The sequence below is a fragment of the Mchenga conophoros genome, linkage group LG6, assembly GCF_057382185.1.
Source record: "Mchenga conophoros isolate Kocher_MC1m ecotype Shallow Benthic linkage group LG6, M_conophoros_male_GT1.1, whole genome shotgun sequence".
Classification (NCBI taxonomy): domain Eukaryota; kingdom Metazoa; phylum Chordata; class Actinopteri; order Cichliformes; family Cichlidae; genus Mchenga; species Mchenga conophoros.
Window position 1 is genome coordinate 28054766 of NC_140531.1, and position 242594 is coordinate 28297359.

A 242594-nucleotide genomic window follows, 5' to 3' on the forward strand; every position below is an offset into this window, starting at 1 on the left:
TTTTTCCACTTTGATTTTCGAGGTGTCTTTGCATTCAGCCCTCTGTAGGCTGATAATTTCCGTTTCCATGATATGGCATCCTTTCGTTTATAACACACTACCCAGTCCATAACATTACATTGAAATCTGATGTGTTATCAGAGTTTTCGTTTAGTTTCTTGTAAATTAAAGACCACATGTGGTGCCTGGTACTTTTTTGGCATTTCTAAAGGCTTTTATTCAATGCAGTCTGTTCAGCACGTGGTCAGAGTCACATAAAAATAAGAATGCAACACATCAGACAGTCTTCTACTTCTTTCAATCAGGTTTGTTAAGTGGGATTGTTTTATATTTGTGTAACCACTGATTGCTACAACCATGAAAAGTTTAAGTCCTTGAGCATTCACAAGATTATCAGAAAAGTTGACCTCAGACCTTAAGGTCAAGATCACTGAGATTCAAATTAATCCAAGATATTAAGATGCAGCTATGGTATCAATTCCAAAACCCTAAGTGATTTTCTTCTTGAGTCATCTCATTCACAAGATTTTGAGAAAACCTGACCTCTGACCTTGAGGTCAAGGTTACTGAGCTTCCAACTTTACCCTGATTTTTAGTAGAAACACCAATCCTACATCTCCTCGTTCTCACATCCACAAACTTTGGTCGCCCACCTGGTTGACCATACCTCATCAGCCTTTTATAGCTGAGGGGTAAAACACAAATACTGAGTCATAGCTCAAGAAGTTGTAACTGTTCAAATAATATTTTATTTTATTAATCAGGCAAATTAGTGGCTGCAAAGTCCCCCCCCAAGTAAAACGAACTAACAGCCACTACAAATATACAAACACAGCCGATGGTCAAAACTGATTTAATGTCAATGTCCACTTGTGCCATTTATTGATTTTAAATTTCAGCAGTGACTTACATCCAGCAACAGGAAATGGTATGATGCAAGCGCTGCATCATAATAAACATAACAAATTTCCCACGTGTGGGACTAATAAAGGTTATCTTATAAGAGAAAGACACAACACTAAACAATGCAAACTTAAAATGCAGATTTTCTTGCGTGACAGCTTGCTGTCATGCAGGTGACTCAAGAGGACAGAAGCAAGTAGAAGAATTTTGGTTGGAATAATGCCACGTGAAAGTTACAGAAAGATTGTTCTAAATTTCCAGTGAGCAAGAATACCAACTAATGTATAAAAGGGGGAGAGCAGTGAAAAGAAGGCTGGGTTGTCATAAGGTCACTTGTCAAATCTAGGATGGGTTTACCAGGAACACAGCTGTCGGGACTATAAACAGTCCATGGATTTTCAATGCAAATGCAATGGAAAAAACACCCATCTGTGATACTGGTAGGATGCAATTAAGAAACCCAACCTTGTTTGATGCTGTAGCCTAACACACAAACAGGCGCACTTTAGAGTAAAATTTGGAGTAAATTTTACCTATAAAAACACGGGGCACTTAAAACCGGCACTGGGGTTACAATAATCTAATGCTCGAGACAGTAGCAAAAACGGCTTGTTCCAACTTTCTTTTGTTTTTTTTGTTTAGTTTTTTTATTTTACCTGACATGTGACCCTACAGTACTCAACTGAAGACAAATGTCTGCATTTTCCAGATCATAATGACAGTAATTTATGAGAATCCTGTCGATAATAATACTATAATCAGTAGAAAGAGTCCAACTTCATGCAACAACAAGAACAAGAATTGTTTCACAACAAAAAAAAAGAAAAAGTATTTAACAGATTAAACGGAAGAAAATTCACAGTTATGTTTCTTCTCACATTCATACGTTAAAGACTGGACATGCATGCAAGATTGGGTCAAAGATCAACACGGAGCAAAAGCTTTTTTTCCTTTGCTTGTGTTCTACAAAATGCTTCTCTATTCATTCACAGCTTGTGCTGTTGCATTAAAGTTAGGGGAGATTTACCATTTGGCTGATGTGAGAAATGTGAGCCTTGTACCCTACCTGGCAGGTCAAATGCATTTCAGAGGTAAAGACAGACTTTGAACCGTATACATAGAAATACATAAAGTGCTTCTGTCAAAATAAACAAACAATAAAAACAGTACAAAACGGTTTTCAAAAAAGAGGTATCAAAACAATGCACTTGGGGGTGTGGAGGAGACTGGTGTCTGCTGGACATCAGAGGATTCCTGCAGGACAGACAAATGAGCTGGGGATTCTTGCTTTAAATAAAAAAGATGTTCGAAGATGAATGGAGGTAAGGAGGGGTAGTCGAGTGGCTTTCAACCAAGGATCAGGCTGGACTTGCCCCCCGGGGGGTTTCGGCGGCCAGATGGTAGTCCTGCACAGGGTTCCTCAGCCTGGGGGGCCTCATCTTGCTGCTCTCGAACTGCTTCAGGCTCAGCAGCGCTGTTTTCTGAGCATCAAAAGACAGTTTACAAAATAAATAAGGAAATGTTCCCTTATGACTTCTACTTGAAAGCACAGTCTGTGTGTCAAGTTTATCGTGTTCACTCTCTAAACAAACTATGAATGCCATTGGATGTGGGTGTTTCCTGTTGTTTTCAGTTTACTCTCCATTTCAACTCAACTGCAGATAACAATAATTTGCTTCTCCTGCCCTGTTTTCAAATGAACACTAAGCTTGAAAGTTAGTTTGCTTTGCACATATTTAGTTTCCCCTGGTAAACTGGTTCTACAGCTCTAAATTCAAGCAGACCATTAAACCTTATGTATAGTTAACTCAGGGAGGCAGACTGGGGGAGTCAGGGGGAATAATAATATTACCATGTCAGTGTTTCTTTTCCTCTCCTTTCTGTGTATGTGTTGTAAGCATTATATTAAAACTGACTTGTATAAATGTGCCAACAGTTTGGGTGCAGGGAGGTTTCGAACTAAAATAACAATGATGTGATCAAGAAACATGCTCTTACCATTTTCACGTACAGAGATATCTCCATCCTAATCAAGATAAGCAGAAAAGAAAGGATGAATGTTTGACAACTTCATAAAGGAACTTTGTACAACTGTTTTGATGGAAAAACGCACATTCACAGCGCAGTTCAACAGCACTAGTTACAACCCAAGTGTCATTTGGTAATTTCTCAAAAGGAAGAAGAGGAAAACATTGATACTTTAAATAGTTTGGACTTAAGCTGTTTCTTGGTGTTTGTTTGGCCTTAAGTTTCACTTCCTTTCTCTGTGCATCTCATGATCTGAGCCTTTGTCTTACTGTGGTGGGCGTGTCCCCCAAGTGACTGGTAGTATGATTTCCTCCTCTCCTCAGGGGGGCCGATGGCTCTCCACACAGCACACCTGTTGGTTTCCCGCCTAGAAGAGGAATGAAATATTGGGAATAACGAGAAAGACAATCCCAATTTAAATAAACACGTATTATATGTGTGTCTGTGTTGAGCTGTTTCAGTCTGGACTGCAGAGCTGGACAGACAGGCAGACACACATATGGGACTATCCCTTATCACTGCCAGCATGTCTCAAGAACTGTGTTTTAATGATCCACCAGTGGAAAATAAAAAGGCATCTCAAAAAAACATCACTGAATAACAACATCTGAGAATTGGTGCATTAAAACTTCTCTGAGGCAATGAGACCCCGGAGATTTAAAAATACCCCAAGCCGAGCCAACTGTCAGACACGCCTGACTGACACAATCCTCCACACTTCGTTCTTCACAGATTTTCTACAAAATCTAATTGAAAAACAAAACAAAACAGCGACACCTAAATCAGAGAGCATTGATCGATGCAACCAGATGCAAATATGTAATAAATGGCCTGATTATAAGCAGATAAATGACACATTTTCAGTTTCCCATGAAATATTTGCAAGTAATAAATGACATTTGTGAGGGCAGGAAATAACAATCTCATGATAGAAGCTATTCAAACAGCTGCGCACTGACTGGACTCCTACATATGACCTTCCAGTTTTAAATTGTGCTCTGGGGAAGTTTGACATTTCTTCAGTTACACTTTCGCACGAAATGTCCGTCTTACAACAACCATTTTCACACTGAGGTTAATTTAGATGCGCAGTCATGTTCTCCTGCGTAGGCCACTTTTACTGTGTAGGCCATTTCCTTTTCGCCTCCAGGGGGTTTCTGGTTCATTCTCAGTACCCTTATTCACAAGCCTAACAGCAACGCATGTGTCTGTCAGTTTCGGTATAAATAACGGCTATTCAGAAATACTGTCTATCAACACATGATTGGGGGTAGAGAAGAAGGCCAAAAAGGCAAATTTACATTTTTATAATTTGTTCTCACGGAAAAAAAGTGGTCCTATTCTCCAAATCGACAACAGCTTAATGTGACATTTCAACTACGTAATATGAACTTCTTAAACTTTTCAGTATTATTTTTTTTTGCACATTTATTATATCAGATAAAAGGTACCAGCTTACCGTCATCCCATTTTATAACATATTCTAAAGGACCAACTGACTTTTTTGGCTGAATGAATGCCTGCAAATCCTGCTAACATCACATCTCTCTGTGTCACCGGCACCGATGCTGGTGAGACGGCCATCAGTGCTACTCCGCAGCCACCTAGTAGATACACCTGTGGTATAAATTCGCCTTGTTCTCAAGTTATTGCATTCACAGGATTTTCAGAAAACGTGACCTTATGAGGTCATGATGAACTAAATCACCCTGTGCACCACTTAACTGGATAGTCAGCAGAGCACTTTCTCTAACAGACTGAGCTCTGCTGCCACAAGGACAGATGCTTAAACATTTTACTGCCATTTGTTTTTACTTTCCCCAAATATGTAAAGGATAAAATATTTGACACACAGAGCTGTTTGTCTTTGTACATCATGAAGTCATGAGTGAGTACTCTAGCGTTTGGGGGTTTAGGTCTGTGCCAATAAGAACATCTGGCTCGTACACGCATTACTGTGTGTGTACAGCAGATGCAAAATAATACACTGACGCAAGCACTGCTATTAAAAAATAATTTTAAGCATTTTCATTTTTAAGTACTTGTACTATATCCTACGCATAATCTACAGGGTAATACTGCACATTTTATTTCAAATTACACTTCCACCTGTAATTTCCATAGTTTGAAGAGTAACTTCTGTGTTAAAATTACATTTACTGCTCACTTTTTATTTTTAGCTACACTTTACTGGTATTGTTTAGGTCCCATATTTTGCTTTCAGAACTTTCTTAATTCTTTCTGTCAGAGATTCAACAAGGTGCTGGAAACTCAGAGACGTTGATCCATACTGATGATATGTAGTTGCTGCAGATTTGACAGAAATCCATTATGGAAATCTTCCGGTTCAGCACAATGCAAAGACGCTCAGGTGAATGATCAGGCAATTTGAGTACAGTGAGCACATTGTTCAAGAAACGAACATGAGATGGTTTGAGCTTTGTGGCATGGTATACTATCCAACAGGAAGCAGCTATAAGAAGATTAGTACATTGTGGTCATGAAAACTTGGAGCATTGTCTGCAAAACTATTCAGGTAGGCTGTTGCATTCAGACACTGTTCAACTGTAGGGTTGTAGTGATTCATCGACACAGTTCATGATGCTGACTTGAAAAATTGTCAATATGCAATTTTGATGTTGATGCATCATATTCTAAAACCAAATAAATATGTTTTTATATCTGCAATACACTACAGGAAGATATGGGGGCACTATCTCTCTCATGGTCTGCTAAGACTGAGCTTAATACTAACAAAGTAGGAACTCCAGCAACACTTGAGGGAAGATGAACAACTTTAATAATTGACCAACGCGTTTCGGCTTGTGACCCTGATGAAGGCCCCAAGCCGAAACGCGTTGGTCAATTATTAAAGTTGTTCATCTTCCCTCAAGTGTTGCTGGAGTTCCTACTTTGTGAATTCTTTCATCCTCTCCATGCACCTTGGAAGCAGGTGAAGTTGTGCCAGAAAATTTTTTTTTTGCTTAATACTAACAAAGAAAAATGCAGCGAAAACAACGGTGAACCAAAGAGAGGAAATCCCAAATAGTTGTTTCTGTTTACCTGGATCTAGCGTTTTCAATGAGAGACAAGTGGAATAATGGAAGAAGATCAAGACAGAGACTTCTGTGTGGGTGAAATTTCACAAAAGACAACTTTTCCTTCACAGCAGCACCACTGCAATGTGCGGACATTTAAAATGTCCACACACTGGTGTCACGACACGGCATTTAATCTGTTATTAGACTCAACTGACTTCTCTCAAAATGTAAAAGCACCCACCCACCACTTTAATCACACTCTAGATCTTGTTTTAACATATGGCATAGAAACTGACATTTAATAGTGCTTCCTGAAAACCATCTCCCGTCTGATCATTTCCTAATAACATTTAAATTTACAATAATAGATTACACAGCAGTGGGGAGTAGATTTAAAGTTAAAGAATATAATCCACCCACTGTTGTAATCTTCAATGCCCTGTACCAACACAGAGCAGAGAAGCTACCTGAACGCTACTAACAGGGGTCGATTATCTTGTTAATAACTTTGCCTCCTCACTACCTATGACTCTGGCTACTGTAGCTCCTGTGAAAAATAAGGCCTCAAATCAGAAGTACTTGACTCCCTGGTGTAACTCTAAAACGCGCACCTTAATGCAGGTAACTGGTAAGCTGGAGAGGAAAAGGTGTTATACAAATTTAGAAGGTCATCATTTAGCTCGGAAGAATAGTTTGCTGCTTTTTGAAAAAGCCCTCTGTAAAGTTAGAACATCTTCACTGATTTAAGAAAATAAGAACAACCCTACTTCTTCACAAAAAATTTAACCATTAGAGAAAAAATGACTCATAATCAACTCATATATGTAACATTATCCACAGCTACTTTCATACCATTGATATTTAGAGTCTTTTTCTAATTACTTCCTCCAAACCATCAACATGTCTTTTAGACCCCATTCCTACAAAACTGCTCAAAGAAGTCCTGCCATTAATTAATGCTTCAATCCTAAATATGATCAACCCATCTCTAATAATGGGCTACCACAGGACTTCAAGCTGGCAGTAGATAAACCGTCTCTTGACCCTGCTGTCTTAGCTAATTATAAGCCAATCTACAACCTTCCTTTCATCTCAAAAATTCTTGAAAGAGTAGTAGTCAGATCATCTGCAGAGGAATGGCTTATTTGAAGAGTTTCAATCGGGTTTCAGAGCTCATCACAGCACAGAAACAGCTTTAGTGAAGGTTACAAATGATCTTTTTGTGGCCTCTGACGGTGGACTCGTCTCTTGTCCCGCTAGACCTCGGTGCAGCGTTTGATACTGTTGACCATAATATTCTATTAGAGCGAGCAGAGCACGCTGTGTGTATTACAGGTACTGCGCTGCAGTAGTTTGTATCATATCTATTTAAAAGACTCCAATTTGTTCATGTAAATGGAGAGTCATCTACACAAACCTAGGTTAATTATGAAGATCCACAAGGTTCAGTGCTAGGACCAATTCTGTTTATATTATACATGTTTCACTTAGGCAGTATCATCATAAGACATAGTATATATTTTCACTGCTATGCAGATGACACCCAGCTTTATCTGTCCATGAAGCCAGATAACACACACCAATTAGTTAAAATGCAGGAATCTCTTAAAGCCATAAAGACCTGGATGGCCTCTAACTTTCTGCTTCTTAATTCAGATAAAACTGAGGTTATTGTACTTGGCCCTAAAATTCCTAGAAATATGGTATCTAACCAGATACTTACCCTGGATAGCATTACCTTGGCCTCCAGTAACACTGTCATTTTTAGAATGTCATTCATTTTTCCCCAGGATATGTCATTCAAAACAAATATTAAACAAATATGTAGGACTGTTTTCTTCCATTTGCACAACATCTCTAAAATTAGAAATATCTTGTCTCAGAGTGACGCTGAAAAACTAGTTCATGTATTTAATACTTCCAGGCTGGACTACTGTACTTCATTATTACCAGGATGTCCTAAAAATTCCCTGAAAAGCCTTCAGTTAATCCAAAATGCTGCAGCAAGAGTACTGACAGGGACTAGGTAATTTCTAGAATCAATTCGTTTCCGATTCAGAAGGTCCCGAATTGATTCGATCCACGATTCGATTCGATGAACATTACCTGATGCTGCTGAAGTGAAGCAGAGCAAAGTTACAGAGGTTTTATTACATGCACAGCTAAGCATTTTGCATAATTTTAAAAAGTTTAAATTTGTTCAGTAGCCTATTTAACTGCAGAAATGAAGCTTTCTTTTCAGAAGTAAGTAAAAGGAAAAAAAACAGCGGCCGACAGCACTGTAAACAACGTTAGACTGGTGGGTAATAAGCAAGCAAATAATGGAGAAAACTGAGATTTTTAGATGGGACACTGTTCTTGAAGTACACTAAAAGAGACAGAGAGCTGTGCCTGAAGTGAGATTTTATCGTGCTGGAAGCGAAACAGCAAAAGTAAGAAAGGGAAAACAAGATATGTGAAGCGAAATGTGAAGCGTAGTTTGGATCTTCTTTTGCTGCTGGTTCGGTCAATATTGTTTGGAGAGAGATAAAAACCTCCAGCTTCAGAATCTAGTGCAAAAAAGGGCGTAAACACAAAGCGCGGACCCGCCGAAACATCAGAATCAGTGAGCTGTCGGCTTTCAGCCCGACTGTGTCAATGTCGTCGGGTGAGAAAGGCGACATTTTAGCTGTTTGGTGGTTGTTGAAATTTTGTGAGGTTTAACCTGAGATTCTGGCGTTTTGGGCAACATAAATTTAGATTTAAAAATTGATTCAGGATTTTAATGAATCGATATCACGTTATCCAAGCCAGAATCGATTTTAATCGATAAATCAATCACCAAAACCCACCCCTAGTTTGGATTTGGGACACAATATATGAGGCGACTGTTTTTGTGATTTGGCGCTGTATAAATGAAATTGAATTGCATTGAATTAATTGATTAATCAAAAATAAAATCATTTGCAGATTAGCCGACTGCCAAAATAATCTTTTGTTTGCCGCCCTACTCAATTGGTACTAAGACACTAAAGTGTACATTCCACCACCAGGGTAAACCACTGACACAAGTCATTATTTATCCAATTAAACTAGCCTGGATGGCTAAATACACTGATTTGCTATTATGTGATTGCCCAATTAGATATTTGTGTTAATGCACAGTCCAACAGGTGTACCTAATAAAGTGATCATGAGTTCTGAACATAGTGAGCACAAAAATGTGTTTTATTCAGATAGAGTGCCTGTTGCTTTATTTCCAGACAGTCTAGACTTGGCAGCATTCATGACGCCACAGGATTACAATAAATCCACTTCTGAGAAAGAACAAGGAAGCGTTTATGATAATTAGTTTATGTGAATATGTACTTTGAGCTTATAAAAGCATGCAATGGAGACCGTGACATAAAACAACTGAAAATTTGACATTTGGTCAATGAAAAATAAACAGATAAATTTATTCCTATTCATGCTATTCCTATAGTCTTGGTATTTTATGGAGTTGTTATATCATAGTAGTAACATTACTTGTTACCTAAAATAAAAATTTGTTAGGTAATTTGTTACAGTACTCACTGTAGCACTTTTGCTTTACTCCATAATATTTTCTGAATTGCATTTTCACATAATTACAAGCCCAAACAAGGGCACAAATTACTACTCTAATGAAGAGATACACAAGCTGTTTCTTTAAGATTTAACACAAAGACAACAGCAAAGTTAAACACCAGCCCAGAGAGTACTTCGCAGCGGTGGCCAGTCAACTGTAGAAACAGCCACAGGTACGAACTAAGGCTTGAATGCTATAAAGGAGAAATATAAGTAATGCAGATATCTCCACTTCTAAAAAGCTGTAAACTACTCTACCATTTTCCTTCTCCAAGCACACCAACTGGAATCAGCTGACTGTGCGGAAGTATGTGAAAAACAATTCCATGTTTGATTTTTTTTTCCTTTTTAAATCAGTCATTGTGGAAATAATTGAAAAAAAAAACATGCTTGGCATTCATTTATTAACCTTTTGATTTGTAAATATAATGTGATTACTGAATTCAGTAAAATAACGTTACATTACTGTGTTAAACAGAAATGTAATGTGATCCCATACCACCCCACGTGTCTCTGTAAACACATAAATCTCTTACTCTCTCTCTTGTCTTTGACAAACATGCTGTGGCAGTTGCAGATCAGGTTAGGTAAGTAAGCAGAAAAAAAGAAACCTGCTCAGTGACTGTGAGTAAATCACTTCTTGAAAGGAGAAGGAAAGAAATATACTTGAGCCTGCTAATTCGAAGAAGACCTTACTCTGCTTAATCAAAGTTCAAAACAACTCAGGACAAGTGTCCCACTTCTCAAAACACCAAAACACAGAGAAGTAAAAGAAGGAACTGAAAGCTGGGACTTGAGTGAATTATATCCAGCTTAAACTTTCAGAACAAAGAGAGGACTATTACTTTCAACCACTCAATATGAGAAGTAAAAAAGGAGGAAGGAACTGTGTGGAAGCTTTTCTTGCATTTGGTATGAAATCATACAGGACTTTAAAGATCCTGTAGGTACTATAGTATTACTCAAATCTTTATTGTGTGGCTCAGAAGATGAAAAGATTGTTAATACTAAACTACTCTCTATTGTTAAGTAAATTCCCCCATATATTAATAGACCGACCCTTGAACACTTCCTGATGTAGGCTTCCTGATGTCAGCTACTTTCTTGGTGAAGTGTATTTTACACTGATGTCATCACATGGTTATTCATGTCTCTGGACTTTCCACCAACACACCATTGTATGTGATACTTCCTACCACTTTTTTTACAGGCCTATCACAACAGTGTCTATCTTAAGTTGCCAAAAGGTATCCAGAGGCCAATTCCCCAAATGATAGAAGGATAAATTTACTAATGACAATTTATAATATATTTCTAACATCATACATTAAAAACTGTTTCACTAGAGACCCTGAGATCTTCAAATTTACAGTAGACATTCAGTACTGAAGAGCCATTTTTGTAGCTATATTGTTTAAAAGAAACTTGGAGTTTTATTTAGATTTTTTCAAAGGTTGGAAAGCATGAGAAATGCTTGTGCTAGCTGTATGCGTAATAGACCTATTTTGTAAGATGTACTTTTAAAATTATGTTGATGTTTAAATAATTTATTTTCTTTTTAGGTGTGTCTCATGCTCATTTGGGGAAAATGCTCTGGAACAAGAGAAGCAAATAAAAATTGCAATACCTAGCATCATATTTACCTCATGTCTAGTTTCATTTCCTTTTTTCTGTGTTTTTTTTTGTTGTTGTGCATCAATCTACATTTAGGAAAGTACACTTAAGGCCAAAAGTCTACATACCATTGTCATGTGCATGAATGTCATGGTAAGTTTGGTTTTCTATCATTTCGTTGAACTTCTTTTTTTCCAGGATGGAATCATTGTACAGCATACATCTTTAATGATTTATAAAAATACAAGAATTGGGTGCACAAGTTTTCATTTGTTTTGGACTTTCTCTAATCCATTTAGAATGGCCTACCCAAAGCCCCGACCAACCCTTTTTAACTCTACTGACGATTTGTGAATTATGCCTAAAAGCCAAGTCTGTGCCAGGAAACCAACCAATTTAAATGAACTCTATGAGCCAAAACAAGCGGTCAAAGATCCAGCCAGAATTATGCCAGAAGCTTGTTAATAACTACTAAAAGCATCTATGCTGTACAATCATTCTACCACAATAATATTTCAAAGAAATCATTAAAAGACCAAACTTACCATCACATTCATACCCACAACTGTATATATTCAGCACTGCAACAATAAGACTTATTAAACCATGGTGTTCCAGAGGTTTCTACAATGAGACAATGACTATTTATTTTCAGATGATGCAGATGATACCCGGATGTATATATCCATGAGGCCAAATGACACAAATCAATTACACTCAACAAAAATATAAACGCAACACCTTTGTTACTGCTCCCATTCCCCATGGGATGGACGTAGAGACCTAAAATTCATTCCAGATACACAATATAACCATCCCTCCCAAACAGTGGTCACAAATCAGTCCAAATGTGTGGTAGTGGGCACATCTGCTATATTGAGATAATCCATCCCACCTCACAGGTGTGCCACATCAGGATGCTGATCTGACATCATGAGTAGTGCACAGGTGTACCTCAGACTGCCCACAACAAAAGGCCACCCTGGAATGTGCAGTTTTGTCTCACAGCAAAATGCCACAGATGCCACAAGCAATGAGGGAGCGTGCAATTGGCATGCTGACAGCAGGAATGTCAACCAGATCTGTCGCCCGTGCATTGAATGTTCATTTCTCAACCATAAGCCGTCTCCACAGGCGTTTCAGAGAATATGGCAGCACATCCAACCGGCCTCACAACCGCAGACCTCGTGTAACCACACCAGCCCAGGACCTCCACATCCAGCAGGTTCACCTCCAAGATCGTCTGAGACCAGCCACCCAGACAGCTGCTGGAACAATTGGTTTGCACAACCAAACAATTTCTGCACAAACTGTCAGAAACCGTCTCAGGGACGCTCAACTGCATGCCCGTCGTCCTCATCGGGGTCTTGACCTGACTCCAGCTTGTCGCCGTAACAGACTTGTGTGGGCAAATGCTCACATCTGATGGCGTCTGGCACGTTGGAGAGGTGTGCGCTTCACGGATGAATCATGGTTCACATTGTTCAGGGCAGATGGCAGCTGAGAATGTCCCAGTTCTTGCATGGCCAGCATACTCACCGGACATGTCACCCATTGAGCATGTTCGGGATGTGCTTGACCGGCGTATACGACAGCGTGTACCAGTTCCCACGAATATCCAACAACCTCGCACAGCCATTGAAGTGGAGTGGACCAACATTCCACAGGCCACAATTGACAATCTGATAGACTCCATGCGACGATGTGTTGCACTGCATGAGGCAAATGGTGGTCACACCAGATACTGACCGGTTCTGGGTCCCCGGACCCCCAATAGCGCAGAAAACTGCACATTCCAGGGTGGCCTTTTGTTGTGGGCAGTCTGAGGTACACCTGTGCACTACTCATGATGTCAGATCAGCATCCTGATGTGGCACACCTGTGAGGTGGGATGGATTATCTCAATATGGCAGATGTGCCCACTACCACACATTTGGACTGATTTGTGACCACTGTTTGGGAGGGATGGTTATATTGTGTATCTGGAATGAATTTTAGGTCTCTACGTCCATCCCATGGGGAATGGGAGCAGTAACAAAGGTGTTGCGTTTATATTTTTGTTGAGTGTAGTTAAGCTATAGGTATGTCTTAAAAAAATAAAGGTCTGGATTGCTTCTTATTTCCTACCTCTCAATTCAGACATTTGAAGTTATTGTACTCCATCTTAACAATCTTCGGCACATGTTGTCTAACCAGATACTTACTCTTTAGCCTGTAGTCATTTTTGATCAGAATATGTCCTTCAACACGCACATTAAACAAATATGTAGCACTTACTTCATTCAGCTTGCGAAAAAAAAGTCTGAAATGTGATGCTGAAAAGCTAGTTTGTACATTTAACACTTCTAGGCTGGACTTTTGTAAATCCTTACTAACAGTCTGCTCTAAACGCTCCCTGAAAAGCCTTCAGTTTCTCCAGAATGGTGCAGTGTTCTGACAGAAACTATAAAAATAAACCACTGCTATTTTCCCATGGTTTTATGTTCTAACAGAGCACTTCACTCTCAGAATGCAGGCTTACTTAAAGTTTGTAGTTTTTTAAAAGTAGAATCGGGGCAACAACCTTCAACCTAACAGGTCAATCTACTATGGAACCAGCTCCCAGTTTGGATTTGGGACCCTCTCTACTTTTTGATTAGGCTTAAAACATTCCTTTCTGGGTCAAGTTACCCTGAATCATTCTTTAGTTATGCTGTAATAGCCTTAGGTTACTAAGGGGGTTCCTGTGATCTACTGAGTATTTCTTCTTCACTCATTGCTTTTCATTCCCTGTTCGTTTATACACCACTCCTGCATTTAATATACTGTAGTTTGGGTTTGTTTGTTTGTTTGTTTTTTTGTCTAATATTACAGGGTCTTCATCCTACAATAAAAAATTACTGCTATTGTGAACTGGCGCTATAAAAATAATTAATTAAATTAAAAATGCCATTCTGAACATTTTCATTTTAAACAATAAACCCTGTGCTTTAACAAGGAATTGAAGCAGTCAAAACTACACAAATATTCAAGATTTCTGCAAACTTGTTGCTTACGAGACAAACACTTTTGGTCCAATATATAATCACGATCTTTTGGGAAGCTAACCTGCTGTGTGAACTATCATGACTGGAAACAGATTCTGGATACATTTTCTAAATAAGATGGCTATGGCAAATTGAGCTGTAGGTTTTTTGACAAAAGCAACATATGTGCAGATGTGATGCAGATATTACCTGGTGGGTTGTTCCTTCGATTAGCATAAGGGTCTTCTGGCTCGGCAAAAACGCTAGACGCCATCTTGTTTTTCCGGACAGGCGGCTTCTCCTCATCTGCACCAAGCGAAATGTTGGAGCCACCACCAGGAGGGCGCAAAACCCTGGAAAGAGAGAGACTCTTCTGTTTCTTCTCACTTTTCTACCAATATTTATATGTATTTATTAAATGTTATGCCTTAGAATTAATGCTTCGCTTATACTCATATCAATAAAATTCAGTGAATTGTGTTTTGGCTCGTACAACAATGAGCATCCCAGTGGGGGGAGTGTGTAAGAGTCACGACTACAGTTTTTTATAATCAACTAAAACAAAACTGAAAACTAACATATTAGGTTCATTCCAAGAACGGAACATGGATCCCTTGGGCAATGAGCAGGAAGGTCAGCCAAAAATAATAATCTGCCATATGAAAAATGCGGATCTCCCTGCTGTGGGGACACTGACAATGACGAAACAAATAAACGAATAAAAAGAAAACAAAATCACTAAACCGAAATGAGCAAGCTCCATTGTGAAACTAACTGAAACTAAAAATTCTTAATGAAACATAAAGTAAAAGTGAAAACAAAACTAGATTAACCCAGTAATGAATCAGACAGATTTATTATACTAAGCGATGGGTTTCTGTACATCTGCCAGATTTTAAGTGGTAGAGAAAGAAATGTAAATTACTAAATGGCTAAAATTTTCTTTACACCACATAACCTCACAACTCAGTTGCTGTTTAGAATATCATACACCGAGACAGACTTGAGAGATATATCTATCAAATAAATATAACACCTGAAACCTCAGATCTATAGATGTGATATCATGGTATATAAAGAGTTTAATTCATAAATACAACCATGTTCAGTATATAATTGGTGCAAACCCCCCCCCCAGTCTATTATGGGATTCTATTAAAGAACTCTGGGTAATGGGCAGTGGAAAATCTGCAATATATAAAGTTATTGCACTAAAGGTATAATCTACATTTATCTGAAAGTAAGAACAGTATTGATAAAAATAAACAAGCAAAACTGGAAAAATATAGTTTTAGAAAATAACAGGAGCCGTTTCAAAATCAATAATGTATGGCATGTATGGTGCACTAAAACAATTAAATATGATAATGACAATAATTATTACTAACCTGTGATTTATGTGATACATTATACTAGTTATGCTTAAAAATGGAGTAGGCTATTTAACAGTGTTAAATATGTGGATTGTACTTTATGCACAGGTGTGGCATATGCGTGTTTATGGTTTGTGTATAAATGACAGGTGTCAGAATACCTTGATTCTTCAAATATTGTGAAAGTAAATATTTTTTAATCCTCATATCTCCTACTGCATTTTGTATTACCTAACTTATGACAGCTGCGAAACTATATTAATACAATGTATTATGAGCACCTTTTAGCACCAAATTAATTCCAGCTGATGTGCCTTATACAGATGTGCCTTATACATGGGTAATTGAGACTATATAATTGAGGAAACTTAAATTTTCTATGCTGTACATGCAGCAGATTTTAACAATGTTATTTTGGTATACGTTTCCAAAAACACTAAAGATAACAACAGTTTGTGTTTTTACAGCGTGATGATGATTAAAATATGCTTTCGTCCAAGTGCACTGTAATTATGGTGCTACTGAATTTGCTACAATAACCATATAACTTTCTGAAAACTCATTCGTTTAAATAGTGCTCATTTATTTTTATTTTTTTTATATTGGTCTTAAATCAGATGTTCATTGCATCTAATAAACGAATACAATACACGTGGAATTCAGTGTATGGTCTATATAATGTCAGGTGTGGCCAGCAGTAACATGGCCCTCGCCTCAATCAGACCATATGCAAGACAGACTAAAGCATGTCTTACTGCACCTCCGATAATAATCTCGCTTCCCTGATCAGAAATCTGCGGGAACCCCACCCAGCTGAATGAATATATATTTACTCCCCTACGTTTTCCAAACAATAACCACAAAATACTCAAGCAGGAAATGCAGTACAAACACACGAAGGCATAAAAGGCCTCGGAACCACGATTAGTCTGCATCAGCTCGCTAAGCATCCTCTCTCCACAAAAGGCAGCGGTACAGACGTGTTGTCTTGCTAACTAACGCTCACGTTCGAATGCTATATCCGGATGGGCAAAATGGGAAGGCGTGGTAGCAAGCTTTATAATTGTATCGTCGACGGCTTTACTTTCAAACTATGTCTAGGCGCCTTAGTAACAATTACAGGCAGGGGCAACAACAAAACGGTCGTCTATTTTTCTCCGTTAGCCTGTGTTTCGCGTTGGGGTAAAGTCAGAGGATGCTGGACTTGTTGGCTTCATGGTGGATGGCTAACGGATACACAGAGGTCTGAAAGACGCCTTTTACCTGGAACTGCTTTTAGCACCGGGCTCCATCCCTTGAAATGTCGTAGTAGTCGTCATTTTTGCACAAGATGTCGTACAGTATGTTAAGCCTATCAGTATGCAACCAAACTACACTCTCATAAGCAGTATTTCACCACCTCATCACTATCCACCCTAGCTGGTGGCTCCCAGTCAACCTGCTTCCAGTCTGAGAGGACCAGTGTAGAACTAAACGACGAAAGAGATCTCACTTCCGGCTGTTGTTTCAAAATAAAATAAGACAACTGTGGGGAAAAAAAGGGCTGCGATTCTGTGGTTCAATTAGCTCACGTGAAACTGTATGTTAGTGTGCTTAGGGATATAAATTTTGCAGCTGAGGAGTTGCCCTTTGCTATCTAACCATTAACAAAAATGACACCTTGAATTTAAGTGTGAAGCCAATTTTCATATTTCCGGTTTTCTCTGATTAGAGCTGGACCGTATGTATATTTTGAATTTGTGGATTAGAGAAAATCCAAATCCAAAATATCTTCAAATTTGCGCACCGATTTCTTGTTTTTTAAAGTCATTTAAGATGTATGCTGTAAAATATTTCCACCATGGACAAAGAGCAGTACAAAGAAGCCCGAGGATGCGTTAACAGCATGCTGACTGTTCACTTATACATAATTTCTTCTGGGATTAATAAGTATTCTGATTCTGATTCTAAAAGCCCCAAACTACCATGATCATGCTCATGGTGAGTGTATGTAAACTTTTCACTACAAGTGCACTTCTCCAAATTTTAAGGGATGTATAACAAAATGTCCCTAAATGAGGAAATGAAGCATGACAGGAGGTGACACACAATAAGATAAATTCAAATTCAACACCATACGAAAAACATCTCATACAAAAGATGGATATTAAACTTACTCAGAGCTATTGAAGTGTGAGTCACTCTATCTCCCTAAACAGGACCCAGTAACCATTACAGTGGCAGACATCCTAGCACTGTACAGCACTAGGCCCTGACATGATTCACACCTACTCCCTAAAGAAGTTAACTGCATTTCATGAGCATCTTGCAGCATAAATGAACCAGCTGTTAATGGATGAAACACCCAGAATGATTAACTGAAGGCCAGACATTCCTGAAGCCCAAGGATCCCAGAAGGGATTGGCCCCATCCATCTACCAACCAGTAACCTGCTTCAGCAAAAAATGGAAGTTCCTGTCAGGCATCATAGGAGCTAAGATTAAGGTTCAAGGTTCATTATTTGCCATATGTGCATAAATCAGCAGTCAAGGCACATTGGAATTCTTTTGCTCTCTCAGTCATACTAAGCATGCTTGAAAAAAATAGGCAAAAATAAATTCAATTCAATTCAATTTTATTTATATAGCGCCAAATCACAACATAAGTCGCCTCAAGGCGCTTCATAGATACAGAGAAAAACCCAACAATCATATGACCCCCTATGAGCAAGCACTTTGGCAACAGTGGGAAGGAAAAACTCCCTTTTAACAGGAAGAAACCTCCGGCAGAACCAGGCTCAGGGAGGGGCGGCCATCTGCTGCGACCGGTTGGGGTGAGAGAAGGAAGACAGGATAAAAGACATGCTGTGGAAGAGAGACAGAGATTAATAACAGGTATGATTCAATGCAGAGAGGTCTGTTAACACATAGTGAGTCAGAAAGGTGACTGGAAAGGAAAAACTCAATGCATCATGGGAATCCCCCGGCAGCCTATGTCTATTGCAGCATAACTAAGGGAGGATTCAGGGTCACCTGGTCCAGCCCTAACTATATGCTTTAGCAAAAAGGAAAGTTTTAAGCCTAATCTTAAAAGTAGAGATAGTGTCTGTCTCCCGAATCCAAACTGGAAGCTGGTTCCACAGAAGAGGGGCCTGAAAACTGAAGGCTCTCCCTCCCATTCTACTTTTAAATACTCTAGGAACAACAAGTAGGCCTGCAGAGTGAGAGCGAAGTGCTCTAATAGGGTGATATGGTACTACAAGGTCATTAAGATAAGATGGGGCCTGATTATTTAAGACCTTGTATGTGAGGAGCAGGATTTTGAATTCAATTCTGGATTTAACAGGAAGCCAATGAAGGGAAGCCAAAACAGGAGAAATATGCTCTCTCTTTCTAGTCCCTGTCAGTAATCTTGTTGCAGCATTTTGGATTAGCTGAAGGCTTTTCAGTGAGTTTTTTGGACATCCTGATAATAATGAATTACAGTAGTCCAGCCTGGAAGTAATAAATAAATGAAATAGTTTTTCAGCGTCACTATGAGACAGGATATTTCTAATTTTAGAGATGTTGCGCAAATGGAAGAACGCAGTCTTATATATTTGTTTAATATGTGCATTGAAGGACATAAACAAGACAACACAAAACTAATATAAATTGTAAATTATAAAGTATACCCCCTTTACAAGAGGGCTGTACCCTGACTCATGCCCACCTTGATAAACCGTAGGATGGTGGTCTCATCAGCGTATTTAATGACAAAGATGTTATCCTGGGTGGAGACACAGTCATTCATATACAGGGTGGAGAGTTTGGGGCTGAGGCAACAGCCCGCCGAGGACCCTGTGCTGACTGTAAGCGCAGCAGACGCTCGTCCTCCCATTCTCACCACCTGTGGTCCATCTGTCAGGAAATCCAGAATCCAGTTGGGAGTTGGGACGCCAAGGTGTGTCAGCTTCTTGGTCAGCTTGCCCGGACGCATGGTATTGAAAGCAGAACTGGAGTACAATAAAAGCATCCTGCTCTACATTCTGCTACTCTTCAGATGTTGCAGAGTGTGGTGTAAGGCTATTGCTATTGTGTCATCCACTGATCGATTGGGACAGCAAGAAAACTGGAGCGGATGGACAGTGTCCGGGACCATGTGGTTGATATGTGTGAGAACCAGTTTTTCTAGGCACTTTATGGCAACTGGTGTGAGTGCCACTGGCCTGAAGTCATTTAGGGTGGATATGTCCAGTCTTTTGGGGGCTGGTATGACTGTGGAGGATTTGAAAATGCATGGGACTAAAGCCTGGGATAATGACAGGTTGAAGACATCAGCAAACTTCTTCTTCTCTTAACTAACTGAAGCCTTTCATTGAACTACCAAAAAACACTAATTGGTACTCTCTTTCTAACCAGACACGTGGCAGCACTTGTGCTATAATTTTGTTTGTATTTAACAAAATAAAAATGTAGAGATAAGTGTACACATTAGTTTTTGACTGCTAGTGAAATTTGTTTTCTTTACAAATAACTTTCACTGAACTAACACACCCAAACTCTCAACATGTTTGTACTCTCTGCTCATAATGTCTTCATATTAAATAAGTTTCTGCTTTTTAAAGAGCTTACTTGAACATTGCACTCAACAAAAAACATATACTTCCTAACAAAAAAAGGAACTTCAAGGGCCAAACTGCAAAATTGAATTTCTTCTTGTCAACATACTGGCTGCAAGCATCCCATGGGCTGCAAATTTGAGACCCCTGTTCCAGATGAATAGGCGTAGGACTCAATACATGGGCCCAGAAAGGAATTGAGAGAAAAAACAGAGAAAAAACACCATGCTGCCGGAACATTGGTCAGTCTGGCCTCAAAAGTAACTACTCTGCACAAGAGTAGTTACAATTACAATTACAAGAAAGCCTATGACACAATGAGTCACAAATGGACATGAACAATCAAAGGGACCCTGAGAACAACACTAGAGGCCGTCTAGTGCAAAAGTACAATTGCAGGATTTACCAAGACCTGAACCCTCTCAGCCATATCATTCTTAAGACTGGCTCCAGATACAGACAACAGAATGGAGCAAACGTTAACCACCTCCTCTACGTGGATGACCTCAAGCTGTATGCCAGCCACGAATGAGACATCAATTCCCGAGTAAGATCAACAGCATCATCATCGGAATGCCATTCGGACTGGTTAAGTGCAGTCAGATGGTAAATAAAGAGAAGGAACATAGTGAGAAGCAAAAGGACTATTATTAGAAAGCAAGATTGAATATATTGAGGACAGTACTTTAGAATCCCCCAGCAAACTGGAGCCATAGAGACCCGTGGGAAACTATGAAATACCTGCAGTAAGGCCAATTCTGACAAGTCAGCTGAATGGAAAGAACAAGATTTGCGTCCAGCAGACTGTAGGGATGACAAAGATCTATGTTCAGAAAAGTGTAGTGTAGTCTAGGAACAGCAAAGACGCTGCGCAAGACTCAAACTCCAAGGCATCTGGTAGAGGGACTAAGCTTGAAGAATAAAGACAATAGCAGGGCAAGTGGGGACATGCATATGCACACACAGCTCATTACGTCATTCAAGAGATCATTATCTAGACACTGATTACTTTTGAAAACTGACTACATATCCACTGTATTTTATTGGCTATGGAATAATGGATAATTATATATTTGGCTGCTTAAAGTGCTTACATCATAACCACACATGAAAACTGCTATCTGATGATTATAATTTGAAGACGTGTCAGCATTTCCTCTTATTGCATGGAAACAAATAACTGAGGACATTCAAACCTACAATTTTAAATGACTGCAGCAGTACCTGCAAACCGTTTTCAGATGTGACGAAAACACACATACACACAGATTTGTAAAAAAAAAAGAAGAAAAAAAAAGACTAATTTTATTCCAACAATACATTTTTATAATAACAACAGATGTCAGTGAATTTAAAACACCGGGTTACATCAATCAAACCTCCATCTTTAATCAAAGCCTTGGTAAGTATAAAAGCAAAAGCAGGACCAAGCGTTCTCTTCCGAAATTAAAAAACAAACAAAAAAACCCAAACAAAAACAGTTTCTCATTTCTTCGGCACATTAGACTGACTGCAGCCTACTTATTGTCTGCACTGCGCTGTTCAGACATGTTAACATGTCACGTAACATGGCAGTGTGATCAAACTCAACACTAACTGTGCTGCCTTTGAGTATTTTGTGTAAATATTCCACTGGATCGTATCAACACTGGTCATGAGCATTTGAAGACTGGGTATAACAAAGATGTTCAGGGATGAAAGGGGGAGGTAGGGATGTTCATAGGAAACAGTCTTTAAAGAGGAGAGCCTCCAGTTTGCTGTTGGAACACGTCGATTGTATCTTCATCCTCCATTTCTAGCTGCAAAAGAAAAAGACAAGAAAACTTTTTAAATATTAGAAGGAAGTACAAATGCTTTAAAAGGTGGCCGAAGCCACCGTGATGCAACCCACTGGTATGTTAAAAGACTTGACAAACAAGTTATTACTCAGTGAGCTGCGGTATGAACCACAGATCTTACTTCTTTCTGAATGGACTCGATGTTTGTTTCCCAAGCCCAAAAACTCATCAAGAAAGTGTTCAACGAGGTCACAGAGGGAGGAAGCCAGGGGCCATTTTCCCACAATCAAAAGTTTTTCAACAAAAGGATTGCTCGCCCTCTAGTGGCCATTAAAATATAAGACACATCCATGTTGACTACACTTTTTTAAGACTTGAGGCCTGTACTATGAAGCAGGATTTGTACCCATCTCACTAACTTCAGGGTTATTTATTGATATATTCTGAAAGCTGTTCACTTCTTGCTGTTCTGGAGAAGGTTATACTCAAGATAAGAGATAAACAGGTAGAAAACTGCCTACTAAGCACTCACTTTTCTGGAAAAGTATCATCACCATTTCTGGAAGATCTCCTCAGATCTCCTCCTAAGAAGGTCCAAAAATATTTAATAGCATCTAAAGTTTTTGTCTTTCCCACCTGCTCTTGGGAAGCAGCTTAATTTCTGCTTTTTTCCCCCACTTGTCAACCGCAAGTTCAGAAGATTATCCTATAAGCATTAATATTCTCCTAAAACATAAGCATATCTAAACATTAACTCAATGAAATAAAAATTGTAATCCATCATCTCGTCCCGTGTTTTAATAACAGACCTGTAATACTTGTGTGTAAACCTACACAGCAGTTACTATTGTGTGCTTAACCTCTTCAATTTTTTTAAAATATCATAGCTTTTAATTTTTGTTGTGTGTGTGCTGTCACTACAAAGTCCATATGCATGATTGGTCATATGTTGTTAATGTCACCCCTTTTATGTCAAGGTGCTTGTAGACAGGCTGTTATGAGAATATAACAATACTTAATATATCAGTATATTCATGTATCATACCTGATTTATCACCCAGTGTTTTGACTGTTTTCCGCTAAACATCATAGTAAAAACATTATGTTCTGCACTGACATGAAGGGAGTACTGCAAACGCAACAAGGAGTTAGATCTGTTCATCACAGCTCTTATGCAAACTCTATGCTTTTTCTGTATACGACACTAACTAAGTATTATAAACTCTTTCTTGGTCTAGTTGTAGTACAGTTGTAATGCAGAATTACTGCGTCTTTGAGTTTATGAAAGTAAATGGTATATGCTGATAACATATCAGCTGAAATGCAATCTCGGGACTGCAAAAACAAATAAAAAAATCAAACCAAACCAAACCAAAAAAGGGTCGTGTTGGCCTGGCCTGGAATCCCCCAAACAGCTGATTGGTTTGTGAGTACTGCAGCATAATGCAGTGAGTTTACATGTAGTAACTAATATGAAATGTAAGATCCGGAGTAGCAAGAATGTGAGGACCAAGGGTTATTCAGCCGTAGTTCACAATAACAAAAATTGATTCCAAAAGTGCACAAAAACAAGAGCGTGTACACATACCTGAGAAGGTGTGTCTGTTTCATTGATGGGCTGACCGTCAAATCGAAATCGTATTTGCCTCATTGACAGCCCCTGAGTGGAAAAACAAATGTTTACTTTTAAACATCACAAGGCATTTTTGTGACCGCAGGTTTAAAACACTGGCTGTGAAGTGCAATACCTCCAGTTTCAGGAGAACCTTTGTTGTTCCCCATCTCTCACTACTGACCGCTAAACTAAAAAACCTCTTCAAAATTAGATGTAAATAAAGAGGGTGGGATAACAGGAAATTATGTGGTTAAACTTGCTCCAAGACAATAAGAACAGTAACACGCTGACCAAAATTAAATAATACAATATATTACAAAGTTACATATATGAGAAATAGCTCTAACATATACAAATAACACAATTTATAAAGATCTAGAATTTTACAAAGATTAAATATATATGATTGACATTTTACTCTAATCTGCAATCCTTTATTTTCAGTACAGAGGACGTGCAAGAAGGGGTAACTATCACACTGTGTACTGCGCATTAGATGGGGAAGGACTGATGTTGCACACCTATTATGTATAAAGTAGACCTTAGGTGTTTTTTAAGACTCTTAACTTTCAGATAAATTTAAGGTTGTCTGGATTGGGCCAAACCTTTCCTCCGGGTACCATGTGAGTAATGACAAAATTAAAACAAAGATGTGCTTCTATAGGGCCAAAACAAAGTCAAGATGGTGGGGGAGGGGGGCAATACATACAAACAATTGGTCTTCACACAGTTAAAGCAAAGAGCCTTGTTACCATAGCTAACAGAAGTTGATGCGTCATCTGATATTTTTGACCATCTGATATACTTAAACATAATATAAGCATAAATAAATTAAGCCAATTAATAAAAATACTGGTTCAAAACATATGCCTTAGTTTTGAATATTTGCCCTAATGGATGTCAAAATATAGTTTTTTTTCCCCCCCCTCCATTTCTGATTTGGCAAGAACCATGTATTTTTAAAATGTCAATTTCTTGGTCTCTGGAATAGGGATGACCAATTTTAGAAGACCAGCAATACATTTAACCTCCTAAGACCCAAACTCTTTCATGGCATGCATTTTAAAATTTTCTTTGCTATTTGGGTTGATTGGGACCTGATGAATGTAAAAACAAAGAATTACCAGATTTTTTTTACCTAATTTTTTCTTTCTGAGACAAATGAGATCCACATATGAGGCATTGGTTTTAAATTTTGATAGAACAGTGGCAGTATAATGTCCTCATAAGTGGATATCAGGCCCTTGTAGAGAAAAATTAAGTATTTTCGTCTAGACATCCCAAAATGTGATGTCCACATATGTAGACACCAGGTCCTAGGAGGTTAAAGATACTTATAAGAAACAGTTAAAATTGTGTCCCAGTCTCACCTGCCGTTCACAATAAGCTTTCATCAGTTTGCTGAGAGGAGTGTGCCTTTTGATCTTAAACTGCACCACTGAGCCATCCTGTCCTGCCACCTTCAGGTTGATGTGCTCGTTGTTCTCAGTCTTTACTCCCTCCTAAAGACAAAAAACAAGTTCATAGAAAGTCAGATTATTTAGAAAAAAGGGGGAGGTGTGACTATTTACAAGAAACTGCGCCCGCCATTTCAAATTCCGAGTCATAGGTGTCTTGCATATCTCAGCGATACCTCATTGTCTTCAAACAAAAGTTAATTTCACAATACGTGTGTGGATTTACGTTTTTTTGCTTGTTTTTTAATCCTCCGCGACACCAGCCTGCCTGATGTGCGTAGAGCGGGAGACTAGCGTGGGTACCGAGAGCAATGAGGACTGGATTTACAACTTCAACGTTAGCATTAGCTATAGGCAACTCAAGCAACAATGGCCTTCAATACAACAAGATGCACAGCGGCCTAGCAAGGATTCAAATTATACTACTTGTGCTATTAACAAAACCCTTATCTCTTTACCCAGGCGTATGGCTAGCGATTGAGTACAACGGTACCCTTTTTTAAACTTAAGATTCGTTTACACATTACGGCTTTTGTTGTTTTGTACCGTTTATGTTGTTCTGTTCTGTCTCAGCGTTAACTCGCTTTTCTTGAACTGGTGCTTAATCTAGTCGGATATCGGATAACTACATTTTCCATTACATGTGCATTACTCATAACGATGGCAAAAATTTAGAGGTGCCGATTAAAAATTATTTTACAGAAAATATAGATTTTTTTGAAAATACACCAAATGGATCGAGTCGGTTAGCCACGTTAGCTTATTATGCTAACGTCACCCGTTAGCTTCCTAGCAAATACCGTAAAGTTAGCGCATGTTTGAAGCGGTCTTTGGTGTTATACGATTCGAAATAATTGTACGAACTCCTTTCCATCAGTTTACCGTGTACATTCAACTTTGTATGGGCTCTGATTCATTTAAAGTCCAATCCTCACCTTGGCCTTTCCATCTGCCATGGCTGCTGCTGAGGACTGTCTGCCTGCGTCTCGCCTGTTCTGCTGCGGCTGCGCAGTGTAGCGCGCCACTTTGCGTCGGCCGCAATACAGTGAGCGAAGAGCCCGCGTTTCATTTAACAGCAATATAGTTCATGGCTCCAGTATCGTCAAGTTAATAAAAATGAGTAAGCGACGTTTAGATGCATATAATCTGGGGATACAGGAACTGTATCTCTAGTTCGTACTCACCATCTGGCATTGGAAAATAAATAAATACACCACATGGACTAGGTTTGGTTATATTAATGCACTTCACATACAGCAAACAACAGGATAAAGAGCAAAAAAAAGAATTTTAAGGAGTATATTACTATGATTTTATTAGGTCCTGGGATAGGTTAATGATTGGCAGAAACATTGATTTTCCAGCATTTTATTTTTTCTACAGTGTATAATCTAGGTTCTATTAAAAAAGTAACTTCCCACCAATAAAATATTATATATTATTACTTTTTCCACTTTAAATGACAGAGTCTTTTAAAACTACTTCAGCTTGAAACATGTTAAGTTGAACTGATTAATTTTTGTTACCTGCAAACACCATCTGAAATGAGCATCCCTAAATAGGCTGTAGTTCCTCTGTGTCCATATACACCACTGAGTGTTTCCCATGGCCACAACTTACAATCAGCAGCAGTGCATAGCTGGTGGCATGGTGTGCAGGTCCCAGGTTCAAACTCAGACTGTTGCAGTCTTTGTGGGAGGCAAACATTTGAAGAATATCAAAATATGGAGATGGACAAAATGCAATACAATACATTTACTGTTATTGAATTAGAAAGCCACACCCTGCATTATAAACTAAGACAAAAGACTTAAAGGTGGACCTCTCTCTCACACATACGATTATCCAACAACATTTATTTCAGTAGCAAAGCAGCCTTGCAGAAAAAAAGAAAAGGCAAAATTTTGCTGCTTGCTTTGAATGGGAAAAAGCAGTACCACCTGGTGGGCAACTATAAAAATAAAAAACTGAAGGAGAGTACTCCAAAATAAAACCTTAACATAACGGAATGAATTAGTCAATGTCAAAAATAAATGTAGGATCAAAAATTGTATTTCAATGACTTTCAATGGGGCAAAATGTGGCAGTTTTGCATACCTTAGACATTTTTCAAGCTAATTTAAGGACCTGAGATAACAATTCTAAAATTGAAAAACATTCAGTTGCATTTACACTGATTTTGAACACTGAAAAAAACAACAAAAAAAACAAACAAAAAAAAAAACAGTCATGTTAAAAGGTGTAACATAAATAAAATCCATCCCAGTCTTTATTTATCCATGCACAGAAGTAGTTGTTCAAAAATGCAATGACAAGGTAATTTAACAATATGACAAATAAATAAACTTATAAGAAATATGTAGAGAACCTCCAGCACACATAACTCCAAGAAGATAGAGATAAAGAGGTCACAATTCTGTATGAACATGTAAAGTTACCCAGTGGTTATGCCTTGACCTATGGCCGCCGTTTCTTCTAACAGGAATTAAATTTCCTTGTTAAGCCCATCTCTAGTTTGCTAAATAATGTAACGTTTATAACAAATCTGTATGACTATTTGGTAACATTAAAGACTCTGAAAAGCACACTAACTTGTTAATCTATTAATACAATACTCAAAGTATCTATTAATAAGGGGTATGCAGAATACAGCTGACAACTGCATCACCATACATTACGTTAGGAGTTGTGATAGCTTCCTCACTAACCAAAATAAATACATTCATGACAATAAATACTGAAATACTAAAAAAAAACATAAGTGGTGAGTATAAGAGGCTGAGCTGTGATTTCCTGTAAAACCCAGAAGAAGAAAAGTATTCAGTTGTAGTTTTGAGCCAGACTGGAAGTGACCAATTTCCAATCAGCCAATATTGGAGTGATTTTTCAGAAATAGAGGGGCTCTTGTTCGCTTCAGCCTGTCTCAACTGTAAAAATCTTACATAGTCATCAAGAAATCATGTGAAACTCTGATTGCGATCACCTGCTCATACAACCACAGTTTCATAATCATTTCAACCTCTATGCAAGACTGCCGTTTTCAAAAGTGCAACTATTCTCCAATAAAACAGAGACACAAATAGGAACATTAAAATTATATCAAAAGGGTACTAAAAAAATTGAAAGCACGACAATATTTAAAATTCACCAAACAACCACCATTAGCATTCAGACAGTTCATTTTGTTAGTAACTGCATCACACTGACTACCTCTGGTATCGTAATAAAATTACTGTATTTGTGCTACATCAGCAGACCATCTTCAACTCTCTGAAATCCAACAACATTTATCAAATATTGAAACTCTGCCTGAAAGCTTTAATATTTTGCCTTCTTTTGACCATAGCAGAACACTGAAAGCCAAATCGTTCAAGTAGTCTTATAGCGATCAGCCTACAGAGCTATAGAGCTCCCCATTTATCAACAGGTGGAAAATCATTCACCTCCCCCACTTCTGTGAATGGCTGGTCTCCCAGCGTGAATCCCAATTTATATCTCATCCGGACCTTTTCCTGCAAGACATAAAAGCAGAACATTTCAGTTAAGGATCACACTGAGCCATTAACCATTATTTTCTCATATTGATTGACAAGGAAGACAGTAAAAGATGTTTCACTGTGCTTTACTGAATGAACAGCTCAACTGAGTAAGCGCTCTGTCAATAAATAAATGCTTAAATGCATGGACACCAGAAAAGCTCAAGGCTGAGCTTTACCTTGAGAGGATTGGCAAGCAGCATGATCTGAGTGATGGCAGCAGGGGGAAGTATTGGGTTAAAAGAGGCCAGCTCTGTCCCTGAGGGTGGCTGCAGTTTTACTTTCATCGTCTGGAGAATTGGCAGAAGAGACATCCACATACATCAAACACAAGCTGCATCCCACCCAAATTCAATTTTTACTGAAATCTAATCTCATGATGGAGGAACAGTGTTACGTATGCACGTCATGTTTTACCCTGGGCACAGCAGCCTGCAGAACAATGTTCTTCACCGGCTGAGTGGCTGTGTTAAGCATGGACGCCACCATCACCAGCACATCCGGCCTGCCTGGTGGAAAGTCGGTGGCGAAATGCAGCAGAACGCGAACACCATTTTTATCATAAGCTGTCACTGGGCACACTTTACCTAAAAGTGTAGGTAGCGCAAAGAAAAAGAATAAACTGAGATTACTTCATAAACTGATAAGCCAGTACACACGACCCTCAACACAGTCATTTGAGTCAGCTAGAAGAGATTTCTGCTTTCATGCACATCGTTCCTTTCGTGCATGCTGCGATGCTTAATTTCTGACCACAGTGAGAACATAAAACTAACAGTATTAGTACGTTTTTCACTGTCAATTTGTTATTCACTTTTTCACTGTCACCAGTAATGACCATATGTTCATTTTCTCCCATCTAACAATTATGTTTTGACAAAAAAAAACACCTGGAGGTCAGTGAACCATCTGCAGTACGCAGGCACGAATGCGTTCCCAAAATCTCTCAGGTGATTATTCTCTCTACAGGATTTTCTATCGAAGTAGATAGATGGTCAAATAGCAGCCAACATTTCAAATTACTGGTTGGCAAAACAAAAATGTCCTAATAAAAACAAAATACATCTTCACATTTTGAGAACATAAAGCTTTTTTTGAACAGCTTTTACACTGGTCCTTTTCAGTGAAAATCTACTTCAGAAATATATATTTCCAATAGGTTTTAAGCACTTAAAATAGTGTTAAGTGCTTAATAGAGTAAACACCATTTTTCCATCACTGAAAACCTTCAGAAAGACATCAGATGATCTGGTTTGACCTCAAATTAATCTTGTCAAGGACCCTGAGCAAACACTCCAATGGGCTACAAAAACCTTCACTTAGAGATAAACATATAGTCAGTAAAGACCACTTAGTGAACTCACTTGGCTTAATGGTATCAAGAGGGACAAATACATTGGCCAGGGACACCTCTTGTCCTCTACCTGGACTTGACTGGCTCAGGGGTAGAACAGGGGACAGAGAGCGCAACAGAGGGCTGTCATCTGCCTGACTCTTGATAGACAGAGGAGCAGACCATGCATGTATTCCTTCTGATATAATTTGGGTGGATGTGGCTTCAAGACTGAAAGACAAAGAGCAAAGAAAATGTTTGGAAAAAACCCACATTTTTTGTGATTTTGCCTCTGTACACCACCACAGTGGCTTTTAACATTCCACAATCAAAATGTGATGTAAGTGCAGACTGATAAATTGGATTTGGTGAGTTTAACAAAAGTACTACAACTTATACAACGCCCCCTATTTTCAGAGACTCAACTGTAATTGGACAAGTGACTAACAAGTAGTTTCTTGGCCAGATTAAGTCTGTCTCCTCATTTTTTCAATGCAAATTAAACACAAAAGATCTGAAGCGCCGAGCTTGTTGCTATTGACTGGTAATCTCAATCTGAGTCCCAAAGAGAGTTTCTTTCTCTTTCTCTCTCTCTCCTATCCCTCAGTCATGTCTGTAAGTACCATAAATAAATACCATCTTTAAAATTGATTAAGAGACACAGTCTTAATGGAATGAAGAGTTTGCACCATATACTGGGTTTCTTTATAAAAATAAATAAATAAAAAATAAAAATGTGTGAAAGTGTACAGATGGAGTGACCCAGTCTACAGAATTTTACACAACAGCACATGTATTACTCACCTATTATTGTTGCCCAGATCCAGCAAAGTGAGATCTTGCAGGATCTGACCTGGAGAAAGCGATGGAGAGTGGAAGCCCAAAGTCGAAGTTGAAATTAGTTGAGGGGTGATATCAGCAGCTGAGGGAGCAGATGAGGTCAAGCTGAATGACTGAGGAGGAGCAGCTGGAGCCACGGTGGTCAATATAGAACTGAAGGGTTGTGGGGATATGACTGATGTTGTTGAAAGGGATGTTGTTGAAATGGGTGTTGTTGAAAGGGATGTTGTAGAAGCCAGAGGTGTAGAAAAGACAGGGCCAGTGAAGTTTAAGGAAGAAGCTGGTGTATAAGTCTTGGAAGGATTAGCTGGGGCTCCTGTTGTAGAGAGGGCATCCAGAAAGAGAGAAGGCGTAGAAAACACAGGAACTGTGGGTAAAGTGTCAAAAAGATCCAAATCTTGACTGGAATCCTGGAAATCAAGGGAATAAAAACACTTCTAACCAACAAGACAATACTTCAAATGACTTTAAATTAATTCACTTAAATACCTGTGTAGATGGCAACGGATTGCTTGGGTTTCCATGTGTTGATTTATTAAGCTCAGTAATAGGTTCATTGAGGCCTGTAAATAAAAACAATTGTGACAGAATTTGCATCAAAATCTATAAATTCTGATACAATTGTTAAACGGGACCCATTATTTTGATATTTAACTCCAAATTTTCATTGTTGGACCACAGTAGCGCTGCATAACATACAGTTTAGCTTTGTTAAATTTGTACAGGCTCACGGTACAGGCCAAAGTTCATACACTACCTGAAACAAAATAGTTTCCAACTCACTTATCAACCAACTTCCATGAGTGTTTAGAGCAGTCTGATGCCTGAGTTTTTGGCTCATGTATCAGCACTGTGAAAATACAACTATAGAAGAAGGTACTTTTGGCTGCTCCTTTGTTTCCTAAGGGGTCACACGCTTGTGTTGGATTTGATGCAACCTTCCCATTTATCCAGGCTTGGGACCTGCACTAGAAGTACACTAGCTTGGGACCCTAGTCTCAAATCATGAGTCTTAAGATAAATGTGTTAACCACTATATTATGGATGCACTATAGCAACAATACACAGTAACACAAAAAAAGAAAGAAAAGCGTAATAGGTCCTTTTAACATTCAGTTCCAAAATTAAAAAATAAATCAGTGTGATTAATCCACATCATGCTGAATGTTACCTAAAGACAGCAGCTCTTCATCCAGCAGTGACAGTGCTGTGGAGGGTACGTTAACACTCTGGGACGGTGGGTCAGTGGCAGCTGATCCACACAACAGGTCAGCAGGAAATGACTGCGAAGATGCTGGAGGTTGCTGCTCAGATGCAGAGGAGCTCTGGATGTCCAGACCCACCAGATCAATCAAAATCTCTGATTGATTTGTGCTTCCAGTGCCTATCAGATACAGTATGTAAATGCACTCAAAGCAGTAGTACTGTCAGTCTTCACCAATAAAACTTCCCCTAAAAATAATACTGAGACCAAACCTTGCTTGTAAACGGTACACGCCATTCCAATACGCACAAAGGCCATTCACTTAAAAGTGTTATTCCTTTCTCAGGTTAGACAGGATATCCACTCTTAAGATTATCCTTATGTGTACTTACACATTATAATATATTTTAAAAAACATGGTAGTCGGGATTCTCAGCAAAGTCCTGCTTCAAACGCAATAAGCTTTCAGTGTGGCTACGCTAGTGCTGACTGTGCATTAATCGGTTTTGACAGGCACAACACTAAAGTCAATACCACATACACCCCACTGAGAACATGTCACAAACAACCATGCCAAATGGTAGAATAGTTAGGAACTGTTCTCTCTGATTAGAATGACCTACACTTCAAATTTACCTGCACTGACTGACGTTTGTGTTTGGCGTCCTCCAGTCTCTCCATTCATGGTTTGTCCTTCCACAATCTTCTTATATAAATTAATAACCTGAGAGAGGTCATCATTGGCCTGCAAGATGTCTCCTAACATGTGAATTTCAAAATAAATTAGACCAGGGTGAGATTTAATATAACCTTGAGAAGACAAGTGAAGACACTGACAATTTACAAACTGTGAGCAGAATGATTCTGAGTCACCTGGGTCTGATGGGTGAATCACACCCAAGCAAACTGAGAAAGACATTTCAGCAGAATAAACAAATCAAATATTTTATTACCCAAACTACTGTCATTATCCTCGGTCTCAGTAGCAAGCTGAACTACCGTTTGCCTGAGTTTGTCACAATCACCATACAGCTCCTGGAAAACAATGAAAAAGAAATCATTATTTAAAAAGGGACTAAACTACAAAAATAATAACAATAATAATAAAAATAAATAAAATAAGTTTAGAATTTCAAACTAATTCAGAAATTATTCATAGGGGATTATAAATTAAAAAGCCCAGAATTACCTCAAACTGCTTAAGGGTTGTATGGGAAACATTTGGAATTTTCTATTAGTATTTCCAGAAAGGTCAACTAATAATAGACAGATCAATCAATTTGAATTTTAATCTTTTCAAAAAGGTCATTTGAATCTTAGCCAGTAAATAACGAACCCTAATAAGCTCCCTGTCTGCGTCTGTGGAGTCTTCTGGGTTGAAATGTGCAAGCATCTCATTAAGTAGTTTGACGCTGTTGTTCACCGCCTCCAGTGTGCTTTTTTGCTTTGTTGCTTTATGTGTTCTCACCTCATCCTGAAAAAGAAAAACTACATTTGTTAGTATTTGTTGATCAGACTCTTTATTCCTGATGTAAGGAGGTAAAATGTCTCCAAAAGAGAGCAGCCAGAGGTCCGACTTCATTCATACTCAAATATTACAACAAAAACATTTCATCTGACATTGACACACCTCCTTGACCATGTTCTTGATGAGCCTGTTAGCCTCTTGCAGATCTTCTGGCTTTTTGCTCTTCAGCAGTTCTGATAATCTCTGCAGAGAGATAGGAGAACTATTAGATCAACTGCTGTGAACCCAAAGTAAACACCCACACACACCTACCTGTAAACCCAATATATTTGTAGCAACCAATGAGCTAGTTAAGCAGCATCATAAATGTACAAAGTTGGTCTTTATTTCTGTGAAATGCCACAATGAAAATCATGATGCAAGAGTGAGAAAGGATTTCGAAAACCCCCCAAAGAGACAGCCATGAGAGAATCTCTTCGTTTGATCTTTTGGAGTGTTTCGATTTTAAGTATGTAGTGAGAAAATCCAATAATCAAAGTTTCCTATTCAAGCATGAAAACGGCATAGAGGTACTGGCAAGAACAGACTGAAAAGCCATCAGCTGGAATCTGTTAGCTGAGCTGCTGAGGACAAACGGCCAGTATTTCAGGGCTTCAGTTGGGATATCGGCCAAAGCTTGTGAAGTTAATGTCATCAGATAGTAAGTGAAGCATAACAGGCCTTGGGAAAAGAAGCTAGCTCACAGCTGTCACAAAGCAAAGATTATTCAAAATCTGTTCTGAAAGCATTAGACTTTTTTCACTGAACTTTATCCATATCTCTGAAGTGTTTTTAAACGGTTTCTCTGACTGCCCAAGGCTACTCTAACTGTGTTCTGCCTGTAGCTTTGTATTTAAGTACATATATCAGAATGGTTCTCATGTAACTCTGGCAATTTATGGCCACAGATAATCTCAACTCACGGTTATGCCATACATATTTAATAGTGTTAATTACTGCATTATTCAACGACTCATTTCTTTGACCATTGATCTTCACATCGCACTTTTATTTTGACTAGAAGCTGGAATCAGGAAGTTCTAATTGACAACCAGTGCTTAATTGCCCAATCAATTGGAATCATTAGCCTGTGAGCTTAATCATTTTACCAGTGCTTGCTGTTTTTGCTGTTAATTGCAAAAGAAATGTTAAGTTCAGAACTGCTGCATTTTTGCACACCTGAGTCGCATACAGGTCTTTCTCAGTATAGTTTCTGCAGTGTGGCCATAATATGAAGACCGAGTGGTACTGAAAACCTGCGTAGGCATACTTATTTTCAGCACAGAAAGAAAAGAATATGAATCAATAGGTCAACTGAACTACAAACAAGACCTATAACAACATTAGGATCAGCACAATCTTGTCATTCTTCATCCCTACGCCACACCTTTAAAGTTTCGGGGGTGCATAATGCATAGTTGAGATGCTACTGCGTTGACAAAATGCACCAACATAAATCCAGACATATAAACATCTCTCAGTGTGCAACAAAAGGTGTTTGCAGGGCCACATTTTTTCCATGATGACTCATATAGCCACTGACTCCTAAGCTACCAAATGAGCTCCATCCTGAAATGCACTATTGTACTATTATCTTCTGAGGTATAAGTGATATACCATCTTAAATAATGCCGAATAACCTATAATTAAAAACCTACATCCGTAACAGAGACGGGAGAAGTGAAAACAAGAATTAATTGCAGTTAATGAGAAGCGGCATTCACACAATATCCTAAAATAGTTTCTCTTACTTTGCTCTTCTTCTCATCCTCAAACACAGGATTCTTGGGTCGTGGAGAAGGTGATGGTATTAATGTGGCATCAAGAGGAATTTCTGGGTCAGCTAAAACAATACCTAAAAATAAAAACAGGTAGCTTTGAACTTTGGTAAAGACAGCTTCAGGACTTCATAGCACAATGCACGCTGTGATTTTTGGATTTTACTGTGATCACTTCATAATGTTTAAATTTCACTCAGTATATTTAATCATTTTTGAAGCTGTGTATGTCTCACCCTGTAATTTCAGCATCTGATATGCTTCAGCAATCTTTGTTTCATCTGGCAGAGACACTGTCCAACTATACAGCATCTCTATCACTTTTTTCTTCACTTGTTCTGACACTTTATCTCCCAGGTACTAAAAAAAGATGTAGACGAACTGCTTAATAAAGGAAAACAACAACTCAAAGTATGATGCTGTCTGCAAATGTAAAACATTTGGTACTTACTTTGGGTGAAACCACCTTAATTAATTCATTCAAAAACTTAAATTTCCCAACTTCGTTGTGAAACCTTCGCCCACAATTCTTCATACAAGCTTCAAGAACCTGCAAAAACAAAAACAAGCTCAAAAAATATTCTTTAAAAAAACCAAAAAAAACCCCAAACAAGTATCTTTACTAATATCAGAATGAAAAACACAGTGAAATAAATCCACCACACACCGTTAATGCTTGCATTGCTTCCCATTCCTGTGGTGATTGAATCTTGTATGCCAACAGTCTGACAGATATCTGTGGACTGAAAATATGCCAGAAAGGCAATTCAAACAATGCAATGGAAACTCAATAATGTAAGAAATACAAAGGCTTGTGTGTTTACCACAAGGAGGGGACACACGATTTGATTATGAGTGCAGGGAGAGGCTGGGCTTATTAAATGTACGTGGCCGTACCCTTCTAGCTCCTTATTGATTTGATCACAGAAACTCATAATATACTCCCAGTCTTCCTGCCGGTTTGAAGGGTTAGTGGCTTTGTCTGAAACAAAAAAATATAAAATCTCATGAACATACAACTCTGACAGCTTCTTTGGTTCACCTAAATCCAAGGACAGCCACTGAAGACTACAGATTTGTTTACTACCAAGAATCCAATCAGCCCTCCAGCATCGAGCTCCCTCCATTCCCAGACCACCTTACGAACAATTCAGGCAGTTGTTCAAAATATTCAGCTTAATGTGAATTCACTCTTACTAAACCGCAAGACACTTTACTGATCCTGTTTATGTTTGTCGTTTTCAGACTGTGTTAAACTTCGGTTAAAGCCTAAAGGTGTTTCAGGAAGCAAACGTATAAGTGCATTATGGAGACCCAGTTTAATACAAAACACTCATATCTTTCTAGGCATACCAACTATAACCACCGGAAACGAATAATAATAATAATTCAAAAAGGGTTAATATTTGTCGTGTATCAACCATCAGTTGACAGCAGCTGACCGTGCTAACCTCTTGTGACAACACAGATGAATTAGCATGGTAAATTCCAAGTGCAGTTGTGTCATACGAGTGCAACTAATATTTAGCACAACCAAGTTAACGTAGAGCATACGCGACTACTTCTGTCAGGAATAAATAGCGGGGGGAAAGAGTTTAAATATATACTTACTAAGCCAAGACTCCAATGACTCGCCATAGTCCGCCATATTTGTACAAACAACGCGTGACTTCTGCTGCCTTCACGTGCTTCCGGATAAATGGGACACTGCGCTCCCTGCTTCAAACTGTGTGTATTTGTAAAATCTACATTTCTACCCTACCATCATGTGATGATTTGAAAACATTTTTTTAGACAGTATAATATTTTAATCTCAGCTTTTTGTGTATTTGTGCGTTTATATGTCTTTTTTTTTCACAAAAAGCATGCAGCTGAGATCAGAAATTTATGAATGTCGTAACTTTGATTTTCAATTCATTCTTTTGAACTACGCTCCTTTTGCTGTACATTCACTGCAGTGGAGCGACTTTACATTATACACCGTGAATGCCTAAGAAAGAAAAAAAGAACTGGGTGCACAAGTGTGAATTTATTTAAAATTTTTCCTCTATGCAACTTTATACATACTTAGTGTGTGCATTTATACAGGCTTTCTTAAACATTTTAATACGTGGTGCCAGGGGCGATTTCAGCCCATTTTGGGCGATTTCAGCCCATCTTTGGGGGTGCTTTTTGAATCAAAGCACCCCCAAAGATTTCTTACTTAATTTTGACAATATCTGCTGTTTGTGTGACACACTACTAAAAATATAAAAAGCATACAGTACTTGGTTGAGACGAAACATTTTGACAACAAAAGTATAAATAACCCCCCCCCCCCCCCCCCCTCCTAAAATGGTTTGTTCCAGCTCCTGGAATATATGGTAAGAGGCATGCTTGTAGCAAAAGAAAGTTCAAAGAATTCATTAAAAGACCAAAATTACCATGCTGAGTGTATATACACTTCTGACCACAACTGTATAACAAAAATAAATGTGTTCAGTATATAGCCAATTATTGGCTATACGTACCATTGCATTTAAAATGTAATGACTCGAAAATTCCAATTTTCTATCAGATTGTTCTGTCAGTTATTTTAAAGTTTAGCTTTGAGATGTCAGTTTAAACTTAAAATAAATACTTTTCACAAAAATTTGATTTCTTTATAGACTAAGAAGCTATTACGAGCTACGGCTTTGTGTAATGGCAAGCGTTTGTCTGGTGTTGTTTCCTTGCACTGCATGCCATTGTAAATTCAGTCTGGCTCCCTCTGAGTTTGCAAATAAAACTGCATGAACTATTCAAGGAATCTTGATCTTCAGATATCTTCAAGGACTTTAGTGGCTCCTGTGCAAAGAATCCCTAACATGAATTCCAGTGCTACTGTGTAACAGGTTTTAGATCTCTTACATCTTGAGACAGACCAAAAAAAGCACAGTGGGTCAACTTTGTCACCTATACCTCACATTCATCAAGCTTCTAAGGAGGAAATACAGTCCAGCAAGACTCTTTGTCATGACATCTGCTGCAATTGTCTATCGACCAGTATCACCAGTTTTAGCCCATCAAAAGTGTTTGGAGAGGTTGTGGTCACCCCCACAGGCAGTCCAGAGAGCACAACCAACAAATACCTCCTCACCCTAACCTTTATTTAACATATATACCAGAAACACAAAATTATTTTCCATTTTCTTTTTGCATCAGTTTTGCTGCAAGAACATTTTTCAGGTTTTTGTTTCTGTTGAATGGTTTTTGTAAGTGTCAGGAGATGACAGGAAAATTATCTACCACTGTGTTGAGAACGAACAGTTCAGAGGTTGTGACTAACATTTTTTCAGACTTTCTGTTTCAAACAGTCATGCCCACTTCACAAGGGGTCTGGTCAGAAATAAAAGTCCACAGAACGTGAACTTCTTTTCAAGCTCTGTGCTGTTACTTTTCTCACCGTCAGCTTTTGCACCTTAAAAACAAGTGCAATGTCACAAAGGTCTCGAAGGAGAGTCTGTCTGTGCCATTATCCCCATAACTGAGCACCTATCATGTCTCATTCTGCTGGCCTTTTACCCACTTTTAGTGTAACATGACCAGACAACTCAAACATGCCCAGACCTTTTTTTTTGTATGTTTTGCATGTCATCATGTGGCATCTGGAAGCCACTTTTTGTCTGCCTGTGTGCGTGTGTGTGAGAGAAAGAGAGTGTGTGAATGGCTCAGTGTTTATTTATTGATTATTGTGTAAAACGCTTTGACTTGCCATTCATTTATTCATTATTGATGATTCACTGAATGTGTTTTTTAGAGACTGACAGTCTTGAGCTTTTGTGTGATGTTGCCCCGACCCCTACCCGTCTTCCTGTGGAGCCACAGAGTTATGTGCAACTATCAGGCCTGAAAGTCCATAAGCTGGGGAACGGTCTGTGCCAATAACCTTTATCTTGAAAGCTTTTTAACTTTCTGTTCCTGACCATGTTTTTTAATGACTTGGAGATGATTTATTGTAAGTTGTAGAGCAGCTTTTTAAATTTAGTAAAAACCACTTAACCCGTTGTTTAAGATAAAAAAAAGTTGTCTTTTGTTTTATTTATGGTTTCATTGCCTTGCTTTTCCTTCAGACATTTTAACAGTTGATTTTCAGAGAAACAAAATGAGTTTGAAACTGTTTATCAAGGCAAATAATGTAAAAAGAAACATATTGGTTGAAGGATTGTCCCGGGGTTTGTGTCAAAAAGAGTGCTGAACAATCACTTTCCTAGCTGAATCCGCATGCCAGTCAGCATTGTGATTTTCTGAATGACACTCTTCATGTTCTAGCTGGTAGTAGACCCAGGGAACATCAGAATATGCAGGAGCAATTATAAACACCATCTGGTCTGCAAAAACTTTGGGCTCCTTCAAGAGATGCTGGAAAATATTCCTGGGAAAAGACATATGGGACCTTTTGACTATTATATTCAACCATACTCCAGATAAGCAGTATAGATGTGTAGAGGCTTTGTCTGATCTTTGTGATCGTACATATTACTGCTTTACTGACATATTAGACAAACCTAATTGCTTTAGTGGCTTAACACTTGATTAGAATGTGAAAGAGTATAAGCAAACACAACATAACATTTTATCTTGTGATTGCTGCATTGGACAATGCACTGAGGTTTGAGGGCAAGGCTTGAGAAAAGCCCCCAGCCAATGCCGTGATGCTTCTGCTTTTGTTTTTCAATCTGCAATATCTGGCCCTGCAGATTTTTGTGTAGGAACTGCCAGCCTGCATGTGTGTGTCATCTTAGTGATACTGATTAGAGTTGTATTTCTTTCATATTTTTATGTCACAGGTCCTTTTACCATGTGGCCATTTGGCGGTGCTAACATCTCAAAGAAGATGTAGAGCCCATTTACTATGCATTGTCACATTTAGCTGTTAAATACACTAGTATTTTCTGGTGTGTGAATGAGCAAAGGGCACAGTAAGGCATTTGGCCTTTGCTCTTTTGAGTAACTACTTTTCACCACTCATAGTGGAACAAAGTTTTTTCAGACATATACATATATATATATGTATGTATGTATGTATGTGTATATATATATATATATATATATATATATATATATATATATTAGGGGTGCAACGATATTCGTATCGATATTGAACCGTTCAATACAGTGCTTTCGGTTCGGTACGCATATGTATCGAACAATACAACATTTGTAATTTATTTTATCAATTTTCCTTCTGACGATGCTGTCTGTGTTGAGCGCTCAGTGAATCTGTGTTCGACTACTCCGCCTAGGCTGCACTGTCCAGCGCAGATCCACTGAGCGCTCAACACAGACAGCATAGTCAGAAGGAAGAGCGCAGGGCAAGCTAGCGAGACAGAAGTTAAGCTCTCCTTGCAAAAGGCAAATTGAACCTCATTCAGATCTGGCGTTTGGAATTATTTTGGTTTTCATGTGACGTATGACCCTGAAGGTAAGCGAGTCATGGACTAAAGTAAAACAGTATGTTGGATGTGCCATGCAATGCTCAATTACATGGGTGTGAACTAGTGTGTTAGCGCAGTTAGCTCGTTAACGTGTTGGCCGTCTAGCCCCATGCACGGAGCGATCGGCGGTAGCTCGTTAACGGAGATTTGCCGTGTTGTGGCGTTAAGGTCATTTCAACGAGATTAACCTGAAAGCACTAGTGGGAACACAACGAATATGACTGCACATTTACACCGACATCATCCTAGTGCAAAGACAAGTGGAAGCAGACAAAAAAAAGCAAGCATGCTACTAACTTTAGCCGAGTCATTTAGACAGCTGTTAGCACATGATTCTCCTTATGCTGCTGAGAATATAGCCCAGAAGAAGCGGATAGTATAGCTTTTATTTTGGAAAGAGCCATTTCTCTGTAATAAACTCTCTTTTCCAAAGATGAGTGATTCCTCAATCAGATACAGGGCTTGCAATATCGCTAGCCCGACGTCCCGGAGCTAGCGATTTTTTTCAGTCGGGCTACCAAAATCTATCTCTTCCCTGCCCGTCGGGCTATTGTAGGAAAAATATATGTCAATGCTTTTGCATTCTTTCAGAAATGTAGCTGGGTAATTATGTCATTGGCATCGGTGAGCCACTGTCAATATGTGACATATTGAAGTCGCGTTTGAATTTGCACTTGTTTTTTTGCTTTCACTTTGCAATCGTGCGAACTGTGTATAGAGAGCGACAGCACTGATCTGTGAGTGATGATAATTTGTGCACCAATTCCTCTGACATCGTCTTATTAATCGTTAGCTTACTATGCAAACATGACGCAGCAAGCTTAAACATGTGAGAGGTTGATCGCGCAGAGAATCGCTGAGCTTATGTGAGTGCGTGTGTAAAAGCATTTCAGTTCTGCTGAGCCAAATAAGACAGGTCAGGGTGAAGAAGTGACAGCCAAAGAAAAGCTTACCACAAAACGGAGAAGTTATGACAAATCAGACTATAAGGCAAAAAGAAAGTGCAGCTTTATGGTTTCATGGACAAAAGAATTTCTGTGGCTGCAATATGATGAGCTAAATAACCAGGGCTGCACATAAGTGGTCCGCAGGTGCGCATTCGCTGTCAAAATAAAAAACACGCACAAGGGTTAGGGTTAAATTTAAAAACTGTACTTTTGAGTTAAAATATATATTTATAATTTTAATAAATGACAAATTAAAAATGCATGAACATTTTTTGTATCGAAAAAATATCGAACCGTGACACCAAAGTATCGAACCGAACCGAACCGTGAATTTTGTGTATCGTTGCACCCCTAATATATATATATATATATATATATATATATATATATATATATATATATATATATATATATATATATATATATATATATATATATATATATATGTGTGTGTGTGTGTGTGTATATATGTGTATATGTGTGTATATATGTGTATATATGTATATGTATATATGTGTATGTATATGTATATATGTGTATGTATATATATACGTATACATATACATATATATGTATACATATATGTATGTATATATATTATAAATTCATTTCATCCCCAAGCAAAACATTACTTAGTACTTGGTGGAGAAAACCTTGGTGGTGAGCACAGTGCTAACATCTCAGACGGGATTTTGGCACACTCCACTTTACAAAAACACTCTAAATCTTTTAAGTTTCTTGCTGCCACTTGGCAACTCAAAGCAACAGCTCCCTCCATGGGTTTTCTATGTGACCGAGGTCTGGAGACTCCAGGATTTTAATCTGCACCTTTTTAGTCTCTTCCTTGTTAGCTAGGGGCTATGTTTTGGATCCCTGTCATGTTGGAAGACTCACCTTCAGTTTTCTGGTTAACTGAAGGAGATTGTCATCCAAGATTTTATAGCTCATGGCCCTGCCTTTTTGCCTGTGGTGAAGTCATCCTGTGCCCTTAGCAGACAAACAACGAAAAGGATGTTTTTTCCACCACCCTGTGCTTTACTGTGTGAATTGTGTTTTTCTGGTCATACTCAGCATGGGTCAGTGGGCCGAGTTCTATCCATCCATCCTGTCCAATCTTCTTAATAAAGAACTTTAAAAAAAAAACCCCACCAAAGCACCAAAACACAACACAATAAATCAACAACAATAATGATAATAATAATAATGATAACAGTAATGAACACACCACTCTCATTCCAAGTTAAAAGCCAGGGAAGAAAACTGAGTCCTAAGTTGTGGTAATGGTAATGAGACAGCCATCCCAATATGGGCATGGAGATCATGGCACAAGTTGATAACAATGAGCTAAATTTTGGTTTCATCTGATCACAGCACCTCTTTCTCTGAATCATTTAGATTTTCATGGGAAAAAATGTTAAGACAGGGCTGCACATGTGCCTACTTGAGCAGGGGGAGCTTGCGGGTCATGCAAGATATCAGTCTATTACAGCATAGTGTGTTGCCAGCGGTGTTCTAGCTGCTTGTGGTCTGAACTGCCCTGTGATCATACAGAGCTCCACCTGTGTAGTTTTGGGCCAATCCACAATTCTCATGATGCTCCTCACATCATGAGATAAGGTCTTGTATGGAGCTCCAGATTGAGGGCAACAGATTTTCATTTGATATTTCTTCCATTTCCTAATAATCGCACCAACAGTTCTCTTTTCTTGCTGATGGTCGTGTAGTCCATTCCAGCCCCGTGCAGGTCTACATTCTTGCCCCTGAGGTCCTTTGACACTCCTTTGTTCTCTTCCATGGTGATGAAAAGGTTGAAATGGAACAAACTGATGCTGTGGACTGGTGTTCTTTATACACATAACGAGTTGAGATCACGAGTATCTGTAATTGATTGATCTGATTGATTGTAATCTGTGTACCACGTGGACACAGAGCCAATCTGTGAGAGCCAGAATTTGGATGAGGTGTGGGGATCAAATATTTATTTCATCTTAAATGGTGCCATGTTAGTGAGGACAATGCTTCTGTGGGTTGAGTTAAACATGTGGGTTTCACCCATGAAAAACTTGCCACATTTTCTGTCTGTCAGACAGCTTATTCTGCTGCTGACTCCTTTTTGAGCTTCTGGTGACCCAGGTGCTGACAGTCAGGTGCAAATAGCATTTCTGGGATTAACTTGAGTGTGTTATTCGTGCCGGAGTGACCGACACAACCACCGGTTGAAGAATGGGATACCATCCCACAGCAGTGTGTGACCAGCTGGTGAGCACAGGAGAAGGTGCCACAATGTGTTGTTGTGGCTGTGTATGGTTCTTACACATGCTACTGAGGTACCTGTTTGTTAAATGATGAAATTGTTAAATTTTCCAATATGTCTTGTTTCTTCAGACTTCAACCATCCAATCCAATAAACAACAAACAAGCAGAAAAGATCTGTCAAGCCATGTAATACTATATATTACTGTGAAAATTAAATACACAGATGCGCATTCATCTGTAAGGGACTTCAGTTGCAAGTCAGTAGCCAGTCAAAGCCGTGGGAAGCTCAAAACAGCCATCAAAGGATTGAGAATAATACAAGCATCAGTTTTCAACACTGGTGTTGGGTGTCGTCACATGATTATGAAAGATGGAGGTCATTGCTTAGTCACTTCAGTAAGAAAATATTTGACTTTAAAAAGATTCTGCATAGCCTTTCTCTGGGCTATAATGTGACCATATGAAACCACATAGCTGCAGTCAAAAACTAGTGGTTGTCATGGTAAAAATAAATGAAAACACTGTAGAAAATTTACCAAGATAATACACAAGATTGAAAATGGTTTGATAGCTTCTTGACTTCTTGTGCCTTCATCAAAAAAAAAATCTTCTTGACTCACACGCACACAGATATACATTGTAATGTCTACTGCAGGTGGTTGAAAAATTAAAGTTACTGAATGGATCTGCTTCCTGTGTTTTGCTGTGAGATATATTTTGCTGTGGGGGGCTGCTGCAGTTGGCAACTCAACTATGAAAATTTGAATCTTGCGCTGTGGTCTTTTTTTATCAACCCATATGAACGCAATACTACACAGTCCATCATCAGAACACCAAATAAGGAGTAACCTTTGGAAGAATGGTATTCAAGCCCTCCAGCAGAGTTTCAGAGAAATGGAGAATCAATGTCAGTGAACTGTGTAGCTGCTCTAACAGCATGTGGTAGCCCATCACCTTACCATCATAAAGAACTTGATGTTATTTCAGTTTGTCATCTGTCTCTGTATGTGTATTTACTGTGAAGAATGCACACCTTTGCTTTGAACGTAGTGAAAGGTAGCCCCAAATAAAGGATTTCTTAATAAATGGCCACATAGGATGTCATAAACTAGACCTTAATATGAATCTTTAGTGAGTGAAAGATAAAAAGAGTGCAGAAGAAACAGAAATATGAATAATTACAATAACCACAGAAAAAGAAGTTTGTTGGATCAGTCGAAACACAAAAATCCTAAAATTTTCTGAAAATACAAACAATGATATGGTTCATTTATTATCACTTAAATACAGCAGGTAACGTCTCAACTTCCCAAGTAGTCAAAATCAAGTGTGGCAGAATTAAACATAGTGATATATGTTTCATCAAGTTGCATCATAAGTCACAGTAAGACCCAGTGAGGTCAGAGCTCAAATGAAACACCTTTTTAAAAATATTCTCTCATCACACACCGAAATTAGACAAAATATTAAAATATTCATGGTCAGCCTGTCAGACTGACACAGAACGTTAATTTTTAAGAAGTCTCGTTTGGCAAGCCAGGTGAGTCGGAGAAAACGGCACTGTCATGAGACTGCAATCTGTGCAGCAGGTTATACATTTTGAGAGAGGAATTGGTTCATAATAATCATGTGATTTTTATGCCTGCAAAGTTCAACACTGAATTTTCTGTGTAGCACAGTGCTGATTTGGGTGATTACATAAGATTCCAAGACAAGAATATTGATTGAGCATGTAATCAGACATGATGGAAAGTTCTGATTAAAGAGGGCGACGGCTGTAAAACTTGCTCTGCGACACTGAATCAAGGCTGTAGGGTCTAGACACATTATAGCTGGATAAATCATTTTGTAAATTCACAGTATTTGCATTGCTTGTTTTCTCCAATATACAGTGGGGCAAAAAAGTATTTAGTCAGCCACCGATTGTGCAAGTTCCCCCACTTAAAATGATGACAGAGGTCAGTAATTTGCACCAGAGGTACACTTCAACTGTGAGAGACAGAATGTGAAAAAAAAATCCATGAATTCACATGGTAGGATTTGTAAAGAATTTATTCGTAAATCAGGGTGGAAAATAAGTATTTGGTCACCTCAAACAAGGAAAATCTCTGGCTCTCACAGACCTGTAACGTCTTCTGTAAGAAGCTTTTCTGTCCCCCACTCGTTACCTGTATGAATGGCACCTGTTTGAACTCATCATCTGTATAAAAGACACCTGTCCACAGCCTCAAACAGTCAGACTCCAAACGCCGCCATGGCCAAGACCAAAGAGCTTTCGAAGGACACCAGGAAAAGTATTGTAGACCTGCACCAGACTGGGAAGAGTGAATCTACAATAGGCAAGCAGCTTGGTGTGAAAAAAAATCAACTGTGGGAGCAATCATCAGAAAATGGAAGGCATACAAGACCACTGATAATCTCCCTTGATCTGGGGCTCCACGCAAGATCTCATCCCGTGGGGTCAAAATGATAATGAGAACGGTGAGCAAAGATCCCAGAACCACACGGGGGGACCTGGTGAATGACCTGCAGAGAGCTGGGACCAAAGTAACAAAGGTCACCATCAGTAACACACTACAACGGCAGGGAATCAAATCCCGCAGTGCCAGACGTGTTCCGCTGCTGAAGCCAGTGCATGTCCAGGCCCGTCTGAAGTTTGCCAGAGAGCACATGGATGATACAGCAGAGGATTGGGAGAATGTCATGTGGTCAGATGAAACCAAAGTAGAACTTTTTGGTATAAACTCAACTCGTCGTGTTTGGAGGAAGAAGAATACTGAGTTGCATCCCAAGAACACCATACCTACTGTGAAGCATGGGGGTGGAAACATCATGCTATGGGGCTGTTTTTCTGCCAAGGGGACAGGACGACTGATCCGTGTTAAGGACAGAATGAATGGGGCCATGTATCGTGAGATTTTGAGCCAAAACCTCCTTCCATCAGTGAGAACTTTGAAGATGAAACGAGGCTGGGTCTTCCAACATGACAATGATCCAAAACACACCGCCCGGGCAACAAAGGAGTGGCTCCGTAAGAAGCATCTGAAAGTCCTGGAGTGGCCTAGCCAGTCTCCAGACCTCAACCCCATAGAAAATCTGTGGCGGGAGTTGAAAGTCCGTGTTGCTCGGCGACAGCCCCAAAACATCACTGCTCTCGAGAAGATCTGCATGGAGGAATGGGCCAAAATACCAGCTACTGTGTGTGCAAACCTGGTAAAGACCTATAGTAAACGTTTGACCTCTGTTATTGCCAACAAAGGTTATGTTACAAAGTATTGAGTTGTATTTTTGTTATTGACCAAATACTTATTTTCCACCCTGATTTACGAATAAATTCTTTACAAATCCTACCATGTGGATTCATGGATTTTTTTTTCACATTCTGTCTCTCACAGTTGAAGTGTACCTCTGGTGCAAATTACTGACCTCTGTCATCATTTTAGGTGAGGGAACTTGCACAATCGGTGGCTGACTAAATACTTTTTTGCCCCACTGTAATGCTTTTTTTTTTTATTGATTGTGAACTGTTGTACTTAAAAGCTCAGACTTCTGACTCACCCTAATGCTCATTTTCAGACATGGTTTGCTCCTCTTGGCTCTGTATGATGCCCATCATATGGTCATCTTAGCTCTGGCTGGAACACAGAAGCCCCAACCACCTGCTGTTCAAACCTTGTGTTTACATGGGGATGCCAATGAGAAAAGACCTAACTTAATGAGAGGGAAGGGAGCTAAACGGCATGTTTCAGGCAGAGGAGCTGCACCAAGGCCAAGTATGAGATAAATATGCATTATTTTGAAATGGGAAGCATGCAAAGCTACTCTATTAGATTTTTTTAGAAAAAAAACAAAACATGGAGGGTTTGTGCAAAAAAGCATATAATACTGTTTGTATCATAGTATCACAGTTTTCTCCTTGCATACAAAATCTTGAATAATCAGGTCTTAAAGACCTCATTAAGTATCTTATTATCCTAACAGAGCACTTCATAGTTCTCTTCTTAATAATAGTTTCATTTATCATACGGGTCAAAAGCAGAGAAAAACACAATTAAACCCCAAACTAACCACAAATTAACTGCTGCACATACATAATTTGATGCTATTTGTGTGCACAGTACACTTTGATAGCATATAAATAATTAGTAGTTTAGATTTTTCCTGCCATGTTAACTGCTTGTGTTGACCTGTATGTCTGACAACAGATTAAAAAAATAAAGTCAAGCCAGTTTAATTAACCCCTGGAGAGATATTACAGAGTTTATCGACTGGAGCTGAACTGAATTAATTAAGTAACTCATATAAGTGTCATCTATGACCTGGGCTCAGGGGAAATTGAAGACCCTGCTTCCCGCTAAGTTCAAACAAGACCATTTATAATGTGTTTAACAAGAGATTTACACATAGCTAAATTTAAATGGGATTTTTTTTTAACATAAATTAATGGTTGTGATCTAAGTGCACAAGCTAAGTGGCAAATTAAAATTAATTAATATGGCCTGTTAAAATTCAGGATTCATCTATTGCGTTTTGGTCAGTTTGCATTGTTATGGGTTATGGGTATGGAGCCTAGGTTTCTTGACTTGCGTGTCAAGAAACTAACAGCATGTAGCCCAGGAGGGATGCTGATTGGGTGGAAAACAGGAAGTGGCTACAGTGGACTCTTTTTATGTGTGTATATATATATATATATATATATATATACATATATATATATATATATATATATATATATATATATATATATATGTATATGTGTGTGTGTGTATATGTGTGTGTGTGTGTGTGTGTGTATATGTGTGTGTGTGTGTGTGTATATATATGTGTGTGTGTGTGTGTGTGTGTGTGTGTGTGTATATATATATATATATGTGTGTGTGTGTATATATATATATATATATATATATATATGTGTGTGTGTGTGTGTGTGTATATATATATATATATGTGTGTGTGTGTATATATATATATATGTGTGTGTATATAAATATTAGGGGTGCAACGATATTCGTATCGATATTGAACCGTTCGATACAGTGCTTTCGGTTCGGTACGCATATGTATCGAACAATACAACATTTGTAATTTATTTTATCAACTTTCCTTCTGACGATGCTGTCTGTGTTGAGCGCTCAGTGAATCTGCGTTCGACTACTCCGCCTAGGCTGCACTGTCGAGCGCAGATCCACTGAGTGCTCAACACAGACAGCATAGTCAGAAGGAAGAGCGCAGGGCAAGCTAGCAAGACAGAAGTTAAGCTCTCCAGATCTGGCGTTTGGAATTATTTTGGTTTTCATGTGACGTATGACCCTGAAGGTAAGCGAGTCATGGACTAAAGTAAAACAGTATGTTGGATGTGCTGTGCAATGCTCAATTACATGGGTGGGAGCTAGTGTGTTAGCGCAGTTAGCTCGTTAACGTGTTGGCCGTCTAGCCCCATGCACGGGGCGATCGGCGGTAGCTCGTTAACGGAGATTTGCCGTGTTGTGGCGTTAAGGTCATTTCAACGAGATTAACCTGAAATCACTAGTGGGAACACAACGAATATGACTGCACATTTACGCCGACATCATCCTAGTGCAAAGACAAAAACAACAAGCATGCTACTAACTTTAGCCGAGTCATTTAGACAGCTGTTAGCACATGATTCTCCTTATGCTGCTGAGAATATAGCCCAGAAGAAGCGGATAGTATAGCTTTTATTTTGGAAAGAGACATTTCTCTGTAATAAACTCTCTTTTCCAAAGATGAGTGATTCCTCAATCAGATACAGGGCTTGCAATATCGCTAGCCCGACGTCCTGGGGCTAGCGATTTTTTTCAGTCGGGCTACCAAAATCTATCTCTTCCCTGCCCGTCGGGCTATTGTAGGAAGAAAAATATATGTCAATGCTTTTGCATTCTTTCAGAAATGTAGCTGGGTAATTATGTCATTGGCATCGGTGAGCCACTGTCAATATGTGACATATTGAAATCGCGTTTGAATTTGCGCTTGTTTTTTTGCTTTCACTTTGCAATCGCGCGAACTGTGTATAGAGAGCGACAGCACTGATCTGTGAGTGATGAAAATTTGTGCACCAATTCCTCTGACATCGTCTTATTAATCGTTAGCTCACTATGCAAACATGACAAGTGAAATCTCCCGCAGCTTAAACATGTGAGAGGTTGATCGCGCAGAGAATCGCTGAGCTTATGTGAGTGCGTGTGTAAAAGCAGGAGGATATATATTTCATTTCTTCTGAGCCAAATAAGACAGGTCAGGGTGAAGAAGTGACAGCCAAAGAAAAGCTTACCACAAAACGGAGAAGTTATGACAAATCAGACTATAAGGCAAAAAGAAAGTGCAGCTTCATGGTTTCATGGACAAAAGAATTTCTGTGGCTGCAATATGACGAGCTAAATAACCAGGGCTGCACATAAGTGGTCCGCAGGTGCGCATTCGCTGTCAAAATAAAAAACGTGCACAAGGGTTAGGGTTAAATTTAAAAACTGTACTTTTGAGTTAAAATATATATTTATAATTTTAATAAATGACAAATTAAAAAGGCATGAACATTTTTTTTGTATCGAAAAAATATCGAACCGTGACACCAAAGTATCGAACCGAACCGAACCGTGAATTTTGTGTATCGTTGCACCCCTAATAAATATTTTTGTGTCTTAAAACTGGCTAAGAAACCACCAACCGGACAAACAGGACTGTTGCTTGTAACACTGCCCCCTTGTGACAGTAAACAGCGATAACATTTAGACTGCGGTCTGTAAAAGCTATGCAGAGGTCTCATGCATACCAGTTCCCTTCACTGTGAAATTTTCTGATTTAATTTATTTGTCACAAAATTGGTCTGAAAGGCTTTGCTAACAACACCAAACTAGGTTAGGCTGTCATGGTTATGTATTCAGACTCATTCTAAACTCTGGGACCCTGCTTATGCAGTTCAACAACCCGACCATGTTCAAAAAGTCTTTTTGCTTTTGCCATCAGAAGTTCACAACAGTGTGACTACCTGACAGAAAATGACAATGAATCCACATTTATGCACAGACTTTGCCTTTTAAAGGAATGTGGTCCTAAACTTTTGATCTGAAACAGCCTGTTTCAGTTTAAGCGTTGTTCTCAATAAATTGCATGCTCAAAAAATGTTTTCTCTCACTCCCATTTCTTCTTGTTGCATGTTGAAGTTTGTTAAGATTCAAAGTTGAGGAAGGAGAGTACACACAATTCTTGGTCCAGAAGGTCTTTGGTCAAACAATGATTTTAATGAACACACGTGTGGGAAGACAACTCTGTACGCAGACAGGAAGTAGTCTTCGACTTAATCAAAGCATGAACAGATATTTTATAGCATCAGGGTTTATTCACTGACGCCCCTTCATGCGTCACCGGTACATTTTATACATAGATCAGATCAACATCATCATGACTTTTCACCCAGAAAACCATCTTCTATTTTCATGGCTTGGTACTTTCCGTTCTTATCTTAAAATGAATTGTTCCTCTTTCTTGCCGAGACACCAAGAAACGGTTCCTCTGAATAAATTTAACTCTATGTGTGTGTGTCACGACCTCACATGCTCTTTGTGTCACCTCTTCACCTACTGTCTGTGTCTCGTCCTCAAATGCTCTTTCTCAATTCACCTGTTGCACTTCTGACCTTTTACCAGACCAGAAGCTCACTGAGACTATGTGTATGTCTTCTACTAAATAAATGTTTTAACCAAGAACCTCTACTAAAACCTTAATATAAAATGATCTGATATATAAGTGTTTTGTAAGCATGTATTGCAATTCCTTCTATGGCTCCAAGTCACTTGCACAATAGATTGTCCGAACATCGCGCCGAACAAAGCTTCCGACCCCCAATTAATTGACCGAGCTCCAACTCTTTAATAAGCACAGATATGCATTGTGTATAAAATAGTCATAACTGCTTAAGGCCTTCTTAAAGCTATCTGTTACATTGTTAAAGCCTCGTCTTAGCCTGCGGCTCAAAATAACTATCTGCTTTCACTTCTGCATACAACTTCCTGTCCGCCTGCAACTCAGTCTTTCTGAAAGAGACACTGTTTAACCCCTGAATGCAATATAAACTCCAGATTTTATTATTAATGCAATGGTAATGATGACAATTATTTAACAATAGCAGTAAAATAATTTCCCTGCTCCACACTCCCTCTCACGACCTCTGGAACACCAGAGGTCGCAATACATTGTGGTTCAGCAGGCCTCGAGATCTCCAGGATCCTCGCCCCTCCTGTGGTCGCCGAGATCTTCTGCAAAGGAAACAAAACACCTTTTCTTGCATCTCCCTAACTTATCCTTTTTGGGACTCTTTAATCAAAAGCATGATCCTAATTATGCTCTTAACTTATTGACTTGTATTTATGTATATTCTTCAACGTTCCTCATCACTTTAAACTCTTTAAGCCCTGCTTTCACGTCCAGTTGCTCGCTCTATTTTCCCTTATCTGATCATCAACATCCTGTGCACAAATTGTCGCTGCTGCAAGTTCCTCTACTCCAAAAGAAAACAACCACTTTAATCAATTAAGTTTAAGCATATAAGCAATTACTCCTGTATACATTTCATCATAGCTAAATGCTGCCTTGAAACAACTCCTATGTGTTAACACTAACTTCATTTTAAAACCTCACATTTCCTATGTTATCACCTGTTTTTGGTATAGCCTTTTTTATTTCATTTGCTCCTTTTAATGTAACAATACCTCCTAATTCTAGTTTATCAGACTTAACCAAAATATATGCTTTCCTTCCTCTTTGGTCCTTCTTTAAGTTCAGTTAAAAGCTAAATGAATTTAAGGCCTTTTGCCTGGAATCAATACTGTCATGTGTGTTTCTTAACTCTGTGTCTGTAAGCGTGTGCAATCCTTCATGAACTCATATTATCCTCACAGTAGATTGGCTAATCATAGCGCTAGCCAAAGGCTCGTGACCCTCCAGAGACAAATTTGAGCCACAACTCCTTTAAAAGCACAAAATGCAATATGTATAAAAATCATTTCTACGTAGAAGCTCCCCCTTTATCCTAAAAATAAACCTATGTAATATCTGTATGTGTACGCCTACATTATAACCACTTCTTCTAAAGATCAAAAAAGAAATCAAAGCTGTTCTACCCCTTCATCCCTCACTAATTTTCCCTCTAAGATTTATTCACAGCTTTGAAAAACCGGCATTGTATCTTCTAAACAGGATTCAGTTCTGTCATGGTCCTGGGCCATGTTGGCCCAGTATTCTTGGTTCCTTGTATTTTCGCTCCTTATTTAGGCCAGGTTTTCTCAGGTGTCCTATTGTGGTGTTCCCTAAGTGTTTTTTCCCTTTGTGACTCTTACCCCCTTGTGCCCCTCTGTGTATTTATGAGCTCTCGTCTCTCTTTGTGTTTATTCCATGTTTCCCCCAGCCTGTTATGTCTGTGTTCTCCCCTTGCTCTCTCTCCTCCTGTCTGAACCTCTGTGTACTTCCTGTTTTACTTTGACAGTCTCTCGTCAGTATGCGTAATGTTGTGTTCACTCCTACCCTGTCTCGTTATGTTTATCAGTGTCACCTGTGTTCCCCACCTGTGTGTAATCTCCCTGTGTTCTCTGTGTGTATTTCCCCGGACCTCCCTGCATCCTCGTTTCTGGTTTGTGTTATTAGCTTACCCAGTTTAGGTTGTTTTTCCACCAGTGCTGTTTTGTGCCCACCGTTGTAAATAAATATTCACCTGCACCAGAGCTGCCGCCTTTTGGGTCCTTTTCTACAACTCCACACGGCTTGCCTCGCAAACCGTGACAAGTTCACTTTTAATCCTTTAACCTTAACTTAAAAATAACAGTTTCAGTTTTACCATATCCAAATGATCAAAAACCCAAAAGGTCCTAAAATGATCCTAAATTATTAAACAATTAAATTATTAAACCCTAAACCCCCCTTTATCTTGATACATTTCATGTGTCAAGATACTATACAAAACCTAAAAATGCTCAGTTTCCCCACTCATGATCCAATCTATGTCATAAAAATAAACTTAAAACAGAACAGTTATCAGTCATGTGTTTCTTCAATTAATGATAACTGAGTTACATCAAAAAATATTTCCCCTTTAGCATTTGGCATTCTCCCAACAATATACTATAATCCCATAATCTAACCCCAGTCAACAAAACAAAACAGAAATTTTCTCTGGTAAAAACAAATTGTTTGTCCACATTAATTCATCCTCACTCACATTCAGTCACACCATGTATTTGCTGATAGTGGAGCTTCCCGCACGATCAGATACTCCACCTTCAGCAAAATGAGCTCAGTCATTTTTTATTTTCCATAGGAAAATATTTCTTTATGCTTTTGGACTGGATTGACTCGCATAAAATCCTTTTTACAGGGACTTACGACCTGAATAGTCCCCACAGGTAGCTCTCCTCAGCCAGTTGTAATCTGGAAAGCCGCCTTATATTTGCTATTCCCGAGAATTTTCAGCGCCGTTATTCACTGTTGCAGGCCTGCTTAAAACAGAAATGAAAAATAGAGCTGATTGTTAGCGCATAAAAACAAAACAAAATCACCTGACAGGTTTTCTTTAAGTGCACTGTTACAAAATAATGGGCCCAATTTTTTAGACATGTCCATGTTTCCTAAAACTCCCTCTATTAAAAACAAAAACACCAACCCAAACCTAACTAACAAAATCAACCCCTCACCACAACAGCCTTAAACACACAAGTCTTGCCACCACATAATTTCACCTCCTCAATACACCGAAAGTCTCATTAAAACCACTCAATTTGCACACAAGAATCACCCCCTTAGACTCTTAAATTCAGCATAAGACCCCCCTCACGACATCATATAATCACTAAACCATAAATTCCCTACCCCAATCTGCACTTCTCGTCTGCCATGCTTCCTCTTCCTGAAAGTCACAGTCACACACACACTCAGGAAGTTCCTTCGTCACCACTCACTCCAGCTAATTTGCATACTGAGTCATCTCCCAAAAAGCTGTAACAACAGAAACATATGTTTAAACATTCCCAACTTATTAAATTATGTTATTTCTTTCTACAGTGATCACTGGTTTTGATCACTCAGTACGAGAGAGCACTCCTAAGTCACTCTTTTAAAACTACTTTAATCACTTTTATTTACATAACTCACTCCCTTTGTCATATGGCTTCTTCTACTCCTCAATTACAAACTCAAATGTATTTTATTAAACATTCACACCATTGTATCATTCATACAAAATAGCAAGCTGTTCTTCATTGCATATGTTTGTGTTCTTAGCCAGGTTTAATCTGTATCTATGCATTAATCTCCATGAGCTTGTCTTGTCTTTATAAGGTTAATGCATTTTCTGTTTGTGTATGTGAATTTGCCTATGTTGCTTTTGCAGTGTGTCAGACTCCTGCACAATTCTCCACTTAAGCCGTCAGTTTCTTTCCCAAATTTGCTAACCCAAATTTTAAGTTCCCACCTTATTAACAGCGTCCCTGCTCCTCAGCCAGAAATTAGGGCCCACTTGTCAGGTTTATGGAGACATGGCGCTGTGAACAATTCAACCAGAAACTTGTCTTGGCATGTCCAGTCAAGTTAACCTACAGGTTTCTTCCGACCGCCGCACGTGGAAAATTGATCCAGATCTGTTTCGCCCCTATAGAAACACAACTGAGACATTTTCATTATTATCATAAGTACTTAAACTACCCGTTTCCCTTTCTCTGGTCAGAAATCCCAACTTATGTCATGTATATACGTGTAAGCAGGTCTTCATTGCTTTTCCTATGTATTTTGTTAATGTTCAGTGAGTGTAAGCTGCTTTCTTCATTGCCTCTGTATGTTATAGTCAGGTTTAATTCATGCATCTCTTAAATTAAAAACACTTTCAAACTTTAAAACATCCTACTTTACATCACCAAAGAAATACCTCTCACACCTTTATTCATCATTCAAAACCTTCTAGTCACCGCATTCACACAAGAAATTGAAAAAATAAAACACACCAGCAACTATTGCTGGAGAGAAGTTACTACTGAAAGTAATATGTTAATCTTAAGTATACACAGTGCACTCAATATATTTATATATCTACATCCAACTTCAGTCAATTACTATACATCCACTACGGCAACTCAAAACGTTATTTATAGTCCTCTAATAAACATAAATGGCAGTTTAAACACACACTCAACAATGTTTGCAGCAGTATTTGTAAAACCAACTGTGGCTTAAACAGTTCACTGCTTACTAATTTGCATTTTCACTCACACACACACCGTCTAAAAATAGCTCCAGCATTGCCTCAGACACCTTTCACACAGAGATCTCTTAAAGTTTTTATATTACAAAGACATCTTATATTTACAACCACTGTCAGATCTGTCAGCTTTAGCGCCTACACAATTTAGACAAATTTAAAATAACCGCCCAGCGGATAAACTCCCTGAGTTTTTTGCGACCAATTAACCAGTATCAAGACTTTAACTGTTTCTGGCCTCATTTCTAAAATCCCTAACTCAATTTAAAAGTGTCCAACACCCAAGGTCCAACCTTTGCTGCCCAAAAAAGCGCAGATACCGTTCCAAACGGTAAGGAGACTCTAACTCCTAGTTTAATTCCAGGATGCCCTGTACCCCACAGTTAAACCACACTGAACTATCCCTCTTCGCCGAGAGGTCAATGTCGCGCGTCCACGACAAGGAGGGAGCGTAACCTCCGGGCTCTGCGCTTCCTACCAGTCCAACTGGCGTTCTTGAGTAATTTATAATACTTTGGAACAACAGTAAAACACCCAACAAAGTGTAAGACTGAAGCAGGTCCAACCTTATAACCAAAAAATAACCAAATTCCCTAACATACTAAAATCATTTCCAGCAGTCCAACTGCTTCCCGCGGTCCAACCGCATTAAATCCTTTCCAGCAGTCCAACTGCTTTAAATCCTCAGTACTGTCATGACATTCTCATCAAAATCAAAACAGACATCCACCAGTAACTTCAGTGAGTAGACTTAAATTTTATCATATTCAATTTGGCACACTTTGGAAATAATTCAACAGGTAGTGCCTTACCTTTTGGATAAGCCGGCTTATGCCCACTCACTTAGACCACTGGAATTCATGTCTGCCCGTCAGACCACCTCAGAGACCACCAAATTTCTCCATCTAAACCTCCAATTCTCCCTCCTCAACCACCGGACGAAGCCCCCAAATGTTAAGATTCAAAGTTGAGGAAGGAGAGTACACACAATTCTTGGTCCAGAAGGTCTTTGGTCAAACAATGATTTTAATGAACACACGTGTGGGAAGACAACTCTGTACGCAGACAGGAAGTAGTCTTCGACTTAATCAAAGCATGAACAGATATTTTATAGCATCAGGGTTTATTTACTGACGCCCCTTCATGCGTCACCGGTACATTTTATACATAGATCAGATCAACATCATCATGACTTTTCACCCAGAAAACCATCTTCTATTTTCATGGCTTGGTACTTTCCGTTCTTATCTTAAAATGAATTGTTCCTCTTTCTTGCCGAGACACCAAGAAACGGTTCCTCTGAATAAATTTAACTCTATGTGTGTGTGTCACGACCTCACATGCTCTTTGTGTCACCTCTTCACCTACTGTCTGTGTCTCGTCCTCAAATGCTCTTTCTCAATTCACCTGTTGCACTTCTGACCTTTTACCAGACCAGAAGCTCACTGAGACTATGTGTATGTCTTCTACTAAATAAATGTTTTAACCAAGAACCTCTACTAAAACCTTAATATAAAATGATCTGATATATAAGTGTTTTGTAAGCATGTATTGCAATTCCTTCTATGGCTCCAAGTCACTTGCACAATAGATTGTCCGAACATCGCGCCGAACAAAGCTTCCGACCCCCAATTAATTGACCGAGCTCCAACTCTTTAATAAGCACAGATATGCATTGTGTATAAAATAGTCATAACTGCTTAAGGCCTTCTTAAAGCTATCTGTTACATTGTTAAAGCCTCGTCTTAGCCTGCGGCTCAAAATAACTATCTGCTTTCACTTCTGCATACAACTTCCTGTCCGCCTGCAACTCAGTCTTTCTGAAAGAGACACTGTTTAACCCCTGAATGCAATATAAACTCCAGATTTTATTATTAATGCAATGGTAATGATGACAATTATTTAACAATAGCAGTAAAATAATTTCCCTGCTCCACAAGTTCTACTTGGAACCTTGTTTAGATTCAATCATGTAAAATATGATTTTATGCCATTAAACTTTTAATCGGGACTGTATCTTTCTCTGTTTACACATCAACACACGAAACAAAAATAGCATCTATAGTGCATTTACAAAAGGGCTGCCAATTAAGTTAAATTGATCTCTAATTTGCGAGTCATAAGCCAATTTCCGCACATCCACATCAGGAGAAAAAAAAAGAAAAGAATGAAAATTAAGTACGCAGTGTGACTACACAAATAATTTCCTGTTGCTGATTTTCTTTCAGGTCTTGTTCATTTAGTCACAGTTTCCCGTAGATTTACGTAGGGGTTAAAGTGGGATTTGGCAGGTGGAGGAACTCTAAGAACAGGTGTAAAGGTGCAGCAAAAGGAAAACAATTACCTGCACTGCTACTCTGATATTCACTGCTCGATGTAGACTTAGCTAACTGAATTTTGAAAGATGACAGATCTTTCACAAGCTACACTACAAACTGAGAATAAAAGACAACATTAACCACAAACACCACAGGCTATCCTGTGCACAGTGCTTTACTGTAAACTACACAGTGATACTTTAAACTAAACTGTCTCATGCAACCTATGAATAACAAAACATTACTTCAATTTTTTTGCAAAACATTTCAAAAACAACAGTCAGTGACATATCATGTGTATATATGATTTAAAAATCCTAAAATGAATTAGGACATAACACGTAAAGTAAACATTTCCAGTTGTTAAGGTATAAATTTCCAGCTGTTAAATCCTTATCTTTGAAAATAATCTCCCTCCTCCTTCTCCTGTCCTGTCTTTCTTACATCTTTCACCATCTCTCTGTTGCATGTTAATGTTTTTTTTTCCCCGCTCCCTGGGAATTTAAGTGAGTCTACCTTTAGCCATCAGACACATTTTGTGACACATTTTGAAATTACCTGTCTTTTTAAAATAAAATAAAAAATACTCCTTTTATACTTGCACCATGAAGGCATCACAGACATAAAAAGGTAAGAAGGATCTGTTATTATTAAGCAAGTATCCATGCTATCAGCAGAAGCAAGGCCAGGCTGCAGCACAAGAAAAATAAACTCATTTGCCAGTAATACGCAATTATCTCCCAATCAGATTTAATTGCTCATTAATTGAAGACGTCAGAATGTGACTCTGGAATGATCTGTCCAGCTTTAACCTATGTCACACTGATCAGGGTTCTTTGTTCTTTTATAGCTACATTTGAATTCAGGTGCTGAAATCTAAACTAGAGAGACGCTGAGTGTGTGGACCTGAGGGCAAGGCTGACACTTGTGGAGCCTACTAATGCAACAGTCTAGACACGTATAGTTGGTGTTAACATAATAATTAAAAAATGGACAAATCGACACGTTTGATACCCTCAGGTTAAACCTAATTCTTTCCTCTTGACAATGTAAAATTTAGCATTTTTAAATTAGCCACAAATGTGCTTTGCATATTGAAAAGACAGGATTTTACAGCTGCATTTGTAAAAAACAAAAAACAAGCCAGATGGTTCTGGCTGGTAATTTGATTATCTGAAACTGACAGATGGTGTGTCTCTTATTAGATTTCCAACCTTGCAAGTTACCCAAAAATTCCCAAAAACCCTCATTAGTGTGCAGGGGTTATGCTTACACAATTTGTGCAAATAAAGATTAAATTTGAAGAAGTGCAAAGTTGCACAGGCACGTCCATCCTTCACACTTTTATGCAGTCTTGAAATGCAGAAAACTACAGTACCTGACTGGGTTGTGCTATACTCTGATGAGTTCATTTCCCATATCTGAAGAAAGGGCTGTACATCTTTAAAAAGGCACATTCAGTAAAAGTTAATAGAGCAGAACGCTTTGAATCCCTTGCTTGATTCAAGTGTCACCCAGTATAAAAAAGGACCCTGCTGTATGGCATGTGGAACATTTTCATGAAATCAAACCTCAGCCTGTAAGATAAAAAATTTCCATAGAAAGTAAATGTGCACAGCAGTAATTACAAATGCCTTAACAGCTGATAAATGTAAGAGCATGCACCTTTGATTGTCATTTATCTGCTATGTCTCTACAGAGACCCAGTGAATAAATTCTAGTACCAATAAAGACAAGTGTACGGATGGAGGAAGTTGAGAGAATGCTGCTTAAGAACTGCCAGCGCAATTTTCCTTCCTGAAGCATGCAGTATAAGAGACGACAGATGTGGGTTGGCTTTTTTAGGTAGTGCTTTGAGTTACCGGTAAGTATTGTTAAATTACAATGATCTCAATGACTGTGCCAAAATGCTGACACTGAGCCATTTTACCATGCTTTAGTTAAACATGTTAGCATGCAGACATTTGCAAAAAAAAAAGAAAAACAAGCAATGAAAAACAAAACACTGCAGAGACTTTTGGAAGCTGTGCAGATAGTTATCCTAAGGAGAAAAAAAAAAGAAGAAACACAACATAGCTAAATTTATAATTGATCAATATCTAGTGATTGTGAATGTCAGTGTTTACAGGTAAAAAAAAAAAAATTTATTTGCTGGTGCTACTGCATGTATTTAGACTAATTTACACCATGGAACCCTACTCTTTAAAAACTGTCACAGGTTTAACTCTCTTTGCCAGATTTAAGTGTTAAACACTTAAATTGTGCCAGTTTTTAGAGCATGTGTAGTGCTACCTTGTGTGAGTACAGAACAGGAAGTCACTGGGTTGGTTGCCGCTAACGGATTTGCAGTAGTTTCTGTTAGCTAACTAGTGACATAACCAAGAACAGAGTATATATATATATATATATATATATATATATATATATATATATATATATATATATATATATATATATATATATATATATATATACATATATACATATATATATAAATGACTACAGACCCGTGGCTCTGACATCTGTGGTCATGAAGTCATTTGAGCGCCTAGTTCTCTCCCATCTCAAGACCCTCACGGCCCCCCTCCTGGACCCCCTGCAGTTTGCATACAGAGCCAACAGGTCTGTAGATGACGCCATCAACATGGCCCTACACTTCATCCTGCAGCATCTGGACTCCCCAGGAACCTACGCCAGGATCCTGTTTGTGGACTTCAGCTCTGCCTTCAACACCATCCTTCCAGACCATCTCCGAGGCAAGCTTTCCCAGATGAATGTGCCTGATCCCATCTGCCGGTGGATCACTGACTTCCTGACGGACAGGAAGCAGCATGTGAGGCTGGGAAAGAATGTCTCGGACTCTCGGACCATCAGCACCGGCTCCCTTCAGGGCTGTGTTCTTTCTCCTCTGCTCTTCTTCCTGTATACCAACTGCTGCACCTCCACCCACCAGTCTGTCAAGCTAATCAAGTTTGCAGATGACACCATTGTTATTGGACTCATCTCGGACGGGGATGAGTCTGCCTACAGGAGGGAGGTTGAACGTCTGGTGTCTTGGTGCAGCCACAACAACCTGGTGCTGAATGCCCAGAAGACAGTGGAGATTATTGTGGACTTCAGGAAGCACACAGTCCCACTCCCCCCCATCATCCTGACTGACACCCCCATCACCTCTGTGGACTCATTCCGCTTCCTGGGTACCACCATCACTCAGGACCTGAAGTGGGAGCCCACCATCACCTCCGTCATCAAGAAAGCCCAGCAGAGGATGTACTTCCTGAGGCAGCTGAAGAAATTCAACCTGCCAACACGGACGATGATGCAATTCTACACCGCAATCATCGAGTCCATCCTCACCTCCTCCATCACCGTGTGGTACGCTGGAGCCACTATCAGGGACAAACAGAGACTGCAGCGTGTTATGCGCTCTGCTGAGAAGGTGATTGGCTGTAGACTCCCATCTTTGCAGGACCTGTACACCTCCAGGACACTGCGGCGTGCAGCTCGGATCTCAGCTGACCCTTCTCACCCTGGACACAGTCTGTTTGACCTGCTCCCCTCAGGCAGGAGGCTCCTGTCCATTCGCACCAGAACCTCTCGCCATAAGAACAGTTTCTTCCCCTCTGCTGTTGGACACATGAACAATAACCGTACGACTGTTCCCACCACTAACACATGACCCTACGCTGTGTTCACTGCATCATTCCATGTTTTGGCACTGATCACCACCTGCACTCATGTATATATCTTTCCACGTAGCACTTTTAATTCTTATTCTTACTTTTATTTTTTCATGTCTATTTAAGCGCAATTTATGACAGTATGTTTGCACTGAAGCACCGCAGCAATTTCCTAATGTTGTAAACCTGCTCAACATTTGGCAATAAAACCCTTTCTGATTCTGATATACATATATATACATATATATATATATATATATATGTATATATATATATATATATATATATATATATATATATATATATATATATATATATATATACACATATACATATATTTATATATACACATATACATATATTTATATATATATATATATATATATATATATATATATATATATATATATATTTATATTCTCCATGGAGAAGGAGGCTAGAGGGGAAAAAAAATCCATGAATTCACATGGTAGGATTTGTAAAGAATTTATTCGTAAATCAGGGTGGAAAATAAGTATTTGGTCAATAACAAAAATACAACTCAATACTTTGTAACATAACCTTTGTTGGCAATAACAGAGGTCAAACGTTTACTATAGGTCTTTACCGGGTTTGCACACACAGTAGCTGGTATTTTGGCCCATTCCTCCATGCAGATCTTCTGGAGAGCAGTGATGTTTTGGGGCTGTCGCCGAGCAACACGGACTTTCAACTCCCGCCACAGATTTTCTATGGGGTTGAGGTATGGAGACTGGCTAGGCCACTCCAGGACTTTCAAATGCTTCTTACGGAGCCACTCCTTTGTTGCCCGGGTGGTGTGTTTTGGATCATTGTCATGTTGGAAGACCCAGCCTCGTTTCATCTTCAAAGTTCTCACTGATGGAAGGAGGTTTTGGCTCAAAATCTCACGATACATGGCCCCATTCATTCTGTCCTTAACACGGATCAGTCGTCCTGTCCCCTTGGCAGAAAAACAGCCCTATAGCATGATGTTTCCACCCCCATGCTTCACAGTAGGTATGGTGTTCTTGGGATGCAACTCAGTATTCTTCTTCCTCCAAACACGACGAGTTGAGTTTATACCAAAAAGTTCTACTTTGGTTTCATCTGACCACATGACATTCTCCCAATCCTCTGCTGTATCATCCATGTGCTCTCTGGCAAACTTCAGACGGGCCTGGACATGCACTGGCTTCAGCAGCGGAACACGTCTGGCACTGCGGGATTTGATTCCCTGCCGTTGTAGTGTGTTACTGATGGTGACCTTTGTTATTGTGGTCCCAGCTCTCTGCAGGTCATTCACCAGGTCCCCCCGTGTGGTTCTGGGATCTTTGCTCACCGTTCTCATGATCATTTTGACCCCACGGGATGAGATCTTGCGTGGAGCCCCAGATCGAGGGAGATTATCAGTGGTCTTGTATGTCTTCCATTTTCTGATGATTGCTCCCACAGTTGATTTTTTCACACCAAGCTGCTTGCCTATTGTAGATTCACTCTTCCCAGTCTGGTGCAGGTCTACAATACTTTTCCTGGTGTCCTTCGAAAGCTCTTTGGTCTTGGCCATGGCGGAGTTTGGAGTCTGACTGTTTGAGGCTGTGGACAGGTGTCTTTTATACAGATGATGAGTTCAAACAGGTGCCATTCATACAGGTAACGAGTGGGGGACAGAAAAGCTTCTTACAGAAGACGTTACAGGTCTGTGGGAGCCAGAGATTTTCCTTGTTTGAGGTGACCAAATACTTATTTTCCACCCTGATTTACGAATAAATTCTTTATAAATCCTACCATGTGAATTCATGGATTTTTTTTTCACATTCTGTCTCTCACAGTTGAAGTGTACCTCTGGTGCAAATTACTGACCTCTGTCATCATTTTAAGTGGGGGAACTTGCACAATCGATGGCTGACTAAATACTTTTTTGCCCCACTGTATGTATGTGTATGTATATATATATATATCTATATATATATATCTATATATCTATATATATATATATATATATGTATATCCTTCAAGCTCGGGTCCTCTACCAGAGGCCTGGGAGCTTGAGGGTCCTGCGCAGTATCTTAGCTTTTCCCAGGACTGCGCTCTTCTGGACAGAGATCTCCGATGTTGTTCCCGGGATCTGCTGGAGTCACTCGCCTAGCTTGGGAGTCACCGCACCTAGTGCTCCGATTACCACGGGGACCACCGTTACCTTCACCCTCCACATCCTCTCGAGCTCTTCTCTGAGCCCTTGGTATTTCTCCAGCTTCTCGTGTTCCTTCTTCCTGATATTGCTGTCATTCGGAACCGCTACATCGATCACTACGGCCGTCTTCTTCTGTTTGTCTACCACCACTATGTCCGGTTGGTTAGCCACCACCATTTTGTCCGTCTGTATCTGGAAGTCCCACAGGATCTTAGCTCGGTCATTCTCCACCACCCTTGGGGGCATCTCCCATTTTGACCTCGGGACTTCCAGGTTATACTCGGCACAGATGTTCCTGTACACTATGCCGGCCACTTGGTTATGGCGTTCCATGTATGCCTTGCCTGCTAGCATCTTGCACCCTGCTGTTATGTGCTGGATTGTCTCTGGGGCATCTTTACACAGCCTGCACCTGGGGTCTTGCCTGGTGTGATAGACCCCAGCCTCTATGGATCTTGTGCTCAGAGCTTGTTCTTGTGCTGCCATGATTAGTGCCTCTGTGCTGTCTTTCAGTCCAGCTTTGTCCAGCCACTGGTAGGATTTCTGGATATCAGCCACCTCCTCTATCTGCCGGTGGTACATACCGTGCAGGGGCCTGTCCTTCCATGATGGTTCCTCGTTTCCCTCCTCTTTCTTGGGTTTCTGCTGCCTGAGGTATTCACTGAGCACTCGGTCAGTTGGGGCCATCTTCCCAATGTATTCTTGGATGTTCCTTGTCTCATCCTGGACTGTGGTCACTCACCAGTCCCCGGCCCCCTTCCTTCCGCTTAGCGTACAGCCTCAGGGAGCTGGACTTGGGGTGAAACCCTCCATGCATGGTAAGGAGCTTTCTTGTCTTTATGTCAGTGGCTTCTATCTCCTCCTTTGGCCAGCCTATTACCCCAGCAGGGTACCTGATCACGGGCAGGGCGTACGTGTTGATGGCCCGGATCTTGTTCTTACCATTCAGCTGACTCCTCAGGACTTGCCTGACCCTCTGCAGGTACTTGGTGGTTGCAGCCTTTCTAGCGGCCTCTTCATGGTTCCCATTTGCCTGCGGGATCCCCAGGTACTTGTAACTGTCCTCTATGTCTGCAATGTTGCCTTCTGGTAGTTCAATCCCCTCAGTTCTGACTACCTTCCCTCTCTTTGATACCATCCGACTACACTTCTCCAGTCCGAACGACATTCCAATGTCATTGCTGTATAGCCTGGTAGTGTGGATCAGTGAATCGATGTCTTGTTCACTCTTGGCATACAGCTTGATGTCATCCATGTACAGGAGGTGGCTGACAACTGCTCCGTTCCGTAGTCGGTATCCGTAGCCAGTCTTGTTAATGATCTCACTGAAGGGGTTCAGGCCTATGCAGAACAGCAGTGGGGACAGAGCATCTCCTTGGTAGATCCCGCACTTGATGGTGACTTGTGCTATGGGCTTGGAGTTGGCCTCTAGTGTTGTACGCCACATCCCCATTGAGTTCCTGATGAAGGCTCTTAGGGTCCCATTGATCTTGTACAATTCTAGGCATTCCAGTATCCAGCTGTGGGGCATTGAGTCATAGGCCTTCTTGTAATCAATCCAGGCAGTGCACAGGTTGGTCAGTCTGGTCTTGCAGTCTCGGCTGATTGTTCTGTCTACCAGTAGCTGGTGTTTTGCGCCTCTGGTATTCTTGCCAATTCCTTTCTGTGTCCCGCTCATGTATTGACCCATGTGCCTGTTCATCTTAGCCGATATGATGCCTGACAGGAGCTTCCATGTAGTACTGAGGCAGGTTATTGGTCGGTAGTTGGAGGGGACCGGTCCCTTCTTGGGGTCCTTGGGGATCAGGACCGTCCGGCCTTCAGTTAGCCATTCCGGGTGTCTGTCGTTAACTAGCAGCTGGTTCATTTGTGCTGCCAGACGCTCGTGGAGTGCAGTCAGCTTCTTCAGCCAGTAGGCATGAACCATGTCGGGCCCTGGTGCTGTCCAACTCTTCATACTGGAGACCCTTTCTTGGATATCTGCCACTGTGATGGTTACTGGACCCTGTTCAGGGAGGTCGCTGTGGTCTGCCCTCAGATCCTCTAGCCACTGAGCATTGCCGTTATGGGTTGCATCCTTCTCCCATATGCTCTTCCAGTATTGCTCCGTCTCCAGCCTTGGTGGTGCTGTTCTCTTATTGTTCCCTTGCCACTGAGAGTACACCTTTGCTGGTTCTGTGGAGAACAGCTGGTTTATTCTCCTGCCTTCTATCTCTCTGGTGTACCTCCTCAAGCGGCTGGCCAAGGCTGTGAGTCTTTGCTTGGCAGTTTCCAAGGCCTCAGGTATGGACAGCTTGCTGTATTTCTTAGGCACCTTATTTGTCGCACCTTTCTGCAACTCCGTTAGTTGGCTAACCTCCCTCCGTGCTACTTTGATATATATATATATATATATATATATATATATATATATATATATATATATATATATATATATATATATATTTATTTATTTATTTATTTATTTATTTACAGTGGGGAAAAATATAAATATATTACAGTGGGGCAAAAAAGTATTTGGTCACCTCAAACAAGGAAAATCTCTGGCTCTCACAGACCTGTAACGTCTTCTGTAAGAAGCTTTTCTGTCCCCCACTCGTTACCTGTATGAATGGCACCTGTTTGAACTCATCATCTGTATAAAAGACACCTGTCCACAGCCTCAAACAGTCAGACTCCAAACTCCGCCATGGCCAAGACCAAAGAGCTTTCGAAGGACACCAGGAAAAGTATTGTAGACCTGCACCAGACTGGGAAGAGTGAATCTACAATAGGCAAGCAGCTTGGTGTGAAAAAATCAACTGTGGGAGCAATCATCAGAAAATGGAAGACATACAAGACCACTGATAATCTCCCTCGATCTGGGGCTCCACGCAAGATCTCATCCCGTGGGGTCAAAATGATCATGAGAACGGTGAGCAAAGATCCCAGAACCACACGGGGGGACCTGGTGAATGACCTGCAGAGAGCTGGGACCACAATAACAAAGGTCACCATCAGTAACACACTACAACAGCAGGGAATCAAATCCCGCAGTGCCAGACGTGTGCCGCTGCTGAAGCCAGTGCATGTCCAGGCCCGTCTGAAGTTTGCCAGAGAGCACATGTATGATACAGCAGAGGATTGGGAGAATGTCATGTGGTCAGATGAAACCAAAGTAGAACTTTTTGGTATAAACTCAACTCGTCGTGTTTGGAGGAAGAAGAATACTGAGTTGCATCCCAAGAACACCATACCTACTGTGAAGCATGGGGGTGGAAACATCATGCTATAGGGCTGTTTTTCTGCCAAGGGGACAGGACGACTGATCCGTGTTAAGGACAGAATGAATGGGGCCATGTATTGTGAGATTTTGAGCCAAAACCTCCTTCCATCAGTGAGAACTTTGAAGATGAAACGAGGCTGGGTCTTCCAACATGACAATGATCCAAAACACACCGCCCGGGCAACAAAGGAGTGGCTCCGTAAGAAGCATTTGAAAGTCCTGGAGTGGCCTAGCCAGTCTCCAGACCTCAACCCCATAGAAAATCTGTGGCGGGAGTTGAAAGTCCGTGTTGCTCGGCGACAGCCCCAAAACATCACTGCTCTCGAGAAGATCTGGGGCCTGTTCTTCGTACCTCGCTTTTTTTCCTCTGCCCTTTTCTTGGTTGCTGTTATGAACAAACTAACAGAGTATTACAGGCCAGTATTACCTTGCCAAGAGACGAAAAGCAATCTAAGAGATAAATATTACCATTCTTTAGAATACTCCTGTATTCCACTTTTACTTGTTCCCATGTTCTTGTGGGTCCTGTTGTGGCTCTAATGTGAAAGGGGATATAATATAACATATTATAATATAATATAATGCCATATGATATTGGACAATATAGTGTCATATGATAGATCTACCCTACCGCCTACTGGTGTTGGCCAGAGGGGCCGATGGCGCGATATGGCAGCCTGGCTACAACCGTAGCTGCCTCCACCAGTGTGTGAATGTGGGAGTGAATGAATAGTGGTATCGTACAGCGCTTTGGGTGCCTTGGAAAGCGCTATATAAACCCAATCCATTATTATTATTATTATTAAATTACCTACGAGTTTGATTTGTCAGCAACTTTCTGCCAGCCCTCTCTCCTTGCTTTTGCAGCCTTTGCAGTGTTCTCTTGCGTTTTAATTAAACTCTGAAACTCCTGAAATCCCTCACTCATGAGTTCTTGCTCTGCTGCCGGAAAATACCGTGCACGCCCCTTCGACATTTTCGCCGACCAATCAGCGGGTTGCCGATCAATGTTTCTACTATCGATGCGTAGCCCCTTTTACGACACCCAGTGATGTCACATTACTGCGTCCAGCTGTACTAATCGTCAACAGCAGGTGTGTTCGGGGAACCGGATTAGCGAGCTCACGGTTAGCGCGATGGTTTGGTCTTGGATGTGTCATTTGATCTTGGATGTAGTAAGCGACGTACGAAGAACAGGCCCCTGCATGGAGGAATGGGCCAAAATACCAGCTACTGTGTGTGCAAACCAGGGGCCTGTTCTTCGTACCTCGCTAAGTAAGTTAGCTGGATTAGATTGTTGACGATTTCGCGTGATCCTGGATCGTTCGGTTCCCCGAAGCTCATCCGGGACTTGCTGTCATAGCAACAGAGCCGTAAGCGTAAACCTGCTCGGGAGCAGGTTTACTTTATGTAAACAGGATTAGATCGCGGCCACGCAGGTATGTCCGCTTCATTTATACGAAAGCAACAGCGATATTTTACCACTGTTTCACCATAAATAAATAACATCAATGTAACTAAAGATAATGCAGCACTTGATCCTTTTATTGATGTCACACAGATACATACAGGTCATTTCCTAAAAAAGGGAAATGAACTATTAACATTCTATTACATGTATGTGATTATTACAGATGTAATTCATATTTCAGAGTAGTAATTGTAAATTACTTCGTGTAATCAAGATGAGAGACCACGGCTATAAAAGCGAAGGTGGATTTGGGAAGCCTGTCGCAGCCATGTCCTGTCCGTATACGCGACCAACCCATTGCGGAAGGTGCAAGATTGATAAGGAGAGTCCTCAGAATTCAGCGTATATTGCGGGATAGACAGGATCCTTTAGCTCAGCGCGACAGTGTGCTCATAGAGAGATATCGATATTCCCGTGAGGGTATTATTTACTTAACCAACTTGTTGACGAGGGGGTGCAGGACCACCACCTGTCTTTTTTTCCTCTGCCCTTTTCTTGGTTGCTGTTATGAACAAACTAACAGAGTATTACAGGCCAGTATTACCTTGCCAAGAGACGCAAAGCAATCTAAGAGATAAATATTACCATTCTGTAGAATACTCCTGTATTCCACTTTTACTTGTTCCCATGTTCTTGTGGGTCCCTTTGTGGCTCTAATGTGAAAGGGGATATAATATAACATATTATAATATAATATAATGCCATATGATATTGGACAATATAGTGTCATATGATAGATCTACCCTACCGCCTACTGGTGTTGGCCAGAGGGGCCGATGGCGCGATATGGCAGCCTGGCTACAACCGTAGCTGCCTCCACCAGTGTGTGAATGTGGGAGTGAATGAATAGTGGTATCGTAAAGCGCTTTGGGTGCCTTGGAAAGCGCTATATAAATCCAATCCATTATTATTATTATTATTAAATTACCTACGAGTTTGATTTGTCAGCAACTTTCTGCCAGCCCTCTCTCCTTGCTTTTGCAGCCTTTGCAGTGTTCTCTTGCGTTTTAATTAAACTCTGAAACTCCTGAAATCCCTCACTCATGAGTTCTTGCTCTGCTGCCGGAAAATACCGAGCGCGCTCCTTCGACATTTTCGCCGACCAATCAGCGGGTTGCCGATCAATGTTTCTACTATCGATGCGTAGCCCCTTTTACGACACCCAGTGATGTCACATTCCTGCGTCCAGCTGTACTAATCGTCAACAGCAGGTGTGTTCGGGGAACCGGATTAGCGAGCTCACGGTTAGCGCGATGGTTTGGTCTTGGATGTGTCATTTGATCTTGGATGTAGTAAGCGACGTACGAAGAACAGGCCCCTGGTAAAGACCTATAGTAAACGTTTGACCTCTGTTATTGCCAACAAAGGTTATGTTACAAAGTATTGAGTTGTATTTTTGTTATTGACCAAATACTTATTTTCCACCCTGATTTACGAATAAATTCTTTATAAATCCTACCATGTGGATTCATGGATTTTTTTTCACATTCTGTCTCTCACAGTTGAAGTGTACCTCTGGTGCAAATTACTGACCTCTGTCATCATTTTAGGTGGGGGAACTTGCACAATCGGTGGCTGACTAAACACTTTTTTGCCCCACTGTAAGCCAGACTAATTACTTATAAGGAAGATAAACAACATAAGGAAAAACATAAAGTAGAGATGTGTTTCTGTTAGAGGAATTAACTTGTGGAATAGTTATGACAGTGATTTAAAAAGGTGTAGTTCATTTTCCTTATTAAAAAACATGTTTAAAAATAGAGCATTGGAAGAATATATAAATCAAGAATGAAAAGAGTAATAATAATAATACTGAAAAGTTTTTTTTGTTTTTGTTTTGTTTTGTTTGTTTTGGGGTTTTTTTTGCTTTGCTTTGTTTTATTCTTTGCTTCGAGCCCTGTGTACAGGAGCTGCATGCTAAAAGATCTTTTGTTAAAAGGGTTGGCGTTGAACAGTACATATCCACGCTGAGCGGTGAAAAATGAGTTTAGGAGCCACACACTGTTAAAAGAAATTGCTTTTACAAGATATTTCACTTGTGGACTATAGAAGAAGAGCTTCAATACCTTCAATACCATATATAATGAAAAGGTCACCACCTTAAGTATTTGCCACAAAGATAAATGACTTCAACAAAATAACTCTGCTCATATCTGTAGTCATAACAGATTTTAATTAATCATCAATTAATAATTATATCAAGTAAAAAAGATGTACCTTTGCTGCTTGAAGATTTCCGATATACCCAACATTGTTACATTTTTACATTGAAGGTAAAAAATGAGTCCTTAACGTCCAGAAAAATTATTTGAGTTAGACTTTAATTCAGCAAATGTACGGTGGGAGTGCATTAGTCATTCTCTTCACTCAAGGTTAACACTCATCACTTCTTTATACAGCTTGTGGAGTGAAGCACTTGAGGAATTATTGTATAGATTTTTTGTGTTAAGCCACATGCAATGATATAAAAGTTTAATTATTTTAACAATTTCATCTGCCAGTCTTCCGCTGCCATAATGCTCAAGGCAAAATGCAAACTACTTCAAATCTGCTTGGGTTGCATCAGTCCATTGTACTTATTGATTTTGCTATGCATAGTTCGTCCCTGATCTTACACGGCTGAGTTTCTTTCAGAGGTATACCTCTTTCATGGTATTTTTTATGGTATTATGCCATAATTATTCAGTATTGTGTCTGCCAGAAGTGTCTGAAAGGCTTATTACTCATTGAAAGTATCCTGACAGGATTTATAATCACAATCACAAGGTGAAACTTAAGTTTGAGTAACAGCTCTTTTAAAATTACAATGACAAACCGTTTCAACCTTTTCGGAACGAAAACACACCTTTTTTTTCTGTCACATTGTTAAATTATTATTAAGTTATTCAGGCAGGACTGAGGTTGATTAAATAACACAATACTCATTTGAAAACTTTGCTCTGTAAATTGCCACTGGCATTGTAGCCATGGCCAGAGGCTAAAGTGGGAAGTAAAGCAGGGGGAAATCACTCGTATTTAAATAAATTACATATTACTTTGTACTTTGAACTCCATTAGATTTGTTTTCTTTGTCTTCAGGCAGTGGTCAGGTCAGGCTGTACTATTTAAGAAGGTGCTAAATGAGATATGAGCCCACTTTTCTAATCCTAGCCAGATAACTAGAGTAAAGCCGCCCAAACTAAAGACCATCCTCAAGTTAAATCCAAATGGATGGCACCATTAATGTCACAACTTCCCTGGACAGGCCAGTATCCCCATTACTGTACATTACTACCACAATACTGAAAACTACCCAGCAGATCTCTTGTGCTCTAAATAACATTGAACTCTGCCTTCCATCACGACATGGAGCATGTCATGTAGATATCCAGTCTCTACATTACACATAAGCTTTACTTTTCCAGTTTATGAAATGCAACTTGCTGTACAAACCATTACCTTTAAAAAAAATCTGTCATTTTCATCTCCCCTTTTTCACTTCCTCAACTTTCTCCATCACACATGCACCCACTGCACTGCGAGCAGGCAGATTGTGTTTGTTGATATTTGCTGAGCTGTTTGAAATGTTGTGTTCGAAATTGCCTGACACTTTAGAAAAAAGAATTCTGTTTATGCTCACTCACCTTCTGTACTTACATAGCTACATGCTGGAGAGAGGTATGGCAAGTGAATGCTCCACTGACATCAGCAAGGGTGAATGCAAAGCATGAATAAATAAAGAAAATTAATTAAAGGTGCCAGGAAGCTGTTTTGAATTGTTCTGACCCCTTTAACCTGTAATCCTTTATTAAGGAAGAAATGATCAGTGGAAGTGCTGAGTGATGTATGAAACCTAATTGGAAAAAAGTACTTCTCTTTGAGGTTTAATATACATTTCACTATTGAAGTGAGAATGAGAGAGCAAGACAGAGAGACATGTGCTCATCAAATAATATCATCAAGTGAATATTATTTAGGAATAACCCCCGTTTCTGCAGTTCAGCTTCGTGCCAGTTAAAATCTTCATAGTCAATCTGCAGGAGTGGAATAAGATGCATTTATAAAGAAAAAAAACAAAATAGTTAACACATGGTTTAAATTCGCCCTTGCATCATTTCTAGTGATGCTGAAATGTGTAAATCTACCAAGCAAACTCTAGCTTGAAAAACCTCAGGCAGCAATTCCACAGCTGGTTCCCCCGTGAATCACTGGTGGAGCAATCCAATATCGGTGCCCGTGTCCTTAGACAATGAGGCAGAGTGATGGAGACAGTTACAGAGAGTCTCCATCACTCTGTAACCATTCAGGTGCTACAAAATCTGACAACCTGAACAGTTACATTGAAGTCTCCAAACTCCAAGCAGACAGTGTCTCTATATAAGTCTCTGTGACTGTTTTCATTTTCCCAAGACACAAATGCACTAAAGAGCTTTCATTGTGGGTGGGAATGCAATAAAGAGAGTTTTCAGGCTTCAAATAAACAAAGAAGTGATGGCAGAGCTGTGTAGCCTTGGAGCTAACATTTTTAATGTTTCTCATACAACATTTAGGACTTTAAAGGACATTCCATAATCAGTACTGGAATATTTTCACCACTGTCAATTTTTCATGATCAGAAAAAAAATGGAAGAGTTAACTTGAAAGACTGAAAAACAACTTATTTGACTGAATAGCTTTATTTTCTCTCAGAAATGCCAATTTACTCATGTTGATACAAGTTAGTCATTTTCAGTGCTTTCACACTTGCCATAAAGTGAGTGATCTGACACCAGCTGTGATGCACATTAAATTAATGATTTTGCTAAATAAACCTGGATTGGGTCACAATGAGCAGTTGCAGCAGTGCCAGAAATATTATGATCAATTTAGTCAGACTTGGCATAAACCAACTTTCTGATTCTTATTAGATGTTGCATTTTAAGACATGTTTTAAAGGGTTTGCTTCCCACATCCCCTAAGTAGTTTCCAGATAATGATATTCTCTATCTTATTGCTCTCTAGCGGGCTCTATGGGTTTAATTATACAGATTCACAGTGAAATAAGAAGCTGCTCCATAGTGATAACTGGCACCACTGACTGAATACCAAAGACTGGTCTTAATCTAATGACCTAATTCAGTAAACAAACCATTTTGTTCCAGCATTGAAGAGGTGTCCCATTTTTATTCCATGCGTTACTTGTATGTAAAAAACTATACATTAAATTAATGTAGTTTTAAAAATGAGTAGCTCTATTTCAGGTGAGAGTCATGGATTATACATTTCTATAATATGACATCCTCCACTAAAATTCAGTTTCCAAACCAGAAAGCCCTTGGGGTTGTACTCAAGCTCGCTTTCTCTGATTCTAGTCTATTTAAACAGTAGTGTAATGTCAGCCCCATTTTCTGCTTTCTGTTATCGTTTTAGGTGCCAAGGACACACATTTATAAAAATATGAGAAGCCATGGGGGAATGTAGAGCTGCTAAAACATGTTGATACATGTTGTGTAAGGAGTGTGTGAGTTTCGTAATCATGAAAGTTTATCTAGAAAATGTTTTTGTCATGGTCCTCCAGCCCTCCTCTGCATCTCTGCTGTTTTCTCTCTCTCCTCACTGGCATGATTGTGTGGTCTGTTTTGTGTTGTAAGCACGTGTTCTTACCTCACAGGGTGAGATCCTTCTGGGATCTCCGCCCTCCCCCAGTGCACACCTGAAGCAATCAACCCCGCCTGTTCGTCATCTACTGGCTTCTGAGAGCAAACCTTCAGTCTTGGCCCGAGAGTTGAACTAATGGTCGTAGCGAAACCTCCTCCGAGCTGCCTGCTTTCCTGTTGTTACTTCAATAAATACTTACTCGTCTTCTCCTTTGCACAGAAGCCCTGGCGTTTATATCTGGGAGAGGGAAATTGTGTGCGAGACATCTGTGGAGGAGAGTCTGGTCCTGTGTCCTTAAAATGGTTTTACTTTGTTTCTGTAATTTCAAAATTTATGGTGTCAAAAAAAGTAAAAGAAAAAATAAAAAGGCCTCCAATATCCAAATTAAGTTAGGTATAAGAAAGAGAAACTTAACTCTTATAATAGGTTCCAGTGGAGTATTTACTAAGGTATAGCTGGGTCACTTATTTATTCTAATGATGTTGACTTAAAGACGCTCTCAACAGAGAACACGGTGCTGAACCCCCACAGCCATTATTATAATAGTCGATCATCTTCTCTCTTATTAAAACACACACACACTGGTGCTGTCTGCTATGGTGACTCACTCCATCTCTTTTCTGTGTGGTAGCGCTGATGAGCTCAATGCAGTCTTTGAAGAGATGACACACCACGTCTGATATATAAAGGGCTTTAATGGCTAATCAAGCAGGAAGGTACTTTATCTGAGCTTTACATGCACAGCCTCAGAACTGGATATGACTTCATGCTGCAGGGCTCTCGGTCACGATGGCTCCGAGATTTCCATGAATTTATTCTGTGCTTGTTGTTTGACATTTTTGTTTGCAGGCAAAATGAAAAGGATAAGCACACCCCCAAACAAAAGTAACTGACAACAGGAAGACAGACCATGACAGGTAGAGGAGGCAGTCTGGAGCCAGCGTCAGACACTGAGATTGCATAACAAGTTGGTTTCAGTATCAAATTTTTGAACCAACAGATTTGTTCAGAAATGTGTTTTTGTTTTGTTTGTCTGCTTATTTATTGTAATTCCTCTTATTGTTGTCATGATGTAAAGTAGTGGCACCAGGTCACCAGGTCAAGCTTGCCAACATTTGGCAAGTTTGAGTTATCATCCTGCAGGTGAAGCTGATGACAAAATTGAATATTTAGTGATAAACCAGAGCAGTGGGAAAAAACCCTATGATTACTTGTTTATTAGCTTTTACATATTTGCATAAATTCATGTATCATTTTAGACTTACCCAAATGGCACTGCCCAGAGTCCATCAGTGTCTGTACAAAATGTATCCATACAGCTTGTAGGTGGCAAGCTATTTCTCAGTATAATTTCAAATCTGGTGATGACAGAGAAATTAAATGAGTAATGATTTAAATTACTATGGGTCAGCATGCGGGGTTCATGAATGTCTGTACAAAATGTCATTGTAATTTGTTCATTAGTTGCTAATGGAGTTAGCAGCTACTGGACAACTTCAGTTTTGTCCACTAAATGACAAACTGGCTGACACTGCCATTCCTGGTCCAGAGCCACATCAGTGTCGTGGGTACAGATGACAACATTCCTAATTTCTGTTGGCAAAAAGATGAAAAATGGCAACTCAAAATGAAGGCACCTTTTTTATTCTAGAGAAGTTCAGCTTTTGATTTCACTTCTTACTGTAATAATTAGCTCGGGACACAATAAGAACCAAATAACCAACAAAAGAAAATACTAAGTAAAAAAACCTAACAGGGTAAGAGTGGAGAAAACAGTACAGAGGACAACAGTGGACCCGGAATGAGGTTTTCCAGAAGTGGAAGAAAATGAAGTTTGCCCTTGTTCAACTCTGTCAAGATACACTGTATTCATTCCTGAAAGTAATGATTACAACCTCTCTTGTACTCATGTATTTTTAAAGGCATGTGAACAAGTTCTATTGTTCACACACACACACACACACACACACACACACACACACACACACACACACGTCTTTTGGGTTGTGCCATTGTGTTTGGATTGAAAGCACACTTGCCGATGCAGGATCCAGATGGAATGTGTTTTCATATACACACAAAAAATAAGATGCTCTGGCTTCTCACACTTTAGATTAGTTGCTTTGCCCAAACACAAAGAGTGAGAAGATGAGACTGAGCGAATGAGAAAAGAGATATACGCACAAGAGAAGGCAAAGAAAGTGGCTGCTACTGCAGGATTCTTCCAGGATTAGCTTAAAACCACCATGACCGCTTTATAAATATATATATATACACGAATGAATATAGCCAGTAATAGCCTTCATAAAATAAGAGGGAATTAAGAATTCCAGACAGACTGAAGGCCAATATTTTAATGTGTTTCCTGAAGTTATACAGTTTCAATTTAGAAGGAGGCAGAAAAAAACTCCATACGTGTTTAAAATGAAAATGTGCCGATAGAAGTACGTGACTGAGGATATTCATATCAGGATACAGTGCCAGGTGAATGGACCCGGGGCTAATCCAGACCCCTTCAACTAGGAGTATAATGGTATGGGGCAGAGCGCTCGTCTTTTCTCAGGCAGTTTCCAGTCACTGTAGTATGGAGGGCCAGCAGAGCCGAAATGAATCCACTAAATAATAAAATAATTAACTCATTCACTGCCATTGACGTCTATAGCCGTCAATTGCAGTGCATGAGTCAATGGGTTTAACTCATTCACTGCCAATGGCTGGCAGTGAATGAGTTAATTTAATATTGAATGAATGAATTAAAATAGGAAATAATTGATAATATAAAAATCAATATTTAAATTTCAGATAATTTTATTTAAAACGTGAAATAATTTACTTTAAATTTTAATAAATTTTTTTAAAATTGTAATTAATTATTGACACATTTAAGTAATTATTTTGGTGAAAAAATTCAGAAAAAAAACTTTTTGGAACTTTTCTCAACTTGAGAGTGAAGGATAAAGGGGAATGTTTTTATTTAATGCTATATGAATAAAATAATAATGAACTGAACTGAATGAAATAGGTGGTTTGTGTCAAAGTAACATCCACGAGTTACCCAAGGACCCAAGGTTTCCCAGCAGAGCCTAAATCATCACACTGGCATCATCACACATATATTATTTTTGGCCTGCCACCAAAAACAAAATGAATGACTCAAAGTGTCATTTTTCTTTTCACCTCATAGTGGCAGCAACATCTGATCTTTGTTGCAACCACCTGTGGCTAATTTCTAACATGTCACCTGCAAGAGAGAACAACTGATACTTAAGCCCAGCTCTTCCAGGAGAGATGGAGATTGCAAATTTTTCACTGAAAAACAAAACAAAAAAAACCAAGAAAAATTCAACAGTGTTTTCCTAATTCGCCAAGAGAGCACTGCGGTGTGTAAGAAATTAAATTTGGTTGCTTAGCCTGATTTAGTGAACCCAGGTAACAGAAAGATATCCTGGACATGCTTGAACTTGCTTTTGTACAGGCTCCAGGAGATTATATGTCTGGAAAACTGAGGACATAATTAGATATTAAACGACAACTGGTGTACAAGGGTTGTGATTTTGATTATTTTTTCATTAGCCTGCGATGGAAGTAAAGATGTATCTGACACTGTTCAGTTACTGATTTTTCTGAGAAATGTTGATCATGACATAAACGTAACAGAAGACTTGCTTGCTGTTGTCTGCAACAAAGTCAGTGAAGAAGGAGGCAACACTATTAAACTTACTTTATAATCCAACAGCAGGTTCTTTGTTCAAAACATCTCAGATTTGATTATGTTATGAAACGTGGGGTGAAGACCATTAATTTCAATTTTTCCAAAGCCATGTACCACCCCCAGTTTCCGCAGATCCTGCTTGACATTCAAGCTGAATATGAAGATGGAATAGATCACAAAGCTGTGAGGTGGCTCAGTCGGGGATCCACACTGAAGCTTTTTTTTTTCTTTCCCTTTTTTCTCTGAGGAAGGGAATTTGACAGCTCTGACAGACTGTCAGATGTCAGACAGATTGGCTTTTTTGGATGACATAACACAGCATCATAATGTGCACAACTTTGACCTTCAAAGGAAGGACACAGTGGTGAGCCAGTTGTTGGCACACATCAAAGCTTTCACAACCAAGCTGCAACTTTTCCAAAGAGACTTGTCATAAAAGGTTTCAAGCGCAGCACATTTTCCAGCTCTGTGTGAGGTAATGGACAGTTTTTCCACGTGATATTTAGGGTGCACAAGCAAAAAGGTATGCGACAGTCATGGCATCCCTTACTTTGGAGTTTAATGAACAGTTTTTGGATTTTGCAGCTATCGAAAAGGACATATTGCCTTGCCTTTTCTCCCTTCTCCATTGACACTGAAGATGCTCCGTATCATCTTTTGAAATTCATACATTCTTGGCTTCTGTGTGTTTTAAATAATAAACATATCTGCAGTGTAAGTTTTTCCCAAACATTTACCACTATTGACACTTTAAAGTCAACACCATAGCTAAATAAATGGTACTTAAAAGAAATATATAAAGCAACAAAATAAGAAGCTTAAAGAAAACAATGTTTTTAAATAGCAATGAGCTGACTGCTGAGGGTGTGAACAAAACGAAACAACCCCAATCTGTCGCTCAAAGTCACCATTCATGCCCTTTATTATGCATTAATCTTTACGTTTTAATGAGTGGATCCTCTAAAATATTCTCCTCCCATAAAGTTGTCATGTGCTGGGAAATAACGCACAAGCAAAATATTTCTAATGCTAGGCATTTATAATAATAATAATAATAATAATAAATAAAACAGTATTTTTAACATACAGAGAATATTTGGCCTGGCTTGCAAATAAAATCTTTCACTCTCAGTAAATAATTTTTGAGCTTTCATAACTCTGGAGTTCTTAATAGACAGAAAATGACAAAAAGTGTGAAAACAAGCACAAGATTTCGACTTCCTGTGACTCTGTCCAGAGTAATCATCCTGGATCAAAGATTTAAACAAAGACTTATCCACAGAAATTAAGTCTATAGCACTTCTGTTTCATTTTGACCCATTATAGTGCCTGACTGAGTTGTCTGATTACCCTTCTCTCCATGTCGTGCATTTAGGCTGTGTGCTCTCAGTCCCTGTCTGTTTGTCAAGTTATCCGATTGCTGTCCTGCATCTTTCCTGGCTGCCTCTTACATATTGTCTTTGCGTTCTCTCTCTTTCTCTGTTTTGTAAGAATCGTGCCACTTGTGGGGACTTTCTGTTATACTTTGTTTGGTTTTATTCTGTTTACTTCATCGCTGCCTTCTGTTGTGACTTTCTTTGGCAAGCATTGAAATGACTTTTTTAATTACACCTACCAGCTAGTATCATTTTGTGCCAGTATTTAGTTGTGTGTAGAATTGAATTACCAAATAAATCTTAATATTCCAGGTCTCTGATTTCCTGGAGCCTGTACAAAAGCAAGTTCAAGCATGTCCAGGATATCTTTCTGTTACCTGGGTTCACTAAATCAGGCTAAGCAACAACATGAAGGTGCTTTGTTTACATAAAAGGAGTGGTATGGAGAAGATATGTGAGGATATCTGACTAATCAATCATGTCTACCGCAGCAGCATATTCAATGAAGTCAGTTAAACAATTATATTATTAAAATAGCAAAAGATTAAACACACAGCTGTGCTATAGACAGCAGCGTGTGTGATAGGAAATGTGCTGTAAAGTATAGATTTCACCTTAGTGAAAAAGGGCTTTGTGTATGCATGAGCAGTTTTGTCAATAAGACTGGAAAATATATTGACTGTATTAATTACAGTGTAAGTTAATAGCCTCATCAGTATCACAGTTATATCACAGCTCAATTAAGACCGAGGAGGCACTGAGAAGTAATTACAGCTGCATCTTTCTTTCACTTATTTACTGTTTGATGTGCGCGAGAATGTATTAAACAGTCTGCGAGCAAGTAAAGAACAAATCTAAAAAATGACTTGGTAAGTTGGCTCGGTGTACATTTAAATTTGACACAAGGTCAGCAAGTACAGGACTTGGCAGTTTGTTTTGGTATAATAAATTATTTTGCAATTGTTGCTCCTACAAATCTTTATTTCTTATTGATGTTCACTGGGAAAGACACAAACTTTAGGCTTTCTCAGAAAAAAATCACAGACCCTGTACTTATGACACACCAGTGTCCAATGAACGGCATTGCTGTTTTCTAAAGAACCAACTGGTCACTAAGGTGGTGATCTGTACTTGTTGATCTCTGATCTCACACGTAACCAGATTACCTTGTCGATTTCCATCCATGTGACAAAATGTTTGTCAATTATTTGTCCAAGGTTTTACTATGATAAAAAAACAAAACTGCCACAATTAATTTACTATTTTTCTTTTTTTTTACTGTAGTTTAAAGGGAGGTGTGTTGTTTTTGCTGTTTATTTCCTTTTACTGTTTAGCTAAAATTTGCATGTGTGTGTGTGTGTGTCTGTTTTATGTAAAATACAGGCTCTTGCCCAGGATTTGTGCCTGCACTTTTTTTAATCTCCCTGCTTCTTGTTGGATCTTCCTTCTCTCCAGCTACTTTTTAGAATGATAGAAACAAGAACAGATCGATATGCAGTTAAAAGACAAAAGCTGTTTGCTATGCCGATCTCTTCTCATATCTGCTTTGGTTCCCCTCACTTTTTTGGGATACAGCACCTACTGAGCATTAGATTGTTTGTATTGTTTGTATATGTGTGTGTGTGTGTGTGTGTGTGTGTGTGTGTGTGTGTGTGTGTGTGTGTGTGTGTGTGTGTGATTACCAGCTTGTGCCTTGATGTGCATCTCCTAATGGCTACATTATTGCGTTTTACTTGCGCTCTTTTGTGCACATCTTCAAACCTGTGCTGATACACAAGGACAGCTGTAGGCTTCTGACACTCATGTACTGCTGACCGGGCCAGGGCTTTAGAGGTTTTACACAGGCACCCATCAATAGTATAATAATACCCTGTTGAGTATAATTATTATCATAACTTTTAATGTATGTGGACACAAGTCTAACATTCATTTCTTTGTCTAGTAAAGAAATGAGGGCTTTCATCACATGTTTACAAAAAAAAATCATTGTACATGTATCCAAACTGTTATATATTTTAACAGTTATAACCTGTTACTGTAACACACATAAAAGTAAAAAAAAAAAAAAACCTCATATTTAAAATACACATATGTAATTCCCTGTATGCATATATGTTGTCAGTACAAACAATGGAGGTAAGAAACATTGTTTTACTTAGCAACAGCCAGATCCTGTTTTTTCATGCAGTTTGCAGTCTACAGCATGTTTTACTCACTCTAAATTTAACAGAAATATGCCATAATAAAAATTATTACATGTGACGGGATCTGAAAGACTGGCAAAGGAAAATCACGCCTAATGAGAGAATCCCTTAAAACAGGGAATTGGGCTAGTGTAAGCCAAATTGGTGAACCTGATATGATGGCAAAGCAGTCAGTCTACCTTCTCCTTTTCATGCTTTGGAGAGGCAAAGAGGTGAAAATAATTTTGACTATATGATGTAATGAGATTGTGTTGGCATAGTAGTATTTACAGGGGGCAAGTGTTTAGAATTTTATGTTTTCTTTTCTCATGTATTTTTTTGGGTACATTAATCCCTTTCAGCATTCAGCAGGTGCCTTAGGGTATACAGACTTAAGCTGACCTTGTTTTTACAGATTGTTTTGGGAAAACTAAAAACATGACACAGCTTCCATTTGGAAATCCCAGAATGGCTTTTATGAAGACACTGAAGGTCTTTTAGCAGACCTGCTCGCTACGGTTTTGTTTCTGAGGAGGAGTGATGGGAAAAGAATATCTTAACAAGGATGACGTCTGGATTTTTGCCTCAGCTATTTTCTACTGAAAAAAACGTATAATGAAAGCTGGAGAACACAGTAAACAAGTAAAGGAAAAAAAACCATAAAGGTATTAAATGGTCCACACAGCTGTGCACATAGAGCACCCTTACACTTATTCACAGATCACTTATTGAGCTACAATATGTTGTTGTATCAACAACTCTGTATCTTAGGTAACTAATGATCATTTTTATCTTTTTTTTGTAAACATCATTCATTATAAACAGTATCATAACCCTCAAATGGCCTGATTTCCAAAATACAAATGTCATCTGTCTATGGGTACGTAGTTATTCTTTTCTATTCTATTTTCTCTCATTTCCTTTTCTGAATTATATCTCTGAATTGCAGCCATATTTGAGATCATTGGACTACAGCGATTTGGACCCAGATAGGTCAGAATCTGACAAACAGACTGTTAGGATGCCTGGGTTGTTGACCCAGGGTTTTGAGTTTATTGTATTATTTATCATTTCTATTCTGTGGTTTCTTTGTTAGAGTTCTGTCTTATGTCTTATCTGGTTTTGCTTCCCCTTGTCTCGTTAGGCCTGATTTGCCCCAGCTGTGTTTCCCTCCTGTTACCCATTCCCTGATTGCTCCCTCTGTGTATTTAAGCCCTGTGTTTCTCTGTGTCCGTGTCACGATCTACCCTCATCTTGCTGTGTGGTCTGTCCATTTGCCAGTTCAGGTTATTGTTGTTTTCAGTTTATTATTTGTATTTCTGGTTTTGCTAGTTATCTGTTTGCCTCCTAGCTATAAATCTGAGTTTGAGTTTACTTTCTGCCTCCGAGTGTCTGCACACTGGGTCCTCCTTACCACCACTCCTGCCTGCACACAGCCCTCACATGACACAGACAGCATGAGCAGGGCACCAGGTCACTGATTACGTACACACAGGTAAATGGATTGCTGACCACCCCTTAAAGTTGCTCCCTTATTAGGGTCCAGGTAACTCAGTGTTGTACATAAAACCTGAGAAAAAAGTATTACTCCTGTTGTAAGCACTACCTCTTATACACTACGCATTAACACACTCTCACATTTCCCAAAATTCAGTTTGTTTTGTTTCTGTAAGGATCCTTATAATTTAGAGGGGTTTCAAAGTCAAATGAACATTCTGTCCTCAAAGTCGATGTGTTAGAAGAAGGAAAAAATGGGCATTTGTAAGGATCTGAGTGAGTTTGACAGAGGCCAAACTGTGAAAGCTAGATGACTGGATCAGAGCATCTTCAAAATGTCTATAATCTATGAAAAGTGTTCCAAGGAAGGAACACTGTTGAACCAGCAACAGGTGTCAGAGTATACAGTGCATCATACTTTAATGTGTATGGGGCTGCATATCTGCAGATCAGTTAGGGTGTCCAACAAAAAGTGATAATAATAGGCACATGAGTACCACGTTGTTTTAACATCATTTGGATGGCTAGGTGAATTTCACCTTGAAACGTACCACCTATAAAACATTGTTGCTTAGGTGATTTATGGCTCTGGCCTCTTGCAGCAGGATGATGCACCCTGCTGCAAAGCTTCTGTAATGGTCCGAAGAACATGACAATGGCTTTGAGGTGTCGATTCCAAATGTCCCAGATCTCAGTCCAATCGAGCATCTCTCAATTGCTCAATCGTGCTATTATGCAAATGGAAGGAAAAAATACAATTTGATGCTGTTATTGGGGAAAGGGTTTTTAAACTGACTACAAAGATTAGAGCAACACGATTAGTTTATTATGGGCTCAAGATTAAAACAGTCCAATTGATCAACTGATCAAGCAGTAGAAGGAAACGATAAGAGGCTGATGGAAAATTACTGGCTTGGACAAAAACCAAAAACAGCTGGAGCAAAAAATTAGGTTTCCTGAAGTAAGGACAACAACATGCCCTTTCTGTCAGAATCATTTAAGAAATTAATGAAAAACAGTAAAGGCAGATTTCTCATAGGAAGAATTCAAAATTCTGACTGGAAAAACAAAAACAAAACATTAACAGAAAAACTACATTTGCTTTCACGCCTCCTAATATTATAACTGTGTTTTGTTTTAAAAAATTAAATGTTAACAATTAACACTATTTCAACTTCACTTTCTTGTGTTGTTAAGATCTGCTACCAGGTTACCATTGTTCTTCATTCAACCAAACAGTCACGGTGTCCATCATCACAAAGCATTTTCTTGATTGTAAAATTATGCTGACAAATAATTTTAATAAAATAATCCACCCATTCTTGTTTCTACAGGGTGGAAACAGATGTAGCAGAACTTGAAGCATAGAGCCCACTGACTGAAACCAGGAAGGCCTGGATTTACAATCACAGCACAGTAGAAAATAAATAGTTACCACAAGCTTCATAATGTTGTAGGTGTGTGCTGGGGGAAATGAATTGTCTCTACTCAAGAAACAATAGCTAATCAACCAACACTTCAGTCCTTAAACTTGAACCTTAAACTGTGGCACATTGATGGTGTATTAGTTTACAGCACATGCAACTATATATTTAATGGCCAGTGTTGAATAAGACACTCTAGTCGGCAAATCAAAGAGGACAACACAAACTACACCTGTTGTGTAGCTTTGTGTTTCCCAAGCATCTCCTACCAAGAGTCTAAGCTGTAGTTCTTGAGTAAAAAGTCTTCATTTCCTGTTTTGGGTGAGTTCACTTGTGATTGTAAATTGGCTGTAAATAAGTGGTATTGTTTAAAGTATATATACAGAATAAAGTGCCCTGTTAATGTATAGTTAAATGTTTTTTGTCATCTAAAGCATTTTGAAGGGTGCTGTTGATACTTTATTAATGTGTGATGCAACATTTTACTGTTATTCCATGTTCTTCCTGTAGCACACAAACATCATGGGCCATAACCATCTTCTACTAAAGTTTGGTTTCCAAAATGCCAAACTTTATAGGATTATACTGTGGATATTGTTATACTGTACCAACTCTTTCTCGCTCTCGGTCTCTGTCAAACACACACTGCAAGATTTTCATTGTGAGTAACAAGAGCATGACAAGAGCATTTTGGAAGCAAAGTTGGAGAGGCAAGGCTGAGATTATCTGAGCATGTGCAGAGGAGAGATAGTAGATAAACTGGGAAAAAGGATGCTGAATATGTAGCTGCCAGGCAGGAGAAAAACAGAAAAGAGCGCAGAGAAGATTCATGGAGGACATGCGGAGGACATAAGCTGAAAGAAGAACACCTTGCAATCGACAATGCATGCATGCTTCTTTATCAGTTGCTTTGAGTTGCAAAACTAGTAACTGAACTGTGTAGATGGCTTAAATGTGTTTTTCATAACACACAAACCGTCAACCGCTCACATCCTATTTTATTGCCCGAAAGGCGCGAATCGGCCAAATGACAGGCAACAAAGCCATCTAGTGGCAGACTTTGAGTGTAGGAACCTATCTGTTTGTAACTGCTCTGAAACGCTTCAAAGCTACGTGTTTTAACTTTGAGTCATAAGTCGCTGTTCTTTCTCTGCTTTTCATGAAACCCTAAAGTACTGAAGGTAATAGAAAAATTAAACTCTAAAACAGATTCAGAGAAACACGCATTAATAAGGAAACACTTTTACCCATTTATAAACACGCATACACATACGCGCACACGCGCACACAGCAATGTTATTTAATCTGACACCTGCAGCGCAGTCGCAACTCCACACTGCGTCGCTTACTGGTAGTGAAGATGCTCTCACTGACTCTTCAGTGTCAGTAACTCCCAGAGGAGCTGCGTTATTACCACTGAGGGCGCAGAGCGCGCTGATGCGCGCACAGAGAGAAACACGACGGTTGTGCTGATTTCTTTTACAGAAAGAAGGTAATTTAGGATTCGGCTGCAATCTGCTCCAGATGTTTTTACTTGGAAAGCCCACCCTGTCATAACGGCGCCATATCTTAACTTGGATGTACTTTTTGATTTTACCCCATGGATTTTTTTAACAATACAAATTTTTCAATCGATGGCAGCAATTCAACAACAGGTAGGTTGAACAGTATTACAGCCCAATAGACCTACGTTGTTTGAGGTGTAAATCGTCTAACATTAATGTAAAACAAAACAAAACAAACATAAAATGATGCTTCAGTTTTCCTTTCTTGTAATTTTCTTTTATCTTCGGTTATTTCATATTATCTTGTGTTTTTGAGGTCTGAAAACCTATTCCACAAATTCACGTTAGAGCGCATAACTATTTCCCAAATAATACGTTTGAAATGGAAACATGAATAAAGAAAAACATTAGTGCAAGCCTAACTAAATTAAGGCAATAGTCCCTCACATGGTTCAAAAAACAAAACAACTACAACAAAAAACCCCAAACATAAATATACTGACATAAATATGTTCTCAAAACAGGATTTTGTAAGTTTGGAACACAAGAACAGATCTTTTAGACCTCTAATTATATCTTTAGAATAATATTGAATCTGTTGTATTTTGTTGTATTCCTCTCTGTCTTCGACTTTGCTGCAGTAGTAAAGCAAAAAACCCAACCAAACAAACAAACAAACAAAAAAGGCATGCAGACACCATAGGCAGATATATACACGTGTCAAGCAAATAGATCTGCCTGGACATGAATTTAAATTTATTAAAATTCTTACTTTTATTATGTGGTACTTAGATATACTGTATTTCATGCTGTATCCGTACAGTTCTAAATTGTATTTTTGTGTATTTTTAAGATGTAAAGCTAATTTGTAATATTTCCACATTAACTGCTGTTCCCCCCTTTTTTGGTCTCCAGCTGAAGATGGTGCTCTTCACTGTGGTGCCATCCTACCTGTCATCTTTGGCATTATCTGCTTTCTGGGCATCATTGGGAACTGTATTGTCATGTACACCATTATGAAGAAGACCAAGTGTCGAGCCAAGCAAACAGTTCCAGACATCTTTATCTTAAATCTGTCAATTGTTGATCTTCTGTTTCTCCTCGGGATGCCATTTCTCATTCACCAGTTGCTGGGCAACGGTACCTGGCACTTTGGAGCCGCGATGTGTACGGTCATCACTGCGCTCGATTCCAACAGCCAGATTGTCAGTACTTATATCCTCACTGCAATGACCTTTGACCGCTATTTAGCTACTGTGCATCCCATTCGCTTCAACTATGTCCGCACGCCTTGTGTGGCTGTGTTGGTCATTGGGCTGGTGTGGGTTTTGTCCTTACTCACCATTATCCCTGTGTGGATGTATGCCGGCCTGATGCCTCTCCCAGATGGGCTAGTGGCCTGTGCTCTGCTTCTGCCTGATCCAGTTACAGATACATACTGGTTTACACTTTACCAGTTTTTCTTGGCCTTTGCGATACCCTTAGTCATTATCTGTCGGGTATTCTTCAAGATCCTCCAACACATGTCCACAAGTGTGGCGCCTCTGCCTCCACGGAGTTTGAGAGTGCGCACCAGGAAGGTGACCCGGATGGCAGTGGCCATCTGCCTCGCTTTCTTTATCTGCTGGGCTCCTTTCTATATCCTCCAACTGGTGCACCTGGGGGTGCAGAAGCCGAGCATAGCGTTCTCCTATGCCTATAATATTGCAATTAGCATGGGCTATGCTAACAGCTGCATTAACCCATTTCTCTATATCATGCTAAGTGAGACCTTTAAGAGGCAGTTTCTTAGAGCTGTACGGCCAGCTCATCGGAAGTTCCGCGTGGTGAACCCGAGCACCACAGATGGTGGCAGTGTCAGTGTGAGGATGGTACCTGAACAGGCTCAGCAGGAGCCAGCCTGCAGGGAGATGATACCATCCAACGTGGCTCCAGAATGACTCCATGGATAAAAATATCTGTTATTTCATTATTTTGTATCTAAGCAACTGGTCATGGGGCAGCAGACGAAGAACAAATTTTCAGAGCATCTGTGAGGAGCAATATTTCATATCAGTCCTGAATGATCCTTGATTAATTACATATGCATTTGCCAAGCACAATTCTGTTGGTTTACACTGCTGCTGTTGTTGTTGTTGTTGTTGTTGTTGTTGTTGTTGTTGTTGTTGTTGTTGTTTTAAACTCTTACAAGTGTGCTGCTCTTTATTAATTAGCAGAAACACAGTTGATTCATTTATTCAAAAATAGAAACCAGTGTAGTCAGAAAGGGATATTTACTGTCAATATGTGAACTCATTGAAACACATATTTAATTAATATGAGCTTGCACATCCAAAGCCAAGGCAAATATTAGCTTTCTTATTTTGTTATTTTTCTTCTTCATATACAAAAGCTGTTCACTTCACCCCCAAGGGGTCACCACAGCAGATGGATCAGAATATATTTGGCACAGATTTTATGCCAAAATGCCCCGTCATTTATCTAGACTCGGGACCAGGAGGAGTCCACCAGCTTTTGATGCCCTGAAAGTGGATTTATGTCTCCTGCTGCTCTTGAGCAGGGTTCTTTCATGTGTTAACCACTACAACTTAGAGCTTCTCATTCATATGAAAACTCAAGTGATTAAAAAAAAAAAAAAACCATCTAAAAAAAGGTTTTAACCCAGCAGTGATCACTTTACCTGTTTTCCTCTTTGCCTATCTTTTACACTAGTTATTAATGGTACTTTTGGTTATTATGTGTATTTATGCTATTTATTTATATTTATGCTCGTGGAGTAAAACAAAAATCAAAGTCATGTTAAGCTACTGACCAATTTAAAAGTAAGTATTATTTTTTGTAGCACTTTATGCAGAAATATTTAATGCTGTGATCACAAAAATCGACCACCCTTGTTAAAAACTCATACACAGGGATGATATAAAGTTCTGGTGCGATTTCACTGTCATTTTACAACGTTGCATGTAGCTTTGAATTTTATTGTTATGCAACTGAGAGCTATGATCATCATCATTATGAGGCCAAAGAAGAGGAAAACACTGTGGAGAAGTGAATTAAATACAAAGAGACTTTGGACATGATATTACCAAACATCAAAAGCTAACAGTGTTTACTCTTGAGGAAGGGCAATGCGAAGAAATGTAAAGTTTTGTTAGGATTCAATAATAATTCAAAGCCCCTGATTTAAATGAGGTGGTATTTTGGATGAATTAGCATGTCAAATATTTTTAGGTGTTGTTCATTTTGTTTATTTTTTAATAAATTATATTGTATTTTAGCTGTCTTTGTTATTGTATTCTATCTTTGCTTGTGTGTATGCTGTAAAAATATTCCAACTCGGGGTTTCTCAACCTTTTCTACACTGTGACCCAGTTTCCAGAAACTGACTGGATTACAGCAATTAGAGGTGACAAGTTGTAAGTTGACATACCTCCCTGTAGGGTCCAGAGACTGAGGCTAAGAAACTCTGGTATAACTGTTGATCTTGTCATATTCTATATGAACCAAGAACAAACCATCATCATGTCAAACTACTGGCTACAATAAATTGTGACCCACCCTGTGATGTAAACATTGACACTTACATATAATATGTTTATTGCAACAGAAATAAACACAATTTGCATGAAACTATTAAACTGGATTAATTTACCCGTGTGTGTGTGTGTGTGTGTGTGTGTGTGTGTGTGTGTGTGTGTGTGTGTGTGTGTGTGTGTGTGTGTGTGTGTGTGTGTGAGAGATATAGATATATTGGATCACTAACATGTGAAGTACTACAATTCCAGTTATTCACAGCTCTAATGCAGCTTCCTTAAGATGTTTTGCTGAAGCTCAAGGACAGATCTTGAGTTTACTTTACATCAAAGAAAATCTACACAAGAGCTGGAATCAAAAGCTTTAATAACCTGAGTTTGTTCATTAATGGATAAGCAAGTAACCAAGAATAGAGACTTGGATTGTGGACATGAGGACACGCTGGAGCCCAATAGAAATCTTTTTTTGAACATATATGATTTATCTTAAACTCCGCCTTCCATGTTCCAGACTAATTTTCAAAAAGGCACAAGCTTAATTATATTGTCAGAACAAATTAATATTTTGACATGTCTGAAGACTTAATTACGACTAATGCATCCACACGTCCTGAGGTGTAATTGTTTTGTGCTCAAAAAGCGAACATAGTTATTAGACTTATAATGAAAGGCCATTGTCTACTGCGTCTGCCCGCTGCTTCACTCCCAGATTCCTGTTTTCATGAACTGAAGCCTCATTTATTTCCCACTAAGCTGTGGAATTCAGAGTTGTTCTGCAAAACTCTCAATATTGTTCAGAATGGAGCATTATTACATGTTCATTAATAATGTCCTCATTAATACAGTGTAGCATAGGCAGCACAGTCAGTGCACCTCAGCTGGTCTGATAATACTCTGGTACTATGATTACTGACTGTAGCATAGTCAGTGCAACTACGAAGAAGAGTAATATTGGCATATTAATAAATGTGATAAGATACAAATTTACAAAAACACTTATTTCTACAGGTAGATAAAATAATATGCAGGTTTTTCAGTGATGTTTTATATAGATGTGTTTTTGTGTTTAAAATCTGTTGCTACCAACAATACTTCAACCAGTAATGTTTGTAGCACTGGGATGAGAAAACATTAGCATGAAAACAGCATGATTGACAACCTTTGTTGTTGTACTAAGTTGAGTATAGTGTGTGAGATAATGTTGATATCTAAACCCCATTTGAATCATAGCAAGTGAGGTAGGTAAGCTAAAAAGACACAATTTAAGGCTGGGAAAACATTGCTGTTTCAATTAAAATTTGTTTAATTCAAGACAATGTTTTTTGAGGGGTAAAAATCTATTAAAAATGTACTAAATGTACCAAATTGTATTTCTCTGCAGCATTTACTAATTTCAGCATCAGTGGCAGCTAAGATACAGTGATTCAAATTTGGAAGTAAAGCCAGCTTCTTGGTTATTATTAAATGAAAATCACGAAATTATAGAGATAATAAGCCCTCTTTTTTGCTGTTTTTCTTCATAGTGACTTTAATTTCTGGGCTTTTAATTTGAAGTTCACAAACGAGCTCTACAACCTTGGATCATTTGGAATGAATGAAATCTAAGAGGCTTTAAGGGCCCATTATATTCACCACTGTTGCCCTCATGAGTGGCATGGCAAAAGCTGCACCGGTCCTACACCTCTCAATTTTTGTAACCTTGCAGGAGTGCCACGGCTGGCACCACTGGGTTAAAGACATAAGTCGATTTTTTACCAGCATTTTAAAAAACAGGTCAGTAAAGATGGTTTGTTCCATTAGAAATCAGAAGTTCCCAGTCTGACTTCCTCTCAAGTCAGAAAGTATGAGCATCCTCCCCCAACCCTGACAATGCATGAGTATAGATGTATAAATTCATTAATCACTTTGTTGAACTGTTTGCTATTGCAAATATCTAATCAGCGATTAGCGACTCAGGAGAAGGGGTTCAGGATATCCTCAACAACTCACTTTAGTATCACTGTCATCAGACATAAGTGAGCTTCCCTGAATCATTCATGATACAGCTGTGTGGCAGGCAGGATGTAGGACCCAAATGCAAAACACTCAATGGAGGAATAAATTAAAGAGGCTGCTTTATTGCACTTGCATAATATTCACAACAATAAACTTGCAAAAACAAAACAAAACTTCAAAATTGGAACTAATAACAAAAACACTGGGAAACCTGGAAACTAGGGATGAAGATCTCAGGGAGCAGGGAAGGAGAAACACATAGCACGGTAAGGGGACAACGTGACACTGACAGAGAGAAACACAGGGCTAAAATACATTGAGGGAAATGAGGAAATGAGACACATGAGGGCGGCACAGCTGGGCGCAATCAACATGACGAGACCAGGGTGAAGCAAAACTAGACACATTGACATAAGACAAAGCACTGTCAAAGTAAAAAGTAAAACAGGAAGAAAAACACAGAAACACAGACTTGACACTAAACAAAGGGAACACGGAGCACAGAGGCAGGAGCCACATTAGACACGACTGACCAGGGAACAAGAATAATAATAATAATAATAATAATAATAATAATAATAATAATAATAATAATAATAATAATAATAATAATTAAAACACTGGATCACCCACCCAGGACCGCTACACACTCGTATCGTACGTTTAGATTAGAAAAATGTTTCCTGATGGTTCTGGATTTCTGTTGCAACATTCATATGGTATGGTCACAACTCACTGGATATTTACTCTAGTTTCAGATGAGCATTGTTTGAATGCCGTAGCCTACCTGAACATTATTGCTGACCATGTCCATGTCTTTAGTGCACAGTGCACCTCTCTTCTGGTGGCCGCTTCCAGCAGCACACACCATCTCACAAAGTTCAGATCTCCTAGGACTGGTTTCTTGAGCAGGACAAAGAGTTCACTGTACTCAAATGAGCTCCATAGTGGTTAGATCTCAATCTAATAGAGCACCTTGGGATGTTCTGGAATGGGAGATTTGGATGCATAGTTGACAAATCTGCAGAAGCCGTGCTATCATGTAAATACAGACCATAAACTCTATGGCATGTTTCCAGCAACTTGTTGAATTTATGGCATGAAGAATTAAGATGAACTTTTGCGAGTGCTTGCAAAACTTTTGCGAGATCTTGCAAATGTTTTGGGCGCATCCTTCGGAGGCTGCCAGCTCAAAGCCGACCGGGAGGTTGAGGCACGATGTGCCAGGAGTGCGGGCCTCGACGTCTCCGAAAACGTCGGAGCACTTTTGGAAATATGTGATGTCTTGATAAACCGAGCAGATATTTGAAATTTACACAGCTACATTCACGCCTGAAAATATCTTAAAAGTTTATTTTGTGACCCAGAAAGAGTAATATTAAAAATAAGTAGCTGCTGCCATTGTTAGAAACAAATTGGCTGGGCCGCGCTATGAATTCTGGGATAAGTTGGGTAACAAAGGACTCGGCCTTCAAATGCGACCTGCGAAGGATGCAGTCTATTTTGCGAGATCTCGCAAAAGTTTATCTTAATTTTTTCTCCCATGTCCCTTGCGGGGCTCCGTACTGTCTATTCTTCACTGCTAAAGGCAACAATAAATCTTTAAAAATATATCATTACATACTGTCATAACTCTGATTCTGATGATCTTATAACTATAATTTTTCCATCCTTAGTGCGATAGATGATGAACAGATTTCTCTCCACTCTAAAACCACCACCACATCATCCAAATCATCATTTTCAAATGGTGGAATCAGGATTTGTGGACACAGATAAATGTTTGTTCTTGACAATATAGCAGCAGATACACAACAGTATGGTTACAAATATCCAGAGATATAATGCAGTTGCCCCCCCCCAAAATTCACCACGCCTTCCAGTACTTCACACAATAGTTGTTTTTTTTAAATGTGGCTTTTGAAAGGGAGTGTTTGACACATTAAGTGACTACTTCTCTGTAGTAACAGTGAACATTATCTCCTGCTGCTTCCTGATTGCTAAACCAGTAATAGTTAAGTGATGTCACTTACCTCTTGTCAGATCTGAAGACGTCGTTTTGGAATTGCAGCAAAAAGCTTCTAAAATTGCCAGTGATGACTGGACTGATATAAGTGCTGTCAGAATATTCTCTTGTTAATGGAACCAGAAGTTTAATCTTATGTGTGAAAGCCAATGAACAACTCCAAATACAGACTTCTTCAAATCGTGAAACAAAAGAATAAAAAATAATAAATCAACAAACTAAAATGTTGTTTCTCTGTTCACTTACAAGTGCAATTAACATAAATGATGCAATTCAAATCAACTGTGCATAATGGTTTTGCTGGAATATGGCTTTTTAAAGTTTTGGTATACATCAGTGCTCCAGCAAAGTAGAACTATTATCCTGCGCTAGTCAAGACAAACTAAAGTCAGCTGGAAACGAGCAGTCCAGGAACTAATGCAGTCAAATTGCTGACTTCTTAAAGCATCAACAGGCAATAGTTGAAAACGATACATATTTTACAAACTACAGTAGGATATACATAAACATCCAAGCCTAGGTGATGTGGCTGTGTGCAAAAAAGCAAAATGCAAGAATCATTGCTTTTCTCAGTGCAAAACCCATACTGATATAATTTACAGTTAATTATAGTTAAATGAATCATAACACCAGTCTGTAGAGCAGCATTTGCAAGTCCATAAAAAACCCTAGAAAAAACACCCCCATTATTTCCCTTATGATGTTGGTAGATGAAAATGAGAAGATCAGAAGTCAGCAATATTGAGTGTTTGTACAAAAATGTTTTACTAAACATTTGACAATATTTTGCTGGAAGAGTTGGAGAAAGGGTCAGAGAATCACTCAAATCTGTAGAAAAAAAAATCATGAATAGCAATCCATCTACTAGGTCCCAGAGGTTTCCAGTTGTCATGGTTTTACACACTATACTAGCTGTACACATTTAAGTATCACAGGAAATTACACAATCAGTGCTGTATGTAATGGTATGAAGTGCTGCTCAAGTAACTGTTATAGACATAGCTAGTGACCCATGTGTGTTGGGTCTGCATGAGGAGTGTTATGCACTCAATATCCGTCCATGCTCTGCTGACTAAAACACAGTGCACAACTGATGCTAAATGCTAAACAGACTGTTTCACTGAAATAGTCAATAAGACATTTATTTCTGGCATGAAGGGGTAAAGTTCCTGCTGTATCTCTGTACTCTGTATTTCATGCTAAAACTTACCACACACTCAAAGGCGCTTGCAAAGAAAAGCGTCTGGACTTCTTTAAGTTGCTTGAAGACGTTTCACCTCTCATCCGAGAAGCTTCTTCAGTTCTAAGGTCAAATGGTGGAGAGTCCCAGATTTAAACCTAGTGGGAGTTTCCCCCCAAAGAGGGACAAAAGGACCCCCTGATGATCCTCTAATCGCCTGAGCCAAGGTGTGAAAATGGGTGTGGGTCCCTGGACCCAGCTTCTCGGATGAGAGGTGAAACGTCTTCAAGCAACTTAAAGAAGTCCAGACGCTTTTCTTTGCAAGCTCCTTTGACTACGATGACCTGGATGACTGAGAACCTTCACAGACATCTTACCACACACTCATTTTTTTCCAGTCTTTCACATACAGAGAACAGAATGGATGCTTCTAACTGGGCGGAGGTGGGGTGGGGGGGATAGTTCAGCATTAAATATTAGCACCTACTTCCAGTGGGTACATTTACAGTATATGCCCTGAGGGACAAGGCATAAAGGCCATTACACTGTGAACATGAGAAGTGAAATTTATATGATTTAAGAAATAAATAATACATTTTTGCAACTCAGGCTATGAGATAATCTCATTTTTTTCTGCAACAAACTGAAAAGTAGTGGAAAATACGTTTGAAGACACAAGCTTTATTTTCCTTTTGGCTGGGAGTTAACATATACACTGATCAAAGACTATTACGGCTTTTATGATGTAATACTATGGGAAAAAAGCTGCTTCATGTTACGCATTTTATAGTCATCTCTCTCTTTCTTTCATTTTTTTTCTTTTTTGCTTTGAACAGGCATTGAGGCCTTTAACAATGTACGAATAAGAGTGAGATTTAGAAGAAAGAAGAAAAAAAAAAACAGCAGGCAGAAAAACCACATCCCCAGCACCATCATCTCCTCCATCACATCAGCTGCACTCTGAGCCTTTGTCATTGGCTTCTTAAGAATCTATCCATTAATGAGGCAATGTTCAGGTGCCTGGCTCACAGCATGGTTCGCTTTACTTCAGCTTTTTTCTTTGTATGCAGCTATTTTCAATAGGATAAATATATAAAAACAGAAGCAATTCTGAAAACCCCCCAAACTCTTATATACCTGTTTCTTTTTAACCCGTTTTGACAACTACTCATCTGATGTATGTCAGATTTGGCAGGACAAAGTGTAATTCTAGTACCAAATTTGATGAAACTCAGGTGGTCTCATTATCTGGGTCTTTTTCTGTTGGTGGTCAACCAGTGGCACTGATGCCTAATTGATGGTAGACTTACAATTATGAATTGGTTAGACTTAGGATAGCAGCCAAGAAAAGCCAAGCTGATGACAGAGGTTGGTGCTAATTTGTAAAAGTATCTTTATTTCTATCCATCTGTTCTTCATCTACAGCATCTTAATTGGTATTCAGCTTCACATATGTAAGACAAACATGTTGGGACATGAGCTCGAGGTTGTTTGGATGAACAGTCCTCATATGCAGAAAAAAATGCTTTGATACAATTGCTTCGCTTATTGGAGTTATTGCAGCCTTCTTATTCATATTAAATAAGCCTCTTAACCTTAAGGTCAGCCACTGCAATTGGCCTTGTAATCGGAAGGTTGCCGGTTCGAGCCCCGGCTTGGACAGTCTCTGTCGTTGTGTCCTTGGGCAAGACACTTCACCCGTTGCCTACTGGTGGTGGTCAGAGGGCCCTGTGGCGCCAGTGTCCGGCAGCCTCGCCTCTGTCAGTGCACCCCAGGGTGGCTGTGGCTACAATGTAGCTTGCCATCACCAGTGTGTGAATGTGTGGATGACTGGATGTGTAAAGCGCTTTGGGGTCCTTAGGGAATAGAAAAGCGCTATACAAATACAGGCCATTTACCATTTCTAATAACTTTAATTCTAATACCAGAGCTTGCAAAAAGTGCATTTTTTACCAAAGCTCAAATTGCAAAATTGGAGTGTTCATTGATGAAATAAAAACAAGAAATTAAATATTAATTAGCATACATTAGTTTGAATGCATATCATATATGCCACTTCTGAGTTTTTCTCTTTTGTAATTAATTGTGAAATTATTTACCCAAAACTCACATATTAAGGATGACACAATCCACTTTAAAGGGTACATTTTAGTGGCAATTTCTTGTACTGACACACATTTTTTGTCCCAAATGTTCATCGGTCATGCTACATAACCTCAATATGGCATCTGATCTTTCAGCGTATGTCTCCTGTCTACGTTTCTGCTGTAAAAAAGAAAAGAAAATCCATAAATTAAAAGCATTGTCCCACAGGTAATAAAATCTTCAATTTTAAAACTTCATATTTTTTTTATTAGGCATTTAAAAGTGGCTTACTGAAGACTATAGTAATAAATAACACATTTTTATTGTACTGAAAAATATAATATATCAAATATATATATAATGTACCATCATGTACAGAGGACAATTTAAGCAGAAACTGTAGTGAAAACCACCTTGTGCAATGCAATGGAAAATCCCAAACACTACACCATGCAGGCTCTGTGTCCATATTTATTCATTTATTTCTCTCTTACACACACACCCGCGCGCACATATCCCCCTCTGCGTGTATCCACAAATATATACAGAGATTTTACTTAGAAAATGTAGAAAAATTGCATATAAAAACATCTCTTACCACATAAAAGTGCTCAGTTTGATAAACTATGCATGTATGTGGCCACATGTGGTTTGAGAGAAGCAAAACAGACTTTTCAGACTCACATCTAACACACCGGCTATTTCATTGATAGTTGTAATATACTTTCACAATGTATTTAGATGTAAAGGTTGAGAATTTGCAAAGGTTTCAATAACCTCCTGGGCTTTATGCCAGTTTCACTGGTTGAAAGGAAATATTTCACACATTTTACTGTATACCACAGGCCACATTGTAAGAATCTTTGCATTTGTTATGTTAAATACAAAGGAATACTTGTCAGTCTGCTGAGGAGAGCATGTCTGTAAAAAGCACAAACCTGTGTCATTTTATTAGCTCTCTAATTGAAGCAATTTCTGCCTTTTTGTTGAATGTGCTACTTGTGTGTTTGAGCAGTCTTTGTGAATTACTGTTGAGGACATAAATGCAGCAGCCATCATCAAAACAAAGTCACCACCAATCCCTTTTGACATTTCAGAAGAAAACGAAGCCTGCAACTTTGACTAGTTGAATGTTGGCACAATTTCTTTCCCCCCTACCAAATAAAGAAATGCAAACGAATGTTAAAAAGAAGACACCCTTAAAAAAATAAAATATTTTAAAGCAAATACCGACAAATCTTATCTGCCATGTCAAGTTACATCTCTTACCAAACTTATAACTAATCAGCACTAAATTATTTGTCGACATGATTTTTCTTTTGGCTCAAAACAAGATCTGCAGAAGTGAAAGCCCAGGCAGGCACCTTCAAGGCCACAAAAAATAGTTTTGTAAACATAGAGAAAACTACGAAAAGCAAAGAAAATTCAAACATTGATGATAGGAATTTAAAATGGGAGTATAGGAACGTGGGTGGGGGTGGGTTGGAGTGATAAATGTGCAATTAAGCGCCTGACATCCCTCACGTAGCTCCTGAGGAAGGAAATAGTCTTCACAGGTAAACTCAGATCTGTCCAAAACATTTAACACAAACACAGAAGTATTTAGAAGAGCTACCAAACCCTTGCATCAGATAACTTATTTGTCAACTTAGAAGTAAGTGACGATAAGAAACAGCCGTTTGAATTTTTGATAACGACATAAAAAATATTAAATCCAGTGTCTGACTTGTAAACAAAACAATGACAGAAAGATTTCTCTATTTGTGACATGTGCATAGAAAACCTACTTCCATAAGAGTTTGCTTTAACTCCTCGATTGTACTTCAACATTCGGTCCAGCGTTTCGACATGTGGCATCTAACAGAGGCACTACGACAGGCTACCTATAGCAGCAAATGAAGCTTTTAGGCCTCAATCTGTTTACTTCAACCGTATATACTTTTCAAAACACAAAACAAAATCGCACAATACTCATGGTCAAATGTGCATAAGCTCTTAGATGTACCTTTCCACAATCTGACAGACTTCTGCTAATAACAAAAAAAACCTCCTTCTACCATTACACAGACACAAATAGAAAAGCTTGTTCCATACTCTAATACGGGCTCTCTAATATAACCCACTGATGTAAAGTTATAGTCAAGAAAGAAGGAAAAAATAATTGCACATGTGTATTTGGCATAAATATAAGATTATTTGCTATCAGGATAGCCTGATAGTTTACTAAATATTATCATTGGTTTTCAGATTTTAAGATTAAGTAAAAGTAGACATTTTTGTACAATAAAAGAGATACTGCTTTTTAATTCCTACATAATAGAAGAAAGCTGTATATTCATGGTGATTATAAATACAAAGAGAGGATTGCACTAAGGTATTTGTTCAATAATAAACTGGATTTTTGATAGAAATACTTCATCAGAATATTTGGCCATTCATAATCTCGAAGGCTGCGGGGGTGAGCACCAAGGTGCTGTTGATGTGAAGTCAATAAACCTAACATCAAATTATATTATTTCACATTATGAAAGGCTTTTTCTAACTGCAGTGTGAGTTTATGTTGATCTGCTGGACAGCTAGATAAGGTGGATTAAATAATTATGCTGCGTTCAGATGTTTGGAAGTTGCCCTTGAATTTTTTTGATAAGCAGTTCGCTCTACTTTATATTGCCCAAATGCAGTCCAACTAACAATTTAAATAAGAAGGATGTTTATATATTTGAAAAGGTAGCAAGGTAAAAAAAAGTCTTTGTACAAAACAAAAAGAGAGTGTGATAATATATATTAATATACTATATTGCCTCTACATATAAAACATGTGGACAGGCAAAATATCCAAAACCATTAGGATGGATTTAGGCTAAATTAGCTATTTAAGCTAATTAAGCTAAATAAGCTAAATTAGCTTAGCCTAAATAATATAAATTAATGTTACATAAAATTCTTGTCCACTATGTTTTTTTATGTATGTATTTACTGTGCCACACTTAAAAAATAAACAAAAACATTACTTCAACAGTAAATAGACATTAAATCTATAAATAAAGGAAAATGCATATTATAATGCATACTCTATTTCTCTTCTATAGATTCATAGAATAGATTTTCTTTACTTAGAATAACAAACACTGCTCCCTAACCTTACATGCCTTGTATATTCTGTCCGTTTCCCCTACTGGCCAAATAGTCACTATTTCATAAGTAAGTAAATGTCATGTTCTGGTAAAAAACAGCCGCTATCAAAGAGTAACCAGTAATTTTACAGACCTTCAATTTTGGAGGTACATTAATCAAAAATGATTCCCAGAGAGGCAGAATTTTTCTCTCAATCACAGCTTCAATAAGACAGGATTTTGTGTGTCCACATTATTTTGGGTTTTTTTTTTAGTAACAAGCAGAAGTCACTCTCTTTTGCTTTGCTTTTTGTGGTCCTCCCCTCTATGAATGGTGACATTAAACTGTTGACAGTCATCGGTGTTAGGAAAGCATGGGAAACAATTATTTAACATTAAGGAACACGACGATTTGGGTACATGAAAGTAGCAATAGAAGAAAAACAGTTTAATATTCAACTGTTATTACTAATACACTAAGGGATAGTGTATTCATTTAACATTTCACAGTAGACAATAGTGTTTTTAAAATGTTTGCTTAGTCAGCTGTAAATCACTGAATCAACTGCTGCTGCACACTGGGTCATTTAGGAAAAAGAAAGAAAATCAATCCTTTAAAAAATAAAACATACTGTGCTTTAAAAAAAACATTAAAAATAAACAGTTGACATTATTCAGAGATTTAGGTCTCAAAGCACCACCGTTTATCAAGTAGACACAATACATTCTTATAAATGAACACAATCAGTGTGTCTTCATTCTAAGCAGCAACCGTAAGAGTTCGCAACAGAGTGGCGACTTCCAACGCTCACACTACATTAATAAGACACATATTCGTACAGTATGTTTGTAGGTGTGCTGCTGCGTGCTTTCAGTTCTAAACTGACACAAACCAATTGGTCTAAACTGCATATCGGCTGATCAGGCACTTATTTGGGTCGTAGAAATAGAATGGAGAAGGACTCTCTGTCATATTTAATGGACAGGTCATATCACCTAATTTTGCTCATTAATGTCCTCTTGAGCATTAGAGGACCTTTCATTTATTCTATGTCTTACATGGAGCAAACTACTTGACTCTGTTAATTTTCCAGGAACAAAAAAGGCGTATTACTGTGAATGGAGCACTATTGCTTTGATCTTGGAGATTTCATGTCCTTCACTTTCTTTCAGGAAAAAGGCTTTATGTGTCTCTGTGTTAGAAGCTGGACTCGGGGACTGTCTTTTTGCGCCCCAGTGAGGTTGTGCTGTAACGAGTCCTCTGCAAGGTGCCGTGAGATGGTTTGTCGCTTGTCAGACTGCGTGATGATGCTGGCGTTGTTGACATCCCATTACGGTGCAAAGATGCTGTCCTACGCACACTCTGCTCTGCTTTTGTTGGGATGTTGGTGGAGCTCTGGGAACGTTTGATTTCAGTTGCTTTGTGCCCCACCTTACCGTTTACCTGCTCATTAACCACATGGCCTGAGCTTTTGGACTTGCCTCTTTCTTCTCCAGTTCGGCCTCCTGCTGCTCCATTGGACAGAGATGGCCTCGACAAGGTCCTTCTGCTTTCTTCTTCAACTACTGCTCTCCCTGACTCATCCTCAGTGGGTTTCCTTGAATCTTTATCCTTCTTCAGGAAGCTACCTTTAAAGAAGGACAGTATTCCGTCATGGCTCTTAGGCACGTCTGCTTTCTTGTTCTTAGAGTTTTCTTCTTGTGTGCTGTGGCGTTCCCTATCAGCCCTGTCTCCCTTTTGTCTTCTCAGAGTTCCATCTTGGAGACTGGGTGTGCTGTAGCTGGGCTGAACTCCAGTACTGGATCTCTGTTTTGTCTCAGTATCCTGTGAAGATTTGGAGGAGCTCTGTTTTCTTCCATCCTTCCTCCTTGTTAGAGTGTTAGTGCTGGAGCTGCTCCTGATATTCACAGTGCTCTCATCCTTAGCCTGGCTCCCCTTGCTACGTCTCAGACTAGCTGCTTTATCTGATGGCCACTTCTGGCCCTCTGGGACCTTTAGAAATGGCGGCTCCTCCCCTGTCTTACCCACACAACTTATACTTCCAACGCTAGACGAACGAACATTGGCTGCAACACGGCTCTTTGCAGCTTCCTTTGTGCTGCGTGGTTCATTCATTAATGTCGCTATCGGATCCTTTGTGCACCGGGGACGCCGACCAGATTCCAAGTACTGTACTAGTTCTACAGGGGCTGGATCAGGTTCAGGGGGAGGGACTGGGTCAGGTTTTCGTCTGTCCTTGGAACCAAAGGACCAGCGCATTGGAAGCACTCTGCTCAAGGTATCCTTGTTTTTGCTGGGGGCTCTCAGGCTCATGCTGCGCCCCTGAAGACCTCTGACAAATGGCCTCTTCTCAAATCCACCTGGCATTTATGTAAAGAGGGAAATATTTTAGGCTTTAAATAAAAACCAAACACAAATTATAAATAAAACACAAGTCTGTTGACAGCAATGGTCCTTTTACCTCTTTCATCTTTGAAGCCATTGTCCAGGAAGACTGGAGACTCTGGAGAGTCAGGTAAGGAAGATGGACAGGTGGTGGATGCATGAGACACCAGACTTCCTCTCTTACTGTCCCCCGTCAGCCTGATTAGCCAGTGGTCTGACACTGATGAACTTGTGGAGCCTATGACACAGAGAAAAAGGTTTGAGAGGAGGAACATAAAGAATACTCCACTGATTTAACATTGCACACGTTGGACGATGGAAATGCACGAATGCTGTTTAGAAATTCTGTTATTTTATTTTTCATCCGACATATGGAGCTCCTTTACTTCCCATAGTTATAATACCCATAAGTTTCAAGAATCAGTCTACAAAGTGGACTTTGGCCCTCTGTCCTGCATCATTTTCTCTAGAAAGAAGCATGGCAACCATTAGCTGCTGTATGTCTGGTTTGCTCTTTTACTCTGGAATTTGGAATTATTCATAATTTCTGGCAAAAGTAGGCGAGTTAATTCAACAAGGGAGGGAGAATAAAGGGAGCAGATACTAATGGTAAATGAAATCTATCCATAATCACATTCCTGACCCCCCCCCCCCACACACACACACACACACACCCCACCCCCAATAATTAAGTTAACAATGTGTGAAGAACAAACATTTATTTGCAAAATAAATTACATTAGGCACATTTGCCAGGGCCAGTGATAATCAATGTCTTTTTCAAAAAAGCATTTAAATAAAACCTGCCTCTCGACGAAGATCCTGTTTAAGGCAGAATAAATCTTTTGAAATGCAAATCACACTAATTTCACCAAGAAATTCAATAATGATTGAACAGGTACTTATCCAGCTCTAACAGCAATTCAGCAACTCTCAAAAAGCTGAGTGTTACAAGGATAACTGTCTATGTTGGCTATATTAGATCTTTACATATATTTTCACATAGTGTTGACTCATAGAGAACTTCAGCAATTAATGTCAGGCTGTTTTCCTGAAACATTAAAAAATAAAAAAGTACATGATTAGATTAAAAAAGTGAAGTTTCTCAGACGCCTTGAAAGAGGAATGAATGACAGCTGTCAAAGCAACGTGCACAGCAGACAGGCATTTCTTAGTTCTTTGCTACCATTTGCAAATATTTTACCAGGTAAGATATTTAGACAATGAATAAATTTAGAGTACTATTAATCAATAATATTAAGTACTGGTTGCATATGTCTTTGGGATCTAAATATGCTTTATCTCTGGCAGCCTATCCAGGGCGTGCCTTGCCTTTCACTCTGAGTTAGCTGGGATAGGTTTCAACCTTCCCATGACCCTGGACAAGGAAAATTAATGAATGGAATCTTAGAGTCTACATAATTTTGTTTTGTGCTGTGTATAAGTTGAGTTTTTGCCCTGACATTTTTTGCTCTGGACAAGAGAGCAAAAAGTGAAGTGACATCAGTACAGTTACTTTGAGTTTAAGGTTACAGAGGAGCTGGCAGCAGTTTATGCTTTGCACATATACATGTTTTGATAGGGCTGAAATGGGCTAACTAGCAGGTGTTCCAGCCAACAGCCTAAATCTGACAGGGAAAAATGCTGAAAAAAGTTATTGTAAGATCTTCACAATATGTAACGTGTTGAGGCGACTCCTGTTGTGGTTTGGTGCTATTTATAAATAAAACTGTATTCAAAAATTGAAATATAATATAACTGAAATGAACCAAGCACTGTACTGTATTACACAACAAGAGGTGATGTGTAAATTATTGATAAAAATTAACCACGATGTTGATGTTGTAACTAAAATACCCAACTTGATAAAAGTAAATTTGTTTGTAGTTTTGGAGCAGCATAAGACAGGATATGGTGACATAGGCTACCAAAACACAGTCATATGGCTCAGCCTGGGTATCGTGCTAAAAACAGTTTGGGAGCTGAGAGCTGCTTTTGTGAGAAGACGGAGAAGAACATTCCAGGGCACTCAGAGGAAGAATGGAGGCAGATCTTGCATTTGCTGTTTATGCGACTCCACTAAATACCAAACTGCAAGGCAGGGGTCTATTTGCACATGAATTGCATAGTCCTATGAAGGCTTTTATTAGAAGGTTGCAGTTTCTTTCAAGATAACTGGAGAGCTACATTTTTGCTCACATGCCACCTGTGAAGATATTTTTTTCTTTGGATTTACCTTTATCAGAACACAAATTCTCAGTGATGAAGTTTAGTAAGAAAAACAAGAAACAGCAACAACAAAAAAAATGCAGATGAGGTCATTAAATTATAAGCAAAATAGCAAAATAAGAAAAACTTCTTCGCAGGCTTGGAATCATTGTCCAGTTGTAATATCCTGTTTCTAACAAACGATAATTTTCAAAGAGATGGCCTTACATTTGACTCTAGAAGACTTTTTATATAGTGAAGCTCATTTCTGACTCACTGACTGCAAGATGTCTGGGTCCTGCTCTATTTGGGTTTTCATCAAATGTGGCAGTGTGAATTCTGGCAAAACATCTCCACTTTTGTCTCATTTGTCTAAAAGACATTGCTCCAGAACTCGTGGTTTGCTCAGATACAGATGCAGTTACGCATTACAAGTAACGCAAGTTGCTTGATGCATAAAGTTAAAAGATTAAAACTAATAAAACTAGTTTCAAAAAGAGACTTTTTCATTTGACTACATTTTATATGATGGATTATGCAGAATAAATAGAATTGGGCTGAAAGATCTATTGCTTTATTACCTATTCAGGTTGTAAATAATTTTTTTAAAGTAACCAAGTAACTAATTACTTTTGAAAATAAGTAATCAGTAAAGTAACGGAATTACTTTTTTGGAAAGTAATCAGTAATTAGTTACTGATTACTTTTTTTTAAGTAACCTGACCAACACTGCTCGGGAGTACTACATACAGTATGGTACAGACTCTATCCAATCATGTGAAAAACTAGGCACAGATCATGATTCAACATCTTGTAGAACCACCTCTAGCAGCAATAAGTTGAAAATTATTGTGGAATATTTTTTGGCCCTTCTTCTTTATAACACTGCTCAGTTCCTTGAGGTTTGCAGGCATTTGTTTATGCATTGCACCCTACAGGCCCTGCCACAGCAATTCAATCAGTTCGAGGTCTGGACTTGATAATTACTCAAATGCACTTGATTAGCACCACCTAGCTGCTGCTTACCCTCTTAATTTCTATAGAAGCATTAAAGGTGTACTTAGTTTTTAAAAGGACTTCAAGGAGTCCTGTCTTTTTCATATGACTGTATGTTCAGACAATTTGTGCAGCTTAAAAAAGCTGTCTTTTTGACTTGTATTGTCGGTGCACCACATGGAAAGAGGTCACTGGTTATTTGGATTTGTAAAAGGCAATAGAGATTGAAAATGTGACGTCATTCAGGGGTAAAACCGCAAAGAATTCTGGGAACTCGTGGCAAGAGGTACTAGCGCAGCAGGCTTTCAATTGAAATCAGTTATACAGCGATAAAAAGAAACACAAAAAATTGCAAGAAGCTGTTGTATTATTAACTGCAATAGCCGGTCGCATGACAGCCACGGAAAGCCGACGGGTAAAGAGATCGGTTGTTATCGGATTACGTCGTTGAAGAGAAATTGTTCAGCCATGTTTCCGAAGTAACAAAGAGGAGACGGATGGCCTGGATTGCAGCCATTCAAAGATCAAATATAACGTCCCAGAACACTCCAGCTCACAGGTTAGTCTGCTCCAAGCATTTCCACAGAGGTCAGTCTGCTGTTGTAGTTAATGCGTCATTTTTCTTAACATAATTGGTGATATAGGTTACAAGCAAGTCTGGCGCTGAACAGAAATTGTTGCGCTATGCTCCTTTGTTTATTGTGCATAAATAGTGAATTGTCCTGACACAATATTGCGTTTCGCTTCTGTTATTATGGTACATTGACAAAAACATATACTTTTATTCACAGGGTAAAACAGTTGTTTTGTATCACTAATTGCCCAGTACGATTACAGCATACAGTATTATTGTCACTGCTACATTTCTGTAATGAACCAGAAATTATTTCCACTACTAATTAATTACCGTTGAGCTCAAAGGTCCTATTAATAAACGGTTAACGAATGTGTATTTATGAAGACGATTTGTGAGACTGGTAAACTTATGATATGTACAATGGTCTTTAGTTCTACACGGTGCATTTCAAGGTCCTGCACCCATCCGTCGGTAAACTGTACCTGGGCTTGTTGCAGTGACCTGAAGTTACTAAACTTCACGAGTGTATGCACTCACTCTAAGAAGCGTATAATTATAAATATGAGCGTGGTGAAAGTTGGGCAGCACGCTAACGTATTTTGTCCCTCTGTGTGCTCGTAAGGGTTTACCCTAAGTAAACCTTTCACTCCTTTGATTTTTTTCCTCGTATCTTTTCTTTGACTTTTCATCAAGTCTGTCTTTGTACGGACCGGCATTGTTCTCCTTCGTTTTGTACAGAACCTTTTTGGGGGGCAAAGAAAAAGCAAGGATTTATTGGAACCGAAGAATGAACGTTTTGCGGTGCTGCAAATGCTTGCATTTGATGCGGTACTTGGATTGTTTTGCCACGGCATGCAATGCGCGAAAGTCACGTGGTCTGTCAATCTCTATAGGAGAGGAGATTACGTAAAGATAAAGGTTGGTATTATAATGATTTCAGGCATTCTGACATTTGTAGTAAGTGTATGGCCTTCAGTGAGCTGCTATGGCAAAAGGTTTCAAAGTTAGCTGCACAAAATTATTACTACTATTAAATCTGACTTTTAGCTCTTAACATACTCTTACCAGTGAAATGCGGTTCATTCATCTCAGTTTAATAATTAATAATTTCCAGTTTAAAAAAAGAAAAAAGAGTCAAACAACTGACTTTACAATATTTTGGATGAGTTCTCGCTTTCTTTTCTTTTTTGCAGTCTGACAGAGGACTTTGCTACACATTCAGCATTTCATGCGGAGCTAAATGAGCAGATCTGACAGACCCGTGGCTTTCTGTGAATCAAAGCAGGTTCTTGACAGTACGGTCTTCTCTGTTTGTACCAGCATGTTTGGCTCTTACTTCAAAGGTTGAAAGACCTCAGTATCATAGCAGCTCACAAGATGCAAGTCAGAGAGGCAGGAGCGCAGGGATAGGTGGTATGTATTAGGAAAAAAACATCTTTTTGCATCATTTATAGTCATGGGATTGGCAGCGGATTTCTTCAAGTCAACTTCCACTTGAAACGTTCGGCGCTGTATTATATAAATATCCGATTAAAACACCAACTTTTATTACATTTTTTCCTCTCTTACTGTGAAAGAGGAAGAAGAGGGATCACTTATGTCTCACTTTTGATTAATTAGAGATTACAGTTGTACTTTATTGTAGGATGCATGCTTGAGACTACAGAGAGCAAGGTGCAATTATCTTACTGTGTTTCTTACAAGTTGCTTGTGGTTAATGATTTATTTGCGGTCCAGCAAAATCATTGTTATTCTGAATTATTCCTATAGCAGTAAATGTGCCCCGCCCCACCATTTATGGAGTCTTGCTCTCGTAAAAAGTCCATTTAAATGTAAATAAACTTTTGCTGTGCAAATATTTTGCACATACTCAATGTACACATTCAGCAAGAACAGGATGTATTAGTTTGTGTTGTCTACATGGTGCATGGTGTATGTGTAAAAGAATCTTTGTCAAACTGTCTCACCAGATACGCTCAGATATATCAGATAAGGTAGGGCTGTGCGATATGACAAAAATACCATATATAAGACATTTATCGTCCTGACAACGATATAAATCACAAAAATGTAACATTTTCTGTAAATTCTGTGAATCTCGGGCAACTCAACTTGCGTTTAGTTTTTCCAGCTGGTCGTCTTTTACCTGGATTCGAGTGTTTTAACCGATGCATGAAACTATACATTTTTAGACATAAGTTGTAACGGCCACCATTTTCTTTCAAAGTTTAAGTCTAAAGTTTATTTTTTAGCACATGACGGCTCTTTTTTTGCTTCTCCTCCGTAAACTCTTACGGATACTCATACTCTTTCACGTGATTCAGTTTACTTTGAAAAGTCAAGGGATCTTGAGCTTTATTGTGAAAGGTTTCAATGGAAAACAAACAAGCGGACAGAGGAGCCACGTGATAGTTTTACCGTCATTGTTGCTAACGGCAACACGTAAAAACAGGCGCTTGTCCGTCCGTAGTGTGGTTATATTAAATATAAGAGAAAGAGAGAATTTAAGAAATTAATATAGCCACTACAGTGACCATCAAAACGATGAAAAAATATTGCCATAAACAGTTTATTTTACGACACCACAAAACAAACGATAGCGTAAAATGAAACGATAGACGTTTTTATATCGTCATCCGATGTATATCGTTATATCGAACACAGCCCTAAGATAAGGTGTCAGACGTGTGTGCGTTTTGCGGAGCACAGTGCAGCAGACAAAACAGATATATTTGCGTCCTTGAAAACCACTCCTGCCTAAGGTACATATGTTGAAAGTACAGACATTAATTGACTATTTACCATTTTTAGGACCATTGAAAAACAATCACAAGCTCTTATATGCTCTCAGTTGTCTGGTTTGCTTGTTATTTCACAACATACCTCTGATGGAGCTGCTGGCTGACCATGGGGGAATGGTGTTTCGCCTCTGGTAGAAAAGGATGTAAGCACCCCTTGTGCACACTTCCTCATCTTGCACCAGGTCTACGCTGCTGTCGTCGTAGCTATACCACTGACCATCCACTGAATTCCTACAGTAAGCTGGAATAAAAAACAGACAACAACGGTAAATAATGTTTTTCTCGCATAATTGTTATCAGAAAATTGCATGCAATATGGAGATTAACTCATTTTTCCCCTAAAATGCCTTGGGAGGTCCATAGCACATAATCTCTTTGCTGCCTGTAAATACAGTGTACATAGACTAGCTTCACATTTAAATGTGAGTTGTACTTTCTTCCACTGCAGAGACTGTTGATAGTGTATGTTTCTCAGCTTGTTAAAGCAGCAAGACAGAATACATCAAGGACCATTCCTGGACACTTGGAGCTGCTCTCCAGCTACAGTTTCTTGTTGTTCAGGTGCTATTTTGATTTATTTTAAAAATGTGTTTAAAGATGCTGTTATTTTTTTTTCATTCCAGTAAAATCAGATCAATTTTATTTATTTTTCTTAGTTAAATGAGGGACACCACCACAGATTGTGTTATTGTGCATAACACAATTGTGCATTACACTGTTGGGCTCTCAGGTAAAAGATGATTTTATGGATGCAAATGTAAAGTGGTAGCTGCCATGGCGAAGACCTGCTTTCTCCTAATCTCCAGTTGTCACTTCTATTTCTGCAAATTAGGTACGAGTCTTCAATTTTATTCTTGTATTTCAAATGTAAATTTGATTTATTGCAGAGTCCGCCATATTGAATGGTGCGTATGTAATGTTTTGTATTGATTGTAATGAAATTGTGCATGGTCCAAGGAGCTTGCAAAGAAAGGCGTCTGGACTTCTTTAAGTTGCTTGAAGACGTTTCACCTCTCATCCGAGAAGCTTCTTCAGTTCTAAGGTCAAATGGTGGAGAGTCCCAGATTTAAACCTAGTGGGAGTATCCCCCCACAGAGGGACAAAAGGACCCCCTGATGATCCTCTAATCACATGAGCCAAGGTGTGAAACTGGGTGTGGGTCCCAATCAGCCAGGGTTTCGGGTGAGCTCATTGTGAAACCTGGCCCCACCTTATCATGCGATTTCCTGAGGTCAGATGGCCCAGGATGTGAGTGGGCGTTAAGGTGTCTGGGGAGGGATCTCAAAACTGGATTATAGATGACAGACAGTTGGTGTTATAAACCACCGCCTCTGTTCAAAGATGGCCGCTCACAGTGGACATAGATGGCTTCTTTCACTCCTCTTTCAAACCATCTGTCCTCTCTGTCCAAAATGTGAACATTGGCATCCTCGAAAGAGTGTCCTTTGTCCCTAAGATGCAGATGGACTGCTGAGTCTTGTCCTGTGGAGGTGGCTCTTCTATGGATTCTCCCAATGGGTTTAAATCTGGGACTCCCCACCATTTGACCTTAGAACTGAAGAAGCTTCTTGGATGAGAGGTGAAACGTCTTCAAGCAACTTAAAGAAGTCCAGACGCTTTTCTTTGCAAGCTCCTTTGACTACGATGACCTGGATGACTGAGAACCTTCACAGAAAGAAATTGTGCATGTTATTTACATTTTTAATGAAAATAAAGATTAAAAATAAATAACTAAAAAGCTGTCCTGCTAAGGATACAGGACAACTTCACTGCATTGAGAAGCCAATGGGTGGGGCTTTATACCGTAAAATCTTGCACAACCTCCTTTCCTCAACCAGAAAACTGAAGATATGCTGGAAGACCTGTCCACGGCCTAATAATGACCCAAAAAATAATGCCCAGGTAACAAAGAAGCATATCAGGGTCATGTAGATGCCTAGCCAGACCTCAGTCCTGTAGAAAATCTATGAAGTGAGCTGAAGCTTCGAGTTGCAAAGCAGCAGCCAAGAAACCTAAAGGATTTGGACAATTCTGCAAACCTGGTGACCATCTACAGGAAATGTCTTATCGCTGAGTTTGATAACAGGGGTTTCTCCATCAAGTACTAAGTCATGGTTTGCTTGGGGATTAAATGCACATTTAAATCAATGGCATGCAAATCAATTTAGTTGCTTGTGCAATGTACATTGTGTTTTTTTTCTTCTTTTGATGGTTTTCAGTCTCCAGTTAAAATGAAACATTGAAGACTTTATTTTTGTTGTCAGTGAGCAAACTTACAAATTCAGCAGGGGAATTAAGGAATTATTTTTCCCCCGACTGTACATAAACTAGACATAGACTGTACATGTTATTTTACTAATGGGGAGCCACCCATTAGTAAAATAACATCATTCTTATCAGACACACGTAGTTTGAAAATCCTCCACATACTAACAGTCTAAATGGCAGCCTGGACAGTACCTGAAATTGGAAATCCATCCCACATTTAGGGACTCACTTAGCTACTTGCAATTACTGTGCACAGGACTATTGGGATGAACCACAGTTCACTGAGCTGAGGATAGTAGAGACCCAGACTGCTGGAGGGTTGTATCGAAACATTTCATTTAAAATTAAAACACTAAGCAGCACAGAGCAGTTTACTTTGCTGAGGTATTGAGTATGACAGATGGGCATAGACTTTCTCAAAACTGATTGGTCAAAAACATCTGCCAAAGAAGACGGGATAACTCAGTGTTGCATGTTATTTGTCATTGAGAGATCTGAACTGTCATTTGAAGTGAAAATGGTCTTCCTTGTGGAGTTAGCATTCTAGCTAAATCTGGTCCCTGTTGTAATACACACACACACACACACACACATACACGCACACAGACTAATTTTCATATCTTAGTGAGAACATCTAATTGACATAATGCTTTCCCTAGACACTTACCCTAACCATCAAAAATGAATGCCCTCAGCCTAAACCTAACCTAATTGTAACCCTGACACTAAAACCACATTTGGAGCCTCAAAAATTCCTTCAAACTCGTGGGAATGAGCATTTTGTCCCTCTAAGTGACTGTTGGTCCCCACAAGTATAGTGGCATGCCAATTTTCTGTCCTCACAAAGATACCTAAACATGTATACACACACACACACACACACACACACACACACACACACACACACACACACTTTGTATATATCCATATTATGCAGTAACTTCATTTGTGTGGATGTGCCAACTGCATGACAGAAGAGTGTGTATGAAAAGCAATAAGAAGACGTCATTGTTACATACCAGTATAATGTCCTCCATGCATTCCTCCGTGATGGTTACACACAGCATAAAGATCATACAGGAATTCATGAGGAAGCATCATGTCAGCAGCTTGGTGTGGTTGGCCTGAGTGCTGTTTCCAGGAAGGTGGTGATGGCCCCATATTCAGGTTCTTCATGCTCTGGCTTCGCTTCACTACATGCGGTGCCATGTCCAGACCAGTTAGAGGGAAACGCACGAGTGTTGACAGCTTGTTCCTTCGCTCTCCAACCTGTTTCAAAAATCATTATTCATACATACAGTCCATACACACCATTATGTTTGCACATTTTTGTACTTTAAATACTTGGAAATACTTTTTTTTCTTTTGCAATTCTAGTAATGTGCCAATTACTATTTTTGCCTAATGGCAAAGGCTTGACTGATTCTATATCCACTCTTTTGCTGTGACAGGAACAGCAGGGACTCTATCTATAGAAATGTATGACTGATTGATTTACAAAGTATTGTGTTGATTATAGTTACAATGGAAAACAAAATGGTCATTTCCTTAAATATGTGTTGTGTCTAGAAAGTGATTTGAGGGCACCTGCGGCAAGCAGTATGAAGTTCACAGGGCATACACCAGTGTACCCAGTACAATGGCTCAACAATCACCTTTCAACATGAGAGTGATGAAAAGCATTCAAGCAAGAAAATGCTTGAGTAGCTTTACAATAAGTATTGACTGTTCTGAGTGGTGCAGTAATAAAATTTCTCAACATAACAACTAACACATGCGAGCCTGACAGAAAGAATGTGAGTCTGAACACAATTTTAAGATATTTCAGCTTTGGGTATGTAATTTATTTAAAAAATTGAAAACATAAATATTTTTGTTTCTCTGTTATTTTAGAGTCTTTACCTTACAATATAAAGCACCTTGAGGTAACAGTTGTTGTGATTTGCGCCTATATAAATTAATCTGAATGAAAATGAATTGACCAAAACATACAGCGAAAGCTGGTCAGGAGATTTTTGAAAGTAAAGTCAGTACTTTTAATGACCAGGTCTGTCACCTGATCTCACTGAGCAGTGGCTGAAGACAAAGTTAAAAACAGAACAGCTCGTGAGCAAACAATTGGAATCAACTGCAGTAAAAGCTAGAACTACATTTAGATTCACAAAGCTGTACAACAACAAGTGAATATGCAGGCAAATATTACTCTGTTAGGAATCTGAACATCTACAAAAAGATTCAAAAGTAAAACTAGCATATAGCTGCCAAATGAATTAAACGGCAAATAAATAAAGACAAACTATTTGCATATGTCAAAGAAACATAAATGAATTCTGCTTTTACTTACTGTCAGTTTTATTCCAGAGGCTCTTTAGAAGTAACCAGAATCAGAAAACAAAAGTTTTAGGTCAGTAAAAGAAGTGCCCAGCAGTTTTCTCTTACATGCTTGTGATTCAGTATGGATTTTTTATTCAAATCACTTTTTAGTATAGAAGCTTTCCTACTGAGATTGAATCCTTATCATGATGGAAGGCCCTGCATAACCCCCCAACCTTAGAAATTGTGCTGTGCATATTACTGGCTCTGGTCTCTGATGCTAAGCCGGTGCTTGGTACAGATTTTGGCAGACTGACTGACTGAATTCTAATGCAGAGAGAAAAGGTGTGTCAGTCAGGAACTCCAAAATCAGGATCTGATACTAGAGTTTTTGAAGAAAGGGTCTCATGTGAGGTGATCAGCAGGGCTTAACTCATGGGGCCTTCCCTCTTTCTGCTTCTTTCTTTCCAAGCAAAGTGTAAAAGCCTGAAATCTGACTTTTTGTCCTTGGCTCTGGACAAGAGCTGTGGTGCCTGCGACACAGCCCACATATACTACTTCCCTTTGTACGTGGAATAACAAAAGAGTTTGAAATTGAGCAGCACAATAGGAAGTGATTTGTTCATGGAGGCAAGTGCATGCTTTGATAGAAAATGGGACACACTGACAGGTGTTAGAACTGATGTTTGTCCAAATCTGACATGGAAAAATGTTGGACTTTTGAAGTGGACGAAGGATAAAGTGAGTGAAATTAACCCACAACTAAAATTGGTATTTTGGCATTGTATTATACACTAAGAGGTGCTGTGTAAGTCAGAGCAAAATAATTAACCATGTTGCTAATGTCATAACTAAAAGAGTTTATTGGGGAATATATATCACACATCTGTCAGGGGGTTCAACCTGAGCAAAGTGCTAAAAACAGTGTGCAGCCTGACAGCAAAAATTCAACAATTTTGTGAGACAAAAGGCAAAGGACATCCAGAACTGTCAGATGCATAATGGAAAGCTGATGCTGCGTTTGCTGTTGATGTGACTGTCCTACCTCAGCTTTAAAGCACTTGTTCAGGCCAAAAACAGACTAGATCTCTTTCACTGAACAAGAAGAAAGAACTGAAAAACGTCACATGAATACATGAAACTACAAGTAAGATGGCAGTACAATATATTCTATAAAGTAAAATAAAGTTTAGGGTATTTGAAATTTAGCAAAAACATGCACATTTTGCTCACAGTTGTTTTTGAGAAAATTGATTAAATTGATAAATTGTCTTAAAATATTGGTGTTTTTAACTATACCTCTTACATTTTCATTGCCTAATTGTAACATCTGCTCTCATCAGCAGCAGTTTATAAGATTAATATTGAGCATAAATGAGTCCAGCTTATTGGTGCAGCCCCCCACAGCAGTCCCAGTTTCTCAACATTCGACAGTTCCAGGTAAGACTCGTAATGACTGTGAGGAATTTATTATGTTCAGCAAGGCGGTATTAAGCACTAATGTAAAATATTACAGCACTACACTCCGGGGAGTGTGCGGAGCAATTGTACAGATTAAGTGAAAAGAAAAATCCCATCACTACATAACTTCTTACATCTATTCTATCCACGGAGGACATAAATGAATAGGCTGGGTCTCAGGAGCATATTGGCACATATGGAGCAAAAGGATCTTCAGGGATGTTCATGTTTTTTGGCATTAATGCTATACTCAGTATATGGCCCATAGGGAAAATTAATTTGGCTTCTGGAGAAAAAAATAATCATTATAAAATTGATTTATCAGTCATTTCTGTGTGTTAGGATATGTTATTAAATGTGGCAACAATGTTTTTTTGTTTTTAAGCTCCCATCAGCTTGGCATGTGTTTGCAAATGTAAGTGAAAGTTGACGAACTATTGTAAACTCTCTGTTAAAAGATTGTTTGTTTGTTTATTAAATTTGAAGTTTCCTAAAACCATTAGTTGTGTCATTGTGACTTAAACTTGTCCTGGTCAGGGCCATTGAAAAAAACAAAGTGATGGCTTAAATGAGACCAGATTAGTTAAGTAAAGGTTAACAAATGCTACCATTTTGTTAACACAAACAAGTTTGGTCAAGTTTCTCCAAAACACAGGGAGCCTTTTCAGATCACGGGATATTGTTTGTTAGCTGTGCTGGAAAACAAGGTGCTTTCCTAATGTGGCAAAAGTTTAATTGTTATGCACGCTGGTAACATATCCAAGCTTAAGTATAGTAGTATTACTATGTTACTAAAAAGATTACCGTGAACCAATTACGAATAAAAGGTCGCATGTTATGACCTTACAGTGTTAGGCATAGCAAACATAGCTGCTGCAACAAAATACTGACAACTTACAATGTGTTCATTAAAACTCAGAGAAGCAAACATCTAAAGAAAAGGGCAGGGTTCACTTTTGAAACAAGGAACAAGAAGAACCAGGCATATGAAGGGATACTAATGAGTCTCCTGTGAAAGCAGCAAGGGTTCGTGTCAAGGGTTTTTCAAATGTTTAATTACAGGGAGACGCACAAACGAAGTCGAAACCTAATTTCTATCTGTAGTCCCTGAGCAAAAAAACACTAGTGATGGGTCAGTTATAGCAAAAAGGCATGGTTTATTTTAACCCGGTCATGGCAGGAGATTCAGTACAACTGAAACTGGTGTGCATACCCAATGATCTCAGCTAGGGAAATGACCTACACACTCTAAAGCCTGTGCTGAATTACTATGAAATTGCAGTACGGGGATGAGTACTGGGAAGCTACCATGTGAACAGATGGGAAAAAACATAATAATAAGAGACTCCACCAGACAGCAAAAAGGAGAAAGCAGTGATCTATCTGATTATACCAGGTGTGGGGAAAAATATGGCCTGGCGTACACAGTGAGAAAGATTCTAACCACGGCAGGCCTCTGGGAATGAGCCATCCTAAAAGCATATATCTGTATATCTGAGGCTGAAAAAGTCTGTGGCTGATCACTAATTCTTCTTTATTTCACTCCCTTTATGTGTCATCTGCCTCCATCTTACCCCACACCTTCTGTAACACCAACCCTTTGCATGTCCTCTTTCAGTTTTCATTTGTTTTTTTCCTGCATTGATGTACAACATCAGAATGTTTCATAAAGAGTGGTTAGAAAGTACCAGCAATTAATTTGTGTGGCACATTGGCTTTCATCATAGTTGTTTTCACTTCCCTTCTTTCATGTTCTTCCTTTCAGTAAACAGTCAGAATTCATAAAAACACCACTTTTTATCTTTTTTGTTGTTGCCATGGCTCTAAACAAAGTTTAGTTGAGGAAGAGAATGCATAGGTTTGAATCCTTTTTAACTTTCCAGACTGGGATCTCCCAGGATATTAAAGAACTTCACGGTGGCAAGGTAATGGGGTGTGGGGGATTTAGACCGATAATGATAATACGTGTTTGGAATAATGCATGAAGGCCAGAGAAAGGTGGGGTGTTGGTTTTAAAGAAGCAGGCTACGAGGCATGCTTCAATGATTGTGACATGGCGCTTGCCTATCTCACTAAAGAGGAAAGGGGGATGGAAAGAAACTTACTGTGTATAGTTTTTTCAGGCTGTTGGGGATCTTTCAGTTTCTATTTGGGTATTGACTGCTTTTTCTCTCATTTTCATTCCAGTCCTTGCCTTTTGGTTTGTTTTAAGCCACTTAGCACTGACCTATAAATCATTCAAGCATAAAAGACCCGTTGCCACTGATTTTCAATCCATACCTCAGCCCATTTCTCCCTGTTTCCCTTTCCTCTTTGACTGAGACCATTTTTGATTATGCTTCGACGAACATTAGCTGGATCAACAGAAGGGTTAGATGCATCACTGCATCCATCCTTTTTTTTTTTAAGGACTTGACTTTCATGACTTACTGATAGCTTTTTTTTGGGGGGGAGCACTAAGGCCACTTTTGTCTTTTAGGCCACTTTTGTCTTTTTTTTTCCTTCCGCTTGTCCAGTTTCCTGCAGATCATGATGAGATATTCTTTAAGTTTTCAGCTAACAGCTCTTTAGGAATGACTTTGGTGCAAAAACACCCTGTCAAACTTTGTTATCTTTTGCATTTTTCATAGATTAAATTAAAGCAAAAGAAACAAATTGTGGTTGTTTGTGGCAGGCTGGTAGTAACAAAGTGCTTAAAGATATGATATAACCGTGGCTCAGGGGGTTGGGAAGCGTATCTGTAACCGGAAGGTCGCTGGTTCGATCCCCGGGCTTTCTGTCCTGGTCGTTGTGTCCTTAGGCAAGACACTTTACCCTACCGCCTACTGGTGTTGGCCAGAGGGGCCGATGGCGCGAAATGGCAGCCTCGCTTCTGTCAGTCTGCCCCAGGGCAGCTGTAGCTACAACTGTAGCTGCCTCCACCAGTGTGTGAATGAATAGTGGCATTGTAAAGCGCTTTGGGTGCCTTGAAAAGCGCTATATAAATCCAATCTATTATTATTATAAAATTGGTTCTTTGCTAAATTGTCTGCTATGTGTAGACACAAAAATGGTTTATGCCTTGAGTTAAGTGCCTTTTCATGCTTGAATGACACACAGGTCACTGTTAAGTGGCTTAACAACAACAACAACAACAAAAAGTCCCCTGAAGATGGTCAGGCACAAAGGATTTTCTGGGACTTTTATACTCTTGCAAAAATCAGTCCATAAAAGGCCAGTTTTATTCTCTCTAATATCCAATCCAACACTGGGCCATCAAGAGAAACTGTAAGCACAATAACAACAACAACAAACTTTATTTATAGAGCACATTTAAAAACCAGTGGTATACCGAAGTGCTTAAGATAAGAGACAGAGAAGTAACACGAGTATTATAAGGCCTTAGCAAAGTATCAAATATACTCACAGGTCAATGCCACTAATACACAGGGGTAATATGAAATGCATATCAAAATAAAAACATAATAAAAGCACAAGCCATAAAAATCTGTATAAGGAAAAATAGAGTAAGTCTAAAAGTCAAGTGCAAGCATTAACAAGGAGGAAAGGCGAGATTAAACAAATAGGTTTTTAACCGTGATTTAAAAGATTGGATGGAATCGGACGCCCGGATCACAATCGGAAGGTTATTCCACAACTCTGGTGCAGCCAGGGCAAACGCCCGGGCACCTCTAGACTTCAGCCGAGATCTAGGCTGCACCAAGAGTAACTGAGTAGATGATCTTAATGCTCTGGCAGGAACATACGATTTAAGGAGTTCCTTAAGGTAGCTCGGTGCTGTGTTGTTGGTAATTTTAAACGTGAGCAGCAGTATTTTAAATTGGATGCGGTATTTTATGGGTAGCCAATGCAGGTCAGCTAGAACAGGAGTGATACAGGCAAACTTCCCAGTTCTGGTCAGAATGTATGCCGCAGCATTTTGGACTGTCTGCAGTCTATGAAGGAGGGCAGAATGAAGACCAAAATAAAGTGAGTTGCAGTAATCCAGCCTTGAGGTCACAAAGGCGTGGATGAGCTTTTCCAGTTTTCCAGTTCCCGTCAATAATGAGTTTATTAATTCGTAATTTGTAGTTGTTATGGCAAGTATTTTATCACAAACATGTTTTCACATACCCATCATCCACAGAGAAACAATTTCATTTTTACTCATTTTTATACTGAGCTGCTCTTTGACAGAGAGGTTGTCTTTTTCAATGACTGTTCACAAATGGCCCTTTTCACAGTATTCATCTGGCTTCCCTTTCTTGTTTCCTGCAGTGCTTTTGAAATCATTAAAGGCTACATTTCTTTACACTCAAACTCATCTTTTCATTTAGTATTTCAGGAAAGAAATTTGGCTTAACTGAGCCATAAAAATGATCTTTTCTTATCCTGATGAGTTCTCACAAACTGCTTTCTTGTTAAAGCAAATCCTTTAGACAACTGCAGTTTATTTAAAAGACTGTTCATATAACTAGTTGTTAATTGGAAATTGCACGTATACTCTTTTCCTGCAGCATTCAACAGACTTGTTGTTGTGTTTAGCTTCAGTTTTTTTGCACTGTTGTGTTAAATGTAGTCTGTATAATGTGTTTTAAATGAGACTAAACACGGTAAACGTTTGAATAATTATTTCAGTTCATTTTACAAAATAATCTTAAAGTTATTATTGTAAGTTGATGCTATTTGAAATCACGTTAATTTTAGTCATTTCAAAGGCGTGTATTCATATTTCTTGAATACTGTATCTGGCTCCTCTATAAATTGTCAAATTGTCTGTGTAGAGTCAGATAATAGTTCCTCAGGTGTTTGTTACTACCATAGACATCTTTTAAATAAATTATTTTGATGACTGTAGTAGTAATGTAATGATCAAGATGAAAGTCTTCACTTGAGACCACTTTGAAGCTGGCCTACCTGACGGAAGCGCTTGAGATGGAGGATCAGTATGTCTGGCAGAGTCCACAGGCTCATCTTCACCATACCCTGTTGAAGCTGCTTACAGTGGGGGCACTTCCAGGCATCATCTGGTGCAAGCTGGAATCAATATTTACATCAATTAGGTGCATAGTTACATAAATAAAGCAGGTGATATTAATCTATTTTTCATTTGCCTTTCCCAGATCAAAAATAAAAGCTTGCCTGATTAATTTTTTCACACGTTTAGTTTTGTCATAATGATGCCTGATTGCATGAAAGCTTTTTGAATTAAAGTCTTGTCCTTGTTCCACTTAAGGGTGGAACAATTTTCTCGCTTTCCTCGTCTTTGGTTTTTCATCTTCACAGAAGCACCTTAAGGTGCTTTGAAGTCACTGTATAGAGGATAAAATGACTGGATTTTGTATGGCACATTACTCATCTTATTGACCACTAAAAGTGCTCTACTCATTCACAAAGCTCTTCATATGATGCTACAAAATACCCCCCAAACACACACGCAGATGATAAATGATGAGCAATTTTGAGGTGCGTTTGACATGCAGACTAAAGGACCCATTGATAAAAAAAAAAGTACACCACCCCTCCAATTACCGATAAATCTATTCTACTGCCTAAGCCATGGTCACCTTAAATACACTTTCATTAGCTCAACATATTAAAATGCATCATCTTGGGATTTTTCTCTTCTTGCTTTATGGTTTAGAGGTCTGTGCTGCAGACTGGCAAATCTAAAGAATGGTAAAAGGTTCACTTGTTTGTGACTGACATCTCAAAGATTGCTTGGACAGGAAAAATGCCTTTAGCTGCATCAGCTCGTCATAGTACTCAGAGGAAAAATGGACAACTTCACAAAAATTATTATATAAATAATGCCCTTAGGCTAAAAAATGTCCTGTGCACACACGCTGTCAGTTAATCCTACTACAACTGTCTCATGGCTAGAAACCTAACATTTACAGTTGCTATGGTTACAGGCGGGTTTTGAAAGGCAGACAATAAGTCAGCGCTGCCCACTGAGACTTTGTGTTTTGTTTTCAAAAAAGCAGAGCCTCTCTCACAAAAGTGCAGTACAACATGTTTAGATTCTCTTCCATAAAGAAAAACTATGTTTCCCTTTCACACACTGTTGCCCTTTGAGCTGCAAGTCTGATTGTGGGTTACACTTGCTATAGCAATAAGTGACCAGATAAATATTACCTGCCAAGAAACTGCAAACGCTAATCAAATCTGGTACAATGTGTCAATTCTCTGGCTGGCTTTTGTGCAGGGTCTCTTACAAATAAATAAACAAATAAAGCTACTGTTGGAGTTAGGGGTGTGGTTTGTGGCTCGGCAGAGGGAGAAGAGAAGGGGGAGGTGGTTCGGGTTCAGTGCTAGCTGAGGCTGTTACATGTAGTCCAATCGCTCTCCCCTATTCATGTAGTAGCACTCCTGAACCAGAGGGAGAGGAGTTTGGAGTGAGAGGAACAATTGCAGGCTTATGAAAAGATGTGATGAACACAATGGGGAGAGTCGAGGTGCACAAGAAACGAGCGCTATACAAACAAGTAATTAGCCATGGAAACAAGTGTGTCTGCCTGTAGCGTTGGGACACACAGTGTATCTAACTTGTTACAACTACTTATTCTGTGAGCTCTCAAAGAGAGAAATTACTCTTGAATACCAGTGTCCACTGAGGCACATGCAGTACGATTGCTATGCTACTGTGTGTGTCAATGTGTGTGCACATGTACGACTACCTTTGTAAAGACTGGTTTTGGTTTTAGATCTTGGGAGGAAGGATTTTGAGAAAGTGGATAAGTTTTGACTATGACTTTGTGCTTTTTTTCTGAGAGCTTCAGAGGGTTGGAATTTGGCTTTAGGGCCAAGGTTTGGGTTCAGAATGAGATAATTATATTAGAGGATAATAAACTAAACCATAAAGGAGATTTCATCATGCACATCTTGCTGCTGTGGTGGGAAAAATCTCTTCTGTGTTTCTTTAGAGTTTGTATAGATGATGTGCTGTTTACTATTGTTAGTACTGAGATTATACTGACATTTTGTTCTTGGGTACAAAGCACCATTATAATGTGTGTTGCCCCATAAACACAAGCAATGACAAGACATCTATATAACAACGGCCTGACTGCAGGACTGCCAAAAATTATTTTCAAGCTGCCAACTTGTCATAAACTTTGAGGAGTCAGACTTAAAGAGCAAAAACAAAAAGGATAAAAGGTTTTGTCTTTGGTGCTCAGTGACCAAGGCTGCAAGATTACAATATAAATTGTTATAATGTCACAGGACAAAACCCAAATTGTCCGTTTCTAAGAAGAGCCTTTGCTGCTAAACCTTTGTTAATCTAAAACAAGCAGCAGTATAAAGTAAAAAGAAAAACAAACAAAAAAAGCCCCGAATAGCTTGATTTTCTTAAATTCAGAAAACACTTTCACTTTTCAAGAAATGCTCTGCAGACCTGTTAGGCCAGGCAGGCATTTCTGCCTGACTACAAGATGTGACAAGGTTTACTGCTCGTTAACATTTGTGATTTTCATTTCATTTATCACTCATCCTCATTAAGTTCAGGATTTTTCTGATCTTTTATTTGTGTCCAAGTTAACAAACAAGGACAGAGAAGGAGTGTAGTGTAATTTAAATGAATAATGTTCAATAATTTAAAAATGAATAAAACCTACAATAGACAAGTTTGAGCAACAGAATTGCTTGCATTTTGGGAATATAGTACCAACTCTGTTTATGGAGAAGTCTACCATTTTGGGTTCGTTCAGTGTTTTAGATCAATGAGACTCCCGTCTGCAGTTACAAAGCATTTCATGTTGCATTCAGGATGACTGGAAACTAATGGCTGAGCCCATAAACTAATCAGGAAAGTGTTTTCTGAGGTCACAGAGAAAGGACACGCTGTGGGCCATTTCTCTGTGGTCTTATATTCAACCTGAAGCTTTGACACAACCAGAGGAGGCGCCACCTGCTGGCTATTAGAAAGAATGCAGACTTAAGGTATTTTTTTTTTAAATCTTTTTATTTAGACTTTACATGTACTGCTTAGTTCATAACACATTGTTTCAAAAAGCTGTGCTGAAGGTTAGCAAAATGTTTCTCCATTTTACCCTGACTTAGGTAAAATACATATAAAGAAAAACTCCCTAATTCCTGTTTGTATGAGTGGACTTTTGGACACAGCTGTAACAGTTTTTCCTGCATCATTATATTATGTGGGAATAGATGTAAGCTATAACATGTTGATAAGTGAACTGCACATAAATTATTTACCAGCTGCCAGCTTGTTGTTATAGTCTTACAGATGCTGCTAGCACAGATTTTGTTTTCAGAGAAACTATTTGCAATCACTGTGCTTAGTAAGGTTATCCTTCTATATGCCTTCAGTTAATCCAAAATGCTGCAGCAAGAGTACTGAAGGGACTAGAAAGAGAGAGCATATTTGTCCCATATTGGCCTCCCTTCATTGGCTTCCTGTTAAATCCAGAATTGAATTCAAAGTCCTTTTCCTCACATACAAGGTCTTAAATAATAGAATAGAATAGAATAGCCTTTATTGTCATTGCACAGAGTACAACGAAATTGGAGTGCCACTCCCTTGGTGCAAGATTCAATAATAAATATAAATGTAAAATATAAAAAGTACAATAAAACAATCGCAAGTACTCAAACAATAGTAAGTACGATATATACAGGATAGCAGCATTAATATAATGACAGTATGAATAGCAGCATAATATAATGGCAGTGACGGTATGGTATAGCTAAGCAGGTTCAATTGTATTTGTGCTTATTTACTACGGTGATCGCTCTGGGAAAGAAGCCATCCCTGAATCTGTTTGTCCTGGTTTTATGTGACCTGTACCGTCGGCCTGATGGTAATAGTTCAAACAGTTGGTTGCTGGGGTGAGAGTAGTCCTTGATGATATTGCCAGCTCTGCTGAGGTACCGAGAGTTTGCAGTGACCTCCAGGCTGGGCAGAGAGCAGCCAGTGATCTTCTGGGCTGTGTTGATGACCCTCTGCAGTACTTTCCTGTCCGCAGCTGAGTACCCTGCATACCATGTTGTTATGCCGTACGTTAGAATGCTCTCTATGGTGGCTCTGTAAAATGTCACCAGCAGCCTCTCCTCCAGGTTGTTCCTCCTGAGCACTCTCAGAAAGTGGAGACGCTGCTGGGCCTTTTTTACCACCGCCATGGTATTTGCAGTCCAGGAGAGGTCATCAGAGATCTGCACGCCCAGAAACCTCATGGAGTGTACCCTTTCCACACAGTTCCCGTGAATGTAAAGTGGGGCCGGGTCTGCTCTGCCCTTCCTGAAGTCCAAGATAAGTTCTTTAGTTTTCGTGGTGTTCAGTTGGAGGTTGTTAACTGAACACCACTCAGTCAGTCTGTTGACCTCATCTCTGTAGTCCGACTCATCACCCCTTGAGATGAGTCCAACCACTGTGGTGTCATCCACGAACTTTATGATGGTGTTTGAGAGATGGGTAGGGGAGCAGTTGGATGTGTAGAGCGTAAACAGGAGGGGACTCAAAACACATCCTTGTGGAGACCCGGTGCTGAGTGTGATGGTGCTGGACAGGTGGGGGCCGAGTCTGACAGACTGTGGTCTATTTGTCAGGAAGTCCTTGAGCCAGAGGCAGATGGGGGTGGAGAGTCCCAGGTGAGACAGTTTCTAGACCAGGATCTCCGGGATGATATGATTGAATGCTGAGCTAAAGTCCAGAAAGAGCATTCTTCCAGTCACCGTTCTCACTCACTATGTGTTAATAGACCTCTCTGCACTGAATCATACTTGTTATTAATCTCTGGCTCTCTTCCACAGCATGTCTTTTATCCTGATTTCCTTCTCTCACCCCAGATAGCAGATAGCCCCCTCCCTCCCTGAGCCTGGTTCTGCCGGAAGTTTCTTCCTGTTAAAAGGGAGTTTTTCCTTCCCACTGTTGCCAAAGCACTTGCTCATAGGGGGTCCTATGATTGTTGGGTTTTTTCTCTGTATGTGTTATTGTAGGATCTACCGTACAATCTAAAGTGCCTTAAGGTGAGTGTTGTCGTGATTTGGGGCTGTATAAATAAAATTGAATTGAATATATGCTTCTTTATATTTAAACACTAGAGTTATATTCGCCATCTAAAAAAAGCAAATCATTTTATTCAATTTTTCCTCTTTTTGCTTTGTTTTGTGTTCTCATCTTCATTTGGTTTGTGTCCTTGTCTCTTCTGGTTTGTTAAATTTTGTGAATTGTAGATGCTGCACTGTCATCTCCCACTCTCCGAGCTCCACTCCAGTCACCGTGCACACCTGGGGCTTATCAGCTCATGCATGCCAGTGTGCTGGGTACGCTGAGGCATTGTGCTATGCTGAACTGAAGTTTATTCGTCATATCTTGGATGTTCAGCTTGCACAACTGTTAGTTTTGGACCAGCCGTCTCATCACCTCACTGCCCAACAACGTTTCTGTTGTTCATTAATTCTTCTGCAGCACTCACGTGCCTGCTCATCACACCATTCCTCCAACATTAGTGCTCTCTACCTGCACAGCTCTACACTCAGCAGACTTTGCCTGCATGTTCCATCTTCTAAGACTCATCTTATCCACACCGATGTTTTTTGTTTTGTTGTTTATTTCATTTTATTTTTTTCCCAATTTCCATCTCAGGAAGAAAAAGGGGAATAACTGTAACATGATGTAACATCCTTTGTCCTGAGGTCTATATTTTTCTCTTTTTCATACAAACAAACTCACATGACTAGTAAGGTGGAGAAAAACTCCAGTATTCGCCCTCTTATAGATCTGTTTCTGGGCTCTACTAGTTCCTAAGAGAATCTGTCTTCTAACCTGTAAATGCTCCTCTATGTTCGCTTGCTGTTACTAACTCTACTGTTCGGTCCCAAACATGCATTTATTACTGATTTTTTTTAGAATGTCTAAAATATCTAAACACTGTTAACAAACTGTACCTTTAAGGAAATGAATTCAACGTTTGATGCTTTTACTTTATGTAAGTACACAGAATTTAATTAGCAGACACTATTTTAAAGCACATGCTAGTTTAAAATATATTTTGTAGTTTTTTTTTATATATAATATTGAAATACAGTAATCCAATAATATAGAGTGCCATAAAAAGTTCCAGTTGCTCAGATATACTAGTGTTTTTTTAAAATGCACAGTATATTTACCCATCTACGGCATTTATTTTCCCATGGTAGCCACTTTGATTCTTTCACTTGTTTTGTCCACTTTCCAATGACAAGACTTCAGATTCTTAAACAAAATAGATGGTGAACATTAAATTAAATAAGCTTTTTGTTGTAAAATAAACCTTTTAAACTGTCAAGAGTTGTCAGTAGTCACTGCCCCACTTTCACAGCAGCTATGAAATTCTATTCAATCAAAGAGAGCAACTGGTTGAGGATCTAAAATTAAGGTAAGTTATGCTTTAGAAGTTTGAAATGATGTAAAAACACTTCAAAGTTCTTCAGATTTGCAATTTCCACTGTCAGAAATGTTATTAAAATGGCAGTTAAAGGAAAATGTGGGACATTAAAATATCTTTCAGGCAAAAACTGCATGGACAGAAAGGCAACACACGATCGGATACATATAGCAAAAGAGCTGCAGAGTAGTTTGGCTGACACGGGTTTGGTGTTGCATTATTGTTTTGTCCATGCTAATATACAGGCAAAGCTCATGAGAAGAAAACTTTACAACCTCACAGCCATGTACACAGTTCTCAAGAAAATAAGGAAACAAAAATCAGAAAAAAGCTAAGCAGGAGTTAAACATGTGTTCTTTGACCACAATCACCAAAGCTCTGTTTGGAAAAACACAAAAAGAGTGGACTCCACTACATATTAGCAAATGTCATTCAGTTTGTTAAAGAAACTAATATAAAAGTTCTTTAACAGGACAAACATCCAAACCATAACCCATAGTCCACCATGAAGTAATTCAAGAAACCCAAGCTGCTCTGTCGGAGAGCTTTCACGGTTCCTCTTCTGCACGCTGTGTGTGCCAGCCAGCTTAAAAGTGTCCCAGACCTTGAAATGAACTCCAAGGAACAGAAAGATTTAATTAGCTTCATATACAGTAGAGTCTACAAGCCTCCATTAATGTTTAATTTTATTTTTTTAAGTTTGTGAAATAAAAAGCAACATTAGCATTTGAAAGAGGCTCACTGAACAGGTTTTTGCTCACATATTTACTTCAACAAAATTGCTGAAGGCTTGCCTAAACCTTTGCCTGTTTTGTTTTCCTTCCAAAAGAGTAGTTTTACTTCACTAATGACATTTTTAACTATTATATGACAAACTTCTTTTTCCAGCCCAACATATTGCCTGTCACTGATAGCTTGAAAGCCTTTTTATCTCACTTAAAGAGGCAATATTATGCAAAATAGCTCGAGTAGAATAAACACGGTGTTTGAATACACCAAAGGCCACATGATTTATTTAGATAACTAAAAAAATCTAAAATCTGTAGTCAATCAGGGAGCAATGTTTAATGCGCAATGAGACATTTGTTCCGTGACTTTAGCCTTTAAGATACCATTTCATCCCAGCCAACATCAGCACCCTAAAAAAATAAAAGAGCTCCTCTCTCCAGAACCACTGGAAAAGAAAAAAACTCTGGCATTTCACTGGTGCTTGTACAAACATTAGTAGGTATTGTCAGAAAACACAACATTTTTCTTTTCTTTTTGTTTCTTTTTTTGTAAAATGTTAACTAAACAAAAATAAACTGTATAATATGCCTAAATATATGCAATGTAAAGTAACTATAAACTACTAGAAAGTACACATTTAAGGTCAATAACTGCTAATATAATGAAGTATCTTTAAATTAGCTATACTTTGGGAGTGGCTGGGGGAATAGTAGACAGTCTCAGCTGACGATTTGGAGTAAACACTGACTCACATCCACCCACGTTGACCTTACGTGCATGTCTTATGAGTTTGGACAAAAGCAACCACAGAAAACTCACACAGGGACCAAGCAACATGTACCCAGGTACTTTAGGCGGTGTGAAAGACTGGCTGATGACATAATTGGTTTCTCTCTCTAGTTCTTTGTGTGATTAATAAAATTTATAATGGAACAATTACAAAGAAACCACAAAGGACTTAAGAGAATTCATCCTCAAAAGCCAAAGCATGTCATAGGTTTATAACAAGTGAATAAGATCAGCAACCAAAGATTTTAGTCTTAATCTTGCTGGCGACCAGATGGGGGAAAAAAGAACGAAAAAAAGAGCACTGAATACAAACACGGCTCAGCTCTCACTTTCACATAGAATGTTAGAATTTTCCACAGTAACAACGATTCTAAATGGGAACCATCATTTTTCTTTTTACATTTATTTTAAAAAGATCCATAAGACAATCCTTATTAGGGTTTAAAAAAAATACACAAAATATCTACAGCAGGCGTTAGACATTTTGTCATTACCTCCAGCTCCTAAACTGACTTGATTCTGTTTCTGTACAGCTTCTCACAGACTCTAAATACTCTTGCAGGGTTAGCTTCATATTTTTGAACAGCTTCTCTTTGAAATGCGTATGCTTGTGACAGCTCTGTTTCTCAGTAGTGCACACTGTTTTGGTTGCCTGTTTCTTTTCTCTAACTCTTTTGTCATTTGAGACCAGCCAGATGCATTTACATTGTATTCATCACCTAATCTTGGGCTTTACACAGCTGCACGGGTGTCATTTATTATTATTTACGAACAATCTATAACATCCTTTCCCAGATAGACTGTTTTTGTTCACTCTTTGAGATTTTACATAGTGACCTTTGGCCTTTAATCTGGGTTTTATTGGCCTTGTCTTACCTTGAAACCTGTAAATTTTTAAGGTATATAGAGTTGAGTCCTATAATCAACAGCCAACGAGACAATACTTGATAAAGTGTAGGAGAAATCATCTGGTGATGATAATGTGATTTCTACAGTATGAGTGTTTCTGAGGCCATTAATAAAAATGAAATGCAGTATTTGGTGTTAATACTAAGGAATAAACCTGGTCCTGTGTGAAAACAGGATTACCCCCTGAACCTAATAACTGATTGTTCCATCCTTGGGAGCAAGAACTGCAATTAAGCAACTCCAATAACTGGCAATCAGTCTTTCACATCACAATTTTTCTTTCTAGAATTGTTTTAATTTAGCCACATTTGGGGGGTTTTGAGCATGAACAGCCAAAGCATTTCAATGTGATTTGAGTCTGACTATCACTAGGACAAAAAAACTCCAAAAAACATTTTAAGCCAATAAGAGGTGGAATAGCGTCTGTGTTTTGGAGCTTCAGGGTATGAACTGATGGCCAGACATTCCCCTTCAGGACTTTCTAGCAGAGAGCAGAACTGATGGTCCATTAAGTCACCCACAACAAATGTTTATTTAGATAGTGGGAGGAGCCTACTTCACTTTGTTGGGCATGTTCTATTCAGATGATATCTTGATTTAACAGGTGTGGCATGATTGATTTAACGGGGGGATTGCTTTTTCACATAGGACCAGGTAGGTTTACACTAGATATCTTTATTCCATCATTTAACCCTCTCAAGGCAGGCAGTGCCGATTTGCAACAGTTAAAAACTAACAACCTGATTACCCCACATACATATTTTATGAGTTTTTTTTACTCAGAAGTACCACTGCAGGACTGTGCATTAGCAAGAAAAAGTTTAATTTGAGCCTGAGAGGGTTAAAAACTGCACTTTGCATTTACCCACATTATCTTTATGTAATGTTAAAATTTTAAAAACATGTCATTGTGACAAATATTCAAAATTCTAAGAAACCAGCAAGGGAAGAAAGACGTTTTCACAGCATCGTATGTTAGATATTGTTTTTGCTTGAGTCATATAAATATGCTTTAATTTCCCCAAGAACTGTAAATGGACTGTGTAAAACGAGTTACCCTGTGGTACAGCACTGATATGCAGTCTTACTGCTGAACTGATGGCACTTTTTGCTTTTACGGCACACAAACTGTGGCTGTCACTTGACTACTCTGGCTTTTTCATTCCATTATCCTTCTATCAGCACCAACTCACCTCTCACTTCAGACCCTGTCATTTTGCATCTGACAAGCTGATGCCCTCACTCCTTCCTGTCTTTTCTCTATCATTTGATCCCCACTCAGCAGCTCTTCATCTCAGTCATTCCCATTACATACACTCGCTCACTAGAACTTGCACCTTTAATGTCATCTCAGTGCTCCTTGCTTGCACTTTTGTTATCCCCACATCCATCTGGGTCTGTCATCTAGTAGTGATGGGATTTCGGGCTCTTTTTAGAGATCCGGCTCTTTCGGCTCGGCTCACTAAAAAGAGCCGGCTCTTTCGGCTCCGAACCGGCTCTTCAGGTTGTTTTGTTGCTTTAATTAATTTATTATTAACAATAATATAAAATTATGCAGAAAAGGAATTACTAATGTAAAAAAAGTGGTTTTATTTATATATGTTCACGTATGGCCCCTAGAGACAAAGCACGTACAAACTCTAAAGCACATACAAACTCCAAAACACATTTCTAGCATTAACTGAACTTCCAAAACAGAGCTACCCAGATCACTTAAATTACACAATTGAAAGCATGTGTGTATTGTTTGTGCATTTATGGACAAGCACTCATATTTATTCAAATAATTTAAAAAAATGTTACTACCACACACCAAATCCGGTTGTTGATACTTCCTGGCTTGTGTAGCCACTAGGTAACAAAAGCTCAACACTGCGCCCTAGCATCCTGGAGCACTTCTGTTGTCTTTTGAGTTGTCTGAGTTTGTACGTGCGTCTGAGTTTTTACGCGTTTTGGAGTTTTTACGCGTTTTGGACTTTGTACGTGCTTTGTCTCTAAGGGCCACCATAAATATACTTTATTTATTCACTCCACATAAAATGTAATAAATAAATCGTATAATACAACAAACAACTATTTACATTTTAAACTTTTAACTATTTAAATTTTCAGCTTTTTCCTTTTAAACAAATTTAACGTGAAACAACACAAAACACTGAAAACCACAACACAATTAAATATATTTTAAAATATTAAAACAAAAAGAAGATGCACATTCTCTGTCATATGGGCCTGCATGATTTCTGAATCTACTATACCTTTCTAATGTGACGTTGTTGTCCCTCGCTCTTTTTCTCTCTGGCTCTGTTCCTGTGCTACTGCAAGTGTAACTAACGCCCCTCCCCCCTCTGCCCAGCGCAAAGTACATGCTGCGGAAGTTTAGCAGAAAAAAGGGCGAGAGAGAGGGTGAGAGAAAGAAAAAACAAAACAAAACAAAAAAACCCCTCATGGCTCCCAATAAGGAGCCGGCTCGCGTCGTTCACTTCAAAGAGTCGGCTCTAAGAGCCATTTCGTTCGCGAACGACCCATCACTATCATCTAGGCTTCTGAGGAGCAGCATCACATCTCTGCCCTGCTTCCATTGGTGATAGCCAATCAGAGCAGGACTATCTGTTGTTGTGATTTGGTGCAGTATAAATAAAACTGCTTTGAATTGAATAGTCTGCCCTACACATGTTTATCACTGCTATGAAATTAAAATAGTACTATAGCATGTGAATACGACCAGCCAAGCATAAGTAATAATAGTACAACATTACCTTTCATTAGGTCTGAAAAAACATTAGGTATTTTTTCAGACAGCAGAAAGGATTCGTCTAGAAAACTATCTGGATGTCAGAAATATTAGTCCTTGACCTGGTGTCATGCCCATGCGCAAGCAAAACAGGAAGGTAATGTGGAAGAGCTTTCCCTCTCAGTGGCTGTTGAGCGGTACAATTAAGATTAAAATATGCCAAGTTTGTGTGCGAGTCTGTGAGACATGAGTAGCACCATACTGAGCATATGTGTGAATATGACCTGATGAGAGATTACAGAGTCAGTTTGTGCGTGATGTCCTGACTAATCTGGGTAATTTGCACACATACACACACACGCCAGAATTGAAGAAACCTCCTGGATGAGAGGTGAAACATATTCACAAACCTAAAGTCCAGCTGCCTTTATTTTTTTTCCAGAGAACAGACACCACCCGACTGAAATATTACAGCAAGTACAATAAAAGACAAGTACAAAAGCTAAGCACAGAAAGTCAGCTCCAGGTATTAATTATCTATATCAGTTTTTTAAATCTTAAATATTAGACATGATTTCAGTACAAATTAATGCATTAAAAACTAGCATTGTACATTAATAATTCAATAATTTATTATTATGTGCAATGCTGATTTTCCATTTGCCAATTGTAGCAAAATGCCAAAAAGGACAGGTTAAGACAGAAAGAAAGAAAGAAAACTAAGGAGGATACGTGACATGTATTCCAGTTGAATTGGCAAATGCAACAGACCATTGTCTCTGTTTGATAATTTTATAGACATCTGTTGATTTCTGACATCAGACTGTGCATATGGGTGTTGAAATCAATAAATCAGTAAGCATGTAAGCAAGTAAAAGGTGCTACAGTGGACCTTTTATTTTTTCTAAATACTTATGTGGCCTTTTTGACTTGGAGTGTAAATTAAAATCTGGAGATTAAATTACACTTGTTTCATGAAATTCAGGGAGATGAAACCTCCAATGCAAATGTTGTGTTATAACCGTGTAAGAACAAAAGCTTATTGTATTCCTCTTACTTACCTGTTCTTCTTTGGTGTACAGCTTAAAGCACTCATCCAAGGTACAGCTATGCTGCTGAAGGTGCTGCTGCTGCTGGTTCCTCACGCTCTCTGCATCTTTCACTACTTCCTCCTGGATGCTGCCAAATAAACTGGACCACACACAAAGTGGATTGGTCTAATTCAGTGGCAGAATTGTGTTTACCATGTCACCCAAGATGACAACAGCCAACACTATAAAATTTTGAGTTCTGCACATTTTTAAAGCATTAAAATGTGTTCAGTCCTTACCATTCTTTGGTGCTTGGCTCCCATTCGATAACAAGCTTCACATGGGGGGGTCCTCCTGGGCCGCAGAACTTCAGAGCTCTACAAAACAGCGGAGAAAAGCAGGAAGGTTATCTTTTAACTCTGAATACATATTTTATGATTTTAGTTTTCTGAGTGTGATAGCATTCTGTGATCTTCAAAAGCCTGAAATAAACCACAATGAATGAAGTTTAAAAAAAAGAAAAAAGAAGAACGTTAAAATCTGTGTTGCTGTCATGCAACAGCTGCTCCTGTGACAGCTGCTATAGTGCATCCAGAGAGTACAGTGATGTGAAAAAGTGTTTGCCCACTTCCCGATTTCCTGTTGTTTTGTATGTTTGTCACACTTTAATGTTTCAGATCATCAAACAAATTTAAATATCAGGCAAAGATAACACAAGTAAACACAAAATGCATTTCCTAAATTACAATTTAGAGTGTCATGGCAGAAGTTGTGGATACTTACAATGTACATTTTTTAAAAGAAAATTTGCAAGAATTTCAAGCAAATGTTTTTCACTTTGTCATTTGTGTGAAAATGAAGTTATTCCATTTAGGAATAAGGGAGTAATATAACAAAAGGCCAATCATGGCTATTGCACAGTATTAGATAGATATTTATCTTCGTGCAAGTTATCAGCACATGCTTTTCCACATTAAAAACACCAGAAAAACACATCCTTTAGTCGACTCTTCAGTTTCAGTTCAAGCAGAATGAAATGTGAGCTTCTGACTAATCGTATTAAAGCCCATCAATATTTGCACTTTTTACTTTTATTGTAATTTATTCCACCATAATATGCACACAAATATATACACACTGGCAGGAGGATCACAGAGTGACAACAACCAAAGCTGAGACCTGGTTTCTCATCCGGGATTAGTATGCAAAAATATGATTTTTTTTCTCTGCCCTAATGTAGCGAGGGGCACGGTGTTTATATTTCAGGGCTTACCTTCACTGCTTTCATCTCAGGAGGAAAGAAACAGCATCAGTATTCAACAGCCAAGTAGCTCTGATGGAAAGGCCAAGGTGCACTTAAAAATTACTGAATGCTAAGGACAGAATGATGGATCACCACGGGCAGATTTTTGGAGCCATGTCAAAGGTTTTTCTTTTCTAGATGGACATGAAAGGTGCTTGAGACTTCAAGCACAGCTAAATATTGACTGATTCTGACAATGAATAATTTCATTCCATCTTCAAAGCAGAACTCACATTGTTGTCTCAGTATTGTTCCCTACGAACGCATTTAATACACTCGCTACTAGCAGATGTCACACTTCTGTGACCTGTCAGCACAATAATTAGAGAAACGGACACTAAAAACGCCACCGCCTCTACAGATGCTCTTGTCGAAAAAGTCATCGCACAGTTAATTCCTCCCGGGAATCATTTGAATTTCTTTAACTGAAAGATTGCTCTGTGTGTAAACAGAGCACTACCACAAAATTAAATCGAATCCAGATCCCAGAGCATCAGCAGGAGCTCTGAGTGGCCAGTTAATTGTCTACAAGTCAATAATTATTTAAGTGTCACACAACATACAAGAAAACATTAATTATCTTTTTAACAAGGAGGTTAGACAACAAGTTAATTGAAGCAATGCATTTCAAACTATTTTGTAAAGCAGATAAACACATAAAGGCACAGGCAAAAGACAACACAACTGTTATTTTTCATACTTTGTCAGTCGTTTGATTTCCCTCTTTGTTGCTTTCCCAAACCCTTTGCTGCAGCTGTTTCCAGCTGTTTACTCATGAACCTTTCTGCTTTCAGTTTTGTCTTCAGCTACTGAAATGCTGCTCAGTGAGATCCGGTGACGGACCTGGTCATTGAAAGTACTAGTTTTTTTTTTTTCAAAAAGCTCCCAAAAAAGCTTTTACTGTATATTCTGGTCACTATCCAGCGGCCACACGGATCCAAACACTTTGCTGCATTAAGATGACTCTGAACAGAATATAACACTACGGACAGCAAAGTTTATCTTGTATGATTTCATTAGAGCCTTGTCGATTGGTCGAGATTATTTAGTTGGTGATATACTGGTATTCGGATTTATAATGGCCAATAAATGAAAATGAAAATGAAAACAGTAAAGAAGGGATGCAAAACAACCATGTAATGAATGGTTTATCCACCAGAGGGCGGTCTGTAACTTAACTGTTAGCAACATGATTAGAACACCACAAATGCAAAAATCACTTGAAATTGAAAAGCAAGCGTAAATCCAATAAATCCACAACTTATGTGACAAGACAATATAGACAGAGAAAGAAGGTGAAGACACCCAGCAAAGGACCGTGAGTCAGACTTCTTAAACTGCTGCACTGTTGTGTATAGTCACCTGCTCACCCACTGAGCCAAACAAGCAGCAGTGTTGTATTGCCCTTCTAAGGACTTATAAATGCGTGATGAATGAATGCTCATGCATCACACTGACACACTTTTATAAGGTATGTGGTAGTATGCTTTGGATTATGAGCCGTTGTAAACTTTCTCCATACTTTTTTCTTCCTGTTCTTGTGTTACAGGTTTTAGTTTTATCTGTCTAAATAATGCAGTTAGAGAACTGCTCTTATTGATTCTTATGTTTTTAGCAATATGTCATCTTTCTTTCCTTTAGGCTCACAGATGCTTTTCCCCCTGTGGCGAACCATTTGTATTTTCTCTATTTCTGCTTATGATAGACTGGGATAATGGCATGTTTACTTCCTGTTGAGCTTTCCTCACTTGGCTGGATATAAGATCATCCACCACTGTCGTCTTCTGTAGACCTCTAGGCCGTTTCTGTTGCTGAGCTCACTACTGTTTTTCCTTTTTACAGAAGCATGAAACTTAATGTTGCAATTTTTGCATGGTTCTCATATATATGTTTTCCATGTCTTTCTGGATATTTTGATTTTTCTTTTAAAGTTGGAGAACTATGATTTACTTGAAACAGATTTTCTTTCAAATGCTTATCATAAAGAAAGAAATCGGCCGCGATGAGTGAGTAAATGAAATATCCAGTTACATTTGAGCCCCTGAAAATGGTAAACGGTGTATAAGAATTATAAAAACTGCAGCTCTATTTAAAACACAGAGTACAAAACACAACCATGAAAAATGTGGCACCCCCCCCCCCCCAAAAAAAAAAGAATAAAAGAAGACAATATTACGGTGGCCCTGAGAGGCCAAACGGACTGCAACTTCAGAAAACACTTGCAAGTGGTCCGTCCGGTTATTGTCTCCCCAGAAACATTTCCGTTGTGTTGTGTGTGCTTTTGCAGCGTTTTTCTTTTTGCAGCATTTTTCTTTTTGCAAGTGTTTTCTGAAGTTGCAGTCCGTTTGGCCTCTCAGGGCCACCATACAATATAAATGAGTGTGAGATCAACAGAAAGCATCTGCATTGTGTATCGGTTTCTGATTTAGTAACTTACTGTGAGCCTCTAACGATTTAAAAGGAGCCATTTGGAGAAGCAAGTTTGTGACATTTTCTGCACCGCATGTGGATCAATATTTGCACAACCACAGAAATTTAAATCCCTTGATATTCACAGTAACTAGCTTAAAACATTTTTAAACTTAATCACCTGATCGCAATAACTCCTTTTCCCGTGTTTCTATGTGTTTCCTTTTACTTGTGTGTGCAGTCCAAGTGTTACCTCACTTATTATTTAATAGGGAGTTTTTTTTAGTTTTTTAATTATATATATATATATATACACACATACATATACATATACATATATATACATATACATACATATACATACATACATATATACACATACATATATATATGTATGTGTATGTATATATGTATATATATACATATATACATATATACATATATACATACACATACATATATATATGTATGTGTATGTATATATGTATATATGTATATATGTATATATATATATATATATATATATATAGATAGATAGATAGATAGATAGATAGATAGATAGATAGATAGATAGATAGATAGATAGATAGATAGATAGATAGATAGATAGATAGATAGATAGGTATGTTCACAACACAGATATAGGCCTTCTTCATGCAAAGCTCAACTACATCACAGCTATGAAATGAGCTTCAGCTGCCACCAAGAGGGCAAACCGATGCACATTTGTTCACACAAACACACAAACACACACACACACACTGGAAGCTCATTTCCTAGCCCTCGGTGGGAAGCCTGACCTTCACCGCAGCTTAGTAGAACAACAGCACAGATTTAAATATTATACTCCCCTTCCCGGCTGTACTACGAAACCTTGACGTTGTTAATTACACAGGAAATAACGCCTTTATCTTCATACTGTTAAACTGATATCATAGTTTGTATCCTTCAGTGCTATCAAGGTCCACTGGTTTCTGAAGGTATTCCTAGTTTTCCTCCACATGCCATCAGCAAGTATGACATTTTTTTTAGGATTTATCTCTATACATAGGTACATGGCAATTTTACACAAGATAAAAGGATACAATACAATATAATATTTTATATCCCAGAAGTTAAATATCAGCCACACTTAACGTAATCAGGTATTTGTTAAAATAAAATAAAATAAAATAAACTATTTTAAAACTCTGCATTTTTTAACATCATAAATTCTAGATACTGACTCCGTAATTGCTGGTGTCTAGAAAATTGTACAAGGAGAGGATGTATTGAACTTCACTGACTTGCCCATGAAAGTCAAAAACACGTTTGATTAAATTAAGGCTTATCTCAGCATGGCTTCTATTTTTAGATTTCTCCCTGGAAGTCTTGTTTTGATCACTTCCAACTCTGCATCTGTAATCAGTTTTGGACTCCTTCCACTGTGTAAAAAGTGCCCATGACAAAAAAGTTGTAGGATGCCATATCTGCTGGGCATGGGGGCGATAAGCGACAATGTTGGTGTGGCTAAAAAAGCACTATGGCAATGTGAGTGCATTTAAGTGCACAGGTCTGTTGATTTTGTCCCTCCGATCTCACAGGACCTAACACTAGAACTCCACCTTTGACTGTAGAGGCTGAAGTCAGCATCCACACTGTGCACCTGATGGACCTCCTCATGTGATGTGCGTTCTTGTGGTTTGGATGTTCTGTTTACATCCACTAAAGTCTGCGCCACATTTATACTGGATTAAAAAAGATGCCAAACACTGCCAAAGCTATAGGGTAAAAAAATATAAGAACAATATAGATTGCACATTGAGGAAGCACAAAAGGACATGGACCAGGAGACCTGTCAGGGGAAATATGCTGACATGTCTGCTCTTTCCTTAGAGCACAACCAGTCTGAGATCTCACAAGAACGATGTGACTAACAGAAACAGGTATTTTGTCTTCATCGGCCCTAGCAGACTACCTCACGCGAACAATAACACAACATATAGTTTGACATCACAGAAGGAGACAATGGCATACACCTTCATCAAAGGGTTTGTCTTGCGATGTATAGAAAAAACGACATTTTTCAAAGTAGCCATGCATCTTTGTGCAGGTCCTGAATCTTAGCTGGAGATGTGGCTCTAGTTAGAAGTGATAATTCTAGTGGCACTGTGAGCAGTCCAGCAATACACAAGGCCTGACTTTGATGGAGAGATTGGCCACACCTAAATTAGCAGTCGTGCAGTGTAATGTTTAAAACTCAATAAATACATGGAAGAAGAAAAAATCAGCAGTCGTGGAACTATGATAACACCATGTATTCACATGTGTGTAGGTAGAGTGTAGGTGTAGGCGTGGTGTACCTGTCAACAGCAGGGTGGTACAGTGGCCTGCTGTCCTGTGGGGACAGGTAGCTGTAGGCTGCCGATCCTCCCACCACTCTGATCTTAAACAACGCTCCAGCATTCTAGAAGGAGAGAAAGTCACGCTATTTAACACAGCTGTGTCCCTAAAGAAGGACTACCTCAATAAATGTCATTTATGTGCATATAAAGCTGTAGACAAATACAATAAATTTGAGAGGTGATGACATTATGATTGCAGAATATATAATTAAGATACGAAAAAAAAAAAAGTTGAAGGACATCTTTGTAGTTTGAAACTCTGATTTTCAGCCTGGGTGCTCAATGCCTTACAAAGCAATGTGTTTTTTTCTGTAGTATGATTTAATATAGGAGTGTGAATGTGAATATTTTCTAGTATGTTTCTTTGTTTCTTCTGTACAAAGCCAATAGGGATGATTTGTTCTCTCACATTTTATTTCCTCCCATCCTCTTGTTATAAAGGGCTGCTCCATTTCCTTTGCTTTATATTACTTTTTATCATTTTCTGTCATGAAAAAGGCTTCCAAATTGCAATATTAATACTTTTGTCGAGTGATCTTTTTACAGGCATTATGTGTTTCAAATAGGCCTTTCAACCCTTGTTTAGACTTTATGTTCTGTACCATATGCATCCCTTCTCCCCAGATCTCATCCTTGTTGTGCAGGGCATCTCAACAAAAAGCCTCCATCAACTACTGACGGTGGGGGTCCTGTCACAATCTGCTACGTTTATCTGCGGCTATGCTATAAGAAGAGCTTATTGGTGTCTAACTACCCAAACACCTCAATTTAGTACACACACCTTTGCATTCATGTAAATTACATCCATTACATGAGAAATCTCACTCTGATTTACAATACTTGTTAAAGAGCGTGACAGAAGCAACAGTGCAAGAAAAGAGTGATCAAGTATAACATAATCTACAGGAATTTTGTAAAAAGACTTTTAAAAAGTATATATGTGTATATATACACATATATACAAATTGACAGAGACTAGAACATTTTTAATCACTTTGTCCTATTTTTGTTTCTCTTGTGGGACTTGGTTTTAAAATGTCTGTTAACTAAAATGCTCTGTAACTATAATAACCTAGTCTCTCTGTCAGTCCTTCCACCTTTCCACTCAAATAGAGAAAAATGTATTTCCAAATGGATTACACTCTTTGTTGCAAAGACATAAGGATTCATTATGAGTCGGCTGCTCTTGGAGAACAGGAACTGCAGTCGAGCATAAAGAGAAAGAAATTAGTTGGTTAATAGGAGCCTAGAGCAGTAATGACAAAGGCACAGTCTCTTTCTTGTTGGTTTTATGAGGTCGAGCGAGCATGCGTTCAGACATCCTTGTCTGTCTGTTAAAGTATAATGAAGGAAAGTGGATGAGACACTTCACACTAATAAGTAATCACGCAGGACTAGTACAGTTTTTGAATGAGCGTTAGTGTTAAGCATTCATAATCTGCCTCACGGAGGCCAGCGACTCCAGTGAGGGAGACAGATGTTGGCATACTTTCCAAAAACCTGTGTAGACCAATTAAATGATTACCCTACAAGGAAATAAAAGATTTAAGGCTGAAAATATGAAGATGGGTGGAAGTTCAACTGGCTGCTCAAAAACTTTCATTTTTTTCTCTTTTCTTGTGTTCAGCTGAATATATGAAAGACTGTTACGTCCCTCTGCAGCTTCTAATCGTCTCTAATCACACCATAAAGAAAAAGATAGAAGGCCATATATTTGAATTCACTGTTCACTCAGTAATATTTGACATGAGAAGCTCAAAGATTCAAGAAAAAACAAACTCAGAGCCAAAAGCTCATTTTTAGCAGAAACAGCCGAATTATAAAAATGATAGAAATCCTCCAACATGGATTTACCATCAGGATAAAAGACTTAGGGAATTTTCTAAATATTCCCTAAAAAGGTCAGGCAACAAGCAGTAACGTGTGGTTTCCTTTTTATTCAAAGAGTTTTAGTAATTTAAAATTCAAATAATCTGAATTCTGCTCTCCCAGATTTTCAAAGAGTAAAAGAATTTATATGAATGTAATGTGCTAATATAAAGTTTAGACAGGTATGCCGGAGACAGAGGCAAAATTAATAACATTTTCTAAATAACCTGATAACCTTCAGAGAGTGAGCTGTGAAAGAAGAACTGGATTTTGACATGCGAGTGGGTGCATTTTCTTTTTTTGGACAAGCTGAGCTGTGTCTTGCTAAACAAACCTCTGGGTGGCACCAAAGCACTGTTTAATGATAATGAAAGGAGCATGACACTGGCAAAGAAACAGAGTTTTGTGTGGATCTTATGTATTATATTGCACAGAGATTACAGTAAAGCTGGTATTAGTTCTGTGGTTTCTTTTAAAATAACAGCAACAAAGCATCAGCAAGGCTTACTGGCCTTCACCCTTGGGATAGAAGTGGTCTTTACAGCTTAAAATATGAAAAAAATAAAATAAAATAACAACAAACAAACAAAAATCCACATAGGGGCGTTGGTGGTATATTTTTAAGAAGAATAAAGGGGAAGTAAGGACAACAAGAGGATGTTTTCATATCTGGCCAGACAGGTTTTGAAGAATTAACTATGAAACTAAGATAGCAATCAGTAAATACCAGACTTATGTTTCTCCTTCTTTTCCTCCGTAGTTCCTAATCAAATAGACAGCTGCATGATGAATGGGTGCTTACGTGCCACAAAAATATTTACCCAGTAGTGTTGAGCCACGGTTCATGGTTTGAACACGCATCGGCTGAATCGCAGCTTTTATCAAGATTAGCAGCACATACTGAGTGGACAGTAGAGCTAAAATCTTACATACAAAAATGGCCTTTTTTTGTGAAAAGCACCTTAAAAGATTTTAAAAGATTTAAAGACTCCTTTGAATGAAAATGGTAACAGATGGAGAAACAGGCTCTCTCAAAGTAGTATCATAACGTCCCATATGAAGAACGACATACGTCACTAAACTTGATGACAACCTCTTTGCAGCCAGCAAAAATCAGAAATTGCCTGGTCACTGCTCTAAATTTTTTCATATTCAGCAACTGATTGCTCGTAGTTTTGGCCACCAGCTGGTCAGCCCTTGGTGGAAGAGTGCAATGCCCTTAACCTGAGGGCGGCTGCTTTGGATCACAAGACGACTACACGTGTCATCTGGTGGAAGGCAATCCATCTCCAATTACTGTCCAACTCACACTGGCTGCATTCACATTCAGACAGATTGGCAAAGGTGTGCAAATAATTGCCGTCTAATTTTAAAATGCAGACAGATTGCCAGCACGTTGCAATCAATCTGAGTCAATCTGCACCAATAAGCACAGCTCGTCTATGACACTTGTTTTTGCAATAAGGGACTCGACTCAACTCTCTTGCCATCTGGTTGTATTCTGGTTATATATCTATATAAATCAGTATTTGAGAAGAAATCTTTGAATTTCTGTTTAATTATGAATTTCTGTGGATGTAGGGTGAAACAGATTTGTGATTTTCACCAACTGCTTACAGTTAACTGCCGTATTATCACAAACACCGACCCCGTTCAACTGCAGCCTAATAGCAAAATAGCACTCGTTTTGAAGATGCCAACTGCCTGCCAGTTGCAGACCCGGTCCACGTCAACAGCTATTTCAAAGGCAACAAGTTTGTTGCACTTGGCTACAGTAATTTTGGTCGTCCTGCAGTCTCCAACCACTGTTTTCCCTAGTCTGACTGTAGAAGCTAGTAAGACTCATTGAATCTAATAACATATAAAGACTTAGGAACTCAATCTAACCTATAAATACACTCAACATGCTATAAAGGATCAGATTTGTAGTTTCTGCAGATTTATTATTAAATATTAATTCAATTCAGTTCAATGCATTATTTATGAAGTGGCAGTCATCTCAAGGTGCTTTACACAGCATCACAAAGACCCTACAATCATCAAAACAATGAAGGAAGAAAAAACTACGAGTTTTCATCTGCTTTAACCTTTGTCTGCTTTTCCATTAGCTCTAAATATGACTCAGACATATAACTGATCTCTCCACTGCGCTGCTATTTTAATCTGTTCTGTTAGAACCCAGAGTGTCCAGGACCACCTGAGCTGAAGCGCCAAGGACACAGAATAGAGTAGCTGACATGTTATTGGTTAGTGAGGGTGCATTACCTGAGCCTGAGATCCATTCAGCATCAGATAATAGAGCTTACTGAGGATGCTCTGATGCAGCTGGTCCCAGGAGATACTCCTGTCCTCAAGTATAAGAAATGGAGGCCCAAACCTGCGAGAGCAGAGCACAAGTGAGGACGGTAGAGCAGAGCAGAACAAAAGAGATTTGAGAGTAGGTTTTGCATTGAAAAGATAAATAAAAAATGATTGCTATTTATAATTAAGTATGTTGGCAAGTAATTAAGATTAGAAAACGTAGTCTAACCTGAATTCATTGAAACACTAAGTAAGTGAAAAGCAGCTGTAGGCTTATTAGGAATGTGTCAAACTATCAAATGTCAAGTGCATCAAGTTGTTACAGCCAGCTGTCTTGTACTGACATGTTGTCCAGGAACAAATAAGAAACCAGTCTGCATTTCAGCAATGCATCCATTAGAATTGGGTTCTTCCACCTATGTTAATCCAAAGCCTTGCATATAGTCCACATACAATTACAATAACACTTTAAGTTTTAAATGCATTTAAGACATTTACAGTATAAACACAAACACAGCAACAAAGTTCCCAATGCCTTGGCAGCTAACTGTTTTGAAGAAATATTGGTGCAACTCATTCAGTTGCTACACAACACAACAGTATGACAGCAACACCAAGCTTTTAATGGAGAAGACCTGTTTTTCCTCTCTTAAAACCTCCCCGCAGCACAAAGTGAGCTCAGAGTGATGAAATAATTTGGAGTCAAAGAACTTGAGTTGCCTTAACCTGAACGACCCTGAACGGGATCGTTTTGATTGCTACTGTGCGCCAGAGCATGATCTGTAGGCTGAATGGGAGCAAATCTTTACAAGCTTCATAATATCACAGTCTCAGAGGAGCAAAGCTGTTGAAGTTGCACATTTAAGCACAGATTTGGACTGTTCGGGTATCCACATGATTCTATTATAGTATGCAGCGAAATTCCACTATGGCATTTTAATTAGGAAATAATTAAACATCTGTAGATGTATTGCTTTTTCCAGATCATTTTGGGAATAGATGGCTGCACAGAGACACTCAGACATTTATTGTAGCCGCACAGACGAGTCAGGTGGCATGTGGACGGATGAGTCTTCAAATGTCAGACCCTGACATTATCAAGCCTTTCAGTAATGTCTCTACATGGATTTGTGGAGCTATAAGATCAAATCCCAAAGTGCACATGATGACTGAAACTAGATCACAGGAGAGTAAAATAAATCTGTCTTGCCTTGTGTCAATAAGAGGTTAGACTTATTGATCCCCTGTGGAGAGAGCGTTATAAATTGAAAAGTATTAATAACAGCGATGTGGATGCTTTTGTGCACTGTAAGCCCCATCCAATCTGCCTTTGCAAGGACTTGTTTTAGTAAAATAGTAACAGCAAAACATTCACGTGCAAGCCAATAAATCTTTGCTCAGTTTAAAGTAAGCTTGAAATTTGTCTTGGTCACATATCTTTTTATTTACCTTCTCAGTGACGATACTGTCAGGTAAACTTTATCAAAAGTTTGGATTCTTTGATTTGTAATGCTGTTCAGTAACTATGGGATGCTTAACCTCAAATAAATACAAGCATCCAATCAGCTTCTTCCATTGTTTCTTCCATCTGTGATGCTGCTGAAATCTAACATCAGATGCGGCACATTGCAGATACTAAGCAGTGACGAGCACATGGATCTAATTGATTTTTTTCACAGGTCAGAGGGTTTGATTTGACCACATTGTTTAACTTGGCCTCTAGTTTCAACACTATTGAGTTGAATGTATGTTTTAGCTGCACAAATCTAAAAAAATAAACCCCGTTGAGTCTGGGGAATTCACGTAACAGACATACAGGTCAAAGTCAAACAGGAGTTAGATGTTGATGCTGAAATAACACAGCAGGACTAAAGGAAAAGAATGAACGACAAAATCTATTTAAGACACAGCAGAGCAAGAGAAGTGTCTGCTTCTGTGTATGATCAAGGTCTAAAACACAGTCTGACTGCAGGATGGCACGTCCTTAAAATGCATAAAAGATATCTAGGTTACCTTAGATATCTTTACACTTGGTTCTTCTGTGCTCAAAAAGTTCTAGAAGAAGCCATGATTGTTAAATAAACTGCTTATCTGAGTTAAAGAGATGTACAAAAAAAATCAATACAAATTAAATGGATAATAATGACGATGACAACAGCTCACCTGACAGCTTGTGAGCCAGATCCTGCTGTGTTGCAGATGAGGAGGACGACCTTGGAGTTACCCTGGTTCAGATACTCAGAGGAGAGGGTGCCAGATGGAGGTAACCTCTGACCATCAGGTCCAGCCGTGAAGGCGTAGGGGGAGGAAGGGAGGCTGTGGTGATACCCTGACCATAACAGAGGAAGCAGGGAGAAATTGTTTAACACGGCACAATTACATTTGTCATGGTCTTTTTGAAGCTAGCTGTTCATATCACTGCGAATGCCGGGATAATCCATCAGCCAATCTTTCTCTCCTTCTAACTAAGTTGTGCTTCTTGGTGACAAATCATCAAAGCAATTGGCTACAGCTCACCAATGGATATGTGTTTCTTTTTATTGCTTCTTATCATATTATAATGCATGAAATCTCTGCGTCTGTTTCTTTGAACAATGAATGACAGGTTGGAGATGCCCAACCCTACACCCAAGACCCCACAATACTTAGAATCCTCCTTTTAAGGCGGAGACTTATTGCATACTACTTAAGGAGTCCACCCTTTTCTGATGAGAAACATGGCCTCGGGCTTGTAGGTGCTGATTCTCCTCTGATGTGAGTCAGAGATCATCGTTTGATTATGCCAAACACACTCAACCCCTTGGCCCCAAAATTCTCTCTATAAAGTTTTCAACAGGCCAAAGGGCAGAATATTGAGTGTCAAGAAACTGCTTATTATATTTTTACCAGCAACAAGCAACATCTCATGACAGGATCGCATCATTGGTTACTCTAACCCAAGTTGTGCCCAGTCTTAGGAACAACTGAAATGAACCAGGGATGAAAAAAAAACCCCAAAACAAAACATTGAGTTTGTGAATGAAAAACTGTTATGCAAAATCAACCACTTAATGTGACACGTTTACACTTTCTTCCAAAAGGATCTTTAAAAATCTCCATTATGGTAAAATTGTTCTTATTTACTCCAAGCAGCTGTAAAAGAAGCTGCATCTCATATCGCTCGCACTTACAAGACAAACACGCTGCTGTGATTAATGCTGAGTAATAGTGGAAGTTGACACAGAGGGTTCAACCTCTTGACTCCCAGGAAACATAAACTTTGACACTATCAGAGGATTTAATTAAACTGTGCTTGTTTGATCTCAACCATGCAATTAATCACTGCCATGTTTCAGCTTCAACTTTCAACAAACACACACGCGCACACATAAATGGTGGCAAAAGGACACACATTCATCACCTAAGTAGAAGTACAAATATTTGTTTTAAAGAATACTCTTGTAAAAGTTGAAGTACTAATTCAGTTTTTTTACTCAAGTAAAAGTGAAGTGCAGGCTCTGAAATGTACTAGTAGTATAACAGTAAAACGTATCGCGTTGGAGGACACTTCTACAAGCCATGTTTGTGCAAAGCTAAGTGAACTTCATGTCATATTAAATATGATAAGAAAATAATACCCGGGTCCTGTCATTTCTGTCTTACATTTTTCTCTACCTCTGAAACTGAGCTTCTCTTCTGTCTCTGGGAAATACAGAACCTGTACTTTTAGAGATACACATTGCTGTAGGGTCTTTACCTTATAACACTCAGTGCATTGTCATATGTTTTTGTGCTTTGGTGCTATATAAATAAAACTGAATTGAACACATTGTGTTACAAACTGCACAGCTACAGTTTGTGTGTTTGAAATTACTTGCCACGTTACTCTTGTTAATCTTTTTTATTGCACTATACAACTTAAACCCCTTGTTTAAGTTCTATAGTGCGATAAATGATGCATAAATTTGATGTTTAACTTAGTTTGAACATAACAGTGATGCAAAATAATCCCCTCAAATCCGTTAGACCTGAAGTAATGAACCTGTTATGAAAATGTAAGGAGCAAAGATATATACGTTTGAATGTAGAGAACAAAAGTTGTCTGAAAATTTAAATAGTCAAGTAAAATACAGATATATGAAAACTCTACAGGAACAAGGTTTTGTAGTTCTTTATTTCCCACCTCTTAATAAAAGAAATCTAAGGAAAGCAAGCGTGAATAGATGTAAAGCTGAGATAAAGTGCCACCAAAAAAGCGAGAAGGGAGACTAATAAGGCGTAAAAAAGAGCTCAGTGAAAGAACTTCTTTTTGAAACGAGAAAGGAAAAGTCTGCAAAAACACAACACATCTCCGACTTCTAATTCATGTCTAATTAAAAAAAATTATTTAAATCTGACGTATTCTAAAACAATTTTTAAGATGTTAAGAATTATTACTATCAAACAATTAGAGACAGAGGAACATATAACTCTTGCTTCTGAGAGGACCAGAGCAAAAAGCACTTTTAAAATCAGAAAGTAATATGTCCTGTGTGGCGAGCGGTATCATAACCGATATGTCCTGAGGACACTGGGAGAAATACCTGCCAGACTGTTATTCTCACACCTTCATCTATCCCTTATTGAGATGGATAGAGCAGACCCATGAAGTGAAAGAGGTTTTTGTGGAGTAGAAAGTGGGAGGAGTGGAAGGTATCAGAGTGGAAAAGAAAAGAGAGACTGTAAGAGTGTCCAGACCTAAAGGAAAGAACAGTCGTTTGTCATTTGTAAAGAGTGATTTCCAAGCAAAGCCTTCAGGTGTGAGAGACACTTGACGAGTGGAACACTGTATGCCTTCTCGTGTACGTACTGACTTATTTCTGATGTTATAGTAATAACGGGCACATAGAGAGAAAAAGTGAGGAAATGTGGGGAAAGAACAAGAGAATCAAACCAATAACTCCTTGTTTAAGATGCCAGGGTGTACGTGGTATCATTCTCATTGCCAACCGGCTATCAGGTCGACCCACAGTAAGCTATTTGTTGTTGTTATTGCAACAATGTCATGGCTGCTGTAAAATTCTCCTTGTAATCTGCTCTTTGTAATTAAAAGATAAACCCTGAGACTGAAGTGGATGCAACTGAACTAAGTGGAAAAGAGATACAAAAAAGAGGATTATGAGGTGAAAGAAACAAAAACAGAAACAGAAACTGCTCTTGGGAATGGAGGTGGTGTGTACGGCAACATTAATTAAACAACTCAGTCCTGCAGAAGACTCCTCCGGCATTCATTCTCGTCTTAACTCGCCATCCTTTAATTTTTCCTTTTTTTTTTTCTTATCTTATCCTCTCTCACTGGTACTCTATTTATCATTGTCAGTATCTATTTTCCTTTCTTTCCCTAAAAAGTCTCCATCATCTGAATGTTAGGGATGAATCAGCCCTCAGCTACAAAGAAGAGTCAGGTAATGAAGGATAGCAAAAGTGGTAATTGCCACATCAGGAGATTATTGAGAGTTTTTTAGACCTGTGAGATGGGTGAAGGACAGATTGTTACACCTGGGAGGACAAAGCAGTCTTTTATAAAGTATGTTACTCTTCCTTACTGTAAGCTTTAACACAGCCTAGCTGCAGTTTGCTTTCATGCAGACATATGCAAGCTTCAACTTTCACATCAAAGTCTGGAAAGCCAATGCTAAATAATGGTATCTGGCTACAGTGTGGTTTGTAGCTGGTGAACACAAATATCTTTAAGATGGTTAAGATGGCATTTAAAAGTGAAAGCCTACAGTGCTGCTTCTAGTATCGACAGAGGATTTGAGTCAGCATTTGCTGGAAATGTGCCCTTGATCATCCCATTACTTTGCAAAATTCAATTCACAGATGAAATGTTTCAGACAAAAGTCAATTAGGAAACACTTCTGCTCATTGCTGAAGTGTAAAAATAAGGTTGTGTGAACACTCCGGCACATAAATGATGAGAAAAGACACTCCTTCCAAGCAGTGCGGGAGCCAGATCAGGGACACGCGTCAGCACAATCCACATACCCGACCAAAAATATCCAGGTGAACCCGCTACCTTACAGTCTTGAGCAAATCTGAGGTCTTGGCAGCAAACACTCATCTGACCACACAATGGCTCAGATGAGAGCAAAGCACCTGAGCCTCATGCCAAGAGCAAAATTACAGATTAGGCAAGCTGCACAGAAGGAACTGAACACACCTGATGCTGCCCTATTTTTTCCTCTCTTCTCTATGTTCCTTCCCTTAAATGCATCCATTTAACCGTCTGTCATATACAGCAGGAAGGCACAACGTTGTGTCAAGAGTGGTCACCGCACAAACCCTATTAAGAGGAACAACACATGCAGACAGTAAAGAGGACGGTATATGAAACGGTGCAGTCGGAGCACAGTCTGCTGCACAAACTTCGTGATGACATAATTTCCAAATCGCCCAAAGTATCTTTTTCTGCATTTTGTCCTGTTAAGCACTGTTCTGCTAATCTTAATCTTATTCTACACTCACCAGCCACTTCATTAATTTAATTCTATTGGAGGGCCACGAGTTCCCTGATGAATCTTCCTGGAATATATTTGCTTTTCTGCACTTAGTTCGCTTTAGGCGGCATGTAACTGTCTTAATGGAACTGGAAGGAATATGTACTTGGCAGCATTTCATTTGCATGTGTGATGTCTTTGTCTCAGTGCGAGTCTATTTATGTATGTGTTCATAAGCACATACATCTCAGCTCTGCACACGCACAATAATTTGTCTCATCATATCAAAATTATAGTTAATAGTTAATCATAGTAGACAAATTTAAACGGCGCACACCATTTGAAACAATTTGAAACTTTATTTTATGTTCATTTGTTTATACTAGTTTTATTTTTATATTATACAAAGTTGAAATTCCATTTTCATTCAGAGTAGAAGGAAGTCACCATTAGTAGAGTTATCAGTCATTTTTTTTTTTTAAAGCTGCATCTGTTTACTTTATTGTCTCTTTCTGTCTTGACTTTTTAATGTACCATTTGCTCGGCCCAATTAAATATTGTCTAATAAATACTGATATTGTTGGATTTTCAATCTAATGTGCCGACCACATAAATAAGACCAGTGTGTATAATCCAGGGGATGCTCTCTTTAATAAAGCCCAGCTGGACAGCCATAGTGCAACACTTGCCGCCCTGCACCTAGCTCAAACCTGGACCTACTCTCTCCCTTTCCCATCACTCTATTTATGTGCAAATTGCCCAGACTGTTAAGGCTGAAATAGGACGATATTGTGGCGCTTTAGACCTAATTGATTTTTCAATGTTTTCTACCGAGAGGCCTCCTGCTGCTGCAAAACCTCATTACTGTACTATGGAGCAGTTTTGATTCAATATACCCCAGAACGTTTACAGATAAAGTTAAACAAAATCCAGCCCAGCACATTCGTGCACACAGCCAGAAAGAAATCCTTCTCAAACCGCTCTCCACTAAACTTGGTTACTTTTCTTGATGTTGAAATTTAGGCTCTCTATCCCTTTTTTTTTTGTCTTGCTGTTACATGAAGGGCTATTCATTATTCATATATTTATAATGATGATAGAGGAGAGAGAGCTTTTGGGCCTTTGTACCTTCATCATTAGCATCCTAATTACCCTTGTTTTCCCACAAAGAGGAAATGTGGGGAGGGGGAAAATGTTGGAAAAGGACAAGAAAGGAGTCAGTGGCTAATGGAGCCTATTCAAAAACAAGTTATTTGCCAAAAAAACCCCTAAAAATATCACACCTTCATATTCATTTTTTTCCACCCAGAGAAACTTCTTAGTAGCCACTCAGGTGGGTAAACCTAACTGTGAAACAGCTGATCCGTCACTTTCGTCCAGACTAAAATATCTGAACAAGTGTTAAAATATTGTCTCCAAATTTTGCGCAGAGACTCTCCCAGAGCCTTCCAGTGTGTCTGCAGACTCTTATTCTGTTCACATTTCGTTCAGACCTAGAAAACATGGTTAGAGAATTATCTTTCTCACATTTGTAAAGCAGCAAGGTTGGCATAGCAAATATATAATTTTCTGTGTTGCAGAGGTAAAGAAGAAAATAATCATCTGTGTTTCTGACTGCACGTTGAGAATCTGCTGTGCGGTAATTTGCCTTATTAAGTGTTTATTCTGTGCCACTGTGTGCTGTGAAAGCACATTTTCAGTCCACGTTTGCTTGCCTTGCTTCCACCATGAAAAGGTAGCACTATTCTGAGCTGCACCATATAACTTTGCTATAAGTCATCCTACAGCTGTCAGAAGCACGACCGCGAGATAGAGACTCCTGAGAATACATCATATAGGTAACTGCGTTTATGCCTGTGCAAATTTGTATGTGTCAGTATTTTAGTAAAACATAAGCAATAACATAAGTGCTGCAAAGATTTCTGCCAACTGAAACAAATTAGTCAAGAAAATGAGACATGAAATAAGGTTTTTGAGCCTTTGCACTGCTGGTTTCACATTTAATAACCTTGGCAATAAAGTCTATACTCTGTGACAATTACTGTCGGTGTACAAATCCAATTTGGTCACAGATGATCTGGGAAAATTAGCTGCTCTTACGTGCCACAAAACGGTTTTGTTTATCATTTCTGTAAATCAAAGATTAAACCTGAAGGGATGGGACATGCTTGTAGTGTCTATTTCATCATGAACACATGCATTAGTAAGGCTGATCATCTACCACAACTCACTCACAATCTCATAAATAAATTATTTTTCAATTTTGTACCAAGTCCCTAAAACTATTGTTTTTCTGCTCCTACTCCTGCCTGGTGAGATCTGATCCCAATTAAAGTAACTGATAAAAGTGGAATTCATACATGAACCAAACATGAGCCAAACTAATTTGCATCTCTTGGAAGGAAACAAATCTCGGACCTCCGGGGGAGGTTGTTATGTGAGTAAGCTATTCATTGCATTCAGTCCTAAAGGCTTTCTATACAGTCATCTGTTTGCTTCTCGCTGGGCTTCACATTCCCACACAAACTGCAAAACAAACTACATGACAGACAGCAGCAATATCAGAGCTCTGCTCAAAATAATGAATAACTAAATAAATAAAAAAATGTGGCTTGCGTGAAAAGGTCCTGTATAAAATTACACCCCATTTCCCTCAGAGCAATCCCTGCTATTTCATTTGAGTATGACTTTCTTCTTTCTTCTTCTCCAGCAATACCTACTGGTTAAAAATCCACATGAGTCCTGTTGAGCAATTTTGCTACCTGCACTCCCCTTCACCCTTTCTCTTAGCGAGCTCCATATCTGCATATGTATCAACACTTGCCACTGGAGCTGAATGATAATCTGAGATCTCAACATAATATAAAATATCTTTCTTTTAACTTTTTTATTTAGTTGTAACGCTGTTTGTTTAAGTTTCGATAAGCCACGAACAACAGTACGGTTTAATTCTCGAAGGTTATGCCTCCTGTGATGAAGATTAATGTCCTTTGCACCAGCAGCTCGACTTGAAACACTCCACTCCTTCCCTCTGTGCTTCAGATAATAAAATTTAATTACTCTCCAAATAAAAGCTGCCCTGTATTATTAATGTAAAAATACTTTTTCTAACAACTGACAAGAAGAAATTAAAGATCCATATATCATCTGTTATATCCACAATGTCATGCCGAGGTCTACATGGCAATGAGTGTGTAAATTAATGCAATACATGCTAAGACTCTCCTGTGATTATGAGGCGTGACAATTTATCATTTTCATCTGATGTTCACAAGAACAAAAGTCACTTTGACACAGAATAATTATGTGTGATTCATTACAGATGCATGCCTGCATATATAGGTTTGTACTTAGTGTAGTGCTTCACCTCAAGGGTCATATAGTGTAAGTCTAATAGATTAATCAATTGACTTCTACAGTAGTGCTGTGTGTGACTTTGTTGTGTAGTAAAACCTTTAGATTTCCATAAAATAATAGATTTCAGAGTGAAAACTTTAGGTTTTAAAGTTAGACTGAAGGAGTCCGGGAAATAACCTAATGTCCTCGGAAGGGATGGAAACGTGTGAATGTGTTTTTGACAAACGTTTGTGTTCCTATGCAAGTGTGAGTGAAAACACACTGTATGCCTGCGCCCTCTCCCAGTACTGTGACATTGTTTTGACTGCGAAGTGACAATACAAAGGCCTCCTGTTGAGAAAGTGAAGAGTCTTAATTTTTCATGAGCACTTTGAGCTCTGAAATAAATTATTGATGTCATTCTTTTTCCAGGGGTAACAAAATCTCTCATAACGGCTTTGTTGTTGGTTAACTAGAAGCTGTTCTCTTAAAGTAAGTTGTGGGGTCAGTGGCAGGTGCTGGTTTTAAGTCCGGAGTTGTCTTTTTCGGGGTGAGGTGCTGCGACTGAGAAGGGCAAGCTTGGCTGTGCCACATGACCAGTGAAGTGAGGATGCACCTTTGCAAAGATGTTCTGAGAAAACTGAAGAAAAAAAAGTTTATTTCAGAGTTGGTGAGTGTGACACCTCAGGATAGTAGATCCTGAGGTGTCACACCTCGGGCTTCTAGCTTCAGAGACTCAAGGTGTTTTCACACATAGACTGCATCTCTGAACTTTTGTACATGCTATACATCATTCAACAGAGGTGCACATGAAAATGCAAAAGTCATATCGAATATTAGCTACTCTTTAACCTGCCAGTTCATTAATACAAATGTGATCCCAGATTCCACCAATAGGTGAGAAGCACAACTAATATTCCCCTGTGATCTCTGTTTGTGAATGAGTTTCCTGCCTCCTACGTGCCCTGTCCAGGCAGCTTCCTTACCTAAACCCCATATAGTACTTCCACTAGCATCTAGAGTGGATTACTTCTTGCTGTGTGCTACAAGGACAACTGCGGGAATCATCCTAAGCAAGAAGCGCTTCGAGAGCGCAAACCTGCAGCAGCTCGCTCTCTGTGCAGAATTTAATTTGAAGGGAACATGCAAACGCTACCAAAGACATCAACTAATTCTGATAAAACCTAACAGAAAATGGCTTTAGAAATTGACTAATGAAATGTGCACATGGGAAAATGCTTTATGGTTTTTTCACCACTTCTCCGTACAAATCAAACAGATGAAAGCGGCACAAGACATTATTTGCTCTCAGCCTCACCTAAGATGTGCATTTAGAAGCTTCAAATGTCGATGAAACGAGTTTTAGGAGATGAGTAATCTCTGACTCAGCTTTCTACCTGCAACTCCTTTATGAGACAGAGACATTCCTTGAGGAGACTGCTTATATTTTTTAGCCTTTCTTGGAAGAAAAAAAAAAAAAAAAATAATAATAATAATAATGGATTGCATTTATATAGCGCTTTTCGAGAACCTCAAAGCACTTTACAATTCCACTATTCATTCACACACTGGTGGAGGCAAGCTACAATTGTAGCCACAGCTGCCCTGGGGCAGACTGACAGAAGCGAGGCTGCCATATCGTGCCATCGGCCCCTCTGGCCATCACCAGTAGGCGGTAGGTGAAGTGTCTTGCCCAAGGACACAACGACCGAGACTGCAAGCAAGAATGGGTGATCAAGAATATAAAAAGCCCCTCTCTTAAGTGTTACCTTAAATGACAAGAGAGAATTTGTTCTTGCCATGATCTGCGACACTCAACATCCTAGGTACAATAATTTAATTTATGTGCGAACAAAAAGATACGACAAAACTCAAAGTTTCTATTTGAATTATGTTGCCGTTCAGACGTGACATGTAATTTCATTTGTTTAGGTGCTATCATGCATAGAGAAACAGAATGAAAGGAAGAATACAAAACACCCTGCGGACAGTGACCCTCTCCTCAACACAGTAAAGTTTCAGCTTTTGAAAAACACGGTGGTTAATGAAACATGAGGACTCGATGGAAGTGAAAAACGGTTACAAGTGTAAGTGCGAATTAGTGTGAATAAAAGTTAATCAAAAGGACCGAGGGAGGCTGACAAAAAGAAAATTGGAAATGAAGAAAAAAAGATAAATTGCCAAACGAGTGTGGGAAGTCAGTGTCTGCAGCGCCTTTGATGGACAGCCTGTTGCCATGGTTACCTGAGTGTTGTGCGGAGCCTCCACGACTGGAGAGTGAAGGAGCCTGGAAGGCATAGACAACATCGCTATCAGCAATTGCAGTCAGGTCGTCTTCATCTGAGAAGGAACGCTGGAACCCCGTGGAATACAACTCCACCAGGATGACCTAGAGAGACGGCACGAGAGAGAAAGATTACCCATGTTTGTTTCTACAAACGTGCCTCATGCAGTGCTTGCACAGCTCGTTTCTTTCGGTTTCCTGCAAGAATGTTTCGGACCTGAAAATAAAGGAATAAACACACACACTGAGTAACACTGCTGATCAGGTACAGAGAGAGATTACACTTTGTGACTAAAACATCAGGACAAACCGTGACGATACAAGCATCTGCAAAGGGGCTATAATTAGTAAAATGTGTTTTCAGCGATGTGTATTTCCTAGTTCAATGTTCAGGAGCTTGAATGACACTGCAACTCACCTTTGTGACTGTTTTATGGATTTAATCACTGAAGTACAAACTGGATAGTTAGTTGTGGTTGGATGAGCCACATGATTGTAGCTTAATTAGCTTGACTCCTGCCAAGAACCTTTAACATGTGAGATTTTCTATGTCCTTTTGCTCGTATCTAACCATGCATGCAGTAAAGAGTGTCATGACACTTACTGCTGACAGAGCAAAATGATGATGATGAAGTGCCTGAAGTCTAAATACAGTACTCAGTTAAATATGTACACTTTTTCTTTTTTTAATTTAGTCCCAACAAACAACATGTTAAAAAACCCCACAAAAGACTGATGATCCTGTGAAATAATTTATGAACCAACAGAGTTGTTATTGCTTTTTAATATAAATCATTTTTATTTTATTTGTGTTTATTCAACATTTAAAAACACCGTAAAACACCAGTTTCACGTCTTTGTGGCATCATGGTAACTGTACATTTTTCCGCACAGAGCAGTGCTATCTTAAATCACGTGATCACATGACATGGCAAGATGATGTCCAATCAAAATCAAAATATTGCGATGATCATATACCTGACAGATGAATAACTGCTTCAATAAGAGAATTTCTGTTGACAACATGTCACTCCACAGTCATCAAATACAGGCAAACACCAAAGAGGCGCCTCTGTTGCGCGATGCAAAAAGCATAACAAATACTCAGTGATGCACAGCTCAAAGCAGTCCTTGAAATCGTACAGCTGCTGTGATGCAGTGAGTGATGTGTGTGTCGATTTATTCTCAGCCCAGCACCTGCCGATACTTTGGTGTGGATGCCTGTGTATTTTTTCCCATGTTATTCCAGGTGGCAGTGCAGTGGTTAGAAATGTAACCTCACAACAAGAAGGTCCTGGGTTTGAATCCAAAGGGGTGCCTTTCTGTGTGGAGTTTCCATGTTTTCCTGTATTGACTCTCTTCGGGTACTCCAGCTTCCACAGTCCAAAGAGATGCATGGGGTTAGGTTAAGTGGTGAATTACCTAACCCCATGCATTACCTGTAGGTGTAAATGTTTGGCTTCCTCTATGTGTCAGCCCTGCAATAATCTGTATATGTTTATCTGATCTGCCATTCAGTCACCAGGCTTTCACATAGCTAACACAGAAGACAACACAGATTTTTAATGAAGCAAAATCTTTACTGTGTGAAGTGTGTTTCTGAAGTATTATTGGCTTTTTCAATCCCTAAAAGCTGTTGGACTACTAACAAGAACTAGTGGGAGTTTTGCTGCCCTACACCATCAAGGGCCGGTGAAGAGTGTCATTACTGCTCAGCGCGCCAGAATGAGGTGAAGAAGACACCCTCAAAAAAGGACTAAGCTGAAGCCATAATGTGAAATTTATACTTCACCAGAAGCATTTTTAAAAAGCACTTTTCAGTTTTACAAGAAAAAAGACTAAGGATAGGGGCTAATTACTCGATCTGTTGAATCCAGCTCAACTAAATGTCCTCAACCGTCCCACTGCTATTAAAGAGGAGTGCATCTGATTCAGTTTCTTGTCAGTGTCTCACACAAAGTAAACGAGGCACTCGCTGCTAAAAAACAAACAGCACTTTCATGTTTAACTCATATTAATGGTACTTTTTTTCTTTTTGGAAAGCAAACTTTAGATATGGAGCGTCTTTCTGGCTTCATCCTTCCCATGTCTGTCTTGCACAGTGTACATTGTATATTTTCTCATGATGTCTAACAAGTTTAATTGCATGGATGGGACTGACACTGAGCCATTTTACAGGGAATAATCCTCCAAATGGAGGCAGCTGCACTGGACAAAAAAAGAGGGAATAATTGCCTGCATGTTAATCTAAGCACTTTGAATCCCCTCTGAATGGGAATCCATCTGTCTTTAAATTTCTTTTTGTCAAAACCACAGAAATGATCACAGTGTTACAATTTTACTTTATTTTATTTCATTTTGTATTTACTTTGTCTTCATCTGTTATAGTTCAGCTGTTCTGCCCTTTGTCTGCAATTCTTTTGTATAGCTTGATGGGCTTATTGTGTAAGTTCTAGTGTATAAAGGTTGATGTACACCAAACCGCACCAATAAAAAATATATGAAAATATATTTGTGCAACAGTTAAGATAACTCATACTTGGATACATACACATTAGAAATACAATAAACGGAACTCTCCACTCGGTATGGATTGGTCAGACCACACCCATCTCCAGTATCTTGTGGTGCAACCGCACTTACAAAATCAACCAACAAGCTGACAAATAGTACACAATGTGAGTGTATTGCATTTCACTTCTGTCTTGATGAGGACTGTTTGAGTGTGTGCTGCTCGCTTGCTGCTACGGACCCAGCTTCAGCAAAGCCAACAACATTCATCATCTGTTTCAGGACAGGGCAATGACTGATGAACACACACCTCTGGAACTTTTCCTTTGACATTTTTACCTATTGGTGACATTCAGCTGGAAGTGTGTGCATTTAGTCAAGCGTACAGATGCACTCAGCTAGAGAAATGGCTTCTGCTTACTATTTTACTCATTAACCCTATGATTAGAAGCAAAACACAAAACATCCTGTTTTGTGTTTGTGTTGTTCACTATACCGTTGCTACAAAATTATTTGGGGGATATTGCTAATCATACATGTTATTAAAACAAAAGCAGAGCATCTTCCCCACATTTGAGGCCATGGACGCCACAAACTTCCTATTTTTGGAAAAGGGCAACAGAGGACAGGGAAGGCTTGCTGGGGGAGGAAGTATTTCTACCTATTTCTACCTACAATGTAAAAGAAATGTGACAGATAGGTTGAATAATCAATCCATGGCAGAAGGAGGACTCTTTAAAGAACTCATCCATGGCAGGCATACACTGTTTCAGTTAGCTGAAATGATCAAACATTCTCTCACTCTTTCTGTTTGATTAAGGTATAATGTATTGTTACGGTGTGCCATGATGTGAATTTAAAACTTGTCTTAAATATTAAAAAACGTCATTAGCACTGTGACTTTTGAAATTATAAAATACAGCAGTAGTTGAGCTAATAATTAAAAAATAAATTATGAAGCAGTTGCAGCGAACAACACATTTAATTGACATTAAATTCAGCATTAAATGTTCAAATGAGAGTTCTTAGAACAGGATATAAGATTTTAGAAATGCTGCTTTGACTCCACTGTCTTTGTGTGTCTTTCTGACCTCATCCGCTCACGTGTCTGGTGGGAGGGACTAAGACACGTGGACAGGAGTCAAAGACAAAAATTAAATATTTGCAACTTGGGAAATAAAAAAGAGGCATGTTCTAGTTTTACTTTCTACTCTTTTCCCTCCTTTGTAATTGTGTGCCCCGTTTGTCCTTTGTCTGTTTACCTTGTGAGTTTATTTTTCTCTGTTCCTGTGTGTATTGTTGTATACCCAGTGCCTACGTTATCACATTTGGCTTAGTTTTTTTTCTTTGTTACTTCCTTTGAACTTTCTGAGAACCGTTGCAATCCTTTTTTTAAAATAAAACCTTGCTTTTTGTTCCTCTCACTGAGTTCTTGGATTCACCTCGGAACTGATCACAATCACTTAAAGATATTTTTAAGCAACCTAATAATCTGTACAATATGAATACAATAGCAGCTAAAAGTCTCAAAAGTGGGTCCAGTACAGGTTATCTTTCTTTTCTTTTGTTTTTTTCTCAGCTTGGGTAGAGAAGGAGACTTATTATTTATTATTTAGTCATTGGGAACTCTCAAGGGGCCGCAATGCAACATGGTCATGATCAGTGTAATCAACTTCTTCTGTACACTCTGCACACTGTGTGAGTACCTGGTCAGGAGAGATGTTGCCCTCCGCTGCTACCAAAGCTCTCAGACTGGACAGGGAGCCAAACAGCGGTACAGCCAGCCCCACTCGCAGATGCCTCTGACCCTTTGTGTTGAACACCAACGTTACACACATTGGCCTATGAGATAAAAAGAGGAATAAAGGGTGTGAGTGTGTTTTTCTGTAAGGCAAGAAATGGTAGAGCACACTGGGAAAGATCAATACATGCTCATGAACACAGCAGTAAGTTATTCTGCATTTTTGTTTACATTGTTACATATTTTAAACTCTGGCATGCTGAGTTATTTATACAATATATTTGTATGCAGATACACACACGTCTTTCTTACATAGTGTGAGTAAAGACACGTACATATAAATCTTAACTGGAAACTGACTAATCCAACTGTGCAGCATTCAAAAATGCCAGGGGCAACAAAAACACATTGGTTTGTTAAAGAGACGCTTTCGGGGATAGCTGGGTCTTCATGAACTCCAGGTATCAAACAGCAAAATAAAACCGTTGAGCTGTTTAATATCTAATCAGTTCAGGGAAAAGATTTCCTCTGACACTGTTATATCAAATCTAATTTCATGAGCATAAAACATCACTTTGTCTGCATCTCATTTAATATCTCCTATGATTTAACTCGTCAGATTTCACCTCCGAAGGGTTTCATCTCTCCCTAGTGTTTGTCCAGATTTATGCATGACTGGGCAAGCTGAGCAAAACCCCTGCAGGTCCCTCAGGAAGCGGCTGTATGCTGGGACATGTCACAGCAATATGAACACTTTCTGGGAAGAATCAAGGAGTGAAAATGATTGCGGGGTGGGTTTGGGGTGGATTGGGACAAAAAGAAAAAAAACAAAAAACAGGAGTCAGTCTGATCCAAAAACTGAGAAAACTGATGGATGAGTAGGAAGAAAAGCCCTGATAGGCTACTGGGTCTACCCTCTCTACTTATCTATATCTTTGCTCTCAATAATCCCTATTCATCATTAATTAATTCATTACCTGATTACAAAGACTTTCTTTTCTAGTGACATCTGAAGAAGTTAAGACCTAAGTTAAGAAGTTCAAGCAACACGTGTATTTATCATGTGGAGCATGATGAATCCAGTATGCTCATGAAACAGTCAGCGCTTGTATTTTTTAAGAATGCTTAAGGTCCATGGTCCATGTTAATGCCGTTTTGGCACTTGGTTTGGTAACCTTTCTGCAAAGCTCAGATCACAAATTCAAAACTCAATTAAAATGCCTGGAATAATTAGCATTCTTCTCCATCTTCTCTCCAGGAGATACTCGAAAAGCAGAGATGGAAAATCGCTGAAAATCACTGATGATATAAATTGCATCCTTTATAAAGAGTAAAGGTATAAAGTGTTTTTAGTGTCATGATCAATTACTAAATGGTAAAAAGTGCAGCTTGACTGTGTGTTGGTATGTGTGCTACCTTACATGTTGTGTTTCTGTCATTTATCAAATATACATTTCTCCCAAAGGAGACATTAAAGGCGACTCTAATCTAATGTAATTGTTACGACTGCTGTTGTATTGTTGTCTAATATGAAAATCCCAGTATGCAGGTGCCTCTCCGTGATTGGTGGATCCAGAGGACGGACCATACGGATTGGCTAATGAGTTGGAAATGACATATGTCACAGGTTTTGAACTCCAGGCCTCGAGGGCTGGTGTCCTGCAGGTTTTAGATGTGTCCTTGATCCAACACAGCTGATTTAAATGTTTAAATGACCTCCTCAACCCCTCCTAAGTCTTGAAGCTCTCCAGAGGCCTGGATATGAACTAATCATTTGATTCAGGGTCATATATAAAACCTGCAGGACACCGGCCCTCAAGGCCTGGAGTTCGACACCCCTGACTTATATGATGACACCGCCATGGTCTCCCATTCATTCATCCTTGGCTCTTCCCAACCAGCAGACCTTTGGAAACATGCCCAATGCTGTTCACCATATACAGGAATGTGCAGGGGTGGACTGCCTTTTTGTTTGATTATAGTTTTCTTCTGTTTTTCTTAATGAGTGAAGCAAGCTGTTGTCATTTGGTTTGATTCTTTTGATTAGGTAAGGATTGGCATTAAGTCCACCCCGAAGCTATAACCAACTCCTTTTTGGTGTCAAAAAACCTAACGAGTCAACATATTGTAAATAAATCATTATCAAACTGTACCAATTGTGTGATGTGGCTGCTTGGGGTCTGACAAGGATGGATCACCCTCATGTTGTGGTCCAGCCACACCTAGATGGGCCATAACATAATCTAATCTAATCCAAAACACACAATGTAAGATGTAGGTAAAATCGTTTTAAAAAATAGTTTTATCCTTCTACTGTACAATGTGGCCACTTTGCTTTGCAACCAAACCACCTTCAAAATGTAAAAATGACCAAAGGACAGTTTATTTAAGGTGTGGGTGTCACCATCAAGCATCAATAGATTTTTTTCTGACACATGTTCACAGGAGCAAATTTGCACAACCTTAAAAATCTTATTAAAAATTACTTATGAAGTGGTAATCATTAATGAAATGACACAAAATTACCCAATAAATGCTGAAGCTTTGTTGTCATTGCATATCATTAAAATATTTCCAGGAGAGGGTTAAAATGATAAGGAAAAATCTAAAATACAGAAGACATTAAGGAATCCCTTCATGGCTTTGTACTGTGCTTTGCTGTTGAGTGTTTGTTTGCTACTGATTATTACAGAGTAAAGAGAAAAACTCAGAGCGAGGAGTGAAAGTAAAGTTGCGCCATCCCATTTGGAAAGAAGGTAGTGTAATCGCTGACACCTCCACTTCCTGTTTCTCCTCATGCATTATTCAGGTGAATAAAGTGTTAGCAGTAGGGATGCTGACAAAGCAGATGGCAGAGTATCTGAGCAGTTGTTTTGTGTATGTTACTCCAAGACGAGATGAGAAGTGTGGGATGACACTTGAGACGAATCGGAAATGGAGATGTCATCCTACAAAGCCGTCTTTTTGAAGCATCCTAGCTCTCTGTGGGTTTAGAGTCTGATAGTCTCAACAACCTGCGAACCGCAACAAGTGCACAGAACTCAAAAACATTCAAAGTGCTCTTAAGCTTGATGCTAGATATATAAATGATATTTATAGTTATTTTCTTGAGCATTGCTGCAGTGCTTTGCCAGTTTAGATGCTTACATGTACTATGAGCATGAACTTTTTTTTCAGAAAGTACTTGTTTGAAATATTATTTCTATCGCATTAACATGTATAGTGGTGTTACTATTGTGCATCGTCTGTTAAAAGTCTGTGAGCACGGTCTCTTCACATAGACAGCATCAGTGTTACACACATGCCTTGGAGGTCAGAGGCCATCCAAAAAGGTCACTGTGGTCTTTCAGCTGCATTCTGATCCCCAATATCCTTTTACAACTATATGTTAAATCAAGTTAGTATGGTAATGAAAAAAAGGCAGCACAGTGGTGTGATGGTTAGTGCTGTTGCCTCACAGCAAGACAGTCCTTCGTTTAACTACAAATAGTCTCTTTTCTTTTTGCCTCTCCAATAAAAGATGGATATTTTTGCACATTTCTCTATGAGCGTACTATCTGTTTATGGTTGTAATTAATCACATAATTTAGGTGCCCCTTTTAATATGTTTATTATCATATGATTGATGCTTGTAGTACTATTCTATGTGTAAATTAAGTGGGTCTTAAAGTGTACTTCAATTTATAATGTCTGTTTTGTCAAACGACATAAGCAAGAGTGTGAATCCACTCTGTATTTTTATTTGATTTCATTTTTTATTGAATACCTAAGTGACTGGAGCCACATGTCCCCGCTACTCTGGCACCCACACTGCATAGACGTTGACAGACTTGTATGAATTGATCGGGAAAAGGTTTCCACTCGCAAATGACCTTTTAAGCAAACGTGGTTGTCACCAAAGCAAAGCACTTACATTTTTCCTTTTGCATTTAGTGGTTGTTGCAGTTGTTCTTACATAACTTAAGACATTAGAGCAAGGCAAACATTTTAAAAGAGAGCCAATCACTCCTATAGCGCTACTGAATTTGGCTGTTTTTCTTTTTAAAAAACAGGAGAAAACAGAATTTAAAGACAAATTGCAGCAAAATGAGGGTTTTTTTTCATTCATTTGTTTATTTTTGTTGGCAAAACTTGTTGCTTGCATTATTCACAACTACTCCCAGCCCCAAATAATACAGACGTCAGTGATTTCACTTGGGGTGTTTCATCGCACTTCATGCAGCTACCTGTGGAGCCACAAAAGCTTTATATTTGCACGGCATCATGTTTTTCATGTTCCCACCTGCAGTCCTGCATTATGATAGTGTATCTTTGTCAAAAATTAAATATCTGTGCCACTTGATATTCCCCTAGAAATTAATAACTGGAACAGCAAGATACAGTTGGATAAGAACTGATCAGTGTGTGAGATTTGTAATACAAAAACCCCCCCAAATAATTAAAAAAAAACAACCATTACAAGTCAATTCAAAGAAAGCTAATTTTATGACAGCATTAAAAGCATTATGAGACCTGCTACAGCCTGCTGATGTTTAGTTTACTCCTGTGTATTTCAAAGTATCGCTTCAGTCATTTTTCCAGTCTGTCTGTCACAGCCTTTTACTCTTATGTAACAGGAAGTATATCAGGTTGTAATTTTTTTGCCTATCCACTCATGATTTTCACACCTTGTGTCAGTCATTATAGTGATTACATACAGTGTGGTTATGAAACAAGCACTTGTACAATTACAAAATGAGAAACAGGCTTCATCCAATCAAATACTCTATACACCTGTGCAGCCTAGCAGTATTGTTAGAGCCTACCCATATGACAGATACCCAATGAAAACTCATATCTACAACTACAGCCACTTAAGAATAGTAAGTTAACCTAAAATGCAAGTCTTGGGAATCTACAGACTTCACACAGAAAGGCCCCAGTGATGGCTGCACAGTAGACTGAAGTCATGTGACAGATTTGTGTTTAGAACTTTTTTGACTATTTTAAATTGAATAACAGTAAGCTTGGTAACAATGATGCCACGACTGCTCAAGGTTAAATATTGTAAAGTTAGGTGATCGGCAGAAAACATTCCCATTCTGCTTTTCTCATTCTCTCTGCCATACTGGCATTATCTACAGCACCCAGGCCTTGATGCCATGCTGGCAGCCAGACCCTTCTGTCTCTCTGGGGGTCTCAGACTTATCAGCATTCAGCTGGGATACTGCTGCAGCAGGACGGTGCAATGAGGCCACTGTGTGTGTGCATGCATATGTGTGTGTGTCAGGTCAATGTTTGGCCAGCAGTAAGTTCAAGCTGAACCTGAATGAATTTCTCTGTGTGCTAGGCTATGGCAACTGCAGGAACAGGCTGCATACTGTCACGAGACAGTGAGTGCCTGAGCTGCAAAAATGAGTTTGGAGTTAGCTTGGTGGATGCAGAGAAGATGCAGAAGAGTGACATCTGCATTCCTGAAAATAGGAAGATTCATTGTGTAGCAAATGAAGGCAAACTGAAAAGCTTCCAAAGCCTGGAATATATTAATGCATTTAACCTAATGTAACCTGTTACTGTTAACTGGCCTTGAATGTGACTGTGAATGGTTATCTGTTTCTCTGTGATACACTGAGATACACTGGCAACCTGTCCAGGGTGTACGCTGCCTTTCACCCCATAACAGATGGCTTAGACTCCAGCATATTTCATGTCTTTTTAGATGCTTTTTGTAGGGGCGAACATTTGTGAAAAAGGGAGATTGCATATGAATATCATAGGACAAAATCTACAGTGTTGTACCCACTACTGTATAACCGAAATTCAACTGCACGTCATTTTGGATAATTAGACTGAAGCTTAGTTTGAATGTGAATTAGAGCTTTGATATAAATCCCTGGTCCATCTGCAAATGAGAATGATATAAGTCTAATTTGTAGCACAACAACTGGTGAAAAAAGTTAATCAAACTTCCCATACAGTTTTAAGAAGAGCTCTAATCAGGCAAAATACTTTAAATCAGCACCTCTCCACACGAGTAGAACTATCAGTTATTCAGAGTCAAGTTAATGTCTAGTTAAAGTTAATTCAGCTGAATGAAAAGTAATTAATTTGCAATCATGAACCCACACAGCTAGTAATGCATTTTGTATGTATGGTGAAAACTATCAGTGATGTGTGGATGAGGTTGCCTGTGTTGCTGTGCCTCTGCTACTTCATTTGGATGGCAAGAAAACAGGTGTCTCGTACGATTTTTGTTGTTCCTTGTATTCCTTCACCATTATCTCTGCTGTCAAAATAAAACATCCCATCTGACTCTATTGCTAGCTCCCTTTCTCCCCGCTCACACGTCAGAGCCGCACTGTTTTACCACAGAACCTTGCTGGCATGCAGCTTCTTGGGTTAAAAATGGAAGCACAGGAAGTGTGTGGTCAGGAACCTCGGTTGACCAGCATTTATCACTTTGATATGAACATGGCTGTTTTTGGTGTATAGAGCATGTTAGTATAAATGCATGCATGTTTTTCTATAATCTAAATTGGCAACATTTTGGAATGTTTTGCGGTGTTGTTTTTCTAATGTTTTTATTTACTTATGGAGCCTAGAAGGTACTATCCATATCACTGTTATCTGGTGACAACCTCATATGTTCACAGTGTCAACTGTCAAAAAGCCAAGAAAAGGTTTTACATGACTGCACAGCAATCTGTGAGGGATTTTCCTTGCACACCAGACTATTGTAGAAAGTTTGAAACACTTGCACTAAAACTTAACACCTTTAGAGACCACAGGGAGACCAAAGTGAACAACTAAAAATCTGCACTAATGTTTAATTAAAGATGCCGAGAACAAGCAAAATGCAGTTTGTGAAGTTAAAAAAAAAAAACTAGTTTGTTTTTTTAAAAATAAGTTGTTACCCTATGCTCATAATAAGTTATATTGGATGTTATAATTAGTAAACAAACAGCAACAAATATACTTTAGACTGGATCTCATGCCTTATGTATCATGCATTACCTGGTTTGTCGTAGAGGAATAGGCAGAGAGATGCATAAAAATGGATCAAAGGTGTTGCTCTGCTTAAGGCAATGGGGGCACGTCAGAGAAGACCTGGGGACAGAGAGACAGACAGCTTTTTTAATCAAAAGGTATCAATCCATCCATCCAATCATCCATCCATCATCCATCCATCCATCCAATCATCCATCCATCATCCATCCATCCATCCATCCAACCAATCATCCATCCATCCATCCATCCATCCATCCATCTTCTTCTGCTTATCCAGTTCAGAGTTACAGGTGGGCTGGTGTCTATTCCAGCTGTCATAGGGCAATAGGGAGAGTGCAACCTGGATTGCTAGTATTTTGCAAATTTATTTATTGGTTAAGGTCAAGGTCAAATTTATTTATATAGCACATTTCCAGACATACAATGCTGCACAAAGTGCTTAACAATATAAAAATGCCATTAAAAATAAACAATGTAAAACAATAATAACAATATAAAACAATGAAAGGGCAATAAAATAATTAAAACAATAACTAAGACTATTAAAATAAGACCAAAATGCTTGGGTCATAGTGTGTTAAAAGCCAGGGCATAAAAATGTCTTTAGTAGTGATTTAAATTGATCAAGTGTTTGTGCAGATCTAATATTTAGGGGAAGACTATTCCAAAGTTTGGGACCTGCCACAGAGAAGGCTCTATCGCCACAAGATTTGAGATTAGTCCGTGGGATGGACAGCATTAATTTTGAGCTAGACCTCATGGTTTTTAATTTTATACTTTGTTTGACCTCAGCTAATCATGCTTTTTTTATGTAATTGTCTTAAGAAATTTGCAAACACATATTTTTTACCCTCTACAACACTGTGAGGCAGCTCACAAGCATTAAATATTCCAAAGATATTTAATAGCAGAAGGAATGGTGATGGGGGTTAAAGTAGGGGAAAACCTGAAAACAAAGGCTCAAAAATAAAGGGCAGCAGGCACAGGAGGCCGAAAGGCAGAGCAAATAAAAGTTAAGAACAAAGAGACGAAAATAAAAAGACAACAAAGTGGGAGTACAGATTAAAAACGAACAGAAGGCTGGCAGCAGGACAGTCAAGTTGACAAAAGCTACGAAGCAAAGCCGATAGAGAAAAAAGACACAGAAGGGACCTGTCGAGGTTTCTGAACAAACAGAAGTGAAGATGATCAGAGTGGAGGACTGACACGAGGATAGAAACCCAACATGCGGGCCTTTAGCAACAACAATCTACACTAAAAAGCAGATATAAATGACGCTGTTAAACAAATAAATGCATTATGGTGAGCATGCTTGTTAGCTTACTGACCAAAACTTATACACATTTTTCAGCTTTGTTTTTTCCTGCAAGGCTACTTATAAAGATGGAAAGCATGACAGTTTCCCAGAAAAGAATCCAAATTATTTTGCTTGCCAAATCCGATTTTTTTTTGACCCTATGCGACCCATATCCGATCATGGTATGACAGTGTGAACGGCACAAATCCGATATTTTCAGATCCGATTTGGGTCACTTTCGTATGTGGTACTGAATCCGATACATAGCCGATGTTTTAGAAAGCGACTGCTGTTTGAACGGTCATGTCGCATCAAATCCGTCTTTTACGTCACTGACACGAGACAGACGCCAATTATCAGCGCCTGCGAAGACATCGTGAACGCTTCCTGGCCATCCAGCGAAACTCTTGGGAAGACAACGTGAACATTTTATTTGTACTGTATAATCTGCAGATTCTGACAGAAATCTGCAACTATCCTTTGAAGCACCGCTCCTCTCTAAAACAGCAATAAGGATAATTATTAGGTTATTTACATTATTATATAAATAACAAAATAACTTAAAGCAAAAATTGGGAAACGTAAAGTCCGAAGTCTTTATATTAAGGGCCATCAGTCAAGCAATACTGTTTGCTCTGGGTCTAAACAGAGCGCGTTGTGTGTGACGTCTTCTTTGAGCGGGACGCTTTGAGCGTTCACACTAGAGCGCGTTGCTGTCGCATTTTATTTGTAGTGTGAACAAGCAGACAAAAAAAAAATCGGATTTGATCAAAAAATCGGAATTGAGCATTAAGAGACGGGAGAAACACCCTTCAGCAACGTGTTATTGGTGTTGATGTTGCATAGTTCATCCACCAGGGGACACTGTGCAACTACTGTGATGGGAGCACACCTGAAAAATACCACCAGATAATCTGAGCATATAGGAGCACATAAGTAACTACAACTAAAAAAAATTAATTCACCAAATACCCATACCAGCAGTATTGGTCTTAAAAATACCATATTATAGATCACACTAATGGCTGTGTGTCCAGGTGTTTGGTAGTCATCATCATGTTTTTGCTGTAAATATTACCAGGAATTGTTTGCAGGATGTGTCTACAAAAATAGGCTGTAGTATGGCCCACAACCCTCTGCCAACCAATAAGTACATGGATATCGGCATGAAAGTACAGGAAGTACAGCAAATTACCAGTTATGCAAGGAATTTTCTAAGTTTTTCCTTTAGTTTGAAATCCACAATCTAGCCTCAAATAACCTTTTGTCATTCTCTACACGTAAATGCAATCTAGCCTCTTATGTGGCAATCAAAGAAAAACACCATGTTCAGTGTGTTCTAGTGCCACGTAATCCTCTCATAGTGTGGGAATGTAATCCTATTATTCATTTGAGATAACTGAATGTAATTCAACAGCTTTGCTCAGTTTATGAACTCATTTTGAAGTTGTAGCCAATATCAAGGCGCTTATTCACACTGTTTTCTATTCAACCAGTTTCTCAGAACTAACTCAACAGAGCGGAGGAGAATTACAAGAAACCATTTATCTCCACCACAGCGAACGCCATTATGTTTTATAGGTGTGAAACTGAAAAAGGCTTCTGAAGAGTTTTCTTTTTAGGTAGTTAACATTTCAGAGGGTGAGTGTGGATAAAACTCAGAATTTGTTTAACTGGAATTGTTTAATGTGTTTGCTGTTTTTAAGTCTGATTGATGCTGCTTAATGCTCTCTTATCACTGACAGCATTCAGGGTGTGTGCACATTTACGAGCGCGTGCGTTGCCAGATGCTGCTACGTCTTACTACGATTTGTCAGTTGAGCTGTAAAGATGTTTTCAGAGATGCAAACTTGTCAAATATACAAATACGATGGAAAAAATAACAGTTTTTAAACTCCACATTTCCTTGCTGTCAGTGCTCAGCCCAGTGTGCTGCGGCAGCCAGCCTCAGCCTAAGACTCACTAATGATGCCAGTTTGTACTCGGCAAAGCAGACTGACAGGCTATATTCACAAAAACACAATGTTGTGCACCCCCCCCCCCAAAAAAAAAACAAAAAAAACAAAAAAAAAACTTGCTTGCGCTTACATTGAAACGTGCACGCAGGAAAAACCACACACAAACAAAAAGCATCACTTAAAAAGCTCGAGGCTGGCAGTGTTTCCAGTCTGGTGAACGATATGAGAACTTTATCTGCTGATGTCTGTGCATGTGTGTTTGTGCGTCTGACAAAAAGCAAGCGTTGTACAGCATCTACAACGCTCAGGTGCCAAATCAAAGGACCACCAGTCTTTAGTTTAAACCAGACACCCGGAGCTACAACACATACACCCACACACATGCACAGCAGCAGCTTCCTTTATTTATCATCAAGAAAGTCGAACCACCCGGCATCCCTCCGTCCTGCTCCGAGCTATATAAATAACACTCCGCCAGCAGCATCTCAAAACGTTATGCGGTAGCACGTTGCCTGATTCCAGCATTTTTCATACTGTTATTCCAAACTGGGAAGCTTTGCAGCACAACGCCAGAAATGATATAAAGACGGCATGTGGCTGGAACAACAGGTCAGGATACGGCTATATGAGCATAAAAGTCATGTGATCTAGAAAAAGCACTGTGCATGCTGGTGGAAGGCAGTGCTTTCAAAAGTCTGGCAACAGCTGTAGCTTCATTTTTCCTGGAAGTTTCAATTTTTTGAAATGTATTTCTGAGCACAGTCAGTTACACACACACACACACACACACACACACACACACACACACACACACACACACACACACACAGAACTAACAACAAAAACATCACTGTTTAGTCACTGCAGCAGCTGCCTTTATCTAAATACTTCCTTTCATAAAGTCTAGAGTGTGATTCTAGTAGGTTCAGTTAAATTGTTAAGTGATTTATTTTATTTATTTTGTCTTCTGGAAAAAAGGCTCCCGTCTGTTACACAGCAGCAGGATTACTCTGTACTCTGAATCATGGTTTGAAAAGTTTGCCTTCAGGGCTTTTTGTTTGTTTTTCTTTCAGATTATTTTTAGTTTTCAATCACATTTTTCGGACATCTGCTAAACCCATCCACAGCATACCTGGGGCTGCAATAAACATCATAGTTCTCTATAAGTCATTGCTTCTACTGGGACTGAGAGAGAGAAAGCAAGTTCATTTTCTTCTGTCTGCCTTTCAGTCAGTCAGTCAGTCAGTCAGTCAGTCAAGTGTCACAGGCTCTGGGCTGGAGAGCACTCTTATTTCTCTAAGAGAGAGTACAAGTGGAGACCTCCTGTCAAGGGAAATTAACTCAGCTAAAGGACTGCAGAGATTCTCTCGCACATGCTCACATTTAAAGTCTCATACAAACTCTCACTTTACTAAGTATTAATTCCCAGACCCCCCAACCGCCCACCCCCACCCGTAGTTTTAGAGAAAATTGCCTCTGTGTCACCTGCATACATATGAGCTTCGTCCTTCCTACCTGAAATAAATGATCCATACGTTTCTTCATGTTAGCCCGTGCAACAAATAACGGAGGGAAACATGACTGCACTTTCCCATTTTTCACTGCTAAAGCAGTTTTAAAAACTAACTGTAAAAGAAAAAAATAATAATGCAACAGATTTTGAGCACTGCAGCATTTTGAATCATGGCTTCTCGTTCTTTCTTTTTAGCTTGGCTAGTTTCAGGTGGAAATTCATTCTCTGACTTTTTGCCTCATGTATCTTAGTTTGGGTCAGCCAGAGATGTTCACTTCATTCACATAAATTAATAAAGTTTTAAGGAAGGCGAGATGTTCCTGTTAGTGCAGCTGGAAAATATTTTTTTTAAAAGCACTAAATATTAATGGACCAAATTAATACTGCAATTCTACACGTGAGATGTCTGAACACAGAGACAAGATGTGCTGAAGCCTTTTTTAAACTGATCTGTATCAGCTGTGATCTCAGATTGTTAAAGATATATCCTCTGCTTTCAAAACATGCCTATAACATAATAAAGTTCTGTAGAATGTAGATAACATGTTAAATAGATTAAAAATAGACGTGATCCAACGACAACCATCTTATTAGTGTTTTTAATTTTAAATGAGCAAAATTTAGGCACACAGTTCTGCTACCTTTTCCAAATACACTGCTATAAATAAGTACCTATAAGTACCTTTTAACCTCATTAACCCACCCCAAATACCAATTCTGTGGCCTGGTTTGTATTTCTGTGACAGTTCTTTTCTGTCCCTCTGCACACATGGAGTGTTTTAGCTGATGTTCAGGGTAAAACTGCACCACATAGTGCATTTATATACAGTGAAGTGACTCCTGTGGTATCTGCTCCAACTGGCTATGTGTGCACCAGTATGTGCGCACACACATATGCAGGGCTGGATGTCACAGGTGATTTTATGGTGGGTCCCCACTAAAGGAAAAATGCCTGCTTTAATGAGGCAAAACTCCAGAGACGTGAACTTCTATTTGAGTCTTAGAGGGAAAACTTAACCAGAAACTTTTGTACTCCGGGTCTTTCTATGATTAAGATAGTACACATTCGGCACAAAATACACAAAATACATTCACTTTGGACAGTGGAGAGTTGTTCATGGTATATGAGCTCTGACAGCATAATGTGATAACGTGGCTTATACACTAGCAACATGAAAAGATTTTCCTACGATCAGGGTATGAAAACAAACTGTGATATTTGTCCCAGCTACTATGAAAAAAATGTACTGAATGACATAATCAATATGACATGTTGTTACCACCTGAGCCTGGGTTATAGCATCTGTGCATTATGCAATATTAATTCAGCAGTAATCATCACACAGACAAGATCACCTTGATGGAACAACACTAGTCAAGTAGAGCAGCTCTCAGTGGAAACAAGTAGATGGGTGACTATGGAGTGTCAATAGCTGGGCTCAAGTTGGGCTCAATGTAGGCTGTTTTGATTCATACCTCTGTGCAAGTATTCCTCCATCAGAATACAAAATTGGTTTATTTGATGTGACAGAGTACGCTAAAGAGGGATAAAAAAAAAAGAATATTTGTGAGACATAAAAATTATACGAAGGAAAAATTCAGGTCATTAAAAAAAACTAATACAACTAACAGGTGTGAGCATAGGTGACATCTGTTGTATTTATTGTTTCATTACAGGCTGTGAGAAAATGTTTAGTGTAAAAAGTTGCAGAGATGTAATTTTCAGTTCTAGCAGTAAAAACAATTTAGGTTTGCTGTTTCATCCACTCCAAATTACAATGTGACTTTTGTTTTTGCTAACTCTAAAGGAAAAAGAGATCAAAGAATTGTTTTCGCTTGATAATGCCCTGCGCTCAATGGCCAGCACCCACTTCAAAGTACAACAGGGAGTGGGGTGGTATCAATGGGAGGAACACTGCTGCACGATGCTGCGCTCGAAGTAAGCATTGTGGGTGGTGAAAGCATCAAAAGTCATATTTTCAGCAGGCACTCCGCTCTGCAGCATGGGTCGACCAGACAGATCCCCCCAAGAGGACAGCGTGAGTACATTCCAAACCACAATGCATCTTTGGGGGTAAATAGAGCTCCTGCAGACCATCTTTGAAGATGAGAGGAAGTTTGCACTTCCTAATGGGACGATGAGTCTTCAAAGGATATAGTATAAAAGTGCATGACTGGTAGAGAAAACTTGGGTATCACTTTATAATGATCACGGTTAAAGAAAAGGTAAGTAGATGGCTCAACTTCAGTTCATATTTTCAAGTGACAATGACTATAAATGTCAAAGTCTCATATCAGCTACAAATCAGAATATTTTTATTACACAACCTAATGCCATAAATAAAGAAATTATATGCATTACCCCCCTCTGCATTTAATCATGAATTATTATGACACTCTGGCTCTCTTTACAGGGTGCCTTTTGTCCTGTTTCCCTCCCCCCACCCCGAACAATCCCTGAGCCTGGTTCTGCCAGAAGATTCTTTCTTCCTGCTAAAGGGGAGTTTTTCCTTCCCACTGTCTCCAAGCGCTTGCTCATAGGTCATCTGATTGGTGGGGTTGTCTCTCTATTATTGTAGAGTTTTGACCTTGAGACATTGGGGTAACTCCTGTTGTGATTTGGCCCAATATACAAATAGAAATGAATTGAATAAATGTTTATAGATTAAATATTAGTTTATAGTTTATTAGCGATGGTTATTATGATGTGTTATAAACTCCTTACATTGGACTCACATCTTTTGTTCTCCGTTAAATTTTGTAAGTAGATCAACATTTTAGTTTTGCTTTTTTAAACATTTGTGGGTTACGTCTGTTAGCTTATCTTCAAGGATATATAAAAACAATGATTTGTTTGCCTGCATATAGCTTTCAGTTTACTTTCACTGATCTGAAGACATGAATATCATAACATAACAATATTATACTTTAAAAGCTATAATATTCCTTCACAACAAATCTACATCTAAATAAAAGCCACTGCGATAAGAGAAAAGTAACCTTCCTTCAACTATCTTGTTCATCTAGCCAGAGACTGAGGCGCGGGCTTTCCGCACATCTCTCTGGCCATTAAAAATAGATGCCACAAAATTGAGAGTGACAGACGGAGGAGAGAGGGAGGCTATGACAAAGACTCATCTAAACACAGCGGCACAGCCGAGCGACTTGAGCACCAACTCCCACACAGGAAACCCAAACCCCAAGACAGTCTTCGCTCTAATCGCAAACATTTATTCAGATCAGACAACTCCACTAAAATTTCTCTGAGGAGCATCTCTGTAAGATATAAAAGGAACCGGGAAGAAAGCGCAGAAGGAAGGAAAGCGCGAACAAGCGAGGGAAAGGCCAAAAAGAAACATGCCTGTGTCGTCCTTTTCAGAGGACGACACAGGCAAAAACAAAAAAAAAGTGAGTGACGGCTCTTTGGATAGTCTACGTTTGGAAGGAAAGTGACTCCTTTTTAACCTGTTGGTGACACAAAGAGGAAAAGTATATGGAGGAATAATGCTCCAGACTCAGCAGACTAAAACTCTGATATGAGATAAGAGAAAATAATACAAATGGATATGAGGAATCTTTACACAGTAGGAGGTCTGATGAAACCCAGAGCACAAAAACAAATACTCAACTCTCCTGGAATTTTTCTTTACTTATTAACTGAGAATGAGTCACAGGGAAAGCAATGCATCAGAGTTTGGAAATAAATCAAAGCTCACTGGTTTCAGTTATAGCACTACTGATTTAGGTGATATGTTTTCTAGTAGAAAGACATTGGTCAGAAAACAACAAAAGAACCTGTCAGTGAAAATTTAGTGTTTGTAAAATATTTTCAGCTTTTCAACAATTGATTAACGAATTGATCAAAAAAAGAGAAAAGATTATTAGTTTTAGCCTGTACAAAATGTGTATTGATCTGTTACTAGCACACATGGCCCTGCCCCCACTGTCTCACATTTCTCTATTTTAGACAGCTTTCTCAAACAGCCTCTAGTCCCACAGCTGTAAACTTTTTGAGTGATGCAGTTACATGTGTTAGCTTGGTCGTTATTACACTCACTCACACAAACATGAGCAGAAAACAAACTTTATAATTAGAGTTGTCAAAAAAAATCAACACTCACAGCGATTGATATTAAAAATGACTACTGAATCGGTTGCTCATGCAACAGTATCTCTGCCTCCACGCTGCCTCCACGCTGTTTAGAATACAATGTCACACGGCATGGTTGCAGACAGGCAGGCCTTCACTGAGTCCAAAACATCCAACGACACTTTATGAGGCATTTGAGAGGTCAGTAAAGCTTTTGTTTCGATAACACTTCAGTGTTAAAAAGTTATAATAAACAGTAACCTGACTGATGCACACGTTCGCCATTTAACTATTAGCAGTCTTTCAACAGCAACATAATGAAACGCTAACATTAATATGGCAGCTTGACAGCAAACGTTATCAGTCCTGTTCATCTATAACATTAATAGATGATACTAATTTGACAGAATAACAACACAGTTATTTGTCTCTGATCAGTGTTAAGTTTCCCCTTAAAGTTTCATATCAAAGCACAGAAAAGTCTACTGAGAGATTAGCAGCCAACCCAGACAGACAGACAGATGTGCATGCATGCATGTCTGGCACTAATGGTATATCTCGCATGAATGATATTTTGTGTCATACATTAGCACAGCTTCACTATAGAGTGCAATGATGTTAGACAGTAACTGTCCAGTCTTTGCGTTGCGCTCCTTCTTTTACAATCTATTTCATTCAAACCAGAACCAGAAAACAAAATCAGTCCATTAAGAAGCAGCCATGCCTTTCTTCTTTAACATTAAAAATGATGCCAGGATACAGTGGAACCCAAGCTAATGACTAAAATTGTGTTTGTGAACAAACACTCACACACACAAGACAGATGGTGTATGTTTGTGAAAGTGTAAGTGTGTGGCATATAGACCTAATTACAGCCACTCTTATGCAAGGAGAAAGCATTACCCTGCTTGCACTCACAGACAAAATTCTCTTCTCTTTGTCTAAATATAGCTGGGATTGTTCTCAAAGGGAAAAAAGGAGGAGAGAGGACATGCTGTATGAGAAGGGTATGAGTTGGAGGAAAGAACAAAGTACACTTTGTAAATGTTTCAGTAATAACGTGTGCGTATTAATGCGTGTGTGACTTGTAATGGCAAAATGCACAGTTCCTCTAATCAGCTTATGAATTAGCGTTTGATCTAATAAACGTTCAGGTGTGTGTTGATGTTTTAGTGTGAGAGAGAAAGAGTGAATGGAAAAGACAAAGAAGAAGAGGTCTAAGTAGAGCGATCTTCATCTCTACAGCTGACTCAATGAGTAGATACAGTGCCAAGTTATTTTAATTAGTCGCTCTGAGAGTACTGCGGGAGACGATGGTCTTCAGGGATAGTCTTCAACAGTAAGCATTCAATCCATCATCTGCCAGTGAAGGAAATGGATAATCCCATGAATGAATGACTGCTTAACTTAACAGCATAATGGTCAGAGCCTAACCTTTGTGTTGACCAGCACAAATATGCTCCAGGTCAACTGTGCGTGTTAGACCAAACATGACACGACAGCACTATTCTCCAGAGTGTGATCAGCTGTGAGTCAGAGAAGATTTAACTCAATCCATGTCCCGTTTCCAGAGTACCGACAAATGGGTGCTAGTAAATTATTTGGAATTTCACATTGGGGACAGGTTTTTTTTAAAATGTCCCTCTTCAACCCAACCCAAAGTTTAGGGTGAAATCTGACAATCTTCTGCAGCTCATGCCCAACGTAAAATCCTAGCTCTGATCATCACATAAGCAGAAAGTAAAGTTGTAAGTATTTGTGTTTTGAATAAGCAATTTTGATGATCTAAATACAGTGGGGCAAAAAAGTATTTAGTCAGCCACCGATTGTGCAAGTTCCCCCACTTAAAATGATGACAGAGGTCAGTAATTTTCACCAGAGGTACACTTCAACTGTGAGAGACAGAATGTGAAAAAAAAAAATCCATGAATCCACATGGTAGGATTTGTAAAGAATTTATTCGTAAATCAGGGTGGAAAATAAGTATTTGGTCAATAACAAAAATACAACTCAATACTTTGTAACATAACCTTTGTTGGCAATAACAGAGGTCAAACGTTTACTATAGGTCTTTACCAGGTTTGCACACACAGTAGCTGGTATTTTGGCCCATTCCTCCATGCAGATCTTCTCGAGAGCAGTGATGTTTTGGGGCTGTCGCCGAGCAACATGGACTTTCAACTCCCGCCACAGATTTTCTATGGGGTTGAGGTCTGGAGACTGGCTAGGCCACTCCAGGACTTTCAAATGCTTCTTACGGAGCCACTCCTTTGTTGCCCGGGCGGTGTGTTTTGGATCATTGTCATGTTGGAAGACCCAGCCTCGTTTCATCTTCAAAGTTCTCACTGATGGAAGGAGGTTTTGGCTCAAAATCTCACGATACATGGCCCCATTCATTCTGTCCTTAACACGGATCAGTCGTCCTGTCCCCTTGGCAGAAAAACAGCCCCATAGCATGATGTTTCCACCCCCATGCTTCACAGTAGGTATGGTGTTCTTGGGATGCAACTCAGTATTCTTCTTCCTCCAAACACGACGAGTTGAGTTTATACCAAAAAGTTCTACTTTGGTGTCATCTGGACACATGACATTCTCCCAATCCTCTGCTGTATCATCCATGTGCTCTCTGGCAAACTTCAGACGGGCCTGGACATGCACTGGCTTCAGCAGCGGAACACGTCTGGCACTGCGGGATTTGATTCCCTGCCGTTGTAGTGTGTTACTGATGGTGACCTTTGTTACTTTGGTCCCAGCTCTCTGCAGGTCATTCACCAGGTCCCCCCGTGTGGTTCTGGGATCTTTGCTCACCGTTCTCATGATCATTTTGACCCCACGGGATGAGATCTTGCGTGGAGCCCCAGATCGAGGGAGATTATCAGTGGTCTTGTATGTCTTCCATTTTCTGATGATTGCTCCCACAGTTGATTTTTTTCACACCAAGCTGCTTGCCTATTGTAGATTCACTCTTCCCAGTCTGGTGCAGGTCTACAATACTTTTCCTGGTGTCCTTCGAAAGCTCTTTGGTCTTGGCCATGGCGGAGTTTGGAGTCTGACTGTTTGAGGCTGTGGACAGGTGTCTTTTATACAGATGATGGGTTCAAACAGGTGCCATTCATACAGGTAACGAGTGGGGGACAGAAAAGCTTCTTACAGAAGACGTTACAGGTCTGTGAGAGCCAGAGATTTTCCTTGTTTGAGGTGACCAAATACTTATTTTCCACCCTGATTTACGAATAAATTCTTTACAAATCCTACCATGTGGATTCATGGATTTTTTTTTCACATTCTGTCTCTCACAGTTGAAGTGTACCTCTGGTGCAAATTACTGACCTCTGTCATCATTTTAAGTGGGGGAACTTGCACAATCGGTGGCTGACTAAATACTTTTTTGCCCCACTGTATGTACTAGTTTAGGCTGATTCTCAATCAACAGCTTTAAGTCTGTCACCGTCTTCCTACTAATGCTTCTTCTAATCTTTTTTTTTTTTTTTTTTAATTTGGATAGAGACAGTATAGACACACGGGAAAGTGGAGAGAGAGGAAGACATGCAGTAAAGGGCCGCAGGTTGGAAACTATTCCTAGTGGGAATCAGGACTTATGATACATGTAAAAAATTATAATAACTTTAATTTAAATTGTTCATTTTTTAACAGGTTACAGAAGTTTTCTTTTCTTTTTTTAAAAAAAATCTTTAGTTTTAGCCCTTATTCATCTAGTTTCTTATCAAAGCCTTACATAAAGTAGCCTCTGGATGTGACTTCAGAGCTGCAGATTTGTGACCCCTGAACTAAGCTAGACTTCCCAGTGTCAACAAACACATCATAAGAATCCATCATATCATTTGTGACAATACTGGTATCATTTTTGCGTGATAAAGTGCAATATCATGATATTATTGGTCTAATGTTTTCTAATGTGCACAACAACGAGAAAAGCACAGCCAAAGTCACATGTCCACCTTTGATGAAGATTTAGTAACAAGAGACTTCAACATCTTCCAATGAAGCACAATGCTATGCAAAATATGCAAAAAAACAAAACAAAAACTTGTTTCACCACTTGAGGCAAAAATACACCATGGAATGAATATAAGCAGGCTGGGAAGTCATGAAAAGAGCAGATATGAGCAGCTGGTGATGTACATCCCAAAACTAAACAAACTGAGCCTAACTGGGGCACTTGCTAGTTAGACTCTGTATGACAGGAGGCGTAAACACGAATGGAAATAATTCAAACAGTGGAAAAAGAGGATTTTAAGCAACTTTTTAAGCAACTGAAAAGAAGGATGGAAAATGTCCTCCACTTTGTTTCCACTTAGAAATGCTCTCCTATGCACTTCTAAATGGTAAATGGACTGGTTCATGCAGTATATAGTGCCTCATTCATCCATTAATACAAACACTTTCTTCTATGCTTAGGTGCTTTCTATCGAAATTTTGCACGACAATGCATACAATCACATTTAAAACATATTTCAATTTTTTTTTCTGTATCATCATTATCACAAATTTCTTGTAATACTGTGATACATTTTTGCGACTTTATTGCCCACCTTTGGACTGCAAATGTTTGTCCACTTGAGCTTAAATGTAATGGGCAAACATTAACAACTTAAATACTTAAAATACTTAATACATAAAATTTTGCATAAACTGACTTAAGTTTTTAAGTAAACATTTAGCTTTGCAGCTAAAAAACACTAATGAGCCATGAAAAAAGGCGTCCTCCTATTCCACACAGTCCTCCTAAATAAAATCTCATGTGCTCAGACACATGTCCCTATTGCCAGTCTTGGCAGCCGGGGGTCAGTCCGCCAGGGCCTCCGCTCCTGGCCGCCACCCGGCACACAATGCACCCGACCCCTATGGCGCCTCCTGCGGGTGGTGGGCCTGCGGGAGGATGGGCCCATGTCTCCTCTTCGGGCTGTGCCCGGCCGGGCCCCATGGACTAAGGCCCGGCCACCAGACGCTCGCCCTTGGGCACCCTCCCCGGGCCTGGCTCCAGGGCGGGGCCCCGGTAACCCTATCCCAGGCAGGGTAAACTGTTCCCTCGGTGTCCTTTTCATAAGGGTCTTATGAATCGCTCTTGTCATCGGGTGAGGGCCTCCAGCTCGCACTGGAACGGTTCGCAGCCGAGTGTGAAGCAGCGGGAATGAGGATCAGCACCTCCAAATCTGAGGCCATGGTTCTCAGCCAGAAAAGGGTGGAGTGCCCACTCCGGGTCGGGGATGAGTTCCTGCCCCAAGTGGAGGAGTTCAAGTATCTCGGGGTCTTGTTCTCGAGTGATGGGAGAAGGGAGCCGGAGATCGACAGACGGATTGGGGCTTCAGCTGCAGTAATGCGGACGCTGCACCGGTCCGTCGTGGTGAAGAGGGAGCTGAGTGTAAAAGCAAAGCTCTCAATTTACCGGTCGATCTACGTCCCTACCCTCACCTATGGCCACGAGCTGTGGGTAGTGACCGAAAGAACGAGATCGCGGATACAAGCGGCAGAAATGAGCTTCCTCCGAAGGGTGGCTGGCCTCTCCCTTAGAGATAGGGTGAGAAGTTCGGCCATCCGGGAGGGGCTCAGAGTAGAGCAGCTGCTGCTCCACATCGAAAGGAGCCAGCTGAGGTGGTTCGGGCATCTGACAAGGATGCCTCCTGTGTGAGGTGTTCCAGGCATGTCCCACCGGGAGGAGGCCCCGGGGCAGACCCAGGACACGCTGGAGAGATTATATCTCTCGGCTGGCCTGGGAACGCCTTGGTATTCCCCCGGATAAGCTGGAGGAGGTGGCTGGGGAGAGGGAGGTCTGGGCCTCTTTGCTTAGGCTGCTGCCCCCGCGACCCGGCCCCGGATAAAGCGGATGAAGATGGATGGATGGATGGATGGATGGTGCTCAGACACAGTATGGGCCTAATTCACTAGCACTCTCTCTGGAAGCCCAGTCATACATATCATGCATTAGTGACCTATGTTGCAGAGCAGCTATTATAGTGATGTTGAATCCACTGGGAAAAAATGACCAAGTGTGAGGTATCAGAAAGCAAGCACTCTGCCAGAGTTAATCACAAAAAATTGGGATTGATGAATTTATATATATTACTCGCTTATTTCTCTAATAGAAAAGGAAACATATCACTGTCTGTGAAGGTTCTCAGTCATCTCGTAGTCTAAGGAGCTTGGAAAGAAAAGCGCCTGGACTTCTTCTTTAAGCTCAACTTAAAGAAGTCCAGATGCTTTTCTTTCCAAGCTCCTGAAACATATCACTGTATATTTTGCTACATGCAGAAACATACTGTACTGGCCTAACTGCTGATGACAGCATGCCTTACAGTCATGCATAAAAGACATTCACAAGTTTCAATCAGGCTTAGTAACAAGGAGCTGAAAAGATTACTATCTTTATGGGCCAAGACTACCTTTCACTAATATGTTTTTTTGTGTGTGTTTCTTTTTTTATTCTAAAAATAATCTCTCCCTTCCAAATACTAAGTTATTTCTCTTTTAGATCATCTGACTATCCAATCGAATATTAACTTAAAATAAAGAATTTTTTTTTAGTACATCCTGATATTCACAAGGGTGCAGCAAGTTTACATTGTTCAGCAATCAAGTGAAAAAATGAATGTTCAAAGTGATGTTATTGTAGTCCACCACATGTGCTGACAAAGTTTCTCAAAGGTCTAGAGGCAGTTCCATTAATGGATCTATTAAACTAGAAAACCTCAGTCACTGACTTTCCGCTGTGAATGAAGGAATAAGAGCCAGAGGCCACTACTAAAGATAAATCCCTTAATCCTTTATAGGTCTGTCCGACCTACTTTTTCCCAAGGTACTGATTTTTATCCAGAGGAGAGAAAATACATTGTCACTTTAGCCAAAGCAATATATGTTTAAAAGTATGCATTTCATTCTGTTTATTCGAACACAACCCCAGGACATTGTGTAACCGAATGTTGCATAATTGGTGAGATACCTGGAAGAGTTTCCAGAATCGTTGTCAGCGTAAGTCTAAGAGTGCAGTTGAAACTATCTGAAGCTTAAAGGCCAACAAATAAGGAACATTCATCCAGTCACCTGATGCTACAAACATTATTTTAAAAACAAAGTTCTTTAACACATTTTTACATCTGTGCTTCTCACCTGTACTGAGCCTGGAAGTGTTCGTGGACAAAACTGTTTCGCCCTCGAGGTTGCTGTATGCTGGCTACACTGGGACTGGAAGCATGATCCAATGGACTTCCCCCCTGTAAACATGGAGAAGACAAAAAAGAACTGAAAACTGTTCTATAATATATAATGTTAAATAACCATACATTACTTCCTTATGACATTACTACAAACGACACTGAACACCAGTTTCTGAATGCTGTATCATTCACTTCGATTTTAAGAAGCATCCCATCTACAACACAGTGCATTTACTCTGTTCAAATTGAGAGTAGCTATCACTAGCACAGGAATACATAAATAAGCTTCATACAAAAGGTAAAACTCGATGCCAGGATACAAAGTGTCTCCGGTGTTACTTCATCAACACCGACAGATGCTGATGCAAAGCAGAGGGGAAAAGTAACCAAATTCAATGGCAGCTACGGGTAATACAGAAGATGCATTTTCCCTGCCTTATTATTGTTATGTATCTCTAGGAACGAGTAAAATGAGTCAAGAATCATTCACATGCATTGTAAGTGGCTACATTAAACTACAAGATGATCAAAATGATTAGATGAAGAGAGATGAAGAAAGAGTGAGACAAAAATTAAGAATCAATCCTATAATGGGTGCAGTCATAAAATATTTGAGCAGGAAATATCTATTGAAGAGAATCAAAGTTTAAATGGTTAACCACAAAACAGTCAACACAGACTAGAGTCACAGGAATATTTGAGGATGCCAAACATCCTCAGTGTCACGCTGATGTCTGCTGAATAAACTAAATAGCAGCAATACTCCCACATGCTGTGTCATACACAGCAGGAGGGCAGAAAGACTTCAAAGATAAACAAAAGTATAAAAGAATGATGCCAATGAATAAAAGATCACAGCAACAGATTTCTGCATTTCCATTGTGTGTAACTATTCTTAAAAACGTAGCTAACATTGGGTGGTAATGGCGGACTTAACACACAAAAGAAATCCCAGGTCTGCAAGTACATTTACTTCTATTCAGGAGTTATGCACGCTGGTGTCAGTTTGCTTTGAACGAGCAAGGAGAGAAATGCTGACGTGTTTTTATTGTTGCTGTGCTAACCACTGAGGAGGACCCTACAGATCCCTCCGACAGTACATCAGTAGCATTCTAAAAAGTTTGCATGACAAGGCTAATTTTCAGAAACCAAACTTTACTTGCAAAAGTACATTGTCCTTTAATTCTTAAAGAAGTTACATTCTTTCTTTACACTGTATTTCACTATAAGAACACTTACACAGATATTTTCATTCATTTCATCTAGTCTGTTTACCACTTTGTGATGTAAATGATAGTAATTGTTTTGTTTATTCAGGATCATGTTTCAAATCTTTCCTTTTGAGAAATCATTAAGTGCTACACACATGCTAATTAGACAACACAGTGCCGTAGTTTAAACCCTCAAGCGAATCAAACATTAAGCAGCAAACAAAGTCAGAGTCCACTGAGAAATGAGACTTTCTGCACCCGGTCTTGGGCCATGTGAAATAATGACAATCCAACTTTGATGAAGCTTTTCTTTTGTTCAAACAAAATCCAATCATCGCTGCTCTCACTCTGAACAATGGGCAGCTTTTGGCATCTTTGAAAACTTTTTTCAAGGATGGCTCTTTTCCTGAATATTTAATGAGGCACAAGCACAAAGCCCAGGAAGCATGTGTGGCAGTTTGTGTTTTTAAAATCCATCTCAGCCCTATTTTTAGACGTGGCCTTGTCTCTACTTTCATGTTTGTCTATTAAGTGGATAAAAACTTCATCCTTTGACTTACTGCAATATGTAATTGCAATATCTCAGTATTTTTGAAAGGTGTCTTGCTATAAAGGAAAACCACCAAGTAACCTTTTCAATTCAAGTAAGTAGTAACAGAAAGTGATGTGTACACAGTAGACAAATGTGCCTTTACTTCTGAGTCAAGCTTTAAAACATATCAGTTCTAATGGACAGCTTAGAAGGGGAGTTGTAGAGATAGGAAAGGTGACTCAACAGAACCTGGATACCACATTTTTTCCAGGTTTGCACCTTAAACCTTACGTAATATTTAACAGCACAAAATTGAAAGTCAACTTAGATATCTTTGGGACTCTAAGTTCCACAAACAACATAGGTTTATTTCAGTTTTTCCTGAACATAAAATACTGTTAAAGAAATAATTTTTAAAAAAATATTAATACTCTATAATTCACATATGAATCATCTCTCTTGGCATATCCCAAGCTAGGCTGTGACTGACTCCCCTTTTCAGAATTTTGTCCTCTCTTTTTTTCCCCTTGCATCTCTTTTCTTGAGGACAATGGAGAACAATCCTCACACCCTTAGAGACAGACTAGATTACAAATATCGCCATGGAAACAGTGGCCTCATTCCCCTCAATGAACATGATGGAATGGGGAACTTTTTTATTAGCCACAGCGTCCCCTAAAAATAGAGAAAAAAATGCAGTGATTGTGAAAGTTTAGACTGATACCAATGGTTAAAATAGCAATTTGGCTTATAGTGTCTTACTGATATTTTGTTTTCTGTTTGTTTGCTTGGTTTGTTTAGTTAGAGCAGTTTTTCTACCTTATATGTGAAAGAAATTAATATGTGTTCATTGTGGAAAAAATAATAGCATTGACAGTATTATGATACTGCCTTTTAATGATCACAAATTAAAAATTAAAAGTTTATCAGACTTAATCCCAGATATAAGAAACACTGGAGATAATAGAAAACTTAACTAGTGTAAGAATATTTTTCACCAACACAGTGATTCCCATGGAGCTATTAGCTGAAAACACTGTATCTCAGCACGGTGTGCAGCATGTCCTCAACAAAATTTGAGGAAAGTTATGTCCTTGAGGAATTGGAAAAACATCTATCAAAGACTGGATTCATCTGACGCTTTAACTGATCATCATTCATCCATCAGAAATGGCCTCAGTTGAAGGCTAGCTATCAAGATGTCATTCTTAAGGAAGGGAAATAGGTAGAATACCAAATTACAAAAGAACTGGACTGAAAATCAGTGGCAACAGACCTTTTGGAGTGATTAATCCAAATTTGAATTTTTCTTTCAGATTATTGTCAATATATACAGAGGAGGTCAGGAGTGAGGTACAACTGTAAGGGTCTACAGCAGGGGTGCCCAATCCCGGTCCTCGAGAGCTACCGTCCTGCAGCTTTTAGATGCATCCCTACTCCAACACAGCTGATTCAAATGGTTTGATTACCTCTTCAGCATGCCATCGTGTTTGGCAAAGGCCTGATAACAAGCCATTCATTTGATTCAGCTGTGTTGGAGTAGGGATGCATCTAAAAGCTGCAGGACGGTAGCTCTCGAGGACCGGGATTGGGCACCCCTGGTCTACAGTCATCTGTAAAACACAGTGAATGCTCTGTCATGGCTATAATCTTGATAGAGAAGGCAAAAGGCAGCCGACATCCAAAGAAGAGCTTTGAATTTCCTCCAAAAGGCCTGAAGAGCTGTTTCTAAAGACTATTTAAAGAAATGACAAGAAAGCTCTAAGAGTCTAAAAGTCTAAGAGCATTAAGGCTGTGAAGAATTAAGGTGGTATTAACAATACTGGCTTTCAAGCTCGTTAGAATTGTGAAACTCTGTTTTTGTCTTATGTATTGTATTTGCATGTATCCTTGCAGCAACAGATTTCTGCATGTCCATTTCCAATTTCTTTGCAAAACATATAGACATGGGGGATAGCTGAAAGCATTTGCATAGTACTGTTCACTGGACATAGCATATCAAGGGCTTTTTCTCAGAGAAAGCACGACTCCCAAAATGATAAAATATTTCATTCTCAATTTTGGATTCATCCTTCCAAATTCTTCTGCATGTCGAATATTTATAATATTCAGGGTCACAGTGGAACAGGTGACTATTTCAGCTGTCATACGGCGAGGGACAGGGGAGACCCTGGACAAGCGAACTGTCTGTCACAGAACCCACACAGAGACAGACAACAATTCAAACTCGTTCACAGCTAATTCAGACTTAGAGATGAACTTAACATGCATATAATACATGATTTACTTCTAACAGTCAACGAAAGGCAAATTCAAAACTTTTGCAGTTCACCCATAGTGCAGGAACCATTCTGGATTCTTCATTATTCAATTTAACTAAGAATACAGAGCACACCAAGAATATAAACAGTTCATTATAAAGTTAACTTAAGTGTGCCAAACAAACATAACAGGAAAAAAATATGATCAAAACTGACTTTGATACTTAATTCTCTATGCATTACTAAATCAAACCACCGCATTTCAAAAGGCATCTCTCACCAGAATCAGGTCAACAACCTCTTAGCCAGACCCAAGATCGGTAAACAGATGCCGAGAATGAGACAAAACTGCTCATATGCACACTTAACACCTTTAAGACACATATGCACATGCATACAGAATATTCCGCAGATGCAAACAATAGGATAGACAAAGAAAAAGAACACTGAGACTCCACCGCTTCTTTATTTAGCACCAAGGGAATAATGAATACCACCACAATGTTGTTCCAGCTCTGCTATGGTCTGCCAAAAATAGATGCGGGGGCCGGCCGCAGCAATAACAAGTGAATACTAATATTCAGAGGCAGTAAGCTGTTCAATTGTCACACTGGGTATAATCCAAAAAACCCTCCTAATGCTAACAGATCTAGGCCATATTCAGCTGCCTCCTGTTGCTTGAGGGCGAAATTACCAGCGGCATCATGCTCCTGGCAATATAATTGATTTCTAAGATTTACATATCAGCCGGGTTTCAGAACTCAGCATGCTCGGGCTTATATAGCTGTACTTATTTTGTTCTCTAAATGACTATAGCGTCGAACTGTACACAAGCTACTTAAAGAAGAAAAAAAAGCAAGCAGAGCAATGAGCAGGTAGAAATAAGTTTAAAATATGTCAACCAGAGAAAGTAACTTAGCAAAAGTTGGAAGGTGGTATTAAATGGCTCTGCTGCTTCTCTTAGAGTTGGGAATAGGCATATTTTGGCCATGCCAATGAGTTTAGTCAGTTTCATTTTTACTTTTTTTCTGCACAAGCAGCCAGGTGTTATAGCCAGTCGATTAAAGCACGAAGAACTGATGTAAAGTGTACGTGCAAAAGCCTGGTGGACTCGTAGCAATGGGCTGAGAGATTAGGACACAAATAACTTTGACAATAAAAACTTTAGTTATTAGCAATGAGTGATGAAATTGAGTTTGGTGTTTCCATTAGACCAGTCCTCTAAAATGAAGAGCTTTTTTAGCTTTGGCAGCAAAAGCTATTCCCAGCATACTGAGGAAATGTTTCTGAGGTGCAAAAAGAGCCACGGTCACTTTGAAAAGAACACTGTGTCCTTCATCTCTTTTGTTCTCCCTTTTTTCTTTTTGTTTACTCCTGCTCTGAGCAAGGAGAGGTCAAAGAGGTACGCATCACAATCATCAGCAGAGCTAAGCACTATCGCATCACAGGAGCAGCAAACCCAACAGGACTCAGGGGTATGGTGTGCTCACATGAAGGCTCACCAGGAGCTGTGCACACAAACCCCCACCTATAAAAAAAATCACGGGTAGAAGAGCACGCAGATAAACTTCAAGCCAACCATTGTATTGTCTAATTAGATAAGTCATGCTTGAGCTTTGTCACCTTTAAACTGATTATACTGTTGATAACACAGGACACAACTACATTACTGCATGTCACCGAATCTTCTACGCGGTTCCTCTGAGGTATAAAACAATGTAGTGCTAAAGTAAACATTTGCACAAGTCTTCATCTGTTTGATATTGGTAGTCATTCAACTTCACTCACACCTAGAGAAACCACCTGGTGGTGAGTGGGTGCTTGTGAGCATAGCCAGCGTGATATACTTACAGCTAAGTAAAAACAAGAGCAGACTGTTGCTTTGACTGTCGTGGGATTCTGCATGGCTGCATCGTAACTATATTCCCACCTACAGCTTTCATGTGCTGCTCTCTTCCCATCCCGCCTGCCTTCACCTACTGCATCACTGCAGGGCATCACAACATGCACAATTTGGCACAGATACTGAAACACTCCAGTGTTATATCAACTGTCAAAAAAAAAGCCATCTGAAATTCTTCAGAAGATCTAAGCAAGTAAAAGGTTTTCGAAGGAAAAGGAACAAAATCTGTGGCATATACACAAGTGTGCTATCTTTATCCCATCAGGACTCTCCTACTGCACAGTTTGAAACAAGATTAAAATGCCTTTGCAAAGACATGCTCTCAATTGTGAAAGCACAGAGGCCACGGAGAATGAAAATAAGAATGACGAAATATGAGCAATGAAGTATAACCCTCTTCTGACAGTGCACACTGGAGTATGAAATATTCCTCAGGAGTAAAAATTCTCACTGATGTGGGCAAATCTTAACAAGGTAGCAAGTCACAGTGATGCGTACGACCATCCCGCAACTCATACACATCATGACAACCATGACAATCAGAGAGGAACAACACGGATACTTGATTGCTGTCTTTCCTGTGACCCAAGATGTCCTGGTCTTCCCCCAAACTTTGCTCCGTTGAATCTCACCTCTGTTGGCACTCAGCTCTGTATGATCACTGAAGCATTTCTGCAGTGTAGCCACTCTAAATCTCTTTGGCCCTGTGCCCCCTTTGTCTACTGGCAGAAGCACAGCTTCCCTTCAGAGATCTTCACACTCCAATCCCTACATGAAAACATATGCTGTTATCAAAGCCATGCTGATTCCCCGTGGCATGCATTCATGCGTGATGTTTGAGGGAGTCTGAAGCAGAGGGGAGTGAGTAGAAGTTTGACTTAATGTGTGTGGCTGTATATTTGAAGGTGTGTGTGTGTGTGTGTGTGTGTGTGTGTGTGTGTGTGTGTGTGTGTGTGTGTGTGTTTGCAGTTGTACGTACAGTACGTGCAGGCTTAGAGATCTGAAATCACTGTGATAATGGGAAATAGGAGGTCCGATCCTATCCAAGAATCAAACAGGTGGTGTTTAGTGTGCGGTTAGGCTGTTGGTATAGCGACAAAACAAGACAAGAACAAACCAGCAGAGACGTTTTAGCCATGAGGTAGAGAGATTAAATAATAACCCAAAAGACTTCAGATTTCAGCCTTGACACTGACAGGTGGTGTGTTTCTGCCCCCGGCTTAAAATTATGACTGTGATAAGAAACTCCTGAACAGGCAGCTTAGGTAACCCAGCCACTGGCCAAAATCTTCAAGGGGCCACAAGATAAATGCTTTGGCAATGAGCCTTACAAAGCAATTTAAGTATGTTTTTAAATATGTAAAATATGCTGGCAGTAGTTTAACATAATCATTACTGAGGAAAAGGTGAAGCAAGGTCAATGTGCAAACAATATTTTACAGTTTTCATGTACTTTCATTAGGTACACCTGTTCAACCGCCCTATAATGCAAATCTATAATCAGTCAATCACATGGTATTCATTTAGGGCTGAAGGCATGGTCTAGACGACCTGATGATGTTCAAACTGAGCATCCGAATGTGGAAGAAAGCTGACTGAAGTGACTTTGAACATGGCATGTTTGCTGATGTGAGTGTTTCAGAAACTGCTTATCGGCTGGAATTTACAGAGAACAGTACGAGAAAGAGCAAATATCCAATGAGCATCAGTTTTCTGGGTGAAAATACCTTGTTGATGGCAGAGGTCAGAGAAAAATGGCCAGTTGTTTGAGAGGCAACAGTGACCACTCGATACAACTAAGATAGACAAAAAAGCATCTCTGAGTGGAAAATGGGCTACAGCAGCAGAAGACCACACCAGTGTCGCTCCTGTCAGCTGAGAATAGAATATTGAATAACAATAATAATAATAGAAGATTGGAAATCATTGCATGGCCTGATGAGTATTGATATTTGCTGCATCATTCCAGATTTGATGGAAACAACAAGAAAGCCTAGATCTATGCTTTCTGCTGGAGTTTGTTGCTGACCATGCCCTTTATAACCAGCGAACGCCCTTCTTCTGATGGCAGCTTCCAGTACGATGATGCAACACCTCAAATCATCTCAAACAGGTTTCTTGAATATGACAATAAGTTCACTGTACTCTGTACACTGTATTCAGAGTCAGTGGCCAACAAATCTCACGCAAGTGTGCAACGCTATCATGTCAATATGGACCAAAATCTGTGAGGAATGTTTCCAGCACCTTGTTGACCAGTGTACATCAACGCAGCTCAAATGTAGAGCCCACTCAAAGGCCATGTGCCGCAGTCAGTTTTGATGAAGAAATGCAGTAGAGAACCGGGAACTGTAGAGTTACACGACGCAGACTGCAGAATGTAATTCAACATAGACGACATCAGGTGCATATAATAAACACCAACATGTCATTATTACATGACTACTAAGATTTAAATGTGTTTCTTCAAGCTACATGTACTGCTGTAAAAAAAATATCTGTTGCTTTATAGAAAAATACTGATTTACCGTCAGAATTTCACTTAAATACTGAAACTGCATCAAACATTACAGTATATTTTCATACATCCAGACTATATCAAGTTGTTTTTTCCTAATCATTTAACATATCCTACTCTTTTCACTTTATTTTTTCAATCCTCTGAGCCTAACAATTTCAGAGAGAGAGAGAAAGAGAGGGGTATAATCACTATGTTCTTTTATTGAATCCTTTCACAGCAGCTGAGGAGAGAAACATGTTTTATTTTGTTTTGTTTTGTTCTTATTTATTACGACCAAAAATAAACAGTATCCAACCAAAGACACTGACTCAGTTATCATCTGAAACCACATTTCTAATCAACCGGCGGGCTCAAGGGGCTTAACACAGTCACCTTGACTGCCAGTAACAGCTCTGATTCATCTCCTACATACCCGACGAATGCTTACTCACACATACACAAATAATTCTCATGTGCGCAAACATGCACATAGCAGATAATACGAAATACTAACAATATACAATACACTTTTCTGTGTTTTCTTTGCGTGAATTGAAATCGTTTGTGATCGCAACCTCACGCTCTGGTTGCCTTTCGCGTGGCCTCTCATACACACTAACAGGCGTGCAGTATTTAGAAGCTGTGCTCGGGCATGGTCATAATAGCTTTTAGTGCCTAAATGCACCTAAAGTTTGTGTCGCCAAAGGATGAGTGGCAACATTCATTGAGGTGAAAAAACCCACAAAATTCTGACAGCAGGCCATGAGTGACACTGGCATAGAAGTGGGAATGAATCCGAGTTGAGATGCTGCCATGGCTCTTCTTCCAAATGTGTTTCCACCTCAGAGAGGCAAAGCATGATCCTGCCAAATTCAGCCAGGCTGACCAGAAGTGTAATCTCTTCCAGCCATGCCCACGGCTCAAATGATGAAGGCCTGAAGAAATTCTCATGATAAAACCTGGCAAACGAAGCCTTCAGGTGATGCAAAGCCAGCTGTGACTGCAGTGGCTCTGATGCTCTATGTTGTACCAGAGAAATGTGACACTACCCACAGGAATGTATACTGTAACATTTCCGTATCTTTTCCACACAGTTTCCGCTGATTTAATTTTTAAATTAAATTTACACTCAACATAAAATTAAACCATAAAAACACAAGATTTTTTACTGGTTTTACCGTTTATAGAAATATTCATTTTATGTTCAAGTGTCCTGCTTCAAGAAGTAGTTGATCCCGTTAGCCCACTCATGAGTGACAACGAATGTGACTGCTGTAGAAGTCAACTTACCCAGTGTGGCCAAAATTTAGAAACTGCCAGGCATCTCTGATCAGTTATCTGTGCTAGGAAATGGGCTGCCTGCTGTGTGTGGTAGCATTCTGAATTTAGTACGTTGCATAACATGCTGACGTGATGTTTCTTAGAAAATTAGACATGGCATCTGAGGAGTGTGCGTTCACAGGTACAAATAAAAAGGAAACATGTATCTCAAAATAATTATTCCTCTTGTTATAAAAGATGCCATAGAAAAGAAAGAAGCAGGACCCAAAGAAAATAAAATGCGTGGACCTTGGACACAACCTTCAAAATAAAATATTCATTTCTGACTCAACAGAAAAAAAGATTATCTTTTAAAGAACAGCTTGGAATATAATGACTATATCATGATGTACATTTTCAATATACAGCCTTGAAATCAAAAGTCACATTTTAACAGCTGTGTAATTTTATTTTCTAAACTCTGCTCACTATTTTATAAAGAGTTAAGATACCTTTCGACATGTGTGTTGTGGACGAGTTTCTCTTCGTAAGTTTTACAGTGTTTTGAGAACATTTTATAGGAGTTGAAGTGGCCACACTTTAACTCCTGGTCACAGCTTGATGATTTCGGTCTCCAGCAGGAAGAGATGATGTCTCCCACTGAGCGTGTGAATTAGGGAAGCCAGTGTTGACATACTGTAGCTGCTGGTTGCTTCTGAACACAGCCAGATCCACTCTCGTCTTTCACAGAAAGGCTGCCAGTTGAATGGCAGTCATTCCAGCACAGGGCAGGTTTTAACAAAAGTATGTTTGTACGTTTGTCAACACAATTGGAGAACTAGAACTTTGCTGATTTAATTGCACTTTGTAATCAAAAAGCTTCTGATAGAAAATCAAGCAGTGTCTACACAGTGTCTGCAAGCTTTTCTCAAAGTAGCAGAATGTAAAGCCAACATGACTGAACAAGGTCAATAAGAGATGGATGTTTTCATTACATTCTTTAAAAACTAAATGAATAAAAGCAATGCTATTAACCTCATGAGCCTGCCTTACTCTTACTGTACCATTAGCTTTTGCTCTTTCATGGTCTACCTGTGGATTTAGAAATCAGCTGGTTGTGATATGAATTTCATTACATTCATACAGAAATGCTGCACTGAGGCAATCTGTTGTGATGCACTGCACAGTGGGATATGCTGTGACAGTCCACCAGCCTACCAATGTGCCTGGTTTGTCCATGTATGCCAGTAACTCGCTGTGGCCAAGTGGCGAGTGAGACCCAAAACATATACCCAAAGCAACCCAGGGGTTTATTGAAGCAAAGAACTGGAATATTCTTGAATGTCTGAGTCAGTCATCTGATCTTAACCAAATTGAGCATGCATTTCACTTGTTGAAGGCGAAACCTTGGACAGAAAGGCCCAAAGACAAACAGCAACTAAAAGCCGCTGCAGTAAAAGCCTGGCAGAGCATTAAAAAAAGAGGTAGCCCAGCATGTGGAGATGTCCATGAGTTCAAGACTTCAAGCTGTCATTGCCAGCAAAGGGTTTTCAACCAAGTATTATTAGAAATTAACATTTTATTTTCAGTTATTTAATTTGTCCAATTACTTTTGAGCTTCTGAAATGAAGGGGTCATGTTAAAAAAAATCCTATAGTTCCTCACATTTTTGTGAAATCTTTTTGTTCAGCCTACTGAATTAAAGCTGAAAGTGTGAGCATCTGAGTTGTTTCATTTTAAACTCATTGTGTAATGTGCAGAACCAAAAAGTTGTTTTTGTCCAAATATATATGGAACTAACTGTATCCTCAGGACAAAATGCAGAAACCACCACCTGACGCCACAGTTGGTCAGATTCCAAACACAAGCCTCCATATTTTAATACAGTGCAATTTAATTATATTTATATAGCGCCAAACCACAACAATAGTCACGTCAAGCTGCTTTATATTATAAGGTAAAGACCCTACAATAATACAGAGAAAACCCCAACAATCAGAAGACCCCCTGTGAGCAAGCACTTGATGACAACAGGAAGGAAAAACTCCTTTTTAACAGGAAGAAAGCTCCCACAGAATCGCATCGAGCAAACTAACATCAATTGCTTTACAATCTGGAAACTGGTACCTAAGTTAGTGAGGTCAAGTGAGGTCAAGCTTAAATGACATGAATGAAATGACAGCCATATTTTGCTGGTGACAAAACTGAACAGGAAACCACATTATCATTTTTACGTTGAAGTGTACCAGGAACTTGGTGTGATTAAAGGGAGTGAGAGAAGAGAAATTTCTAGAGAAGAATGCGATTGAGACACCGACAGAGCAACATAGGGACCGAGTCAGAGAGGCAGAAGGGATGTGGTCCAGAGCAGGGGAGGAATGAAAGAAATGCTGTCCATGCATTAAACCAGCTGACTCACCTCTATTCTTTCAGCTACAGCTAATTCGGCCTATTCAAAGCTAGCTTATGGTAACAAGGCAATCTGGGAGATAATGCTGGAAACCACTGGCATTGTTAACCCCACTTCCCCCTGTATTTCTCTGCTCTCTTCTCACCACCTTTGTCCACTCTCACTTCCTCTCTTTACTGGCACTTTCTTTTCACATTAAATTTCGAGTCCACAGCAACAAATAAATATGCCCACGCTGTTCTGTGCTTTCTTTGAACAAAACAATTGCCCTTTCACTTGTGTTTCTTTATGATTCTGGATCAAAAAGCCACACGCAAACAGCTGCACATGAACTTCTTCTGAGCGTAGTCCTATCCCACAAGAACCCTGCGTGTATCCACTTGATTTCATGCAGTGCAGCAAGACCCGCCACTCTTTGGCTGTTACTATGGGGATGCCAGCTGGGCCAAAACAAAGGCAGAACAGAAAACGAGCAGCCTGAGACAAGAGGCACTGGCAGAGCTCTGACAGCCAAATCAGCCTTGGCTTTATAAGCTAGAACCACCTATCTCTGTTTTTCTGTGTCTCTTATTCCGAAGTGTTTATTTTCAGACAAATGTTGATTTAGAAGAATATATTAGGTTTAGTTTTTGAGATGAAGGGGAGAGAATTAATTAGCTTCCTAAGAGGAAGGACTCTGCTTGCTTTGATGAAGTTGTGCTCTGAGTTGACCAGTGGCAGAGCCTCTGGTTGTATCAGGAAAAAAAAGAGAAGTACCAAAGCTGATCTGCGCTTGGCATCCTGGGAAAGACAGAAAGAGATCCACTGCTAAAAGGCAACTTGACATCTTTTAAAACTAGCTAAGGTAATTTGACAGTGTTATATTGTGGACAATGCAGGAAATTGCACAGATTGAATATGTAAATAAATAAAAACACTTTTAAAACTTTTCTACTCTGTACTGAGAGACACAATAAGAATTGCACGAGGTTGGCCAGTATCCTGAAAGAAACGTCACAACACTTCTGATGCCAACTTTGTGAATAAAGTCAACAAAGCCAAACAGAAAATATAAACAAATAAGACATAGAGATTTGAATTTCAGTTTCATATAGAGGTGATGTTCTCAAAAGCTCCTTTATTGATTTTAAAAACCAACACAGCAGCAACTTCAGAGAAATATTCCAGAGGCCTTTCAACGTGTCTCCGTGTAGGAATCAGTGTTTTATGGATAGAATTCCAGAAAAAGCCACTAAAACTGTCAGCTGAATCTGCCATCTTATTACTCTTACCTGCACATGGAAATGTAAAATAGAAATAAAAAAAAATACAAGTAAGTGCAAATAAATATTATTATATAAATATTATAAATATGACATTGCTTATAATTGTGTCACTGTGCCACCCAGCTAATGGTTTGGCTGCAAAATGGTAAAGGGGGTGTGATAAAAGGGCTACAGGTGTTCATGTTATGACTTGCCAACTAAACACTTAACTGTTGGTGTAGCAAGAAACTGTGACTCCAGACCAAAACAGGCCCAAATATGAGTAGTGAAGATCGGCAGAACTGAAGCTAATTATCAGTGGGTCTGTGTTGAAGGTTGCTTGTCTAATGATACCTGAGATTCATGCTTCCCCATGTAGCTGGTGGCCAAACTCTTACATGAGCAGTGCCAAACTCCAACCCCCCTAGGTTGTCGTCAAATATAAGCTCATTGCTTAATAGCACATTTAATAGAGCTTAAAGATCCGCAAGATCTTCAACTTTTTGCAGATGATGTGAGTCTGTTGGCTTCATCAGGTGGTGACATCCAGCTCACACTGGAGTGATTAGCAGCCAAGTGTGAAGTGGCAGGAATGAGAATCAGCAACTCCAATTCTGGGGGCCATGGTCCTCAGCCAGAAAAGGTTGGAGTGCCCGCTTGAGTTATTGCCCCAAGTGGAAGAGTTTAAGAATCATAAGCGTCTTGTTCATGAGTGCAGGGAGAGGGGAGCGGGAGACTGACAGATGGATTGGTGCATCCCTGCAGCTGCAGTGATGCGGACGCTGTGCTGGACTGTCGTGGAAGAGAGAGCTCAGCGTAAAAGCAAAGCTCTCGATTTACTGGTTGATCTATGTCCCTACCCTCACCTATGGTCACAAGTTTTGGGTAGTGACCAAAAGAACAAGATCGTGGATACAAGCGGCAGAAATGAGATTTCTCAGAGAGGTGGCTGGCCTCTAATTTTATGATAGGGTGAGGAGTTCGGGCATCTGGGAGGGGCTCAGAGCCGCTACTCCTCCACATCAAAAAGAGCATGTTGCGGCAGTTCGGCATCTGACAAGGATGCCTCCTGGGTGCCTTCTGGGTCAGATGTTAAAAGCATGTTCCACCGGGAGAAGGCCCCAGGCCAGACCCAGGACGCCTTGGTGTTTTCCCGGACAAGCTGGAGAAGGTGGCCAATGAGATGGAGGTCTGGGCTTCTCTGCTTAGGCTTTTGCCCCCACGACCTGGTGCCGGATAAGCTGATGGATGGTTGGATGGATGCTTAATAGCAAGAGTGGTTAAGTGACCATCATAGTAGGTTTTTTTGTTGTTGTTTTGGTTTTTCTTGAAGATTTAGGCTTTAACAATTTTGACTAAAATGCTGCAAAATTATCAGCAATTGACAGAGTTCTTGGTTTTTTAACTACTGTAAAATAATATGTGGATAGTACATTTTATGCATTACTTTGTATTTATGCCATTCTAGTAAATAATAATGCTGCCATCACCGATTAAAGTGCTTCTGTTTTTTGAGCCACGCAAAGTCAGTGCCTCTTTTTAAACCCTTTATCCTTCTGGAAAATCTGCCACACTGGCACATTAGTACTTAAGCTGCAGTAAAACCAACAGGAAACACACACACACACACACACACACACACACACACAGCTACAATGAAAAGTGTCACACTACTCAAAACAAGCTGAGGGACTAAAAATCTATATTATTTTAAGCCTCGGAACTATGCCAAGATTATTCATAATTATGTTTTTAATCAAATACAAATCAGTTATTTTGTATTATTTATTTTCATTCTTCATTGGATATTATGATAAATGATTTGAACTTAAGCAAGATATAAATAAATCATTAGAGTTTCAGGCCATTGAGGACAATGACAAACACTAAAGAGCTGGTGAGACAGGAACAGGTCAGACTGCATCACACAGACGGGTCCTGTTCAACAGGCGCACAGGTGTCAGGAAGAGACAACCATATAAGGACGCCAAGAATCTGAAGGTGGGTGTGGTGGAAGTGAACAAACGTGAACGTTGAACCTCTAGTTTACACTTTGCTTACTTGAATATCATCAACAAAAAGTATATTCACATGTTCCTTCAGTTTGCATAGCCACCAGCAAGACCAGTTTTCAGGAACAAACACTGCTTCATGCAGAAGACAACACAAGGCAGTAAGCACTAAAAAATGTTGCAGGAACTCATTGGAGGATTTACGACTGAATGATTATTCTTCCTGGCTTCCTGTTACCTTCCTGACATTTTACAAGTGAATAACAGCCCACAGGTATCTGTATCTTCTTATGAATAACTAGGCAAAAAACACATGATATCTGGTACCATAATCAACAGAGCTAATTTTGCACCTTTCATGCAATTTACCCTATGATTAAACCTGCTGAGTAATTTTCAATAGCCAAAAGGCATTCTGACAAGAGACAAATGTACTGCACTTCAGAAAATAACTAATTGCAGGGTGTAATAAAATTACCACCTTGCGGTTATATACCTCCACCAATTAGTCAAGTTTACATCCATATTTAACGTCAAAGGATGCCATTTTCTGTAACAAATTGTAACAATTTTAAGAATATAAGGTTATATAAGTAAAAATAAACTAAAATAACATGATTAGGTTTTCTTGTTCTAGTTGTGGAGTATGAAGTAGCTGACAGTATGTTATTTTATACATCCTAAAAAGTGTTATACATGAGCAAGTCACTGCCAAATGTGTTCTGTGAGGTCAAAATGACCTTTGACCACCAAATTCTAACCCTGCGTGAGTCTAAATCATTTAGTGACAAATTTGAGGTGTTCGTAAAACTCTGCGTTCACAGCAACAAAAAAGTAGTGCAAAGGACATCTGCCTTCAGCCATGGCTGTCAACACTGTAGAGACATAAAAACTGGTCTGCAGTAGCTGGTGACCTATTAGTGTCCCCTCCTCCAAAAATAATACACTACACTATACCCTACAAAATATCCTAAGTCCTACAAATCTCTCTCTACTTTCCACTTGCTGTCTGTTTGACTTCCTTGGCTTCTAGTTGAGTACAGAACAAGTTTATCAGCTGCTCTTGAACATCTAAAAAAAAAAAGGATTTCCTTTGAAATATTAATAGATTTGATTAAATGTTTCCAAACAAATGTTGTGAATATTTAATTCACATAGTCGAACTCATTAAAAGCGTTTTGCAGTAAATGCCTAACAGCAGGTTGGTGCCAGTGTCTATAATTTACTCGTAAATACTGACAGGAGGACTGACAGGAGAACTGACAGGAGAACTGACCGTAGAACGTAGCATGAACAAGTTCTGAAATAGAAAGTACGCCCGTCAAAACTTAAAAAGAAAAACAAAAGAGAGTTACAGAAAGCGGCAAGTAAAAGAGGGCTAGCAAGCCAGATCTCTGTCCTGTTGACTCCTTTAAAAAATAGGGAAGTTTTAAAAGCTCTGTTGAAAGCTTTTCCACGCTGTGTCACACATTAACACTCCCAGAAGTGATGCCTGTAGGTCACGAAGGAAGGACAGGAGGCGGTCAGCAGGATGTATCTGCGGCAATCTCCTGAGCACGAATCAATCGCTGGGCTAACATTGCTGCCACTTATAGATCTCCTCTGTGTCTGTCTCTGTCTCCCTCTCTCTGTGACTGTTTTACCCCCTGAGAGGACATTTTTAATTTTTCATAACCTCCTGTAGCATGGCATTTCAGTCACAGCACTCCTCTGTAGGAGTGCTCTGCGGATAAAGGTAGAGGCAGATTTCTATTTTTTACAAGTCCAGCCAACTTCATAGTAGTTATCTGCATGGCAGTCACACCATTGCTACTAAAGATATCATTTTCAGCTGTGCTGGAGTTGGTAAAGTTTGGCTTAAGGGTGAATCACTTTTGGATAGATGTTCTTTAAAGAATAATATACAGTCAATACCTGACAGTTCTCCTCTAACTTATTTAACTTTCTTGTCTTTCTTCCCAGACTATGACTCTAAAAGTCAATACGTGCCAAATCATACTTGATTTAAGTCTAACCACTGATCTTGTGCACCTTTGAACTCATTATAGAGCTGCTGCAATTTTTATTCGTTAGTGATTAGGGTGGGTGGTGAGTGAAGATTATGTTGATCTGTTCAAAAAGGCTCTGTGTAAAGTGACATGCACCACAGTTCGGGACATTTCTGCTGAGCAGTCTCGCTCAGACGCATCAGGACATTAGAGCAGAATATCCCTGTGACAGTAAAAACTCCTGACCTGGTGTTCTTGGCCACTATTTACTTTTCGCTGAAAGCTGCTGTTTAGTCTGTGGGTTAAAGCTGGAGACCCTTCTCTCACACTAGTGATGATCAGAAACATCAGTGTCAGAATTTACAGTCTCCAAAAGAGCAATTTAAGAAATATCAGTCTGGATCTGGGCTGAAGGTGCATGAGAAGATGATCTTGGAAGAGAGGCTGGTTAGAGGGCACCTGGCTAAATAGAAAGAAGCTTCTGGTCCCCCCAAGAGGCATTTGTTTGTTAAACTGCCCCTCACAGAAAGTCGCAGTGCCAAGGGGTGAACTGGTGAAAAGTTGTACCTGTACATGAGCTGTGTTAGAGTTTTGCTACTTTTTTTCTTCTTTATTTCTCTTGTTAGCTTTAGTTTTCTTCACCATTGCACAGTAAATATGCTGTAAAAATAGGCAAATAAAAAAGAAACTAGACTCTTGAACAGTGTTTAAGGGCCCCCTTCTTTCTACCTTTACCAATCGGTCAACTGTCACAGCTGCTTTTAGCAAAAATCCCTCCTTAAACCTCTACAGAAGCCGCTTGCACAGCAAGTAAACAGCTTGTTAGGTGTCATTACAGAACATTGTCAAAACATTGCTTAGTGGCTTGAAAATAGCTCTGATGGTTTTTGTTTCCAGACTGTTTTCATCACCTTTATCAGCTGAACTTCTGTTGCAGCCTTGTGGTATAAAACTAGCAGCTACAACAGTGGCATCCTGCTGCTTCAGAACACTTGCTTAAAATAAGACACTGTGTTCAAACAAATAAACAGAAAAATGCTCAAATATGGATTGTTTCTGACCTTATCTCTCTGCGGGGTCTCATCTCTGTTCTTAACTCTGAAACTCTCGCAGAAAATCCCAACCTTCTCCGTTACCACTCTCAGCACTGGACATATGTAATAGTGTCCTCAGGCTTTTCTTCCTTGCTTTGTTTCCTTTCTGCGAACTCTCCCACAGCCATGCATACTACGAAAGTTCTGAATTCACAAGAAAAAAAACAAAAAAAGTACTTCGACTCATAAGCTCTAGTGGGCATAGTGCTAGTGTTCCTCCTTCTTATTCTCTTTCACTTTACATTCTCTTTCTTGCAATTTGCTTCCGTGAATTTCTGAGGGATGATGCAATGAATTAAATTAAAACAGAGGAAGGTTGTCTTAAATTTCAAGGCTAACACAAAAGTATAGGTGACGTATTGATCAGTTCAGGCTTGATACAAAGGAATTCCAAAGCACTGTCAGAGCCGGGCAGTGGAAATCAGGCCAAAGTAAAAATGGGAATTGTGGCTGTGGGTATTCACCTCAATACCCACAGCCACACAAGCCCAGCCCAAAAAATCTGCATTATGTCTCTTTAGAGTTTCAGAGAGTGTATGAAGAGGGTGGGCGGTGGTGGATGGGTGACAGGGCACGATAAGGCTTACTCATTCATCCATCCCTCACTAGCTAGTAGATCAAGATATTACGTCAGGAAAGAGGCTTAAAAAGACATTTGAACATTGGAGGTGAATTATGAATGAAGCCGTGGCAAGAAAGAGAAGGCAAAAAGATATGTGGAGAAATATTTCAAAGACCGGAGGTCTCCACCCCCCCTCATGTAAATCCTATTAGAGTGGTAGGATAGCAAAGTGGGATTAGCTGACCTAGTCCATTCGGTCCAGACTGCTTCACACTGATAAAACACATCACTCTCAGATACACTGCTACACAGAGGTTCCTGCATCTTACTTACAGATGTACAGCCTCAGTGTTGTGAAGGCCTTAACAAGCCAACAGGATCCAACACGGCAACAACATGCTGCGAGAGTTCTTTTCAACATCAAACATTTACCCCCCCTTTTTTTTCCAACGGTAACCCTCTTTGAAAACTGCATCAAAAAGAAATACTTGTCTCACACACACACACACACACACACACACACGCGCGCGCGCGCACGCACGCACGCACGCACGCACACACAAAGAATAATAACTCCAGGATAAAACTCCAGGATGTTTCTTTCAGGAATGAGCATTCTCTCTCTGTCAGGAGGAATCTGTGGCATCTTGGAAATGTCACTTGCTGTTACAATCAGGTGGCTGGCCCGGTGTTTGCTATGTTAAGGGTTATACTGCCACAGAGAAGGAGGGGAGAAGCAAGCTGGGCAGTAAAGAGGGAGGGGGTCAAGGTTTCACAACAGAAGAACCTGTCTGATGGTCATCCTTTCTCTCCATCAGTTATTATTAAATATAAGAGATTGTGTAACATTTTAATAGGAAATCATTCTGATTAGGGACAAACATGGGGTTTTGTGAGTGAAATTGAACATCTACTGCATCCATATCTTTTTGTTTTGTTGTGAAGGCTGACTGTCTACCCATGAAAGAGTATGCTGCTTTTTCTGCCTGTTCATGGCTAGTTTGAGAATTTCTGTGAACTGATCCATGATACTGCCAAGAAACACAGCTTGTGCACTCAACTGGTACAGAGAAATACGGAGGCCACCTTAACAAACAAATGTCAACGAACGGTTTCAGGTTCACATTTAATTATTAAAATGTCTCATTGATGGTGCTGTTAAGATTAAATCTGTCCTTTCCTAGCATCACATAACAAGAAAACACGTTTTGATTGGTCAGTTTATTAACTTGTTATCATTAAAAGCTGAAGATGCATCAATAACATCTAACCTACAACAGACTTACAACAGTCACACCTAAAGACCGTTCTCATCAACAAGCAAGATGTTTTGACTGAGCAAATGCACTAAACTACACACCAAACAATGAGTAAGTAACAACTAGAACTTTTAACAGTGCAACCTTGCAGGTAGCCGACGCAAAAGTGACACGTTTCATGGTCGATGTCAGGTGGAAATGTCAAAAACTTTCTGGATCTCAAGACTTAAGATGAGAATCCTAATATACCACCTATGCTATGATTTTTCATGCACACTATTAACACCCCAATTACAAAAAGTGATTCAATCCAGCTTGGTCTCATAAGCAACAACTATCCCAAAAGGCAACAGGAATTACAACCCTAGGGTATCACTTTTGGTCAGTTTGAATCAATCAACACAATTTCAAGGTGGGAATATGAAAGTCACCAGTTCAGCAGCTGGCTACATGTAAAATATAATCCTGACTTGTTTAATAATGAGTAGCATCTTGGCAGAACGCATTAATGTTACAGGCATATAATCCTCAATTATTCTTTTTAATATTTAATGAACATTTGTCATAATTAGATGGTAAATTCTCGACATATGATCAATCATGTTTTTGAAGTCACAAAACCATATCAGGCGTTCCTTTGGCACTCAGATACTAATATTACTGAGAGATTAGTTTGTAGTGAAAAAGGTTTGGAAGATTCTAAGTTTTATGAGACTTGAAAGCTGCTTTTAAAATTTCATAAAGGCTCCTATTTACAATGTGAGATATGAAATATTAGCAGCTCCTTGACGCTCAACAGTAGTATTTTCAACTAGATTTTTTTATGTTCAACATTTGCATTTTTCTTGTCAACATCATATTATTAGCATTCTGTAGCAGCGTTGACTTGTTTGAACAGTTCCACGGTTAACTTGGAGCATTTTCTGCTTTATTTTGAGCCATCACTATACAGCAAAGTGCAGCTTCTCAAACAAATATATCTCCCTTCTTTCAGATTTCCATTTTTATTAGCGTGAAACACGTCTCTGTCTCCCATAGTGAGAGACAGAGACACTTGCATTTTTGACAGGCGCAGGAGGCAGATGCGATCTAAGAGTGTCGATGTCCTGATAACTGACACCATTGAAGAAGACACCAGATCAAGGATGCCTCAACCTCCCCCTATCGCCCTACCTGTCAACTAATTCATTCACTGACATTTGCTCTCCACCCCTCTGGAGATCTAGAGCCAAAAACTCATGGAGAGCTATCAAACTCACTATTTCTGTTCCTGTTGATAAAAGGGCTTGCTCGCTTTACCACAACCACTGACCCGATTTCAAACTCTGCTCTGAGGCCGGGAGATTTTACTCTTCCTCACTCCACAGTCAACCCCCTGGGGCAGAAAGGCCGACCACTATCGGCATTTAAAATTGAATAATGCATAGACAGCGCTTTGGCACCAGGGTTGAACTGGCAAACCTTCTATCACACTTCTGTCCATAGGTTGTGACAGATGAGTTTTTAAACGCACTTGCTCTAAATCCCATGCGTGGAAAGGCCGGAGGTAAAACTGCAACGCCGCTCTATGTGTGCACTCAGCAAGTGGGAAGTTTAGACTAGTCCCTGATATGAAGTGTTTGTTAGTTTGTTGGTTTTTCTCACCAGATGTATTGCAACAATCTAGAAAATCGCCATATATTTAGAGCTGCTGAAGGCAGAAGGAACATTGCAATTCACAACTTATGAGGCCACTAATATCATGTAATCTGTCATGGCTTTGAGGCAGTGGTAGCAATGTTCAGTGGCAACCAGCGAGTCAATAAAAATAGCCCACACTTGTAGCTAAAGCCGTTTCTCTAGGCTCTCGGCTGCCAGTGTAAGAGTCAGTGGAGACTATACTAATCTTATCTTTTCACTTCTTGATTTTCTTTTTATATACTCAAGTAGCAACTGTTTGACTGCACATAACCACGTCTTCACTTTGGTCTTCTGGTAGCTGGTAAGGAATGCTGTTGATGTGGAGCCAGTGAAGTGAGAAGGAAACCAAGCAAGTTTAGTGAGGTCCCATTGAAGGGTGGATTAACATTACTGAGCTGCATTCCAGTGTGTTCACAGTAATGTTTACGTAATGCTACTTGAGCAGAGTTGCTGGACTGGTCACACCGCTTATACAGCAGGTGAGCTCCAGAAACAAAGTCTCTGAAGCCATTTGACCCTTCTACACACTACAGCAAGTCCATTATTTGTAAGGTTATCGATATAATGCACTGCATTGTGTGTAAGCTTATACTCCATATCACATTACCATTATATTAAGCAAACAAAAAAACAATAGCTTTTGGAGTAAACTCTAGCTTTATGAAACCAGCTTGGTTTTTACAATACTGCGTCAGAATACTTTAACTTCTTTTATTTAACTTTAAGGGCTGAAACTTGTATTGTACTTTTCTGCTCTAACCTTTTTACCTTGGTTTTGCCACGCTGTATATGTGAGTCTGTTCAAACAGACTGAGAAAGACCAGCTGTCTCTAGCGGGAGGTCTCATAAATCAATAACCCATTCATCTATTCAGTAAACTGCTTATTATGACCAGGCTCTCAGGGGATCTAAAACCTATACTAGAATGTGTAAAATAAGATAGACAGCATAGAGCAAGGACATCACAGCAGCTCCAAAGACACAGGCCTGAAATCAATGAATAAATATCCAGTTATCCCCATACTGTGTGAACATTCAATTAAACAGATTTGCAGTTCATAGAATATGTCACTAACAAACCTCAGGCGATATTTTGACTGGCCTTCAGCTCATAGTTTTGTTAATCTGTGGACATGCAGGCATTCAATATTGTGGAAAACTCTAGAGCCATCTTTGAGTGTTTTATATTTTGATTCCAATCAAACCTTATTCTAATGTTTTTAAAGTGGTATTAAGCAACAATGCATTGAGTCCAGACTGTGATGAAGAACATTTAAACTCATCAGAACTGTGCAAACTCTGTATTTGCCCTGAATACTGTATTTCTGCATGTTTTAACTCACCGGACATATTTTCCATTTCCGCAGCAAAATATAAAGAAATCGATGGTTTTCACAGTTTTTTCCCAAAAACTATCGCAAACCTTGAAAATATGAGTGAAACAGTGTTTCACATCTTGCATCCAGTACATAATACAACATGTTTGTGTTTTCCTGATAATCGGTGTAAGGCCTTCAGCAAAGCAATAGGTGAAAAACAAACTTGAGTATATTCATGTTTTAAGAGGAAATCATTTTTTCCCCCTGAACACTTCAACACATCTCTAGAGGACAGATGATGACAAGAATAAAGATGAGACAGGAAAAATGTGGAACATCACAAGGTTGTCAAAAAAATTCATTAAAGAGGCAGGTACAGCTTGTAGAGGGTGTAGCTCCTGTAATGTAAAGAACTGCTCTCAAGAGGAGGTAAAATAAATATTAAGTATGCGTGCTGTTGTTAAAGTAAGCTTAACCAAACAGGCCTCTGATACATTAAACAACCTGAGGGACAGCAAGTTTGACAAATGTTATATATCCTGTAAAAAAAAAAGGATTGTGCAATACAGGATGGAAATAAACCAGAGTTAAAATGATTAGCTGATTGACCAATCAGTTGAAAGATCAGCTGCAAGATCGTGGACCTTAAAAATCTTAAGTATTTAAACTAAAATAAAATGTGGATGCACAAAAGCGGCCTTAGTTGTGAATGAGCATTTTGATTGATATCAAATGTTTGTTATGTGACTATTCAGTGTGACTGGACCCACACAAGGAAGTGGAACAACACTTACTATGAGGTTATGCACAGGAAGGATTGTTGTGAATTTCACACCATGGATTTTGTTGTTATTTAACTTAGTTTTCTAAACTCAAGTCAATCTGTAAGTAGGAGATAAAAACAGATTAGCCACAGGTTTAAAACAGCTAAGATGGGGAGTGTGTGTAAGAGCCGATTGCTATCTGATTAAAGGCTACTTTGCAGTTGAGTATAATGGAATGAAAGAAGAAAACAAAACCACAGTCTGGGCAGTTGAAGAGTGTCTTCACTGAATATTTTTTATGTTTTTTTAATCCAACTGTCAAACATAGATTTCATCACTAAATAAGCTTATGCTTCTGTTCAATAAGTGAGATATATAATCATTCTTCTGACTGCTTTCCTGGGTTGCCTTTATATCCCTTCCACTTTCCAAAACTCAGTACTGATCATCATTTATGTAGTCTAATCATCTCCTTTCCAGCCTTCTCTGAGCCAATCAGCCTCCATGCTGTGTGCTTTAAAATCCCAGTCCTCTTCTGTCATTCTACCTTTCAGACTCTGATGCAACCCACCTCATACCCATCTCTGCCTCACCCTGGACCCTCAGAGCGCCACCCAAACATCTCTCTTCATCTTCACCAGCACCAGTGTCTAGACTCCAGGAAGTCCTGTTTTAATTCCTGTCACTGCTGGGATTCCAGTCTGCTATGATTCATAGGAGTCTAATCGCCAAATAGCTTAACTGAATTTTGTATCTTAATAAATGTTCAGTTCTTCCAAACAATCTCCACTTAATCAAATATTGTAAAACCATACATGCATATAAGGTTTTTGAATTACAACAGTGCTGCATGAATGAAATCAGTTTGTAGAAAAATGAAAGAGTTTTAGGTAACAGGGAAGAAAAACAAGAAAATAAAACTCCTTATACACAGAACCCTTGTCCATAAACTGATGCTAAATGTAAAGTAAAAATAAAATAAATCGAAATTCCTGGCTCGTGTGAAAAAAGCCAGTTATTTTCCTCATCTCTGCCTCACTGCCACAGTGGAGGAAAGCGGCTTTATCATACCATGATTCACTGGCAGCCTAATGAGAGCTACAGTCCTAAGCTGTTTATGTTGCATAAAGGACAGCCGCTATTAGCACTGGTGTCAGAGTGGGGGAGCTGGACATTGGGTGGCAGTGCAGCAACAGTTAAGCTTGTAACAGTATTCATTTACTACCAAGTCCTCAGCTGGCGGCCTGTAGCGGAGGCCGCATGGTTGGCAAACTCCAGATGAACTGAAGAAACAGGATGATACTTAGCATACGTGATTAAACACAAGAGGGATGTCAGAGTGGATGCTGATCACAGCAGGTTTTCACATTTAGTATTCAGTGTCATAAAATACACAAATATTTGTAAAGACATTCATGGACATGATGCATTTTCTAGCCCATTTCCCTTTTATTAACCATGCCAACTAAACCCTAACACCAGTTTTTAGCCTAAAGCAGCCAAAACTCTTTCAAAAATATCCTCATTTTCTTTTAAACAGCCAGAAAATAAAACCACCTAAATTCAAACTGCTTTAACATTTAACATTAAGTTAATTTGTATCCGTCAACAATAATCTTTTAAAAAAAAAATAGTGGGACTCGAGAAAAAATGTAGCAGTAGAAACTATAGTTGCCATAAAATGTGACATGTCTACCATTTGTTCCCTTTAACCATATCACACCTAGTTCTGGTGTGATAGTTCTAATTCTCCACATGCACGGTAGCAAGGTGAGCATCCCACATCAGAGACAGAGACAAGGACACGGAGAGTGTGGGAATGAATGACTGCCACTTCAGCAGCTTCAGAAAACAGTCACTGCACACAAAGATTCATTTCAGACCAACTGCAGCTGAAAGAACAAAACCGTTCTGACCCTTCACAGATTCAGCTCCACTTGGAGCAGAGAAGATTTAAGGTCTGTGGTGAAGAGACGAATTTCCCCCAGAAATATTTGTTTTCTTACCCATGTTCCTTAAATAAAATGAAAACCATGATTAAGACTGCCACATTAACACAAGACTGCATCCCAAAATACATTTACTGGCATAATTTAACAGTGCTTTGTTTGTTTGTTTGTTTGTTTGTTTGGGTTTTTCGTGAAATTCACTTCTGCAATTTAAATTTGATCACACTGTTAAAACAAATTTGATGGATTTTAGTGCAACCTGGAAGTGTCAGGTGTAAGTATATTTGTAGAAAGTTGTCACTTTTGTGTGTGTTTAAAAAGAAATCGAATGAGACCAAGAGTCAGCTTTGGACTAAAGCTGATCACAGCTCATAACAGTCATATCAAATTTTTAAAATAAAATTGGAAATGATCAGAGAAATGGGGTGTCTGAGAAATCTTAACAACTTGAGTGAGCAATGAAAATAGATCCAGCGCTGTCCCACTACTCCAAACTTGCAAGAGTCAGCAAAGCATACCTGTGACTGGGGCTATGGTAACCAGCTTAAGCAGAAAGTTGGTGATCGTTGGCTTTAATAAAGCTCCAGCCCAAAGGAAGGTATCTGATCTTGGAGCCAGTTTAATCCTATATTTTTGTGGTTATTGGCTTTAAATGTTCTTTTAATTGAAGAACTTTACAAGTGCTCAGTGGATACAAAAATCTGCTGTTTGTTACTTGAAGCATTGGGAAAAAAATCTGAATAAAACTCAAATACTAAATAAACTCAGAAACAAATACAGGTTTGCATATTAATAATTTATAATACCACGTAACATTGCAGATATGTATTTATTCAATTTATCAAGGCTGTAATGATAAAAACTAAGGAGTTGAATGTGATGAATATAACTGAATATAACTAGTATTGAATTTATACATTTTTTACACAAAGAGATCCAAGGTACTAACAAAATGAAAACAGTGGCCAAGACCCAAGAGGAGATTATGTTATTATTTTACTAAAACTTCTGTTTCTGAAGTATTTACATTTTTTACTCTATTTTTTAACAGTGAAGTAACTGGCCTGAATAACAAACAATGATTTCAAACCAGACAAGGCGGATCAGTAAAAACCGGTGACGCAGACTTACCTTGGCATTGGCTTTGGTCTTGGTGCTGCTGTTGTTGTTGTCAGGGCTGGAATTGGCATCTTCATGAACTCTATCTAAAAGCCAGAGGAGGAACTCGAGGGCATCATGCTGAGAGTTTCCACGAAACTGAGATGCATATTTGGCCACAATGCTCTGTGGGATGGAGAAACATCACAATTAATCTGTCTTTCCAGGTGATTTCTAACAAACTTTGACTTTTGCATTTATAAATTAGTTTTGGTTTGGAACACTCAGGAGGGAGACAGCAAAACAGCAATGCTTTTCCGTCTGTCATGATCAGATAAGTCATACTAAAACATCCGTAAGACATTAAAAAAAGATGTTTTCCTCTGTAGTACAACCCAACCTTTGTCTAGAATATAAAAGCCATTGTTTTTAGAACTTTATAAACTAAGTAAGCATTGTCAAACTTAATGAGATTTCCTGGAACTAAACAGTACAATACAGGGATGACAGCCTTTTATTCCTTTTATTATCCATGTATTATTGCCAAAAAAAATATCTTCAAAAGCCAGACAAGTCCTTGAACAGCATTGTTTGGGCATATAAAGCCAAAGAACCCTTATCAGAAAGCCAGGATGAAAATAGGGTGGAAAAAGGCTTGGTATGTCTCATGCTCCCGAACGTAATAAACAAAAAACATGGTATAAAAGGCAGAAGAGGGAGTATAATGGCATGGGCATACATGGCTTTTAGTGGTACTGGGTCACAGACAGCAGAATCGGGTCTAATGAATTCAGAAGTGCAGAGGGCTCATCATTCATCTCTCATCTCACACTCTGAAAGCAGCTCAGGAGTTTCTGAAGATAAATACGTGGAATATTCTGCACTGTTTGATCCACATTTCACTCACAGACACAGACATAAGTAAAGGCATCATAAACTACTACGAAGGCCAAAACTATTTTTTAATGCCAGCATCTTACAGACAGAGAAACATAAATTCTTGTAAGCAAAGAACAAACAAAGTTCCACTCATTCAAATGTACTCCTAATATTCCTTCATGTTTGTGGAAAATAAAACTTCTTTAACTTTATCGTCACATCTTTGCTCTGCATATTTGATGCAGTTTTTATCAGGTGACGTAATCATGCATGGTGGTTTGATGAGCGTCATTGTCAAAGCCTGTAATACTTTCTGGTTTCACTTGAGTGATCTTAGGCAACACTGTGACTTCTGCCAATGCCACTTCTTCAGACTTCTAACTTGGAATTCATGGCATGTCAGTGCCACAAATGGATTGCCTTGGCTAGTGTGTCAAGACACCAACACCAAAGGACACATTGTGTGTATAGAGAGATGAAGGTGGCATCTGTTCTCAGTGTCATATAACACCCCAGAATGCAAACTCTAAGCAATTAGATTAGACTCTTGTATTAGACTCAACTCCCAACTGTCTCCCAATTCCAGCAGTATCTTCCCGTGCCAACAGCAGCACCCATCTGATATCCTCGTGTTGGTGCTGTTCCCACATCATCATAATAAATGTTGTTCCAGGTTCAACATTGCAAGTGACCAATCGCTTGTTGTGACGTAATACTTTTGCAAGCCAAGCCATTCATTCATTTATGAAATTCCAATGTTGCAAGGACAATATGTACAATGCTTATTGTTTATTAAAGAGCAGTATCCTGAAATGCAAAGAATTCAAATTGCTGAATCGGCGGACAGAGGCGGTTTCCCGCAAGTTAAGTAGATTTTATTTACAGCATTTTTTTCTGAAGTCGCAAAAGTATCACGTCACAACAATGTGACCAACACGAGGATATCAGATCGTGCCACTCCCAACGGGCTCATCTTCTCTAGCAGCTGGTGCAAAGAGGTCCATTTGATGCCAGACAGGTATTTCTCCGTTCCCCTTGACTCTAAGCAGATGGGTTTCTTTCAGACCTTAATTGATGAGTAAATAGATGTAACTTGAGCAGGGAAGAAGAGTGAATCCAAGCTGAAAGTCTTTAGCTTTTTGTAGTAGCATTTAAGTAAGATGAGGCGTTTTAATGGTTAGCTGTTTGCTAAAAGCTGGAGTGCTGGTTAGCTGTAGCGCCACCTTTTTTCATGCTATTCATGAACTTCACACATTTATATGCACTGCATTTCAAAAGGAGACTCACACAAACTGTATCCACAACATCGCAGGTGTTTCTTGGGAAAAAACAAAACAAAAGTCCAGTCTTTGTAATTCAGTTATGAGGAAGGAGTAGTAAATTTATGAGTGGGACAGAAAATGACAGACAAAACTGATTACCACTACACCAGGTGGCTACTTTGCTTTCTCTCAGTCACTCTTTCTCTCTGTGTGACTGACAGCATCCAGGCTCTGCTCTGCACCTCATTAAAAATCACCACATCATACCTGCAGTATCCCAGTATCTAAATATAAACACAGGAGGGAGCCCCCTGCCTCCCCCCCATTCTATCTGACAGAGACAGCCCGCTAATGAGCTTCATCACTATAAGAAAGCACTGACAGGGGATGGAGGGATGTGGGATAGATGGAGAAAAGGATCGGTGGAGTAAGGGAAGGATGCTGGCGAAGTTTCAACAGACCAGTTAGTGTTCTTCTTCTGTCTCTTTATCAAAAGGACAGCACAGTTGTGGAAGGCCCAGAAAGGAAAAGTGAAAAACACAGGCAGCACAGTTTGTCAAAGCTATCAGCGAAATGAGAGAGGAGAAAATGCAAAGGACGAGAGAGGGAAGGAGAGTTTCCAAGGTTACAATAACGAGACTCAGTCTGGGCACTGAAAGCTGGTGGAAATCAAGGGGTTAGGACTTCAGTGCAATGGAAGTGCACTGGCCTCGCCTGCACTGTTGTCTCACGCTCATTTTTCTCTTTGTGTGCACGTGTGAGTCACAAAAGAGGCGAAGTTGTATTCGAAAGCAGCAGTTCTTGTATTTGATTTCTTGTAAAGAGGGAAATGAAAGAAAGGGCATTGTTTAAACTGAGGCAAGGTGGAGGTGAAAAGAAAAGAATAGCAGGTAGGTTGAAAAGTCAAGTTCCTCTGTAAACACCAGCAGTGCTCAGATCTGACCCGTCCACAGCTAAAGAAGTATCGTAAGTGTTTGTAGAGTAAACACATCAGAAGTAGTGCAGGAGAGGAGAGCGGTGGGTGGAAGGGCCTGCTTTAGGGACCTTACTGAAAGAACTATTGATCAGTCTAGAAGAATCTTCTCCATCCACATACGACTGAGCGCCACTCAGTGCAGAGGGCACAGGGAGCAGTTCTCTTTATAGCTTGAAGCATGATTAGTTTCTCTCAATGAGTTTAATCCTCTTTTGTTATTGAAGAGCATGAATTAAATGTGCTGTTGAATCATCAACAGATTTGAACAGAGAGATATAAACTTTTTTACAGTATGGGAAGTTGAAAGTTTTCAAAAAGCTGAATTTCCCCTGGATGCTCCAATTGTTATTCTGCAGTCCACCAAAAGCCAATACTCTGCTTGAAAGAAAGTCTTGGCTGTGTATATAGCAGAGGAATAAAGCTATAGAGTCTAGGACTGTCGGGGTTTTTCACTCCCCAAAAAACAAAAAAAGAAAACACCAAAGAATTTAAAAGCACTGGAAAAAGATAGCAGAATGACAAAAGACAGCCATAAACCTGTGCAGTCTGCACAGCAGGGGTCATGACCTTCTGCGGTCAGCCGAGACAGGGCTGCACTCCACACTCAGATGTCTGTTTCGGTTTTGTATCTTGCAACCTTTCCTTCACCTCACACCATTACCCCCATCGCACATCCATCCTCCTGCTGTGTAAACGACAGATTAGAGTGCTGGCGGGGAAGGAATTTACTATAAACATACATCAAACAAATGACCCTCCCCTCTCTCTAAAAGAAAAAAAAACCATTTACACCACCTCACCCCATCATGATCCAGCTTGACAAACAGGCTTGATTGGATTCCTTAGTGACGGTCAGAGAGTGATACTGACAAACCATTGCAAGGTGGAACCGTGAGAGGAACTGCACATGCTTTTGTTTTCCTGCATACACCTATCTTCCCCAACAACAGGTGTAGCTGGAACGGGGGGGGGGGAATCTCTCACTACTGACTGGTCCATTTGCTGTTTCATTTTTCAGCTGGTTCGTGTTGTCAGATCACCGTTGCTGTTGGAACAGACCAGAAGCAGGGCAGTTATCACTTATACTGCTCGCTCTCCTTCCCATCATTCTGTTTCATCTATCACACAAACACGCACGCACACATGCACAAGTTCTCTGTCCTCTTTTCTTTGCCCGTTCTTTCTATTATCTTTTTTCTCTTTTCTCTCTATCATATAAGAAACATTCCCTCCACTAATCAGCAACAGCTGGGCTCCAGTCAGCCCAGCTAACCCGTAAACACGAGCAGACAAATGAGTCTCTCTCTTAGCATCTTAGCACCTGTCCCTCCCTGTCTCTTCATTCCAGTTTCAATTTCTCTGTTAGAATATGTTTGTAATCATCCAATAAAGGTTAATGCGAGTCAAAAACGAACAAAGCCTGCATTTCTACAGCTACCCCAGCATGAGATATCAGTGAAGAACAAGAAAGGGGAAGATATGTGATGAAAAAAATCATTTCTGAGTGATTTAGTGTCTGTGCAGTTTTTCAAAGTGAAAAACTGCATTTAGACTTCTTAAGTTAACAAATCAGATCAACCCAAATGATTTAAGTTACACACATTGAGGAATAAGTGAAACTTAACTTGCGAACTTTTACTGAAATAACAGTGATCAGGCTGTAAATTGAAGCTGATAGAAAAATAAACCACCGTCACTAAAGCAGGAAACTGCAATTCAAATACCCTTTTGAAAGTGTGCTTTACACGTATCTGTGCTTTCCATGACTCAAGTAAAGCAGGCTCCCTTCTATGATTTGGCTATTGCACTGTCACACCCCAGTACAGTAAGTATTGATGCTTTTCCACGGCTTATGTCATTCGGTTTCAATATATAAATCATGACAGGGATAATAAACCTGGTGGGAAAAGGTGTCATACTGACACAGACTCCTCCTTGCATTTCTTTATTGTCTGTTGCCACAGCGGTGCAGGTACAATATAATACAATACGACTCACTGAGTCGTGGGAATGCATGCTGCTTTCTAACAGCATATGGTGGCTTTGTTGTCGTACTTTTAAAAAGTCTAACTCCACTGTTGTGTGAGATGAAGTGTTTGAAGCTTCTTTTTTTAAATTTCCCTTCAACAGCTAAGACAGGTACTAAAGAGCGTATCTGTAGCCAGGTGTAAAATATAAAGATTATTACAGCACAATAAAGTATTTTATAATCATCCTGTTTATCCCACTTGAATCTAAAAGTAAAGCCCATCTGTTTTGCTGGGGAAAAAAAACAATGCTGCTCATCAAACTGGGATGATGCGCCATCGTGGCATTTCTGTGCTGCTCAGCGCAGGGAGTCCAGGTGGTGTACGTCCCCCCCGCTGTGTGCACAATGTATAGCTCTTCAGCACTGAAAGCGAGAATCAGACTGGTCCCCGAAGCAGAAATAAGACAAGGCAAACAAACCATCAGTCTTGCTGGTGTGCTTTACTGTCACAGACCTGTTCTCCCCAAAACAAACAAAACCACTTAAAACACCAGGCTCAATCTTTCAGACTAAGCTCCCCCGGCCCCACAGAGCTGGATCCTGTCAAGTGTTTAAAAAAAAAAAAAAAGATAATGATCCTTTCAGCAACTGTTAAAAGTAGTTATAGCACTGTTAATTGTTCAGGTTGGGAGTATAAAGCTGAAAAAAGAGAGAGCTTGCTCTGTCATCAAGTTAAACTGATGTAGACAACTTTTGGCCCAACCAATAAAATGAGATCTGATGATCAAATGTGCTGTGAAGCAGTAATGGCAACGCTGGCAATGCTAACCATTAGCTAAAGCTCTTCCATTAGGCTGATTAGTGTAATTTATAAGCAAGCGTGCGTTTGGGGGCACATTGGATAATTTACATGTGGTTATTATGAGAATATTATGAGCAGGTGGGCTACATTAAATAAGCTCTGAAGGAATTCTGTGAACATATAACGAGCATATCGAACAACAGTGGTGTTGAAGTTTAATGGCCAAGGCTCACCAATGGGGAAGCAGAAATTTCAAAGCACGTCTGTATTCAGATTTTTGAAAAGTAGCCCCGATTTCACTTGATATGCTATCACTTCTTTGGATTGCATGCTTGGATGAGGCCCATTTGCTACATATAGAATGTAAATTGACCTAGAATGTCAACTGAAACCTTTGTATGAGGTGTTGCCAGTCTGGTAGCTATACCTGCCCTCCATCAGCTTATCAGACACTTCCACACATTCTGAGAGACTTGATCTGAATCTGCCTCTGATTCAGATCAAGCACTTTATGTGCTGAGATTTTGTGATAATTCTCAGCGTGTGGTGGATGATAGCAGCCACTTTAAGTTTAAGTCATTATCGAAAAACGTCTTGTGTCACAGCTTTGCATAATTCTTCAAGGTGATAGACCTGACATGTAATCACTGACTTAACTATTTTTCTAAAAGCCTGACGTTATTCTGGTGTATTCTGAGCTGAGTCTCTGTGACTTCTAATTTCCGCTCATTCATTAAAGCCGATCTCAAACAAAGTAGAGTAATAAAAAGCATTGCGATAGCCTTTATCTCTGATATAAATTTCCTTTTTTAACCCACTTCATTACAAGCCAGTGACTCTATTTAAATGCGAGAAAATTTGTCAATAACCGGCACATGTCAAGGCTGTCTGTTCCTTTCTCTAATTACAGACGAAGGGGTCTTGTGAGGATCACAAGGATGTTACTTTAGTTTGGCTGCAGTGTCTCTACCTCCCTCATTCGCTCACCCTCTGAGTGCACACCGCTGGAGGCATCGCAGCAGGGGGGATCCTCTTTTCCAGGCCAAATGCACTCGCTACAGTAAACATCCTCTCTCCTGCTTCACTCCGGGATAGGCGGACCCGTACAAATCATTGTGTCAAGGCAATGGCCCAAGGAAAGGAAATGTGTGTGAAAGATTTGTTTTCCTTTTTTTTTTATTACAGGCAACCATGAGAGTAATTACAGAAAAACACTTTCAAAGCACATTCTGACATTAACAGTTAATATTCATATGAGGATTTAATCATCATGCTGTGCACACTGTAGCATCCTTCTATTTTCTTCCCGCTTACCCAACCTGGGGTCTATTCCACTCGTCTTACATCCTAGACAGGTAACCAGTCCAACACAACCCACAACACAACCGTATATGGAAAAGAAATAGAAAAAACTTATAAAAGACTTGCATCAGATGTGGTCTACTTCATATAGTGAATCATATAAGGCTTATATGATTTACTCATGAATTTTTCAAGGGATCTTATATCTGTTTTCACTCTTGTATGCTTTTCATACAAGTTTCACACAAGACAGATACAAACTTCATAAGATTTTTATATATCTTTTCCATGTGGGAAGGCTAACACACAGAGCACACAACCATGTGTTTTCTCATCTACACCTACAATCTACAACAATTAACCTAACAAGTCTTTAGACTGTGTGGAAGCCGTAGTATCAGAAGGAGCACGTAAACTCCATAAAGAGTCAGTTCAATAGAGATCAATATATTAAGTGTTTACTGTACGAATTTCTTTATGCAAGGCCTGTTATCTAGATCCAAATGATCTTTATGATGTTGTGCATACTATCTTCACATATCAGACTTTTGACTGTTTTAAAAGACTCAGGCTACATTAGTTTCCCAAAGCAGGAGTTGATCTCCCGTTCGTGCAGACGCTCTTCAGTAATAATATCATAACCAGCTACCCTTTATATTTCTTGGACTGAAACACCATCAAGTTTTTCTTCTACTTGAATCACGACCTTTTCTCAAAGCTTCAGCATGCTCACACCCAAGTTAGCTAGTAGAACATTGCTTATAAAGCAGATTTAATTCAAGGTGGAAGTGCAATGAGCAGCATTAGATGTGAGCAACCACAGAGACTGCAGGCAGAAATTAGCATAAAGCTAAAATATGAAACACAATCATTAAGCAATGTGATTAAAACACCACAAAAATAATGCACATGATTAAAACAATGATAAAATATATAGATATAAAAGATATAAAACAATTCATTAAAACAAGAGCAGCATTAGACCAATTAGAAATGAATAATACATTTGACTTAAATTACTGCTAATAATAATAATAATAATAATAATAATAATAAAGGATTAAATAAAATAATTAGGAATAGTAATAGCAATGTGTGCCTGTGTGATCACATATGTGTGTGCGTCTGTATGTGTCTGTGTATTACATACCTAATCACTCATAGTTTCCCTGTGCTACTGATATTTCAGAGCAGTTTTTTGTTTTTGTTTTTTTTTCTAAGTAATCCTGCTGATTGGCTACCATCCAACCACTCCTGAGAGAAGTCTAAGCCTCTACAGCTCCCAGTTACAACTGCAATGAGTAACAGGAGCAAGAAGCCTCTTGTGTGTAAGTGTTTGATCACTTGTTGTTTTGAAAAACCTTAAATTGAAGAGGTAAAGCTTCCGTTATGAAGCAGCCCCTCTGCACTGAACACTTTGTGTTTGTGAGTCAAGACCGCGTGTCTTCTCTCACAACTCTGGGAATGCAGACAAACCACCTGAAGTGTAGGAACAGGTAAGCCAAATCAAATCAAATCAAATCAAATCACTTTTTATTGTCACATCACATGTGCAGGCACACTGGCACAGCACATGCGAGTGAAATTCTTGTGTGCGAGCCCCACAAGCAACAGAGATGTGCAAACACAACAACACAAACGAGCAAAATACAAGAATGGCCAACCTGAAACTAATAAATATATGTACAATATATAATAGTGTATGCATTTCTGGATGTGTATACTAAATATTTTCCTACGTGTGTGTGTGTGTGTGTGTGTGTGTGTGTGTGTGTGTGTATACACATTTTTACAAATTAAATAGTAAAAAAATAAAATAAAATAATAATAATAATAATAATAAAATATATAAAATATACAGAGCCAAGCAGAGATAACACAGCCTACGTGTAATCAGTAACCACATGGTTACCGAACTGCAACTACTTCAACAAACAATATCATAAAATGTCGAAACCATGAGGTCTTGAGGTTGTTTTATTATTACTGCCTGGGACAGAAAGGTTTACCACTGACCTCTGACCATATTCAAGCTCACACCTTTAAATTTTTATCCAAATATTTACCCTCCTTTCTTAATTGTGCTCATGATTTTTTTTTCATGTCTTTAGCTTATATTAATAAATGGACTGGACTGTAGTCAACATAATTTACAAAGAGTTTGTTGTGTAAGTATCTTCATGACTCTGTGTTCTTTATTATAATCAATCGAGACATTTTTTGGCAACTTCTAAAAAGTTTTAAGAAGTATTTTTAAACTTTTTGACAGGCGATCGCTTTTTGGGAGGCAACTTTGGTATGACATGCAGCTTGTGGCACTAAATGTGAAGAAAGTAAGAGATGAATGTGAATAAAAAGTTTAGCTTATAAATATGATCTCTTTCTTCATGGCCGAGGTGACCTACCAGGGGAGCCTGTGGCACAAACTTCACGAGAGTGAGTAATCATGGCCCCTGCTGATCCTCTTCTAGCTTTCAGTGTGTTATATCTCTGTACCTTGTCTCCCTCAGCTGAGTGCAGCACGATCAATCGGCACTGATTCGGCCCACAAACACTGTCAGTGCAATAGGAGAAAACTATGTGGCTTCTAGTTAAGTGTATTAATATGATTTAAAACGCCCTAAGGTCCTGTAATTGTGGTTTCATTGTGCTTGAGTTTGAGCACTCTCGCTGCCAGTGAGCAGTTAATCAAATAGCAGCAACAACACTGGCACAGTTAGCAGCAGACTTTTGGGTTTCGGGGCCACTTGCAATTAGTTTAACCAATCAAGATGAATAACATGCCCACCGGGTGGAGAGTATTTGTTTCTAGTTGACACCGGAGTACCTGTTTGAGAACAACTCTCTTTATAGAAAACAGAAAAATCACGCCAGGTCTCCTCAATGGGGGAAGCCTAAGCTTGTTCAGTTCAGGTGAATCGTCTCCATCCTTACCTTGAACTCCACAGACAGCTGCGGCGTGTACTCCAGTGTCCAAAGCGCTCGAACCAGCGACGCCAGCTGCTCTGTCACCTCTCCCCTGGCGGTCTGCGACTCCGCTCCTCTCACCTCCCCGTTAACCCTCTGGAGGCAAATATCCGACTTATACTGCTCCAACCCGAGGTATTCGGCGAGCAGGTCCGTGTTGCTGAGGCACTGAACCACAGCGTTCATGAAACAGGTGTTGCCGTGGTTCTTCAGTCCCAGCACTCCCGGGGTCTTGTCGCCGTAGCACCACGACAGCCTGTCTTTCACCGAGCCGTGAATGGACGAAACCGTGGAGCTCTTCTTTACGGTTCCTTCCCTGGAGATCTGCGAACAGTTATCTTTAAAACCACCCGACGCGCTTTGCCCGAAACCGCCGTCGTCGTCTTCTGCGTCCTGCTGTTCCGCGTCGCCAAAGTGCGCTAAAGTGCCCAAAGTTTTAAGGATCCTTCCCATGAAATTCCCAAAAGATCGAAGCGATTTCCGTCTAGTAAACCTACCAGATTTGTATTTCTTCTCCTTTGGCTTCGTCGTTTTGGGTTTCATGGGTTGTCTTCTTACCTTGCTTTCCTTACGGGTATCCATGGCTCTATCACTTAAACGGACCGAGAGAAAATGAAACAGACTATCAACGCGCACCTGTCTGCCAGGCTGTCTACCCCTCCTCCTCCCCCGTCTCACTTCTCTCCACAAACCTCACTGCCGCGAAGCCAATAAGGCACATTATTGCTGATATTATCCCATCGACATCTCGGTGCGCGCGTTTTGTCGGGTGACGATCTATCTCTGCAGGAGCTACAGAGACGAGCGGCTCTCCTTCTTCCACATCGCAGGTTCATTTATACTTCCTCGTCGATGGCTCTCAGCGCTGGATCGTGCGCCTGGCGGTCTTTGACTCTCTCTCTCACCACCCCTGTTCTTCCCTCTTCTCCTGTCTGTAGGGCCTCATTGAATTGCCAAGGATCCTGTTTAACTGCCCGCCTCACAGGCAAGAATTTAATTAACCTGAATTAGACTGTAGGCTATCAACACAAATATGTATGTGGTTAAGTCATTCGCAACGGGTGGATGACAGGCAATTCAACTAGGCATATCTACTTTATTTCACTCTGAACAAGGAAGTTGTCGTCTTTAATAGGTGACAGGTACAGCAGTGTGAATCTGCCCCCTGTAGGACCAGTTCTAACATCACCTGCCAAAACATCTGCTGAGGGTGTCAGAGAAAGCAGCACCATCCACAATACCAAACTAAATTATAGACTACTTATAAACTGCTCAGAGAACAACTAAAAAATAAGTTTCCAGTATAATGGTAAATGGACTAGTTCTTATTGAGCATTTTCCAGTCTGCTTGAGCATTCAAAGTGCTTTAAACAACCCATTCATCCAAGCACTTCTCACACACATACATTCAGAAATTGCTATTTCTGCTGAAGAGCCTGTCCACATAGGTAGACCTGGTACACCTGTGCTATTTGCTCTGACAGACACCTGTTTGTGAAAGCCAATAGCATGTCTAATCAACCAATTATGATACCAACCCAGTGGATTTAGGAATGCAGACATGGTCAAAATGACCAGTGATGGTTCGAACTGAGCATCAGAATGGGAAAGAAGGGTGATTTAAATGTAGCATGGTTATTGTTGCCAGACAGGCTGGTAAAACTATTTCAGGAACGTGTGATCTATTGGGACCTTCCTGCACAGCGATCCAGAGAATATTAGAATAGAATGGGCTGGTGTAGCAGAAGACCACACCCTGTGCCACTCCTATTAGCCAAGAAACAGGCAGAAAACCAATGCTACAGTTCACACAGGTTCACCAAATTTGGACAATAGAAGGCAGCTGGGTGATATGTCATGTTCATCCCATCCACCCATTTTCTCCTGCTTATCACATGGACTATTTCATAAATCATCCATCCAGGCTGGAGAAACTGATCAGGAGGGCTAGCTCTGTGGTCGGCATGAAGCTGGACACTCTGGTGACAGTGGCAGAGAAAAGGACATTAAAGAAACTGATGGACATTATGGACAATGCCAGGCATCCTCTGCACACGGCCATTAACAACCAGAAGAGTCTGTTCAGTGACAGGTTGCTTCTCCCAAAGACAAGAACTAACAGACTTAAAAACTCCTTTGTCCCACACGCCATCAGACTGTTTAACTCCTCTCTGGAGGGGAGAGGGAGGGGAAACAGGAGGACAAAGGAGGGGGAACAACTAAGCTGTAGTGCCTCTTCACCTCACTGTGCAATACCTTTTGTGCAATACTTTTGTAAATAGTCAACGGTGCAATAGACTCAATACTTGAAATGTGCAATTCACTTGTATTTTTATTTTTATTCCTATTTATTCTATTTATCCCCTTCGTATATTTTATTTATATTGTCTCTGTATTTATATATATGTGTGTGTGTATAACTCTGTAACTTCTGTCGGTGCTGTGCTTTTTTGGAAATCGAATTTCCCAGAGGAACCCACCCGAGGGATTAATAAAGTTCTATCTTATCTTATCTTATCTTATCTTAAAAACTAAGTTTACCTGAATCTGGTTTCTTGAACATGACAATGATTTTACAGGGTTTCAATCTAATAGAGCAGCTTTGGGAGTGGAACAGAAGACTCACAAATGATTTGCAGCTAACAAATCTACAGCAATTGTGTGATCCTATCATGTCAATATGGACCAAAACCTCTGAGGAATGTTTCCAACAAGTTAAGCATGAGTTAAGTTATGGCGGTTCTGAAGGCAAAGGGGATCCAAAAGGGGCGATACTACTATTGTATTAGTAGTGGCCAGTGAGGGTATAAAAACCAAGGTTATCAAAGTATAGATACTGACATCTACCCTACATATTGCCATGCATACATGGTCAACATTTTCTTCATCCTGCTAATCAAATACCTAAGACATCGTCACTTGCAGACAGGTGTAGCCAAGTCTGGCAACTTTCTGCATGCACATTAATGCTGCTGCTCATACATCATGAAAGCTCGACAAAGTTAGTAAAATGTATGTTAAAATTGTTTTTGCCAGATACATTACATGCAGTTCTGCTTTTCAATGGGAATCCAGCATCTTGTTTGCAATATTCAGATTCTCATCTGAAGCTTAATTTCACAGCTCACCAGTACTAAAGATTGAATTTGGTGGACCAGATGTTCTGATTTATTAAAAGAAAAAGTCAGGTCTTCAACCAATATTCCCGTAATTTTCCCGATGCTCTTGAGCATTGTTAGAAAAATGAACACATGTTACATGTTACAAATTCCGAGGCAAACCGTGTCATTCTGTGTCTGTGTTATGAAGATGACCCGTGTTTTACAGCAATCCTCTGTTCATTATCATTGTGCTAAACGACAGTGCAAGGAATTATGCCCAAGCTTAATGAGCAGGGATTTTATTTTATTTTTTTATTATTTTTGCTGACCTGCCACAGACTGGTAACCTGTCCTGGTTTACACCACCTCTTGTCTCATGACAGTTGGGATAAGCCCCAATCCTCCTGAATTCGATAAGAGGTAGAAATTGTCACCCATTCTCAGGTCAAAGCTGGTTTTCTTTAAGACCAGACCAGTCTTCCTGAGGGACACCCCAGTACCATGATGCTGCCATCCCCATGCTTCACTCTAGTGATGGTAATAACCAGCCGACTGGCTTCTGGATAATACCTCTACCATGAAGGCCAGTCACCTACCAAAAGGTCATTCTTGGTCACATTCTTGACCAAGGCACTTTTTGTTCAATAACTCAGTTTGGTAAACTCTAGCACTCAGATGTTTTGTGTATTTTACTTTTTGTATTTCACAGACATTGAAGCCATATTTAGAAACTGATTCATCCTCTTGCCCTATTCGCAATGACATTGTGAACTTTCTATGTGTGTTTACACCAGGACATGTAGCTTTAAATGATTAACAACTGATGTGTGGCTATTACATTCTACACATCTCGAGGCTCAAAAATCAAACAGGATGACTGTCACTGCAAAGGCTCTGAATACTTTTCAAAATGAAGATTTTGATTTTTAATAGAATTTCAAAAGAGCAAAAAAAGAGAAAGGATTTATTAATGCTTTAATTCACGTTCTTTTTTTTCTTTTTTCTTTTTTAATTGATTGACAAATATTACCCATTTAAAAATCAACAAAACCATGCAAAAAAAAAAAAAAAAACCCCACTACATTTACTATGCATCAGTGAGCAAAAACATCTTATACAGCAATTGTTGCTTCATGAGGTTACATGTATTTATTTTGGTAAGAATGTAAGTCCATATTGCTAAAACAATATAATAGTAACATTTTGTACATTTTTGGAAAACTCAAAAAAAAATGTCTGGATGGCTAAAAGTTTGTCTTTCTTCCCGTGTCCAAATCTCCAGTTAAGAGGAAGGAACATGAGGGAACTTCCAGCAAAGAATGGCTCCATCTGCACTTGTACTGACTAAGTTGCGGCTGTTGGAGCAGATTTTCATGCTGGTAATACTGCCACCATGACCTACCCCTACGTGGGTTACTCCACCTAACATGTAGTCCCACACTTTCACCAGCTTATCATCTCCACCTGGTATGAAAAGGTGAACAACATAAGAAACCAGAAGCTCTAGGGAAATATCACTAATTATTGTGCAATACTGTTCCTTATATAAAACACATGAAAACTATATTTGCATAAAATATTCAATTAGGTTTTGATCTAAACGGGAGCATAACGGGCAAGGCAGCAGGGACAAATATAAAATTGCTATCTATATATGAGTAGCATGGAAGAAGAAGAAGTGCAAATGAGTAATGTGCCATACCTGTCACAAAGTATTTGCCATCCTGTGAGATATGCATGCCATTGATGGCACCAGACTGCGAAGCCTCAAGTTGTCTGAGGGCAGATTTACCCTCAAACACGTCCCAGTAGGCAACCTGAGGGACAAAATGTACACAATGCACAGAAAGTCTAAGTGGAGATGAAGGTTACACATTTATACTCTGAAGTTTTTTTGTTTGTTACTAAGGATTGATAGGCTTGCTATGCAGACTGCTACTAATGAGATCAAGTGAAAACATCTCTGTGCTTGTGTGCTATTTTTATTCAACATTATATACAGTATACACTTTACCACTTCCTATTTTGGTAGTAGTACGCAATAGGTGACCTCAGACTCTCACCTTCACTGCTTTCTCGTTTTAACTCTATATGAAAATGAGCTGGTTTGATTCTATCATATATCTAAATGAGTTTTGAACATCTCTAGGGCTTAACAGCCGTCAGAGTATCAAGTCTCACAAAAGGCGATTGTTAGTTGAAGTTATTTATAGCCCAGGTGGCAGAAGCATCACAAAACCACAGAGCGAGAACAATCCTTTCTTGTTATTTATATGACCGACCTGATTACTTCTTGGGTGGAGTAAATGAAAGCCCAGATGGACTTGATCATTAAAATTAGGCTTCAGTCATGAATGAGTTCCTAGTAGAAGATTTAACAGTTCACCCTATGTGATTTTAAAAGTCAAGAAGCTGTTTAGAAAGCAGTAAAGCACTCAAAACACTGATGCTAAACACACTGCATTTCAAAGTCAATAAGGAGTTGAGAGAAGGAGATGGAGTTACCACAATTAGCTATTTGTAAAGGTCATGTTAAACAAGGCTGTTCACACAGAGCCCGATGCTTATGAGAACAGAATTTCATTTTTTGCCCATTATGCCTAATAGGAAGGCAAATAATACAGGATATGTAATCTTTCACACATATTGAATATTGTGCTTACATGGAATGAAAACTAATATGGAGAAATAAATAGAAACCAAATCTTCCTAATGTAACCAAATCAGAATGTAAGGCTTAAATCTGAACAAAACAATACTCACTTCTCAGCTAAGGCCTGCATTAATCGATAACATATTTAGTGAGATGTCTTTTCAAACAAATCAGCGCCTTAAATTAATCATTGCGCTATGATTAATAAAAAGAAGTTAATGGTGAAATTAAATAGTTTACTATTCGCATAGCCACGATAAAAGTTACTGTAACAATGTTCCCCTCTCTTCTTCTCTCTTAGATCATTGTCCATCCCTTCCTCACCGCCACAGTCATGACCCCTTCCACCTTTCTCATCTCATTTCAGCAGCTTATTAGAGGCTTCCACCTGTGTGAGTTGTCTTGGCCCATCTGCGATCCCTCAGCCTCGGTCTGGGAAACTGGCTCACAGCCATGACATGGGCAGCCAGGAAATTAATTACGTGCAGTAAGTGAGAGCAGGTCTGAAAAACATACTCTTAGGACTGCTCCACTTATAAGGACAAATCTCAGGCTATAAGCAGTGTATAGTTGCCTGGGCTACACAGAAGGTTAGAAGCTTTAGCTTATAGAAAATATGCACAGTTACCTAAGGTTATTATGAGCTAGTAATTAATTACTATCAAGGCTAATTAATGTCTCCTTTTTAGCAGAAATAATGTAGTCCAACTGGTTTCAGCTATAATCCCGTATCCTTACCTTGAAAAGACGAAGTAAGCATCATATACTTACTACACCAAAAAACAAACACATCATTATCATTGCCAGCAACATCCTGATCACAAAGCATCTCATTAATACAACTGCTCCCTGACCCTACACAGTCATCCCCCCACCCCTCCTGGCCACTCTCTTTCTCTTCACATTTTTTCTCACATGCTGGTTTGCATCCTGTGAATTTACTCATAGAGTCATGCTGGGAGGTGAAGAAGGCTTGGAGTACAGAGAGAGAGGAGAGAGAGAGAGCATTGCTGTTTGTTGAACCAGACAGAGTGCCTGTGTCCTGGGATGAGCAGATGGTGGATCTGGCTGGCACTTGGGTGGCATAGGCACATCCGCAGGAAGGCACGAACACCACAGCGCTCCCCTCTATCTCTCCTCTTTCTCGCTCTCTTTGAATGCCTCCTTCCCACTTTCTCTCCGCTCGCTCAGCACACCCACCGCGCTGTGTTAATCAGCACAACTTGTCCTCACCTCTCAGCATGCGGGGACGGCAGCAATATGGGTCCAGTGTGTAGCCGGGTTCAAGGGGTGTGGATAAATTGCACAATCAAGGAAAAAAGTGTTTCATTCTGCAGCAGTAAAGGTCCAAGCTTATGTAAATAAGAAGTGCTTGGTTAATCAAGATTATAAAAAAAAAAATAAAAATTGTGGAGTCAAAGGGTGTGTTTTTGCACCAGTGATTAGCAGCCGGCACAATGGCTTAATTACTGTATACTGAGCTAAGAAACAAATTAGAAGCGTTCAAGCTAATCTGCAGAAATGCACACGAGTATGATTGTACAAGCTTTCATTGTGCTACTCTTTGCTGATCTTAGTAAAGCTGCAGATTTTTCTGTCATTCTCATTAAGTGGAGATTTCAATAACCATAACAACATAATGAGGACTCTACACTGTGACTGTTTAGTGACAGTCTATTTGCATCCTGTTTTTGTTTTTTTTATCATTATAATGATTACCTTTTTCTCCTTTAAGCTAGACAGCTGAGTATTAAGTCTGAGGGAAAATATATGGAGTACATGGACTACAGTAAACAACAAAAAGTAGTTATTATAGACTCACTGTGAATTGCAACAGTTTACAGCTATGTTATCAACAGATTATGAAAAAACAATTGTGTTACAGTGTGATATTCACAGTGTGATCTCTGGGCACTGGATATTTGGAATTGGCTCGGAATTATTTTATTCATTTTCAGAAAAGAAGCCAAACTGTAGAGCAATACTTATTTGTACCAGTGCATGGTGTAGTGAGTCAGAGCAGCCATAAGTTTTCTCTGAGCCCAACTGGGGAAGACACAATGCCAACAGACAGACAATGACTTTTATCATCACCAGCACCAATTGGAACCCACACTCTGAAATGCTAAAACAGGAGCAAACAAGACTAAACTCCAGAGGAGCTTCCACCAGCTCTTGAAGCAAAGAAAATGAACTGGCACCATCTCTTCTAAACTGTAAAGATCAAAGCTGTCCATGCTAACACATCACATGTTCTACCTGTCAAACATCACTCACATTTTCTCCCAGAAAACTTCGTCGTCAACACGATCATGCCAAAGCTTGAAACCTGGAGCCCCCATAGCCAGATACCAAGACTAAGTGAAGTGAGATCTACTGATGATGCTAATGTAGCACCATGGACGATACCTACCGTGACAGTTACAGAGACTAACCGGCTGATCTACACCAAGAACGGTGTGGATCATACATACATCATACATGGTACGCCATATCCAAGTGGCCGGCATAATATACAGAAACATCTGTGGTGAGTATGGACCGGAAGTCTCAAGGGCATAGTGGGAGACACCCCGTACGATGGTCGAGAATGACCGAGCTAAGATCCCATGGGACTTCCAGATACAGTAGGACAAAATGTTGGTGGTTAACCAACCCCATATAGTAGTGGTGGACAAGCAGAGGAAGTCAGTCGTAGTGATAGACGTAGCAATACCGAATGACAGCAACATCAGCAAGAAGGATCACAAGAAACTGGAGAAGTACAAAGGGCGCAGAGAAGAGCTGAAGAAGATGTGGAGGGTGAAGGTAACAGTGGCCCCGTGGTAATCGAAGCGCTAGATGCAGCCAAAGCAAGTGTCTCCAGCAGCTCCCAGGAACAACATCCGAGATCTCTGTCCAGAAGAGCGCAGTCCTAGGAACAGCTAAGAGACAGCACAGGACCCACAAGCTCGAGGGGAATTTTTTAAATCAAAGGTTTACTTATTTAAATAAATAATCATTAAATGACATATGCTTGGTATAAACTGAATGTATAACAATGAAGTAAATTTCATTTCATGAGACTTCTTTAAATTGTCATTTTCAATTGAACAGATTCCATTAAATGTATTTTTGTATTGTACTTCTCTATACTGTAAATTCTACATGCAATCAAATTAATTATGGTCAGCATTTTTGGCATGAACATTTTTGTATCCATCTTTTTGTGTGAAAACAAACTCATAAACCACACTTTCTTGGTTCTTACTACAGGGGCAGCTACACTAAAACATTTTTGTCAGAATTAAGCAAATTCTGACTAAAGAAGTTTTAGCAAAATGATCATTAACAAATTCTGACTATACATACCTCTGAGGCCACCATAAAAAACTGGCTTAAAGATAAATCAAGTGAAAAATTTGTGTTTAAATTACTGCCTGCTAGAATGCCAATAAAAATACAGAAATGCACTTAGCAACAAGAAAAAAAAAAGATTCTTAATCCCAAAACACACCTTTCTGTCAGTGCCACTGGTGATGATCTGAAATTCCTCTGGATGGTAGCACACAGTCCGGAACAGTGTGTTGGCAATCATCATTTGACGAACTACGAATCGCCTATAAAAGATTATACAAGAGACAAAAGACAAGAAATGACGGGAAGGAAGATGAGTTTGACAGGTGTTGCAATAGACTGGGCAAAAAATAACTCATATGAGGTGCATGTGTCTTCACACCATGACCAGACTGTCGTGTCTGTTCAAATTTTAAACAAAAAAAGCATAAATCTCAAAACAATCTGTATATACAAATGTTCTGAAGTGCACATATTTTCTCTTGTGCAGACAGGGTGTCAGTCTAAATTAATTGAGACTTTTCTACTAATCCATTTAAATAACTTGTTAGTAGTCATACTACAAAGAGAATCCATGATAATTGTATGGGTACTGCCTAGAAGACTCGTTCATGAAGAGGACAGACAATGAAAAAAATGACCATAGTCAGTTTTCAACAGCTTATTGTACTCCCAGAAGAAGCTCACAGATTAAAGGATTTTAAGCTCGCTTATAAAGAACTGGATTTCTTTTTTATCTCATTGTATGAGCCACACATCCACTTCACCATTTCTCTCTTATGACAAGTCAGACATGAAGACAGTGCTCTTCTTTCCTCTCACTTTGTCTCTGTTGGCTATACGTATTATTACCAGATATGTACATTACTTTTCACAGAACAATGTGATTAGCTCATTCAGTAATGTGCCTAACTACTTTATTTTCACTTCACTTGCTCTCATCATTTTTCTTTGATGAAACTGAAAAATAATTATTACAATTTTGACTTAGTGAAGTGGCTCTGCAGTAATTTTTTGGCATTTTGTTGTACTACTAAACACAACATTTCATAGATAAATAATATTTCATACACTAATATTACAATATTAAACACTTTAAAGATGTTACATGGACACAATGTGTGGGTTATGGTTTGCAGATAGGCTACTCACACTATGTCCCAGATGATGCAGGTACCGTCAGAGCTTGCAGAGACACACTCTGTGTCGTCACTCTTGATTTTGAGACAAGTGACAGCAGCTTTGTGCTTTTTCATGGCCTCCAGCAACCGATAGCTACGTGGCTTCAGCTCCCAAACACACACCTATGATAGTTAAACCCAAAATCATTCATTAGGGAAACTATATTTAACTTTATTTATAAACATACAAATATGCTATGGATGCAACAATTTTCAATTTTCATTAAAGACATCTTCAACAGTATGTCTTCTGTTCTTTTGAAATCATGTCAGTCTTCAATGATATTGCATGCTGTAGAGATAAACCCCAAATTTAAATGCTGAATGTGTATTTGAAGGGTGCACAGCACAGTCTAGTATGGTGTGTCTGTATAACGAATATAAAGCATGCATAAAATCCTCCAATATTTGCACTAAGCACTGGAATAACTCACAGCTGCTTGTCTTGGAGAAAAATTAGCAATTCTAATTATATGACTAGACATGAGATGCAAACATTCTTATCTTTAAATCAGTTTTGTCATGTTCAGTAGGCATTCCCAAATCAATAACAAAAAAATGTTTTGTGAAAGTCTGAAAATAGTTATGGCAGGATATGGACTACAACTAAAGCTCAATTATCAGTCAGGATAGCCATTTCATGTCCATTTCATAATTCTTGTTGATGATATACTGTGAGAAATTGTGCCAAAGTCTCAAGCTGCCCAAGATTTTTTTTTTTAATTTTGCTAGGAAAACGGAAAATCTGTGATGTGATTTATTGAAACATGCAAACATAAATGGACAAAACAGAGTTTGTACAATTCTGACAAGCTTGAAAGTCTGTATTTGGGACCTTATTCTTCAACACCGCCTGAACTCTTGTAGGCAAGCTTTCTTGTAAGTTCTTTGTAATCTTCAGGAATAGTTCTCCAGGCTTCTTGAATGACATTCCAAGCTCTTCTTTGGATGTCGGCTGCCTTTTGCTCCATTCCGTTCATGTGAACTCACATTGTTGTTGAGGTCCTGGCTCTGAGGATGCCTATCCATGACTGACAATGTTTCATAATGTGTTTGACTATCCAGGTAGTATCACTGTAGTATCTCTGGAATCATTGCCATGTTGATAAATGAAGCCCTTGCTGACACTTTTCAGTCAGTAATGCATGGTCTATCAAAATCTGATCATACTTTTTTGCATTTATAATTACCTCAGTTTTACAAGTACATATTACTGTTGATATTAATGAGGATTTGAAACAAAAAAATTATGTAATTTTGATTTTAAACTCGATAAGACCTGTGTAATTTGGCATACCTCATTGTTTGTTTGTTTTTTAGCTTTTGCCATCCTTGAGAATGGATTCTTGACCATTACCCTTCCATTGTGGGCGATCGTGGCTCAAGAGTTGGGCGTTCGCCTTGTAATCGGAAGGTTGCCGGTTCGAGCCCCTTGGACAGTCTCGATCGTTGTGTACTTGGGCAAGACACTTCACCCGTTGCCTACTGGTGGTGCCAGTGTCCGGCAGCCTCGCCTCTGTCAGTGCGCCCCAGGGTGGCTGTGGCTATCACCAGTGTGTGAATGGGTGGATGACTGGATGTGTAAAGCACTTTGGGGTCCTTAGGGACTAGTAAAGCGCTATACAAATACAGGCCATTTTCCTTCTTTTTTTTTTACCATTGAGACTAGTTCTGATGAGGCTTATGGAAAAAGCAGATGAATCAGCTAAGGGGTGTAAATGTAAACTGTATCTCTCGGATCCTGTCTCAGTTCTTTGATAGATTTTTCCTATTTCTTAAGGACATGACTACATCTACTATAGATAGTTTTCATGCCTACAACTTCTGTCTACTTGTTCAGTTTCCTCAAATTTTTAAGGACACAATGAACAGATATGTTTATAGCTAATAGCTCTTTTAGAATCACCTTGTTGGTGCAAAAATACAGTTTTATGCCTGACAAACTGTGTTATCTTTGGAATTTGTGTTGATTCAACCAAAGAAAAAGGATCATTTTGAGTGTTTTTGTGACAAGTTGCTAGTAATAAAGTGCTAAAGGTAGAATATAAAACTGGATTTTTGCTAAGTTCTGTGTTGTATGTAAACACAACACTGGTTTATTCTGTGATTTAAGTGCCGTTTTATGCTTTATGAGTCAATGTAAAAACTAAAAACATTCTTCTGAAAATAGACTGAACAGTTCTCAACAGACTAGACTGAAAATTAAGAAAAAAGAAGAAATTTTTTTTTAAAGATCTTCAGAAAGTCTCTGGAAATATTGCTGAACTATTTTAAAACTTATAAGAACATCTGGCTCCTTAGAAGCATAAAGCCAAGAAATGAGAAGCGGCTCAAGACTTTAATATTAAAATATAAATTAAATAATAATATATATCTAATAGTGAACAAATTATAGGTTCATTGATATTATTTCCACTGACCTGTCCTTCTCCCCCTCCACTGACAATCCTTTTGCAATCCCTTGTGCCAGCAATGGCCGTTGCACCCATTGTGTGTGCATTGTGAATGGTGAGCATGAGTTTTCCACTTTCTGGTCCAAACAGACGAATCTTACCATCATTCCATGCTAGAAGACAATGACAGCTAGAGATTAATCTGATTCTGCACAAGAAACAGAACTTTTCAGTAAGTGAAAAGAAACTTTACTTTTATATTTCAGATTTCTGCGCTACTGTAATTGAGATGGCTCGTTATCACCTATTCAAAACATATTTCAAAACAGAAAATTAATTGTTACAGAAATCGCTCTCTGAGTCCTACCACTGATGATGCTTTGTCCATTAAACATGAAGTCCACTGAATTGCAGGTCACATTGGGTATAGTGATGCGCAACAGCTCTTTAGGCTTGCCTGTGTACCACACTCTGATATCTTCATCTGAGCAGGTTGCAAATAGTTCAGATGTTCCACTAGTGGAAAAATGTGAGGAAAAATAGAGAATTATAGTTGTGTGGTATGGGTTGTTAATATAATTATGTAAATAATTAATTAAAAGGAATATTTTACTCAGGTCTTAGACACATACATAAAACCAATAACATTTCCTCAGAATATGTAGACATGTGGCATGTATATGTCACCCTCTAGTGAGTAAACCAGGTAAATAAAGTAATGAATCAGAAACAATTTCAGCACAGTTTAAGCATTGTGGTTTTGCTTTGCTGCATTTGACACATAACATAATGTTTATTTTCTTGCATTTCTGGGTACAAGAGAAAATGTGTGTTTCTGAGGGGCATGGTGAAGGAGAAAAAGGAACAGACTGACTGTTTTCTGATCAATTCTCTTTATCAGGGCATTTATGTTTTATTGCAGAACACTATTTAAATTCTCTTTTCTGATACTTACAACAAGATGGCTACGTCCTTGACAGCATCATTATGGCTGGTGGATATGAGTTCCACTTTGAAATTCTCATAACTGAAGCGATACATCTGAGCAGCCTCTGTGCCAACAAAAAACTCATTTCCATCTCCTAATGTAGCAATGGAGGTTACTGCCTTTTCCAGATCGACTTTCCTGATGTGAGGTAAAGGAAAAAAGTACAAAAATGCAAAAACAAACTAAAGCACTTGAATGCTGAAAATATAGAAAATTCAAAGGTAACAATTATGCACACTAGGGATATTTTATAGTGAAATAATTCAGTCATAGAACTCACTTAAGAGTTTTGAAGTTAGTCCCAGAAGACAAAGTGACAGTGCCAGATCCACAGCCTACAAGTAGGTCCCCAGACTTCAGTATCTTTATGACATTGACACCCTGCAAAGAAAAGGATGAAACTATGATTTTCATTACATTTTTCTAAAACAATTATGCATATTTGAATATATCACTTTTTAAAATTCCTAGATCGTTGACAGCTTCTCAAAACTTAAGAAATTTTTAACTATGTGACATGAACCATGGCTTTTCCTTCCACAGGGATTCCTATTAAGCACAGGGCATGAGTACGGAGTGGCTGAATGACTGAATTCAAAGCACCCAATAAGGAATGCAATGAATGACCTCTACAGTGATGACTTACCATGCTGTATTTTGATTTAGCTGGACCGCAGTGATTCAGAAGCTTTGTCTTCAGGTTAACTTTCATTATGTCTCCACTCATGGTGCCGCAGAAAATGAACTGATCATCCTCTGAAATCTGTACAGCAATATTGATAGTGCAACCACATTATTTCACTATATCTGGTGTGCTATAAGTTTGGAAGATTTAAAAAGTTGAGTTTCACTATTAGTATTCTTATGCACCTTCTGCAGCCATACTATTAGTGTTTTATTGATTTGTTAAGTTTCTGCCTGCAGATGGTTTGCATATGGCTTCATACCTCTAAGCATTTCACAGTCCTCTTGAGCTTGCCTGTCTGACACTCTGTGGGCCTGATCTTTCTGTTGGGGAGGTCCAGTTCCCAAACTCGCAATGTTCCACTGCCCAAAGAAGACCAGTGATATTAAATCACTTTTATGCAATAACAAGGAGCGTGAAAACCCACATTGTGAAGCTAGGTATGCAGAAAAAAAGCAATAGGTAGATGCCTTGTCATTTTATAAGCAGGTTCAATAAAATCTAATTCACAGATAACCTAACAATTACAAATTAAAAATCTAATGTGACATTCAGCTTGGCTTAAAAAAACACAGAAAAGAAAAAATAGTAGACACCATTCACTCACCTCCCTGCTGACACAAAGATGTTGTCATTTGTGTTTGAGTATTGCAAAATCAGGGAGTGACCAGCACTCTGCGCTGAAGCTGGGCTCCCACATATAGCTTGCTTAGTCTCAATATTCCACACAACTATACTGTAAACAAACACAAAAGATCATTAGTACAGTACATTTGATAGGCCATCTAGAAATTGATGTACCCCTTTTTGTGCAGATAAAGATAATTAAAGGCCATACCATGTGTATTCATGGACATTGCATGTCAACACACATTTCAGTAAATGTACTAGTGTAGACATTTGGCTAACTCTCACCTCAAGACACATGAAATCTATTAAACCAGGAACAACAAACCAGTATATATAATAAAACAGACTTCACAGCTTGACCTCATACTGGACTGTCTTTAAATCATGATTCTTATATCATATTTAATAAAAAATAATATGTGCCACTGTGTCTGCTAAGTCTTAACGGATCTACAATGTATGAGCTTCAGTCACTGAAAGCTAACTATCCAAATGGAGTCTACTTCACAAGTTCAATACGTCCCCTCTGGCAACAAATGCAGGGTGTTTGTCATTTGTTGCTTCCTGCTTCATAAAACACAAATAAGGGGAAGAGCTGAACCATGTGCAATCTTATAACAAGCATCTTTAAATCTAAAGACTGGCCCAGCTTAGGTTATTCTGGTTTATTAGGGAGTCATAATAGCAAAGGACTTTTGCTTTCCTTTCCAGTACCTTACTAGCCTGGATGTATTCTGACTGTACAACTTCCTGTGTTCTACAAGAACCTTGTGCCTGGCTTGTTAAACAGTAAAACAAATGTGGCATGATCATTGCTCAATGAAATATAGTGTGCTATGTTGGCAATTAGACAATTACTGTGCAAGGCAATGTGTATTTCCATTTTGCAATCTTATTATCTGAACTTGCACCCAGCTGCATCATTCAGCCATAATGTTTACCTGCCATCATCTTGACCCCCAAGGGACACCAGGTACTTGTCATTAGGAGAAAAGGCCAGTGCCTCTACCTTTGCCTTGTGGAGCACCAGCTCTGTATAGATTGTTCGGGTCGCATAGTCCCAGATTATTATTGTAGCCTAGGACAACATATTAAGTAGAATATTGTAATTTATTCATCAAAATTATTTAACCCAATATCTGATGGCAGATTTGCCAGGTAGTTACAAAAACATTCAAACATTCCTGACTAAGATTACCTTAAAGCCCATAAAGTTGACCTGTCCAGAGGCAATATACAGTCCACTTTTTGACACTGAAATACAGGTTACATTGTTTGTATGGCCATGTAAGAACTCCTGTTTGCCATCTTTAATTCTCTTGAGAATGATTGTGCATCCAAGAGGGTAGATCATGTGCTCGTTGTCTGGATGGACTCTTAGGCCAGAAGAAACATGTCCTGGTGAAATAAAGCAAAGTACATTGAACAGACAATCTGTTTGTGATTATGAAGGTGGATGGTTGTTTTAATAATAATGGATAATAATAACGGGAATGTGCACTCTATCTTCATAGCTACACATGTAAGTTCAAAATGTAATCTTAACAACAAAGGTACAGTCTAAATCATACAAGGGGACGAGAACTCAGCCCGCTAGACAGCTCTGGAACAAGGAGAACATCAATTTTGGACTTAAAGTTTTACAGCTTTTCCTACTGTTAAAGACCGCGCAATGTTTTTAATATTAAAAAACTACCACTGTGTACAGTACTTAGCGTGTTACTCCAGACTTTTCAGCTGTCGTATCATTAAGCTAATTTAAGTTTGCAGGGGGGAAACTTACCGTTAAAGCCAATAACAGCCTCCAGTTCGAGCCGAGGTATACTTTCTGTTTCAACATCCATTATCAAACTAACTGTATTTTATTCACCCGAAAAATAAACTGTATTTTAACCTGTAAATTCAAATTTTGTTTAAATAGCGCTAATTATTTTTTCTCAGGCAGGTGAAGTAGTTCACACCAAACAAACGGTCGCCCAGCAACATCAATAAAGCGCCACCGGCTGAATGACGTTTCTCTGCTGCATTCACGTGGTATCGGAAATTTTACAATTGAAACAGCCGTACACAAAAACAATTAAACATAATTGGCAAATTACACTGGAAAATCGGTATTGCATTTGTAGGGTTCACTGTATTTGCACTATGGATAAAGATGACAAATTAATCTGTGACCTATACTGGCATTATACAAAAAACTTAAAATTCTCTCATTTCACAAGTAAACATGTCACAGAAGAATCTGGGACATAACAGAACAAATAAAAATACATTTCAGCACATTTACTGATTATCAGTACAAAAACATTGAATGCCCATTGTCTGAAATTACTACAGAGTTCATCACAGTACATCACAATGTATCTTTATTGAATGCAAGCTATCGTGCATGAATAAGATAAAAATCATTGGATTACACAACTACATTATATATATGTTGTACATCTAATATAAAATTATACTGATATAAAAACTTAAAAAGTACAATGTTCTTTGTTCATTTAATTTTTTTTTTCACAACTTGTACAAGCTTAAATATGCTACTGCACTCAAGAGTGGAGTACCTCTGGGCCACTGTGACATCACTGCAGGTCCTGCCCAGAGGAAAATAGTGCAGTTCATTTTTCTTTTTTACTCTAATTTAGAAGAGCATAACCATGTTGTAAAGAATTAACTACTGAAAAAAATACTGTAATTGGCTGTAAATGCAAAATCTGCAAATTTGACACTTATGATGGCAAATTAGGTAACAAACATTTTTAAAAGAAAGTACACTTTGTTTTATAAACTGCAGAAAGAAGCAATACTTAGCTACATCCTGGTTTGCACTGCACCATACAAAATTTTGTACTGATATAACTGTAGGTCCAGAGAAACTTTCCAGCCATTTGGTAGGGCAACTGTATTTCCTTGTCCTTTGGTAAAGAACTATGAAATATTCTTAAACGCTAACCACACCACATGTCATAACAGTGAACTGTGAACAGAGCAGACCTACACTGAGCTGTGAGATCAAAAAGTAGATATTCTAGGCACATCCAAAATTTTAACTGCTGCTGTACTCCAATTAATACAGACTTCAGCAAACACATCTTCTAGCACTGACCTGGTGCCCTGTCCTAACTGAGATTTTTAAAAAGAATTTTAGTGGACAGTCAGCAATGAAAGCAGAAAGGTGAATCTTCACAAGAACTTTTAATAACTTGTCAATAGAACAAACTCTCTCAAAACTAAATGAAGAGGAAATGTGCTTTTAATAAACACTCAACTTTTACGTTACACTGTCGGGATTCTCTGAAGGTCCTTCAAAACTTAGCATTTCTTTGGATGTGTCCCCAGCCATCTGTCTGTGTGCGTGTGACCTCCGGTGTCTGCTGAGAGAATGGCTCCATGAAAACCTGCGGCCGCAAGTGAGGCACAGATAGGGTCTCTCTCCAGTATGTGTCCGCCGATGCTTTGTCAGTGACTTGTATCGCGTGAACGTTGCTCCACATTCATTACAAATATATTTTTCTGACTTAATATGAACATTTTGTTCATGCTCTTTCATGTTGCCCAGCTGTGAAAAGCCTTTACCACACACAGGGCAAAGATGTGGCTTCTCCCCTGTGTGGGTCAATCCATGAATATTCAAATCCTGGCGAGAATAAAACTGCTTGCCACAGATAATGCATTTGTATGGTCTTTCCCCTGTGTGGCTCCTCATGTGCCTTTTCAGTCCCTCAGAGCGAGAGAAGCAGCTCTCACATAAGGTACATTTGAAAGGCTTCTCTCCTGTGTGGGAGCGGAAGTGCCTACGGAGCTCCGAGGCCTTGAAGAAACACATCCCGCAATCCGCACAACTGTGAGGTTTTTCTGGCTGCTCCTCGTGTGTCTTTTCGTGTGCTTTGCAGTGACCTGACTCGGAGAATCCCTTACCGCAGACCGAACAGGTGAAAGGCTTCTCTCCAGTGTGCATACGCTTGTGACGAATGAGTTTGTTAAGTTTGCTGAACGTCTTCATGCAGTATGAACACTGATGAGGTACCCTGGGTTGTTTTGTGTGTGTGCGTTTGTGCCTCTCTAATTTTGAGGGTCTATTGAACACTTTTCCACAGTCGGGACAGGGGTGCTTGTTAGTCCTACTGTGGCAATTCTGGTGTCGGATCAGCTTCTCTTGTTGTGTAAAGCTCTTATTACAATGCTCACAGTTATGAAGAGTTTTGGGCTTCCTTGTGTGTACAGGTTTATGCCTCTCCAGCTTTGACGGTCTGTCAAATATCTTGCCACAGACAGTGCAAGGGTAACACTTGTCTGATGTGTTGCTCTGTGGCTGTTTGGAGTTCTCTGGCTCGGTGATCACTGAAGCATCACTGGAATCTGATTCTGAGATGATTTTCACCACCACTATTTCTGGACCTGAAGAGGAATCACATTAAAAACACAATTTGAGTGTGTTACTGACTGAAGTGACTTAGCAAATCTCAGTTAGCAAAACACAATGATGAACTTTTATCGTGTTACACACATCAGGGCTCTAGAGTGTGAAATTAGGTCGCAAATGCAACCTAATTTCTCAATGGAGCAACTAAAAACAATCCTAGGTCGTACCAGTGTGACCAGCTGTTCGAGTAAAAAGTAAAAGTAAAAAGTATGGTCAATAACAGACACACAGAATGCCCATATTGTGGTCAAACCAATCAGAGATAATCATGGGTGAACCTCTCAGATGCCCATGCCCATGGTAAGATGTTCAGATATTGAGATGTTAAATTTGAAGCCTTTGAGGCATTTTTAATTTTGACTTTGTTTTATTTTATATAGCTTGAGATATTTTAAGTTTCAATTTCAGCTCAGTGAAGCACTTTAAGTACAAGCAGTACCGTATCTTTTGGACTATAAGGTCCAAAAAATACGTTTCATTTTCTCAAAAGTGCACCTTATGTATGAATTCTGGTTGTGCTTATTGACTGCGAATCTGTCAAAATGTTTTAGTACGACTTTGGTAAGCTATGAAGCTGCACTGCTTGATGGATTGTTGGAGCTACCGTACTGATGAGCCTCGCAGAGTAATACGTACACACATAATATTACCGTATTGTGTGTATATAAGGACCCCAAAATGGCACCTGTTAAGAGACATGCTTATGAAGCGGATTTCAAACTCTATCAGTCATGCAGTAGAACATAGGAATAGAGCAGCTGCGACAGAATTCAGCATTAATGAATCAATGGTGTGGAAGCGGAGGAAACAAGAAGAATGACTGGAGTAAAGTTTGACTTATATGACTGTTTTGTTTTGCTTAATGCGCCTTATGATCTGGTGCGCCTTATGGTCCTTATGGTAACTTATCTTTCTTGTAGAAATGTGCTCCAAATAAAGAACTTTGTGTTGGCAAGATTGTTAGTTAATCATTTACAAATCAGTATTGTCTGTATGGACAGCAATTTAACAAAAAAAAAAAGTGAACATGTAAAGCTGCTGTGTTAAGCGATGCGGTTGTAAAGTTTGAGTGCACCTAAACTTTGTGCTGGTGCATCTAAGAAAAGAAGTTAGGTGCACCAGTACAACTGTGGCAAAAAGTTAATCTAGAGCCCTGCATATTTAATCCATGCTCAACGGGACTTCAAAAAAAGTGAACTTACTTATTGCACAAATTTTGATCAAAGGGGGAAAAAAACATGCAAAATACCCTCAATACATACTTTCCTCTGCAGATTCTGTTTTAGGGACAGGTGTGGTGTCTGGGCCCATTGCTGCAGCCTGTTGATGTACAACCCATAAAGAGTTAAGGAACAAATACACAATATCACATATTGTAGATTTACTGTTACAGCTTCCACGATGCAAACTCGTATTGTAGCTAATGTCTGAGACCAAAAGGACTCATTAGACACATCCAGGGAAATTCAAACAAAACTGATGTGGAAAGGGAACAATAAGCATTGATACAGCTAATACAAAATCTTAATGGAGAGCTATTTCAGATGAGCAGCTGTCAAGTTATCCCTGTGAAATCCAAGTAATTTGGTGTTTGAGTTTGTAAAAAACAACAACAACATAAGCATCAGCAATTAGACTTTTGTGTAAGCCTGTGGCAAAAGACAATTTATTGTATTTAATTGGACCTTCCTGACTAACTGGCTGTGACTTGTTTATGTGGCTAACTACTGATTAGTTAGTTGGAAGTTAGTTGAAAAATCTACTTATCAGTGCTCCCTGGTGGGCAAACTATGCAAAACAGATACTATCGCTAAATTACCTCAAATCTACATTCACGAGACACTTTATCAGGTACACCTTGCTAGTACCATTTTTAACTCCAATTGTATTAAGAACTGCAGCAATTCCTCCTAGCACAAATGCTGGTGCTGATATTATCAGACCAGGTCACATTTTTGGAACTTTTTATACATCACAGGAGTGGCATCTCCTGTGATGTATAGGAGATGGTACTTCTGCTGCTGTAGTCCATCTGCGACCACATTTAAAGCGTCGTGCATTCACACTGGTTATATCACGTTCCTGTTGACATGTCTGTAGCGTAATGATTTCTCTTTCTTTTAAGCCCACAAACACGAATGTTTGATTATTAGCAACAGGTTAACAGCTTCTTCTCCCGGTGTTGTTGAGTGAAGTGACGTTTTAATTAATCTGTTTAAAAACCACACATTGTATTTCATATTTGAGAGATCATGAACAGTTTAGCACATTTTTGTCTCGGTGCCTAAACACCTCAATAAGATTCTCTTTCCAAGTATTTTTCAAGGCTCTACATACTATATGTTTCATATGTCTTAAATTTAATACAAAGAATACTAAGCCACTTATCTGTTTAAGCATACAGCAGTGGTAATTAGATCCAAACTACAAAATATATTTGTCTGACCACCTCTGTAAAATACAAGATAAACAGCATGTATGAAGTGGGTTAAGCAGTCCGGTGTGCTGCACACACCCAAGGTCTGTCTCAGGAGGCAGGAAGGAAAACAACACTAAACAACCCTTAACGCTCAAAGTATGTATCAATATCCTCAAACTAACCTTAAAGATGCACGTGAAACTGAAAGTGGTCAGTGCTGGTTCTGAAAGCTAACATGTTGTTTATTTACCTCTACAAAAAAAATATCTGTGCTTTTGCACAGATTTGCTGGAATGTTTGTGTGTCGACTATTATTAACCCGTCCGCTTGCAGCGTCGGTTAACGATTGCCAATAAGGGGTTATAATTAAACTCAAGGGTAGCGTTAACACAGTCACACCGGCATGCAAATACAAACACAACAGCTGCACTTTTACAGCGTTTGTTAGCTACTGTCGCTAACGCTAACGCTGCTATTTTAGCTAACCACACCGTACAAGCCTCGGAGACGCAAACACGATTCAGGCCCACCTCTCTAATAATCCGTAAAAGAGAAAGCTTGCCACAGCCTCTATCTACAGAGTTTTAAGTGAAAACGTCTTCGTCCGAAAGGACAGCTAGTCGCAGCGGACTGCTAAACCAGCCGCAGCAATTTGGGGTTGATGCTCGTTCCCTTGCATGGTGCCTTCAAGTACCCACGTACTTTCAAAAACGGGTTCTTGTCTTTGCGGTTCAGTCAGATGTCCAACAGGGGCGAGCTCAGATCGTGGACAGTGTTGACGTTGAGAGGCGTCACTTGCTTTTCTTTTTAAAATTGATTTCATTTCATTTGTTTATACAAAAAAAAAAAAAACCCACACAGGTTGTTGAAGCCAAATAAACACAGATACCAAAGGCTCTCCAAAATAGAAATAAAGGCAACCAGACATGTTGAGGATTTTTTTCTTTTTACTCACATTATATCTATCAGTAGTAGTTTTTCCCCCGTTATCACTAAACAAAGAAAACTATATTCTCCTTTCAGATGTCACTCCCATTACTATAAATGGTTCCATAAAGCTACAGAGATTACTTAGTTTCAGCAAATTATTCAATGTTAAGAAATAATCTTTGCAGCTCTCTCTCTCTCTCTCTCTCT

General features: G+C 39.2%; 7 protein-coding genes across 11 annotated transcripts; 1 reads left to right on the forward strand and 6 right to left on the reverse strand.

Moving 5' to 3' along the window:
- Nucleotides 1-837: 837 nt before the first annotated feature.
- Nucleotides 838-17034, reverse strand: jpt1a (Jupiter microtubule associated homolog 1a). Its single transcript, XM_085277237.1, has 5 exons — nucleotides 16816-17034; nucleotides 14390-14532; nucleotides 3201-3298; nucleotides 2902-2929; nucleotides 838-2384 (listed from the first exon to the last, which is right to left on the reverse strand). Exons 1-5 carry the CDS (start codon nucleotides 16869-16871, stop codon nucleotides 2251-2253), a joined length of 459 nt encoding a protein of 152 aa, XP_085133363.1. The 5' UTR covers nucleotides 16872-17034; the 3' UTR covers nucleotides 838-2250.
- A 4366-nt stretch (nucleotides 17035-21400) lies between these two features.
- Nucleotides 21401-26036, reverse strand: sumo2a (small ubiquitin like modifier 2a). The gene is made up of 4 exons (XM_085277240.1): nucleotides 25917-26036; nucleotides 24895-25026; nucleotides 23498-23569; nucleotides 21401-21930 (listed from the first exon to the last, which is right to left on the reverse strand). Exons 1-4 carry the CDS (start codon nucleotides 25935-25937, stop codon nucleotides 21865-21867), a joined length of 291 nt encoding a protein of 96 aa, XP_085133366.1. The 5' UTR covers nucleotides 25938-26036; the 3' UTR covers nucleotides 21401-21864.
- Nucleotides 26037-26195: 159 nt separating this feature from the next.
- gga3a (golgi associated, gamma adaptin ear containing, ARF binding protein 3a) lies at nucleotides 26196-36883 on the reverse strand. Of its 2 annotated transcripts, XM_085277238.1 has the most exons (17): nucleotides 36791-36883; nucleotides 36077-36161; nucleotides 35847-35922; nucleotides 35631-35729; nucleotides 35416-35539; nucleotides 35153-35256; nucleotides 33525-33605; nucleotides 33231-33368; nucleotides 32848-32929; nucleotides 32531-32653; nucleotides 31862-32074; nucleotides 31180-31253; nucleotides 30655-31100; nucleotides 29882-30081; nucleotides 28935-29104; nucleotides 28697-28807; nucleotides 26196-28493 (listed from the first exon to the last, which is right to left on the reverse strand). In XM_085277238.1, exons 1-17 carry the CDS (start codon nucleotides 36825-36827, stop codon nucleotides 28383-28385), a joined length of 2274 nt encoding a protein of 757 aa, XP_085133364.1. In that variant the 5' UTR covers nucleotides 36828-36883; the 3' UTR covers nucleotides 26196-28382. The 2 variants fall into 2 exon arrangements, with proteins under 2 accessions (XP_085133364.1, XP_085133365.1); XM_085277239.1 differs by lacking the exons at nucleotides 36077-36161; nucleotides 36791-36883 and adding an exon at nucleotides 36004-36058 and having other exon boundaries at nucleotides 26197-28493.
- A 49501-nt stretch (nucleotides 36884-86384) lies between these two features.
- On the forward strand, nucleotides 86385-88455 carry mchr1a (melanin-concentrating hormone receptor 1a). Of its 2 annotated transcripts, none has more exons than XM_085278691.1 (2): nucleotides 86385-86482; nucleotides 87248-88455. In XM_085278691.1, the coding sequence occupies exons 1-2, from the start codon at nucleotides 86428-86430 to the stop codon at nucleotides 88270-88272; spliced, it is 1080 nt and encodes a 359-aa protein (XP_085134817.1). In that variant the 5' UTR covers nucleotides 86385-86427; the 3' UTR covers nucleotides 88273-88455. The 2 variants fall into 2 exon arrangements, with proteins under 2 accessions (XP_085134817.1, XP_085134818.1); XM_085278692.1 differs by having other exon boundaries at nucleotides 86428-86494; nucleotides 87254-88455.
- Nucleotides 88456-97621: 9166 nt separating this feature from the next.
- On the reverse strand, nucleotides 97622-220478 carry usp43a (ubiquitin specific peptidase 43a). Its single transcript, XM_085277241.1, has 16 exons — nucleotides 219616-220478; nucleotides 209525-209677; nucleotides 182399-182502; nucleotides 166422-166514; nucleotides 159394-159529; nucleotides 155137-155281; nucleotides 145262-145427; nucleotides 143063-143174; nucleotides 138887-138990; nucleotides 133132-133209; nucleotides 132863-132992; nucleotides 120171-120290; nucleotides 112520-112769; nucleotides 109315-109473; nucleotides 102727-102888; nucleotides 97622-102625 (listed from the first exon to the last, which is right to left on the reverse strand). Exons 1-16 carry the CDS (start codon nucleotides 220228-220230, stop codon nucleotides 101463-101465), a joined length of 3690 nt encoding a protein of 1229 aa, XP_085133367.1. The 5' UTR covers nucleotides 220231-220478; the 3' UTR covers nucleotides 97622-101462.
- Nucleotides 220479-223872: 3394 nt separating this feature from the next.
- cfap52 (cilia and flagella associated protein 52) lies at nucleotides 223873-236620 on the reverse strand. Its single transcript, XM_085277243.1, has 14 exons — nucleotides 236399-236620; nucleotides 235814-236013; nucleotides 235557-235693; nucleotides 234593-234721; nucleotides 234248-234347; nucleotides 233947-234063; nucleotides 233581-233681; nucleotides 233268-233438; nucleotides 232680-232828; nucleotides 232340-232485; nucleotides 229891-230042; nucleotides 228899-229001; nucleotides 224452-224566; nucleotides 223873-224213 (listed from the first exon to the last, which is right to left on the reverse strand). The coding sequence occupies exons 1-14, from the start codon at nucleotides 236457-236459 to the stop codon at nucleotides 224032-224034; spliced, it is 1863 nt and encodes a 620-aa protein (XP_085133369.1). The 5' UTR covers nucleotides 236460-236620; the 3' UTR covers nucleotides 223873-224031.
- A 344-nt stretch (nucleotides 236621-236964) lies between these two features.
- LOC146572827 (uncharacterized) lies at nucleotides 236965-242137 on the reverse strand. Of its 3 annotated transcripts, XR_014892760.1 has the most exons (4): nucleotides 241988-242137; nucleotides 240301-240358; nucleotides 237722-239013; nucleotides 236965-237609 (listed from the first exon to the last, which is right to left on the reverse strand). XR_014892760.1 is itself a non-coding variant. In XM_085277245.1 (3 exons), the coding sequence occupies exons 2-3, from the start codon at nucleotides 240347-240349 to the stop codon at nucleotides 237887-237889; spliced, it is 1176 nt and encodes a 391-aa protein (XP_085133371.1). In that variant the 5' UTR covers nucleotides 240350-240358; nucleotides 241988-242137; the 3' UTR covers nucleotides 236965-237886. The 3 variants fall into 3 exon arrangements, 2 of the variants coding, with proteins under 2 accessions (XP_085133371.1, XP_085133372.1); XM_085277245.1 differs by having other exon boundaries at nucleotides 236965-239013; XM_085277246.1 differs by having other exon boundaries at nucleotides 236965-239013; nucleotides 241640-242137.
- Between the last annotated feature and the right edge of the window lie 457 nt (nucleotides 242138-242594).

Bases quoted from the DNA above. Each gene is read 5' to 3' on its own strand.
- jpt1a (XM_085277237.1), bottom strand. From the start codon at position 16,871: ATGACGACTACTACGACATTTCAAGGGATGGAGCCCGGTGCTAAAAGC. The intron at 3,299-14,389 runs GTAATATCTGCA...TTCCTCTTCTAG, and splicing joins TCGAAGGAACAACCCACCAG to GCGGGAAACCAACAGGTGTG. The intron at 2,385-2,901 runs GTAAGAGCATGT...TTTGATGCTCAG, and splicing joins TATCTCTGTACGTGAAAATG to AAAACAGCGCTGCTGAGCCT.
- sumo2a (XM_085277240.1), bottom strand. From the start codon at position 25,937: ATGGCAGATGGAAAGGCCAAG. The intron at 25,027-25,916 runs GTGAGGATTGGA...TTTTGTCTTTAG, and splicing joins TGGCAGATGGAAAGGCCAAG to GAGGGAGTAAAGACTGAGAA. The intron at 21,931-23,497 runs GTATGTGTACAC...TTTCTTTTGCAG, and splicing joins AAACAGACACACCTTCTCAG to CTAGAAATGGAGGATGAAGA.
- gga3a (XM_085277238.1), bottom strand. From the start codon at position 36,827: ATGGCGGACTATGGCGAGTCATTGGAGTCTTGGCTTA. The intron at 35,730-35,846 runs GTGTGTGGTGGA...TTGTTTTTGCAG, and splicing joins AAGCAATGCAAGCATTAACG to GTTCTTGAAGCTTGTATGAA. The intron at 35,257-35,415 runs GTGAGACATACA...TTTTATTTTTAG, and splicing joins TCAGATGCTGAAATTACAGG to GTATTGTTTTAGCTGACCCA.
- mchr1a (XM_085278692.1), top strand. From the start codon at position 86,428: ATGGATTTTTTTAACAATACAAATTTTTCAATCGATGGCAGCAATTCA. The intron at 86,495-87,253 runs GTATTACAGCCC...CTCCAGCTGAAG, and splicing joins AACAACAGGTAGGTTGAACA to ATGGTGCTCTTCACTGTGGT.
- usp43a (XM_085277241.1), bottom strand. From the start codon at position 220,230: ATGGATACCCGTAAGGAAAGCAAGGTAAGAAGACAACCCATGAAACCC. The intron at 182,503-209,524 runs GTAAGTCTGCGT...CCATGTTTACAG, and splicing joins AGACCAAAGCCAATGCCAAG to GGGGGAAGTCCATTGGATCA. The intron at 166,515-182,398 runs GTGAGAAGCACA...CTCTGTCCCCAG, and splicing joins CACTTCCAGGCTCAGTACAG to GTCTTCTCTGACGTGCCCCC.
- cfap52 (XM_085277243.1), bottom strand. From the start codon at position 236,459: ATGGATGTTGAAACAGAAAGTATACCTCGGCTCGAACTGGAGGCTGTT. The intron at 235,694-235,813 runs GTAATCTTAGTC...ATGTTGTCCTAG, and splicing joins TCAACTTTATGGGCTTTAAG to GCTACAATAATAATCTGGGA. The intron at 224,567-228,898 runs GTGTGTTTTGGG...TTTGTCCCTCAG, and splicing joins CCAGTGGCACTGACAGAAAG to GTTGCCTACTGGGACGTGTT.
- LOC146572827 (XM_085277245.1), bottom strand. From the start codon at position 240,349: ATGGGCCCAGACACCACACCTGTCCCTAAAACAGAATCTGCAGAGGAA. The intron at 239,014-240,300 runs GTATGTATTGAG...ATTCCTCTTCAG, and splicing joins AACAGAATCTGCAGAGGAAA to GTCCAGAAATAGTGGTGGTG.